This window comes from Squalius cephalus (genome assembly GCF_949319135.1).
Source record: "Squalius cephalus genome assembly, chromosome: 12".
Taxonomy (NCBI): Eukaryota; Metazoa; Chordata; class Actinopteri; order Cypriniformes; family Leuciscidae; genus Squalius; species Squalius cephalus.
This window is the reverse complement of record NC_137133.1, coordinates 34,803,879-35,048,821: the sequence shown is the minus strand read 5'-3', so window position 1 is coordinate 35,048,821 and position 244,943 is coordinate 34,803,879. Positions and strand designations below refer to the sequence as shown.

General features: G+C 38.2%; 6 protein-coding genes across 20 annotated transcripts; 4 read left to right on the top strand and 2 right to left on the bottom strand.

Moving 5' to 3' along the window:
• Positions 1-1,434: 1,434 nt before the first annotated feature.
• On the bottom strand, positions 1,435-24,361 carry ints9 (integrator complex subunit 9). The gene is made up of 17 exons (XM_079888004.1): positions 24,224-24,361; positions 23,975-24,102; positions 22,795-22,855; positions 22,637-22,699; positions 22,387-22,526; positions 21,066-21,152; positions 20,864-20,984; positions 17,322-17,456; positions 16,506-16,617; positions 15,340-15,520; positions 14,402-14,462; positions 14,150-14,321; positions 12,653-12,777; positions 11,270-11,437; positions 6,932-7,030; positions 5,576-5,713; positions 1,435-1,871 (listed from the first exon to the last, which is right to left on the bottom strand). The coding sequence occupies exons 1-17, from the start codon at positions 24,230-24,232 to the stop codon at positions 1,695-1,697; spliced, it is 1,977 nt and encodes a 658-aa protein (XP_079744130.1). The 5' UTR covers positions 24,233-24,361; the 3' UTR covers positions 1,435-1,694.
• A 7,481-nt stretch (positions 24,362-31,842) lies between these two features.
• kif13bb (kinesin family member 13Bb) lies at positions 31,843-81,404 on the top strand. Of its 3 annotated transcripts, none has more exons than XM_079887973.1 (42): positions 31,843-31,920; positions 32,383-32,473; positions 32,765-32,858; positions 41,963-41,975; positions 42,149-42,209; positions 42,705-42,797; positions 43,726-43,906; positions 44,775-44,862; positions 44,950-45,084; positions 46,532-46,644; positions 48,488-48,599; positions 48,908-49,120; positions 49,207-49,317; positions 50,267-50,401; positions 50,590-50,720; positions 51,320-51,406; positions 51,928-52,112; positions 53,235-53,466; positions 54,235-54,397; positions 55,453-55,599; positions 55,867-56,016; positions 57,680-57,805; positions 58,460-58,627; positions 61,372-61,529; positions 62,482-62,614; positions 62,707-62,853; positions 63,772-63,801; positions 64,475-64,574; positions 64,664-64,790; positions 65,647-65,702; positions 66,488-66,606; positions 67,493-67,669; positions 67,753-67,845; positions 68,286-68,435; positions 68,619-68,696; positions 68,785-68,829; positions 69,043-69,139; positions 70,320-70,414; positions 70,702-70,761; positions 71,622-71,768; positions 71,899-73,198; positions 78,639-81,404. In XM_079887973.1, exons 2-42 carry the CDS (start codon positions 32,401-32,403, stop codon positions 78,869-78,871), a joined length of 6,156 nt encoding a protein of 2,051 aa, XP_079744099.1. In that variant the 5' UTR covers positions 31,843-31,920; positions 32,383-32,400; the 3' UTR covers positions 78,872-81,404. The 3 variants fall into 3 exon arrangements, with proteins under 3 accessions (XP_079744099.1, XP_079744097.1, XP_079744098.1); XM_079887971.1 differs by having other exon boundaries at positions 70,284-70,414; XM_079887972.1 differs by having other exon boundaries at positions 31,847-31,920; positions 32,386-32,473; positions 70,284-70,414.
• Positions 81,405-82,440: 1,036 nt separating this feature from the next.
• On the bottom strand, positions 82,441-102,622 carry hmbox1b (homeobox containing 1 b). Of its 3 annotated transcripts, none has more exons than XM_079888008.1 (10): positions 102,450-102,622; positions 93,525-94,037; positions 91,101-91,186; positions 89,364-89,474; positions 88,672-88,825; positions 87,728-87,810; positions 87,497-87,592; positions 86,878-86,987; positions 86,718-86,801; positions 82,441-83,182 (listed from the first exon to the last, which is right to left on the bottom strand). In XM_079888008.1, the coding sequence occupies exons 2-10, from the start codon at positions 94,034-94,036 to the stop codon at positions 83,039-83,041; spliced, it is 1,380 nt and encodes a 459-aa protein (XP_079744134.1). In that variant the 5' UTR covers position 94,037; positions 102,450-102,622; the 3' UTR covers positions 82,441-83,038. The 3 variants fall into 3 exon arrangements, with proteins under 3 accessions (XP_079744134.1, XP_079744135.1, XP_079744136.1); XM_079888009.1 differs by having other exon boundaries at positions 86,878-86,972; XM_079888010.1 differs by having other exon boundaries at positions 86,878-86,969.
• Positions 102,623-103,127: 505 nt separating this feature from the next.
• On the top strand, positions 103,128-140,303 carry filip1b (filamin A interacting protein 1b). Of its 6 annotated transcripts, XM_079887976.1 has the most exons (9): positions 105,585-105,784; positions 105,857-106,111; positions 123,314-123,601; positions 125,159-125,332; positions 125,522-125,700; positions 130,623-133,401; positions 134,400-134,464; positions 135,073-135,130; positions 137,903-140,303. In XM_079887976.1, the coding sequence occupies exons 3-9, from the start codon at positions 123,320-123,322 to the stop codon at positions 137,921-137,923; spliced, it is 3,558 nt and encodes a 1,185-aa protein (XP_079744102.1). In that variant the 5' UTR covers positions 105,585-105,784; positions 105,857-106,111; positions 123,314-123,319; the 3' UTR covers positions 137,924-140,303. The 6 variants fall into 6 exon arrangements, with proteins under 6 accessions (XP_079744101.1, XP_079744102.1, XP_079744104.1 ...); XM_079887978.1 differs by lacking the exon at positions 137,903-140,303 and having other exon boundaries at positions 105,586-105,784; positions 135,073-135,702; XM_079887975.1 differs by lacking the exons at positions 105,585-105,784; positions 134,400-134,464; positions 137,903-140,303 and adding an exon at positions 103,128-103,237 and having other exon boundaries at positions 135,073-135,702.
• cox7a2b (cytochrome c oxidase subunit 7A2b) lies at positions 140,227-144,528 on the top strand. 2 transcript variants are annotated; one of them, XM_079888017.1, is made up of 4 exons: positions 140,227-140,303; positions 141,919-142,008; positions 142,209-142,293; positions 143,250-144,528. In XM_079888017.1, the coding sequence occupies exons 1-4, from the start codon at positions 140,286-140,288 to the stop codon at positions 143,306-143,308; spliced, it is 252 nt and encodes an 83-aa protein (XP_079744143.1). In that variant the 5' UTR covers positions 140,227-140,285; the 3' UTR covers positions 143,309-144,528. The 2 variants fall into 2 exon arrangements, with proteins under 2 accessions (XP_079744143.1, XP_079744144.1); XM_079888018.1 differs by having other exon boundaries at positions 140,248-140,303; positions 141,928-142,008; positions 143,250-144,521.
• A 979-nt stretch (positions 144,529-145,507) lies between these two features.
• Positions 145,508-219,701, top strand: col12a1b (collagen, type XII, alpha 1b). Of its 5 annotated transcripts, none has more exons than XM_079888836.1 (77): positions 145,508-145,712; positions 147,177-147,279; positions 149,360-149,476; positions 150,102-150,245; positions 150,582-150,638; positions 152,462-152,725; positions 152,847-153,011; positions 153,158-153,331; positions 153,435-153,725; positions 153,812-154,414; positions 154,962-155,240; positions 155,431-155,706; positions 162,102-162,371; positions 163,757-164,023; positions 165,725-165,917; positions 166,063-166,190; positions 168,331-168,480; positions 168,641-168,760; positions 169,470-169,634; positions 169,853-169,999; positions 170,445-170,587; positions 171,875-172,004; positions 173,017-173,162; positions 175,172-175,301; positions 175,395-175,531; positions 176,842-176,971; positions 177,369-177,508; positions 177,744-177,876; positions 178,813-178,833; positions 179,700-179,839; positions 180,729-180,858; positions 181,050-181,198; positions 181,341-181,470; positions 181,858-181,997; positions 182,273-182,402; positions 182,709-182,848; positions 183,279-183,408; positions 183,524-183,663; positions 183,992-184,121; positions 185,555-185,694; positions 185,780-185,912; positions 186,016-186,155; positions 186,247-186,376; positions 186,458-186,597; positions 186,684-186,813; positions 187,594-187,736; positions 189,192-189,321; positions 189,830-189,972; positions 190,205-190,334; positions 191,167-191,286; positions 191,394-191,540; positions 191,647-191,763; positions 192,984-193,136; positions 193,236-193,310; positions 194,916-195,055; positions 195,252-195,375; positions 196,613-196,756; positions 197,016-197,180; positions 197,294-197,332; positions 197,856-197,994; positions 199,266-199,408; positions 200,082-200,191; positions 204,538-204,696; positions 204,885-204,962; positions 207,775-207,861; positions 208,050-208,103; positions 208,458-208,553; positions 210,391-210,444; positions 211,669-211,722; positions 212,027-212,080; positions 212,204-212,275; positions 213,060-213,095; positions 213,182-213,248; positions 213,517-213,699; positions 215,480-215,557; positions 216,153-216,323; positions 217,426-219,701. In XM_079888836.1, exons 2-77 carry the CDS (start codon positions 147,210-147,212, stop codon positions 217,431-217,433), a joined length of 10,575 nt encoding a protein of 3,524 aa, XP_079744962.1. In that variant the 5' UTR covers positions 145,508-145,712; positions 147,177-147,209; the 3' UTR covers positions 217,434-219,701. The 5 variants fall into 5 exon arrangements, with proteins under 5 accessions (XP_079744962.1, XP_079744959.1, XP_079744958.1 ...); XM_079888833.1 differs by having other exon boundaries at positions 145,509-145,712; positions 181,050-181,189; positions 218,836-219,701; XM_079888832.1 differs by having other exon boundaries at positions 145,509-145,712; positions 218,836-219,701.
• Positions 219,702-244,943: the final 25,242 nt, after the last annotated feature.

Below are 244,943 nucleotides of genomic sequence, written 5' to 3'. Positions count from 1 at the left end.
GTAATTGTATTTTCACTAGTGAAATGTCACCATAGGCTGCCATTCAAAATCAATTGTTGATATCAAGAATTGATTTCTTACTAGTTGAAATTCCAATTTCACATATCAGAAATACAATTCTTACTAGTAAAAACATTTATTTTTGATATCAAAAATTCAATTGTCACTAGTTGAAATGTCTATTCGTGATATCAACAATTGAATTGCTACTAGTAACAATGTTCATTTTTGATATCAATAATTCCATTTTCACTAGTGACAATGTTAATTTCTGATATCATGAATGTGATTGTTACTAGTAAGAAAGCCATTTTAGATATTTTCAGATATCAAAAATAGACATTTCAACTAGTTACAATTGAATTCTTGATATCAGTAATAGTGGAGCGGCTAAGTGATATAATCGTTCAGTTTATGATACAAGCGTGAAAATTGGCATGAGCAGTCTCCATGGGTCACTTGACAAGAAAATTGTCCGAGCCACTTGAAATTTCAAGATTTTTAATTTTTCAAGATGGCCGACACCTTAGTGGAGCAGTTAAGTGATATAGTGGTTTACTTGGTGATACAAGCATGAAAATTGGCATGAGCAGTCTCTGATGGTCACTAGACAATAAGCCACCCACAGCTACTTGAAATTTCAAGATGGCGGCCATTTTTCAAGATTGTCGAGTTCACGCGCGTGATCATAGGTAGCTAAGCAACAGTGGAGAACTCGACAATCGACTACTGTGGACTTCGACCAAAAACAGGAAATAAATACAGGTATGTGCGCTGGCCGAATTAACTTCATTTTTATTCATATCTTTCACATCTACTGCAGTCGGATTCACCGTGTTCACTCAGAAGGAATCACTCACATGGCTGTGCACTTGTAATGACACATCAAGGATGTTAAGAGGCTAAAAGCAGGTTTAAAACTTGCCCCATTGAAGTCAACAGGGTGCAAATTTTAAAAAGAGGATAACACGGTGTAGGCAACACCGATTTTTGTCGTTGTTCTCTGTACTGACAGCACTCCAAATGTACAAAAAAATGAGCTCAATGTTAAAATTGACCGGAGTTCTCCTTTAAAGTCAACTGGTCTGTGCAACCCCTTTGCCAAAATCTTTACATTTGCAGCTTGTGAAATGTACGCAACCAAATTGCATAGCCGTACGTTTATCTGATTTAATTCCCAGCAAAGGCCCACAAACTCCAGGAATTGATAGCGTTTTATAAAGTCTGCACTTATAAACTGGCAACTAGAAACAATCTAGAAACAAACTACTGATCAAGTGTGTTTTAAATGTTCATTCTCAAACCAATACGAGTCTGTCCTATAAAACACAAAATGAGAATTTATGAAGTTTGTTGTTCACCGTCATAGTTTTGCAATGCAGCGAGCGACACGTCGAGTTTGAATATGTGGGTGAGTAAATGACAAGAGAATTTAAGGCTTAAGGAAATATAGAAAAAAAGTTTTATTTCAACGTTATTTTACAATGATATAAAACACACAGACAAAAGTCTCCATCCAAACAGTAAATGAACGATGATGTGTTATGAAACACGTTATATCTGTACACTGAAGTTCACCAGCCATTACAGTGGTTTTGTAGATCCTGTTTTCTGGCTCTGATGGGATTGAATTACAGCCACTGTATTGACAGGTCAAGTCATTAAGGAGCCAGATATCCACGAGAGGTCAGAGGTCATAGTTTCTGCAGGAAGCGCAGCACCAGGTCTCTCAGCGCGGTGCGTAACGGCTCGTTGTTGTCACAGATGATGTGTGTGCCGTCTTCCTCCAGCTGGATGAGCACATCTTCTGCCTGCAGGTGAAGAATGTGTCCGTCTGCCGTCTCCTCCACCTTCACCTCCATGATGCCGTTCTACCAGGAGACAGTTAGTCATTTAAGACAGTTATGCTGTAAATATTATCATTTTATCAAACATTTACTGTTGCATAACACCATGTCCTAACCAGACGTGATGTGATAAGATTCCAGCGACAAATAATTAGTCTTTCCACACTAGATGCAACTAGATAAGTCAAAATCAATCAAAACCCACAGCCAATCAGAACAGAGTGTGGGCGGAGTCAGCCAATCAGAACAGCGTGTGGGCGGAGTCTCACGGCACCAGAGAGTAATCTTGACGCACTCACTCGCAAGAAAATGTAAAAGTAGCTACATAATCAAATTCACAAATATTACACCTTTTAAACATTATAAAAAAATACATCAGGCTACTGAGTTACTAAAACAATCTTTGTCAAATAGTCTGTTCACAGTTTGAACGTTTTTGTTTCCATTTGTTTAATTTCAAGATCCGAGGTGAATTATATCCATTGTTTCTTTTACAGCCACAAAGCTGGAGCACTAAATGATATTCAAAGTCACAATACACGGTTTTAACATTAATAAACAGTACCTGAGATTATCATTGCCACACTTTGTGTTTGTTGTTCCAGCGCGACGACACAGAAAAATAGAAACCGTTTCTAAACCGTTCCAGACTCTGCTGAGAGCGACGTTTAGATGAATATGTAAATATGAGCTGCGCGCTTTACTCTCAATAACAACATAAACACAAGATCAACATGACAGCGGTGAGAAACAGCAGCTCAGAAAGCATCTGATCATATTGATGTGGATATGTTTTCTACAGCTCTTCAATCCAGTCAAACCATGTCACATTCATTAATATAGCACTACAATATAAGCAGCTTTACATCACTAAACATGAAAAAATGTGTCAGTGTCTCTTCAATTAGAATCACAACTTCATTCTCTAGCATAAAGCAGCTCTTCAGTGTGTTCATGTTTTAACTCCTGACCTCCACGGACTGAACAGACGAGATCAACCCGAGAAGATTTACACCTCAAAGAAGGCGGAGCCTCAGAGCCACGCCCACCTGTGACATCATCGCCACTGACCAATGGCAGTTAGATGACTTCGTTTTGGCCAAAATGACATTTGTCTTTCGATTTCGCTTGAAGTATATCGGGGCCTTAAAACTAAACTATTAAAAATCATTTTTGGTAACTGACATAAAAGCTGAAATAAAAAATATAAATATTATATGAAAAACAAACTTTTAAAAAATAAACGAAATGTTTAAATAAAATAAGTTTAAGTGTAAGTATTAAAATTACTAAACTAAAACTGAAATAAAATCAAAATAGGAAAATATGAAGAAAAAAACTAATAAAATAACAAGCACGACAAGATTACTAAAACAAACTCAAATTAAAAATTAAACCTTGAAAATATAAAAATAAAATCAAATTCAAAAATATGAATAATACTATGACAGTAAAATAACATTGCTTTTTGATTTCTGCAGAGACCATAAGCGATGTTAATTACTCCAGCACAGCGTCTCAAAGTTCATCTGGGGATTGATTTGGTTTAATTGGCTCATTCCCATTTATCCGAGAGGTTTGATCCTTCAAAAGCAGCAGCGGGTCTCAGGTGAATGGTTAATGGTGGAGATCTGGGACACTTTACGCTGTAATAACAGCTGTGGTCAAACCAGCCGGCTCTCAGCGGCCCATTCTGCGGTTCCTGAGAGCCTCCTCGGGATAACCCGACCCGACCCGAACACTCAAACGTGTGTGAGAGAATGGAGAGCACACAAATGAGCTCTCACTTCCACTCTCACTTATACCAGAATGCCAGGACGTTATTACTGTCAAACCATATCTTTTAACATAATTTTGTTGAAATGTGATTGCTAAGGTGTTTTGAGTTGCCAAAACGTTATTATGTGGTTGCTAGGCCAATGCTATGTCATTCCGCCTGTTGCTAGGTGGTTGCTAGGGTGTTCTGGGTAAACGAATGAAAAAGTGTTCAGACTACAGCATTTTACATGCAAAAACCAGACACATCAAAATATGCATAATAAATAAATAGTTGACATCGTCTATAGAAACTATAGAAAAACATTTTACCTTAACTGTAAAAAAGCTGCATTAAAATAAAATATTAGATGGAAAATATTTATATAAAATATTTATATAAATATTTATATTCAAGTACTAGAATTACTGTTATTATTGATATATGTTGCTTTGATACATGTTATTACTGTTATTATTGATATTTTTTATAATTATTGATGTTTGTTATATTTATTATTGATTGATATATTTATTATTGACGTTTTTATTTGTAATTCATAATACTCTGTTTTTTACCTTAATTATAAATAAAATATAGGTATTAGATGGAAAAACATGTGCAAAATAGAAATATATTAAGAAAATATTGAAATACTACTAAAACCTACACTAAAAAAAAAAGAAAACTAATTTAATATTAATAAATACTATAATACTAAAATAGTAAGCAATAATAAAAAAACACTGATATATATATACGTCGTCTGACGTCACAACTACCTTGTAACCAATCAGATCAACGTGTGATCGTCAGTGAGTCGATCTCTGAGCTGAGTGAGTGAGTGGAGGCGGGGCTCATTTGCATATTCATAGAACCGCGTATACTAAATGAGGCAAGGGTGTCAAGTTACAATCAAGCTATTTTAAGGCATGAAGTTTTTTTTTTTTTTTTTAAATTCATAATTTTGGTGATCAAAGATGAGTTTTAAGGGAGACAATTATTGACTACAAGGGGACATTAAAAGTGAGTAAAAATCTCACTTAAAGGGATAGTTCACCCAAAAATGAAAATTCTGTCATCATTTACTCACCCTCAAGTTGTTCCAAACCTGTATGAGTTTCTTTGTTCTGCTGAACACAAAGGAAGATATTTGGAAGAATGTTTGTAACCAAACAGATCTCGTTCCCCATTGACTTCCATAGTAGGAAAAAATATATACTATGGTAGTCAATGGGGAACGAGATCTTTTTGGTTACATAAATATCTAAACTATCCCTTTAATGAAATAGGGCCAGTTTGAAGAATTAAACTACAGTGGACCAAAACGTATTGGAAAATATCTTCATACATGCACTAAAAATCACTTTGATTGTGTGTATCAGAAGCCATCCGCCGCTTCAGCACACTGCCTGATCAGCACTAACACACTTCTGAAAGAAACTGAGTTCATTAGCAGCGCACAGAGTCACCTTGAGGAGGAAATCACCTTCCTTCAGTATCATTAGAGAAATTCATTTCCTTTCCAGATTAATTAGCATCTAATCGATGTTCCGGTGCCGCCAGAATCTGCCGTTTGGGATCCAAGCAAATGAGGAGTTTGGCGTTTTCCCTGCATGCTAATGCCTCTCGTTCTCACAGGATGGGTGGATTTCTCTCACTTCATCCTGTTTTTAATTTAGATCATGAACATTGTGTTTCCTGCAGCTGGCGGTACTGAGACTCAGAGAGAGAGCGTCTCTTCAGGGCCAGATCTGTGTGTCAGTAGGTTGAATTACCACCGTCAGGTGTGCACTTCTCTGTCTACCGCCCCGGGACATCACACACACACACACAGTTTCATCTGAGTGTCTGTTACATTCATCAAACTCTTGTCCCGGCTTGACTTTACCCCACGGGCGTGTTGAACTGTGTTCAGCTCACTTCACTCATGATGCTGCTGGTTAGTGCACAGATTGAGTGTGTCTCGTACCTTGTGTAGTGTGGCCAGGAACGGCTCGAGAGGAACCGCCCCGCTGAGCAGAGGCTTCGGGGACATGACCTCCGGCGGTTCCTCCATCACCCTCTTCCTCTTCTTACTGGGCGGCACTGGAGCGGGTTTGGGCACCGGCTACAACACACACACACACACACACGCAAATAAGAGCTTAATATCTATTCTTAGGCCTGAGACATACAGATATTAAAAGCAAATGCTTCTAGATAACCAGATGTCTGAACATGCTTGTGTGAAGTGTGTGTTTTACTTTACAGGGCCATGTTCTACACTACATTTATTTATTTTTTCTCACGTCCACTTATTGTGTTTGTTAGATGCTGAAGAGTAAATAGGCCTTGAGATGGGTGAAAATGAACAAAAAGCATACTTTTTTTATCATAACAAAAAAACCATGCAGATAAATAAGTATTTTTACTTTTTTAACATACTTTATTTTCTCTCATTGATGTGAGAAAAATATATATATAAATAAATACATAAATGTGTGTGTGTGTGTGTGTATATATATATATATATATATATATATATATATATATATATATATATATATATATATATATATATATAAATACACACACACACATATATGGAAAAGAATAAAGAAAGGTTCATCCGAGTATCGTAAATTACAAAGAAAAAAGATTAAACATGGTTTTATTACCTATGTGTGTGAGTATATATATTTGTTTATTTATATATATTTTTTTCACAACCATGAGAGAAAATAAAGAAAGGTTCATCTGAGTCTCGTAAATTACAAAGAAAAAATATTAACAATGGTTTTTAATTGCCTATGTGTGTGATATTGTTAATTACCTATATATTTGATATTGTTAAAATTATATATTCTAAATTCATACTTTTCATGTTTTATAAATAATTTAAAATAGCTTTTTTTGTATTTTAAATTGAGTAATTTACAATACTCAAATGTACCTTTGTTTTTTTGTTTTTCCATAGAAATGTGCATATCGTGACAAATATTATTATCAACCAAAACGTTGAGAATATACATTTTTTGCTTATGTCCTTTATGTGCTCATGGTTGTGATTTCATAACCATGCAGATTTTTTCAAGGAGAACGAATTGTTTTGTGTTTTAGTTTCCAAAAATGTCCAGAGTGGACAGGAAAGGGAGTTTTGCACTGTAAGTGTGTGTTCATGATGGATGACTAAACTGTAATTTACGAGCCATGTGATTGGTTATAAAATGGGCTAGAAATGCTTCAGACAATGTTCAGAGCAACTGAAGTAAATTCATGCATTACACAAGTGTTTCTCCGGATGCTGTTGACACACACACACACACACACACACACACACACTGACCTGCAGAACGTGCTTGTTGTCCTTGGACTGCAGAACCGCAGACACTGTAGCGACAGAGACGCCGGGTTTAATCTCAGAGGGAACCAGAGATTTGGCAAGCTGGAGGATCAGCGAGAGAAAAGAGAAACTGAAACCGATATCCACTGATACAGTGATTTATTACTGATACTATTTATTATTATTTTTAAGCACACAAATAATCAATTTAAACAATCAATATTTTTATGCCAGAGGTGTTATAGTAACCCAAAAATTATTTGGTAGCACTTTACTCATATAATGCATTATAGAAGTACTTTAATTCTGCCTTTTAATGAACCTTATAACGCATCGTATGGTCTCATGAATAATTGTAACCACAGTTATAATACTAATTTATTCTTTGTTACACCTTTAGAAAGTATAATGCATTAAAACACATGAAAACACCAAGGTTATTATAGTTTTGCATAATTTTTATTTCAATATAATTTTCAAATTTCCTATAAATTTCAGTTTAGTTTCAGTTAGTTTCATTAATGGTTTTGTTAATTTCAGTTTAGTTTTAGTTAGTTTCATAAATGGTTTTGTTAGTTTAGTTTTTATTTTGTGAACGCATTTCTATTTACTTTTTATATATTTAGTTTCAATTTTAGTTTTGGTAATTATAGTTAAAAAATAGCAGAGTTAAACCGAACACTTCCAGTTAAAGACATTTAACTTCAGCAAAGTTTACATTTTACAGTGAACTCTTGTGCAAACCTCTTAATAATACAAATAAAAAATAATTGTTTTGAGATTGAACAATGAACCAAATGAATGTAAATGAAATGAAAAACTTAAAAGTATAAAAGTAAAAATTAAAAAGAAAAGAAAAAAATATGCATATGATTATTTTTATGGTTATTTCTATGATTAATCCTTTCAAACATATTATTCTTGTATTGATCCATTTATGCTTTTTGTCTATTGTATCTTTTAATATCATATACTCATATTCATGATGTGTTCCTTTCAGACCAGACATTTAGTTTAGTTCTAGTCTGAAAATGTACGTGTATTTGTGCGCTAGATGTGCTATTTGTGTTTTCCGTGTTCTGATCAGTGTGGTGTCCTATCTAATATCAATAAATTTCACATGCGATGGTTATCTTACCTGGAATTAAGGCACAGCTGTATTTGCATAATTTGACATGATGGAAATCCTTATTTGGCCATTTCTGCTTCTTAAAGGAGAACTCCGGTCAGTTTTAACATTGAGCTCATTTTTTTGTACATTTGGAGTGCTGTCAATACAGAGAACAACGACAAAAATCGGTGTTGCCTACACCGTGTTATCCTCTTTTTAAAATTTGCACCCTGTTGACTTCAATGGGGCAAGTTTTAAACCTGCTTTTAGCCTCTTAACATCCTTGATGTGTCATTACAAGTGCACAGGTCAAGTCCATAGTAATCGATTATCGAGTTCACGCGCGTGATCATAGGTACTAAACCAATGCGCGTGAACTCGACAATCGATTACTCTGGACTTCGACCGAAAACAGGATGTAAATACAGGTATGAGCGCTGGCTAAATAAATATCATTTTTATTCATATCTTTCACATCTACTGCAGTCAGATTCACCCGTGTTCACTCAGAAGGAATCACTCACATGACCTGTGCACTTGTAATGACACATCAAGGATGTTAAGAGGCTAAAAGCAGGTTTAAAACTTGCCCCATTGAAGTCAACAGGGTGCAAATTTTAAAAAGAGGATAACACGGTGTAGGCAACACCGATTTTTGTCGTTGTTCTCTGTACTGACAGCACTCCAAATGTACAAAAAAATGAGCTCAATGTTAAAATTGACCGGAGTTCTCCTTTAAGGCTGGTTCACACAGAAAACGGCAGTGGCATGGGGGAAAAGCGCATGGTGTCGAGACGCGTCGTTTAAAAGTTGAACTTATTTTAGCTTGAGTGCCGTGTGTTTAGGACGTCATGTCGTGTGCGAGACGCTGCAAAACATGTCATCAGGCGCGTGTTTACACTGAAAAATAAAGTAGCGCAGTGGAATGGAAAAAACGTGATTTTCTGGTACAGGATGAGAGCTTATTAATTACGAAAATGTATTATTGCTAATTATTATTTTATTTCAGTTAGTTTTTCAGTAACTGTTGTTAGTTTCGTTTCATTCATGTTGAAATATCTATTTTATTTCAGTTTACAAAAATGTTTTTTTTGACCAATAGTTTTAGTCTTAGTTTCAGTTTTCATTTACCTTGGAAAACACAAGCAACTTTAGATGCATTATATCCTACATTATGAAAACATAATGCATTATACATAAAGGCTTTACGTAAAGTGTATATATTTTTAATATGTTTTGTTAAATGAAATAAAATGAAATATTACATGAAACACTTAAACTAAATGAAAATTTAACTGAAATAAGTGAAAATACTAAAATGACTAATTAAAATAAAACTAAACCTGAAATAAAAAAACAAATACACTATATATTTAAATATATATATATATATATATATATATATATATATATATATATATATATATGTGATGTTTGTTTTTAATGACATTACAAGGTCGATCAAAATATGACAAAAATATTTTTGAAATATTTTAAATATGAGGAAAGACCAAACGTTACGACAAATAAAACAATTGACTACAAGCACAACTACATTATATGCTTACAAAATCTTTTAAGCCCCCCTGTGGTGAAAATCCAGCTTTTAATGTTGTGTATATGTCTATGTGGTGTTTTTAATATGCTTCAAGACAAACCATGTGTAAATTCATAAGTCGACAGCATTGCTGAGTATTTCCTCCTTAAAACTGCAGTGAACCAAAGACAGTCTCAAAAACACGCTTTGAAATCGCTGGTGTTTCTGACGTCACAAACTACCTTGTAACCAATCAGATCAACGTGTGATCGTCAACCAGTGGATCTCTGAGCTGAGTGAGTGAGTGGAGGCGGGGCTCATTTGCATATTCATAGAACCGCGTATACTAAATGAGGCAAGGGTGTCGAATTACACTCAAGCTATTTTAAGGCATGAAGGAAAAAACTTTTAAATATGTCATTTTGGTGATCAAAGATGAGTTTTAAAGGGATAGTTCACTTTGAAATTAAATTGTGGTATGTTTTAGCTTACCTCAAGGGCATCCAAGATGTAGGTGTCTTTTTTTCCACAGTAGTTTCAATTTTGATATTTTTAGGTCAAACCGTTCTTGTCTGACAGTCATTTCATGCAGGTCTATGGTCACTGTCTCAAAGAGCATGCACAGAGTCCAAATTAAAACAATTCCCCATCGTCCAAATTAAACAATTCCCCATCGTAAGTACACATTGATGGCCTAAGACACGAAAGTATAAGTATAAGAAACGACAGTATTTATATCGTTTTTACCTCTTATAACACAACCACGTCCAAGTGATCTGAGGGCGCGCGCGCTTCCTGCTGTGTGTCGTGTACGCAGACTGGTGCATAGATATATATACACAAGATTTCGCATTAAAGACATTCGTTCCAATGAACTGCCGTAGCCAAGGCGACCTCTAGTGTATGTATATCTATGCACCAGTCTGCGCACACGACACACACCAGGATGCGCTCGCGCCCTCAGATCACTTGGACGTGGTTGTGTTATAAGAGGTAAAAACGATATAAATACTGTTCGTTTTCTCACACAAACCGCTCGTTTCGTGTCTTAGGCCATCAATGTGTACTTACGATGGGGAATTGTTTTAATTTGGACTCTGTGCATGCTCTTTGAGACAGTGACCATAGACCTGCATTAAATGACTGACAGACAAGAACGGTTTGACCTAAAAATATCAAAATTGAAACTACTGCGGAAAAAAAGACACCTACATCTTGGATGCCCTTCAGGTAAGCTAAAACATACCACAATTTAATTTCAAAGTGAACTATCCCTTTAAGGGATACAATTATTGACTACAGGGGGACTTTAACACATTTTTAATAATTTAAATGTAAAGGGTTAAGATCTCGACGTGTCATTAGATACGTACATACATTAGATACTGACAACCTTGGATTGCTCTCTGTCTGTAGATCTAGGCTAAAACATCGAGGAGACCGAGCTTTTGCGATAGCAAGCCCTAAACTCTGGAATAGCCTACTGTCATTTTAAAATCAAAGCTTAAAACATATTTTTCTTAATGTTGGTTTTCAATGAATTATTTAGTTTTGTGTTTGATATTTTATAGACTATAATCTGTTGTTATTATTTGAGTATAATGATCTGTACAGCACTTTGGTCAACCCTGCGTAGTTTTTAAATGTGCTTTATAAATAAATAAGGAACTGAAATCTGATAAGTGTGTGTGACCTCAGGCAGCAGCTGAATGCGCTCGTAGCGGCGTCTGAAGGGAAGCCCCAGGACGGAGCAGCGGCGGTAGGCCATGGGCGGAGGCTGCAGCTCCAGCATCAGGTCTGAGCGGTGAGCCTGAGCCGGAGGAGGCTGTGTGTACGGCTCGGGACACACCACGTGAAGAGGCTGACGGGACAGGACGACACAAATCAGCTCAATCCATCAACCAGGGCTGCACGGTTTCCATGTAATCGCACTTAAATCAAGTTGGCTTATCGCGATTTTGAAAGGTTGCGATTATTTTTTTATGCATAAAAAAAGTACATTCACGTTTAACTGAAAGAGGAAAAAAATATATGAAGAGTTCAGATGCAAAAGCCTCTAAGTGCCATCTGAAATTTTCCTCTAGAATGATCATTTTTATCAAGCTCGTATATTTAAGTTCAGTAATTTCACTTAAATGGCAATGAAAATGACCTATTAATTGTCATTATAGTGAAATTACTGAACTTAAATATACGAGCTTGATAAAAATGATCATTCTAGAAGAAAATGTCAGATGGCACTCAGAGGCTTTTGCATCTGAACTCTTCATATATGTCACGATTGTGAAATTGTGAAATAGAGTATTCCACTGCTTTATATTCCAAATTGGAACCAATTCTACTGGGATCTAACAAAAATAGATTTTCAGTTTATCAGGTTGAATCATATTGATTCCAAATTATGATAGAAATTCCATTTAAGTGTTCCTTATTGGAATTCTTTAAAGTCACCATGAAATCAAAATGGTCAGTTCTTGTTTTTTTTTATGGAATAGTATTAGAGCTAATCACAATTTACATGAAATGATTGTGTATGCGCAGCTTGTCATTGATGATCGGCTCTGTAAACGCTGCTCCATCTGACAGCACTGCGAGTTTGAGTCACTTATGACGTGCATTTGAAAAAGCAACACATTTGCAAACATCTTTCCAAACATGAGAAGCATTTATGAAGCTCTTATCCAACAAAAGACAACATTTAATAACATGCTTTTACTCCAAACTCACTTTATAAGGACAGCTGAGCTCATCCGTCTGTGAGATGATGTGCTTCTTACACAGAATAAGGCAGTCGTGTGTTTATTAGTCATGTTTAATATATCAAAGCGTTTCAATCTTCTGTTTATTCAGCTACAGTGAAAGGGATTTCCTGGAATGATGTGTGTTATTGTACTTCTGCGGGGTATATTTGGCGTGTTTTGTATATATTGGCGTATATTGGGCATATTTCTGGTGTTCAGATGGAGCAGCATTTACTACCGATCAGCCGCTTCACTGACGAGCTGCGCGTGAAATAATCGCGGTTTCAGTGCAGCCCTCAGAGCAACATTTGAGGATTCAGGAGGAACAGACGCACCTGGATGTCCTTCAGGAGTTTGGACACCTGGTGGAAGTTGAGTCGCGTGTCTATAGGGCAGTAAACACACTTCATCGCCAGCGGCTGATACGGAGCCAGAGCGTCCAGGTAGGAGAAGTCCGGCTCTGGGAACGACACGTCATTCAGAGGTCAGAGGTCAAAGCATTTCCCACTCAACATTAAAGCGTAACTCTCGCCAAAATGCAACCTAGGGTCTTTTTGTTAATCAACTCGAGTCAAACTTTCGTTTAAAAGCATAATCAGAATGGAAACGCCACTTTTAAGTTTGACCGTATTTTAGTTTTAGGTTAAATGCCTTTTGAATGGGAGTGATTGGGGCACTTCTATGATAGCATCAAAAATCACTATTTTTAAAACACTAATGCGGCTCGACACAACATGAAACTTTGCTCTCAGTATCACCAGGGGCTCTACACATGAACTCCAGCATTGAGAACAGTGTTTGTGTTCACAGAGTTTACTAAAAAGAAAGATTTTGAACAACTCACTGTCTCTGTGTCCGCCCGCATTTTGACAGTCAAAAATAGTCGATCTCCGAATGCGAATGAACTGACTCTGAATTTTAGTATTGCTTCTTATATGAGGATCCTTTTTCAAATACAAGGTCAATATTGATTTTCACTAACGACAAAACAACAAATTATCCGTGAATTTATATGGAACTAAGCTTTAGGAGCTTTCCATCTTTACTCTCCTCCCTGTTACGCTGCATTCGGAGATCGACTATTTTTGACTGTCAAAATGCAAAAAGAGACAGTGAGTTGTTCAAAATCTTTCTTTATAGTCATTGGGTCACTTTTGGGGACTTTTCATCATTATAAATCATTAAAAAAAATATATTTAATATTGTTTAAATGTGAATAAATGGCTAAATTCAATCTGTTCATCATATAAAGCGATCGAGTCTCTTCAGTAAATTTGGACTAAACCACTCAATTCATATGAATTCATTTTACAGTCTCTTTATGAACTTTTTGAAGTGTCAGAGTGGTAGCTGTCAATGGAGGGACAGAAAACCCTCAGATTTCATCAAAAACATCTTCATTTATGTTCCCGAAGATGAACGAAAGTCGTACGGGTTTGGAACGACATGAGGGAGAGTAATTAATGACAGAATTTTAAGTTTTTAGTGATCCTTTAAAAATGACAGCGGACCTCATTTATCAATCTAACGTAGAACGAGTGCAGAAATCATCTTACGACAGGGTTTACGTGTGATTTATGAAACATTCGTATGCTGCCAATCCCATCGTACGAATGATCATACATTGATAAATGTGGCGTCTGAAAACAATCGTCATTTGGATATCACACCCCTAAAAAATTCACAGATTCACAGAAACCCGGCCAAGAAGAAGTGAGAACACACCCTAAATGCCTCTTTGATGATACAAAGTATTAATGTCTTGTTGTATGAATATTACAGAAGGTTTTGCATTCCGGTCAGAAGTATTACTGTGATCTGCTCGACCTCACCAGTGAAGATGATGGTGTTCAGGCCGGATTTGCCCCACAGCTCCATGAAGTGCACCACGTCCCCGAAGCGCAGGGACGGGTGACCCGTGAACACCACACACGGCTGCCGGAACTCACTGCTGAAGTCTCCGTGAATACTGGGGTAATGCTTCAGTTTATTCGTCTGAATCAGCTGGAAGAAACAGAGCATGACAGTCAGTGACCCACAGACCTGTGCGTGTCATTGCTGGGATGTGTTCGGCTGACGCTCACCTCTGCGTGAGGAAACGGTGGCTCCGGCAGATACACCTTACTCTGCTTGTTCTGACACAACCTTCGACACAAACACAGAGAGCAAGAGAGGAAAACAGCTATTATTGAGCAAATATCACCGCAGTAATGAAACATTACCAGGGTAACCATAGTATCTGCCTACATGTCAAAGCGCCAATGATCAAACCAATGAACTTCAGTGACGTTTCCAGTGACTATTATGAAGAAAAAAAATCTGGAGACGTTTTCCATTTGAAAATCAGGGAGTAAGCATCGGAATTATAACATATAATAAAAGTATTTATAAGACAACACCCACAAAATCTGGCCAATGAACTAGAATAATGTAATTGCATATAATTTTGTTCATTTAATATTTGATTATTAATTATTTTATTAAATTACTGTATTTTATTATATTATATTATAATATATTATTATAGATGTCTTTAAGAAGACACAACCCAATATCTAGCAATGAACAAAAAAATAATAATTTCATTAATTTAATTTTGTTAACACTGTATATTATATTACAGATGTCTTTATTAACACATAATCAAATATCTAGCAATGAACTAAAAAAGTAAATATAATTTTTTTTGTTATTGTAATATTCAATTATTAATTATATTATATTATTATATTATGTATTTTATAATTTTATATTGTATATTATGATATTGCAGATGTCTAATAAGACAATTTACCACACATGTTAGTATATATGTTATTCCTGTTGAATCACGATTAATAAATATTTATCATGATCGATTAAGACTGAACTTTATTTATTTCAATGACCGTGGCGATCAACACCAAAGTAGCAACTATAGTATTTTGGCAGAAACTATGATTACCATAGTACTTTTTTGTAAAGGAAAAAGACACTCCATCTCCTTTTTTTCATCTATATTGTTCAGTGTGTGTGATCGTACCATTCGGCAAAGATCTGCGAGAACTCGAGCGAGCTGTTGGCCACGGGGGAGATGAAGTAGAACGGGGTGCTTCCCAGATTCGCTGAGTCCATGAACTGATACAGGCACTCCAGCAGGTCGTAGATCACCCCCGACGAATAACACGGGACCAACACGTTCCCACCGCCACGGATCGTCATGGCTGAGAGAGAGAGAGTGTGTGTGTGTGTGTGTGTGTGTGTGTGTGTGTGTGAGAGAGAGAGAGAGAGTGTGTGTGTGTGAAAGAGAGAGAGAGAGAGTGTGTGTGTGTGTGTGTGTGTGTGTGTGTGTGAGAGAGAGAGAGAGAGAGAGAGAGTGTGTGTGTGTGTGTGAAAGAGAGAGTGTGTGTATGTGCGTGTGTGTGTGTGTGTGTGTGTGTGTGTGTGTGTGTGTGTGTGTGTGTGTGTGTGTGTGTGTGTGTGAGAGAGAGAGAGAGAGAGAGAGAGAGAGAGAGAGAGTAAAAGTTGAGCGCTCTGGATTTCAGACGCACTCTTACCAGGGTTCGTACAGATTCTGTAAAATAATTTTTTTCAAGCTTTTCAAGCACTACTTTTTGGGATTTCAAGGACTACAATCGTCACTTATCAAACAATATCTTTATTATTTTTATGTATTTTATTTGTTTTTTTGTTGTTGTTTTTTTTTTACTCAAATTACAGATATAAGGTATCTGATGTTTCACTTCAGAGATCAATCCATTGACCAGTGCTGTCAGACATGGGAAATCCCCATAACCAGTGAAAGGATACTATGAGAAAGATATCGCCTTATTATATACTCATCATATACTTAATATCATGGTCATAGCCATGCGAAATAGCTCTATATCTCAGACAGGCCGCAGCGTTAATTTTGCGTGAAAAGATTGTATGTTTTTTTCTGGAAAAAAAAATTAAACTAAATTAATTTCATATATGTATATACTGTATATGAAATTAATGTTTCATTTTTTTTTCGTTTCATATGTATATAGTATTTTTCAAGTACTTGCACTTTTCAAGTACCTCTTCAGAAATATGGCTGTTTTTAAGGGTTTTCCAGGACTTAAATTCCAGAAAGTCAAATTTAAGAACTTCAAGCACTCTCAGCTCCATGTACGAACCCTGTCTTACACAACACAGTAAATCAGGCAGGTGTGTAAAACTCACACAGGTTGCTGCAGAATTCTCCCAGCATGCCGTCTGGGTTGGCGGTGGGGATCTGGGTCAGGCCGGTCAGGATAAGGACGTCGCTGTTCTTCAGAGAGCCCTGTTCCATGGGCTACATAACACACACAACACAACACAACACACATCTCAAATCACTCAACAATAACCCCAGAATAACCCATGAAAAACTGTCTAGCGTACTGTCTACATAGGCAGCATCTTAAAGGTGCACTGTGTAATATTTAGGAGGATCTGTTGACAGAAAAGCAATATCATATTTGTTAGCATGAATTAACATGTTGTGAACATGATTTAACATGTTGCTAGTATGAATTATCATGTTGCTAGCATGATTTAACACATTGATAGCATGTCCTAAGCAAGTTGCAAAGACTTTCCAGTGATACGATTACAGTGGGACGAAGCTTAAATACTCTATTAGAGTAATAGTATCAAAGTTTTGACTCCCTCAATGAAAGCCTATGGGACATTTTTTTTGTAGTTTTTGATTGTCCGTTTAACGAAAACCATAAGTTGGATCAGTTATAAAAGATATAGCAACCCGAGTCAGAACACCCTGATGGTCTGAGCCGAGTTTGATGGTTGTAGCTTGAAAGCTCTAGGAGAAGATACTGTTTAAACTTTGGCTTAGAAGAAGAAGAAGAAGAAGAAGAAGCTCAAATACTAGATCTTTATCAAGCCAACATAATTACTAATCAACATTTCTCTTGACTGATGATTTGTTCATGCATTGAGGGACTGGATAGATGGATTGCTTGTTTATGCTGTGATCTGTGTGTGTGTGTGGGGTGTCACCTGAGGGTGTGTGGTGAGCAGAGAAGAGCCAGACACATAAGACACTTTCTCATAATGTGACTGAATGATCCAGTTTGAGCTGCCCAGAGAATATCCCGAACTCAACGGAGTGACCAGCACCGCTCCAAACAACTCCTGAGACACAAACAGAGTTCAAACAGAGGACAGTGTACAAGTACAGAGCCAATGAAACGCAGTTAGCATCTGACCAGAAGTGCAAACAGTAAATATATATATATATATACACTCACCTAAAGGATTATTAGGAACACCATACTAATACTGTGTTTGACCCCCTTTCGCCTTCAGAACTGCCTTAATTCTACGTGGCATTGATTCAACAAGGTGCTGAAAGCATTCTTTAGAAATGTTGGCCCATATTGATAGGATAGCATCTTGCAGTTGATGGAGATTTGTGGGATGCACATCCAGGGCACGAAGCTCCCGTTCCACCACATCCCAAAGATGCTCTATTGGGTTGAGATCTGGTGACTGTGGGGGCCATTTTAGTACAGTGAACTCATTGTCATGTTCAAGAAACCAATTTGAAATGATTCGAGCTTTGTGACATGGTACATTATCCTGCTGGAAGTAGCCATCAGAGGATGGGTACATGGTGGTCATAAAAGGATGGACATGGTCAGAAACAATGCTCAGGTAGGCCGTGGCATTTAAACAATGCCCAATTGGCACTAAGGGGCCTAAAGTGTGCCAAGAAAACATCCCCACACCATTACACCACCACCACCAGCCTGCACAGTGGTAACAAGGCATGATGGATCCATGTTCTCATTCTGTTTACGCCAAATTCTGACTCTACCACCTGAATGTCTCAACAGAAATCGAGACTCATCAGACCAGGCAACATTTTTCCAGTCTTCAACTGTCCAATTTTGGTGAGCTCGTGCAAATTGTAGCCTCTTTTTCCTATTTGTAGTGGAGATGAGCAGTACCCGGTGGGGTCTTCTGCTGTTGTAGCCCATCCGCCTCAAGGTTGTGCGTGTTGTGGCTTCACAAATGCTTTGCTGCATACCTCGGTTGTAACGAGTGGTTATTTCAGTCAAAGTTGCTCTTCTATCAGCTTGAATCAGTCGGCCCATTCTCCTCTGACCTCTAGCATCAACAAGGCATTTTCGCCCACAGGACTGCCGCATACTGGATGTTTTTCCCTTTTCACACCATTCTTTGTAAACCCTAGAAATGGTTGTGCGTGAAAATCCCAGTAACTGAGCAGATTGTGAAATACTCAGACCGGCCCGTCTGGCACCAACAACCATGCCACGCTCAAAATTGCTTAAATCACCTTTCTTTCCCATTCTGACATTCAGTTTGGAGTTCAGGAGATTGTCTTGACCAGGACCACACCCCTAAATGCATTGAAGCAACTGCCATGTGATTGGTTGATTAGATCAGTGGTTCCCAACAGGGGGGTCGCGGCCCACAAGGGGGTCTCGGCGAGCTCTCTGGGGGGTTGCGTCATATTTTGAAAAGTTTTGAGTAATGAGCATTCAAGTCGTCCGTAACTTTTTCTATGTTAAAAATGTACAAAATGTATATAATGAGCGAGTTCATCATGAATCCATCTTCCAAACCGTCTTTTTGTCTTATTCTGAATCACTATGGTACACCTAATAAGTGTTTACATTGGGACTATTTAACACTGGTTCGGATCGCCGCCGCCGCGGAGTAGTGCTACTTGACCTGCGTGACTCATCATAGCCAAACACAGAGAAGTAATTCCGGCTCCGAAAGACGCATTATTCTGTTAACAAACGCATGTTTATTAACGATCGCTATAGCGCAAAAAAGGAATGCATGCTTTAAGGAGAACGATCATATTACTAATTTTATCCATTCCCTGGCTGACCAAAAAATGGGATTTTAACCATGACAGCCTTACAAACCAAATACATATGGGCCAGACTGACCCTTGAGGATGATAAAGATGTCTTACCCTGTTAAAGATCTCTCCACGCATTGACCAAATTACTCACGACCGGAAGATCCTCACACTTATTGATAAAGCCTCACAAATAACATGCAAGTATTGAGGTCCCAGACAGCAGTAATTTTGTAATAGCCTATATATTCATTCTTTTTTTTTAACCTACACACCAGAGTGAATACTGATTTTTTTTTTTTATTGCCATTCAAATAGGGCCAATTTATAGGTTACTCTTAGGCTTACGTTTTTAAATTACAAATGGCCCACTGATGTTTTTGTTATTGTATTTTCAATATTAGGCTATAGGCTATTATTTGTGCATAAACATATCTGGTTATAGTAATAAACATAGCCTACCGTTTGCTTGAAAACAACATATTTTGTCATCCATGCTGCTAGCCAGCAAGAGCGATAATATCATTAAATGTGAAGGGGGGCCCTAAAATATTTTCTTGGGAAAAAGGGGGTCTCAGACAATAAAAGGTTGGGAACCACTGGATTAGATAATTGCATTAATGAGAAATTGAACAGGTATTCCTAATAATCCTTTAGGTGAGTGTGTGTATATATATATATATATATATATATATATATATATATATATATATATATATATATAACAACATATTATAGGAGAGCAAAATAAAGGATACAGATGCAGAGACCAGCTCAATGCAGTTGTCTAAAAGACTATACCAAGTGCAATATATTACAAAATGCAGAACAAGGTGCAAATGTACAGTATAAGACAGAAAGTGAGTTTTTGAGAATGAGATATATGTAAATGGACAGTGATCACATCAGTGCAAAATGGCATCATGAGGTAGAAAGGAAAGTGCAAAAGAGGCATAATAAGAGACATTTGTAAGAGTGCAGTATATGGAGGCGTGTTAAAGGTGCTCTAAGCGATGTCACACGTTTTTTTTTGTCACATACAGCAAAAATCTCCTCACTATCCGCTAGCTGTCTGTCCCCTGAACACACTGTGAAGAAACGCGGTCTCTGTAGACAGCCCAGGCTCCACAAACGGCAAGAAAAACAAACTGGCCCAGCCTGGACCACGAAACATAACAAACAGTGTTCCAGCCAATAACCGACAAGAATGATTTGGGGGTGGGGTTTGGGGGGTTAGTGCAGTGCACATGAAGGGGGGGGGGGGGGGGTGGAGGAGAGAGAAGCATGAAGAGGGAAGTTAGCTAGAGGAGATGTCCTAGACAACGACTAACGTTAAAACTTTATATTCTTGCTATTTTGATATGGCCGACACACGACCAAAGAGACGACGTTCCGATGAACAAATAACAAAGAAGAGGGAAAAGGAACGCGCAAAGTCCCGAATTTACATCGGAAAAGCACGGAAGGGAGGGGGAGGGGACGGGATGAGGAGGAGGGAGGGTCGAGCTAGCCTCTGTTTTGTTTGACAATACTTTGAACGTCAACAAGAAGTGACGTAACCCAACATCGCTTAGAGCACCTTTAATGTACAATGCAGACATTATTATTTTTTTTATTTTTTTAAGAAGGTCCAGGTTGGATGTAGTGTTGATCATTTTAATTAGTCTTGTGTTAGATAGGAGAGTTGGTATGAGGACCTCACCACTTTCTGGGAATATCCCACCAGCTGGACTTTACTGAGGGCAGAATTGACCTCCGACATGCTGTAACACGTCCTCCAGCTCCAGACGTCCGCCGCGTCCTTCAGAGGGCCTGGGAGAAGCCTGAGATACACACAAAACCTCAGGTAAAAATACAGCCAATGCTTGTCTAAATGGGCGGCTCTTGGCCTGAATGAGCTGAACCTTTGTATGTCTTTGTTCTTCCAGCAGGAGGCAGCATGAGCCTTTGGGACTCTCTCCATGAACGTCACCAACTCCTCCATGAGCAACCTGAACCACAGACACCGAAACCAGTTACTACAGGTCAAGATCCTCTCATTTACTGATAAATCAACTGGAGATCATTGTTCGCAACTGTGAGATCAGGTCCACATACAGTACATGTCAAAAATACAGCAAAACAAATCATTTAAAGTCCCCCTGTGGTGAAAATCCAGCTTTTAATGTAGTTTATATGTCTATGTGGTGTGTTTTTAATATGCTTTAAGACGAACATGTGTAAATTCATAAGTCGACAGCATTGCTGAGTATTTCCTCCTTAAAACTGCAGTGAACCAAAGACAGTCTCAAAAACACACTTTGAAATCGCTGGTGTTTCTGACGTCACAAACTACCTTGTAACCAATCAGATCAACGTGTGATCGTCAACCAGTGCATCTCTGAGCTGAGTGAGTGAGTGGAGGCGGGGCTCATTTGCATATTCATAGAACCGCGAATACTAAATGAGGCAAGGGTGTCGAGTTACACTCAAGCTATTTTAAGGCATGAAGAAATTTTTTTCAAGGAAAAAATGTTTACATATGTAATTTTTGTGATGAAAGATGAGTTTTAAGGGATAAAATGATTGACTACAGGGGGACTTTAAACTTCGAATTCTAGCCTTCTCCAAAATTTTGTAAATGATTGGTTAGATCTAGTTTAAAAAGTACATTCTATGGAGATAACATGAAATTAAGAGCAAAAGAATAATTTTTTTAAAAGATATGGACACCTCTCAAATCAAAGGATATAATACAGGCATTTATATATATATATATATTACTTTTTCATATAATCCTCCCTCCCTTTTTGATTTATCTATTTATTAGTTTACTTTTTGATTTGATATTTAAATAATATTATTTGAATTATATATTAGGTGTGGTTATAAAAGCTTGATACTGTATATGTGAATGTTAACTTTTTTATTTAATATTTATTTATTTATATGTAAAAGTATCTAATTATGTACTTATTGGTTATCACAAAAGAAAAAAATTAAAGGAAAATAAAGTATAAGAAAAAAATATTACATCTTAAAATTAAATGTTTATTTGTATAAATGTGTTAAATGATTTTGTATGGAAAGACATAATAAAGCATAACAAATAGTTTCAGGATCTTTTCATGAATCCAGTTCAAAAGAACAGAATTTTTTGTAACATTATAAATGTCTTTACTGTCGCTTTTGATGAATTGAATGCATGCTTGCTGAACAGAAGTGTGATGTGTTGGAGAAGCAGACCTGCCGATCTGGAGCGTGGGTTCTGTGGCGTATACGGTCCCCGTGAAGCCCGTGTGTTCTGTGATATACGGCAGCGCCATCATGCAGTGATAGTTGGATATCAGGATCACGTCTATGGTGGAGAGGTCCAGCAACTCTTTCTGGAAAACAAATCCAGACATCTCTTCAACAACAATACTTTCTGATCCACAGACATGACAGAAATGCTGAAGAAGAGGCCGTTTCATTCGTGTGAAGAGGAAATATTTACTTCAGGGAGGCAGAATTCAGGCTGTGAGTCGACAAACACGCGTCCTGAGCATTCCTTCAGCTCCTACAACACACATTCAACATACTTCTTAGAACGGAAATATACTGCTATTTATAAAATGAGCACTGGGATCACTCCGATGTCAAGCAAACACTCACTTTTTCCAGGTTTATGGCTCCGTCCTTGGAAACCCATCCTGGGAGCTTGGAGAGTCTTGGACTGTAAATCATCAGAACAAAATGATTTTTATCAGTATTTAATAGAAAAAAACTTTAAATAACATCTAGTTGTTTTAATCCACTGGATGTGATTCTCTGTTGCTTAAATCCACAAAATATCTAGTAGCTTTTTTGTATAATGTAAGATTATAAGATATATAATACATATAATATTTCAGTGATATGAAGATGACGATATGTATGCTTTTTTAATTTACTAAATAGATAATAATAGGTAAATAAAACAGAGTAAAAATTAAATATGTGTATTTAACCCTTGCACAGTAGCACTAATAGTCAAGTAGATTTAAAAAAAAGTAAAATATAGTAAAAAATAATGTCTTCTATTATACACTACCATTCAAACCTTTTTTTTAAAGAACTTAACACTTGTATTCAGCGAGGATACATTAAATTGATCAAAAGTGACAGTAAATACATTTATAATGTTAAAAAGCTTTCTATTTCAGGTAAATGCTGTTCTTTTGAACTTTATAATAATCAAAGAGTCCTGAATATTTTTTTATAATAATCAGAAATGTTTCTTGAGCATCAAATCATCATATTAGAATGATTTCTGAAGGATCATGTGACACTGAAGACTGGAGTAATGATGCTGAAAATACAGCTTTGATCACTGGAATAAATTACATTTAAAATATATTCACATAGAAAACAAGTTATTTTAAATTGTAATAATATTTCACAATTTTTACTGTATTTTTGATCAAATAAACGCAGAATAGACTTCAAAAGCTTTTGAACAGTAGTGTAAATACACTAATAAATCAACTCTTTAATGATCCACTAAATGAAACTGAGGTGTTAAACATAAAACACAAGTACAGAAATACTCATCCAACAAGTACCACCAACAAAATGTAAATGCAATACAGTAAAGTAGTGTCAGTATGCAAAGAATAACCAAATAAAAACTTACAGAACATATGCAAAATGAAAAAATATCTTGTAATAGGCCTATCAACAGTAAATATAAACAGATATACACATTTGCTGTAAATATCTGTATTTAGATATCATCACATCAAAGTGTCTACATATATTCTGAGTGATCCAGGCTATAATAATAATAATAATGTAGAGATATTGTGATTGATACCTGTGCACTAAAGGCAGTGGGAGGAAACTCAGAGCCGCTGTTGTGTCCAGGCCACAGTCCAGCATGATGGTGGTGGACTTAAACTTCAGCACATTACAGGGAAGAGTGGGATGACCTGACAGACAGTACTGAAACACACACACACACGATCATGTGCAAAGATTCATTTACTGCAGGTGAGACTCAATATTGCTGATTTCATGTGGTAAATCATGGTTATGTATTAACAAATCGCACTAATATACGCACCAATTTCATGTCTGATCTTCAGAAACTGAACTGATTTTCTAACTTAGTTGTTTTCAGGGTATTATTCACGGCTGATGTCTTTTCTTCTCCTGTATGTCTGTGCGTGTCACTCAGCTCATGACAGACACGCGTCTTCCCCCTAGCGGTGAGGAGTGACACTGCATTACGATTTTGAGTAATCATACTCATGCAAGGAACTCCAAAATATTTTAAGGAATATCACGGTACATGTCCAAAAATGCAAGAGTACCTTGCATTTTTGTTGTTTATATAATATGGGTTTATATAAATAATATCATGATACATGTCCTAAAGAGTACATTGCATTTTTGTTGTTTATATAATATGTATTTATATAAATAATATCACAGTACATGTTTAGTTATTTACATAATAGTACGTATTTATATCAATATTATATATTTATACACTGTAAAAAAAAAAGAAGAAAAAAAGCGGCTGCCTTCAATTTTTAAGTATAATCAACTTGGATATTTAAGTCATAATTTCAGCTTAAATTATGCAAAACATGAGTTGAATCATGTATAACACATAAAACAACTGTTGAAAATTGCTTAACTTATTTTGATGAGTTAAAGCAATGTAAAAAATTATGTCATAACGTATTGATCATATCATATATTTTACAGTGTGTAAAGTATTGATATAATATACTTGCTTATAATTATAATATTATTTTATCTGATCTATGTTTCTAGTTACGTTTTTTTTGTTTTGTTTACAAAGCTATTGATGTAGTCTGAAAAAAATGTACACCTGCAAAGTGATACTTTTATAGACATTAAACGATACTCGGTTACTCACGTAACCTCGGTTCTCTCTAGAGAGGGAACGAGTATTGCGTAAGGAACTTACGCTACGGGAAAAGTCATCTTTTCTCGAGATACTGAAGCCAAAAAATTATCCTTAATTTTTCATAATTTGTCAACGCAGTGCAGCAGGCAGCACAGCAGAGCTAGAGCGGGCAATACTGCGTGCTCATTGGCTGCCGCGCGGCAACTGCTTAAGCCTACCAGTGAGCCCCGCGTGACGTCACGCCCAATCAGGGTGCGCGCGCCCTCGCGCGTCACAGCCCGCCAGAAGGGGCGGCGTCAGAGCGTATAAAAACAGGGCTCGGAGGCTTAATTCTCTGGTTTCTGTCGAATGAAGCGACATGAGCTCGAGGCGCAAGCACGGCAGGGAACGCAATACTCGTTCCCTCTCTAGAGAGAACCGAGGTTACGTGAGTAACCGAGTATCGTTCTCTTACGAGAGGTTCTCTCGTATTGCGTAAGGAACTTACGCTACGGGAACCCTTTGTCAACGCCGTGCGCGCCATGCATCCACACACAACTCCAGGGGGAGGGGACCCGGGGAGTGAAGAGTGGGGAGAGAGGTGGCCAGCAATGCGGGCCAACACATGTACATAAGCACCCGTAGGGAGAAACAGAGCGGCGCAGCCGGTCTGTATATAAAAGCTTTCCCTGAAAGTGCGGCTCGACCAGAAGAGTCAAATCTAATATCCAGCCTGCGAAGAGCAGGGCATGAACATGATTTTAGACTGCAAGAAGTTTAGCCTGTAGGGCGGGAACTTCCAGGTTATAAAACCTAACAAATGTAGACGGGGAGGCCCAGCCTGCTGCCGTACAAATGTCATAAATGGAAATCCCACTGGACCATGCCCACGATGAGGCAACGCCTCTGGTGGAATGAGCCCGTATGCCCAGAGGGCACTGCAGGTCTTTGGACGCGTATGCTGTCGCAATAGCGTCCACTATCCATCTGGATAGCGTCTGTTTCGAGGCGGCGAGACCCTTGGTGTGCCCACCAAACGAAACAAAGAGCTGCTCTGAGAGCCTGAAGGCTGCAGAGCGCATAATATAAAGCCTTAACGCCCTGACAGGGCAAAGGAGGTTATTATCGACCTCGCTGGCTGCCGGCGGCAGGGCTGAGAGGGAGATAACCTGTGCTCTGAAAGGAGTACCCAACACTTTAGGGACATAGCCATGTCTAGGTTTGAGAATGACTAACGAGTCGTTAGGTCCAAACTCGAGACACGACGCGCTAACTGATAGCGCATGCAAGTCACCCACACGTTTTACTGAGGCGAGGGCCAGCAGAAAAACGGTTTTGAAAGTGAGGTATTAGAGACCCACAGAGTCTAACGGCTCGAATGGAAAAGCTTTAAGGGCCTCCAGGACCAAAGACAGATCCCATATCGGAACCGAAGGTGGCCGCGGAGGGTTCAGCCTCCTGGCGCCTCGCAGGAAACGGGTAATGAGTTTGTTTCTTCCTAGTGCGCGGCCGCGCGCCGAGTCGGCGAACGCAGCAATCGCCGCAACATACACCTTGAGCGTGGAGGGGGACCTGCCCGCGTCCAAGAGCTCTTGGAGGAAGTTCAGAACCTGTGGAACCCCACAGGACTGAGAGTTCAAACTCTTCCCTGCACACCATTTGTTAAACACTGACCATTTAGACGCATAGAGCCGCCTCGTCGAGGGGGCTCTGGACTGCGAGGTCGTGTTAACTACCCCTTCTGGCAGATCAGCGAATATTCGTTGATTACCCACGCATGCAGAGACCAGCGCTCTGGATGGGGATGCAGAATTGACCCTCGGGCTTGAGAGAGACGGTCTCTCCTCGCCGGAATCGGCTATGGGGCTGTGTCTGACAGGCTCACCAGCTCCGGGAACCAGGGTTGGTTCTCCCAGTGCGGGGCTATGAGGAGCACTGCGCAGCGCGTTTCCCTGATCTTTGCTAATACCTGAGGCAGCATTGAGATCGGGGGGAAAGCGTACAACGGGACACTGGGCCAAACTTGGGCCAGCGCATCCTTGCTCTTCGAAAAGAACCTTTTGCACTGAGCGTTCTCGCTTGTGGCAAAAAGGTCCAATTTCGCTTCGCCGAAGCGGCGCCACAACGTCTGTACCGTCTGGCTGTGTAACGCCCATTCCCCTGGGGTAACATTGTCCCTGGACAGTTTGTCCGGGTCGTCGTTCAGGTGCCCGGGCACGTGCGCGGCTCTCAGCGAGCGCAGCGAGCCCTGAGCCCAGACCAAAAGGCGTTCTGTTAGAGCGCGCAGGGCTCTGGATCTGAGTCCGCCCTGGCGGTTCACGTAGGACACCACTGACATGTTGTCTGAGCGAACTAGCACGTGGTGTCCCCGCAAGTATGGGAGAAAATGCTTCAAAGCCTTCTCGACCGCTAACATCTCCAGACAGTTTATATGGAGGTTCCGCTCTGGGCCCGACCAGGGGCCGCAGATTGGTCTGCCCCCGTAAAGCGCTCCCCAACCCATGTTGGACGCGTCTGTCGAGACCACTTTGCGGTGTGAGATGACTCCCATTGTCACTCCCTGTCGGTACCATTCGGGCGCTAGCCAGGGCTGCAGGGCTGAGACACAGACCTGAGTCACGCTGACTTGAGCGCTGCCCGAAACCCACGCTCCGCGGGGTATTTTCGATTTCAGCCAGCATTGAAGCGGGCGCATTCGAAGTAAACCCAGCTGTAGGACCGCTGCGGCTGATGCCATATGGCCTAACAGCTTCTGGAAACGTTTCAGAGGGAGGTATCTGCCCTTTTGGAAGGATGCGGCGAGGTGTCGAACACAGCGCGCGCGCTGTTCTGACAGCCTGGCCGTCATCGCCACCGAGTCCAGTTCTATTCCTAGGAAGGAAATTGACTGACTGGGGATAAGTGAGCTCTTGGCCCAGTTCACCGAAAGACCCAGGCTTTCCAGATGACTGAGAAGCGCTATCTTGTGAGAGATGAGTTCCTCTTTTGACTGCGCTAGAATGAGCCAATCGTCCAGATAGTTCAGAATTCGCATGCCCTGTTTTCTCAGGGGAGCGAGAGCTGAATCCATGCACTTCGTAAATGTACGGGGTGCTAGGGACAGGCCGAACAGAAGGACGGTATATTGATACACCTGGCCGTCGAAGGCGAATCTCAAGAATGGCCTGTGACGGGGTATAATCTGGATTTGAAAATACGCGTCTTTCAGATCGAGAGATATGAACCAGTCCCTCGGGCGAATTAGCGCGAGGATCTGCCTGGTCGTAAGCATTTTGAACGGCCGTCTCATGAGAGCCCTGTTCAAATGTCTCAGATCTAATATGGGTCTGAGCCCACCGTCCTTCTTGGGCACGAGGAAATAACGGCTGTAAAAGCCCGCCTCGGTCAGAGAAGGAGGAACTCTCTCTATCGCCTTTTTTTTTTTTTTCGTAGCAGCTTCGCTATTTCTGCATGAAGCAGATGGGCTGCTTCTGCGTTCACTTTCATTTCGGTCCGGGCTTGAAAGCGCGGAGGCCGACGACTGAACTGTAGCGAATAGCCCTGTATTACCGTGTCCAGCACCCATGTCGACACACCCGGAATAGCTTTCCATGCATTCGCACTCATAGCTAGGGGTCGAATGGCCTCTGAGTCCTGCCCGCTGCATAGCGCGGGACGAGGGACCTGCAGTGGCGGGCGCGCGGTGCGCGCTGAGACAGTGCTGCGAGACGGGGACTCGCTGATAGCAGTGACCGGCCGGACTGCGCTGAGAGAGCGCGCGTGAGTGTTTATAGCAGAGTGTGAACGCAGGGGAGCGGGCACAGGACTCTTTATTAAAACACGGCCGGTGGCAGTGGCGATATCTGAACCCTGAACGTGTGAGACAGAGCGAACAGCGTGTGGTTGTGAGCACTCGTGAGCGGGCACCTTTCCTACACTTCACACTCGAGCGGCAAGTGCGCGCTTTATGTGAGTGTGCTCTGTGGGGTACACAGGGGGAATTGTGCTTGTGTGTAGAAATGAACACTGGGTCGTGGGCATATTTACTACACTCAAACACCGTCGGCGTGAGCCGAATAACCAGAATTAACACTCTTTGCCAGATTTTCTGGGCCGCTGTACGAACAGCGTTTGTGTGCAGGCGAGCGAGTTGTATAACTGACTCATTGGCTGCAATACACACACTTTCTGCGTGTGAGAAGCTGGCCGCGAGCTTGGATCAGCGAACAGCATAAAAATTTTTGCTGCCAGAGCCGGGATCGAACACGGGTCTCTGGTGTGAAAGCCTGTTATTCTGCCACTGAGCCACAGGGGAAGAGTGCATAGGCTATCGGTTCGCTCGAGCATAAGAGAGTGCGGGTCATGTTTTTCGTCGGCGATAGCGTGCAGACGTGCGTGTATTATAACAGGCTCGTTGCTGCAACATTAACATTTTCAGCCGCCTAAACTCAGAGGGGGCTGAGAAACGTATGGGAATTGGAGAATGGCCCGGCCTCAGCGGGGCTACAAACATCTCCCTCCTCATTCCGCCGGTGAGTGAGGCACGCGGGGTGCTGAGCATTACTCGTGACCGTCCGCTCTGACATCCCTGAGAACGGCGCAGTTTGCGCGGGAAGCAGGGCGAGTAGCCGGAGCGTCGTCATGTTTTGCAGGCGAGCGTGTAAGGTAACAGGCTCGTTTACTGCAATATTAATATTTCCAGCCGCCTGAACTTAGAGGGGACTGAGAAATATGTGAGAAAGGCGGAAGCCAAGCCTCGGTGGGACTCGAACGCTCTCTTTCCTCCTATCACCGGCGAGTGACGGACACGGGGACAGTAGCTTTCTTGTAACGTAAAGAAAACTAACCCCGCGACTGTCAGCTTCTGCAATCCCTTGTGAGCGGCGCAGTCCGCGCGGCTCGAACAGAGGGAGAGAGTGCGGGGAGAGCGAGTAGCCAGAGAGAGCGTTATCATGTTTGCAGGCGTGCGTGTACTGTAACAGGCTCGTTTACTGCAATATTAATATTTCCAGCCGCCTGAACTTAGAGGGGACTGAGAAATATGTGAGAAAGGCGGTAGCCAAGCCTCGGTGAGACTCGAACACTCTCTTTTCTCCTATCACCGGCGAGTGACGGACGCGGGGACAGTAGCTTTCTTGTAACGTAAAGAAAACTAACCCCGCGACTGTCAGCTTCTGCAATCCCTTGTGAGCGGCGCAGTCTGCGCGGCTCGAACAGAGGGAGAGAGTGCGGGGAGGGCGAGTAGCCAGAGAGCGTTATCATGTTTGCAGGCGTGCGTGTACTGTGACAGGCTCGTTTACTGCAGTATAGATATTCCCAGTAGCCTGAACTAGGAGGGGACTGAGAAATATGTTAGAGATGGAGGTTAGACCGGCCTTGGCGGGTCTAGAACACTCTTTTCTCCTTTCGCCGGGAGACGGCGGGCGGGGGGGAGGGGGGGTAGCTTTCTTGTAACGTAAAGAAAGCTAGCCCCGTGACCGTACGCGTCTGCGATCCCTTGTGAGCGGCACGTTTTGCGCGGCTCGAACAGAGGGAGAGAGCGAGCCCCGTAATCATCCGCATCTCTAACACACCTTGTGAGAGGCGCAGTTGCGCGGCTCGACAGAGGGAGAGAGAGCGGGGAGTGGTGCGAGGCATTTGAAACAACGCCTCGTGTAAAGATACATCAGTAAAACACATAATGAGAAAGGATATATCGCCGGATAGCTGAGCTGGCACGGCAGGCTGAAGGCGGCGAAGATTCGTCCGGCTTCCTCAGGCTGTCCTAGGCTGGCTCGTTGCTGGTTTCGACGGCGACGGCTTCTCTCAGAGAGCAGCGATGCGAAGAGCTTCGCTGAAGAGACAGAAATCAGAGAATTAAGCCTCCGAGCCCTGTTTTTATACGCTCTGACGCCGCCCCTTCTGGCGGGCTGTGACGCGCGAGGGCGCGCGCACCCTGATTGGGCGTGACGTCACGCGGGGCTCACTGGTAGGCTTAAGCAGTTGCCGCGCGGCAGCCAATGAGCACGCAGTATTGCCCGCTCTAGCTCTGCTGTGCTGCCTGCTGCACTGCGTTGACAAATTATGAAAAATTAAGGATAATTTTTTGGCTTCAGTATCTCGAGAAAAGATGACTTTTCCCGTAGCGTAAGTTCCTTACGCAATACGAGAGAACCTCTCGTAAGAGAACTGAAATATATAAAAGTATTTTTCCGCCGCTGAATAAAATAAATTTTTAAGCAACTTTTTTAAAAAACTTTTCTTCTTGCAATTGAGGGTTATATATTTTGATGACAAATTTGTACCCAGAAGTGACCAAAACCTGACAAAATCTCCAAAAAACTCTCTTTAGGGACGTCCTCATTTGTAAATCTGGTATACAAATAACGTAATTAAAGGTTTACAACTTTTCTCAGAATTTCAAGATATACGAGTTATAAAGTCAGAATTGCGAGACTAGCTTCCATTGTAATTTCCACTCCTTTTGCAGTAAAATGTAATAAAACCGAAGAATTATAGGCTAATTTAGACCCACCATATCTGACCAATCAGAAACGAATCCTTGCCGACAGGCCCCGCCCATTTGAGCACTCGTGTGAGTGACGCATCCGCTCTACCTGCTCGCTCGGCTCACGGTCCGCCAGTCCCGTATGCGCGTGATTCACCTGCTCAAACGCTCCCGAAGATCCGCTGAAGTTCAACACGGTAAGATGGCGAGGGACCAGGAAATGAACCAGTGGGATTTATCGCTGTTCTCCCTCGAATAAACTCTTGGCTTGTTGTTTGTTCCGTAGGTTTGTCTGGAAGTGTTGTACTATTCCTGTCTGGATGAGTCGGTGCGTCCGTTCTGGTCCTTTAATCTGTAACACTTCCACATGATCACTGCTGGAATGACACACACAGCTACATAACGAGCAAGACACACACACTCTCTCCACGAACAGGTAAAACCTACTGTTGGCTATTATAACCTTTATTTAAATATATGAAAACTTCTTGGAGTGCATTCACACTTTAAATTGGAACTTTAAATTGCAACATTGTTACGGATCAAACAATTGAAAGAATGCTACAGTGTTTAAAAGTTTCATTGGTAATATTCAGAGCTGTATGACAAATAAATGGTTATAATTTGTAATATTGAGTATGAGGACGCTCTTTTATATCTATCTATCTGTAAAAAATGACATGTACTGTGTTAGACTAAACTGGGAAGGGTCATAGCACTTGCATAATGTTAGTTTAACTGCTTCTGTTGTTCTCTTCATTGGTAAGTCGCTTTGGATAAAAGCGTCTGCTAAATGATTAAATGTAAATTAATAACTGGTTGAGCTGCATGTTGGCTTCTCATGAAGTGGAGTTGCTTCTCATGATTGGATGAAACCGTAACACCGGACCTCTTGAAGCAGGTGCAGAAGATCTTCATGATGGACGACAGGGCTGTGAACGAGTCTAATGTGAAAGTGGCTGTCCGGGTGCGACCCATGAACAGGAGAGGTGAGAGTGAGCCGTCACATCTTAATGTTTAGAGACGGTGTGATTGTTTCTGGTCAGTATCTGCAGCCTTTAGTTCATTTATGATCCCTTTGGCATCGTCACATGCATCTCATAATAATAATAAGCGACCCCTGCAAACACAATTGGATAAAACATATGCGATGTCTTTCCCTTCAAAGACTAGGTGTTTGATTTCAGTGAAACACAGAACATGAAAACCATATTCATATATGATTCCCATCAGTATTTTGACCAATTTCTGATTGACTGTTATTAATGTGCGTTTTACAGAACGAGACTTAAAGACAAAATGTGTTGTGGACATGGAGGGAAACCAGACCGTCCTGAACCCGTCCAGTGGAAACCTGGGAAAGGGCGACAGCAGGTAAACTGGAGTGTGTGTGTGTGTGTGTGTGTGTGTGTGTGTGTGTGTGTGTGTGTGTGTGTGTGTGTGTGTGCCTACTTAACAACATTTTGGGGACAAATTTGTACCCAGAAGTGACCAAAACCTCACGTCCTCATTTGTAAATCTGGTATAAAAATAAAGTAATTCAAGTTGTTGTTTTTTTTAATGTAAAAATGCAGAAAGTTTTCTGTGATGGGTAGGGTTAGTGTAAGGGGATAAAATATACAGTACAGGATAAAACTCATCACGTCTATAGAATGTCCCCATTTAGATAGCTAAGTAAACGTGTGTGTGTTTGTGTGGGTGTGTGTTTGTCGAACAGTCAGTATACACTGCAAAAAAAGATTTTCTTACTCAGTATTTTTGTCTTGTTTCCAGTCCAAATATCAAAAAAAAAAAAAAAATCTTAAATCAAGATGCATTTACTAGATCAGTAAAATCCCATTAGACATATGTCTTGTTTTCAGGGGGAAAATCTAAATTAAGTGAGTTTTTGCTTAAAACAAGCTAAATATTCTGCCATTGAGGCAAGAAAAATAATCTCGTTTTCCATTTGAATTAAGATTATTTTTATTGCCAGATAATTTTGCTTGTTCTAAGCAAAAACTCACTTCATTTAGATTTTTCCCCCCCAGATAACAAAACATAATATCTTATGGCATTTTACTACTTTAGTAAATCCATCTTGATTTAAGTATTTTTAGTTATTTTGGACTGGAAACAAGACAAAAATACTGAGTAAGAAAATCATTATTTTTTTTGCAGTGTTGTAAAATTTGTAGATGTGATTTTTGCAGCTCTTGTTAGATGACTCTTAATCTAGTCTTGACAAGCCTCAAACTATTGAAGTAGTATTAATTAGATCTGAAGAACATGTACAGTAAGTGTTGTTTGCCTGTGCAAAACTGGCCACCACTGTTCTAGGGTGTTCTGGGTAATTTCTAGTTGCTAGGTGGTTGCCTTTTATTGCTCACCAGGTGAAATAATGAGTCTGATCACTCAGTAAAGTAGAAACAGAGAATCTCTATTTAGCAGATTAGACTTTCTGTTTCAGGATTCTGATTCTCTCTTTGGCATTTTCTTTCTTCCTCTACATTCCTCCTCTCATCTGACCTTTAGTGTCCATAGAAACGATTGAAGGTTCGTTGGCAGGTCAAGGGTAACCCTGGATACTCCCGAAAACCCCCAAGAAGCTAAATTACTCATGTCTCATTGGGTCTTTTCAGGCAACTTAAAACAAAGCTGCACAATGTGTGATGTCCTCTTCACACAGCTTTACAAATGATATCTTGGTAACTTCCTATGAATACTAGGCATTTTAGTAGAGCTCCACGATTAAAATATCGCCATCTCGATTCAAACACCCACATGATCTCATTCCTAAATGACAATGTTTCGCGCGAGTGTATATTCAACCTTTGTTCACACCGCAACATTCATATCTGCATCTGTGCTGCCGCTGAGCGAGAGAGAGCAGTTGTCATGTATAGGTACGATTATTTCCGTGTTACAAATATTTATATTATCACAGAAGTACTGGGATAAAAGTTTATAGTTCTGTTATAAACACCGACATCTACGGTAGAGATCAAAATAGAGCAAATCACCTTTTGAAAGTAACTTGACGCTCAAATAACGATCGTATCGATTTACATCGTTACACCAGTAGGTGGCGACAAGTGACTGTTAAAAAATGTATTTTTCATTGATTCAATCATTAAATCAAAAACGCAGATTCATCCAGTAATTAAACAAGCCACGTATTTATGAGTGAGTCGTTGAATTATTCTTTCAACCCCATTCTTTTTAATAATTCAGATTAATTAAACATTTTAAATACACTGCAGCAATTAACATTTTCAGAACCTCTAGTAAAGTTTGTTTAGTTGTTAGAATTGTGATCTCTGTTTGAAACAAAAAAATCGTGATTCTTTATTTATCCAGAATCGTACATCTCTAAATTTTGGAAAAGGAAACTTTGGAAACTTAGCTTGACTAAGTCTTGACTAAGACATATTTGGACGCAGTGAAGTTATTGCTGGGCAGTTGCTAAGATTTTCTGGGTGGTTTAGAGGGAATAACATGATTATTACAGTGTTCTAGTTGGTTGTTCGGCAGTTGCAAAGGTGTTCTCTGTGGTTTCTAGGTCATTAAGTGGTTGTCAGTGTGTTCTGGGTGGTTGCTAGGGTGTTTCTAAGCAGTTGCTAAGGTATTCTGAGTGGTTTGTACTTTGTAGGGAATAACATGATTATTAGAGTGTTCTAGTTGGTTGTTCGGTAGTTGCAAAGGTGTTCTCTGTGGTTTCTAGGTCATTAAGTGGTTGTCAGTGTGTTCTGGGTGGTTGCTAGGGTGTTTCTAAGCAGTTGCTAAGGTATTCTGAGTGGTTTGGAGGGAATAACATGATTATTAGAGTGTTCTAGTTGGTTGTTCGGCAGTTGCAAAGGTGTTCTCTGTGGTTTCTAGGTCATTAAGTGGTTGTCAGTGTGTTCTGGGTGGTTGCTAGGGTGTTTCTAAGCAGTTGCTAAGGTATTCTGAGTGGTTTGTAGGGAATTACATGATTATTAGAGTGTTCTAGTTGGTTGTTCGGCAGTTGCAAAGGTGTTCTCTGTGGTTTCTAGGTCATTAAGTGGTTGTCAGTGTGTTCTGGGTGGTTGCTAGGGTGTTTCTAAGCAGTTGCTAAGGTATTCTGAGTGGTTTGGAGGGAATAACATGATTATTAGAGTGTTCTAGTTGGTTGTTCGGCAGTTGCAAAGGTGTTCTCTGTGGTTTCTAGGTCATTAAGTGGTTGTCAGTGTGTTCTGGGTGGTTGCTAGGGTGTTTCTAAGCAGTTGCTAAGGTATTCTGAGTGGTTTGTAGGGAATAACATGATTATTAGAGTGTTCTAGTTGGTTGTTCGGCAGTTGCAAAGGTGTTCTCTGTGGTTTCTAGGTCATTAAGTGGTTGTCAGTGTGTTCTGGGTGGTTGCTAGGTTGTTTCTAAGCAGTTGCTAAGGTATTCTGAGTGGTTTGGAGGGAATTACATGATTATTAGAGTGTTCTAGTTGGTTGTTCGGTAGTTGCAAAGGTGTTCTCTGTGGTCTCTAGGTCATTAAATGGTTGTCATTGTGTTCTGGGTGGTTGCTAGGGTGTTTCTAAGCAGTTGCTAAGGTATTCTGAGTGGTTTGGAGGGAATTACATGATTATTAGAGTGTTCTAGTTGGTTGTTCGGCAGTTGCAAAGGTGTTCTCTGTGGTTTCTAGGTCATTAAGTGGTTGTCAGTGTGTTCTGGGTGGTTGCTAGGGTGTTTCTAAGCAGTTGCTAAGGTATTCTGAGTGGTTTGTAGGGAATAACATGATTATTAGAGTGTTCTAGTTGGTTGTTCGGCAGTTGCAAAGGTGTTCTCTGTGGTTTCTAGGTCATTAAGTGGTTGTCAGTGTGTTCTGGGTGGTTGCTAGGTTGTTTCTAAGCAGTTGCTAAGGTATTCTGAGTGGTTTGGAGGGAATTACATGATTATTAGAGTGTTCTAGTTGGTTGTTCGGTAGTTGCAAAGGTGTTCTCTGTGGTCTCTAGGTCATTAAATGGTTGTCATTGTGTTCTGGGTGGTTGCTAGGGTGTTTCTAAGCAGTTGCTAAGGTATTCTGAGTGGTTTGGAGGGAATTACATGATTATTAGAGTGTTCTAGTTGGTTGTTCGGTAGTTGCAAAGGTGTTCTCTGTGGTCTCTAGGTCATTAAATGGTTGTCATTGTGTTCTGGGTGGTTGCTAGGGTGTTTCTAAGCAGTTGCTAAGGTATTCTGAGTGGTTTGGAGGGAATTACATGATTATTAGAGTGTTCTAGTTGGTTGTTCGGCAGTTGCAAAGGTGTTCTCTGTGGTTTCTAGGTCATTAAATGGTTGTAGTAGTAGTAGTAGTAGTAGTAATTTATTTCTTCGGTCATTATAAACATTTAAATCTTAGGTCACATGTTATTCAAAGATCCTGTACATAATACAAAAAAATACAAAAAAAAACAAAGAAAAAAAAACAAGAAAAAAAACAAAATGTGTACATTAGAACGAAAAATACAAAATGTGTACATTAGGAATTTAAATGCTAAATAATGCCTGACCGAAGGGGTTTAGGCTGAAGTCAAGACTTATTTTGCCTAACCCCTTTTACAACTGAGACACTATGTCCCAAGATGACACAATTATACAGTTTCTCTTATACCAACAATGGTAACATGTAAGCACAGAACTTAAACTTCACAATCAAAATTATATTATGCATCCTCTTTCAACTTCTTTTCTAATGTTCTTCATTCAAGTGTTCTATACTTTTCCATAATGTTTAACTTATACATTTTCTTAAATGCATTAATAGTTTTAGAGCCCTTAAGTTGAATAAGAAGACCATTTCATAGATCAACTCCTTTAACTGATAAACACCTCCTCTTAGTATTACTCTTCGCCATGGGTTTTTGTAACAGATCAGTTCCTCTAAGGCTGTATCTAGATTCTCTAGTTTGAAACATCTCTTGTAAACAGTGAGGAAGCATGAGATTGTGAACCTTGTACATCACAACTGCTGTGTAAACATCAACAAGATCATGAAATTTTAATATATTTAATCTAATAAAAAGTGGATTTGTTGGAGCAAGGTATTCTGCATAGCTAATCACTCTAATTGCTTTCTTCTGCAATAAGAAAATGGGTTGTATATTAGTTTTATAGGTATTCCCCCATATTTCCACACAATAGCTAAGGTATGGAAGGATGAGGGAATTGTACAGTATATATAATGCGTTTTGATTCACAGAGGTTTTTATTTTACACAGTATAGCAATAAGTTTAGAAATTTTAGTCTTTAGTATATTTATATGCGCTTTCCAATTTAACTTATCAATGTTAATTCCCAAAAATTTTGTTACATACACCCTTTCAATTTCTACCTCCCCAATTTTGAGTCGACATAGTTTGTTTACTACCTTGTTTCCAAATACAATATATTTAGTTTTATGCAGATTTATGGAAAGTTTATTTACTTCAAACCATTTTTTGAGTATCTTAAGTTCGGTTTCTACTGAATTCAAAAGCAGCTCAAGATCTTTTCCCGAACCGTACAAACTGGTATCATCAGCAAATAGGATACATTGCAATTTGTTGAGGACTTCACTAATTTCATTAATGTACATAATAAATAGTTTAGGTCCCAAAACGGAGCCCTGAGGAACACCGTGGGTTATTTTTGCCTCCATTGAACTGATACTATTAATATGTACATACTGATTTCGGTCACTTAGATAACTTTCTAGCCAAGCATGTGCTAAGCCCCTGACACCATACCTTTCTAATTTATTTAAAAGCAATGAATGGTCTATAGTGTCAAAGGCCTTGCTAAGGTCAATAAAGACACCAACAGCATACTCACTGTTCTCAATAGATGTTGATATCTGTTCTACTAATTCTGTGACTGCCATTGAAGTGGACCTATTGGATCTAAAACCGTACTGATGTTCACTTAACAGGTTATGCTTGTCTATAAAGCTATCAAGTCGTTTCACAAATAGCTTTTCCAATATTTTTGAAAACTGCGAGAGTATTGAGATCGGTCTGTAATTAGTAAACTGTTGCTTATCTCCACTTTTAAAAATAGGTATTACTTTGGCAGTTTTCATTTCAAGATACCCATTAAAAAAGACTGATTACATATATACATGAAAGGAGTAACAATACAATCAATGATATCTTTCACAAAGGACCATATCAATGTCAAATCCATCTGTTGTTCTCTTAGTCTTGAAGGAATGTACAATTTCAATGATTTCTCTCTCACTAACACTTTCAATGAAAAGTGAGTTTAGATTATTTTTAATATTAATTTCTTCAAATTCTTTTGCATTGTTTGATTGCACAATTCCATTGGCTAACTTAGGCCCAACACTGACAAAAAAGCTATTAAATGCATTAGCAATTTCCTTTTTTTCACTGATGATTGAATTATTCACTGTGAAGTAATTTGGATATTCTTCCTTTTTTCTCCCATTCCTGATAATGCCATTCAAAACCCTCCAGGTACCTTGGATATCATTCTTGTTCTGCTCCAGCAAACTGTGATAGTACGCTTTTTTATTAAATCTTATTATTTGAGTTAACTTATTTTTATACATTTTATACCTTTCTTCAGTTTGTTTAGTCCTTTGCTTTAAATAAACTCTATAGAGTTGTTGTTTTCTTTTACAGGCCTTAGCTATGCCCTTAGTAAGCCATGGCTTATCCTGGCTATTTTTGTTTTTAATGTAGTATTTCTTATGCGGACAGTGCTGGTCATAAAATTGAATTAGGGTAAGTAGGAAGGCATTGTATGCCCTATCAGGGTCAAGAGTTGCATACACTTCTTCCCAAGTTTGGGCACATAAGTGGTTGTCATTGTGTTCTGGGTGGTTGCTAGGGTGTTTCTAAGCAGTTGCTAAGGTATTCTGAGTGGTTTGTAGGGAATAACATGATTATTAGAGTGTTCTAGTTGGTTGTTCGGTAGTTGCAAAGGTGTTCTCTGTGGTCTCTAGGTCATTAAATGGTTGTCATTGTGTTTTGGGTGGTTGCTAGGGTGTTTCTAAGCAGTTGCTAAGGTATTCTGAGTGGTTTGTAGGGAATTACATGATTATTAGAGTGTTCTAGTTGGTTGTTCGGCAGTTGCAAAGGTGTTCTCTGTGGTTTCTAGGTCATTAAGTGGTTGTCAGTGTGTTCTGGGTGGTTGCTAGGGTGTTTCTAAGCAGTTGCTAAGGTATTCTGGGTGGTTTATAGGGCATTATGTGGTTGTCAAGGTGTTCTGGGTGGTTGCTAAGCAGTTGCTTAAGTGTTCTGGGTGGTTTCTAGAGCATTAAGTGGTTATCAGTGTGGTCAGGGCGGTTGCTAGGGTGTTGCTAAGGTACTATGTGTGTGTTTTCTAGGGAATTATGCTATATAATTTTGTGTTATTCTCAGAGGTTGCGAGTTGCTAAGATTTTTTTGGGTGGTTACAAGAGTGTTGCTATGGGTTTGTTAAGGTCTTCTGAGTGGTTGCTGGCTGCTAAGGTGTTCTTAGCGGTTTCTTTATATGACTAGTTATCCAGCCAATATAATAAATGTTCAATTAAATAATGTTGCTGGATTTCTATTGGTTGTTAAACAGTTTTGCTTGTTTAAACAGTCTAAACATTATTGTATTTTTTTTTTACTCATTTGAGGCAATATTTTTTATTTATTTCAGAATGGCCTGACATTTTTGTCAATGCATATGTTGCATGCCTCAGTTTTTGAGTGCCAGGTCTCTTTGCTCCATTAACACAAAGAGGAGTTTGTTGGTTTTGGAGCAGAGCCTTCATCAGTCACCAGTGTTTGATTTCACAGTCACTGATCCAGCAGTTTGTCTGTCCTTCAACGGAAATAATCCGCTCTGGGTTTTGTGTTGGTCATATGTCAGCATGCATCAAACTGTTATATTAAAGACCAGACATCTTTTCTCTTTCCCTCAGTCCTTTTCCATGTCTCCTCCTTTACAAAGGGTGTGTTTGTTTTCTCAGAGATCTGGCCGTGTTCCAGGTCACCTGAGTCTCCTCGGTTGTGTCCAACCCTTTCTCCGTTTCTGAGCGGAGATCTAGTCATGAGCCTCCTCTGCTGTAACTTGCAGTGTTGGCGTGCGAACAGGTTTTACAGGCTTATTCAAGAAAGTTTACTCAAATTCCATAATTATCCCTGGCAGCAAACTTGTGTCTTCATTATGAAGTGCAAGTAGAGACAGGACACTTATGCAGATACTGCTTGTCACGTTAATGATTTCAGGGTGGTTTTTAGTTCAAGTAAACCTTGAGATGAAGGAGGTGTAAAGAATTTGGTTTCATTGTGTAATTCTCACACACGGTTCAGCTTGTCCTCAGATATTGCACATATTTCAGAGTGCGAATTACACAATGGCCTTCAGTGGGGGATCTGAGATTTGGGGGAGGGGGTATGTTCTCACACACACACACTCATTAACACACACTCACTCACACACACTAACACACACTCACTAACACACACACTAACACACACTAACACACTAACACACACACACACACACACACACACACACACACACACACACACACACACACACACACACTCACACACACTAACACACACACTCACTAACACACACATTCACTAACACACACTAACACACACACTAACACACACACTAACACACACACACACACACAAACTCTCTCACTCACACTCACACACACACACACACACACACACTCTTATCTATCTATCTATCTATCTATCTATCTATCTATCTATCTATCTATCTATCTCTCTCTCTCTCTCTCTCTCTCTCTCTCTCTCTCTCTCTCTCTCTCTCTCTCTCTCTCTCTCTCTCTCTCTCTCTCTCTCTCTCTCTCTCTCTCTCTCTCTCTCTCTCACTCACTCACTCACTCACTCACTCACTCACTAACACTCACTCACTAACACACACACACTAACAAACACACACACACACACACTAACACACACACACACACACACACACACACACACACACACACACACACACACACACACACACACACACACACACACACACACACACACTCAATTACAATTTAAAATAACTCTTTTCTATGTGATTATATTGTAAAGTGTAATTTATTCCTGTGATCAAAGCTGTATTTTCAGCATCATTACTCCAGTCTTCAGTGTCACATGATGTATAATAATGTTATTACAATGTTTCTTTTTTTTAATAATAATAATAATAATAATAATCACAAAATCATAGTAATTATTATTCTTTTATAGTCGTATTGAATTGGTCAAAAACAGTGGGAATGTGGCTTATGAAAACTCAAGGAGAGAGATTTTTAAATCAACATTTGGTGTAGGATTTACTTTGAAACTGTTAACTATTTTCATTCTTAAATTACTTATACATTTTACAAATAGTTACAAAGAAACAGCAAGTAACACATTGAATTATGAAAATATTGAAAACATGAAATATTGCACTCATTGATTCTTTATTTGTATTGTCTATGTGTTGGGTGAGTGATGCATATATCTAATATTAATGTGTGATTTTTTTGTCTGTCCTTTTGTAAATACAGGAACAAACCAAAGGTGAGTTCTCTCATGCCATCTCATGTTCTGCATTACATTAATGTGAACAAAAGCTTTGTCACTTTGCCATGACAGAAAAGGGTTTAACTTAACATGTTCAACTGGATTTGTAAAGTCATTATTCTCTTGAACATTTAGACGGCTCATTTCAAGATTGCGATGTCTCGTTTCAGGTTTTTGCATATGATTATTGCTTCTGGTCTATAGATGAGGCTGAAGCGGCCAAGTTTGCAGGTCTGTTGATATTAAAAATAATGCATTTCTCTATGATGACTATTCCCATTATGGAAACTCTTAATCTGTTTATACCTTTATACTGCAGTGATATGAATCATCAGACATCATTTATGCTGACAATAGAGACTCTTATAGACATCATTATTCCCAGCATGTGTTTCCTTTTCTGAAGAAAAGACAAACCTGTAAAACTACTTGATCAAATCTGCAGTTTATCAGCTCTAAAAGAAAAAACAAGGTTCAAGACGTTAAGCTCTATAAGCAGTTGCTGCATTTGTTAATTACAAATTTTTCAGTTAATAAGAAAAACCAAAAATCTCAGTTACAGAAAGACACTTTCAATGGAAGTAAACGGATGATAAACTTGAAGGCATTTGATAAACTTCTATTGAATGTTTCTGCAGTATTTTCAATTGATTTATTAATGCATGATGCCGGTTATTCTCATGTGCAAAATATGATTATTTATGTTTTGTCATTTCTAACCTGTAGGTCAGGATGTGGTGTTTCAGTGTCTTGGAGAGAGTCTTCTGGACAGCGCTTTTCAAGGATACAACGCCTGTATATTTGCATATGGGCAAACAGGTACAGTTAGGACGGCTATCTGTGCAAAAAGTGTGTAAAATGGCTGTGCATTAAACAAAATAATAAAACCGGAACAATAAAACATATTTAACTCTGTAAAACCTGACATATGAAATTCTTTTTTTTAAGGAACAATTTATTGTACTTTTAGACAAAATACTTCTTTATAAAATCTTAAAATGTTTGCATGTGTGTTTTATGTTGTGTATCATATTTGATCAATTATGCTTTTATGGCTCATATAATATGATATAGTGATAATATAGAGCCCAAATATTCAATTTGATGCAGATATATTTGTATGGCCAAAATATGAAATTCTGATAGCTTGTAAATAAATGAGATCTTTATAACAGTATAGCAGATACTTGCATAAAGTCATATAAATATCAGTCGTCACTCTATATCTCCCAGTAATATGTCTTAGCGAGGTGATATGCAAATGCTTAGTGTTATGATCAAAACTCTTGAGTGCATGTAATGCAATGCAATATGATGGAGATTGAGAGATGAACAAATAAGCGTTCCTCAAAAGCCTGATGGATCATAGTTGATGCACTTTAACATGAATGAAAAAAGATGTAATGGATAATCAAGTAAACATAAGTTGCTTCAGTCCAGTAAGTGTTCACCTTGAAATATTACTAACAATATAAAAGTGATTCTTACTTTACCGTTTAAAATTCAGTAAAGTCTTCATCAAAAAGACACGTGAACCACAAACTGAAGGTGGACGTTTTATACTAAAAGGCCTTTTACTTGATAAAAATGTTTGACAGATGCCATGTGGTAGATTGTGTACATCATGTTTTTCAGCAAATTAGAAATGTATGTATCAAATGTGATACGGTTTTGCTTTATAGGGTTAAACAAAGAGCTGATCTCTGATTGGTTCCCGCTGTTCCCTCTTTGTCTTGATTGGCTGCAGGCTCAGGAAAGTCGTACACGATGATGGGAACGTCCGAGCAGCCGGGTCTGATCCCGCGTCTGTGCAGTTCTCTGTTTGAGCGCACCGTACAGGAGCAGAGGGAGGGCGAGAGCTTCACCGTGGAGGTCTCGTACATGGAGATCTACAACGAGAAGGTCCGAGATCTTCTAGATCCCAAAGGGTGAGGATGAACAACTACATGCACATTATTTTACAATTAAAAGTGCAAGTTCGCTGATTTTCAACCCTCTTTGTATTGTTACAATGCTGGTAGTGTATGTAAATGGACAATGTTTACTCTTTCTCTGTGTTACCTGGGCCAAGAAATCCAGGGCACATCATCCGGCGGACATTTTAACTGTCGGAATGGCAGTTTCTTTCAGTGTTTCTCCCTCGGTTTGGCCTAAAACTCTGTGTTTGTAGTCATCCAGTTTGAAATGTTAACTGCAAACATGGAGGTTTTTCTGATTTTCCATCACAGCGTTCTCTCCATGTTTACGATACTTTATCCACAGCCTACAACATGCCGAATTCTTCACTGGAAACTGAAAGTGACTCACTCCCGCTAAATGTGTACTCTTTGAATTATTGCACCCAGGAACAATACAAGTCGACACCATTATGACTAAAAGTTTGCTAAGAAGTTTTTCCTAGTAAAGCAGGGTAATATTTGAGACTGGTTAAGCCTATCCAATAGGAGCAGACTGGGTGTGGCCTTGGACGCCAATATGCCCAGTGCATTATGGGTGTTGAAGTTTTCCTACCTATTTGGTAGTTTTCTCTCCTTTTTCTTAGTTTTCTTTAGTCGTGTAGAACCGATTTCAATTTTTTTCGCCTTTCTACTACATAGGCTGCCAAGTTTTTATTGAAAGCCCATTTTGCCACCAGTGAAGCATCTCTTTTTTTGCTTGCTATTAGGTTTCCGGCATTCATTAAAAACCTGTAAAAATTATACAATTAAAATGCTTAATATGCTTGAATTAAATTTTGCAATGTGTACTGCAAATATTGTTGGCTCTTATGAAAAATTGCTGTGATGTTTCTCTCAGGAGCCGGCAGGCGTTGAGGGTCCGGGAGCATAATGTGTTGGGGCCGTATGTAGACGGTCTGTCCCGTCTCGCTGTGACCAGTTACAAGGTTCTTCCAACACCTTCATGAATATCCAGTCTAATGCTCTCAGCGCTAAAACAGTATGTTTGTGAATGTCCTTCTTTTGTTTTTCAGGACATCGAGTCTCTGATGTCGGAGGGGAATAAATCCCGCACTGTGGCGGCCACAAACATGAACGAGGAGAGCAGCCGGTCACATGCCGTTTTCAATATCATTCTAACACACACGCTCAGAGACCTGAAGACGGGGGTGAGACGCAGATCTCTGTCATCAAATTAAAGGTGCAGTAAGAGATTTCTGAGAAACACTGTTGAAGGGGGTGTGTCCACTAATGATGGGGAAAGAGAGAGTGAGCCAATCAGCTGTAGGGGGCGTGTCCACTCATGATGGGGAAGGAGTGAGTGAGCCAATCAGCAGTAGGGGGCGTGCCCACTCATGATGGGGAAGGAGAGAGAGTGAGCCAATCAGCAGTAGGGGGCGTGTCCACTCATGATGGGGGAGGGGAGAGAGAGAGCCAATCAGCAGTAGGGGGCGTGTCCCACTCATGATGAGGGAGGAAGAGTAAGTGAGCCAATCAGCAGTAGGGGGCGTGTCCCACTCATGACAGACTGAGTTGGCTCAGTGGAAAAAGAAGGGTTATGATCAGGCAAGAGCTTTAGGACCTGTGTTAATATTATAAAAGCTTTCCAGTGCTGGAGAGACCTCAGCGGGAAGGCCTGAAAACGGACGCAGAGGTTGAGTTTTGATAGCTTCAGCTATGATAAAGACACATCCACTCTGCACTGCATGTTTATGCATTTTGGGGGAGGAGCAATGAAGGGAGGGGTGTGTTTGTTTGCGTTGATTTCAAACACCAACAGTGTTTCTCAGAAATTGCTTACTGCACCTTTAAACCCTTTTAATGAAAGGTGAAGTGTGTTATTTTAGCACCACTAGGGGAACTAATTGAATTTAGCAAATGGATAGATATTTATATTTGCTAAAGAAATGTTTGCATCACATTTGCATTTTATGAAAATGTAAAAATAACTTATTTTCTTCGCTATTCAAGTGTGGTTTAACTAGTAATGCAGAAATCACACACTGCAGCTTTAAAGCAGAGTTATGATAGTTAAATAAAACCATAAAACTTTTGTTACTTGAAAGAAGATAAACTTAACCAAAATAAAATATAAAAATTAAACTTATTTTATTTCAGCTAGTTGCCAAAGTACCATTTCTCCTTTCATTTATTTTAAATTATTTTCATTTATTTCTTCTTTCATTTATTTCATGTACTGAAATAACTGTTAACTATAACTGGAAAAAGAAATTAATAAAAAAATATGTAGAAGGGACAAAAACTAGTAAAAATGACAAAAACAATAAAATTCATAAAACTTTTAGTTAATTAAAATAAATAAATGAATATATAAAATATAAAAACAAATTAAAAATAGTAATAAAAACTATAATAGGAATTAAAATATCACAGTTAAAGTCAGCATGAAATCAAATTTGACACTAGTTATTTTCTTAATGCATGCTACTGTTCTTATGGTAATTTTTGTTTTTGTTTTGTTTAATAGTCGTTTCATTTGAAAATGCATCACAATATGCTAGTAAATTTGGTTGCAACTTTCATTTCATGTTTACTTGAAAGAAAAGACAGATCTACTGGCTGTATTATTGTCATAGACTGGAATGTTTCTTTCAGACGAGTGGAGAGAAGGTGAGTAAACTCAGTCTGGTGGATCTGGCCGGCAGTGAAAGAGCGGATAAAACCGGAGCTGGAGGAGAGAGACTCAAAGAAGGCAGCAACATTAACAGGTTAAACACACACACACACACACACACACACACACACACACACACACACACACACACACACACACACACACACACACACACACACACACACACACACACACACACAAAATCACAGGTTTCCATGTTTTATAGGGACTTTCCATTGACATAATGAATTATACCGTACAAAATATGTTCTATCCACTTACACTAACCCTACTCTTAAACTTACCCATCACAGAAAACTTTCTGCATATTTACATTTTCAAAAAAACATAATTCTGTATGATTTATAAGCTGTTTTCCTCATGGGGACCAAAAAATGTCCCAATATCGTCCCCCCATTTTGTCCCAATAGTATAGTGAACCACACACATGTTTGTTTTATATCAGGTTGGGGAGTTTTGCTGTTCCTAAATTAATTAATTCGATTAATCATCTGGGGCCGTATTCACAAAGAATTTTAAGGCTAAAAGTAGCTCCTAACTGGCGAATTTAGGAGCAACTCCTAAAAATAATGGGTGTGTCACTCCTAACTTTAGGACTCCTAATTTTTTTGACTAAGAGTAATTCACGAAGCATTTTAGCCCTAAAAGTACCTAAGCCTGGGACAGCTTAAAAGAAGTCGAGAGGACTCCTAACTCACTAAGACCTTCACAAACCGCTTTTTGTGGCATTTCACGCTGCAATGTTTTGAAATGCGTATGCGGCGGCTACAGGAGCTTCCAATCGCGAGGGAACAATTCTGCATTGTAGGCATAACTAGGGATGCAATAACACCACCAACAACAACCAAAACTAGGCTACTCATTGCATGTAAACTAATTGTAACGTTTCATTGTGAATCAAATTAAAATGTTCTTCTCTTTGCAAACGTAGGCAGAGGCATATAGTGACAGATTAATTCAATAATGTTGCAAAGATATTGCATCAATCCATATGTTTCATTAGGCTATAGGCTATTTGTTTTGCCTTAAGTCAAGTCAAGTCAAGTTTATTTATATAGCGCTTTTCACAACATAGGTTGTATCAAAGCAGCTTCACAGTAATAAAACAATACATCAATGTTTGTTTCTAGTGGAACGTCCACGTTTGGTAATGCTGATCAATAGTATCGTTGATTGATTAATTAAATTAAATATTCCCAAATATCCCCAACTGAGCAAGCCAAAGGCAACAGTGGCAAGGAACCGAAAAACTCCATCAGGTGACCTAATGGAGAAAAAAAAACCTTGGGAGAACCCGGGCTCAGTCGGGGGCCAGTTCTCCTCTGGCGTTTATGAACTAGAGGTCGGATTTAACTGTAAGATTAAAAGTATTATATGAATGCCTGGCTGAAGAGATGCGTCTTTAATCTAGTTTTAAACTGGCTTACTCTTTATTCATTTAGGCTATTTATTCAGTTATTCATCATCTTCCGTCCTTCGCACTACTTGTGTAGCGCACGCATTCTCAGACCTGTCACCTGTCACTCATCATCGTAGGGGCGGTGTTTGGAATCATTCCCGCGTTACAATCATCAGCCAATCAAGGTGGTCACTTCAGTCAAGCTCGTGCATGAGTAATGACGTCATCCATAGCAACGAAGACTCACTCTTAGTTTAGGAGTTGTCATTTTTCTTTACTAAGAGTAGGTCTGAAAGGTGTTGTGAATAACTTTTAAGAGAAAACTCCTAGCTAAAATCTTTTAGTGCGATTTAGGAGTACTCGTAGTGGTGAGATAAAATGCTTTGTGAATACGGCCCCTGATATTTGTCCATTTAGACACTATTTTTGTTTATCCCTTCATATTTTCAGGTTTCACTCAAACACACTGTCATTTACACATATTTCAGTGTATTCTTGTGCTAATGTGTGTGTTCAGGTCTCTCACAACTCTCGGACTGGTGATTTCGGCATTGGCGGAGCAGGGCGCAGGAAGAAACAAGAGTAAATTTGTTCCTTACAGAGACTCGGTGCTCACATGGTTACTGAAGGTGACGATACGCGTTATTTTAACACTGCACACCTTGTAAGAATCTAATTATTAGGTCTTCAAGGAGTAGGTTGGCTCAAAATTCAGATTTTGTCATTGTTTTCTCACTCTAATCATGTCAGTCAGTCCCTGTATGCTGTTATTTTTTCTGTGAAACACAAAAGGAGAATTTCTAAAGAAGTTTTAAAATGCACTGTTTGAGTGTAAAAACACATCTATTTGAGTTGTTGTTATGGAAAATATGCCATAGATTGGCTTGGCATAGATAACAACTTTCTGATGTAATTTCCTCTTTTTTTTGCATGTCAGGACAGTTTAGGAGGCAACAGTCGCACAGCTATGGTTGCCACGATTAGTCCAGCGGCCGACAACTACGACGAGACTCTGTCCACGCTACGGTACGCCGACCGGGCCAAAAGCATCGTCAATCACGCTGTGGTTAACGAAGATCCAAACGCCAGGATCATCAGAGAGCTGAGAGAAGAGGTGGAGAAACTGCGCAGTCAGCTGACCGAGGCTGAGGTACGACACACTGACACCTGTCTGCTGTGTTAAAGAGATGAACTTTGACCTCTAGTGCATTCAGAAGTGTTTTTCTGTGTGTGAAGTCAATGAAAGCTCCTGAGCTGAAAGACAGACTGGAGGAGTCTGAGAAGCTGATCCAGGAGATGATGGTGAGCTGGGAGGAGAAACTCAGGAAGACGGAGGAGATCGCACAGGTATTAAACACACAAGACGCTGGATGTGCGTCTGACGTCACATTAGATTTCCATCCAAAGTTGCGAATTTAACAAAGCACCGTTTCCATCCACAAAATCCTCACTTCCTGATAAACTGGAGCTAAAGTTGAGTTCCAGAAGTAAAAACTTCCATTAGGAAATTGATTTTGAATGATAACTAATAGGCCTTTAAAGCTACGAGGTTATTAATTTAAAGCATTTGATCTGTTGAAGCCATCAGCCAACATTATTTAAGCATATTTTTAAAATAATGGTGTTTAACTGTGGATTTCCTAGTGAAAAATTACATTACCCATGATGCTGTACAGAAAATTAAACCAATCAGAGAGTTGAAACAAGCAACATGCTCCAAAAGATCTCTTTAGCTCTGCCCACTCCTATGTATATGTCCCATATTTATACATTTATGCATATTTTGCAATAAACTTAAACTATTTTTTATATATATATAAATAATAAACATTTGTAAATTAGTAGTTTTATATTTTTTCATTGTTCTTAATTCGATTATGCCGTTCTCAATGCTTTATCGGATTGTAGTTCTTTCCCTCAATAAAGCCGTGAAGTACCTTTGTATTCTAGTTAGATTTTCTATTTATTATTTTTGCTTCAAATCAAAGTTTGTAATGTTATGATTCAACTCTTGCTGATTGGCTTGGTTCATGGCTTATAACGCTTTAACGAAGACTATTTTAAAATGATTTTTTTCAAAAATACGCTGATGAAAAAGGTGGCGGGCGCTAAATTTAGCTGTTTTTTACAGTGCATATTTTACGGTGTATAATTGTTGATCTTTTTTGTTATAATTGTGGGTATGGGGGTTTTGTCTGTTTTTTTTGTATTTAAAGAAATGATAAAACTCCTCAGGACAGTCAGCAAATCACACAATGGCTTCTGTCCTCTGAATTGAATGTGTCTGGTTCTCTAGGAGCGACAGAAGCAGCTGGAAAGTTTGGGAATTTCTCTGCAGTCGTCTGGGATCCGAGTCATTGATGATAAATGTTTCCTGGTCAATCTGAACGCAGACCCTGCCCTCAACGAGCTGCTTGTGTATTACTTAAAGGTACAGACACGGATTAATGAAAACTAGTGTTACCTTCTCAGCTTGAACATTTCATGCATAACAATTCACACATGTATATGTATGTAAAATATATGCATGTGTAAGTGGTAAATCTGCTGTAATGATTTCAATTTGAAAGCAACATGTTTTGAAGGGTTGTATTTCCATTTGTGTGTGTATATGCACAGGAACACACTCGTGTGGGTTCTGCGGACTCTCAGGACATTCAGTTGTGTGGTTTGGCGATTCAGTCGGAGCATTGTGTCATCGACATCAAACTAGAGTCGGGAGTCACGCTCACCCCGAAGAGAAACGCTCGGTAATCACACACACACACACACACACACACACACACACACACACACACACACACACACACACACACACACACTGATTTACACATATGGAGAATTATGAGCAAAAAAACCATCATAAATGATGTCTAAAATTACAAACAGGTTTATTATACTTAACTAAAACTAAAGCCATGAAAAAACATTTTCGTTACTTGAAATAAAATGTTAACTGAAAATAAACTTAAATTTGTATCATTTCAGCTAATTGCCAAAGCAACATTTTATCATTTTTATATATATATATATTAAAAAACATAATTATTGTAAAGTAATTGTATTGTATAGAAATTGTAAATTGTAATTTTAAACTACACAGATACAATTATAAAGTTAAATTATATAAGATATTTATAATGAACTAAACTATTATAATGAACTAAATATTGTTTATACAGGGTGTAAACCTACATTAATTGCATTAACAGTATTACATAAGCTCTAAACCTAAAATGTTGATGTTCTGTGTGATACATATTCATATGTCTCAGTCCGTCTCTGCTCTATAGCAAGTGATAATGTGTGTACATGTGATGGCTCATACACTGCGTGTCTCTGTGTGCAGCACGTGTGTGAATGGAGCGGTCATCTCGTCTCCTGTCCAGCTGCATCATGGGGACCGAATCCTCTGGGGAAACAACCACTTCTTCAGGTCAGCGAGACGCATTTACACTCTGGTCAAGTGCGAGTTTTGGGTTTAATTGTTTCTGATCAGGCGATTTGATTTGGTGTCTGTTAAAATAAAAACTCTGGTGGATTAAAATCCTCAAAGATGCCATTTTATGTGTCCTCTTTTTAAGGCGAGACACGGCAGGCAAAAAAAAAAAAAAAAACTTTTTCACTGGTCAATTTTGAGATTTTGGGCTATTTGTTTTCGATAACATGTCTTCTTTAAGACTTGTGGTGAAAAAAAGTCCAAAATCCACATTTAGATCTTTATTTTACTACACTTTGTCTATTTGCGTCTGTAGATTTCTCCTAAATTCAACAAAAGTTGTCGTTGTAAATCATCACGCTGCTCCACGATCGCTGTCTGCTCCCTGTCATCACATACATCGTTGGAAAGCTCTCTCTCTCCTGTGCAATGTTGTCGGATCCAAATATGGTCATTTCCTCTCAAAAACAATGTGTAAAAGTGCGTCCTGACTGGTGTCTTCTCTTTGTGTTTCTCAGGATCAGCGTGTCTAACATGTATCGTGTTGGCGTGGAGGATGAGGAAGGGTCTGTGATGAAGGCTGGTCTTCACCCGGAGAGTCTAGATGTGGACATAGACCGTCTCAGTCACGGCTCCAGTGACACCAGCTTCAGTTTCGAGTCTGCACAGACAGAAGTCATGATGAAAGCGCTGGGAAGCAATGGTGAGGGACATGTCGCTTAACACACAAACTGTAACAATCAATATAAGCGTTTTCAAAATAGTGTTCATTTTCTCAGCTATTTTAAAATTTAGTCTTAAGGCCCTTGCACACAAGGTCCGAAATTCGCGTCCGAAATTTTCACACTTTAAAAAATAAATACAACCTCGCGTTATGTCAATCACGCTTACACACTGCCTCAAAAACTTTCGTCCGTCATAAAAAAATTCGGATCGGGTTCGATTTTCTGCGTTTTTGGCATCCGTAGCAAGCACTTTAAATGGTGTTTTGACAATTCAGAGCCACCGAATTACGAATACGAAAAAACACTTACAAAGAATGAAGTGTGCAAGGGCCTTTAGTCCTGTGTCAAATGTCATTTTTAGTTTTTATCATATTTAGTCAACCTTATTCTGGGAGTTTTAGTCAATGAAAACTTAGTCACATTTTCGTCATGCTGCATAATTAATGGTTAAATTGATAATGGGCTAATTAATTTTGCTCCTTATTGTAATCACAACAACGATTAATCACATCCAAAATAAAAGTTTGTGTTTACATAATATATATGTGTGTATACTGTGTATAATTATAAATACACACATATGCATGTATATATTTAAGGAAAATGTGCTATTTATATATAAAATATTTATATATAATATTATGTATTAAATATATATACAGTATATACATGCAAATATTTCTTAAATATATGCATACATGTGTGTATTTATTTTTTTTATATATATATATATATATATATATATATATATATATATATATATATATACACACACAAATACAAAATAATTATACAGTACACACACATATATTATGTAAACACAAACTTATTTTGGATGCGATTAATATATATATTTAGTGTATGTATATATGTATATATTTAATATATTTTATACAGAGACATTTCTCACACACACATACGTGTTTGTGTGTGTGTGTCTGTGTGTCTGTGTGTGTATCTGTATATATATGTGTATGTATGTACAGTATATGTATGTGTATGTGTATATATATATATGTATATGTATATGTATATGTATATGTATATGTATATGTATGTGTATATATGTATGTGTGAAAATGTCTGTGTGTCTGTCTCAGACCCGATGCAGTCCGTGCTTCACTCTCTGGAGCGCAGACACGAGGAGGAGAAGCGTTCGGCTCTGGAGCGCCAGCGGCTGATGTACGAGCAGGAGCTGCAGCATCTGCGCAAACGCCTGTCCTCAGAGCTGCAGACGCAGGGCTCTCCTCTTCAGCATCACCACAGCAGCGAGAGTCTCCACATGAGCTCGGCCTCCTCACAGAACCGGCTGCGCCAGTGGAGCGAGGAGAGGTGGGAAAACTGCTTTACCTCAGTGGCTACGTTTACATGCAGCCAAATGATCTGTTAGTAATCGGCTCAATCGGACTGAAAAGCCTTCGTGTAAACATCTTAATCGGTCCGACTGAGCTCGATCGGATTGAAAGGGCTGGTTTATTCCTTTTCTAATCCGATCGAGAGAACATGTAAACACGTGATCGGATTGAAAACCGAAACTGAAAGGACTGCGCGTGTGCAATGACGTTGAAATAGCGTAATGACGCGCGGATCGAGCTGTTCTTGCTGTTGAATAAAGTGCCATATAAATGAGTGTCTGTCTGTGAAGTGGAGCAGAACAACGTCCCATCAGTCCTTGTTTCGGATTCTCCTCCACAGACGACTGGTTTTGGGCACGTGATACATATAAGCATCACGGCACAACGGTTCATATGCTCATTGTCTCCAAATTATGACCAGAAATGGATAAATATTAAGTCTGTTATTTAAAACAAATAAAGAAGCAATGGTTATTATGCACAAACAGCTGGAAACTCTGTATAAACGTTCAGTGTGCACATTAAATCTATTCTGATTTGAAGCTTGTGATTAAAAACGTGCACATTAACCCGATCACGTTTAGCGTTCGTAAACACTACGTTCGGATTCATCAATCGGAATGAATTCAGTCCAAAAGTTGTGCATGTGAACGTAAACGCCAATGCGTTTCGACTTGTATTCTAAGCCACAGAAAGTATCTGGTATGTGTTTGTGTGTCACGTCTCATGCTTCATGTGGTCTCAGGGAGGCTCTGATGAGCCGAAGTCTGCGTAAGCTCAGAGAACAGATCGTGAAGGCCAATCTGCTGGTGCAGGAGGCTGGATTCATCGCTGAAGAGCTCAACAAGAAAACAGAATATAACGTCACACTGCAGATTCCTGCTGCCAACCTCAACGCCAACCGCAAGGTCAGGACAGACTCTGTGTGTGTGTGTGCGTGGGATTGATTGTTGAAGCATTTATCCAGTCACATTTTTCCTTCGAGTTTGTTATGTAGTTAATCATTCAGTGGCGTCGTATTTGTGAACCGTTCAATTGAAAAGGTTCTTTTGGAGGATTTAGTCAAGCATTCATAAATCACTCAACTCATAGGAAACTACGACATGTTTGCCACAGTTAATATAACTTCATTGAAGAAACGAAAAATAGTGAGAAACTGTCATTTTTGACTAAACTGAATCATTATATTCATTCAGTTGTCACACTATTTATATCTATTTAGCATTTTATATATATAACTACTTTTCAGCAGTTTGGGATCAGAAAGAAAGGTCAGTAAATGAATACCTTTATTCAGCAAGGATGCATTAAATTGATCTGAATTGACAATAAAGACATTTATAATGTTTCAAATGATTTCTGTTTCAAATAGTTGCTGTTCATTTGACTTTTTATTCATCAAAGATTCCTAAATTTTTTTTATCAGTTTCCACAAAAATATGAAGCAGCACAACTGTTTTCAACATTGATAATAATCATAAATATTTCATGAGCAGCAAATCATCATATTAGACTGATTTCTGAAGGATCGTGTGACACTGAAGACTGGAGTAAAATTCAGCTTTGATCACAGGAATAAATTACATTTTAAAAATATATTCACTTAGAAAACCGTTATTTCAAATTGTAATAATATTTCACATTATTAGTGTTTTTACTGTATTTGTGATCAAATAAATACAGCCTTGGTGAGCAGAAGAGACTTTCAAAAACAAATATTACTGACCCCATACTGTTGAACGGTAGTGTGTTTTTAAAATTATTTTTAATTCTGAAACATATTTCACCAGCTAGAAATTGTTCTTGTTGAGTTTAGTCTTTATAAACATGAGAACTTCACTGAAAAGCTGTAGAAAGTGGTTCAGGGAATGATTTGGACTGTACATTAGAGGACCGTGTTGAATTCTGGGTTAGGGTGATTAAAGTGCTGCTTTAATACAGATTGATGTTCTCCGTTCTGCAGCGGGACACGGTTCTCAGCGAGCCGGCGGTGGAGGTGAGGAGGAAGAGCAAAGGGAAGCAGATCTGGGCCATGGAGAAGATGGAGAACCGGCTGGTGGACATGAGGGATCTCTACCAGGAGTGGAAAGACTATGACGAGGACAATCCTGTATGTCAAATCACATGAGAACTTTAATGCAGCTACTGTAGAGTCTCTCAATTTAATGTGTTACGTGTTTTTAATGAAGCATCTGTAGTGGCTATGTACTGTATATAATGTTTGTAAAGCTGCTGAAGTGAAGATTTCTGACTCAAACTCACAACATACATTCACAAATATATGTTTATATTTGTGAGTGTTTCATTGGAGATATTAAATCTTCATGAATGAAGTATGCTTAAACGTGTTCATCTCATCCTTGCTGTCTGTGCTCAGGTCATGCGTTCCTACTTCAAGCGTGCCGATCCGTTCTTCGACGAGCAGGAGAATCACAGTCTGATCGGTGTGGCGAACGTATTCCTGTCCTGTTTGCTGTACGACGTCAAGCTGCAGTACGCAGTACCCATCATCAACCAGAAGGGGGAGGCATGTACAAAACAGATTAGTTGTGATGTTGATATTTTGTTTAGGAAAGGGTATTGTTTTCATATCATATTTTATACCTTAAGGCAAGACACCTCAGGGGAATAGGATAAAAAAATTAAAGGTGTCCTATTATGCTTTTTTCCATGTTCATCTTTCTTTTGTGTTTGAGCATGAAAAAGTTCTGCAAAGTTTCAAAGCTCAAAGTCCCGGGAGTTCTTCTCTATATCAGTGTCAGTGTTTCTGAGCTCCTGAAACGCCTCCATTGTAGTCTTGAGTTTCTTCCGGGAACAAACACGTCACAATATTCCTCATTTAAATAATTCATACGCAGAATAAAGGGGCGGGGCCTGGTTGAGTTAGTTAGTAGTGTGTTAAACTGGCGGTTATGGTAAGGGGCGGGACATTTCCCAAACACACTCGAAGCGCTCGACCAATCACAACACACTGATCCAGCCGACCAATCAGAGCACAGTGTGCTTTTCAGAAGGAGGGGCTTCATAGAGACAGGAACTAAACAGAGCGTTACTGACAGACTGGGAAGAGAGGAGCTGCAACATTGGAGAATATGGGGAAAATAATGTGTTTTTTAAACATTCAAGCATGAAAACCTATTCTAGAAGAGCCCAAAAACAAATCAAGACTTTGTAAAAGGTCCCCTTTAACTAATATATTGATTGATTACATTAAGAATTGCAAATAGTTTTTGTATTACAGGTTTTCTGAAATGTAATGTTTAAATATGCAAATGAGGCACTAAGTAAGCACTTCCAGAATCGAAATCTGAACAAGCCAGGTTCCAAATTTGTTTCATTTTGTTGACATATTAAAGGTTTTTACAGAAAGGAGTTTTGGATAACTATTTGATCACTTCACAAATCAGAAAATAGCCAGAAAAACAGATCAACAGCCAGAAAAAAAAAAAAAGTTTTCACCATGTTTTTATAAATAAATCATGTGAATGTTATATGAACAAACCTTTCTGTAACAACATGGGAATAGGTTTGGTGTTTGTAAAGCTGCTAAAGTGGAGATTTCTGACTCAAACTCACCACCTTTAAAGATATGTATTATAATTGAAATCTACAAATGCAAATGATAAAGTGTAATAAAATAAACACTTAAAAGTGTATTTTGGATCTTTTCTTTCCACTAGTCTAAAAGATGAGGTAATGGAAGAAAAATAGCCTAAAAATAAAAAAAAAGAAGAAGAAAAAAAGATTGTTTTGCATGGTGTGTCTTGCCTTAAACGGATAGTTCTCCCAAAAATGAAAAAATTGTCATCATTTACTCACCCTCAAGTCGTTCCAAACCTATATGAGTTTCTCTCTTCTGTTGAACACAAAAGAAGATATTTTTAAGAATGTTGGTAACCAGACAGTTGACGGTAGCCATTGACTTCCATAGTATTTCTCTTTTTCCTATTATAGAAGTCAATGGCTACCATCAACTGTCTGGTTACCAACATTCTTCAAAATATCTTCTTTTGTGTTCAACAGAAGTAAGAAACTCAAACAGGTTTGGAACAACTTGAGGGCGAGTAAATGAAGCAAGTAAATTAATTTTCAGTTTTAGGTGAACGGTCCCTTTAAGTTCATGCATTGTCACAGTCCTTAAAAAACTTAAAGGGAATTGATTAATTAGCGCTGGTTTTGTGTGTTTGTAGGTGGCAGGTCGTCTTCATGTAGAAGTCGAGCGTCTGAGTGGAGGACTAGAGGATCGTGAGACGGGGGGCGGAGACTCTGAGATCAGTCCTGACGGCGAGATGCAAGAACGCAAACTTACATGCATGGTCAGTTAGAAGAGGAACTCATGTAGCCTGGAAATCCAGACCTATATCTAAAAGATTAATGGTCTGGCATCGACTAATGAAAATCGGCCAGCTCGAGGGGCGGCACCAAGCATGCATTTGAAAATCTCACTGCACGCAATTGGGTAACACTACGACCAATCACAACAAGCCCCATACACTTAGCTACCAGCGGAGCTAACTGGTAGATTAGACTCTCGCCCTATCCGGTCGGCAAAACAGCAAAAACGCCATTCTTGCAAAGGAAGGATTCGAGCGGCGTCTTCTTTTCCTCTTTTAGATAAAAAGCCAAGTCTAACTCGTTCATTGTAGCGGCCAAAGCCGTTTCAAACATCTGGTGTTCATCCACAGCCATCTTGCAATGTTTACTAATGACTTCGACGTCGCAGCGCTGTCGTCATCTTTAGCTCGCCTCTGGCCCGCCTATATCAGATAACCCGCTGTGATTGGTGCAGCTCAGATCGAGGGGCATATTTAATGAGCATCATTACTCGACGCCAGAGTAAACTCGCTGAGCAAATTCAACTCTCACGAGAACTCTGGATTTCCAGGGTAGCAATCATTATGCACATAATTAAAACGCTAATTATAAAAGTCTAAATTGTAGTTGAGTTGTAGGACGTTTTCTGTTTGCAGATCAAGGTGTTGCAGGCGACAGGACTACCTCAGCACCTCTCGAACTTCGTGTTCTGCCAGTATCACTTCTGGGAGCAGCAGGAGCCGGTGTTTATCGCTCCAGAGGTCGGGCTGAGCGCTCCCAGCAGCCGAGAGCCTCAGAGTCTGGTGCTGTTCGACAACTGCAAGGTGAAACACTCATGAAGGCCTGCAGGAATGATTAGTCCGAGCTATCGTAAATACCAGTTTCCCAGTCAGAAATTGGACATGAATGCCCTCTAAAGTCATTTTTACTACTCTGAGATCAGAGTGTTTTCCACAACAGCTGCATCGCCTTGTCTTCTCATTAAAGAATTGCATATTTACAAATATGAATAACCATTTGAAGCATATCGTATGTTTTATACACAGTGAAAATAGCCTGTGTTTGACTAAAATGCCAGATTTGTTCACAAGCTGACTGTCTACAGGCCCGGCTGCAGGATGAAATGACTGAGGGGGCATGTGAAATTGTTAAGGGGGCGTAAATTTATACCATCAATGAACAATACACACTGGAAACTTGCTTAGTAAAAAAGATAAGCCAGCGTCATTTATTATGCATATATTAACCCTTTCACGATTAATTTTAATATTCTAACTGACTCCCCATAGTGAGTTTTTTCAAGGCTGTTATTTTAGAACGTTCCCCCTTAATGTTTCCATGGCGACGCGTCATATTTGTCACGTGACACACCGCAGCTACAATAACACTGACAGATGTATCGCTTTTATTTCCTTTTCCCTTTTTTTATTCAAAATATTCACAAACGTGCTTACCATGTCATCAACTATCTAATATTCCGATTCTCAAAAATGTGTATGTGAGTGTGTTTGGTCATTTAAAAACCTTTAAAAATAATCTTGATCTTGATCTATAACGTGAGATGGGCGCCACAATGTGAATGTTTCTTTGCGCCGCAGTTCAGAGAATCCTGTGAGTCATCAGTTTCTCCCGAAATACATGCAAGAAAGTGGCCGGTGTCGGTGAACTGTGAGAAGAATAGAGTAAACTATAGTTACTTCCACTATGTTTGTCTGATATGAATAACACACGTCGGCAAATTATATTTGAATATATTGTTATTGCTGCTTCCACAGACATCAGTGTGTATTTTACAAACTCCAAATGTATTGTTTTACTAGTGCTTATGAGTATTTAAATGTCTGAAACCTAAAATAAACATTATGAGGTTGAAAACACAGCATAGTTGTGATATATGACAGCGCTGAACGTGTCCGACTCTGGCTCAGCGGCAGCCAACGCGCGAAAGCACAGTTTGAATCTGGCAGTTATGTCGTCACTGAACATTATAAATCCCATATGAGACTGTACCACTCAAAAGGTTAAAGATTTCATTTGTAACCATGAATACAAAAATGAAACTGAGGGGGCACAAATCAGATCTGAGGGGGCAATGCCCCCTTTTGCCCCCTCGTGGCGCCGGGCCTGACTGTCTAGATGGCGTGGTAAAACTATATAGTAGGAGATATGGTTGACAACCAAGGCTTGACATTAACTAGCCACTTCGGCGGATTGAATTTTATATGTAATGTATACATTTTTCAATTGTAGTCTTTTAAAAAGGCTTCTGAAATTATAAACTAAGTGCAATGTAGTGTTGTCAAAAATATTGATTTTTCTATACATATCGATACTGAAATATCTGAAACACTTCCAATACTCATTTTCCACAGATACACGATACCAGCTTCTCTCTCTCTCTCTCTCTCTCTCTCTCTCTCTCTCTCTCTCTCTCTCTCTCTCTCTCTCTCTCTCTCTCTCTCTCTCTCTCTCTCTCTCTCTCTCTCTCTCTCTGGCAGCAAGTGACACACAAACCCACCTCTCCTCACTCACTCGTTTCATTTGCTCCAGATGAATATTTGTGCTGTTACAGGGCTTGAATTTCGGCGTTAGATTGTGCGTATTGTGCATAATTTGACTAATTTCTGCAGATTTTGTGCTCCAGCCCAAAGTGCGTGAACATAAAGCCTCCTCTCAGTACTAAACTGAGTTACATTTCACTGCTTATTGTGCTTAATACACACAAAATAATGTAAAAATGCCGGTCTTGCTGAGTATTTATGCAAACACAGTATTCACGCATGTGTAACAGTATAATGGATCCGTGCGTCAGGTCTTAAAGTGACAGCAGCCTAATAAACTGGCTGCCAAATTATGAGATCATATTAAAATATCTATATGGCAGTTTTTTCCTATGTCTAAAGCTTGGTTGTGAATGTTATGTCCAACAACAAAGCACTTAAAAGCGACAAACTCATATTTGCGAATTCATAAGTGGGAAACCGGACATTTCCGATAGCATGTGAAGGCACAATGAGTCCTAAAACCATTTTTGACTTCAATGTTTTTTTTTTAATGGGTTTGAATGGGTCTATGGTGAACACAAGCTTAAGAAATTGGTGATTTGCTTTTACCATTTACCATTTTTACCATTTGTGATATTTTTTTTAAAAGCTTTTAATGCTGAACAGGAAAAATCATCTACTCACTATTCCGCTTTCCTAGCCATGTTCTGTTTAAAATCTCAAACTATTCTAACTTAAATTTTCCAACTTGTTGCTTAGTGATGGAGACATTGTGACCGTGTTGTAGTTCGTTTATAGCCTAACTTTAGATTACTGTGTGTAGGCTTTAGGATTCATTAAAAACTGTGTGAAGATGATCAAACGTCTAAGAATCCTAAACTCTTGTTGGTCACAGAGCTTATTTTCTGCAAAAATCCTGTTGGCTTTTTGTCGAGGGAACCAGACAAAAATACGTCATCCCTGCAGAGCTTTAAACATGTTGTCCTCTATCTTGTTTCTCTCTTGTTTTTCTTTTCCTTTTATGTACAAACTGTGTTAGTCATCATCTCTTTCCGCATCTGTAGAATCTGGAAGTGTCCGTAACCGAAGACTTCCTGGAGTTTCTGATGGAGGGAGCCGTGGCTGTTGAGGTCTATGGCCATAAACAGGCAAACCCGCGCAGGAATCTGGCTCTCTGGGACCTCGGAGTGATTCAGGCGAAGACTCGCTCTCTCAGAGAGAGGTACACCTGCCTTTATAATACCGATGAAACATAATATGTATGACTGATCTTTTCTGTGAAAGCAGAATTGATATAGTCAATGTTCAGATGATCGTGGGTTTCCCAAACTGGGGTTCTTGAGCTGATGGAAAGCATCATAAAAATGTTAAAAAAAAGAGAGAGAGAGAGAAAAAAAAAACTTTCAAAGTAAAACACTTACTAAAATAGTATTTAGTAAAATATTAATAAATATAAATGTAATATTTTCTTTGTTTATCTGCATAAACACTATGCATTAATGTCAAATAATTTATTTTGAAATATTTTAAAACAGTCAAAATGAAATACTTAATAAAGTAATAATTACTTACTAAAATGTTTCAAATATTGACTTAAAATCTCAGGGGTACTTGGGTCGAAGAAGTTTGACAACATTTTGGGAATCCCTGAACTAGGGTGAAAAGGAAAATACGTACAATTTTGTGATATTTTATTTTAAGTCACGACAAATTTATTTGTATAGTGCTTTTCACAATACACAATTGTTTCAAACAGTGTTGTTATATTTTTGAAAACTGCACCCTTGGCTTAACCTTGCATGCTCTTGTTGTTATAGAGCAAAAGGAAGCGTGGTGCTGAACGCCCTTATATGGAGATGGTTGGGCGTGTCTTATGCTAATTACTAACTGCAGGCTCATGCCTCCTTACTTAGAACAGAATCCGGAATAATCAACATCAGAATCGTGACTCAGTGAATTTCGGTCTTATTTTAAAGGTGTTTTATTAGTTTGTAGAGATAATATTTTTAAATTGAATGTGTACAATTTAAATATTAAGTATTATTCTTGAGTTTATAGACTTCGATGCTTATATGCCGTTAAATGATAAAAATGGGTTAACATTTTTTATCATATCAGTCAATAATTCATAAGTCAATAGTTTTTCATGAGCATTTTCCATGCTCTGTGTGCAGGTGGAGTGAAGTGACCCGCCGGCTGGAGCTCTGGGTGCAGATCCTGGAGCTGAACGATGCTGGAGAGTTTGTGCCGGTGGAGGTTCAGCCAGCGAAGGACATCTGCACTGGAGGAATCTTTCAGCTTAAACAGGTCTGTGTGGATACTGGATGTTAATGATAGTGACGAGATGTAGAGCTTCATGTGCAGTGTGTGCTGATGCAGTTCATGAATGTGTGTGTCAGGGTCAGTCCAGGCGTGTTCAGGTGGAGGTTCGTTCGGTCCAGGACTCCGGCACCATGCCTCTGATCACCGAGTCTGTGATCAACGTCTCCATCGGCAATGTGGAGGTCCATCAGACTCGACCTGGCAGAAGCACAGAGACCCAGACGGTGAAAACTTCTTTACTGTCTTCTTTACGTCATTGGATCTTATTCACTAAATCTGGGTGTGAAATGTTTTCACTTGATTCACTAACAAGTCACTTAAATTGATTCAATGTTTTGAACCAGCTCAAACCAGACGTACACTAAAATAGCAGATAACCTCCAAAACATTTAATGCATTAAGATTTTATATGTTTTTTTTTTTTTTTACATTAAGTGACAAGTTACCATACAATAAATCTTATTGTATAATTTAATTTAATATTTTAACACTTAATATATAAAGTAAATGATCAGTTCTGTTTGCAGTTTTATTTCAGTATTATTTATATATTTTATTAATATTTTGAATGTGTCTGTTTCTGTGTGTGTGTATTAGTTTTTATTTATTTCCAGTGAGTAATTTTAGTGCTTTATTTTAGTTAGTTTAGTTTTAGTGATTATTTTAGTTAGTTGCAGAGGAAACATTTCTGACATTTAGTTTGTTTTTCATCTTTTATTTGTATTTTATTTTAGTTCAGCTTTAAGATATTTTTTGTTAATTTAAATAGTTTTAGTTTAGTTAATGATAATAATAGCCCTGATGCCATTATTAATAGTTATGCCACTTGCATACAACATAGTAAATAGTTTACAACTTTAATAGTTTAATGCTTAATATGTAACCAAAATCATCATTTCTGCATAATAATTTAGCTGGTCACATGTAGTTGAGGCCTATATAAAACTACTTTTGGAAATTGCACACTTGGCTTTAGTCTCTTATTATTAGAGAGCTAAAGGAAGCTTAGTGCTGAAAGCCCTTATATGGGCGTGTCTTATGCTAATTACTAACCGCAGGCTCACGCCCCCTTATTTAGAACAGAATCTGAATTGATCAACATCAGAATCATGTCTCAAAGTTTTTCTGTCTTATTTTTGAAGGTTGGAGATAAAGACGTGGACAGTTATCAGGTAATGATTTTCAGGCTTTTTTTTAAATATGTAAATGATGTCTGTGATGATTGGCTAACCTCTGTGAACCTTTGTGGAGTTTTCACTGTCATCATGTAAATGTGAGCTGATATGTAAATGTAGAATGGTTGTATGTTAATGAAGCTACGTTATTATAGCTCTTATTTTTTCAAAATAATTGGAGTCTGTAAGATTTTTTTTTTAAAGAAATGTGTTGTTTATATTTATAGTAATAGTTCAGCATTAAATTGGTCAAAAGTGACATTAAAGACATGTATTATGTTAAAAAATATTTCTATTTAAAAAAATGCCTATTGTCTATTCATCAAAGAATCCTGAAAAATTAAATATTAAGCCGTTTTCAACATTGATAATAATAATAATAAATGTTTCTTGACCTTCAAATCATCATATTAGAATGATTTCTGAAGGATCATGTGACACTGAAGACTGGAGTAATGATGCTAAAAATTCAGCTTTGCATTTTAGAATATAATCAAATACCAAAGTTATTTTAAATTGTAATAACATTTCACAATATTATTGATTTTACAGTATTTTGATCAAATAAATGCAGCATTGTTGAGCAGAAGAGACTTGCAGTACAGTATGGTAGATCTGAGCTGTGTGTGATTAATATAGCGGTGTGTTTTCTGCATGTTTCTCCCTGTAGGAGTTTGATCTGGAGAGACTCAGGGCCCAGTGGCTCATGGCTCTAACTGAACGACAGGAATATCTGGACCAGCGTCTCCAGAAACTTGTTGGCAAGCAAGGTAGGAATCCACCATCAAACGTGTTTCAGCTTGTGGAAGAGATTCAGGGAACATCACTGATGAAAACATCTTTCTTCTGACACGTGTAGATAAGTCAGAAGAGGACGTGGAGAGCGAGTCCCAGCTGCTGGAGTGCCGTCTCACACTGACAGAGGAGAGAAACGCTGTACTGGTGCCCTCTGCTGGCAGCGGTATCCCAGGAGCCCCTGCGGAGTGGTAGATGCACATCAGTTCTTCCATGTTCATATGTTATGCTTTGATGGTTCTAGAACATCTTTCCATTCAAACAATCATAGTACTAACCGGATCCAACCATAACCACCTTTTAAGGGCCGTGTCTCACCAAAACAACGCTTTCTCTCTCTCATCTCAGCGAGTGACACACAAATATGCCTTTCCTCACTCACTTGTTTCATTTGCTCCGGATTATGAATATTGTTGGTGTTATAGGGCTTGAATTTCGGCGTGGGATTGCGCTTATTGTGTATAATTTTACTCATTCCCGCAGATTTTGGTGTGCGCACATAAAGCCGCCTCTCAGAACTGAGTTGTTTTTTGCTGCTTATTGCACTTAAACAGTCAAATACTTATGTCAAAATGCAGGTCTTGGCGAGTATTCATGTGTAAACAGACGTTAACAGTTGTTTTAAGTGAACGTAAACAGTAGAGAAAGAAAACGCATGTGTAACAGTATAATGGATCCGTGCGTCAGGTCTTAAAGTGACAGCAGCCTAATATACCAAATTATGAGATCATATTAAAAATATGGTATCAATGTCAAAATTCTGGAAATGAAAATGTTGAGTGGCTTTTTCTTACATGCAGGCACAGAACACACATGCTAGTTGACCTCGCGTGTAGTCCTTTTGGTTTGTTCGAGACGCAGCCGATGTGAGACTACAACACTGTCGGCTTTTGTCGCTGCTAGTTCTTTGACGCCAGCTTGGTGTGTCACAGCCTTAAAGTTCAAGTTCTAGAACAAAATCTTACAATCTGATTGGTTGATAGGAATGTTGTTGTGCTGATTCTTCACATGAGCCTTATTTTCAATGTCTGGTTCCTGTTCCTGCAGGATTCCTGTGCCAGGGATGGAGAACCACATCCCAGTCATCTTCCTGGGCCTCAGAGGTAAATATTTGTAGCTTTTATTAGGTATTTTTTAGTTTTAGTTCACTTTTAGTTATTTAGTTATTTCCAGTTAGTAATTTTAGTGCTTCAATTTCTACTTATGTGACCCTGGATCACAAAACCAGTCACATGTCGCACGGGTATATTTGTGGCAATAGCCAACAATACATTGTATGGGTCAAAATTATCGATTTTTCTTTTATGCCAAAAATCATTAGGATATTTAGTAAAGATCATGTTCCATGAAGATATTTAGTAAATGTCCTACCGTAAATATATAAAACATTTATTTTTGTGAGTGAATGCTGCACAATCGTGAACATAAATGCACAACTTTAAAGGAGATTTTCCTCAATATTTCGATTTTTTTTTGCACCCTCAGATTCCAGATTTTCAATAGTTGTATCTCGACCAAATATTGTCCTATCCTAACAAACCATACATCAATGGAAAGCTTATTTATTCAGCTTTCAGATGATGTATAAATCTCAATTTCAAAATTGTAGTAATTGTCACATTTTAGTTTTTCATCATTTGTATTTTATTTTATTTCAGCTTTATAGAACATTTTTGTTAATTTAGTTTTAGTTAACAGTAATAGCCCTGATGTTATGTGACCATTAACTGACATCAGAGAGCTGTGAAAATGTGAATTTCTGTTAAATGACTTAAATATGAACAAAATCTCACAGGGACTTTGAGTAAAATATTTTACATCGGGTTCAGCTTTTCATCTTTTCTCTCGACTCATCCTCATCCTGAATCGTTTCGTCTGTCATCTACAGCTGATGACTTCTATGATCATCTGTCGGCTCCTCTAGCTGGAGGTCTGGATGCTGTGCTGAACAGAGAAGATAAAGATGATTTCATAGATTTACAGATGGTCAAACACCATGAGAGTGAGGTGAGCAATATTCTGCATCATGATATCCCACATTGTGAAATACAATCGGAAGTTTCCAGTGTCAAGTCATTTTTCCTGCCCCCGCTAAAACTGATATGCCACAATATTACAGCCAATCATAATATATCTGATATTTAAAACCATTTCTTCTAATTTGAGGCATTTCCAAATGAAAAAGGAAATTAAGAATAAAAGAGAAAAACATCCAGAACACCATAGCAACGTGATAAAAAAGACTGGGAGCACCTTAGCAACCATCCAGAACACCACAGCAACGTAAAAACACAGAGAGCACCTTAGCAACTTCCTAGCAACCATCCAAAACACCACAGCAACATAAAAACACAGAGTACATTAGCAACTCCTTAGCAACCATCCAGAACACCACAGCAACATAACACAGAGAGCACTTTAGCAACTCCCTAGCAACCATCCAAAACACCACAGCAACATAAAAACACTGAGTACATTAGCAACTCCTTAGCAACCATCCAGAACACCACAGCAACATAACACAGAGAGCACTTTAGCAACCCCCTAGCAACCATCCAAAACACCACAGCAACATACAAACACTGAGAGCACCTTAGCAACTCCCTAGCAACCATCCAAAACGCCACAGCAACATGATAAAAACATTGAAAGCACCTTAGCAATTCCCTAGTGACCACTCAGAACACCACAGCAACATAAAAACACTGAGATCAACTTAACTCACTAACAACCATCCAGAACACCATAGCAACATGTTAAAACACATGTTAGCACACCTTAGCAACGCCCTAGCAACCACTCATAATATCAAAAAAGAGAACAACGATGCATATCTGGATCTGTTTAAAAAAAGTTTTGATTTGTGATGTCCGAGTCATCTCTCTCCTCACAGGTGAAGGCAGAGGCATCATGGGACTGCACCGTTCACAACAGTCCTGAGCTAAATCGAGCAACAGGGCCGGATCAGAGGGTTTATCTCACCGTCCGCGTCGTCGTTCTGCTCAGTCATCCCGCACAAATGCAGCTGGTCCTACGCAAACGCATCTGTGTGAACCTCACCGGACGACAGGTGTGACAGTTAATATAATATCTATAATTGATGATGTTATTTTTGTGCTTTTGCTTTTTATTGATCTGATTTCCGGCCTGCAGGGTTTTGCTCAAAGTCTGTTTAGGAGGATGTCTCCCCGCAGCTCAATTCACGGCTGTGGAGTCACGTTTGAGATCGTCTCGAATATCCCAGGGGTACGTGACTTGACTTGGTTTTTATGTTTTTGAAAGAAGTCTCTTCTGCTCACCAAAGCTGCATTTATTTAATCAAAAATTGTGAAATATTATTACAATTTAAAATAACTTTTCTATTTGACTATATTTTAAAATGTAATTTATTCCAGTGATCAAAGCTGAATTTTCAGCATCATTACTCCAGTCTTCAGTGTCACATGATCCTTCAGAAATCATTCTAATATGATGATTTGCTGCTCAAGAAACAGTTCTGATTATTATCAATGTTGAAAACGGCTCCAGGATTTTTTGATGAACAAAGTTCAAAAGCATTTATTTGAAACCGAAATCTCATCTTTTATAACATATAACCCGTTTCTGAAACCCAGACTTTGGAGCGCTATTGTACATGAGTCTATGCGAGACTGGTAACAGGAACTGGTGTGTGTGTTTGTTCACAGGACATGCAGGGCTCTGAGGACAGGGAGATGCTCGCCCGACTGGCCACCAGCACTGACAACCTAGGAACCGCCAGTGAAGCCGCCATTGAGAAATACCTGCGGAGTGTGTTAGCCGTGGACAACATCCTCACGCTGGACCGTCTCAGACAGGTCTGACATGCGTCATGGTCCCCAGAGCTGTTATAGTCGTATTTAGGCATATATACCACCCATACAATACTAATTATGTACATGCAGTATTGTATCAATCTGTCTAAATAAGAACATAAAAGCTCTGGTTTTTGCTACATACTATAAAGTACATTTACATGTGTCGTATTTTGGTGAATTCAGGAGGTTTCAGTGAGGGAACATCTGACAGATAAAGGAAAGATTCCCAAACGATGCCTCAGTTCACCCAATATACCTCGGGTAAGACCTGAACTACGTCTCTGAGCAAACATTCATCATGCAAATCAGCCCAAACAAATCAATGAAACCCAATCTGTTTATTTTTCAGCTCTCTGGCAGCAGGAAAGATCTGTCCACCAGCCAAGACTATAATGTGAGGGGAAAAAAAACAGCTTAAATAGTGGTTTTGTGTCACAGTTTGGTAAATACAAGTATATGCCACTATTTTTAACAATTCGTCACTCAGTAACATCAAGTATACTCTTTGCATTTTAGTCATTTGTTTAATTTTGATTATTTTTTACTGTCCATCCAGATGTTCAGCTTGTTTACCGGTGGTTTGTGTCTGTGCTTTGACTTTCTTTAGGGTGTTTGGGACAGTCAGCAGGAGATTTCTGTGCCAACATCATCCCCAAAGAGCACATCTCACCCATCATCAATACAAAGTCTAAACTCAGAGCCAGGTATCTGTCCTCGTCCTCGTCCTCTTCTGCTGTCTGACTAGCCTGGTTAAAACCAGACCATTCTCAGTAGTAACTGAGTTATGGTCTGGCAAAGCTTCATTAATAACTCATTTCCAAAGGGGCGTCACCAACAGACGTCACTCAAATGCCTCTGTGTCCCAATTCGCCTAAGTTACACTACGCCATAAAAGTATGTACTCTTTTTGTGAAGAAAATGTATTTACTTTTGAATGTGTAGCAAAAAAGTAGGCAAGCTTTGGGACATACTACTTCGTCATCTTTATCGGACGGATCTGCCGCGTGCATCCTGTCACGTAAATTGCCCTGTCAATCATCTTGTCACAGTTAAAATCCTCTATTAAATCTAATTTAATTTCCTACCGTTTCGGAGAGAAATGTAGTCGCACGTTCATCTGCCAGTGGGTCTTTCATGGAGACTGTCCTCATGTGTTTGCAATTTGAATATAATAATGCATTTAAAAGTTGGTGCGCTTCACCAACGGACGTCGCTCAAATGCCTCTGGGTGCAATTGGATAGACCCAAAACCAATCAGAGCGATCGTCATTGTGTAAAGCCCGCCTCAACGTTTCTGATTGGTGCCGCGATTTCGACGGATTAGAAATGGGCTTGAATGGGCCAGACTACTTGCAGAGCAAATCTAAATTTGCCGGAAGTTGTCTGGGTTTTCCCAGGCTACTGTCTGACACTTTTACAGCTGAAACAGAGGTTATGTTACCTGATGGAGTTACCATAGCATAGCATCATAATAAAAACAGTCAGAACACCTTAGCAACACTCTAGCAACCAGCTACAACTCTCTAGCACCACATTTCTTCAGATAACTTAAGTTTCATGTTGAAACTGATTATGTCTTTGGCCTGCTGGTCTGTGCATGTACTCAGCACTGCATGGCGCTTTGTGTTAAACGTAAATAATTAAAGTGAAACGGTAGCAGATAAAAGCCATTAAGTGTAATGTGCTTTATTCAGCTGCTGTGCTCTCGATGGAGGCGCTGGTCTGCTTCTGGATTTTTGTTAATGCTTTATTTATGCTTTGCACTCTTGTTTGCTCTAATGGGTTTCCTGCTCTTTTCTCCTCTGCTTTTCCTCTCTCCTGCCGCTTCTTAAACCCGTGTCCCTGCAGGTTTCTCAGGATTTGCTGCGTCTTATTTCTCCCCAGTGAAAGCTCTGGTGTCTCCAGTACCCAAGATGTTCAAGTCTCTGTTATCCAAGAAAGATGAGAAGAAAGAACCACCTCCTCCTGCTTTTGAGCAGGTAAAACACCTGCTGACTCTAAACATATTTCACTAATTATTTTTAGAATTAGAAATGCATAATATAGTATTACCATGGCACAGTATAAGGTTTGTAAAACTATTTGGTTTTGGTAGTTTATTGTTCATTATTGTAGTTGTGTCTCATCTGTATTTAAACTATGTAGTTTTTTTATAATAATAATAATAAAACATTGAAAAATAATTGCAATAAGTTGTTTGGCAAAATGTGTGGTATTCCTGGTAAAACTCTCAATAATATTTTTATTGCCCTTTAATTTCACCCAGAATGTGCCACTTATTATTGTGCAGTCTGTCAGTCTTGAAGACATCAACAGCTGTGAAATGGTTAGTATGTTCGGTTCGAACCTGAAAAGCTATATATATATATTTTTATATAACATTTGTACATTTTAAATATTAATATAATTAATAAAATTGTTTATTTTGTATTTATATATTAGTGCTGTCAAATTGATTGATTCTAACGTGTGTGTGTGGCCTAAAACTAACTTTCAGCCACACCTGCCAATGGCTGGCGAATTGATACAATTTGCCGGCAATAAATATTTTTTTACCAGCCATGAAACAGGCAGTTATGACACCAAAATTTTAGATACCAGTGCAAATTCACAATTTTCAGATATAGAAATTTTGTAAAGTAATCAAATGTAAAATAACATTGCATCACTGTATAAATTAAACCGATTAATCCTTATTAAATTTACAAAAGTTATTCAGTCAAGAGCAGTGAGTGATTTTACTAATCTAATTTTCTAATTGCTGTTTGAATAACATTAAGGCAGCAGGTATATATTAGGCTTCTGTCACTTTAAGAGCTGCATGGATCCAATATACAGATACACATGCATTTTCTTTCTCAACACATAACTGTGAGACATAAGACATAACTGACTGTTTCACGAGGATACTCACCAATACGGCCATTTTCAGGCGCAAGAAGAAGTGAAAGGTTTCAATTTAGCATATGCGTGCTTGTTCATGTTTGTTCACGTTCATATTCTCACAACATTGCTTTGTTAGAATTCATCAAAATATTACCGGCCAACTGCGATTGACACCGTTTCATATATATACTGTATCGTGTTAGATGTGATTAATAGATTTGACAGCTCTAATATACATAAAATATGTTTGTGTTTGATCTTGTGCGGTTGATGTTATTTTGATGCGTTTTTATTTTGAAGACTCCACAGGCTCCTTCAGAAGACCGTGCTCAAGACAGCCGATCAGAACCTGCTTCCATTGTGCCCATATTTCCGGTTATTCATGATGGAGTAGAGACCGCTGGGGCATCCAGCATTTCCTCAGAAACCACGTCTGACATCCAGATAGTAAGTCTACATGTTTATAGGCATCTCCTTATTAGTATGGTGAACAGTCTCTGTGTAGTGGGTAACTTAAAAGTTGCTTTTAATACTGTGTATATTATTACTTATAGCTTGATCTCTATGATCTCCTCAGAGCCATTCTATGGAAACTCCAATTTCAGAGAAACCCGACGTTGAGGAGATTGTGCTGCCTCTTCTTCCTCAAGAGGCTCCAATTTCTTCTATTCCTCCAGTGGCTGAAGAAGTTCTACCTACTAATCTTTCTTTTGAAGTTGAGGAGGTTCTTCCTCTATCTATTTCTCCAGAGATTAAGAACGCTCTACCTTCTAATCTGACTCCGGAGGTTGAGGAGGTTCTTCCTCCATCTATTTCTCCAGAGGTTGAGAACACTCTACCTTCTAATCTGACTCCGGCGGTTGAGAAGGTTCTACCTAAATCTGTTTCTCCAGAGGTCAGAGAGGTTCCACCTCTTTCTGTTCCTTCAGAAGTTGAAGAGGCTCAACCTCCTACTGTTCCCTCAGAGATCGAGGAGGGTTCACCTTCCTTTGCTACTCCAGTAGATCCCAAACAAAGTCCGGTTTGTGATTCCACCTACAGCTCCGTCAGCGACGTCTCAAGTGGTTACATCTCCACAAGTGTCTCCACAGTGACTCTCTCTGAGTGTGCGGTCTCAAATGTTGATCCTCCTCTTCCCAACAGCACTGAAGCCAAAATAGACAAGTCTACTTCCAAAAAGATTGACCCAAAGACAGACAGCGTGGTTGTGCCAACAAGCAGCACATCTCCAGAACATCAATCAAAACTTGAACCAGCTGACCAAGAACATGGAGAACAGATATCTACAGAATCCCAGATATCAGAGGGACACGGTCAAGTGTCTCCTCTAGATGCATCACCTCAGAAACTCATTATTTCTGCTTCCTTGCCTCAAAAAACCAATGACCCCATTGACAATGTCGCTTCAGCCGGCCAAACATCTTGTTCAGGAACCACAGCCCCATTAGTACCATCTACACCATTAGCACCCCCAGCTGCCTCAAAACCATCTGACCCATCTGTACCAGTGAAGACTGCTAAACAGTCAGCACATTCCCAGCAATCAAGACCTGAACAAACCAAGTCCACTCCCGCTCCCATTGCCAACCCTTTCCAAATCCACAAAATCAAGACCTCTGGCCTGAAGTCTTTCAAAGGGATTCTGCATGAGGAAGATGAAGAGGGTAAAACTAAACAGGTTGACTCTTTGTCTGTGTCTCAAGAGAGATTGGAGATCCTTTCGGATTCAGAGGATTCAAGCCTTGAGACTCCCGACTGGCTGAAAGAAGAGGAATATGTGACTGTGGGCGCCAATAAAACTGGAACAGTCCGTTACGTCGGACCAACTGACTTTGCAAAGGGCGTTTGGGTCGGAGTGGAACTCGATGTTCCTGCAGGTTGGTAATGCTCTTGAACTTGCATAGATCAGTAGAGTCTGCAATACTACCGTCATGCATATCATATTCCAGTCATTGGAAAGGACATGCAATCCCATGACCAATGTTTCCTGGAGTCAATAGATCCAGAGAATACCGTGTACAATACCACATTCTTGAAATACTGGCCAGGGCTGCGTTTCCCAAAAACATTGTAAGCTTAAAGGGATAGTTCACCAAAAAATGAAAATTCTGTCATCATTTACTCGCCCTCAAGTTGTTTCAAACCTGTATGAATTTCTTTCTTCTGCTGAACACAAAGGGAGATATTTTGAAGAATGTCAGTAACCAGACCCCATTGACTTCCATAGTAGGAAAAAAAATACTATGGAAGTCAATGGGGTCCATCAACTGTTTGGTTACTCACATTCTTCAAAATATCTTAATTTGTGTTCAACAGAAGAAAGAAATTCATACAGGTTTGAAACAACTTGAGGGCGAGTAAATGATGACAGAATTTTCATTTTTTGGTGAACTATCCCTTTAAGTAGATCGTATAGAACGTTGGAGCCAATGATCAATTTAGACTTGCAATGTTTTTGGGAAATGCAGCTCTGGTCCCAAATGTTGCATTTGTTTGTGGACTTGCGGTTTCGTATGATTCAAAATGGTTCCTTTTTACACAATTTACACTTGCATAGACTTTAAAGTGGTCCAACAACTGTTCAATTTATTAAAAATTTTATGATCAATAAACCATTGATTTGATTTGCAAAGGTTCTCCTCTCATTTGCACTACCAATTAATTCTGCTCTTCTTCATTTGTAGGTTAAATCAATGGTTTGGACTTGCGATTTTGTATGATTCAAAATGGGGCTCACTAGTGCCTTTTACAAAATATACACATGCATAGTATCGATCGACTAACCAACTGTTCCAATGATTAGAAATTACGTCTAATCCCATGATCAATGGATCATTTATTAGGGGCCAAGCACCGAAGCTGCGTAGGCACCTATTGTAATTGTTTGCGTTCTTTGTCCACTCTTGGAGTCTATGGCAGCCCATGGAACCGCTTGCAGGAAAGTTATGAAATTTGGCACACAGATAGAAGACAGTCTAAATTGTCACCATAGCAAATTTAGAGAGACTAACTCAAACCCTTTAGCTCCACCAACTGTCCAAAGTTGCACTCACGTTTATGCTCATAACTTTTGAACCGTAAGGGCTAGAAACAAAATTAGTTGAAAGTGATAAACCATTAAATTATTACTAGTGCCTGCATTTATGATACATGTACTGCATTTTGCCTAAAATCATCTTAAAATGCTGTTAGGGAATTTATAGTTAAAGACCCAAGGACCAGATATGATTAATTAAGACCAGGAGTTAGAAGTGCAGTCAATTTAAGACAAGATTCAGAATTATAATAAATTAAAGAAAAAAAATGACTGAAGATAGTTTGCAGTTTCATCAGGCAGAAGTCAGCTTCAAGACTTACAAGGTGTTTGTAGGCTTTACATTACAAAAATCACAGCAAGTATACTCTCCAAGGTATAAGCTACATCATTGCTTCAGGTTGAATGATTCTGATTGGTTAAGAAATAGATAAACATAGTAAATTTCCACACATGGACTGATAGACTGAAGCATATCTCCATAATCTGTACGGCTGCCACCAGGACCCTGAGTTAGGTACGAGTGGCCCTCCGAGGTCACAGGACTGTCTAGGCCAACAAGTCAGTCAATCTCCAATCTCCAATAATGCCACTTGTTCCTTAACCTGTTACCAAGAATACTTGCACACACACGCACACACACACACACACACACACACACACACACGCGCACACACGCACACACACACACCGACACACAGCTTCTTCAAGGTTGGATTTGATCGGGCTCTAACTATAAACAGGAGACTCTTCCCAAAACATCCAGATAACATGTTCTTTCTCTCAATGAGAGGACACTTTAATATAGAACAGTAAAGTAACTAAGAAAGGGTCTCTTAAACTGTTGGTTCCAATGACCCTTGTGACCTATAGTCATCATGGTGAGCTAGAAGAACAGATATATGTTTTAACACAGGGTTGGCCGATATGGCAAAAATATCATATCACGATCTTTTTCCATGTTGGTTTTACTGTTTTGCAAGTGACTGAGCATTACAGCCAAAGTAATGTCCCTATTTTATAAACAAAGCCTTGCAAGGTAAAAAAAAAAACGAAATAAAGAATGGCAGACATTTAGGCCAACGTGGCAAAGATAAAAAAACGTTGATCTTATCTTTTAATAACAAAGAAAACAATGACAAAGATACACATAACATACACACATTAAATAAACAGTGCTTTAATTTTTCAACTACAGTAGGTGTATTTAACAGAAGCATTCTAGAAAGAAATTAAATGAAACTACATAGACTTCACTGTATAAATTATACATTGATAATTATTAAAGCTACTATTAAAGTTCTCAGAGCAGTGAGTGATTTTTCACTTTGTTTTTTGTTGTTTTGGAAATGAATACAGGGTTGGAACAACATTAGAGTGAGTAATAAGGACAGGATTTTTCATTTTTGGGTGAACTATCCCTTTTAGGACAAGCAGCATGTTAGGCTACTGTCACTTTAAGACCGGCACGCATCTAATATACATTCATATGACACACACCCGATTTTCTCTCAAATGTTTACTTTTACTTTAGACATAACCAACTGTGTTTATGTAATCCTTGTGTGTATTTGACAGTATCAGTGCAATAAGACTCGAAAGATTACTTAGTCCAGTAACCAGGCGCTGTTTGACATGATTTCAGTGCCTGTGCCTTCGGATGTACATGCTTAGAAAATGAAATGTTTAACCAGCAAGGCTTTAAAGCACATGCAAATAATGACCTTTTGTGAATTGCAGTGTCCCGTGAGTGTAACTCGACCTCTGCGTTAACATGTGATGTGAATGTACGTCGCGTTGTACAGTGTGTTGGGACGGAGGCGCCAGAGCTGAACTGATAGAATGCACTTTAGCACGATACTACGATACTTCCTCAAAAGCAGATCGTGGAGGCATTTTAATCGTGATATCGCACACCCCTAGTTTAACTCTTGTTGAAGACCTTTCTCAAACAAAACAAGTCCATATTTCATCTCTCGTATTTAATTTAGCCGGGCTAAATGAGCAAGCACTGTTACTGCATAACTGGCATGGGCCAGACCCTCAGTCACCTTTCATATATGTATTACAGACATTAAAGAATACATGAAAAGAACATCTCAGTAATCACACTGGTAACTTCTAGAACGAAGTAAAATCTCATAAGCTTTGAGAAGTCATTCAACTCATTTGATATTGGATTCTTGAATCCACTGCTGCCTCATTGTATATAGAGTGATTATATCAAGGCATTAATCAATACTTTTTCCTTCTAACTCCCTTTAACTGACCCTTCGCATGGAGTTTGATTGACATGCAATCTGATCAATCAAAATCCGCAATCCGCTATTTTTGTCCGACAAAGTTAGTAGATTAACGTTGGAGGATTTGATTGTACTGACGTCTTTCCGCTGTTAAAACAACATTCCTTCTTATCTTCATTCATGTTTATTTGATGCTATAAATGAACTAGAAACAAGAGATGATCAGTTCATGAGCAGCTTTAAAGGTGATGATACACAGGGCAATTTTTTGAGCAATGTTGCTGGGCAATGTTGCCGTCAACGGGCAACCAGATGAGACACAGGGACCACGACCGATTTAAATTATCCAGATAGAAATGTATTGCCCATTTTCAATGGGAAAGTGCCCAAACAACAATCTCTCTGCAAGATTGCCCAGCAACATTGCTCAAAAAGTTGCCCTGTGTATCATCACCTTAAGGCTCTACAGCGATCTGTCAGACACATTAAAGAGCCACAAAACGATATTTATTGTTTAAATTTCTTTCAAAAATGACCAAATTTGAAAGTTGAGACTTTGTTTCATATAAAAAGTATGATCCTCTCCTCTACAATGTATTTTTCACTGCGTGAGAACATGGTGTAGCCTATATGGTGGCTTGTCGGACATAGCAACAGTAACTAAAGGGGGCGGGTTGCAGTTGGTCTGATGCTCCCATGCATGGGAGTTCATTCTTCTTTGTGCTTGGCCCCTTAAAGGGTCATTTCACCCGTGGAGACATGAATGTGTATTGAAAGTGGGTCATTTATGTAGAAGAAATGTGAAATTATTTTTGAATTTGGAGCTTTCTAGACTGAGAAAAGCCAGAAAATGTATTTTTGGCTTATGTGGATGAAAGACAACAACTCCCAGAATGCACTTGCTTCGCTGCCTTACAAGGCCACTCCCAAGCCACGCCTACCGGTAAGACAGCGCACAGTTGAAAACAAAAACATCAAGGCAAGGCTAGGCTACGAGTGAGTCTCCGTGACGAGTTTGCCCAAAATGTCCGGGATTCGGCTTTTGCGTTCTACAGTCGCCATTCATCATGTTTACTGTGGCGAGCAGGACGAGGCTGAGGGGCGCGGGAGAACGGCGCGAGGCCGGTGGCGGGATTACTGACGACCGACACCTGTGAGGCACTGTTCTCGTATCTCGCACGGAGGAGCAGGTATTTTCTTAGCAATGGTAAAACACACATCAACCGATCACACCACCGGCCTCGCGTCTTTCAACCGATCACGCCACCGGCCTCGCGTATTTCTCCCGCGGCGCTAGCCTCGTCCTGCTCCCTGTATTACTGTGATTACTGATGAGCGCCTGTGAGATGCACCGGTCTCATGGGCTATCTCTCACGGAGGTGCGGGTATTTTCTTAGCAATGTTAAAACGCAAATCAACCGATTACTTGTTTAGCATTCATGTAAACATTACATTCAGATTCACCAATCGGGGTGAATTCAGTTAGATTGAAACAAAAGGTGAGCATGTAAACAATGGATGGCGACCGCAGAAAGCAAAAGCTGAATCCCGGACATTTTTGTCGATCTCGACGGCCGGACATGTCCGGGAAATAGAGTATGGTAACCCCTACTACTCAGCTTTCTTCGTCCCTGTTTTCTGCAGGTTTCTGCCGTTGAAATCAAACGCACTCGCACTGATCTGTGATAGGTCTGTTAGCGCATTAGGTCCAACCCCCTATGGGCGGGTTTGAAAGGGTGGATCTAGTGCTTGTAGTCTTAACAGAAATCCCCCCCTCTTACACTTCCTCCTACAATGACGCAAAATGACGATTTTTGCGTCATTGTAGGAGGAAGTGTAAAGAGGTAAATACAGATTTCTCTCGTCTCGGGGGAAAATGAAAAAATGTTGCATGACCATTCAATAGTATGACTGGGTTTCTAACAATGCAAAGCTTAATGCAAATGGGTGAAGTGTCCCTTTAATTGCTGCTTGCGGTTTAATTTTGCAAATGTTCTCCTCTCGTATGCACCACCAAATATTTATGCTCTTCATTTCTAGGTAAAAACGACGGATCGGTCGGCGGTCGCCAATACTTCCACTGCAACCCTGGTTACGGCGTTCTCGTGAGAGCGGATCGGGTCACGAAAGCAACGGGCACCGCTAAAAGGTCGAGGCAGAAACGCAAGCAGAACCTCTCGGGATCTAGTCCCAACTTGGCAGCCCTTACAGCGATGGCCAAAGGAGAGGCTGGAGCACGCAAGGGGGAGAACAGGAAATCTTGGGTTAGCTGAGGACAACGCATCCTTGTTGATGTCCGTGTACTGAGGACTTTCTGGGTCAGCGACAGTACTGGTACGACACCGAAACACTACACTGATGGAGCTGCAATCTGATGTACTAATGCATATCTACTGTACACTACTTAGTGCCTGGCCCATGTTTTGAGGTGTATTTCCAGCCTCTATAAGCAGTATTTTTGGTATTATTATTTTTTTTTTTAAATATTTTTTAATATAACAAAGTGCCCTGTTTATTTGGACCCAGTGTCAGGGAGTATGTGCTTGGATACCTGGAAAAATAAGGTTACTGATGGATTCACTGAGCGTTTCAATTCATAATTTTACAGTATATATATATATATATATATATATATATAGAGGTGAGAGGATTTCACCTGTGGAGATTAAAAGTGCCACAGTTTTATTCATAAATGATTGTTTTTAGTGTTATTATGGTGAATTAGTTCTGTATTTTTTTTTTCCTTTGGTTTGGTACCTTTCTATTATTATTATTTTCTTTTTGAATGAGTAATTTATCATCAGATTGTTATTTAATTTATTTTGCAGATCAACGTAATGACAAAAATAATAATGTTGAGGATTTTATATTGCAACGGTGAGAGTAATAAACTTATTTTATTATCATGCCGCCTTATAAATTTCTGCATGAAATGGTGAAAGATTTTATATATACACACACACACACACACACACACACACACACACACACACACACACACACACACACACACACACACACACACACACACACACACACACACACACACACACACACTTTAAACTCTTAAAACACAGTCATGAAAGAATAAAATCACATGCTTGATCATCAATATACCTTTATTTCCCAGAAGATAAAGTACTAAAATAAACACAAGTTTTAAAAAAAGTCATTTTAAACAAAGAAACTGTACAAAAAGTTCATATATATACTATAGTATACTTACAGAACAGTCTACTGTCCAAAAAAGGCACTAAATTCTTAAATGGAGATACAGATGATTCAGAACAGAATGCTTTTGAAATCATAGAATTATTTGATTCAAACAATCTTTCAATTCATAGTTACTGTATTCTGCTTATTTATATAGTTGCTTTTATAAGCCGTTTATAGACGTATGAAAATGCACTCTGAAGAACTAAATGGAAAGCACCCCCTTTAAACCAGCAGGGTTACGTTATGGGTTCACAGAATAAAACTGTTCGTTGCTCTGGAATCAAACACTTGAGACAACCGAACGAGTCATTCGTAGTATGTCACTGTGAGATAATGGAAACGTCAATACTTGACGTCATACTGCAGTTTGGCACATTTGATCATGTGTTTAAAGTTTCTAAAGGCTCTAATGACACACAACCATGAACAAGGAAGTTTCCATCCTTTTCAGTTTTTCTTTCTTGTTCTATAAATACAACTGTAAAAGGTCATTTAAACATTACAGCAATAGAAAGACTATTTGTTTGTGTATCGCTGCAATGTTCAAATTCAACAAATTGAAATAAAATGTAAAAAAAAATGTGGCAAATAAAATCGTGAGTTTCTTAAGTGAAGGGGGTGCTTCATCTGAATCAGACACGCTTCAGGAGACTGCTCTGAACATAAAACAAAAACTGTGTAAAACAATCAAATTAAAAGAATCTTGAATTAATATTCAACAAAAATTGACATTTCGTAAATATCAATTGAACAATTGTACACGGGAAGATAGAGGAAGGATACATAAAATCAGGGCCTCATTCATGTCACGAGCAGAACGAATTTCTGTCAAAATCATTCTTGCGTAAACGTCATTTAGAGTTTATTTATGCAGTCGCGGCACTGAAACATTCATCCAAACATAGACCTCTATACACTGAATTAACAATAAATGGTAAATGTGTTCAGCATTCTGCAACAAATATTTTTTTTCCGGATTTTCTAGACTATTTTAAGTCGTAAAGAGAGCAGGATATATTAAAATGTAGCGCACGGAGATTTATGATACTGAGCGGGGCAGCCAGTCTCGGAGCCTCAACAGCGCCCCCACAGTTTTCCAATGTAAATCTGTGGTGAAAAATGGAACTGCAGCGCTCTCTAATCGAGAACCATTGAGGCAGGTTTCAAACTGCCCCGCTTGTTTCCACGTGACCTTACATAAACCTTGCTCCAGAACAAGATGATATCAGTCGCTTCAGATATGTGTCTGCATCGGGTCAGTAACTAGTTAGGGCATGTCTGTTCTTCTTATGTGGAGTAGCATATCAGACTAATGAAAGTATAAATCATGTCATGTGAATAGCTTTTCTATACAGTAGTTCTGTTGTGAGAATAGACATGTGTGTTCCTCACTGGAACTCCTACACAACTTGCAACATTCTGAGGTAATAAATACTAATAAGGCAATTCTAAGATGACATTCTATGCGTTTGTCATGTGTAATAAAGTCTTTCAGTCATCATTAGAGCACCAACCTAAGCTGAATAACATTACAATTCTGCAAAAAGTGTTTCTGACGTGTTCAGCGATTAGAATATAAAGCTTACAAAATGTTTGTCATAAACTAGCGCTAAGACCCAGAATCTGCCCTACCTAAAGTTACGACCAAGAGCCGCTACTACATTTATGTAAGAATGACTTTAAAACCAAAGTTTGAGATCATATACGCAAGAATGGTTCTGCCAATTATTTGTTCTGCTCGTGTTTTTTTATAAAATAAATGAAGCCCAGAGAGTGAATAAAGTTCTTTTAGAACCTTTTCTGAATACATTAATCTACATTTTGGAACCAAGCTTATGTTAGATGAGAGTTCAGACTCTCAGAATCTCCGTGGCAGCAGAGGAAACATTTATTAGTCAGTCTCTCTTGAACACTGTGAAATTCTGATGTCATTTCACAATAATAATAATAATAATAATAATAATAACAATAAAGCATAGCATCATTTATGCACTGGAGTTCTGACTGCTGTCACCTTGAGCCAACATTTTAGAGGAATGATATTTCACGTTGACATCTTTAGATCTAAATATCTAAACACAATGAGAACAGATGCTTCAGTCTCGACTCTTTGCACGTAAATAAAAACATGAACGTTAAATAAATACAAACATAAGAATAATGCTGTAATGCTAATTGACTGTGGGTAATGCTGGACATAACAGAAGCTAGCGGTCTGCCGACTGAAGTCTCTCTTTGCAGGTTCATTTAGAGTCTAGGAGACTTGAGCTTTTGCACAGAATAACTTTGCGCGCTTTGGCGGTTATTTAACCATTTCTTTCAAGTTTCACTATGATTATAATTCCGTTTTCCCCCGTTGCACATACAAGTTCATTCTAATGCATTTGGGTGAATCTCACAACAACAACAACAAAAACCATCCTAGATAAATTTCACCTGCAAATCAAAAGGAATTTTTAAGTCTATTATGCACATTTTCCCCCAAAATTGTGTTTTATTTAAATTTATTTCAAATCTGCATTTAAAAAGTAGGAAAAATACCATAAATGCTTTTAAATTTAAGTATATTTCCCCCCGCATTACAATAATTATATTTTGCTTTAAAATATGCTTAAAACAATCTTAGCAGTCCTCAAAACTTTGTTTATTCTGTGCAAAATATATATTTAGTATTTTCTCTCCTTTTCATTTGTGGTGAAATGTGTTCTTGACCGTTTTCATGAGATTCACCCAATTGCTGTTTGATGAAATGGCATTAGGAAAGGAAAGTAGAAACATTAAAGCAGTTAGCTGAGAGCATCTGTAGTGGGAATGGAAGAGTTCATCATGGATCCAGAGCGGAAATAAAGTACAGCTTTGCCGTTTGACAACGTCTTTTTGCTATCAGACTCACTCACCTCTCTCCTGAGCGATCTGCCTTGAGCTTATCCGTGAGAGCGAGGCGATGAGAGTTACTGGAGCACAGAGACAGGGAAGCACACGAACATTAGACGAGTTGCTGGAATGAGGTATGAGGTTTGGGTCAGCTTCTCTGCAAGGGTTCGGGAGGCCGTACAACCTTCCACTTGTCATTTACTCTGGGTTTGTTTAGTGGTTCAGCAGGAGTGTTGATGGCAGGCGATATTAGAATCTAAAAGCTTGAGACAGAGCGCTGATTTGGTCGTTGCCCCATGAACACGTTTGCGAACATCCACACGTTGATTCTCATCGTCCTGCAGTCTTGCTCAGTCATCATCCAGTGCCTCTGTTTTGATTTCACTGGCCACGGCTCCCGGACGGGACAGGGCGAGGATGCTGTGATTGACAGCCGCCATCTCCACGGCGAGAGAGATGGGGTCCTGGTGGTCTGCGTGATTGCCGGCGTCATCCTTAAAGAGACAAGTATGTGAATTAGCAACTGCGGCAGTGAAATGTTCAATATCAGGTTACAAAAATACTAAATGTATTTTATGGGTTTTTTTTATAGTAGGCATCACATTTTGCTTTACCAAAATACTACATTTCATTTTAATTTTTTTTTTTTTTTTTTACAATATATTGGTATATAATTACTGATTAGCACTTGCATTGGTCAAAATTATATCTATGTAATTTGTAATATGTGACCCTGGACCGCAAAATCAGTCACATGGGTACATTTTTTATAATAAATAAGCTTTCCATTGATGTATGGTTTGTTATGATAGGACAATATTTGGCTGAGATACAACTATTTAAAATCTGGAATCTGAGGGTGCAAAAAAATTTTAACATTGAGAAAATCTCCTTTAAAGTTGTTCATTTATGTTCACGACTGTGCAGCATTCACTCACAAAAATACATGTTTTATATATTTACGGTAGGAAATGTACAAAATATCTTCATGGAACATGATATTTACTTAATATCCTAATGATTTTTGGCATAAAAGAAAAATCAATAATTTTGACCCATACAATGTATTTATACCCGTGCGACTTGTGACTGGTTTTGTGGTCCAGGGTGACATATTATACATGTTTACATATTATTATACAACGATGAGCCAAAACATTATGACCAGTCAAGGTGAAGTGAATATTGTTGATCATCTCCTAACAAGGCCACATATTAAGGTCTGGATAGATTAGATTGGAAAGTAAACAATCAGTTCTTGTAATCACTGTGTCGGATGCAGGAGAAATGGGCAGGAATAAAGATCTGAGAGCCAGATTGTTATGGCAAGGCGACAGAGTCAGATTATCTCTGAAACGGCAAGGTTGTGTGTCGCTCCCGCGTCAATAATGGTGTTGTCTGGTGGAAGTGGCCTGTTTCAGCAGGACAAAGCACACTATCACACTGCACACATTGTTCAGGAAGGGTTTGAGGAACATGATGAAGAGTTCAAGGTGTTGCTCTGGCCTCCAAATTCTCCAGATCTTAATCCAGTTCAGCATCTGTGACCAACAAGTTCAATCCACAGTGGCTCCACCACAAACTACAGGACTTGAAGGATCTGCTGCTAAAGCCTCGGTGCCAGAGACCACAGGACACCTTCAGGCTCTTGTAGAGTTCATGCCTGGGCGGGACGGAGCTGTTTTAGCAGCACAGAGGACCAACAGCATATTAGGCAGGTGGTCATCATGTTTTGACTCATCGGTGTATGGATGGATGGATTTATGGATTTATTTTTAGCCCCATAAATGTACATGTATGTTAAAGGGATGGTTCGGAGTAAAATCAACCTAGGGTTCTTTTCACCATGACCTCGAGCCAAACACACCCCCCCCACCCCCTTACTGTACTTACAAACTTTCCAATGCCTCGTTTTATGAGTGCAGAACCTATTTGTACGACTGTAGAAGTTTGGTGCCATTCTGGGCATTATTAGTGGGGTAATTTACGAGATAAAAGCTTGGATCCATTAGCGCCTGCACTAAGCCATCCGGCTGATATCTCTAAATAAGCTCTAACTTTAATAATGTTCAACCAAGGGAAAAAAGGCTTCTGGGGGGGTGTTTGGCTCGAGGTCATGGTGCAAATGACCCTAGGTTGAATTTACAACGAACCATTCCTTTAAAGGTGGGGTAAGTCATTTTTGAAATATGCTGTTGGCCAATGTTGATGTTTAAAATCAACCCAAACAAACACACCTCTTCTACATTGCTCCGCCTCTAAAACTCACTCTCCAATCCTAACAGCCCTGCTCCGAGTCGGTCTCGAACCCCGATCCCCTGCGAGCGAGGCGAGTGCACTAACAATGACGCTAAACACCGCATTCACTAGCAGTCGTCAGACTAACTGGCCTCCATTACGCACGCAATCCAAGAGTGGATGTTTGTTTATCATAGCAGAATCTTTCACAAAAAATAAAGCACAGATGATGAACGAATGACAAGGAAGCACATAAAATGAACGCACAGTACACAATAGTAATTACAAACAAGAGTTGGTTGTTAGTTGCCAACAGCACAGCAGCTCCAGAAACACAATGACACTCAAACCCAGTGTTACTCACATGTGGAGCGAATCCAAGCAACACCCACGTCTGTTTTCAGGCCTTCCCGCTTCGCTCTCTCCAGCGCTGGACATCGTTTCTAATATTAATGCTCTTGCCCAGACATAACCCTTCATTTTCCAGTAATTTCTTCTGAGCTTTTCTCTTTTGTATTGTGTCTCATCTCTATTTCTGCAGTCTTTCTTCAGTTCAAGAAGAAACTGTCTCTCTCTCCTCCACCATCTAATGTATGCTAATGTACAGGCTAAAGCTGATTGGCTACATGTTTGTTGTTGTGTCGGTCCGACTAACTTCCAAACAGCATATTTCAAAAACGACTTTAAATCTTAATTTAATTTGTGGCCATTTTTTTACTCGCACTCTCTGACCCTTAGAATTCAACAAGCTTGTTTTTGCTTCTGTACCTTCAAGACTTTCTTTAGGAGTGTTTTCATGCAACTTGAGCTTTGATTATTTGCACGTATAAATAGGGGTGTGCCGGTTTCAGAATTGGTGATGACGGTTATGACGCGAGTCAAATGTGACGGTTCGTAACATAACCGTCGGGCGGGCGGGGGGGGGGGGGGGCGACGTTCGTCTGTTATAGGACAATTTAGTTTGAATAAAGGAGCAGACACTGATTAGCTATTTGATCGCCTAAATAAAAAAAAATAAAAAAATATTTGTGTAGTGTTCAATGTTGTTATCGATAGAGATACGCGGATGGGGTATTATTTCATCCGCAACCGCATCACATAACTCATCATCCGCACCAACGTTTTTTGACCAAATTTCAAAGCCGCACCCGCCCGCCATCCGCTGATTGTTTTGCGGTCTATGGACGATGCAATGCTCTGCTGATGAGAGTCGCAAGAAAGCCCTTGTCTGTTCTAGAAAGGATGCAGCAAAGATATTGAATGCTAATGTATGAGGCATAGGCCTACGCTGAGTTTCATTCATTTACGATGAGATGCGCTCTAGTTCACAATGCAATGCAAGTGAACGCGGCGCACCGGCGCATCCATGTCACGGTTATTATATTGTCATTTGCTTTTTATTTATTAAATACATGCAATTGGTTGATGAAACATTTATTAAAATTAAGATACAATTTGTACAAAACGAAATTCGCTTTAAAGAAAGGCTTTCTACAAAGAAAAACTTAATGAAGTGGTAAAAATCATGTCTGACGATTTACAAAACAAAACTTGCGTTGGTATTTGGCATAGAATACAGTTGAAAATGACGTAGACCATTAATGACACAGACTGTTAACAATTGTTTTTAATTAGTGTTTAAACATTCTCTATGATAAAACAATTTTTGTAAAAAATATTTTAATAACACGGTTTTGGCGGTTATAACCGTCGGTCTCACGGTTATATACTAACCGTCACACCCCTACGTATAAAGTGTGTGTGATGTGCTTCATGTTTTCATGTGATTACCTGTGTTGGCGAGGTGGGCTCCAGACGGTAGTAACCAAAAGGTTTGTTCAAGCTTCTCTTTTCAAAATAGGTAACATCACAACCCTGTAATGAAATCTGAGTGAAGATCAGCTCAAGCAATTGTGTTAGATGCTGAATCCAAGCCGTTTGATTCTCTCACCTGTTCGTTGTAGTCGTTAGCGTCGATGTCGTCACTGTTGGAGTGCCCACCAGGACTCTGCACATCTATCCCGTGGCTTTCCAGAATCGTGGCTTCTTGGAAAAAAGACCCTGTCATGAAACATCTGAAACTCTTTAAAAACCACTAAGTGACCACAACAAACGAATATCAGCAAACGAAACCAGTAAACTCCTGACTCATTTGACCAAGTTTCCTCGTTAAGACAATTAAGCAATTTCAAATGTCAGGGTTATTATAGTTAACCAAAACAATAAAAAAATTCCATTACTTGAAATAAAAAAAACAAAAAATAAAAAAAATATATTTTTTAATTTAAACACATTATAAATTTTTTTGCATTTATTATTTGTACTTGGCAAAGAAACATTTCTCATATAAAACTGAAATAAAATAAAATGAATAAAACTATATCGACATTTAAAGAAAAAGATAAATGACAAAAACACTACACAATTTTTCAATTACTTTTTCATTTATTATTATTAAAACTTTAAAATTTAAAAAAAGAAGAAAAAAAAATAGATTAAAAATATTAATAAAAACTATAATAGCATCTCAATTATGCTAAAACTAATATAAATCAACTAAAACACATTACCAATATTGGCCCTCCTCTTGATCTCTTTGCGTCGATTGGCAAACCAGTTGTAGACTTTTAAGGACGTTACTCTTTCCAAATCAGACAACTTCTTTCCTAGGCAGGAAAAACAAGACTGAAAGGTCAGAGATGATTGCGAGAATAAAAATGCAACTGTGACATTTATCTGTTGCACTACAAATTAACTACAATAACACAGCTGTGCAGATTCAGACACTCCAGCGTTTGTACCTGGTTTCTGGATAACAGCATTGCAGGCGTTGGCGATCTCCTCTCGTTTGGCTTCATCTGGATATTGATTATCACTGAAATAACTGAGGAGAGAACAAAATAGATTATTTCAAACGGATAGCTTCCCTTTCTAAACTATAAACAGCCTACAGTTTGCTTGAACAGCCTGTTTGTTGGCATGATTTGAGTTAAAAAAAGGGAATTTTATTATACTGTTGTCAGATTTTATTCCTAATTTTGAAATGTTATTGAGACCTCTAACACTGACATTTTTCTCTCTCTCTTTCTCCCTCTCTCCATTACCCTTCAAATTGTGCAAATTGAAATTGCGAATTGAAAATACGCCCAATGGAAACGTCAATTTTGCCTCGCATGAGGTGGTTTTTCAGGCAATTCGAAAAATAAATATTTTGCAAAACTGCAATGGAAACAGTTTTTGCGCATTTACAGGTCACCTGACGTAGATGACGCGGTGTGTTTGGACAGATTACGAGACAGTTCTTTATTAAATTCATAATAGACAGAATAATTACAGGAATAATGGATTCTAAACCTCAAATAAAATGCCACAATCAAGACCTCGAAGCAGAAATGAGGGAGAAACACCCAGAAACTCCTCATATGTGCCGCTCACAAGTATAATAAGGGTCGTTCCTTACCATTAATGCTTGGAAAACACACATACGTCTCCTTCAGTTAATAATAATGGCTAGTGCAGTGGCTGGGATATAGTACATAAACCTACCAACGTCCGTTGCCATGATTTTTGGAATGATTTTACTTATAAAAGTACTTTACTTTACTTAAAAATGAAGTTTTAGTCACATAACATCGGTTAATGGAAAAGCTGTCATTTCTCAATAGTTTTTTGTCGACATTTAGAAAAAAAAGCACAAAAGTTTTGCGCAAATCTGTAATGGAAATGCGCCTTCTCTCTCTCTCACCTCTCCATCACAGCAAGACATTCCTTCCTCCAGGTGAACCGACTGCCTCTGCGCAGACGAAAGCTCCCGGGGGCGGAGCTTATGGGGGGCGGAGTCTGACGCCACTCCATCTCATCCAGAGATACAGGTGTGGGTCGCATATTTAGTGTGGCACCTGAAAATATATATGTAAGGTTTTTTTTTTTTTAATGTTTCTGAAAGAAGTCTCCTGCTCACCAAAGCTGCATTTATTTGATCAAAAATACAGTAAAAACAGCTATATCGTCTATTTTAATATATTTTAAAACTTAATTTATTCCTGTGATCAAAGCTGAATTTTTTTTTTTAGCATCATTACTCCAGTCTTTAGTGTCACATGATCCTTCAGAAATCATTCTAATATGATGATTTGCTGCTCAAGAAACATTTCTGATTAATATCAATGTTGAAAACAGAATTCTCTGATAAAATGGAAAGTTCAAAAGAACAGCATTTATTTAAAACTGAAATCTTTTGTAGCATTATACATGTCTTTTTCTAACACTTTTGAGCAATTAAATGCATCCTTGCTGAATAAAAGTAATAATTTCTTGCAAGAAAACCCCCCTCAAACTCTCAGTGTACATAAACAATTCAGCCTGTACTTGGATTCAACCTTATCTTTGTGGATCTACCAACCTACAGTAAATTCAAAGCGAGTGAAGTTTGTTAACCTGGCGTGGTCTTCTCAAGCTGGTACCAGCGGTAGAAGGCTCGTTTCTTCTGTTCGCTGAGATCTGAGCCCTGCTGGAGGAGCCAGTGAGAGATTCTGCTCTGACTGATGCCTGACACAGAGAAAGACATCACAAATCAATAACAAATTAATGCGCAGGTCGATGAAAGAATGCTCAGAATAATGACCAAACGACAGCTCATCTCACACAGAACATTCATAATTCTATTTCTGTTCAGTAATTATGATTAAATCTATTGCACATTATTGTTTTGTCCTCACTAAAAGCAAAATGCTGTGAAGCCACAAAATCTTAGTGAATCAGGACGTCGTGTTTAATATAAAGCTACGTGGAAAAAGATAAATCGATCTAGACATTTGTTGCAGTTGTGGTTCTTCCGGAACAAAAACTCAGATTGATATGAAGAGATTTATCTCTTGCCACATCACACCTGTATAGGACATTATAGTATATTATATTCTATAGTATATAGTATAGTATATTCCAGTTTCAAAACATCATCTGTGACATGCTGTCAATTACCACAGACAATCATTTAGACTTCACTTGTACAAATAAAGCAAACGGCCCAATCTCCGCTCTACACTGTCCTTAGCCGTTCTAAGTTCACTGTAAACCACGGCTTCACAGGGCTTATTGCTTTTATAAAAACAGCTAGTCCATTAAAATATTTATTTACACAGTGGCACAGTAATACTGATGTAATGAGGTCACAGGTATATGTTTGTAGAGTCATTTACAATGGCTTCAAACGCGGCTCAAACAATCAGAATCATGGACCGGAAACATCAGTTTTATAGCTGATATTTGAGCTGTGAAGTCTAAACCCTCTTGTAATGGGACTACTGTTCTTGGCAAATAAACTGGATAGGATAAGTGATTCTATCACACTACAGGCGTCAATGCTAAGGTTTTCTTTCTTTCTACCAAAGTATTGTGTTGTTTTTTTCCCCAATACTTCACTGTATGATTTAAATATAAATGAATACTAATACCAGGCACTGGTCAATTGTTAGATTTTGGACTATAATTTTGCTTCATCTTTTAGACTAGTGGAAAGAAAGAAACATCCAAAATACACTTTTAAGTGTTCATTTTATTACACTATCTATTTCGTCTTAGATTGAATCTGTAGATTTTTGCGTCTCTATTCTGAATGTTTTTTACAGAGGGATTTCTTCATATATCATTTGCCTGATATACAGTATCTAACATTTTGATGAGTACAACGGTATTTTTTGTTGTTGTTGTTGACAAAAAGAGATATTCAAAATCCCCTTCTGATTCTGTCTTCGTACAATGTTCAGATTTCTGTTCTGGCTTTTTATGCAAATAAGTGCATATTTAATAGGATAATGCATCATTTGCATATTTTAACAACATTTCTGAAAAATTGTAATGCAAAAGTAATGATGCGACGTGTGCACGGAAAACCATCTATAAGAATTGAGTTCTCTTTCACATCTTCTTGTGCTTAAATGCTTAAAATTGCTTCAATTTTGAAATTAGCAAGACTTGAAAATGTCCTTTATAATGAGTCCTTATTGCCGAGCCTTGTAATAGATCCCAATGTTTTTGGCTTGTGGCTGTTCTTCTGAAATTGTGTGCATTTTAATGTTGATTCCAGTGCAATGTCTAGCCCCATTTTTGTATGTGCATTACTGTAATTGTTGCATGTTTTTACAAATTGGTATAATAGTGTGATGACGGACTGACCTGTGACCTGCGCCACCACAGCCTGAGAGATGCGTCTGTTGCCCAGAAAGGCTTTGATTTCCTCCTTCACCAGGGTGCTGTCCCGCCTGCACACATGACGTATGTGAAGATTATCAAACTCATCGCAGATGGTCTCAGAGCAAAATGACTCTGTTTACACCTGGTAAACACAATCACTATTTGATAAGTGCTAAATTCAGGTCAGGTTCAGAGTGAGTTTGAATTGGTTTTGACCCACACCAGAGATATTTTAGTATCAGTGAGATCCTATTATAGTTTCTCAGTTTGCAGTATAGACCTTATGCGGCAGAGAAACAAGCATGCAGCCATCTTTATAACTTTGTGTTTGAACTTCTGTTTTTGTGGTTGCTCTGTATTTCTATGGCATCGCTGTCGAAGAGTAATTCGCTGGTGAAGTGGATTTACTTATTACAAAGATTTACAAATGGCTGAAATAAGTTTTTTTTTTGTTTCATTCATCTCAGGGCTTTAGACTGCAACTAAAAAGGTTGCAAATGTATTTAAAAATAAATAATAAATACATAAAAAATATATATTTTTGTATTATTATGTGGAACTTTTATTATTTATTATTTAAAATCCATATAGGTTAAACACTAGTAATACAAACAATACTTTTTTTAACACACTGTATATTCCCTATTGTTAAAGGACAAGTTTGGTATTTTACACTTAAAGCCCTGTTTACAGATCGTTTCTGATGAAATAGAACGGTTGAGATTAAAATTTGGACACATGCTGCTGTCCCGAGAATTTTAGGTTTCTTTCGCATTCCCCCCCCCACCTCCAGAATGGCTGCATATGTGCACTGGAACAATCCTTCCTAAAACGCATTAAACTTTCGTTTACAAAGACGTGAAACTCACCGAATGGTCAGGGGTGTTCACTGATATGCTCACACAAAAATCGCTGCAAAAGATGCTTTCCAACAGGTTTTATCGTAGTTTTTGTCCAACTCCATTGACTTGTATTGGATGTGCTGTGAGGTACGGTATTACTCCGCCGCCGGAAACTAGCTCTCAACAGAAGAATGTACGGGTGTGAGGCGTTTGGAAAAATAGGTCCACAGTTTTACAACGAATGGTAAAACACCTGTTGGAAAGCATCTTTTGCAGCGATTTTTGTGTGAGCATATCAGTGAACACCCCTGACCACTCGGTGAGTTTCACGTCTTTGTAAATGAAAGTTTAATGTGTTTTAGGAAGGAGTGTTCCAGTGCACCTATGCAGCCATTCTACTGGTGGGGGGGACTGCGAAAGAAACCTAAAATTCTCGGGACAGCAGCACGTGTCCAAATTTTTATCTTAACCGTTCTATTTCATCAGACACGATCTGTAAACAGGGCTTTAAGTGTAAAATACCGAACTTGTCCTTTAAAAAAGCAATAATAAATATTTAACTTTTTTATATATAAAAACATATATAGTCTGTTATAATTTAAGTGGTCCCACTTTATATTAAGTGGCTTTAAGTACTATGTACTTACATTGAAATTAATAATTTGATACAATGGACTTATTGTGTACCTACACGTTTTTACATTGTACTTATATCTTAAAAATTCCTGCATGTAATTACAGCTGTAATTAATTTGAGTAATTACATTTGTAATTACACAGTTGACCCTTCCCTTACACCTTAACTCACCCTTAAACCTACCCAATTCACCACACCTGTCCCTAACCTTACCCGTATCACACCTCGATAGCAGCAAAAGTGTTTTACAATAAAACATGAACACAATAAGTACATTGTACTTATTTTTTTGATGTAAGTACATAGTACTTAAAGCCACTTAATATAAAGTGGGACCATTTAAGTTTTTCAGTTATTTTAGTAAATAAAGTAAAATTAAATGAAAATGTTGCTGTGACAATTAGCTAACTTAAAACAGGTTTAAAGTCCGCGTGAACCGGAAGTTGCAAACGACTTTTCTCCAGTGTTGTGACGTATTTCCCAGTGAAAAGGAATATTGAACAGAGGGCAGGGTTTTACTCTAGCGCTCCTCCTCTCCATCTCTCGCTCATAGCAGACTAACGGTTTGAGGGGAGTGGTTAAGCGTTTCCCAACCCAAGCCGTCAAACCTACATCATCAGAGAAGGAACGCCATTCCAGACCGGAAGTAACTTTTCAGACTTCGACGATTAAAGATTAAACTTCGATTAAACTTCGACTGATTAAAGATTACGACGGCAAACAATTTTTTTTCTGTGTATTAACTTGCACGGATTAATTTTTCACCACAAGACTAGTAATATGCGCTAACAAAGTAAATAGGGTCAATTTTGATTTCAGTTGGACTTTAAGTTTTTAGTTCAGTTAACATTAATTTTATTTCTAGTATGAAAATGTTGTTAATGTTTTGAGTTTAGGTTAACTATAATAACCCTGACCCGCACTGACCTCATGAGCTCCTCCACCTTGTCGTCTATATCCAGGTCCTCCTCTGACCCCTCCAGCCCGTACGACCTCATTGCCGCCGCACTGTTGACCGGGCAACGGTTCGGTGATAGTTTCCCATTGGGTGTGGCCGCCAAAGCGTCCCGCCCATTCTGGACCATGGCGACCAGAGACACCGGCGATGGTAAAACGGCGGGCGGAGATGTAGCATAACTGTTGTTGGGCGATGGCGATAAGTTACCGTGGAACTGCGTCTGCGTCGCTGTGGAAGTGGTGGAGGAAGTTGCCAAAGTGGCGCTGCTAGTGTTATTTGAGGTGGGTGTAGTGCTGGAGGTGGTGGCGTTGGAGTCCGACGGTCCGCGCCGGCCGAATTTGTCCCCGTGCTCGCGGTCGAGTCGCTCCAGGGTGTCCAGGGCGTGCACGATCTCAGGTTTGGTCATACCTGTGCGCCGCAGTCTCTGGAGCAGGTCGATCTGTTCGATGGTGAAGCGTGGCTCATCTGTGTAGTGAGACATTCTGATGGGACACAGAAACAAACGTTATTGCTGATTTGTAGCTTAATATACATGTGCATTATGGACATTATAGGAGAAGAAACAAACAGAAGCTACATTGTGAGTCTGTGAACTGTATACTGTGTAGTAGTACATACTGCATGCTCCCTATCGTTAAAAAAAAGATACAAGAAATATTTTTTGAATATTATTATGCAACAATATTGACACATTACCACGATTAAGTGAGTGCCTAGCTTCTAAGTTAATCTTATTTAAATTTAAATTGCCATAACCTATATTGTCCATCCAGTGGTTAAACAAACCCTTTAAGCTTTCTGAACAAACAATGAGTCAAGAAATTAAAAACAATGGAGCTGGTGTTGCTTCTGGTTCATTCATCTCAGGACTCCAGACTGCAACTAAAATGGCCGCAAATGTATTAAAATAATAATAAAATACATAAATACTAGGGCTGTCAAGCTATTAAAATGTTTAATCTAATTTATTACATGATTAATTTGCACCTCAAATTTGGCTCGGAAATTACCCCCAAAAGATTATTTAAAGTCATTATTGTGTTAAACGAGAAAAGCATCAAATAGTAGTAGCCTTTACTACTACATTAACAACACTTTCATACTTGAAAATAAAATTTTAACTGAACTAAAAACTTAAACCTGTTTTATGTTAGCTAATTGTCACAGCAACATTTTCATTTAATCTAACTTTATTTACTAAAATAACTGAAAAACTTAAATGGTCCCACTTTATATTAAGTGGCTTTAAGTACTATGTACTTACATCAAATAGACATTACAATAAGTAGCTTTAGAATTTTTTATTTTATTTTATTTGCTTCAACATAGAATTAATTACACATTAACTTTTAGGCTACAAGGGTGAGTATATGACAGAATTTACATTTTTGGGTGAACTATAGCCTATAGCCTTTAATGGTTATTTTTTTTATTAATATGGAAAAAAAAATGGTTTTTTTTTTTTTTTATGAAATGATAATCAACAGTTCTGCTCTGACTTTATAGGTAATATTTTTTAGCCTAAAATCGAGCAAAAGCGGACAATATTGTGTTTAAAATAAATATCACATTTGCACTCGTGCTATTCGGGACAAAAACAGCACTCGTGTGATATGCACTCATTACTCGTGTGATATTGCTTAATATATCATGATATAAATATGAGACAAAAACTAATACAGGGGCATTTTTGCCCTGATATCTTGAATTTTAGGGTCATTCTAACTGCTTTCTATAGGCTCTGTCACACAGCGAGTTGTTGCCCTGCTTCATGTTAGTCAACAATCAACTTTATGAAATGGAAGATGAACTACGTAGGTCTGGGTCGGTGCATTAAATGCGTTAATAATTATTGTATTTTTTATAATACTTATTTTAACTTCATAAACAATAATAAACAGGACATATTTATGTATTATTATTATTGAAAATACATTCGCTATTTAAAATCCATATTGGTCAACCACAAACAAACCAAAAAAAAATACGATATGGTGCACTAAAAAAGCAAAGTGAACAGTATTATGGAAGTAAAATAATGTCAAATGTTTTTGAAACAAAAAGCCTGTTGAATTGCACTACTTGAAAAAAAATAGGCATTGCATTAACCATGCTTGCATTTTAATGCATTGTATTTTTAGGGCTTGCATTTTTATGGGCTGAAATTCAACATGGTTGAATATTTAAGCTGTGAATATTTCAATTAAAAACATTTCAAACACATTTTCATTATTAAAAATTCAATAATCTATATTCACCTTTCATATTTCACTTCCAAATTATTCAAACTGTTTAAAAATACAACCTATAATATTCAACAGGCAATTTTCGGTCCATTTTATTTCGCTTTGAAAATTCGCTTCCACAAATTCGGTGGTTCAAATTCGACAGAAAATATTACGTTGACATCCATGAACTGCAGGAAGAGCAGTAGATTACCGAGCGTACTCTCCATCTGCTGTTAGTCGGCTTCACCAGCAGGTGGTGCAAAAGCTCGTGTTGTTGACGAAGACAGAGCAACAGTTAGAGCAAGCCATTCATTCATAAAACTCATTTAACAGCAATGCAAGTGTATTTGTGATTATTATGACGGCGGTTTTATGTTAAATTCAGTGTCTTCACAGTTACTTTCCCTGTGTAGCCTACAAGCATCTTTCTCTACCGTGAACAAGATTATAATGTTATTCCCCGATGCGGATACAGATCCAATATTACATTTTTGAGGTTGACATATATTTCTCTTGGTTGTTTAGTTGCCTTAACTTTATATTGTGGCGATGTGCTGCATGCAAGCTATTAGGGTTTCCCTCAATACTTAAGGATTCACCAGCTGGACATATAAAACGCTTAACGTATAGCTTAATGGACTAATTACAGTGATATAAAAGACCAAACTCGTTTAATGCTGAGCGTTTCCCAGTGATCGACTGGCATAAAGTTGGCTTGACGTTGGACATTCGCACATTTAGGGACCGTCTCTAAAGTGTATACGACTTTACACGTTTCTAACTTCAATAGCATTTGAATAGAACGACTTACAGTCAAAAACCAACTATAAAGTGTTCATGTAGTGTCAGGCATAATGCGCACCCTTTGGATTTTTTATATTTATTCAATTAAAGTTTGCTATTGAAGTTAGAAACGTGTATGCCAGTGTTTTATGCAACTTTTGAGACGGTCCCTAAATGTGCGAATGTCCAATGTCAAGCCAATTTTACATTTATTAGGCTACATTTAGTCATTTATTTAGCAGACGCTTTTATCCAAAGCGATTTACAGTTAAACTAACAATAGGAGGACAACAATATGCAAGTGCTATCTCTTCCCAGTTTAAGCTAATGCAATACACGTAGGCATAGCCTACTATACTATACTATAGCCTACTGTAGAGAGAGAAGAGAAGAGAAGAGAAGAGAAGAGAAGAGAAGAGAAGAGAAGAGAAGAGAAGAGAAGAGAAGAGAAGAAGTGTTGATTTTATGCCAGTATCACGAAACGCTCTGCATGAAACTTTGCGCGTTACGTTCATATTCTTAGTCCATCGAGCCTATATAGTAGCCTACAGCCTACATCCCCAATAAGGTGCGAGTTTGGTCTTTTATATCACTGTATTAGTCCATAAACTACGTTAAGCGTTTTGTCCCGACAGAAGGGGAATCCTCGAGTGTGAGGTATTGAGGGAAACCGATTATAATCCTGTTCATAGGTTGAGAAAGCTGATGACATGTAGGCTACACAGGGAAAGTGACAATGAAGTTATTGAATGAAACATAAACACAGCTTTTGTGTCTTTATCATCTTTTCCGCATATATACTGACACAGATAATCATTTTCATTTTATGAATGAATGGCTTGCTCTAACTGTTGCTGGTCTTCGTCAACAACACGCGCTTTTGCACCACCTGCTGGTGAGGTCGAGTAACAGCAGATGAGGAGTATCTCGGTAATCTACTGCTCTTCCTGCAGTTCATGGATGTCAACGTAATATTTTCTGTCGAATTTGAACCACCGAATTTGTGGAAGCGAATTTTCAAAGTGAAATAAAATGGACCGAAAATTGCCTGTTGAATATTATAGGTTGTATTTTTAAACAGTTTGAATATTTTGGAAGTGAAATATGAAAGGTGAATATGGATTATTGAATTTTTAATAATAAAAATGTGTTTGAAATTGTTTTTAATTGAAATATTCACAGCTTAAATATTCAACCATGTTGAATTTCAGCCCATAAAAATGCAAGCCCTAAAATACAATGCATTAAAATGCAAGCATGGTTAATGCAATGCCTATTTTTTTTCAAGTAGTGCAATTCAACAGGCTTTTTGTTTCAAAAACATTTGACATTATTTTACTTCCACACAGTATGCAACAATAAATATTTCAAACATTAATATGCAACACCCGTCACATTCAAATGAGTTGTCTAAAAGTTAAAAAAGAATGAACCTAAAGAAGAAACAATGTTATTATTATATAAAATTCATAACTTAACCCTTGTGTTATGTTGCGGGTCAATTTGACCTGTTTAGATTTTCTAGTTGTTGGAAATACTGGTTAACCTAGGTTTTTTTTCTTGATATTTTGTGACTTTTTCTCATTTATCATCATGAACATGCATGCAAAGTTTCAACATGCTGGTGTTTTTTGACATGTACAAACAAAATTACTGTTCCTTTCGTGATGTTCACGGGTCAATTTGACCCGCATATTTTAACGCTCTAAGGCAACTGTACGGACCCAAAATAATAACATTTATTGGTTATATTTTGTTATTTTATTTTTTTACTACCTTATGAAGCTAAAAAATTTGGTTTTCCACACTTATTTCAATACAGAAAAATATTTTGTCAGCCACAGATGGTAAAAATTACCTATCATTTATTTTTTCAAGCTACCTGAAATAATATTAAACCTTTTTTTTTTCTTGATATTTTGTGACTTTTTCACATTTATCATCATGAACATGCATGCAAAGTTTCAACATGCTGGTGTTTTTTTTTTTTTTTTTGACATATACAAACAAAATTACTATTACGTTTGTGATGTTCGCAGGCCAATTTGACCATCATAGGCAGCTATTCAAAAGCAACTGTACAGACACAAAATAAAAACATTTATTTTATGTATGTCAGGGCATCAACTCCAGTTCTAAAGTGTAAGTGTATCTAAAAGTGCTCTAACCCAAACCAAACACACTTGAAAAAGCTAAATCATGATGTTCAGAATTAATTGCAAATTACAAATGAAAATTTTTGACAGACACAGATAGTAAAATAAGCTCTCATTTATATATTCAAGATATCTGAAATATATTGAGACTTCGACATAGACAGCAGGAAAAATTAGCTCAGATTAATTGATTAATTGTTCAGTTATGACGTTCTAAGCAAAAAAAAAAAAAAGTAAAAAAAATGTATATGCAAATATATATAAATATAACATATATTCAAATTTTAAATAGTTTTAAAAAATGGTTAAAAAAAACATTTTCATTAAATCATATCTTAAGATATATATTTTTTGGAATATTTGACAAATGTTGATATTATAAGTTTACAGTTTGAACCTGAATCTTTGTTGTTTTTCATTTTTGAGGAATTGTATTGAATCCAATGCGGGTCAATTTGACCCGGACCATAAGGGGAGTGCACAGAATTCCAACATAACACGAGGGTTAATAAGTATAAAAACTATTTTTAAATCTAATTGCCATCATCATGAGGACTCTTTAAGAGCATCTTTGCTGAACCTTTGAACACTAAGAAATGACTTATAGGCACTGGATCTCTTTAATAAAACATTCACAAATGACTCTTAAAGGCATTAGTTACTGTTTAAATGGTATGAATCAATGCAATGACTCACTCAATTACTGAATTCTACTTATTGAACAAGGTAACAGCTGAGTTAACAGAGTCACTTGTTTCACTCTGAACGTTAGAAAGAGAAGGTCAAATGCATTCATTGCGAATTTTTTATCAAGTGTTTTGGTTTTCTTTCTATAATAATAGGAAGTACGCTATTCTGAACAAAGCCCACAACTCACTTAGATCTTAAGACAAACTAATTTTAATTTCAAGCGTTCCGCCATCTCATGGCAGTCGAGTTATGATGATAAAAGCAGGATTCATCTGACCTACTTAAAATTCTGTTTATCCAAGACGGCTTTCATCAGCAAGCACGAGCAATTACTGTCGCTGTTGTCAAGGAAACCATACCACCCAATGACGGATGAGTACGGAGTTTATGTAACTCCAGATTAAAGCGCAGAATGCAAATATGGAGCATGTTTTGTTTAACCTCCTAATCTAGAGCACATGGTTTTATATTAAGCTAATAGTTATGCATGGGTCTATTAATACCAGGCTGTAATAATGGATGACTAGCCAACCAGGTTACAAGTTACATTTTAACCATGCTCTCACTTATGCTGAACATAAACTGCATGCTAAAACAATTTTTTGCTATTTTATCATCTGCCAAATAACACGAGCAATAATAATAATAGTAATGCGTGACTACTTTATTTTATCTTCATGCTACAGTTCCCGGAAAAATGGATGGAAAGGTTAAAAACAAACTGCTGACCCAGAGCCCTTGTGGCAACTTAGTAACTCCTATAACTTAACCATCCCAGTTGCGCTGCTGGTTTGCTGTGAAATTCCTCACCGATGTGGCATTATTCCAGACCTACTATATTTGCACAGGTTAACCGTTAACCTTGCACAGCTGGAGCCAAAGCACTTGCCACTAAAAAAAAAAAAGGGCTCAGTGAGCTCTTGTACTGCATAATTGCTTCCACTTAGATCTCAGATGATCCTTATAAAAGTCTGAGATAGGAACGTGGCGGGTTTCTAAAAATACATCGCTGTGAGGCTTTGACTGAGACAGAAATTGAGTGTGCAAAATGAAAGCGATACTGCATGAAAAAGCCCTTCCAGTGTGTCATGCATGCGATCCTTCTCTGACAGGGGGTTTCACCCATACGCCCTGCTGCATTAGTGCTCGTGTGGCGCTCTCAAACGCGTAAACCCTGCGCTGTAGCATTAAACACTGCAGGCGTTCACTGCGGGGCTCTTTAGACCTGCACCGCATGCACACGTGCATCAGCTCATCTGACTGCATCCAGGCTAGGCAGGTTTATTTATATAGCAGCACATTTCATACACTATGGCAATACAAAATAAAAGCAAGGAAAATTCAAACAGTTATTATTCAAAAGCTTTACATAGAGAGGAATTATAATAATCACACTATGGCAATTCATAGAGCTTTGCATAGAAAAGACACAAACTAAAAAAAGGGGGAATTAAAAGAGATAAATGATTCCGTTATACAATGAATTCAAATAGTAAATCTGGCAAAACAAAGGTGTATCTTATTTTGACTCTGAGATTTCCCCATGACGGTCAGTATTCTTCTGTGGGTTTCCATATACCGTGGATTATCTGAGCCCACCAGACTAGTAATCTGTACCAATCCAGACTAGTAATCTGTACCAATCCAGACCAGTAATCTGTACCAATCCAGACCAGTAATCTGTACTAGTCACCACAGTGTTCCCTTGACCGTCATGAGTCAATCCCTCTCAAACTCCACCACAGAAAGGTGAGCACTTGCTCACAAGTCAAAGGAGTTCACTGAAAGCTTTAAATAATAACCCACATGAGAATCCATGCGCCCTTATTCTTTTCATTTAATAACTCAATGCAACACAATTCTGCAGGGTGGAAAATGTGTGGGTTTTCGCACTATAAAAAAGTATTTGTTTGTTTTGACAACTGATCAACATCAGCCATGTTCTCCATTTGTCATATCTAATAACAAATAGGAGTGCATGCTATAGTAAACTGTGTAAATAATTATTAATTTCAACTAGTTTGAGAGTTATGGTTTGGCACGTTTACAGACTTAAACATGTAAATCTAACCTTTAAACCCTGCAATATCTAAAACATCACAAGTTAATATACACTGACAAAGGGGACAAATTAATTTTAATTGCTTACTTACTTGCTTAGTGTTGCAAATGACCTCCAGCGTTTAAAACCTGGAGTTTTTATAAATTGTAGCATGCAAAAGGATGTATCCCAAGAGGACAGAAATCTTTTTCCATGCATCTCTATACACTCCTCATATCCTCAGACAGACACTGGAAACTCAAGTTATGAATGCAGATCAGAACAACTCCATGCAGCAAACTCATGATCAATGAGGATTATTGACAAATCACGTTCATTTAAATCTGTGCATTGCATTAGAAAGCCCAGACGGTGTTTAAAATAGGAATATTTTCTTAATGCATGTCATATGATAGTGATAAATGCACAGATCTACGCCCTTCATCTCTATGCATGAAAAATAACTGCTTATCCAGCATTAGAAAAAGACAGCCAGCGTGCACACGAAATATATATCATTAAACATATTAAACAAGCGCTTATAAAGTAACTCAAATTGGGGTTTTCAAACTATATAAACAACAAGTTTTGCATGACTCATTTGTGTCCTGACCTCTGCAAAGATACACAAGGGTTTTAAATAACAGCACATATAAATATATAAATCTCAATGGGGTATTCGCATGATTGTTTATGAATATTCAATAGTACATATGAAGAATATGCATACTATAAATACATGAGTTCAGCACTTTCACACTGGGAAAACTGGCAAAATAACTAATTAATTAGCGATTATATTACTTTACAAACTATCTAGACAGGTAAACAAGCCTATCTCGATTTAAACTACATGCATATGCCGATTAAAATTAAACCACGAGGCGCGTTGTTAACAAGATAAACAAAACGAACTAAATTATCCAGGCGGCTAGTTAGCTTAGCACGAGCCAGCACAAAACTGACTGTCCTCAGGCATAAGATCCCGTTTCTTACCTGTAATGAGGAAAATACACAATATCTCAGCGCAGCAGATCATTTAATGCGCTCTGTCAGGTGATGAAGATGATATTTTATGTGATGTTGTGAGGAAGACTCGCCCTGACTGACTGACTGACTGTCTTTGTCTGACTGACAGCAGCCGTGCTGACGTCACGCCGCACGCCTCGGAGAGACGCGGGAAATGTAGTTCGTTAACCGCGAACGCGCCGCCATTTTCACAGACTGTGATGACGCGTTTAACGGTCATGAGCATCGCAAATCCTGCAACGGTTTTTATATTTTCATTTTTTTTTATTTTTTTTTACATTTATAACACTATACTTAGTATTATATTACCTTTGCATCAAATTAAAATGTTAACGGTGCTGTGAGTGCTACAGCGGAGCTGTCCTTGGGAGAGACGGTACAGTTGACATCTTTTTCTCTTTTTGTCTTTTTTTTTTTTTTTTAAAAGTCGTGAAAACACTTTTGTGCAGTTTTCTTTGCCATTTGAGCAAATGGGAACACAAAAAATATATTTATGTTTACCCATCTTTGACGACTTCTGCTTCTGAGAAACCCGGAAATGTGAAAATTGTTTTTCTCTTGCTGCTTGTTTTCTTTCTTTCTTTTTCAGTCAGCCTAAAGTCAAGAACCGGGAGTTAATGTGAAAGACACACGGTTTCCTTAAATTAACTTTAAAATCTTTAAAGCTATGTTTAAAGTTCATCTTATTAGCAAACAAGTGCTTGAGGTATTGATGGCACCTGCGGAGGAACATGATATGGACATGATATCTTCAGGTAAAGTGACTCCTCATAACTCTTGTTTCTTTTTATTTAGTGGACTAATTTAGAAATATATAGTATTATTACTATTTAGTAACCACAATATACCAAATGCGGCCTTTTTGTATTTTGGTTGTCAAAGCGGCCATTAGAGGGCGCTTTTTTGCACTGTTAGCTCTAAATGGATGGTCAACCAAATGACAATGAAATCTCTGTCCGAATGAGCTCAGTAACTTTATCTGATAAGTAAGTCTTCTGTTTCATTGCTGTACTTTAATCTACATATTATAACTCTCTAAAATGAAATAGTATGCAGGAATGCTTCAGTGCCGCCCACAGTCACTGCTAGCATTCTTTCACTTGTGAAGTTAATGATGTCTTGTGTTGTAGATACACAGAAACGCTGCATTTATGTGACCAAGACTGACATATTTACATCTGTGGGTGATGTTGTGCGTATTCTAATGTTGTGTTGTAACATATTAAATGTGTTCTTGTCTGGACTTCTCTGCCAGTTAGGCTAATTCAGGTAACAAACACTCATGTGCATCAGTTCACATAGACATATTTAGTTTTTTTCCTGAAAAATGTTTTTTTTTATTATTATTATTAATTAATTTTACCCTCTTGATAACTATAACAGGGTCATTTAGAAAATGGGCATTGCAAAATATACTCAAAAGCTTATAAATCCTAAACGAAAACTCAAAATTAGATGAGCAGCACATGAGACATATCTAAAACAAGCATGCAAAGTTTTATGGAGATCGGACCATAGGTGGCGCTATAACTGTAAAAAAAAAAAAAAAAAGTTAAAAAATATATTTCCTTAGTAAATTGGCTGTAAATTTTATTGTAATTTTTTTGGTCTTTTATCCATCTATGATCTAGATGGCTTGCTAAATAAAAATATAATACCTTTTTACACACGTGCTTAAAGCGCTTAAGCCCCGATAATTGCTGCTCGCAGCTATACTTTGTTTTGTTTTTGTTTCTGAAAGGTTGCCTAAGTTGTGTGCCATTTGGTATTTAGCCTACCACATTCAAAAAACAAAACAAACAAACAAAAAAAACCATGATAGTGGCATCTGGCATGGTATTTCTGTTAGTATAAATAATGTAAATAATCAGTTTAATTTGGTTTAATAAATGTTAATAAAGTTTAATAAATGGAGATACGATTCTGTGAATTAAGGAGATTGATTTCAAACGCTTGAGCAACAAATGTTTTGAAGTGCTCTCGTCATGGCTAATGTGTTGCAAGACAACAAGTGTTGTTGCCAAACAGCTTTACAGTAGCTAACTGAGCTGTAAACACAAGCCTGTTTAAATGACTCTGTGACATTTCTGACACTTCTGTGTCAGTGTTTGTCATGACCTGCTGTCACGCTTGTGGCACTTTTGCGAGACTTTGCCAAAAGTCAGGGAATAACTTGTCTCCCAACCGATAGTTCTGCTTGTTTTACATTGTTAAAAATGTTTATTTTGTTTACATGCTTCAGCTTAGTGAATGAATCTCACAATAACATGTCTCAGTCACAGTTTACCCCATACTCAAAAGCAAAAAAAGAGAGATAAAAGAAATGTAGGTCACCCTAATTTTCATTATCATAAATCGGAAAGAAATTTCATTCTTGTTCCCGTGATGCATCAAGATATTTTACTTTTCCATTTTAGAATTTCCTATAGTGATTCTCGTTGTAAATCCAGTAAAAAAAAATAAAAAAAATAAAAATATTATTAATTAAATCAGCATGAAATAAAAGTAGAGCATAAATGAAGCTAAGCAAAGCAGTATGAAATATACATTTTGCATTAAGATAATGAAGTCTAATATTTATTTATTTTATATTTTCATTTTTATTTAAAATAAATTAAATGCAGAAGAAAAAATGCTACCAGAATGCATAAATGTTTTACTTTTGTTTCTTTCTTTTTTTTTTCTTTTTTTTTTTGCATTATAGGAATGATAATTTGGAGGTAAAAAATGCTTAACTGTCATGGAAATTGTCACAATTGAAAAAAAATGAATGAATGAATGAATGAACAGCTCAAAAATATGCTTTATTTTTATAAAAAAAAATACAAATAAATGAATATATAAATAAATAAAATAAGAAATAAAAAGTTATATATATAATTTTTTTTTTTTTTTTTTATGAAATTTGATACATGTATATAAATATGGATATGTTCACAGCTCACTCTGATTTGCTCTCAAATATTAGTTTTGCTCCCCTACACCATTTCCCCTTCATTCACCAGTGTTTGATCTACCTGAGTTAGAAAGTTCATTTCTTTCCCAGCAACTGCTTGGGTAGTTATGACAGTCTTTTCCTCATTTGGAGGAATACCGTGGTCCAGCTGTCAGCAGGGTTCACAGACGTCTGTTTCAACCCCCTCAGCTGCTAAACGCTACGAGAGACTGAGCGCATGAGTTAAAATTAGCTCTTAGTCAACACACGGCTTCACGGGTCAGGACATAAAGGACTTTGGGGTCTCTCCAGACAGTCTAAACTGTCCCGTCTTTCCCTCATCCAGGACATTGTGAAGGCAAAAGAAGTGAGCTTGAGTGATATCAACCAGATCTCTACCTTCTTTCTTATTGGTCATTCTCTATCTCTCTTTTCTCAGTCATTCTGCTCGCTCGGGCTTGGACAGAGGACAATACAGTTCTCACAGACCGCCAGTGCTTGGACAATCCCTGTAGGAGCAGAAGACCACGGAAAGGCAGGACAGCAAGAAGGAGCGTCTTTGTGATGGTTTATTCCAGGAACAGATGGACATTAAAGTGGACGTTTCTTTTGACACGGTTTTGAAGTCTTCGCTGACTTTGACACAAAGTCATCTGTGAACTGAGACCTGTAACTTGGGACCATATAAAAAAAGGTATGTTGTGCACTTCTTAAAAATGTCATATTATGTTTGTATCAAAATATTTGTGTGTGTGAGTATAAATGTGTGTGTGTGTGTGTGTGTGTGTATGAGGTTAAAAGTGAAAATGTTAAAGGAAAAAATATCATATAATTTTGGCTGACAAAAAACGTAAAATTATTTAAGCAATTATTAAATGATATAAAATTACACATACAGATAAACACACGCATATATATATATATATATATATATATATATATATATATATATACACACACACATATATTATGTAAACACAAACGTTTATGTTAGATGTGATTAATCGAGATTAATCGGTTTGACAGCACTAACATATAGCCTTTATAAACAGCACTATATATATATATATATATATATATAATGTATATATAAATGTATGTGTGTATATAAATGTATGTGTGTCTGTGTAATTTTATATAGTTTATTACAATTGTAATAATGATACTTTTGATACCAAAATGCTATTTTTATTTTTGCGTTTTCCATTTTGTTAAAATTTGTTTGGTACTGTTTAAATAAGAAGCTTACAATCAACAGGATCTTTTAGTGTTAACTTACCCTATAGAGTGTGACAACATGCCCCACTACATTTCTAAGCAGACAGACTTATCAGTTTTGCCTGGCAGATGAATTAGATTAAAAAAACAAATTCTTCAAATTTATGTTGAAGAAGGGACTCAAGCCATCTTTTAACTTCAACAACCCCTCGCATCCTTTGCAGGAAGTACAAGAATCTAGTTTTATTTGTGTTTATGTGCATGGTGACCATGTAACTGCGAGGTTTGTTGGGCTCTGACTTCATTGTGAGTAAGGGCAGCTTTCAGGAAGCGCTTCATCAGATTGCACTTAGCGATTCCATCTCCTACTGAAGGAGTTCCTCTGTGACGGGCCCAGGGGAGCCGACTGGCACCTTTACAGCGCTTTAAAGTTCGTCAGCAACAGAGATGATGTCTTAAATCAGCCTGTGTGACTCAAGACTCTCTCTGGACTTTAGGATCTGTCTAAACATTTCAGTTTGTGGAGGAAGTCCACGTGTGGGTGAGGGGAAAGAGAAGCGATGAAGTCCAGAGTGCTTGTGTTTAGGCATTGCAAATAACGTTGGAATTCCTGAGCTGTCATAATGTGACGTCACCATGCAATACCGTGGTACTTTGTTATATCAACAATGGTACTGATGATAAATGCTTTCTGTATTCATACTATCATCAGTACACTATTATGGTCACTTGGGAACGGTGTGGCTGCAGTTTGTGAGATCAGAAGTGTCTGATTTCTTCCGTGCTCGCAGGAATGATTGGCCCAATGTTTTCCTTTGAATCATCGGCCACAGTTAGCGTCTGAACTAATGACCTGACGCGCTGCGATAAGACACGGTACATGACATCAGCTCTCTAATTCTGCACCACCGTGTGAGAAACGACAACAAGCCTCCTCTCCTACTTTTGGTGCTCGTCATCGTCATGACAACAAAACAGAGGCTGCTTGTTTAGATGCTTTGTTTAGTTAATTCACATAATGTTTAGTTTATTTTTAACAAAAAGCATGCCGGTTCTAAAATGTTGCCATCACTCTTTGGTGAGTTTACTAAAACATACACTTACGAAAAGTACAGAAAAATATATTCGTTGAAGTACTTTGGAGAACCATGTAAATACTGTGAATGAATACAGTACCATCGTATTTATCAAAGAACTATGACTTTACAACATGTGGCATAGTAAATACCTTGGTATATGAATATTATAATTTGTACTATGAAATATATTGAAGTACCATGGTGGATATGCTACAGTTTTAGACATGTACCTTGGTAGTACCATGGCATTCTTTAAAGTATGAAATAAATACGTGTATGGTACCATGACATTATCTAAGGCCATGATAATACCATGGTATATGAATATGGCTACTCAAAATAAGACTTTATTGAACAAAGCCGAGTTGCCTGCAGAACATCTGATTTTTCCTTTGACCAAGACACAATTATTATACCTTTTTCTTATCTGTTATCTCGCAATAATCAAGTGACGTAACGTCTGGTAAGATTCACCCCTCTTGTTTTTCCACCATCTTTTGCCTTTCTCTCTAATTGTGGCATTCTGCCAATTGATGGTCAACTCTCTCATTCTCCAAGGCCAATCAACTCTTCCACGTGACACCTCTTAACAACGGTCTTATTCTTTAACATCGTCAGGTGTTTACCAGAAAATCTAGACTATGCAAAAGACTATGCAAAAACTGCTCAGTGGCTGCACACACTTCACATCTTGACCTTTGTAGTCACAGTCACATAGGCCATAAGGCCTTAAAAACACATCTGGCTTTTATTGTATTCAAACTAATTCTACAATTGTTTTCTATCTACATTATTCCTACGCCCCATGATGCTTTGCGCGAATTACGCGAATTAAGCTGTAAACAATCAGTTGAAAGACTAGCTCTATGGACGCAATAATATATATTTTTAAACTGTGTACAATGACATTACATTATTCTACTCACCCTTCAACCATTGAACATTAAAAGGACATTTAAAAGTGTAAAAGCATTAGCAAGGTACTTTCAACGGACCGTGAATAACCCCAAAAGCGTGAATCTTTCCACAGCAAAATCGGACAAAATATCACTGTGGTAATCTGTATTATGTAAAATAAAAAAAATAATTTACTTCAGCATTGCGTGATACTATTTCAAAGTGATTTCAGTCATTTTGACATATAATAAATTGTATTTACCTGTGAAAACAAACCTGGAAAGAGACGTGAGTATTTGGGGAGAAAAAAAAGAGAGATTCTTCGTGCATTCCAGTGAATTATTAATGGCATATATCGTAAATTAAATCGGGAGAACAGACCACAAATGTGCAGTACATGTTGACCTTTTTCATACTATTACAGCAGAATGCAAGAGGAAAAAAGAAAGTAATCATGAGGAAAAGAATGCAGTGACTGTAAAGAGCTCATAGATATTCTTGTTATAAATGTCACGTTAAAATACCAAGTGTTACGTTATTCTTAAATAAAACATGAAAGAAAACTGATAGCTCATTTAGGAATAAGGTGGATAGAATAGAGACAATATTTCAACACTACCAGAGTATATTTCAAACACAGAAATTTCAAACGACATTGGTATCACAATGTTTTGGGGCATGTACTATGGTATTCTTTGCAGTTCCTATGAAAACAATGTACTGTAAATACCATAGTATAGGAAGTCAGACATTTAAAAAAAAAAAGAAAAGATGTAAAATAAGTCTTTGAGTGTGTATGTGAAGTTTCAGCTCAAAATACCCCACAGATATTTTTATAGCATGTTAAAATTGTCACTTTTTGAGAGTGAGCAAAAACGCACCGTTTTGTGTCTGTTCCTTTAAATGCAAATGAGCTGCTGCTCCCGGCACAGGGGGCGGAGCTTCAACAGCTTGCACTCACCAGACATGCACTGAAAATTTCAAAAACTTTTAGCCTTTTATGTTCAAACCGGATTCAGACAATGATGGAGAGACTCAAGAAGAAGTGACATCATGTAGAAGCAACAGGACATTTCTAAATGGTTAGTTGATTAATTTATGAAGCTTATGTGTCTTCTAGACATTGATTAGCATATTCTGTCATGATAATCTATAAATCATGATCAGGGGGCGGGGTTTATGTAAATTCTAGGGTTGGTGATGTCACTAACCCGGGAGGGATGTGGTGTAGTCTCTACCAGCCGTTTGTTGTAGTCCTTAAAAAGCGATTTCTTTAAAAGCAAATATCTCCCTTTGCTTTGAACTTTGAGTGTCGTAACTTTGCAGATGTTGTTTATGCTCAAATAGCAACATTACACACTAACTAAAGTTAGAAAAGTGAAATCATAATCAACCACCCGTTTAATACTTATATCCAGCAAGGACACAACATGATAAAAAGTGACAGTAAAGACATTTATAATGTTACAAAGATTTCTAAAAAAAAAAAAAAAAGAATGAAGCAGCTTAACTGTTTTCAAATTTGCTAATAATAATCAGAAATGTTTCTTGAGCAGCAAATCATCATTAGAATGATTTCTGAAGGATCATGTGACACTAAAGTCTGGAGTAATGATGATGAAAATACAGCTTTGATCACAGGAATAAATTACGTTTTTAAATATATTCACATAGAAAAGTTATTTTAAATTGTAATAATATATCACTGTTTTTACTGTATTTTTGATCAAATTAATGCAGCCTTGGTGAGCAGAAGAGACTTTAAAAAACATTTATAAACAGTCCTTAAATACTGAAGGATATACAGTTAAAAGGTTTAAGTACCTTTGTATAACCATCTGACATAATCACTTTACCATGGTACTGGCACAGTTAGAGTAGTTTGTTGTAAACTTAGCAGTCACATTTTATGTCTATAGGAACCATTATAAACAGAAAGTGAGGTGTGTTTATTTTTAAAGGAGCATGAGCGGTGACATCGGGCATGTGTTGAAGTTTAAACTCTTCACCTGTTAGTACTCAAGGCTGTACAGCCTCAGGCTTTACTCCTTCTGGAAGGGTGTGTGTGTCTCTAAAAGTGACACAGCCGTGGGATGTAGGATTAACATTATATCATTGCAGCTAAAGCAGACCCTGGTGAGATCATCTCTCCGCTGCAGCCCACACCTATTGTCAGAAAAAACACGGCAGAGAGCCAAAAGCATTACTGCAGACGCTGAGAGATCTGGGCTCGCTCATGGCTTTGCGCTTTTTCTGCAAAGCTCGTCCAAATGATCAAGCAGAGCCATTGGAAATCTTTTTTTTTTGTTTTTTTTTTTTTCGATTGTGACATACTACTAATTACTAATTTGATGTTTAGTTTATTCTTTAAAGTCACCATGAAATCAAAATTGACAATTCTTGTTTTTTTTTTATTGATTATTGCAGTATTTGTTATAAATAATTTATCCATGCAGAATGCAGATCATTATTGTTTTGTAAATTCATGTGCCTCATAATCTTTAATCAAAATATTTCCCCCAGCCTCTTGCAGCGACATCTCTTCTCTTTTCTGATGACGCGTTCACTGGCGCGAGGGCGGGGCAACCTGTCACTCACATGAGATTGACCAATAGCAAACCACAACCATCCAATCAAAACCCCATGAACAAAATCAAGCTCCGCCCTTCATTTGTTCTGGTTCCAGAAGCCGATTCACTCGGATATACGTCACTATAGGGAAGAAAAGACTCTCGCAACTTAAGACTTTAAGGCAAGGCAAGTTTATTTATATAGCACATTTCCTACATGGTCATTCCAAGTGCTTCACACAGAAAGGAAATTAAAATTAAAATCACAGAAAGGAATTAATCCAAAGTGATTTGAATACACTAAAATATTATTAACAAGATAAAAATTGATGCATGATGTTCCTGGCCTTATTTTCCAACAAAAATGACTATAGAATCATTATTAATGCTGTTAGTGTGATATAAAATTACTCATGCTGTGATACAATAGCTTGATCACTTTAACTTATTTCCTCCATCCTCTGTTTAACTGTACATGGGAAATGACATCATCTTCCTCCCATCAGAAAGGCATCTGTTCATCTGGTCATTCGTCCTCTATGACGGACGATCGGAGTAGAAACACACGGCCGTAAGAAAACATGCTTATCAGTAACATTTACTCATCGATCTCAGCCAGGCAGGACAAAAGCGAGCGCTGTGATATAAATGACTCCCAAAGCGTGTATGAAGCTGACGCTGAAGTCATTACACAACGAGTGTTTCTCATTCTGGGTCAGCAGATGTCTTTCTGAAGGAGGTGATTTTGAAGGAGCCGTTTGTGCAACGGAAAGAATGTTCCAGATAGCAGAGCTATTTCTGAGAAAAGGCTTGACATTGCATTCATAGTGCTGTGTGTTTCTGAAACTATTTTTATAAATTAATATAATGTTGACTTGACAAGGTTCATCTATCTATCTATATATCTATCTATATATCTATCTATCTGTCTGTCTGTCTCTGTCATTTATTCATTCTGTCTGTCATTTTTTCTATCTATCCATCTAGATATCTGTCTGTCTGTCGTTTATTCATTCTGTCTGTCTGTCTGTCGTTTAACCGTTATGTCTGTCTGTCGTTTATTCATTGTCTGTCTGTCGTTTATTCATTGTCTGTCTGTCGTTTATTCATTGTCTGTCTGTCTGTCGTTTATTCATTGTCTGTCTGTCTGTCGTTTATTCATTCTGTCTGTCTGTCAGAAATTAATTCTATCTATCCTTCTATCTATCTGTCTGTCTGTCGTTTATTTATTCTGTCTGTCTGTCTGTCGTTTATTTATTCTGTCTGTCTGTCTGTCGTTTATTTATTCTGTCTGTCTGTCTGTTGTTTATTTATTCTGTCTGTCTGTCTGTCTGTCGTTTATTTATTCTGTCTGTTTGTCTGTCGTTTATTTGTTCTGTCTGTCTGTCGTTTATTTGTTCTGTCTGTCTGTCTGTCTGTCTGTCATTTATTCATTCTGTCTGTCTGTCGTTTATTCATTCTTTCTGTCTGTCTGTCGTTTATTCATTCTTTCTGTCTGTCTGTCGTTTATTCTGTCTATCCATCTATCTGTCTGTATGTCTGTATGTCTGTCTGTCTGTCTGTCTGTCTGTCGTTTATTCTGTCTATCCATCTATCCATCTGTCTGTCTGTCTGTCTGTCTGTCTGTCGTTTATTCATTCTGTCTGTCTTTTATTCTATCTATCCATCTATCTGTCTGTCTGTCTGTCTGTCGTTTATTCATTCTTTCTGTCTGTCTGTCGTTTATTCTGTCTATCCATCTATCTGTCTGTATGTCTGTCTGTCTGTCTGTCTGTCTGTCGTTTATTCATTCTTTCTGTCTGTCTGTCGTTTATTCTGTCTATCCATCTATCTGTCTGTCTGTCTGTCTGTCTGTCGTTTATTCATTCTGTCTGTCTGTCTGTCGTTTATTCGTTCTGTCTGTCTTTCGTTTATTCAGTCTGTCTGTCTGTCTGTCGTTCTGTCGCTTTGTCAGTCTGTCTGTCATTTCTTTGTTCTATCTAAGTGTCTGTCTGTTGTTCTGTCTGTCTGTCGTGTCTGTCTGTCTGTCTGTCAGTGGTTTATTCATTCTGTCTGTCTGTCATTTATTCTATCTATCTATCTATCTATCTATCTGTCTATCTGTCTGTCTGTCTGTCTGTCTGTCGTTTATTCATTCTGTCTTGTCTGTCATCCATCCATCCAAATGTAGGTTTTGACAATTCTTAAACTACAGCTTTGCAAAATACCACTTCCTAAAGTACTTATCATCATCATTACTAACTGAACTTATTTCGACCCCATCACAATGAATTTGGAATTACAGTCTGCATCTTCCACAGAAAGTTATTATATATTCCACAGCTCTCTAGAAGACCTGATTCTGATTGATCAACCGCTACATTCCACAATCATAATTGTATAAAGACGGGGGTTTTATTCAGCCTATCTGTGTTTGTTTTGCGTTAATGACGGACTGACTGTATTTTACCTCTGACATAAATAAATTAAATAGGCACAGGTGATACAGATGAGAAAAGAGGCAAATTTCAGTGCAGTAGTACTGCGTAACCATCGTAAAGTACAGTATGAGAGTCCTGTTGAACTCTCACCTAAAACGCGACTCTACATATTTCATCAGGCGCTATTTTAAACTTGGATATATGATTCCTATTTTTAAATGCACTCTAAAACCTCTCAGTGTCCTCTCTTTATATATCTCTTTTGCACACTCTCTCTCCTTGCCATGTTGGGTGACATCAGGTCACATTTATTAGATTAAGGCTGTAGACCTTCAACAGAAGGCAGTAAATAGGGTTCATTTTTTATTTGATGATTTTTTCTTTGCATCCTGGCACAAATAGCTGGTGTGCACTTGTGATATGGGTATTTTTAGAGGCTTACGTTACAGGATGATACAGTAGGGCATGGCAGATGGTCAGAGCTTGTGCCGTCACAGGAAGCGTTTCGTCCAATGCACTGAAAATGTTGTAGGTTGTGTGTGTTTCTGATGAGAGAATGACTGAATCTGTAAGGAGGGTTTCTCATTACAGAGGACAATGCTTTGGTTTTGGTGAAATTGCATTCTGCTATGCTCATTTAAGTATGAAATTTTTCCTAGGAGCAATAAAAATAGATGGAAATTTGACAATTATATTATGCATACAGCAAGTGGAATCCTACTCTTAACAAGTATTTTAGTATAATGTTCCAGTTAAAATATCTAAAAATCTCTGACGACGTGTTTACCGGTGCAAGGCCGGGGCAACCTGTCACTCACATGAGATTGACCAATAGCAAACCACAACCATCCAATCAATTCCACATGGACAAAATCAAGCCCCGCCCACATTTGTTCTGGTTCCAGAAGCCGTTTCACTCGGATATACGTCACAATAGAGAAGAAAAGACTATCGCAACTTCAGTTTAAAGCTGACTTTAATCAATTCTTAATTTTAAGTATTTTAGTCTAATTTTCCAGTTAAAATATCCCAAAATCTTCAAAGCATATTTGCGTTGCATACAATATTAAAGGGCACCTATTATGACTCTTCATCACAAGATGTAAAATAAGTCTCTGATGTCCCCAGAGTACGTATGTGAAGTTTTAGCTCAAAATACCCAACAGATAATTTTTTACAGCGTGTTTAAATTGTCATTTTTTGTAGCTCAGAAAAACATGCTGTTTTAGTGTGTATCCCTTTAAATGCTAATGAACTGCTGCTGCCGGCCCAGGGGGCGGAGCATCACGAGCTCGCGCTCAGAGCCAGGACAATCTCATCTGATAATATCAGAACAGAAACTCTCAGTTGCAGTGTTCATTTCGACTCGGAGTCGGACAATAATGCCCACAGAGCCAGAGAATATATGCTGTATGGAGATAGAACAGGTATAGTTTAGTTTAATTATGGTTATAACTTATTTGTCATCTGCTTTTATCCACTATTAATACAAGCCTGCTGTAGCAAACCCCGTCCGAATGATGACCAAAATATACTGACGAGTTCAGTGAAGTTTATTGTACATCACACAAAAGATGAGCGTTAGTTTTACTCCAGAGAATCACTGTAAGAGCTGAATAAACACAGTATAAGAAGTGCGCATTAAAGTCTTATCCATAAACTCTCTCGCTCTCTCCCTTTCATTATCATCAACATACACAGCGAAGTACACAAAACACTCGTTACAACTAACAGTAAACTGTTAGTTGTAAAAAGTTTATTTTTATTTTTATTTTTTTATTTTTTTGTACTCCGTATATATATAATTACGTATTTATTTATTCTTATATATGGTATGGACTAGTTGTGTTTTTAAGGTATCCACTTGTTGTGGACTTTTATTAATATGTACTCTGTGTACACTGTTATTATTTATTTAATGTTGATGTTTTTATGTATATTGTTTACGTGACTCTACATGGCCTCAATAATTGCCCCTTGGGGACAAATAAAGTGTTATGAAATGAAAAAATGAAATAAACAAATATATACACACCTTTTCAGTGGGTGCTTAATAATCTGGTAAACCTTATATCCGTAAAATGACTCAATGAGCTGTGATAAAGTGCGTGCTCTCACTTTCATTTCTGCCGTGGTCAGTCACGTTAGTCCTGTCGCTCCGGAGACCATAAGCTGGATCACAAACAGTTGTACTGATCCATCCTCGAGTAACAACGAGAGTAAATGAAGACTGCTATGTTCATTCTTACATCCAACAACAAAACACCTCAATCGCTTAGGAGACATTCTTGTCTACAGCTGCTCAAGCGTCGAACAATGGCGGACTGTGTCCAGCTCACTCAGGGTGGGTCTAGGCTCAAACTGCAGTGTCAATCAACAGTCGTGGGAGGGGCCTGTGCAAAGTGACGTCACATTGCCCCGAATCTGAGAACAGCTTGTTCTGAGACAGTGCTTATGATTTATGGGGATTATAAAAAAAGCACTGGGTGGATTTTTATCATTATAGGGTGGTTGTGTACACACACTGCCAACACACATTTATGTTCAAACACCATGTAAAAGTGAATTTTGCATAATAGGTGCCCTTTAAGAATTGTTTTCAGAGACTGTATCTTTAATAGTTTATTTTGTTTTACTGTACTTGGCAGTTTTTTTTTTCCACACTTGTTTTAAGTGTGAAAAAATTTGGCGCATTTAAGATGCATTCTCTGAAATCAAATCTTAATGTACATGTATCTTGTTGTAAGGAAGCAAGTCAAAAAAGACTCATTAGCAGACACATCTAGAGTACTTTTTGTTTCCTCAGGGGAAACATCTGAGAAGCAGGACACTTCAGCAAGTCAGCTTTTGCTTAATTTTTGTTTTCATTGCTGTCTGGGAGAAACAAATGGGATCATTAAAAATAAGATGTCTTAAGGGGTGGTTGATTATGATTTCACTTTTCTAACTTTAGTTAGTGTGTAATGTTGCTGTTTGAGCATAAACAACATCTGCAAAGTTACGACACTCAAAGTTCAAAGCAAAGGGAGATATTTGCTTTTAAAGAAATCACTTTTTAAGGACTACAACAAACGGCTGGTAGAGACTACACGACATTCCTCCCGGGTTAGTGACATCACCAACCCTAAAATTTACATAAACCCCGCCCCCTGAACACGATTTATAGATTATCATGACATAATATGCTTATCAATGACTAGAAGATAACTACATATAAGCTACAAAAATTCATCAACTAACCATTCAGAAATGTCCTGTTGCTTCTACATGTTGTCACTTCTTCTTGAGTCTCTCCATCTTTGTCTGACTTCGGTTTGAACATAAAAGGCTAAAAGTTTTTGAAATGTTCAGTGCATGTCTGTGTGAGTGCAAGCTGTTGAAGCCCCGCCCCCTGTGCCGCGAGTTGCAGCTCATTTGCATTTAAAGAGAGACACACATAAACGGTGTGTTTTTGCTCACCCTCAAAAAGTGACAATTTTAACATGCTATATAAAAATATCTGTGGGGTATTTTGAGCTAAAACTTCACATACACACTCTGGGGACATCAGAGACATATTTTACATCTTTTGAAAAGGGCATTACACCACCCCTTTAAATGTTTTCGTTCATATGGGTTAATAATACGGATGTAACAACCTCATGTCACAATTCGATAAATATCACAATATTGAACTCAAAATATGATATTATTGCAATCAGGGTTTGAAATGAACACCCACCAAATGTGGGTAAAAATCAACTGTGGCGGGTAACACTGTCAAATCACTAGCCAAAGTGTTGCTTTGCTGGGGAAGTTTGTGGTGTAAGAGAAATCTGCGCAGATTTAGCCAAACACTCAACTCGTAAGTCATCATGTTATATGAAATACAGCGTATTGCGCAGAATCTGCTCATATTTGGCTTACTTGAACACATGTCACTACTCAACAAATAACAGCGCGCTTGTTCATTTGCAATTGCAATCAATAGCAAAGATTAAAAAAATATATAATAATGTGGCTAAAAGGATGAGGATAAAGAGGAAGGGAGGAGATGGCTAGATGATCAAATTTTGATTGAATAAGAAATGAATGTTAAAAAAAAAGAAAGATTTCTCACACAGTAAATTTTATTTTGGTTGAACTATACTCAATACGTATTTACACTATGCACACACGTACATACGTATACATACACACATATTGTTGCATTTTTGTATTTTTTTGTATTTTAACACCCCTAGTTAATCATTTTTCAGGGATTATCTGAAAATAAAGCAAGGTAAATCCTCCAATAACATACACATACATATATTTAGGGCCGTTACAAATAGCTCAGTGTGCCTGATGTGTTACAGTTTTTCTCCATTGGTTTGGCTCATTTCTTGAAACAGAAATTACATTCTCAAAACTCTAAGATAATTTGGCAAAACAGTCTTACAGTTCAGCACAACACTATAGCTCACTTGCAAAAGCTCATATCTCTCCCAAAACTGTTCACTCATGCTTCAAAACTAAATTTGTTTCCCATATAAAGAGTCAGTGCCACGAAGATGGCAAAGATCCTTCTCAATTGCTTTGGCTCATTTCTTGAAACAGACCGGACGTTCTCAACACTCTTGGTGCTTTTGCCAAAATAACGTGGATGGTTCGGCACAACACCATGGTTCACTTGCAAAAGTTCATACCTCTCCCAAAACAGTTCACTCATGTGTCAAAACTAAATTTCCTTCTCATTTAAACAGTCAGTGCCCCCAAAATGCTTCGTCCCTTTGGCATTGTGTAAGCACTGCAAGTCAAAATGTTTAGATGTTTTGTCACTATGGCAGAGGACCATTGAAATATCCCTCATGTCCACCTTTCAGTCTTAGCCCAGTCCTTCATTGACAATGGTTACTGTACTGATTTTTGTCTAGCTAACAGAATACAATTGTGTATAAAACTGAAAAAAAGAAATAGGATTTTAGGGTAAGAGTAGCCTCCAAGGTTTGACATCACACATTGCACTCATACTGCCAAGGAAATTGTAACCATTATCATTCACACACATAAAGTAACTTCCATACATCAGTGTAAAAATAAAATGTATACAGCATAATATACTGTAATATAAACACACAAACAAAAAACAATGAAAATGATATGCAGCCTACAGTGCTGTAAATAAAGCTGGAGTTTCACAACTAACAGTTCTTCACTGGTCGCTGTCCTCACCCTCCCTCTCCTGGCCATCCACACGCTGCTGTCTGTCTGGCCACAGATTCTCGTCCACATCACAGCGTATATTCTCCCTTGCGATGCAACGAGGGAAGAAACGGCGTGCATGTCGCAACCATCCCCTACACTGATCTCCTGTAATATCCTCACACGCAGCGTCCATTGCATGGAGCAGGGACCTCTGATCTTGAGCCCGATGCTCATACACTCTCCACCTCCAAGTGGAGAAATACTCCTCAATAGGATTGAGGAAAGGAGAGTAAGGTGGTAGTAACACCATGACCATCCTTGGATGAGTAGTGAACCAGGCCCTGATGAGCAGGCCACGGTGGAAATTCACATTGTCCCATACAATGACATATAGTGGTAGGTGAGGCCCTACGAGGCCTCTCTCATTTTCAGGGATCAAATCAAAATGAAGGCGGTCCAAGAAGATGAGGAGCTTCTGTGTATTGTATGGGCCAATGGGGATGTGAGTGGCCACACCATTCTCAGATATGGCAGCACACATAGTTATATTGCCCCCTCGCTGGCCTGGGACATCCACTGTGGCCCGGTGGCCAATAATATTATATGGTATATATATATATATATATATATGGTATTCATGGTATTATGTACTTGACTAATTTTGACAATTGAACAGACAATTGAAGCTGACACGTTTTGGAGCGAACAACCATTAGACTGAGAATCAACAATCAGTTTAGATCAACAAGATCTATTCACTTGGAAATTGTGCTAAATGTAGGCTACCTGTACTTAATCATTTGCAAAGATGTACTGAGACATTGAGACATGTACTTAGACATTTGCAATTTGATGAAATTAATGAGAAATTCAATTCTGTTGTGAACAATTGCCAAGTGGTTTGGAGGTTTGTCCATGTTGTTTTGAGAATGTCATTTCTGTTTCAAGAAATGAGCCAAACCAATGGAGAAAAACTGCAAAGTAATGACCATATGATGAGCTTAATTTTGGCAATCATATGATCAACACAAATGCAGCGCTTCAGTTTGTGCCAGACAGATGCGTCAATGTGAGAGTTTCTCTGCCCTTATTTAGTCACAATTCTCCAGCCTGGAAACAAACTCTGACGTTTTCCTCACGAACTGTCTGTGTGCGGGTTCAGGTCTGTCTCTCTGTGCGGTGGAAGATGTGTGAGAAAATATTTAGACAACTGTTCCCACCAGCCTTTATGTTGTTTAACACTGGTTATAGTTGAGGATGAGGGTTAGTAGTGGTTGAATCCAAGGAGGATTACCTGGAGAAAACTAGCTATTCACTTTTTTGTATTTCAGTGCCAGTTCCATTAGTGCATGTCAGTGTTGTTATAGAGTAGAGTATTACAGATATTTTTGATAATTGAAAAAAAGCTGAAATAAAATTAAATATAAGTATTAGATGAAAAACTTACACTAAATTAAAATGAGAAATGTTGCCTTTGCATCTAGCTGAAATAAGTTTGTTAAAATATTAAAACTACTAACGGAAATTAAACAAAAAAATTGGAGAAAAAAATTGATACTATTATATAGATAGATAGATAGATAGATAGATAGATAGATAGATAGATAGATAGATAGATAGATAGATAGATAGATAGATAGATAGATAGAAACACTAATAATAAATCTGTTAATCTCAGGTTCTTGGAGTTTGAAGTGAAGAAGTGAATCTGAATCTAAAAATTGAAAAACAAATGTTTTTGAATAAGTAAAGATGCCACCATCTTTACTTATTCGAAAACATTTTTTTATATATATATTTTTTTTTTTTTTTTTTTTGTAATAGATAATTTTCTGTTTAATAATTTTTAGATTTTGTGAAAAATACATCAATGCATAGTTGGCATGAATCAGTTTTTGCGCTCCAGGTTAGCCGCACTGTTATGCCAACACAGAATGAGCCAGTGTTTGAGTGTGTGTTTGTGTGCGTCGAACTCCGGCAGGATCCATTACTAAATATAAACGACGTGCCACCGATGCTCGTCCGCCTCGGCTGAAAATACCCTGAGAATCTGAGGAATTAATTATCACAGGAGCTGCGAGTAACCGCCGCTCATTCACGGCATTCGGGCATTTCAATTTCCCTGGAGTCATGCATGTAACAAAACCAATAGCTGAGAAGTTAAACAGCCTTGTTCTGATTGGTGGATGAAGTGTGAGTGTTTCTGGTGTCTCCTGTGCACAAGTGTGTCTCTATAAATACCGCTCGATTTCAGCAAGGAGCAGCTGCGTGGAGCGGCCGGGGAGCGAGGTGCATGTTCTCAGAGTAAATATAAGACCAACTCTCATTTAAATCTCACAGCTGCCGCAGTCTCCAATAATAACAGAGCTAAGGTCACCCCAAAACTCTCAGGCATAATCAAAGCTAAGAATACACCATCTCGAGTCACAACTTTGAGGGTTTTGAAAAACTGCAATAGATTGAACTCTCTTCTAAATTGCAGTTTGAGACAGTATCAGTCTGTCAACAGTTTCTGTATATTTTTTTTTGGATTTTAACATAGAGGACATGATGTGTGTGTGTGTGTGTGTGTGTGTGTGTGTGTGTGTGTGTGTGTGTGTGTGTGTGTGTGTGTGTGTGTGTGTGTGTGTGTGTGTGTGTGTGTGTGTGTGTGTATACAAGTGTTGTTATTGCTATTTTGGACAGTGATCGAATGTCATAACAGAAGCACAACAAATCAAGGTCAAGATCAAAATGAAAACACTCCCATGGCCGCAACTGCGCAACACGCTGCTATTAATAACAAATACTTTCTGCAACAGCTTATCGGCCAGGGTTTTCCCGTCTTTGGTTACTTGCTTGTTTCATCTGTCTGTCTGTCTATCGTTCTGTCATTCTATCCATCTGTCTGTCTCTCTGTCTGTCTGTCTATTACATATAATAAATAATACATTTATAAATTATATAATTGTGAAATCTAAAAAGCAATAAATTATCTAATAATATTTCTCATTTAATACTGTTAAAATATATGTATATGTATGTTTGTATGTATATGTATGTATGTTTGTATATACATGTATATGTGTGTATAACATTTTTATATACATATAAATGTATATGTGTCTGTCTGTCTACAAAATATGTTTATTTATTGTAATATGTACTGTATAATATTTCACATTTAATAAGGTTAAAAGCTACTATATATGCAGAACAGTCGGAATAGTTCTGACTTTGGTTATAAAATGTCATTATCTTATTTTTAAGTATCTTTGGATAAAAGAACTAAATGAACAATTATAGTTTGAATTCAACATAGTGAACATAATAAGCTTCATTAAAAGCTCTGATCTTTTTATCCAGATGCGGTTCTGGAGGAAACATGGATCCTGAGTGATGTGTGTGATTTAAGTGTCGATCTCTCAGAAACTCTCAGAGGGCAGTGCTGGGTCTGAGTGTGAGCCAGGCCTGATAGGCTGGGTGTGAGATCATACGGGAGGCAGCGTGTACACACTTTATCAAAAATCCTGATGTCATAGTTGAGCTCTCTCTCTCTCTCTCTCTCTCTCTCTCTCTCTCTCTCTCTCTCTCTCTCTCTCTCTCTCTCTCTCTCTCTCTCTCTCTCTCTCTCTCTCTCTCTCTCTCTCTCTCTCTCTCTGGGAAATCCCCGTCTTAAATCTGCACATGGGAACATGAGAAATGAGGCTGTTGCCGATTAGCTTCAAGGGCAAACTACACATTAAAATATTAAGATTTGGCTCAGAGCTTGAGACTGCAGACATTTGATATGAGAGTCTTCTGTAGAAAAGGGATTGCTTTTTACTTCACTTGAAACATTTGTTGCATCAAACCTTAATGCACCTTTTATTCAGCAAACTTTTTTTTTAATTACAAGATTTCTAGAATGTTAAAGTAAGATAAGGATTTATCTAATTAAATATGCACTCATCCAGAACAGAAAACTGAGCATTGGATAAATAAATATGATAGAGTTAAAGGGTTTTACAGAGGGGATTTTGGATGTCTTTTAATAACTAAAAAAACAGCAACTGAATATGGACATATAGAATACAGAATATAGACAGGAATAAAACAGTAAGTTAAGTTTGTGTGTCTAAAGCTTCTGAAGTGGAGATTTCTGACTCAGAAAAAGCTTGTGGCCTTTAAATATATGTATTGTAATTGAAATATACAGATGCAAATAGATAAAATGCAATAAAAGAAACACTTTAAAGTGTATTTCGATGTTTCTTTTCGCTAGTCTGAAACAACATGTTACAATAGCCTAAAATCTCTAAATTGACCAGTGCATGAAAAAACAATGGTTTTGCCTTTAGTGTCTTGCATAAATTACCATAAAACTTGCATTTATTTTTATTTTTTTGACGTATACCATTGCAGGTAATGCCAAGTAAATCCTATCATATACATTTGGAATGGTTGCAAAAACCGGGAGCATCAGATACTGAAAGATATTAGCTGTTTTACTGTCGTAACATTGTGATATTTTCAGGAGATTGTCTCAGGTGTATCTGTGGCTGATGTCTTTCGTTTGCACATGCAGGTGAAGATGAGGTCCAGGACCAGCGATATGGAGGGGCCAGAGAACAGACCACTTAAGCCGCTCGCTAGAATACACAACATTGAGAAAGAGGGAAGCAAACAGGAACTGATGAGGAAGAAAACCAAAGCTCAGGAGGAGAAAGAGAGCAGCGAGGAGAAGGTTGTTGTTTGTGGGACTTTGAAAAAGCCACAGAAGACTGGTGAGATGCAGCTGAGGAGAGATGGACTGATGGACCTCTCCAAAGAAGATCTCGTTCATCTGCTGGGGGTCATGGAGGGAGAAGTTCAGGTGAAATGTGACTGCGTGTTGCCATTCGTTGTGTGTTTACCATAGTAAGTTTCTGCCAAAATACCATTACTACTACAGTAAAAGTGCAGTAACCTGGTACACTGAAAAAAAAAAAGGTGTACTTTGTAACAATTTTCACAAAGTAATTTCACAAATAATTACAAAGAAACAGCAAGTAACACATTAAATTAAATGTGAAATGTTGAAGTAGATTGAAGTCTACAATATATTTTCTTGTAAAACATACTTCAGTAATCTTAAAAAATGTTTTACTGTGTACTTGCATCATTGTCATTCACAAAGGAATTAAATAAGTTAATTTATACATACACTGTTTGGAGGAGTTTCCATATGAATATATTATGATTTAAAAGCACTAACAGAAAGTAGTTTGACAGAAACTACTGTATGGTAATGTTACGTCTGGGTAAATACAGTATGCTCTGGTTGTGTACTGCTCTTTTTGGCAAATGAGATACACTACCTTTCAAAAGTTTGTGGTCAGATTTTTAGCGCAATTTTCCACCGGACAAAATTGCGATTGTTAACTCATGATTTCTGTTCTGTCTGTGCGCACCAATCTTGCACTTCTATCTACTCCTCAACCAGACCACCTAGAGACTTCGGGTTTTCGGCATTATGTTAAGGAAGGTCTAATCTCGGGAACGCACAAAAAAAATCCAGGAAAAGATTTACTATCTCTTAGTGTTGTGATCCCATGACGTGAGAAAATTGCGCTAAAACACTCACTGAGTTTTTATTACTTGTTTTTTGAAAGAAAGAAATTAATACTTTTATTCTGTAATGACTCATTAAATTGATCAAAAGTAACAGTAAAGACATTTATAATGATGCAAAATCATTCATCAAAGAATCCTGAAAAACAAATAATGCATCACAGCTTCCTAGAAAAGATGAAGCAGCACAACTGTTTTCAACATGGATAATAATCAGAGATGTTTCTTGAGCAGCAAATCATCATATTAGAATGATTTCTGAAGGATCATGTGACTCTGGAGTAATGAGACTGAAAATTCAACTTTGATCACAGGAATAAATTACATTTTAAAATATATTCACCTAGAAAACAGTTATTTAAAATTGTAATAATATTTCACAATATTACTGTTCTTACTGTATTTTTCATCACAAAAACGCAACCCGGATGAGCGTAAAAGACTTCTTTTAAAAACATTAAAAAAATGTTACAGGCCCCAAACCTTTGAATGGTAGTCTAGGTAATTTTTATATTCTGTGCATGTAGAAAATATGCATGCTGCACGCAGGATGCAAACTGTAGTATATAGTGAACACAGCTGAAGCCATGTGGTTGTGTTAGTGTTCTGGTTTTGTAAAAGCAGAGAGCGCCCCCTTCTGGTGAACAGTCAGAATGTAACAGTTTGCACACTAAAAAAAAAAATCATTGAAGATAGTTCATTTCACAAAGGTTCATAGGTCATGTTTGTACCAAAGTATTGTTTGTTTGGAGTAATTTGATAAACATCCAGTACCATGGTACATATCAAAGTATGACATGCAATGATTCCATCATTTTAGGCCCGTGAAGACATTATCTACATGATGCAGTCTGAGAGAATACGGCCCGAGGTTCTGGAGGCTCATTACGGATCTGCGCTTCCAGTCAAACCTCTTCAAGCTCTGCAGAGAGACAGTCTGATGACCAGCAGCAACATGATTAGAGACGATGTTTACGAGATACCAATGATAGAGGTGAGGAACACTGCCTTACTCATCTCTAAACCATTCAAACCTGAATTTATCTACAGAACCTTAAATGCAATGCAAGTCGCTTTAAATAAAAGCATCAGCCAAATGCATAAAATGTAAAATGCAGTGCAGATTATAGCATACTGTTGTGCTAGTGCAAGCATTTGGTGATGATAATCGTTGTTTTTATAGCTGGACCGTTTGGAGGAGAAGCAGCGTGACACGTACAGGCGTATGTTAGAGCAGTTGCTCTTAGCAGAGAAATGCCACCGGCGCACCGTCACCGAACTGGACAGAGAAAAGCACAAACACATCGACTTCATGAACAAAAGCGATGATTTCACCAACTTGCTGGAGCAGGAGAGAGAGAGGTGAGGAGACGAGCTTTACACAACATCCCGTAGGAATGAATCAGATGGGATTTTCAGTCAAATCTGCTCATAAAGTAAAAAAAAATGATTGGTTGATTTTTATACGGGGGCTAGTTAATGATTATAACTCTGCTCTGAAATGGTCAAATCATAATGTAGGAAACCCTTCTCATTGTAGCCTCGTTTGAAAGAGACTACAACCACGTGGCATCAAAGCTATGAATTGCACATGATTGTATTGGTGACCACAGGCTGTCCTAAATCACACAAAGGGCCTTATAGCAGCGAATGAAGGGGTGACGGCATCAAAAAGGCCTGTCGTTAGCGTGGTGTTCTTCTGTGAATGTGAAACGGGCAGATTGAGGCCCTGTAGAGCTCCAGTCATTAGACCAGGAGCATCTGAGCTATATATGGACATGAATAGACTCAAAAGAACATAAATGACAACATGGGGATCTCCACGGGTCAAGAGCTTTTCTGGAAGCACATATTAAAGGGATTCAAGCGGCTTCTCAAATAAATGAGTATATTATGAAGAAGTTGTACATTTTCCCTCAAAATTTTCAATATGAGTAATGTGGAAATATTATAAAAAAAATTACGTATAATGATATATTATTTAAATTGTAAAGTTTATGCATCATGGTGGAATCTGGGGTCTGAAAAACACTTTTTTCTCACCACCTAGTCAGTTTCTGATGGATACCATGAAGTTTTGTCCTGCTTGTTTTTTTTCTTTCTCTTTGATTATCCCGGTTCACTCTGAAACATGTCACTCTACAGGAGTAAAATCACTGTTTCATGGTGAACAAAGACACTGATTAAGGATGTTGTTTTTACAATGTAGGGTTTTATTAAGGAGACCTTAATTTCTCCATCTATAGAGATGTTGTTGCAGTGACCCACACGGTGAACATGATTTCAATAAGTATAACATGTTCCTGGATCAACATCATTTAATCCTGGAAGAACATTCCAATCAACCAATCAGATTTGAGGGACAAGTTTACAGTTTATGTCAAGTTTAGGCTTACAACCAGGGTTAGGTGCTTCTACATCAGTGTTATTCACCATCAGTGAATAGGATTTGATTTTTGAACAGGAATGTTGATCCAGGAACATGTCTTTCTTGGCAAAATCAGTGACCTTGGCTTACAGACACACAAAAAGTATTATTTTATCAAATAATATATTTGCAGATATTGCACCCATTATTATTTCATTAACAGCTCTGGTACTGTATGTTGAACTATACTTCCATTCAAAAGTTTTGGGTCATGGGGTCAGCGAATATATTTATTTTTCTTGAAAGAAATTAATACTTTTATTCCGCAAGGATGCATTAAATTAATCAAAAGTGACAGTAAAAACATTTATAATGTTACAAAAGCTTTCTATTTCAAATAAATGCTGTTCTTTTCAACTTTCTGTTTGTAAAAGAATTTAGAAAAAAAATGCATCACAAATATATTAGCCTAATCTGTTTTCAACATTGATAAAAAACAGAAATGTTTCTTGTGCAGCAAATCATCATATTAGAATGATTTCTAAAGGATCATGTGACACTGAAGACTGGAGTAATGATGCTGAAAATACAGCTTTGATCACAGGAATAAATTACTATTTTACAATATATTCACAAAAGATTAAAATAGAACTGTTTTAAATTGTAAGCAAAAAAAAAAAAAAAAAAAACTTTAAACTTTAAAAAGAATCAACCCCAAACTTTTTAACTCCAGTGCACTGCACATGGAAATAATTTATTAAACAATATATTTATCAATGGAAAATCAGGTGACTCATAACCGCAAATTCCAAACAGTTCCAGACAGAGACAATGAGATCCTTCATATTCTGATAAGACCCCTATAGTGGTCGACACAGTCACGGTCCCCTGCCTCACTCGTTTACCACCCTGAACTTGAGTAGCACACGATATTTTGCTCAAAACTTCTTAACGAAACTCATCAAATCTTTTGAACTGAATTAAATTGAAATATGCTCTATTAACCTCAAATGAACATTTGTTTGGAGTCTAAGGTGCTGTGAAAAGACTCTAAATGTATCTTTAATATTCTAATATTTTTTTTTCATATATTAATTGTACTGCATTTTAAAACAGAATTAATTTGTGTGATGCACCATCAGAGGAAAAAAACAGTCTATTAAAACCTTATTTCTTTGCTCTAGTTTATTGCATTGGCACCATTCAGTCACACCCATTCCCTCCACTTATCACGCTCATCTCCAGCCCGTGTGTTTGCACATTCCTCCATAATTCTCTCATTTCAGAGATTCATAGCAGGTGAGGTCACTGCAGCACCACGCCACCTGGGACTGAACGCGGGGCGATGGCGGGGAATCCCGCCAGGAATATAAAACTGCTTCTAGAAGCATCCTTAATGCCCTTCCTCCTCAAATTACCTCTCTCTCTTTCACATGACATTTACACTTGCTGGTTTTCCTCTTGAAGTCCCACATTCAAAAAAAGACTGTAATCTGAAGAGGACAACTAGTTTTGTTCTTTGATTGGCATATAGGTCAGTGCAAGACAGACACTAATGATTTTACCCTCAACAAGTTTGTTGTTTTCATGATGAAATCAAAAGTGTTTCATATTCCTTTATGTAGGCCCACCCCAAGACTCTGATAGTTTTGTCTGTCAATATGGCCTTAGGCCCTCTGTCATTGTAAGTCTAGGGGATTTTTTTTCACCTGTTTTATCATTCGCCAGGCAAAAATTATAAGTCTGATCACCTAGAAAAGTAATAGCACACCATTTATGTCTGGAGTTACACATCAAAGTTTCAGACTTACTTTAGCTGCATTAGCAAATATCGCCAATTAAAACTACATCTGGAAGTTTCATGTGCTCTTGATATTCAGGCTGTAATTTAAATCGCAAACACATTTATTCTAGACACCAGATGATGATGTCATTCTATCACCATTCACATGATTTATGATTTATTAGTCTCTAGTTGCACATGTTACAGTGGATCTGATGATTTCTGAAGAATTTCCCAGCTGTCATCTTAAACCTTTGCCAATATCAGAGAAACGACCCACTATATCAGTAAACTTCCTGCAGTAATGAAATGATTCAACCTTTTTTCCAAATATTATTTGCTGAGCAGTGACCTTTTCATTTTTACTTTGTATGTATTTACACTGAACATGTTTTTTTTTTTTTGGAATAATTACGATTCTTTTATATTTAAAAAAAATATATTTAAAATATATTCTCACCTAGGCTGCATTTATTTGATCAAAAATACAGTAAAAACACTAATATTCTGAAATATTATTACAATTTAAAATAACTGTTTTCTATTTTAATATATTTATTCCTGTGATCAAAAGCGGAATTTTCAGCATTATTAATCCAGTCTTCAGTGTCACATGATCCTTCAGAAATCATCATTACATTTTTAAATATATTCGAATAGAAAAGTTATAGTTTAAATTGTAATAATATGTTTTACAATATGACTTTTTTTTACTGTATTTTCTGATTAAATAAATGCAGCCTTGGTGAGAAGAATAGACTTCTTTCAAAACATTCAAAATCTTGCATTTCTATTTAGTTAATAACGCATTTCTGAGTGACAGGGCTTCATCTGAACCAAGAGAGTGTGACATTGTTCTCTTAACAAAACTTTTCCCTTGCATTGTTGTCTGTTCCCATGGGAATGCTTGGTTGCATGTGAGAAAGGAAGTAATTGGGTCATTTAATAGTTTATATGAAATTGAAAGGGAACTCTTGAAATGATACAGTGGGTTTAGTGCATTGGCCACAGCTCTAATTGTCTATTTCCTAAAACAATATCCTGACTTAAGAGAGGAAAGCTGAGAAAAGAGTGCATGAAAAGCTCTCAGATGACTCCGCCTCCTTTGCCCAAACAAGGGCAGAACAGATCTATGTTAGAGGGATGATATCACCAGCAAGTGGGGCAATGCATTTTCACACAACATTCACCTTTCACTGCGCTCATGACATGGTTGGAATGTGATGGCTAATTCTGAGAGCCGTTTAATGATGCTTTGAGCAGAGTTACAAAAGCTGTGCACTTCAGAACATGTTAGGCACGGACCCACCTGGACTCCTCAGCTGCAGTAGATGGTGAGTTTGACAACAGTTTGAAGTGTATGCAAATAGACTGACAGTATTCATTCATGGGTCTGTTCGGATATGTAATATTGTTATAACTGCTGTAAAATTCTCAATAAGGAAATGAGATCATGGAATTATGAAGGAAATATGTTGCAAACTTATTTCGCAAAGGACAAGTTCCTCTCGACATGGAGACTCCCGCAGAGCTTTATCAGTGTAAACATTCACCAGCATCATAGACTTTTCTTCAAGTGCCCCTGTTGGCACAAATTCCACTGTTTTGATGTCCTAGTAGACTTTTTGCCAGGTGGGAACTTTTTCCTGTTGATGTGCCAAGCTGTCCGCGAGCTGTTTCGATCCTGTGATCATGCAAGCATGAAATTTTCAGTAACTACTGTCAGAGGCAATCACTGAAGCATTCAGACACTGCTCCTTGTTCTTTTAACATGCTTGTCTTCTACTTTAAAACTGTACAGCTCTAATGCTGAGTTTATTCGCTCTCTTCCAATAAGACAATATGACGAAAATCATTACATACTGTAATACTGTGAAATGTTAATGTCATAATATCTGTTCTAAATATACACATGAATATGAAAATTGTATATATATATTCCATGTTTTGTTTATTTATCATAATATGTATTAATATCAGTAATGTTGTTTAAAATGTGCACGTTAAAATATTCAATTATTTTGATTTTCAATTGTGTTCAATTGACTCTGAGAGGGACCATGAGAGTGACTGTAAAGTTTGACCTTAATTGAATGAGAATTAATAAATTAATCTCTTTTTGTTTTCCACCAGACTCAAGAGACTATTGGAGCAAGAGAAGGCGTACCAGGCTCGCAAGGACAAGGATCACAGCAAACGTCTTGAGAAAGTTCAGGAGGAGTTGGTTAAGTTGAAATCATTTGCCCTGATGCTGGTGGATGAAAGGCAGCTTCACATTGAACAGATTGACCAGCAAAAGCAGAAGTTCCAGGATCTCAGCAAGAAGCTCCATGAAAGAGAGCAGCATTTGGATATCATCAACAGCAAAGCTAAAGAAGACAGCCAGAGGATCCAGAAGCTGGAGTTTGACCTAGAACATAAGACCTCCAAATTTTCACAGGAACATGAGGAGATGACCGCCAAACTGGCTAAACAGGAGTCTGAAAGTCGACAGCTGCGTCTAAAGCTGGCCAGCTTGTCACGCAGGATTGAGGAGTTGGAGGAGACCAATCGTACACTGCAAAAGTCCGAGGAGGACCTTCAGGACCTGCGGGACAAAATAAGCAGAGGGGAGTGCGGGAATTCGAGTCTAATGGCCGAACTGGAAAACCTTCGGAAGAGAGTTCTGGAAATGGAAGGCAAGGATGAGGAGATCACAAAAACAGAAGCACTGTGCAAGGAGCTGAAGAGGAGGCTTCAGGATGAGGAGAATCACAGTCGTGAGCTGAGACTAGAGGTTGAAAAGCTGCAGAAGAGGATGGTGGACCTGGAGAAACTGGAGGGAGCTTTCAATGTGAGCAAATCTGAATGTGCTCAGCTTCACACCAACCTGGAGAAAGAGAGAACTTTGACAAAGAGCTTGGCGTGTGAGCTAGAAACAGTTAAAAACCATATCAAAGAGCTTGAGGGCTCAGAATCGAGGCTTGAAAAGACTGAGATGGGTTTAAAGGACGACTTGACGAAACTAAAGTCATTCACAGTGATCCTAATGGATGAGAGGAAGAACATGGCAGAGCGCATCAAACAGGAGGAGCAGAAAAGTGAAGAAATGAGCAAACTGTTTAAAGCTGAGCAATGCAAAGTCATGGAGGTCACGGAAAAGCTGATTGAGGAAAGTAAGAAGCTTCTTAAACTGAAGTCTGAAATGGAGATGAAAGTGTCTGCTTTTACCAAGGAAAAAGATGATCTGAAGTCTGAACTTGCAAGTGTAGAAGAGAAACGAAAGGATCTCAGCATAAAGGTATGTCAGATGCAAAGTAAAATGGATGAGCAAGAGAAAGCTGGGTGGAAATTTACAAGAAACAGAGCTATTGTGGACAAAGTTGGATATCCTGATGAGGACAACAAGGTTAAGGAGCTCACGATGGAGATTGAGAGACTCAGGAACCGTCTTAAACAGCTTGAGGTTGTGGAGGGCGATTTGTTGAAGACAGAGGATGAGTATGACATGCTTGAGAAGAAGTTCAGAACCGAACAAGACAAAGCCAACGCTCTTTCCCAGCTCCTCGAGGAAATGAAGATGCAGATCACCAAGAACAAAGCCATAGAAAAAGGAGAGTTGATGAGCCAAGAGTCTGAGCTAAGACTACGCTGCAAAATGGAGGAGGCCAAAACGAGGGATCTTCAGGCCGATGTCCAAGCTCTAAAGGAGAAGATTCATGAGCTCATGAACAAGGAGGATCAGCTATCTCAGATTCAGGTGGACTACACGGTTCTCCAGCAGAGGTTCATTGAAGAGGAGGATAAAAAGAAAGACATGAATCAAGAAGTTCTCAAACTAACCAAAGAGTTGGAAGCTACTAAGCGTTACAGCCGCGCCCTTAGACCCAGCATGAACGGAAGGAGGATTGTGGACATTCCTCTTGCTTCCACTGCAGTGCAGACCGACGCAGACATCAATGAACACATTGAAGACGAGACTCCAGCTGTGTTCATCCAAAAGTCTGTCCTAGAGGAAAATCACATCATGAGTAATCTGAGGCAGAAAAGCCTCAAGAAACCGACTGTGTTGGACCGTTACCCACCGGCAGCGGCAGAGTTGGGGATGAGAAAGTCTTGGAACCCTTGGATGAAGAAGAAAGAAGCCGTTACTGTCATTCAGGATGTTTCATCAACCCAGCAGGTCAATGGAACAACATCACAGTCATCACCAGAACTAATCATGTCTCGTAAATCCGGTCAACCCCTCCATATTAAGGTGACTCCAGACCATCAGAGCAGCACTGCCACGTTGGAGATCACCAGTCCACGTGCTGAGGACTTCTTCTCAAGTACCACCATCATCCCGACTCTTGGGCTCCAGAAACCACGCATAACAATCGTTCCTACTTCTATGTTGCCTAAGTCCAAGGCCAACGAAGGGCCAGCTGAACGAACAAAGTCTCCAGTCACTATAACGGCCATCTCCAGAGCTAAATCTCCAGAGAAAGGTAAAGGCTCCTTCCCGGAGCATCCTATTTCTCCTCTGTCCATCATAACCGTTAGCGCAACTCCGGTCTCTCAGGCATCCATCTCCCCAGAACCACATGAGATGACCATGGGCAGAGCCGTGTTCAAGTTGACCCCTGAAAAGCAGACAGTTCCAACGCCCATCCGGAAATACAACTCCAATATTATAACCACGGAGGACAACAAGATCCATATCCACCTGGGGTCACCTGGGTTCAAGAAACCTCAGGATGACAGAAGCGGCACAGTGACGCTTTGGCCTAATGGTGTGAGCTCAGACAGCAAGGAGATGTCAACGGGGACAGTTCTGCGCTCTCCCAGACAGACGTCTGCTAATGTCGGGAACTTGATCCAAGGCAAGGTGACCAGCAGCATCACAATAACCCCCATAACCTCGGCCCCAACCAGGTCTACTCAATCTGTGGTGAGTACCAGATTTATTATGTCGTCCCTCTGTTTGGATTTTAGAAGATGCGGAATGAAAAGTGAGTGTGCATATATGCAGGGCCTAAAATTAACACTCGCCAAGCGCAAAATGTGAGTAAAAATCAACGTTGGCGAGTAAATGAAACGGCGTCACTCGCCAATTGGCCAGTAACATTTTTATGAATTCTAACAATGCATGAACATGAACGATGCTCGGGCCAGTGCTTTATCGCCATGAAAATTTAATCCTTGACAATTGAAATATTCAAGCGCAAGAAGACGCGAAAGGGAGCTCATTTCGTTACTCGCGCACTGTATGTAAAGTCCTAGTAAACAGTCGGTAATGTCTTAAGTGAACGTAAACAGGGAAAGTAAACACGTGTACAGTATCAGTATATTAGATCCGGGCATTCACTCTTAAAGTGACAGCAGCCTAATATTCCTGCTTCTGTCTGTCTTTAATGTTAATTAAATAGTAATTTAGGACTTTTAATTTATACAGTGAAGACTATGTTATTTTATATTTGCTTACTTTATTCAATTTCTGTACCTGAAAACTACTGTTAGACCTGCCTGAAAAACCTGAAAAGCACTGTTTATTTCATTTGTATATTTGTTATACTGTATTTATTTGTGATTTTGCTTGTAATTTGATTACTTGTCCTTATTTTATTACTGACTGTACTTGTTTTTAATTCATACAAGTTAGGCTAGTAGTTTTAGCTGTGGTATCAAATTGTGAATTTTTACTGGTTTCTAAAATGTTGGTGTCATTACTGCCTGTTTTTGCTAAAACATTTTCATGGGCGGTAAAAAATATTTATAGCCAATACATTTTCAAGTCACCAGCCATTGGTAGGTGTGGCAAAAAGTTAGTTTTAGGCCCTGCAAGCAGTATATGTCGTCAAATGACAAGAAAAGTCATTTAACAATTAATACTCTGTGATTTTGTGTCCCTAAAAACAAAATGATCATATTCAATCTTCTATATTTCAGTTGCTTCTGAAATGTTTCAAAATGATATCAGGGGGTGTCTGCTCCCTAGATAGCTCTCTTTCAAGGTATTTCTTTATCGCTAACCAACACTGGAATGTTCTGACATGTTTGTCACCAAAAAAAGCTTGTCAAGAAAATCCTTTAAATAGTGGCACCGACTGACCATTCCCCTCATGTTTAACCTGTTATAAAACTGAATTATGTGTGACCAGAAGCTAACCTTCATATCCTTGCCTAGGAAAACCTACTAAATCAAGCACCAATTGTAATGAAAAGTTGTTATAATATAATTGCATTTTACATTTGCAAATATTAGATGAATAATTGAAAAAAAAAATTTAATTATACGTACTTTGACTTAATACAGGATACATTTCTTGTGAATGACCACCCTGTCTTATTTGATTTGATTATAAAACTATATATTTATTTGAACTATATAATTTAATTTCAGCTTTTTAAAATAAATGAATTAATTTAAGACCCCTTTACAAACAATTTCAATTTCAATTTTTTATTTTTTTATTTTTTTAGAAACAGCAAGTTAACCTGCATAAATACAAATACAAAATGCACTTTTTAAATTATGACAAAGACATGGTTCATAACAAATGAAGAAAAGAAAAAAAAAAACTCTAAAATGTGATCTCATATTTCCCTTTGCTTTTTTCAGCATGGAACGGATGTGCAGTCATCTCGCTCCACAGCAACACGAATCCCCATGTCAAAAGGTATGAAAACAGGGAAAGCGGTCTTAGGCCTGTCCACGACGTCACGCTCTGAAAGCCAGTCAATGAAAATTGAACTGAGGAAATCATCAGTTTGCAGCTCCGCAGCTGGAGGGGGAGGAAAGAGCTGAGATTGGCTCATGTTAATGTGGCACTGGAAATTAATCCAAGCACTACAGAACTGAACGAAATCTGAACAGAAATGTTGCAATGTAAAACAAAGCAATCAGTGGCACTGGGGCCTCCATTTCTGGATTAAGAAACGTTATTGTAATATTGTAAATATTCAATGTCAAATCAGCCTTTATGTACAGACATCTATGGTTGGATATCATACAAATGGAAAAGTGACTGATCTTTGCACGCGTGTTGTTGTTTTTTTGTGCTAAAGCACATATAGACTAACTCTTCACCTTGTTTTTCTTTTTCTTTTAATATTTATTTTTCCATTTAGCATTTCACTAATGTTTTATTTTGTAAAACAGCTTGTGGAGGTTTCCAGGGGGAATGAAATGTATTAAATGTCACTGAATTTTGAATTTTGTGATTCCACTAAATAAATTTTCTTTCCAGAATGCATAGAAACATTCTTTTTTTATTTTATAGTTTGGGCTTTTAAGTCATTTTTATTGATTATTTATATATAGATATTTGATAGGAAATTATATTATTTATTTCTATCATGCTGTATATATATATATATATATATATTGTCGGGGGTACTGGACCAAGGTCAGGAAACCTCCATAATGTGTGAATAACATTTTAAACAATATTGATGTTAGTAAAGCATGTTCAGTGGATAAACTGATACTCATGATTGACCTGTTTTGGAGAACATATGTTCTGACAGTGAAGGAATTTGATATTATTCCTAAAATTATATCAATGTCTTTTGCTTCCTTGCAATTTAGTAACACATTCTGAATCAATTTAATGATTAATAATACACATTTTTTGTAAGGAACAATTAAGGGTTTAGTTCACCTAAAAATTACCTATTAATTTCATTCATCTACAGGAGCACAAATGAAGATCTTTTAAAAGAAATCGTAGAGCTTTCTGTCCCTCCATTGACAGCTACGCAACTACCACTTTCAAGCCCCAGAAAGGTAGTAAAGACATCATTAAAGTAATCCATGTGACTCCAGTGGTTTAACTTCAATTTTATCAATTTTATCTATCGACACGAGTGCTTTTTTTTTTTTAACTACATAATTTACCACATTATTTACAATATATTATAGTAATCTCCAACAGATTCATGAGAGCACCACGACGCATATGTGTTGCGTTGACGTGAGAGCAGACATTGTTGAGTGAACGTGCGCTGGAGATTAATATTCTGTGGAAAAAAAAGTGGTAAATTATGTTCTTTTGGCGCAAACAAAGCTCTCGCGTCGCTTGATAAAATTGAGGTTAAACAACTCGAGTCACATGGATTACTTAAATCATGTCTTTACGACCTTTCTGGGGCTTGAAAGTGATAGTTGTGTAGCTGTCAATGGAGAAAGTTCTCAGATTGAATCAAAAAGATTTGTGTGTTCTGTAGATGAACGAAAGTTTTACGGGTTTGGAACAACATGAGGGTGAGTAAATAATGACAGAATTTTCATTTTTGGGTGAACTAACACTTTAATATAAATATAAGTACAAGCATTCACAAATTTTCCTGAATGTTTCACCCATAGAAGTCCATTACTGTACACATAATTTGTGCTTTATACAAACTGAGGGAGGAGTCTAAATTATTTTCTTTCTTTTTTTTTTTTCCATTAAACAACATTAATTTACAATATTGAACCCAGAACATTTCTATAATGAAGATTTGGACACATTTATTACTTGCTTTGAAAAGGGGAAGTCTAGTGCCCTTCACTTTAAATAAAAATAAAAAGGGTAATTTCTTATTATCTCTAAATTATTTCTTCTGGAGATGTTGCAATGCGATCAGCGTTTAGTTTTTAATCGAGGCCATCTGGGAGCCAGAGGACATTGTTATGAGAAATAAGAAACAACAGCTGGAGATCTGGAGTCCCGTTTAACATCCTGATCGTGTCCTTCTGCCGGATACAATCTCAACTACACAGATAAAGACAAAAAAAAAAAAAAAAAAACACACACTTAATTGATCTGTTTGGCTTTAAAGAAACCGTTTGCCCAAAAATGAAATTATGTCATCACTTACTCACCCTCACATTGTATGACTTTCTTTCCTACATGATGTTTTGCAGAAGGTCCAGAATGATCTTTTTCATATGAGGCCTGGTGTTGTCGAGCTCCAAAAAAGCTCTCAAATCTCATTCAAATGTGCTTTCGATTCATTAGATGATATTAGCCACAAAAGAATGAAAGTCAAACGGGTTTGGAACAACATGAGGGTGAGTAGCCTAAATGATGACAAACTTTTTTATTTTTAGATGAACTTTTCCTTTAAGGCAACGAGCTTTTGTGTTTGCTGTTTTGTGTGTCGCTATCGAAGGCTTTTTAAATCAATTAATTCCATGTTCACCGCAGCCTGTTGCAGACAAACTGACAGTGTTCGTTTTCTAATCCATCCATGCGTAATAACAGGCTTTGGCAGCTCTCTGATGACATCACTCATGAGATAGATTCCCAGAAAACGATCGTAAAATCGCTCTGATATTTTCACCATCCATGAACTTGGCTGCTCAAAAAGCGCAGCATGAATGTGACACTGATTCTTTCCATGCAGTAAGTCGTGGGTTTCAGATGATTGCAGTATAAGCTCACTTTCCCTGTTTTCATCCACAGAGAATCTTGTGCTCCTTGTGAGGAGAGAGCCGCGCTGAGGCTTTCCGTAATATGCCTGACAGAAGGGTCTCTACACCTGCCCTGCATCCAAACGCACCAATAAAAAGAGGATCTGTAGTGTGGCGGCTTGCATGCTTTCACAGGCTAAGACAGACAGACAGACAGACGACAGACTGCTGAAACCTGGATGCCAGTAAAGAAAGTTAGAGTAAAAAGGTCGTGCTTTTGAGAACAAAATGATAGGCCTACAGAACATGAAAAGTTGCAGCATGTGAGAAGAAGAGAAACCCTTATTATTATTATTTTTACATGTGTTTTGAGAATAAAGGCCCATTCACACCAAGAACTATAACTATAAAGCTATTTATTAAAGGATGCACTGCAGTTTTGCCGTGTGCTAAATGCTCAGAGTCAGATGGATTCTGATTGTCTGTCAATGTTTTTATGGTTCATCAGCCAGAAAAAAATAGTTTTGAAAACGATTCCAATGATATTTTTCTTCTGTTCCATTATAGTTGTGGTGTGAACTCTGTTTTCTTTTACATTTAGAACAATTTTTAAAACTGTATTGCTTATTGTCCTTGGTGTAAATGGGCCTTAAAGGGATAGTTCACCCGAAAATGAAAATTCTGTTATTATTTACTCTCTATCATGTTGTTCCAAACCCATAAGACTTCAGTTCATTCATAGTCACATATCATTTGTTGTAAATGCAAGCTCAAGCATGTTCGCTTGACGTGCGAGAACCAATGAGGTTCATTCTCGTGTTACGCATCACGTTTGAGCTTCAGCAAGAACCAATGAGGTTCAGTCTCGTGTTACGCATCACGTTTGAGCTTCAGCAAGAACGAATGACATTCATTCTCGTGTTACGCATCACGTTTGAGCTTCAGCAAGAACCAATGAGGTTCAGTCTCGTGTTACGCATCACGTTTGAGCTTCAGCAAGAACGAATGACATTCATTCTCGTGTTACGCATCACGTTTGAGCTTCAGCAAGAACCAATGAGGTTCAGTCTCGTGTTACGCATCACGTTTGAGCTTCAGCAAGAACGAATGACATTCATTCTCGTGTTACGCATCACGTTTGAGCTTCAGCAAGAACCAATTAGTTTTGTTCTTGCGTGAGCTCGATGTTTGGACTAAATTTGGACATATGGATTAGTTTTATGATTTCTCCATGAACTTTTTGACGCGCCAAAGTGGTAGTTGCGTAGTTGTCAATGGAGGGAAAGAAAGCTTTCAAACTTGATCAAAAAGATCTTCATTTGTGTCCTGAAGATGAACAAAAGTCTTACGGGTTTGGAACGACATGAGGGTGAGTAATTAATGACATAATTTTTGGGTGAACTAACCCTTTAAATGCTTCAGTAAGACGAGGAAAAGCATTGAAAAAGTCAACAAGAAATCAAAATGAAATCATTCCTGGTCTTATCTCGAATGATTCATGAGTGCACGTTATTCTAAAGCAAAACGGGTTTTCATAATCTTTCTATTGAATTTTTTTCTTGTAAGAAATGTAGTTTCACTTGGAAATGTTGAGTTATGGAAGTAAATTGGACTGTAAGGAAGTCCATGCTGACTTTAAACACTGGTCTGTATTATTAAATAATATATTGGTTGGTTAAAAAAAAAAAAAGACTGATTAAAAGTGTCACTCCTGGGAGCGGTTTATTGATCATTTATCAATAGTTGTCTGCTATTAATGCTGGCAGAACATGTCCTGAAAGATGGTCATGTGGGGAAAGGATACTCACCGCACAGAACTGCGACCCACAAAATCCTTATAATCAATAGCATTTAATTTTATTTACAGCATATGACCTCTGTAAATGAGCGCACTGAACTGTCTGTCAGCTCCTGCATATATATAAAAATGAGAAATTCACCAAATAAACACATGTATGAAGCACATGACTTTATGAGCCACTGGATAAATCTGCACCACAAACAAGGAATGAATAAATCTACATTTGCATGAGATCCTATCTATCTATCTATCTATCTATCTATCTATCTATCTATCTATCTATCTATCTATCTATCTATCTATCTATCTATCTATCTATCTATCTGTCTGTCTATCTGTCTGTCTGTCTGTCTCTTATGTCTGATATACAAAACTGACATGTTGTCACTGTCCCTCTGGCTAGGACGCGCTGCTAATAACTAGCTGCTAATTACCCTTCCCCTTAATGATTTATATTTTTCCATTGTGTGTCAGTGAGGAAACATTTCTGGGAGTGTGACTTTTTTTCTGTTTGCGAACAATAGTCGTAGCAGTGTCTCTCCTGAACAGCAGATGGAGACTCTTTCTCTCTCTTTCTCTTTCTCTTTCACACCAGTTTCTCTCTGTCCCGTGACTTCAGTCATTGACGCTGAAAATGTTTCGACACATTCTGGTAATTATTACAAATATTCTGTTTAAGTTTAATTATGTATGGTAGTTTACAAATCATTCATCATGCGTTAGCTTTTTTATCACGTCAAAGGTTACGGTTGTTTATGTAGTTTTGAAGTTTAAGAAGTGAAACGCGGGAGTCATGAGCAGTTTGACGTTTTGCACGTCTACAATCAATGAAACTGATGGTGGAGATGATGATCATGTTTTATGATTCAAATAAGCCAAATAACAGCTGTTGTAATTGTTTAGATGGTGTCTGTGTTTATTAAAGAGCTGCTATTTGAGTGCACATATATTTATATGGTTTTATATGGTTTTATATTTCCTCTTCCTGCTCATAACAAGTAAACATAAACAGCGGTCTCACACATAGCCTAGTATTTGGACTTTGGAGTATTTGTGGTCATAAAAACTGTCTGAAAGTCATTCACCTGTGTGAACTTCAAACATCCACTAAAAATCACCAAAACGCCAGATGATTCAAAGTCATTGACCAAAGGGAAGAACCCAGTAAACTTTCAGCGTTGAAAATAAGTAGCCTAACGTTAGTTTCGGCCGGACTGTTTGACTACGTTTTTTCAACTGATCATCTCAGATAAGTCTGTTATACATGCTAAAATAACGGTGAAAAACAAACTACCAAACTACCTTATCTCAAATAAATTTAAAGAGTTTTACATATTCCATCAAGATCGACGTTGATGATCGACCTGTTTTCAATGTTGAAAAGTCGTAATTAGACGTTGAAGATTTACGTCTATTCAACGTCTAATAGACGACTTTTTGCTAGCTGGCAAAGTTATTTATTTATTGTTTGTTTGTTGCAAGAAAAGATACAGCACTGCATTAAAATATCATGAAATGACAAGAAAAGGGAAATAAAGAAGACAGAAAAAATACAGACAAATAACAAAGCTCCTCTACTAGTAAGAAAACTGTGATCATAATTATTAAGAAACTTGTTCTTATTGTTATCATTGAGTTTAAGATATTTTACAATAAGGGAAATCTCAATGTGAAAGACATCAAATCTAGGCAAAGTCTTGAGAAATTTGTTTTTGTCATTAAAAAGTAAAGAAAAAAAAGAAATATAAGTATAAAATATAAGTAAAAGAAACATGTCGTTCAACGAAAAGTTTAAATTACATTTAATAAAAGGAGAAAGATACTGTAACAACTTAAGTTCTTCTGAAGAGATTTAACCTGATTGTATTGGTAAAATAAATGAAGCGAAGTTTAAGAATAAGGAAGAAAGTTTTTGAGTCACACAGATACGGGCGGATGACCTAGGAGCTCCAAAAAATGTAAGTGTTAGTAACCGAGAAGAAAATAATAATAATCGTGAATCAGAACATTTCTGTTTCATCATTGTTTTCTTCAGTTGTCAGTATGACATGCATTATTTATGGTACACATGCAGTGAGTCTATGAACTGTCTTGTCAATATTACACATTACACGCACACATTAAGTTGCTTAAGTTTATTGTTCACTTAATTGCTAAAACACTTATTTTCTACAAGATTTAATATAGTTTCTGATGACATTTGTATGTGCATTACATTTGTCATCTTTAAGTTACTTTAATTTAATATTTTTTTTTATCTCCATGAGACTCTTCAGCAGGTTTCCAGACGGCATATCTCCAGAACCGTGCACAGGCAGCTGCTGAATAAGGTGCCAGAGAAGCAGAAACTGTTTCAGGTATGGTTGTCACTTTTTCTGACCCCTGACAGTGATATACTGTATATATTTAATGTATAATTGAATTAGATGTATGCATTATACTTACTTACTTAAAGGCTGTGTTCACTTAATAGAGCTCAGAACGTTTTGCTTTGGTTGTTCACTTGTTTGTGTTTTATATGCGTTTATGAAAATGTTGATTTCTGTTTCTTGTTTAGGAGGCTAATGGGATGCCAGTTCATCTGAAGGGAGGAGTCAGTGACGCTGTTCTTTACCGTGCAACTATGGGTCTCACGGTGATGGGTATGTCATCGAGCGTATTAACACATGATAGTCCCAGACTGTAATGCATGTTTGAGCTGTCTTAACTGAAAGCAACTTGCTATGACATCTCTCAGGCCCTGTTTACACCTGGTATTAAGATGTGTTTTGGTCGATCGGATCACAAGTGGACGAGGGAAACACATTCCTGTTTACACTTGGTGTTTTATTCCATCTCTTTTGTCCACTTTCATCCTGATTTCTTCAAGGGGAGGGTCTATGGGCGGGTGAATGTATGGACTTTTTCAGATCTTTCGATCTAATGGATGAAATAAGCTCACGCAATTTACATATGAACACGACCGGAGAAAAGAGAAAAACACACGGAGAGCATCAGCTTTAGTTTCTGCTCTGACAGCCAAAACACCAGCCGAACGCTGTGAGTGTGTGTTAGGAATCAGGAATGGAGAGAGAACATTGTGCTTGGCACATTTTTCATCTTCAAACCAAACTTGAGTCTTCAGCCGACAGAGTTTAAATCCCGTCTGGCTAGAGCTCTTCCCTTACGAAAGCAATCTGACTACATCCGGAAGTGGACAAGCTCAAAATGCTTTAGACCCCATATTTACACTTGTATTTAGTGTCGTCCACTTGTGATCCGATCGACCTGTCTCTTAATACCAGGTGTAAACAGAGCCTAAGGCACATTTATAAAAGCTACTTAAATGTCCTAATTGAACTAAGGCCTAATCCTGGCTTAATATAAGCCCTGTCTGTGAAACAAGGCCTATGTGTGGGTTCTGGGCGATTGCTTACCAGCCCAAGTTTAAAGCACCCAGTCCCAATGTCTGTATATACTGTAGCTGTGGCAAATTCAAATTCGTTCAATCCGTTTAATTTGCCGTGATGCTTGACAAGTCTCAGCAAGCATGGAGATGTATTTGAGTTAATAATCATAGTAAACTCTAATCACTAATCATTCATGTGTCTCTTTTCAGGAACTGCATGCGTGATATATGAACTAGTAAAGGCAGCTGTGCCTCAGAAGAAGAACTGACGTCAGCTCCTGCCCTGACATTATGAGCATTTCACGCAATATACTTATTCTTTCATTTGGAAGGTAAAAGGGACCAAAGTGATTTAAATAAAACAAACTGTGCCTGTCATAACTGGACAAATCTTGATTGTTTTACTTTACTCAATGACAATTTAAATTCCCCCAAATTAAAATTATTTTAGGACTACTATTAAGATATTTTTGGCTTGCATTGCACATTTTCTTTATGCAAAATGTCATTATTTTCTTTTGATTTTAGGGTGTAATGTTACAGATTTTAGATGTTTCCATCCATCTTTTAATTCTAGTTATTGATGAGGTTTGTCTTCTGATTTCATGCCTCCTCCGTTTGAGATGTTAAAGAACGTGATGAAGAAAACAAACAAATAAACAGTTTTTCCTTCTGAAAGTGTACGTAAGTTAGCATTAACTGATGCGGGATGTTTGTAACTCACAATGCAGCGTTTAGAAGCATGTTTTCGATACGGTCTGTTTCTTGGACGTCTTCATCGTTTCCCTGGAGACAAACAGTAATGTGCATTTCCTTTTTGTTCTTCAAAACAATGTGTTTTCAAGGCATATAAAATAGTTTCCAAATGCGTGTGCATCAAAGAAATGTTTTCCCCTCTGGAAGTTCAAATTTACAGGAACATCTGATCATTTGAGCTCAGCATTGGTGGTCTATACAGTTGAGCTCATATGGAAATTTATCACATGCATTACGAACAATGTGCTCTTTGTGTCCCTTACAAAATCTCTCAGTTCATTGCAGAGATTGAAACAGACGTAGCAAAAATAATGGCATGCTAATTATAAAACTATAAAGCACAGATCATTAATTCTGCAAGCCATTAATAAGCAGCAGTATCATTTCAAGCTTTCCCTTGATCAATAGAACTATTATGCATTTCTCTCGAACAATGAGAGTAATGAGCTAATGATCAAATTAAAAACAGTCCTGAACTCAGCTGAAACAACTAATAGACTCAATGATCACAAATCAAACTCTACCCTGTCTCCTAGTTGGCACCCATGTGTTTTAAATGGTTTATTCTTCAGATGGGTAACAGAACTGTTCATGTATGGCTTGATAATGAGATCAGGTGTAGTTTTGATTCATAAAGATGTGTTAGACATCTCCATCCCCTCTGTGTGTTACCCGATTTGACCACTAGGGGGCTACATATTCAAATAAATGGAAATGCATGGTTGTAAAACTGATCTATAGGCTCAAATTAATCCTGTCATAAGTACAGTTTACTTTTTTTTTTTACATTTTACTTAGTTGTTTAACCGTTTTTACAGTTTTTCTGATATTGCTGGATACAATTGCTTTGCTTAAATCTTGATATCTGTGTTTTGGACGCGGTAGATTGATTTTACCTGATCTAGCTGGTTATGAGATAGTCCAGTCAGGCTAAGAAACATGATCCAAAACACAGCTACTTGCTTATAATCTTGATTTTCCAGCAGGGTTTTAATATCACACAGAGAGAAAAAAAGTCATACTTAATAAGTAAGTAACACTACAAAAGTCAAAATCTTTTACAACTAGCAAAAAGTAGTTGTGTTGGCGCGAAGATGATGTTACCATAGCAACCACTCAAGCGCCTGCCGTTAGGACCGTTGAACGATATGTCAGAAACATTGTCTTTATGATTACAATATTTTATGTTTAGCGTACATATTGCACGAAATTGTATGTAAAAACCCTTCGTGATGTTTTACTATAGTTGTCGGCTGGTTCAACTGTACTGGGAGCACCATAAATCATTTTTCTTTTTTTCTCTTTTTGTGGCGGGAGATCTCCTCAGAATGTAGGCTACTCCGAACTATATTTATTTGAAAATGTTCGCCCTTCTGAAAACCACATTCTAATTACTTTAATAGTTCATTATAATTCCTTAACTTTGCAAATGAGTTAAAAACAAAGGCTATATAATCCTGAATATATCAAAATAAATTTAGGCTATATTAAAAATGTGCGATTCCTATTGAATCTCGTCCGGAGTAATGTAGCCTATTCCATAATAATTCCTGCTGAAATCAAAAACATAGATAAGAGACATGCTGCAGGAATGCCGAAAATATGCGTGACTTTTCCAAAAGCGCATCCCAACACATCCATCCATCACACGGTGACGTCAGAGCTCCGGGTTCGGGATCAGCCCCCTGTTTAGAAGCACTTTCTAGTCTGAGATCCTGTGCATTTGAAAACAGCTTTCACGAGCTGTGGGTGATCAGATCCTCCTCTTCATTCCCATCTCCATCACCACAGCATCACGGAGAATCTCTTTGCCTTTCTGAAAAGACCTTTAAATCCCTTTGCATCCGGGCGAAATTTCCACTTTCATTCAACAGTTTTGTGATGTATTGAGAGATTTTGGAAACTTTGGAGAGTTTGGTAAGTTCTCATGTGGAGTTTCTTCTTTTATTGATAAACCTATTTAAATGGAGGAACGTGTTATTGATCTTAAATTTGAGACGTATTAGATAAATGTGATATGAAATGATGAATGTGTGCACACTGACCCATTTTCAGCTGCTCTGATCACTTTTTCCATAGACGTTTGAATGGTGATTTCATTTTTTCCACCACCCTGTTATTGTGCTCTTTTAAAGTTGATTGGGATGATACTTATTTATTGTCTTTAGTTGAGAAATCTAGATAACTTGTAAGACTTATAAGACCTGGACTTCATTTATTCACTAATTCACATGTAATGTGCTTAAAGAATACAGGTAGAAGAGCTTAGATAAATATAATTAAAATATTTAAGTGAGGTTCAAACCTGTTTGGCATAACAAATGTTCAGAATGCATGTTTTACACCGTAAGAGGTTTTTAAGACTTCATTCAACTTTACTTAAATCCTTAAACTATTACAACACCGAACTCAAGACAACGTGTGCCTGCATGCTAAGTTTTGACTCACACTTTGCATGTCCATTCACCTATCCAATTAAAAATGCTGTATTTTTTCAATTAAACATTCAAGTTTTGTTTTTCATTAATTGAAATACCCTCTTGCCCTAGTTGATTTCAGAAAGTCTTGCCATGTGATGAATGCCTTTTCAAAAGTGTAAATGTAATCTTAATTCAATTGAGGTCATATAAAAGGACTGGAAAAAATGTTGTTTGAAATAGTTTTAGATTGAGTAATCATGCCACACAGGACACTGCTTGAAATGTCTGGGCAAATACTAATTGCTGAGTGATATTAATGAACAACTTGAACTCAATGTGCAAATATTTTGTGAGCTGCTTGTTCTTGCGTTGGTAATTATTTATAGCAACATGCATTATTGTGTAATACAGACATCAAGCATATTACCAAAGTTTAGAGACAGAGCAGCATAAATATATGGATGTGAAATTGAATTTGTCCAGGCACAACAGGGGGCGCAGGAAGCCTGCAGGAAAGTTTTTCCACCCCCGATGTGCAGGATCCAAAATCAGGCAAATGTCCAGACAATTGCATACAATAGTCTATGAACTCACAGTTTCCGACGTTAAACGGATGAATCAGTGGGGTTTGCAATGACATACAACATATGCAGTTTATAATCGTTTTACAGTTAAACTGCTGTAGACACAGAATGTTTTTCTAAGGCCCACAGTGAGTTATTTTATTAAGTGACCTTGTTTTATAAATATTTTCCAAAAAGTTTTGGAGTATTAACCACGGAAAGAATTTTTTTTTTTTTTTACACTGCTGACCAGAGAAACAGCTGGAATTTTGAATGAAGAAATAATTAAAATCAGATTTGAATGAGAGTTGTGCTGGAGTCCAGTGCATACTCTTATTTTTTATTTCTGGATTGATTTATGAGCAGCGTGTGTGTGTGTAATATGGTTGATTTTTCAGATTGATTGATGTTCTGCTGATACTGGGGTGAAGATGTCGGTCAGGCGTTTGGCAGCGGCCGCTCTCTTAACACTCGCAGTACTGACATCAGTGAGAGCTCAAGGTAAAAAAGCCAACAAATCTATCCCCATTCACCCTGTTAAATTAAAAATACTTTATTCCAACAGTTTAGATCATAGTCTATTGTTTCTAAAAAAAAAAAAACATATAAATAATAACTGTACAATAACGTTTGTCTCTGTTTAAGTGTGTTCAATATTTTTCAATTTACATTTAATCTCAAAAAAAAAAATGAACAAAAATAGAGAAGAAAAATAGTTTCCATTAATGTAAGATGTGCATTTCTTTTTAGACACTTGGTCGAGGAGTTTTACTCTCCTATAAGAACAATTTGTGGTTTTAATGCTAGTTGAAATAGAAATGCATGACAGGACAGGATACTTCATTTGATCTAACTGTGTTTTTCAGCAACTTCTTCAAGAGTATCAACTGTAATGTATTTAAATTGCAAATTATAGGATAGAACATGTAAGGCCAATCCAGCAGATGTTTAGTATTGAATATGACTTGGTTTTTAAATATTTTCCATATGCAACTTAAGACCCATGATCATTTGCTGGATACCAGATATCTCAGCCAGACAGATTCACGTTCAACTTTTATTTCTCTAGTAAAACACTTTTTCATTTATTTTAGTATTTACAGTATATCTTTCAGTAACCGAGCTCTTTGTAGGTTTGAACAGTCTTAGAGGTATTAAAACTGTGACTTAACCATATCAAATCATTGAATAAACGACAGGGTGTTAAAGCACACATTGCCAGAGTTCAGTGGAAAGTATAGTGGAACATTTTACAGCTTTTATTGTACAAAAAAAATAAATAAAAAAAATTCATGTGGAGGCCAAGTTTCCCTTCCCCACTTTCCGCACTCTTAGAGAACAAAAAGACAAAATATGAGCATTACTATTTTTTTCTTTGGAAAGAGACGGCAAGAAGTGTGATACTTCTCAATGCTGTAGTATGTAAAATAAGAAAAGTCTTAGTTTAAACATGTTCCACTGATATAAAATAAACAAATACCTTAACCAACGTTATCACTTTCTTATATCAACTGATTAGATGCTCAGCATAGCAAAATAAATGTTGTTAAATGATCTTCGAAGTTTGGTTGCACCAAAACTGGTTTGGGTTGGATGGACCCAAAAAAGAAAGAAAAAATCTAGAATGGGTGATGAATCGGTGTGAGTTAGCAGTTGTGTTGGACCCTTTTGGAGTCAGAAATGGAACCGATTGTGACATCTGGTCAGCCAGGTTGGTAAATCTTGATTTTGGCGAACCTGTTCCCGGTCAAGCTTAAGCCCTGGTCAAAATTTGACCAGAGCCGCAGCTTCACAAAATATTTTATTGTGATATTCTGACATGCACACACAAACTCTATGTTCCACACAGACACTGACCTTTCAAACACAATACAACACAAAATACCATAAGAATATCACTTTAAAATATTTCAAAGTCCTCTACATGTGCGTCTTGTACATGAAATCCTTTTAGTCCCACAAGTTGTTGCAGACAACTTTTCATGTACAAGTGCATGAGTCTTCTAGTTTATCTAGACTAGTGCAATGATACATAACCTCTTTTCGTTTATATATTTACTTGTTTGTCACTATCCTGTATTTTCTTATTAAAGGTTGTCGTTGTGCACCCTTTTAAGCAGTTTGCAATGGAAAGTGATCACATTAATGCAGTTGCACATAAAATGTTACCCATTATTGTCAACTTTCAAGTCCATTGTACAATCAACACTTCTTGTCTATCTGTGACGTCAACTATTGAAACAGTTCAACACAGCTCTTCCGGCTGTGTTGGGTTGACTGCATTGACTGCATGCACGTCACAAGTTATGGCCCGATGTAATGTTCTGTCGAGGTCTTTGTGGAACGCGCTTTACGTGTCTATGCTTGAGTAGTCAATGGCCCTACGGTCAGACAGCTCAAACAGATGTCATTTTTACCCAAAATGGCCGCCGTCCACGTTTGTTTCATGTTGCCTTGAGTCCTTGCCCAACAATGAACTTCTCTGTTGGGATTTCGTCCATAAACCTGTATGCTCTTCTCATAAATACAGCTTTTGGAACAATTTCTTGGAAATAACTTGATTCACCTCCTCTTTCCACAGTAATGCCTCCATCAGACTTGAGGTTTAAGATTTTAAATGAAAACACAGTGCAAATGATATGGAAGCAACCGCTGTCAAGGATCGAGGGCTTCAGAGTACAAGTGACGTCGGATACAGGTTGGTGAAACGGTGAAAGCACCAAACGTGTTGGAATTATAACGACAAGCAACATGAAACATTTGCTAGGTTTTATGTCAGTGACGTGTTTCGGACTGGAAATTTATATGTGACAGAACTCATTTTTTATCAATTGCCAATTGACTGGATTCTGAATAAGTTGGCACTCCATACCAGAAAATGTGTAGTATGAAAGAAAACTCATGTCGGCTAACATTAAGGGTTGTTCAGACCTGCAAAGGTTGTTTCTTGATCTACTGCCACTGAGCCCATGAGAGAAGCACTTAACCTAAGGTTACTCGTGGGGAACCGTAGTAAGTGTACCTTATGTTGCTTGAGATAAGAAAGCATCTGGTAAACGACAAGTAACCTTTAAACTCACTGCCACAGGCAACTCTCGGGAAATGCGTTCTGGCGTGCCCTTCAAAAAATGATTTAAACATGGACCGTTACTCATCGCTTGTCTTGGGAAGTCATTAATGTTTCCCTAATCTAGGTCTTGTGTGTCTAGACTAGATTTATCTACTTATAAATTAAGGGTGGCGAGATATTATCTTCATGTAGAATGTATATCATGATATGACATTTAAACATTGAAAATGCAAATGTTCCCTTCTGCCTGTAGAAGAGCCTGTTAAGGAATTCACACTTCCTCCAACCTCAACCAAAACCTCCATCAGAGATTTGACCCCCGATGTGGATTATGTTGTTACGATATTTTCATATTTTGGATCTGAGGAGAGTATACCAATCTCTGGTCAGATTACAAGTAAGTGGCAGGGCATCTTATTCTTTAAATATGCCATATAGGGATCCCATGGTCATGTAAGCCTGGAAGTCTCAGGGAATTTTTAAGTTGTGATTTGGAAAAAAAAAATGTGGATTTGAAATATAAAAATTCTGTTACACCCTGTACACATTAAAATGGTTGTAAAGTTCAACTATAAGATATTTAATTGACTAGAAATGGCCTTTTGTGATTGCAATCTCTATAAAACAGAGTGGAGAAAGCATGGAAATTTGTTGGCCAAAGGGTATGGGAACCCTTTTAATGGAAGGAATACTTTTACCTTAATATTTAATGATGTATTGTTTTCTGTTTTAGTCCAATCAAGCAGTATTGGAGGAAGTACCAGGAAACCTCATGTTTTAGATTCAGTCAGTAAGTACACACCTCCAGGCTCTTTCCATTGCTTCTGCGGTCTCTACATTTTATTGGGAGTTTCCATACTAGTCAGTACGCAAATGTGTGTATGCCTTTCTTTCTTTCCGAATTTATGATTCCTGATAACAATTTAGCTTGTTAGTCAGCATTAACTTTTCCAGACATGATAAATTCGAGCCAACGTTTCCAGCATGGCTTTTGGGTGAGAGTTCGTAAGTGGCCCCTTTCGCCTTGTTTGAAATAAAAACCCGAACCTCTCGCAGTGCAGAAAGTGGAAAGCATTACAGCCTCTCTCTTTACAAGAGCGCTGTGGCCTCGTCCTCCAGATGAAGGTGAATAGCTTTACTTTTCCTTTCCTACATTAAGCAGAAGTGGAAAATCCAAACACCCTCCCCTTAAACCCCACCCGAATACCATAACGGTTAGTTAGCTGCCTTCTGCAGACGACTCGCTAACAAAACCCAGTTTCAATGCTCCAGTGTTTCCCTTCTGCAGGCGCAAGTGGAAAAAAGTGAATCTAATTACGGTAATAAAGCAAGGCAAGCCACGATATGTCAACAAAATCCTGTTCTTTACCCATCTGCCAACATCTCACCAAAGATGTAGCCGACACAATCCTTTCAAGGGCAGCAAATTCCACAAATCGTGATAGAGGGCAAATATGATTGAAAGATGAGGAATTTTTCCAAACCGTATAGAGCAGAGTTCTCAAACCGGTTCCACGGAGGGCCTAGTGTATGCAGGTTTTTGGTCTTTCCCTTCAATTAGTGCCCAATTAAGACCTAGACTACCAGGTGAGGGGAGATCTTAACCAATTAGTGACCTACTCAATCAGTTTGGTTCAAGGTAAAAGAGAAAACCTGCATACACTAGGCCCTCCGTGGAACCGGTTTGAGACCACTGGTATAGAGGATTAAGATTAATGGAGTTCAACAGAGAGGGAATGACTAGTAATGACTCGCCTAATAGCATTTCGTATAGAGACATACTCAACCCATGTGTCAATGGGGAATGAGTTGTAACTGGTGTGTATTGCATAATAGATAAATGTGGTGCTGTTATAAAGGGGATCCCCTTTGTATTTGTACATGTACATATTCTATATTTTGACAGATGCTGAAGCATACAGTATCAACTAACACATAAACCTTTTTGCATATTTACAACATTTGAGACATCCAAATCTACAGAAACTTCTGGAATTGTCATAATCTTTGCGAAGCTGCTGTTGCAGCTGACCAGGTTCATTACTCTCATTTATCGTTAAATGATGGACATCTTTTTAATGGGAAATTTATATAGAAATGAAGTAAAGATGTTTAAATGTAATTATCGTCAAAGCTCAAAAAGTATGTAAACAAAAGAGTGAAAATATGTGAAAAATGTCACAATGGAGAATTAAACTGTCAAGTAAGAATTAAGTCAGTGTTAACTATAAATGCGTTCAATTGTGTTGAAAATACTTAAACTCAACATATACTGTATATTCTATTAATTCAATATTCCTTGAACCTCTAAGGATTCATAAACGTTTATCTCTAAAGTTGTGCATTTGTAAAAGGGTTTATTTTGTAGCAGCGTCTATCTAATGTTTAAAAAAAATATGTGCGATTTATAAACTTACCATGCAAATGAAATCACATGGTTTTATCATTTATAATGGAAAAATAGGTCAGAATTTTGAGTTATGTGCCAAATGTGTTTGCCAAAACTCTTAAATGGTTTATATTTTAGAAGCTTTGCATCCTTCTCAAAAATCCATCCCCTTATCTGAAGTCAAGCAAGCTTCTGACTCATTGACCTCTCACTCTTTTTCCCAGAATGCTCAGTAAGTGCCATAGCTGACCTGGTCTTCCTGGTGGATGGTTCTTGGAGTGTCGGGCGGGACAATTTTAAATTAATCCGCAGCTTCATGGCAGCCATGGCAGGCGCATTTGACCTTGGAGAGGACAAGACTAGAGTGGGTGTGGTTCAGTACAGCACGGACACCAGAACCGAGTTTAACCTTAACCAGTACTTCAACCGGGCCGAGCTACTCAGAGCCATTAACAATCTGCCGTACAAGGGAGGCAACACCATGACAGGTACCAAATTTATACTTATGAATTCATACTGAGACCTACAGATAATATTACTGCTGAACAACAAAGCTACAATGTGAATTTCAAGTCTGTGATTGTTTTGTGTGTGTGTGTGTGTGTGCAGGCGAAGCCCTGGACCACCTGCTGAAAAACATGTTCACAGAGACCGCTGGTGCTCGGAAGGGATTCCCCAGAGTAGCCGTAGTTATCACAGATGGGAAATCTCAGGACCCTGTGGAGGGTTACGCCAAGAGGTTGAAGAATGCTGGAGTTGAAATCTTCACTTTGGGTATGTGGTCATTCATCACTGCTGTCTTTCTCGGTCTGGATTTCTTCTTCACAAGAACTGGGCAGCTTTCAAGAAATCCATCCGCACAGAAGAAATCCTTGAAAGGAATTTTGAGAAATAATGCTATTATTTACTCTTTTATTCAGGGATCAAAGAAGCGGATGAGGAAGAGTTGAAACAAATGTCTTCAACGCCCTACAGAACACACGTGTACACTGTGCCAAACTTCGATATGATCAAAGCTGTGGAGAAATCACTCATCACGCAGGTGTGCACCAGTGTGGATGACCAGCTCAACTCGCTGGCTAGCGGCGAGGAAGGTAAACAAACAATAACAATTGTAAATCTGCTTTAGCAGGTTTATTAAACACAACCCCGAGCATTAAACATGACCCCATTTTTCCTCTTTTTGTTTATTTGCAGTTGTTGAACCAGCATCCAACTTGCAAGTCACAGAGGTTGCATCCAAGTCAATGCGGGTGACGTGGGATGCATCTATAGGGGAAGTGACTGGATACAAGGTGCAGATGGTTCCCATGTTGGCTGGCAGCAAACGCCAAGAGCTGTACGTTGGGTCAACTCAGACCTCTGTGAATGTTAGAGATTTGTCCCCTGATACAGAGTACGAAATCAGCCTGTTTGCACTCAAAGGTCTGACGCCTAGCGAGGCCGTTATGGCGATGGAGAAAACCCAGCCTTTAAAAGTATCATTAGGTGAGGAAAGGTCCACACTCTTTAACTATCCACAGTAATCCATTGATTAAACAGTTGCTTGACCCGCAAGCTCTTTTTACTTCTAGAATGTTCTCTTGGCGTGGACGTACAAGCCGACGTCGTTCTCCTGGTCGACGGTTCCTACAGTATCGGTCTTGCAAACTTCGCTAAAGTTCGAGCTTTCTTGGAAGTCCTGGTCAACACCTTTAACATTGGGGCGGAAAAAGTTCAAATCAGCTTGGTCCAGTACAGCAGAGACCCACACACTGAGTTCTACCTGAACACTCACCACGATCTGAGCGCTGTGGTCAAAGCCGTGAGAACGTTCCCCTACCGCGGTGGCTCCACGAACACCGGCAAAGCCATGACGTATGTGAGAGAGAGGATTTTTATTCAAAACAGAGGCGCTCGTGCGAATGTACCTCGTGTTATGATTCTGATCACCGATGGAAAGTCCTCGGATGCTTTCAAAGACCCGGCGGCTAAGCTTAGGAACACGGATGTAGAGATTTTCGCAGTGGGCGTGAAAGATGCTGTCCGCTCGGAGCTGGAGGCGATCGCTAATTCTCCAGTGGAGACCCATGTGTACACCGTAGACGACTTTGATGCTTTCCAGAGGATTTCCAATGAGCTAACCCAGTCCATCTGTCTGAGAATTGAGCAAGAGCTTCTGAACATCAAGAAGAGAAGTGAGTATTGTTTGATTTTTTCACTAACTGCTGTTAAATTTGCCGGGCTCTCTGTCTGGACGTGCATAGAACCATATGGTTCGAACTCTGGTTTTGTACCAATCTGTACAAAAGCTCAAAGGTTAAGTTGACCCAAAAATGAAAATTCTGTCATCATTCACTCACGTGAATGTTCTTTCTTTCTTTCTTTCTTTCTTTCTTTCTTTCTTTCTTTCTTTCTTTCTTTCTTTCTTTCTTTCTTTCTTTCTTGCTGCTCAATTCCAAACAATAAAAATAGTAAGCAAAGCTGTCAAGCTCCAAGAATAAACAAACAAACAAACAAGCACCAAAACATAGTAGTTGTTTGCTATATTTCAAGTCTTCTAATATCATACAATACCTTGGTGTTGCTTAAAATCTAATAGGTAACATACTGCCTGAGTCTGTGATGTTTCTGTAACCTTTCTTTTTTTTTTTTTTTTTGGCTTTAAAATGGGATGTGAAATAAATTCTCATGGGAAACCAAAGGGAAAAGTCTCATATATTTCATTTCTGCTCTCCCTTCTAGAATTGATTGCACCCAGGTCTCTGACCTTCTCAGAGGTGACCTCCAGAAGTTTCCGGGCTTCTTGGGTAACAGATGCCGTGAATGTGCAGTCCTATCTGTTGCAATACAGGCCTGATACTGACACAGAAGTGGGATACATCTCCGTCTCTGTGCCGGGAGAAACCACTACGGCCGTCTTACATCACCTTACTCCAGTCACAAAGTATGAAGTCAAGGTTTACGCCCAATACCAGAAGGGAGAAAGCTTTCCTCTATCAGACTTTGAGACCACACTAGAAGGTTAGTGACTGTTATATATAAATGTTAGCTTAGCGAATTACTTTTAAAGGAATGTTGTTCTTTATGATTGTCTTTCTTTTGTGCAACACTTTTAAAGAACATCCTGGCCATTGTACATGATGAATTTTAGGGTAAACTGTTCATTTAAGATATTCACCTTTTTGTGACTTCTATGTACCGATTTGTGCAGAACAAGGATCCGTGAACAACCTGAGGGTGTCTGAGGAGACCACAAGCAGTTTCCGTGTCTCATGGGGGAAGGCTCCCGGTCCAGTAGTGCGGTATAGACTCACGTATGTTCCAGTCCAAGGGGATAGTGGGTTGCTAGAAACTGCAACAGTTGGCCCTGAGACCACCATCATTCTGCAGCAACTTTACCCAGTTACGACATACCGTGTCTCCGTGGCAGCCGAATTCCCATCAGGTGTTGGACCTCAGATGCAGATTGATGGAACAACCAAAGAAGGTGATTGGAACAACTTAAAGTTTTTACATTCATCTAGGTCACGTGTGCCCACTCATTCTAGCATTTTCATTGGTTGTTTCCCAGGCATTTAAAGACCCATAAATTGCTTGAGGGTGTGAATCTCAGGTATTTCAGAAAACTGGTGTAAAGTTTTACAGCGATTGTTTAAGCAGCCAAACACCTTAAGTGAATGGAAAATCAAAGTTGATTTTGACAAAAACTCTATGAGACGTTTCCCAGAATTTCTTTTGTTGAGTTGGCGATAAATGTCTGTTTGGTTAGGCAAAACCTCTGGGTTCTTTATCAAGGCTGAGAGTAGTTAGTGTCCAAGCATGAGCCAGCTGTGTCTTAATGGCTGCCTACAGCGATGCAGCTGCAGTCCGTCCACAGTTATTATCTGCGAAGGACAAATCCCAGGTCATGACTTTTAACTCCTGTGTTAAACTAGAGTTTAATCTCTGCATTGTCTCTGTTCCAGTCAACAGATTTTTTTTTTTTGCTGCTTGCTAAAGACATGATTCCTCAATATGTTGAGGAGAGGTGGGCTGTTACTAAGGCTGGCCACACAGTTGAAGATTTTAAGCCCGATTTTGGGCCCGATTTGCAACCCCCAACGATCCAGGGGGTGTGGTTCGATTCGACGCTTCTCGCAACTGACTTTTTGTTAAAAAAATCCTCAGTTGTGTGGTCTCATTATGATTTTTTGATCGCTCCCGATCGCGTCGGAAACCTGCACGATCCCAAATCGTTAAAATCAAACATGTTTGATATTTACAACTGTTGATCGGGCTGCCTTTGACTTGTTACCCGCAATAGCCAATGGGAGTGAGCAAGCTTCACCAACCGGATATTGCGTACTTCTATAGCTGAAACTTGGCAGCTATAAACATGCCACGAAAGTGAAGTATTGAGAAAGAAGATCACCCCCATATATTCTTTTCTTCTCCTTTGTTTACTTCCAAACAAACAAAACTCACGCCAGGAAAACCAGCTGACGATATCGATTGTCCTCCATTTGTTTTTCTTCTCAAGTCACGTTTGATCGTGCGAGTCGTCTCACTGTAAATATGTTACTACAATTGACAAGTGTGTGGTCTCGCGGTCTGGACAAATCATTTAGTGTGTGCATTCTGAGGATTATAATGCTAAAAAATCGGTTGAAACTGCCCTTATGTCTATGGTCTCCCACAGTTTTAAAATCAGTTCACATTTGAAGATCTTGTGTGTCCCAGGCCTAAATGATCAGACTTTTGATTTTTCACCTGGTGGATGTGCAAATACAGAATTTGTGCATCAGTATCTTAAGGACACAGTGTCTTAAACCCATTTTGGGGTGGTGTGATGTAGTGGTTAAAGCTCAGTGCTGGCAACTGGAAGGTTGCTGGTTCAATCCCAACAAAGGAGAGAGCCAGGATCTTTATAGTTCACCAAAAGGTATAGTTCACCAAAAACTTAAATATATCAATTAAAAATCTGTATATTTTTCTTTCTTTCTTTCTTGAAACACAGAAGAAAATATATTACATCAAATTTGGACTACTGAAGTAAAAGTAGTCCATAATACTTGTGCACTATATTCCACGTCTGAGACATAATACAGTATGCCATATGATAAGAATATAACATCCAAGACACATGGACTACTTTTTTTTTGGTCATTTTCGGAGCTTCTCAGTCCCCATTTATTTTCATTGTCAACATTTGTAAATTAAAATATATGGTGGGATCGAACCAGCCACACTATTACTTTATCCAAAGAAGCATAAAGGAGCAACCTAGGACTAAAGGCATCTGCAAAATGACATTAGCACTAAGGCTTCTGATTACCAAAGGATATATCCCAGACACATCCCATTTCTTTCCAAGAAAAGTCCACTTAAATGTGGAATTGTTTTAATTATATATTATTTTGTGTAAATGCAAAACGCACCCATCGAAGTCCCTGTGAGTGCATTGCAGCATAAGATCTAAGGTTTTTTTTTTTTAATCTTTTGAAAGAGTACAGCCTTGGAAGGACTAGAGGCATTATAACATCCTCAGCTCCAGTCAGAAAGGATAAACAAATAGGTTGAACAGAGTCAAGCAATTATAATGTTCTTTCTTTCCTTCGGCCCAGATAAACAGCTCACAGGTCTTCTGGGGTTTCAGAAGAACGAATCTTAAGCGACAGTAACATGGCTACGGTATACTCTAATGAAATTACCAGAAGCAAAGCTTGCCCAAGACCTTAAATCACTGAATTCCAGTAATCTTATGTCTCAGAATCTGCAGTGTCAGATTTGAGGGCCAAAGATTAGAGCCCAGAAAGAGTATGCTTTGAGTGATTGAAAACCATCCAAAAATGAAAATTATGTCATCATGGAGCATAAAAGAAGCTCTCTTAGATGTCAAGAGTCCTTTTTGTCCATGCACTTAAAACATATTGTGACCGAAAATGATTAAAGTACCATAAAGGTTGTCCAAATTAATCATGCTTTATATAATTCTAAAGCTATATTATATCTGCCATATTCATCTGTTTCAGTCATGTAGACCTGGTATGGATCAAATAAAATGATCAAAAATGGTATCTCTTATCATATGTTTTTGTATTCACCACCATTACTTTGCCGAGCTGATGGTCATAAATATGGTGGATGAGGGGAAAAAAAGTCACATGACTGAAAAAGATGAGCTTCTGGAGACTTGGAATATAGTACACAAGTGGTGCTTTTTGTCATTTGTGGAAATATTTATGGGTTTGGAAGAACAAGAAGTAAATGATGTCAGAATTTTTGAGTGAATGTTTCTTTAAATGAGATTAAGGGTGTGTAATGAGGGTTTGCATTTGGTAGGTTAGAGATTTGGCCTGGTGCATCAAAGTGAAGTTCAAGTTTAGTTCAGGGTTAAATCATGAAATGTGGACCATGCAGTGGTTCGTCAAGCACACAGAAGTCCCTGTTCTCAAAATATGATCGTTGAGGAGCGTAGCATTGTGGCTTGATTATGGACTGACATTGAACATGTCATTGAACATGTTAGATGGTGATTTCAGTTCCTCCATCCATCCATTCAGACTCGGACGGTGCGAGCTGGGCTAAATGAAGTTCTCAATTCCAGAAAATGACATAACGCTGGAACTATGCATCCCCGTCCCACTCCGGAACAAAGTAGTAGAGCAGTTACCCAGACATCTCTGTTCCTTCCTTTGCGTCCTCAGGAGGATATGCATAAGGCAGAGCACAAAAGATTTCCGTTCTGTCCCCAATCTGATGCAGGTGTGTATTGACCGGGCTCTGGTCCAGTTTATGACCTAGTGTGTCCATTTGTAGAGCAGGGATACAGTCCCAGATGCTATGAACATTTTGAGGTAATTCACACTGTCTTAGCTAATCATTTACTTGTTTGTGTCCAGCAATTCTTCAACAGGTTCAATTACTGAGAAAAAAAAAGATGATTTCCAGCAAATCACTGAGAAGACCTTTAAACTTTTTGTAGGAAAAAATGTGAAATGCTACGTGACCAGTGGCGTAACTTTGTTTTAAAAAGTGGGTGGGACAGGAGTTTGTGGGTGTGGGGGTGGGGGGGTGGAGGGGTGCTAATACAATACTATATCAGATGTGTACAATATAAATTGTAGAAATAAATAACATTAAAATGTCCAGAAATCAATTACAATAGTACATTGAGTTTAATGTATCGACATAGAACTCATGTGATAGTTTCAATCTACTTTCAATCTTTCAGTCTTTCGTCTACTACTTACTGTGCATTGTGCATAAACAATCACGTTAGTGCATAAATACGTAGATCTATATACAATGTTCGACTTCCCTAATGGTCTGGTGGTAGAACTTTTGCTAAGCGTGTTCTAATCCGCCCTCGTATCGTTTTTGTTTTTGTTTTTTTTATTCCTCATTGAAATTTAAGATGTTTATAAATGATTGTATATCTAGAGCACGTTTGTGTGCATTTTTGTGATCTCGCTGGAAAGAATAGAGAGTCCGAAATGGCATTAAGCGATAGGGTTGACGCGCTCGACTGTGTGGATTCCTGAGTGGAAAAGTGGTGGGGACAATATCGACCCTGGCAAAAAGTGGTGAGGACATGTCCCACCCGTCCTACCCGCAAATTACACCTATGTATGTGACGTTATAATAGTTCCCATATTTCTTACTTAAATTATGTTATGTTTGTTGTAGCTTTTTAGCTATTCTGAACTAAAGAATTGTTATATTTTAAAGTCAGCATGTAAAGGGATTTGCAACCCATTGTGGTCCTACAGTGTGACATTTCAATTATCGTTATAGAAACATTTAAAAAGAACTGTTTTTCTTAATAATAATTTAAGCTGTGTGCAAAGTGATGGTCTTGTGTCTGTTAAATCCGTTGCTCTGAAAGTGTCTGTCTGTGACATTGCTCGGTTAAAACCGTGAAACTAAAATCAGCTGTTTTGTTTCACCATCCAACAGTAGATTGAAAAATTAAACAAAATGATCCCATATGCATATATACAAAGGAGAATCAAGAGCCACGAGTGATCATAATGTAAACGCAAAAGTGCACGCATGTGGAACGCGTTACCTGCCTCGCACTTTAGATCGTTTTCAAAGGGATTTATTTTGTATTATATTCTCGTTAGAGTTGCACCTGGCCAATTGAAGTGAGACTGATTACATAGCAGGATATTATACTGTTACACATGGATATTAATTTAAAATAAAGACTTAATCAGCTAGATACAAACGGGCCAAAAGATGTCTTTGTACTCCAGCACATGGGTATCCTCAGAGGAGGATTGTTCTTCCTGTTTGCCATCTGTCAAGGCGCGTAATGCATTCAAGCTGGTCTCGCTGTCCGGCTCATGAACTCGGAGATGTACATAAAGCACAGATGAAGGGGACAACCGAAAGCCCTTTCAGCACCTGCGCTTTCCCGGTGATTGACACGAGGTTAAACTTCAAAAACACTGCGGAAAATTTACTGCATGTGTATGGCCTGTCTCAGATCTGGATTTCGGAGCAGCATGGGATGCTGGATTGGCTTTTTGAATGGAATTGCATCTTTAAATGGATATAAAAGATCATTTGAATTTCAAGGCTCTTTTAGAGGCAAAGTCAAATAAAATCCTGCTGTTGGGCTGCAGGAAAAAAAGCATATGAAAGTCACATGTTGAGAAAAAATGTTAAAAGTCAGATTGTTCAACAAGATGCACTGTTTCCAATTTGTGAAAATTGTGGGGACTTAGAACGTGTCAGGCGAGGATGAGACAGAACAGGAGGGGGCAAATAGACAAGGATAGAGGGATGAAGAATGATTTGGGATTTGAGAAGGTATCAGACATCTGAGGAGAGCACTTTATGGTGGTTTTGTGGGGAAAACCAAAAAAAGTTGGCAAGCGTTCGCTTCTCTGCTTCTTCTCCATAGTTTCAGCATGTGTACTTGCTCAAGAAAACAGTAGGCTATATATATTTCAGCTAGTTGCAAAAGCAGAATTTCTGATTTTCATTTTCTTTAACCTAATGTACTAAATGAACTAAAACTAAAAATGAATATAATAAAAAGTAATAATTAATACAAATTTCAGAACAAAACACAACTTTGTCAAATTAAAATGGGAAATATAAAAAATAAAAATTAAACATAATACTATTTCAATTATGCTAAAATAGCAGTGCATAAAAATATATTCAAAATATTCAACAGACATTTATTCAGAAACAAGCTTTGAATTGTCTAGTATTAGTCTATCTTCAGTCTGTCTTTACAACTCTAAAATGCCTGGAGATCATACTGTATATCTGATGGTACATCAGTCTTCCTGAGACACTGTCACATCATTTAAGTAAAAGAATTTCATTACATGGGATGTAAAATATTTGAAGGCGTCCACTTAGAAGAGACTGTCCCAAGATGTATATGAAGTTTTTAGATGCAATGACAAATTGCTTTTTGGACTCTCTGTGTGGTTGGTTTTGCAAGGTATGTGTGTGTAAGAGTGTGTTGACTTTATACTTTATTACCAGCTGCTAAGTTTAGTTTCATCTGAATGAATTAGTGCTCATTGCAGTGCTGACACACCTGCACCAGTGACACCAGAGACATCATGAGAAATGGCCCGTCTGCCTCTGGAAATATATCACAGATTATGGCCCAGGGTGATTCTGCTGAAATACAGCCTTGTTCTTGCTTATAAATCTTTATTTCTGTGAGTAAGTACTCATTTTATCCAAAGAAACTGCACAATTATCACAGTGACAATCCACCATTTATGGCATTGCTCAAATTTATGGCATTTGCTAAATCAAAAATTGCAGCAAACTTCCACTTTGGTCGTGAGCTTTTTCCACTCAGAAATAAAGTGGTATACTAAGTAATAAAGTATATTAAAGTTATATTTTTTGTTTTGCCTGCAGAATTGGGTTCACCAAGAGACTTGATAACCAGTGATGTGACCGACTCCAGCTTCATGGCGTCATGGACGGCCGCTCCGGGAAGAGTGAGGCAGTATCGTGTTCGCTGGAGGTCTCTGTTCTCCGGGGAGTCTGGGGAGAAACTGGTGCCTGGAGATGTGACCAGCACACTGTTGGAGAACCTCTCCCCTGAAACACGCTACCAGGTGTCTGTGTTCGCATCGTATGACAGCGGGAGCGGAGAACCACTTGTGGGAGAGGAGACCACTGATGGTATGTTTTAAATGTTATTTTAGTTATTGTAGTAATCCCATATTCTGCAGTATTTCAGTAAATAAGTAGGTCAGCACAATTAATCTTTATAAAATACAATTTAAATTGCATTTTGGCTCAGAGCGATTATCAAATTTCAAAAGGCTGCAATTAATTAAGCTCGGCACTGTGTTCAATTTCCTAAAAAAATTCAGCATCATCAAGTTTTCAGCGTTTTACCAGATTTGTAACAAGAAGCGTTTTTAAACTAGTTGTCAATGAAACAGAGACTTAAATGTTTACCTCCAGTTTCCAGCATTTAACAGTGAAGAATTTATGAAATACTAGCATTGTCACATTATTTTTCCCTTTAAAGTACTTTAAATTTTAATAGTAAAGTACTTCTGTCTTAATGTTTTATAATTAGAATTTATAATAATATTGATAATAATAGAAATGTTAACTCTAATTATAAATTAAGAAGTTTGTTGACGTTGAGGTTCTTCAGATAAACATATTGCTTCTAGAGTACATACTGTACCTAAAAAGTGTGTTTAATCATTTCATAGTCACTTAAAAAGATTCTCAAATGACTGTAAAACTCTTTTTGGAAGATTTAATAGTGTTATTAGAACCCAATTATACAATTTGAGATGACTGACTCCTTGAAGGATGCTGGCTGGAGGTTAGGTTGGGTTGGGTTAGATTAGGGTTATGGTTATCTTTAGATCTAGCGAACATCTTCTAAGAAAGAAAGATGGTTCCTAGGGTAATACAGACCTGTCAGGACATGCACGCCTGTGCCTCGGGCTCAATCATTTAAAGTGCATCAATCGACAACCTTTTAGTCTGTGGTACTCAGTTTGATCGAAGGAAAGCAATGGAAAAGGAAAGAAACTTTTGAATCTTAGCTAGTCGCAAAAATTATTGAAAGTTAGCGTGACTTCTTAAAGTTGTGGTTTTGCGCTTGGCACCAAATCTTGGCGAGTACAATGAGTTTTGAGTTTCTGTGCAGTAGTCACTTGCCTCCGGGTGGAAAAAGTGAGCTGATCGCAGCACGGGTGCAGTGAACATCACCACTGCGGGAGAGAGCAGATTTAAAGGGTTGCATGTGTGCAGGGCAGCCCATAATATGTCGACTGGGACGCTGGCTGAAGCGTGGATGCGTTTTCTCTCCCCAACTCAAATCGTACAAACTTGTGGAAACTTAACACCAGTGTGGGGATTGAAAAAGTATTGGAAATTGCTTTGCTTTCTTTTGCCTCGCTTGTGGTTTCACGTTTACCTCGAACCATCTCTGCCTGTCTGTTTTTATTTAATTTGTCCGCTTTTGATTTATCCAGGCCGTTGGGGAAAGTTTTGTAGAATCTCAGTCAAATGTTCTTGTCTGTTTTGTCTGTTTGTAGCATCTGCATCTGCCAAGGCTTTAGTGGTGTTTGATGAAACCGAACGAACCATGCGTGTGACTTGGAAAGCCGCTCCAGGCCCAGTGGTCAGCTACAAACTCACTTACGTCTCTCAGGTCAGCGGTAAAGAGATGACGATGAAGATCCCAGCCAACGTCACCACCACCATGCTGAGAAAACTGCAGCCCATGACCACCTACCTCATCACCGTGCATCCCATTTACAAACGAGGAGAAGGAAAAGCAAGGCAAGGAGTAGGAACCACACGTACGTTGGCCAGCAATTCAAAGCCCATGAGTCACAGATCTGTACAGACACAGGCACACATCACCACTTACACTGGAGAAAAAAATATGTTATTCCTCAGTACAGTACAGTTTTCCAGTACAAGTATCTAAAAGTTCTTAAATCAAGATACATTTACTTGAGAAGTAAAATGACTGAAGTTCAAGTTTAAAACAAGAGTAATATCTGCCAATAGTGTCAGAAAAATCAACTTAATTCTAAAGGAAAACAAGATATTTTGCCTTGTTTAAACCAAAAGCTCACTTCATTCATATAGACTTAATATCATTTTGCTTCTCATGTAAATGTGTCTTGATTTAACAATGGTTATATGTACTAGAAACAGAAACTCTGAGGAAGAACTTTTTTTTCTCCCAGTGTAGGGTTATGAATTGGAACAAAGACCCTAAACTTAGTGTTAAGTGACACTTTACATTTTAATGATTCTTTCAAATTGTTCTGCATTGTGGTCAAACAAGATTTTCACCTCATGAACGATAAAACGGACAAAAAACACATTGTACTTGCGAAACGCAAGTAACTTTGTGGTCGGATCTCGGCGCAAATCTAAAATGGGTTGGTCTGAAGTAGCTTCATTACTCATAGATGTGGTTTGGGCGTAACGTGAAATAAACCAATCAGAGCATCATCTCACATTCCCTTTAAGAGCAGGCACGCTTGTTCCATGGCGGATTGCTATTATAACGGCGGATTTGCCAGGCGCACGCCAGGAGCGATTCACAGCCGAGGAGACCGATGTTCTCGCCAGGGCCGTAAAACACAGAGAAGTGACATTGGGGATGGGAGAAACTCACCCAAATTAGCTTCATTTAAACCCCTGTTAAATAATAATTTGGGTAAATGTGTAAGCTAGATTTATGCCTATTTTTTCACATCTTCATGGACACCACAATGATTTCCCTCGTGTGGTAATATTTTTCCTTGTAATTATGTATGGTTTGCAAAAATTGGAACTGCTGCGTCTATGTAGATGAGAGAAGCAAAGTATATGCGCGTTGTGCACACACTACATTATGGCCAAACATGCGCCCTTAAATAGCATCTGAATAACGCGCCACTGACTTTAGACTATAGGTTTTTCCTGGTCTGTGGCGGAATTGTTTTCTGAAACTGCAAAATAGCACCAGGGAACGTTTGCGCCGGAACACGCCTCCTCTTTTCGCTGAACCCCCCCCGGAGTGCAAGTTCATTCCCTAATTTACCGGCGTGCGTCTGCCGAGGGAAAAGTCCGCTGTGCGTCAGGTGCAAAATAGGAATGATACATGCGTCGGTGTACAAAGTCAATTGCACTGGGTGCAAGATAGGGCCCATAGACTTACATTGAAAGAGGTACCATATCAATAGACCAGAATATCACAATATTTGGACTTTTGGCTTGGTCCAGTAATCAACCACCCAAGCAACTGCATAGCGGAAGTGTAAAAATACCACTAAACACCTAAGCAACTGCATAGCAGTTTCCCGACAACCACCCAGAGCACCTTAGCGTCATTCAAGTCACATACTATTTACTTAGAAAACATACAAATCTAGTTGCATAGAATTTGACCGTATGAAATACAAAGTAAAGTATGCCCATAGTGATTGCAGTGTTTTTGCAGTATTTTGTAGCTGGATTGTGTTAGCATGTGCTGATATCGCCGCCTTCTCTTCATCCTACAGTGTCACCATATAAAGCCCCAAGAAACCTACAGACCTCTGAACCCACCAAAACCAGTTTCCGTGTGTCCTGGGACCCTGCTCCCGGTGATGTACGAGGGTACAAAGTCACTTTTCATCCCAGCGGAAATGATATTGATCTAGGAGAACTTCTTGTTGGACCATACGACAACACGGTTGTTTTAGAGGAACTCAGGTAATGTTTAGCATCAACTTTAGATGCTTTTCTCAATGCAATGATGCTAATCAAAATGATTAGCATCATTGCTAATCATCTTCATCTAATCATCTTCTTGTTTTAAGATGGCACATATGGTTTCAGTTTTGTTCTTCTTTCACAGAGCTGGAACTAAATACTCCGTGGCTGTTTTTGGCATGTTTGATGGAGGTCAAAGTATGCCGTTGGCCGGGGAGGAAAAGACCACCCTTTCCGATGCACCTAGCAACGATGATAAACCTGACTTCCCCGGTATAATCTCAGCACTTCATTCTAAGACGTCGTGTTTATAGTATGTTCTTAGCATGTACTTTCTGTTGAAGTGCTTAGGTTAGGCCTCAAGAACTACAAAGAACCCCAGGAAGAATGATTGCAATACAGCATCATATGAATCAAGATGAGCCATTAAAGCAGAATCGAGTCAGTGAGATTAGATTTATTTGTACAGTTCAAATATTATAAATAATATAAACAATGTTATCGTAAATAAGATGATAAAATGCTAATATGTAGCAAATAAAAATTAGTAATATTAAGGATAATAAAATGTTAATAATATATTAATAAAATACATTATTATTATTATATAAAACAAAAAATATAAATAATAAAAAAATAAATTATTGAATATTATAATATTATTATAAATAGATTCATATTATTATTTTCAAAGAATACTGTATCTCACAATCCACCTTTACCTTCCCTTTCTAATGTACAAATTATTGATAATTTATTTTAAATGTACTGACACAAAATCGGGTTAAAAAAAACAAAAAAAAAAACAATTTTATTTCTGTTATGATGACATGACACCAAATGTTATCATGCAACTTCTAAATTCTTTAAGAAGTGTCTTTCAATGCTAGATTTAAAATAAATGAATGGGATTGTTCCGATGAACAAAAGTGTACAAATAGAGACACGAGAGACGAATTTTCATGGCGAGATCAAGCGTATGGTTTAAAGTTGTGGGCTCAAAGCCTTTGGCAGCAACAGTGTCTTGAGTTTGATTCTGGCAGCTATTGGCCGGCAGTTTAAAGACTTGAGAGTAGTCATAACGTGAAAGACTTTCCAGTGGTGAAGTTGTGCAGCAGTGAGGACTTAAGCAGCAGATGCAGGGAGAATGATGGGAGTGTGCTGCAAGAGTTTAGTGGTGAAACGAACACTGTAAAGGTCACGTGAGGGCAGTGTCACATCAAACTAGCCCAAACCAGTGGTCTGGTCAAGAAGGATGTCAGCAAGGTTCAACGTATAATCAAAATGAACCCTGTTTATGTTTTTAATACTTGTTACATTATAACATGATTAATCAGAAAATTAAACATTCCAAAGGAAAAAAAAAAATTCTAGAATAGTTCATCAAAATGATTCAACTGAACTCATCTAGGTCATACAGAATATCGGGTGGTGTTAACCTATAGCCTAATATCTGTTAGTCTTTATTTTAGGATGCTGTTGTTGGCATGTACGAGAGTTTGTCCGAATGTGTGTCTCTCTCCCATTTTTTAGCACTGTGACACGAGTTCATGGAAAAAAATGCTCTGTTTTCAGTTAGGCACTATTTCATTGAGAAGAGAGAGAAGTTTAGGAAAGTTTATTTGCTCTCCATCGCTGTCTGCCAGCGTTTTTTCAGACTAAACTATTTTTAAATGAATATTTTATATGTAGTTTTTAAGCCAGTTTATTTTTTATTTTATTTTATGTATTTTATTTTATTTATTTAATAAAAAAGGTTGAAACCTCCTGGACCAGTTGGAAACCATGTAAAACTAAGTACAATCAGCTGGTGCCTCATTTTTTATATATCTTTATTTTATGAGCATATGTGTGTAAATAATCAATTTCACAAGATATTTTTCACTTGCAGACCATGTGTGATGGTGTCCAGTGAGATCACCAGTGCTCTAGCCTCAGTTTTGGGGCTCTTTTCACCCTCAATAGGTATCTGGAGCTCCACACGTTCTCCCGAGGTGGAATGCGCAAAAGAGATGAAGCTCATATTTCATGCATCACAAAGGGCTACTTCTTTTCTCTGTAGAACAGAAGCAATGTCAATGCCAGGAAAAATTCCCTCTAGGGCCAGTTGCCAAAGGGGATTTGGATACAATGCAAGATTGAAGATTCAAAGGAGAAAAGTAGAAATTGAATGGAAAGAGTCTGTAGCTCCAAGAAATTACAGAGAAATAAAAGTCTTATCTAAAATTGTGATGTTTTGAAGTTATTGCGGTGTAAATGTGACTTTTTATTTGCTGTGAGCATGTGTACACGTCTCTTTCCCGTTTCTCATCACTCTCTTGTTGAACTCTGCCTGCCATCAGCGATTATACAATCACATCTAAGCTCCTCTTGGCGTTTCTCACTGTATAACTCTGGTGTGTTTAACTCACAGATACTCAGTGTAAAACCACAGCCAAGGCTGATATCGTCCTGCTGGTTGATGGATCCTGGAGTATCGGCCGTTTGAACTTCAAAACCATCCGGGCTTTTATTGGTCGCATGGTGGGCGTCTTTGACATCGGCCCTGACAGGGTTCAAATCGGCAAGTCTGCTCTGCTTCTGTTTACTTCATGTTTTTAGATATGTTGAAGGTATATTCCTGCATCTGGACTCCAGATGTGAGCTTTATGCAGAGCTCCTTATTGAGTTATTAACAGGAACCTTTACTCTTGCATTCATAATGGCGTGTGCTTCTCTCACAGGTTTGGCTCAGTACAGCGGGGATCCCAAAACTGAGTGGCATTTGAATGCTCACGCAACCCGTCAATCGCTGCAGGATGCTGTGGCCAACCTACCCTACAAAGGCGGAAATACAATGACGGGTACCGAGCTCTTACATAAGTGCTTTATAATTTACAGTCTTGAAGATGCACTCTTATTTGTTCATCTAAATCCCTGAAAACAACATTTTAAGGTGTTGTGTGTCATTTATGCACCTCTAGTGGCAATTGCAAAAAATATGATAGTCTGCTATCTGTAAAAATCGCATGAATTTTCTACTATATGGGAATTCATTTAAAAAAAAAAGATAACTTATAATAAACATTTAAAGACAGACCTACTCTGAGCTGCTGTTTAAAACTATATGGTTTTGTTGAATCCATCAGTCTACATTATTTTTTACAAATTTTTTTTTTTATTAATTTTATTAACAGCAGATTTCCTGGTGAAAATGTACATTATCTATGATTCTGCAAAGAAACCTCCTCCAATCAGAGAATTGAAACTAGCAAATTACACTAAAAGAACACTTTAGCACCTGCCAGTGACATGATAGTCAATCTGCCCAAGCTTACAAACTACTTACATATTTGTATGTATATGCATATTTAGCAATTTTTTTAAAATATGTTGCTTCTTTTAATGCCAAAATTACACACTTCACTTTCAGAAGTGTTTTGCACATAGAATGTAGACAGATAAGAAATGCATGAATCCACAACAGCCATTTCTCATAGAGAAATGCAATATATCTAATAAAATAAGGTGACATGTTACGAAACCAACATGCAACTTAATGTGTTTCCAAAGGTATGGCCTTGAACTACATCCTCCAGAACAACTTCAAGGCAAATGTGGGTCTGAGACCCGATTCTCGTAAGATCGGTGTCCTTGTTACCGACGGCAAATCTCAGGACGAGATTATAGTGAATTCTCAGAATCTGCGTGACTCTGGCATTGAGCTCTATGCCGTCGGTAAGTTCTTCTCTTCTTGACATTGCTGACATACTATCTATTCAGTCACAATGGACTATAACAGTTTGCATGCCAGTGATAGACACTCAACCCAGAGCTCTCCTGTGTCCAAACATCTCACAGCTTTTTATTTGGCAAGACTACAGCTTGATCAATGTCTCTTTGACGCAGCTGAAGTAATTGAGATCTTTCAATAATGATCTCCTCTTGGCTTCTAGGTGTGAAGAATGCAGATGAAAATGAGTTGCGATCCATTGCGTCCGACCCTGATGATATTCACATGTACAATGTCAACGACTTCTCCTTCCTGTTGGACATTGTGGACGACCTCACTGTTAACCTCTGTAACAGTGTTAAAGGCCCAGGTACAGTCAGTCACATACTTGACTAGTGTTTGTTTTGACTGAAAAACAACCTGTGAATCTAAACAAATCTATCCTGGTTCTGTTCTGCAGACTAGAAATTAAAAAAACAAGAACTCCCAAAGCTCCCAAAGTTTGGCTCGGCTAAAACTGCTTGAACTTGTGCCATCCATTTTTGATTTGCACTCTTGTTTTCCCAGACGGTTCTTTGTTTTTTTTTACTAATAATCTTGCTGAAAAGACTGAGATGGAAAACTGTAGGTTGCACTCCGATCCTCCTTGGGGGATAGCAGTGATATACAGAACCATGAAACTTGTGATATATAACCCATTTAAACTTTTGCAAGAAGCTAATAGGCCTGAGGAAGATTTATAGTCTAAGTGTAAACCTGTTTGAGAGCTGCTTGACACCACGGCTCACATTTTTCCATTGCTTTCATTGAACCAGGCAGCGGCCCAGGGACACCCACTGACCTTGTGACTTCCGAGGTCACGCACTACTCTTTCCGTGCGACCTGGATGCCGCCTGACGAGCCAGTGGAGAAGTTTCGCATCGAGTACGTCCCTGCCGCTGGAGGAAATACTGAAGTGGTGAGCATTAAAAACACATATATTGTGTTCAAATGGACAAATGCATTCATGGTAGATACCTCACAGACTTTAAACTTCTGAAAGTTATTGCACTTTCTTTTATTAGCACTTTTTTCATTCTCTTGCATCTTGTGCAAAACTTGATACTGTTGAGTGAGCTGCCTTATAACGCAACCTCCTAACCATCACTGAACTTCAAAAACCTCTTATTTGAAACACTCTAAATAGGCAGCAACACAAAAAGACATTAGCATGTTGCTAAGTTAAAGGGATAGGTCATAGAAATGTTTTAAGTTTGTCATCATTTACTCACCCTCATGTTGTTCCAAACCTGTATGAGTTTCTTTTTTCTGTTGAACACAAAATAAGATATTTTGAAGAATGTCGGTAACCAGAGTTGACGGTAGCCATTGACTTCCATAGTATTTTTTTTTTCCTACTATGGAAGTCAATGATAACCGTCAACTGGTTGATTACTAACATTCTGCAAAATATTTTCTCTTATGTTCAGCAGAAGAAAGAAATTGATACAGGTTTGGAACAAACATGAGGGTGAGTAAATGATGACAGAATTTACATTTTTGGGTGAACTATACCTTTAATGTCACAACACTATTAAGAATAAAAATATATAGCACAACTATTTAAATACATTTTTAAAATTAGTTTTATGTTTTAACTATAGTTTTTCGTATTGAAGTTCTGTTTTTCAATCGGTTCTATACTAAGCTTGTCTTTGAGGTTAGTCTAATTTTCCTACTCACGTTTTTGAGCATCTTTTGCATTGGGAGTATATCTATGATTCTGTCTAGGTAAGACTGACTTATGGAACAGAATTTATATGTGCCTATCATTTATTTATTATGGTGCCCATTGCGTGCTTGCTATAAAAGTCAAGTTTGATGAAGAGCAACATTCACATTTAATTTCCATATCTCTACATACAGTACCTCTTGTGTAACCTTAATGACTTCAGTAAAACAGGGCAACTTTCATATTACATTAATTCAAAGCTATGCATCATGTCATATTTTATTTTACCATATACACTGTGTGCATTTGGGGTGATCTATATGGCTTAAAAGTATCATGTATCATTATGGGCTGAACTAGATCCCATAAATCTCACAACATGCCCTGCGTGTTCACGTGCTGAATTTTGACCTCTAAGAACCTGAACTAAAGAGAGATGATTTCAGATGGCCACATACCTCCCCGTTCAACCCCTCCATCTTGTGTAATACCCCTCTCAGCAGAAGATCACCTCTCCCTGATGATGTTTTTCAGATGTTCGCTGATGGTGAAGAAAACACAATTGTCCTGGTCAACTTGACCCCCATGACCGAGTATGTTATCAATGTCTATGGAGTGATTGGTGAGGAGAGCAGCGAGCCTTTGAGAGGAACCGAAACCACATGTAAGTTGAGCAGATCAAAACCTCTCCTTTTGTTTATGTGAATCACACTAATTCTCCTACTGTTCAATCTCACTGTCTGATAAAACTCACCACATAAACCATATCTTTATCTCAACCACTGGAAACAGCTGTTTCCCTGCATACTGCTGCTATTTTCACAACCTTTTCTACATAAGGCAACTACTTTCCAATGGAAAATTGCACCTAGCAACCACCCAGAATACCATAGCAACACCCTAGCATCATGATTTGCATGAGCAAAACACCACTCACATTTTCTTATGTGAATCTTGTATGTAAATCCTGTTCTATTTATAACTGGAATTTCCCACGTTTTCCACCAATTTTTGAATGGCCGGTCTCGTCACAATGCCTTATCCACAAAAATACATGCAAAAATTTGGCCCAAACAAAAGATCCTTTAAGTTAAAGAACATCCGATGTGTTGGGAGCACAGTAATGATGCCTGAACATGTGTCTACAGTAGGTAGGCAGCTCAGTATTGTTTGGAGCAGAGCCATTATGAAACCTCAAAGAAATACTGCATCTCCTATATAACACAATTGTAATGCTGGTTTCCACATCACAAATATAAAGCAGCTGTGAAATCTGTGAAGTGGCACCTTGTCAACAGCTTAGTTTTGGTCTTATAGATGGACAAAGTAAACTTGAATGATTTTTAAACAGATTTAAAGTAAGCAGAACATTTTAATTGGCTATTCTCGCTTTATAGTTTGCTTAAGTCTTTTTAAACATTTCTCACTATAATGTTTATGATCAACATTATGAGACCTTATCCCATCGTAAAGAGAGGCTTATCGTTTTGTCATGAGCCACTTGGATGCAATAATCTGCCGTGGTCATTGTGGCTTTAGCTTTATGGTCATTTAATGTGACCGAAACATGAATGTTAATGAGAAATCACAACTTTTTATTGTTCTTTTTCATTCTTATAAAGCTGTTTTGAATGTGCTTCAAAGATAGATTAGATCATTTGAATCTCTTTTCACAGTGCCCCTACCTGCTGTTACCAGCATGACCGTGTACGACGAGGCCCGGACGTCCATGCGGGTCAGATGGGAGTTAGTTGACGGGGCCAGCGGGTACTTGCTGAACTACAACACCATCAACGCCAGTGTGCCCTCTGGAAAATTGGAGGTGAGCGCCTGTCCCACTGACGCCTTCCAGAACAACCTCCAGACGATCTCTCAAAATTTCCACCTCTGCTTTATTAGACCTCAAGGCAGAGTAAACCCACTTCTGCCAGCGGCCCCTTTAGCATAGCCAGATGGTCAAAGCAAGGAGACACACTGCTGTTCAGTTCTATAGGAAAGAGAAATCACAAATAAAATCAATGTGAAACCATTTTAATTCCGTATTCTGGCACAAAGTGTTATTGTAGTGTTATTTATATAGAATTATAGTATTTATTCATTAAAATGTTGAATTAGCTTTTATTTTTCGATTTTCACTTTTGATATAAGTTTTAGTAATATTGTTATGTGCTTTTGTTGTTTTTGTTATTTAAAAAAAATATTTCTAATTAGCTAAAAATTATTTTGATTTCAGTTTTAGTTTTAGTAACTTTAGTACTTCAACTTAAATTTGTTTTATTTCAGTTAGTTGCTAAGGCTACATTTCTAGTTTTAACATTTTTCTCATTTTCTAACAATTTTTTCCTAATATACTTTTTTATTTATTTTTATTTTTCAGTTAACAAAAACAAGTTTCAATACTTTAATTTTCATTTTAATAAAAAAATATTAACTAACATTAAATTTAGTTGCCATAAAGGATTTACAGTTTTATCAATCGGAAAAAGACTTTTCCAAGTAATCTCCAAGTTACAAAGATACAGAAGTCTGCTATCAATTTTAATTCAATCATTTCGCATCAAAGTCCTTTGTGGCCAAATTACAGTGCTATGCATAAGTTTAGACACCCATGCTAAAGTTGACTAAAAAGAAGAATAAAAAATCATCTTTTGGAAATTGAACTTAATGCCTTATTTAAAACAATTAGGAAAAATCCAACCTTTAAGGACACCAATTTTCTTTGTGAATGAATAATATATCGTAAATAAATAAATGTTCTTCCTTAAAATACAGGGTGCATAAGTTTGGACACCCCTATGTTAAATTCCCATAGAGGCAGGCAGAGTTTTATTTTTAAAGGCCAGTTACTTCATGGATCCAGGATACTATGCATCCTGATAAAGTTCCCTTGGCCTTTGGAATTAAAATAGCCCCACATCATCACATAGCCTTCACCATTCCTAGAGATTAGCATGGAGTACTTTCCATAAGATCATCTCTCAATGCAAATCAAACTAGCGATTAGGCTAACTGAAATAAAACCATGCCAATCTCTAGGTATGGTGAAGGCTATGTGATGATGTGGGGCTATTTTAATTCCAAAGGCCAAGGGAACTTTATCAGGATGCATAGTATCCTGGATCCATGAAGTAACTGGCCTTTAAAAATAAAAATCTGCCATAGGAATTTAACATAGGGGTGTCCAAACTTATGCACCCTGTATTTTAAGGAAGAACATTTATTTATTTACGATACATTATTCATTCACAAAGAAAATTGGTGTCCTTAAAGGTTGGATTTTTCCTAATTTTTTTAATTAAGGCATTAAGTTTAATTTCCAAAAGATGATTTTTTATTCAAACTTTTTAGTCAACTTTAGCATGGGTGTCTAAACTTATGCATAGCACTGTATTTAACCTGCTATCCACATTCATTTTATAGCTATATACTTATATGTCAACTTATATTTATTTCAGAAGGCATCTGAGACAAAGTTGATAATTAAATGAGGCTTAGTCGAAAACTCCATTTAGTCTCCTGAGCAATAAAGTCATCCTCTATGGGGTCTACAAAATTCAGACTCGCCCAAAACACAAGCTTTTGGCAAAAAGGAGATAATGCTGCCTGTTCTGGATCTGTCTCCTCCCTGAAGTCATGTACATAATAGAACATAATATAGTTTGGAAAAGTCACAACCATCATCCCAGGAGATCCGGCTGATCTGATTTAGTCTGGAGGAGACATACCTTAACCGGGAGTGTGTTTATGCCAGGTGTTCCTCATAACAAGTCTTGTCTCGCTGGGCTGTTGCTTCGCTAATGTCCATTCTCTTAACATCCCTCTCTCTTGCAGATGCGAGTTGGTGCAGATGTGAACGATGTCCAGTTACTGCAGCTGCTTCCGAACACGGCGTACTCAATCTCCCTGTTCGCTCTACACGGAGCGTCGGCCAGCGAAGCCCTTATCGACAGAGGAGTCACTCGTACGTCTCTCCTCGGATGGTTTCAATCTGTTATTGTCAGTATTTATTGTATGTTTTTATTAATATCAACTTATATCTCTGTCTGTCTTCTAGTGCCTCTGCCTCCATCGGGTGAGTTGAGAATCTCAGAAGTGACTCACAGCTCCATGCGTCTAATCTGGGATGCAGCTCCTGGAAACGTCAGGAAGTACATCATCACCTACAAGCGAGATGATGGAGAGCTGAAAGAGGTGATCAAAATCTGTAATTCACACAGCATTTAAGTTTAGTGATTGGTAATACAAAATTCCACATATCAAAAATGTCCCATGCATCGTTTCAGGAACCATTTTTTAGAACCATTTCCGATAAAAATAAATAAAAAGAAGCCAGTTCTGAAAAACAATGTTTGATTTCAGCTAATGGAAGGTAGGACTAAACTAATCAATGGGATTGTAATTGTAGTTACATTTCCTATCCTTAATCATTTATAATCCTTGCATCCAGCTTAAAAGAAGAGATTTTAATTGCAGTTTAATGGACTGTCTTGTTCTATGATTGACAGGCTTAAGTTGGGAAATAAGACCTGAGCTATGCAGGGAATGTGAGATAGATGAAGAGAATCTTTAGCTTTTTGGTCAGAGTTTATTGTAGAAGAGGGTCTTCCATAGGAAGAGTTCATTAGCTAGGACTTTGAAAGCCTTTATATTAATCTCTCTGAGGTATTCACAAACTGATCCTAGTCATATGGTAGGACAAAATCTAGGGGTTTACGCTGAGGACACCACTTCTGGTAATTGGCTCCCCGCTTGCTCTCCTGTCTCTCTGTAATGATGCCTTTATGGATATTTCCAAAGTACTGCTGTTTTGACCAAAAGGAGTCTTTTATCTTTGAAGATCTACTGAGATGAACCAGTGGAACTATGCGAGGAGATCCAAAAGGTCATGTCCAAGCAAACTTGTTGATAGGATACAGACTGTCTTGTTTATCTCTTCTTGGACATTCTCTGGAATGAGGTTAAGATGACCCGTTTCACTGAGATGAACTCTGGATCCATCTTTGGATCCATACAAGGCAAAACATCACTATCGCTATTTATCATACTTAGAGGGTTTGAGTATGACGTGCATGATTCGTTGTTAGTTTACAAAATATGATTTTTGCCTGGTGTGCAACCAAAGTAGAGAGGGATCAGAGTCATGTCCCAAGATCTGTTTGCATCAACGCCCGTATGTTAAGAAAACCCTACGTTTTAATGCCTAAGCACCTAACAAAAGCCTAGTGTGAAGTCAGTGAGTTCATCAACAATGATTCAGGACAAATGCTATAAATGCAATTTAATGGAAAAAATGTGAGTTGCGGTAGTGAGTTTGAAAGTGTACTTAAAAAAAAGAGTAAGTTCTGGTTAAAAAAACACCCAGTTTTCACTCTGTTGCACCAACGCAGATTTCAGTCCATGTGTAACGAATGGAGCCGAAGCGAGTTGGTCTGTCAAAAGCATCTGTTATTTCTATTCCCTTGACATGTGTTAATGATAACACTGACGTTGGTGTTTGACAGGTTGAGGTCAACGGTGACATCACCACCCTGGTTCTCACCAGCCTCCGCTCTCAGACGGAGTACGATGTTGCTGTCACTCCCGTGTACGACGAGGGTCCAGGAAATCCCATGCTTGGCAGTGCAATAACTGGTGAGCTTATAATCTTCACTGATTCTCCAAGATGACTCGTTTGACGGATGATGTTGGTTTGGCATCTTACTTCACGGCTGCCGGATTTTGTTTGTTACATTGGTGTTGAACTATGTGACTTACTGGCTACAAGATCTGCTATTTCAGCAGGTCTTTCATGCTAGATAATGACTACCATGTGTGACGCCACCCTTACCCAAGCCATGTGAATGTGTTCATGGCTTTATTTTATCAGTCCCATGGGTGATATCCTTCATCAGTTTCAGCTGATCTGCAAGTCTGTAGTTTTCTTGCTGACAACACAACCCGTTTCCCTTTACACAGGAACACGTTCGCTTGTCAGATCTGATGGTTTGCACCAGTTTCTATGTCACATACTTTCTCTGTTGACATACAGATGTGGTTCCTGCACCCAAGAACTTGAGGTTTTCTGAGGTGGGACAGACTTCTTTCAAGGCCACATGGGAGCATGGAGCTCCAGACGTCGCTCTGTACCGCATCGGTTGGACCAAGAAGGGCGAGAACAACTTCAAATATGTACGTTTGCCAGCTTGTTATTTGTATCAACATTTATATTTATTCAAAATAAAATGAAAATTCTCAGTATGAAGAACTGATTTTAATAATCTAGAGAACATTTTTCTCTATAAAGAACCTTTTGTGGAAAGAAAAGTGTACCTTTGATCTAAAGCAACATAATTTCAGTTTTATTACAAATTTAATGAACTCTCTCAAATAGCATGCGAGGCTCACTAGAATTGATCTTTTATAGGAAATCCTGAGTCGCGAGGAGACGAGCCAAGTTCTGACAGAATTAGACCCAGACACGATGTATGACGTGACTGTCACAGCCATCTACCCCGATGAGTCGGAGAGCGAGGATCTGATGGGGAGCCAACGCACATGTGAGACTAACACACAACCACACGTGTAGAACACTGACTCTTGTGTACTGGGACAAAAATAGGCACACACAAAAAAAAAAACTGCCTAAATAGCAGTTTGTGTATAAAGGAATTCATTTAGATTAGTCTGTTCAGAGGTGTTTGCTTGTGTACAACCTCCTGCTTTATTCGTCTCAACAAATGTATGTTTTGGGGGTGAGGGAGGTGGCTTCCCACTGTGTAGAAATTGTGCTCCGGGCTCCCAAATGCCCTCTGAACTGTACCTCTTTTCCTCCCTAAGAGACGCCCCCCTGTAATAATAATGTGTCAAATACACTACCGTTCAAACGTTTGGGGTCAGTAAGGTTATTTCCTTTTTTTAGAGAAATGAATACTATAAAAAGCAAGGATATTAAAGACATTTAATAATGTTACAAAATATTTCTGTTTCAAATAAATGCTGTTCTTTTGAACTTTCTATTAATCAAAGAATCCTAAAAAAAAAGTATCACTGTTTCCACAAAAATATTAAGCAGCAGTAAATCAGCATATTAGAATGATTTCTGAAGGTTCATGTGACGCTGAAGACTGGAGTAATGATGCTGAAAAAATAAATTACATTTGACAATATATTCAAATAGAAAACAATCATTTTAAATTGTAATAATATTTCACAAAATTACTGTTTTATTGTATTTTGATCAAATAAAAGCAGTCTTGGTGAGCATAAGATACCTCTTTATAAAATATTTGAAAGGTTTTACTGACCCCAAACGTTTGAACAGTACTGTACAATTTATAAACATTAACAAACCTTGTATTCACTTGAATTTAGACTATTGTATAATAACCATATTTGACCCATGTCCCATTTGTCACATGTCTCAAGACTCAGAGCCAGCACATTAACAGATGTTGACGTTACAATAAAATAACATGTTGTTTATCTTTTTCTAGTGTCAAAGCTCATTACACCCGGTATGTTGTTTCCAATAAGAGGAAATTTTATTGTGAATGTAAAATGCTAATGAGGATGATGAACCTTTTAATGAAAAAGGAAGATGACAAACTGCATGTGCATTTTTGTGTTTCATCAGAAACTCATCCACCATCATTTGTCCATCATCATTCATCATTGCCATTTTATCACTATCATTTTTTCATCATTGTCATCACTGTCATCAGTCATAAACGCGCATGCACAACTTGCCCGACTGCATCGTTTTTGTTGCAAATGATCATTTCTCCATCCCAAACATCCATGCACCTCCTCCATCCGCTTTTCAGGATTGACTCATGATGCTCAAGTAACCAGCATAATGAGAAGGGTTGGGAATCAATAACAATAAGAATCAGAATAAGGTTTCTATTTTTTTTTAACAAAACAAAAATAATAGAATTGAAGGACTTTCATGATCTTTGGTTCTATTCGTGAAGGAATTGATTCGTTTTAATGAAGCAGTTAAAAATCGACCTGAGTTATCAGTTTGAATCAATTTAATGATTCGCCATATTTGTCAGAGTGGTTGTTGAGTGACTAGGTTGGTTGACTGGTTCTTCATAAGATATGTTTAGTTAAAAACAAAAATTTGGTGTTTTTTATTTTTATTTTTTGCAATAACCTATAAATAATGTGCTTTAAAATAAAAGAAACATTATCCTACTGTTTTTGTTTATTTTACAATTCGGAACAGTCTTTCGATTGTGCCTCCTCAAAAACCCTAAAAGAATCAGAACCAATCAGAACCAGAATCGTTAAATTTCTCATGATTCCCATCCCTAATAGTTTTATCTACTGTTTCAAAAGACAGTTTTTGCTGATTGACCTTTCTGTCTGCTCCCAGTGCCCACTGGACCACCACAAAACCTCCAGGTCTTCAACGCCACCACTACAACACTAACGGTGAAATGGGACCATGCGCCAGGCCCCGTCCAGAACTACAAAGTCACCTACCAGCCCATTGCGGGAGGAAAAGTGCTGTCTGTAAGTTCAGCTGTCCCCTTTCAACCTCCATTGAGATGTTTTGAAGCAGGGCATAGGCCAGAATCCATTTGATGAAGTTCAAGGCCTTGTGTTAATCATTACAGCAAGCTGCCCGCTGAAAGCCAAATAGGAACGTCGTGACAGAAAGTCATTACCAACAGACTGATCTGATGCAAACCATCACAACATGTCTGTTATGTGGCCCTCAGTTACCATCAAGATACAAAACAGTTACTGTTATATAGTTAATGCCAAGGCGCTTGAGATGATCAGTCTAGAGAACATGTATTGTTTCTTTGGCTAACAATATGAAAACTGAACAATGGCGCTTTCACAAGTTTATTTATTAATGCAGCATGCTGGTCACAACAAAAACTGGTATAAAAACTTTTAAGGCATGCGATTTATTCATGCTAGTGCATAATATTTTCTTGCATTTTATGCCACTGCAAATATAAAATCTTTAAAATCATCAAAATGTAATATCAGCTGCTGAAGACACCTTGTCCATGTGAGCTATTGCTTAATGCACTTAAATATTACATTTATGCATTTAACAAATGATTTTATCCAAAGCAACTTGCAAAAGAGGAACAAAAGCGTTTTTTTTTAAAGAGCCAACAATATTCGCAGTGTATAATGCCAGGTTTAATAGACAACTACATAAGCAAGCTAGAGAAATGAAGAGTGTTTTTTTGAGTGTGTGTGTGTGTGTGAAAGGAAGTTAACTAGCTACTTTGGCATTATTTTAGGGTACTTTTTACGATTAGTAGGAAATTTTTGACATTATGGAAGCAAAATGGAGCATTTCTTTTGTGGTGCACCACATTCAAAATATTTTCTCATTGAACACCAAGTCAAGTCTTTCTATTGACATCTTTTTCAACAGGTTCAAGTTGGTGGAAAAAAGAACAGTGTCATTCTTCAGAAGCTGACCCATGACACCCCTTATTCCATTACCGTGGCTGCCGTCTATCGCACTGGAGAAACTAAAGATATTTCCGGCCAAGGAAAAACAAGTAAGTGGCTCCAAGAGAATCCTTTCAATGTCCTGAAGTATTTTATGACTCCATCCGTGGAGCAAAAACAATGATAAACTCATTTAGGGAGGATGCATTCCATAAAGCATCTTGGTTTTCACTCACATCTGGAGTGTTATGCAATGGAAATTAGATGGCATTATGTAACGCTGTGTGTGGTGTTCCTGTAGAACCCTTAGGAGGAGTGAGAAACCTGCAGGTTTTGAACCCCACCATGACCACGCTGAACGTTCGCTGGGAGCCAGCGGAAGGAAAAGTGAAGGAGTATAAGGTCATCTACGCACCTGCAGCTGGTGGTGCCGAAAGCATGGTAGGACTGGTAGGACTTCTAGAATCGACTAAAAAATAAACTCATCAAATTTGATGTTTAGATGAATCATAAATATTGATTTGCAGATCTCGAGGGGAAGTGATTTGCAATGTTTCTTTGACTTATACTGTGTGTGCTATTATGGAAACAGGAGCAGGTATCAGGAACCACTACCACCACAGTTCTGAGAGGCCTTCAGGCGGACACACTTTACACTGTGACCTTAATTCCTGTTTACGCAGAGGGAGATGGCCAGAGAATGTCTGAGAATGGAAAAACAAGTGAGTTTCTCTTTGAAACATCAGTGTCTTACTATCAGTATCTTGCTTTCACTGATTAAGAATGAAAAAAAGCTGACTAAACGACTCCCTCAGATATTTCTGTCCGTAGAAAGTATTATAAGCTTATGCTCAACTATACAGCTAACAAAGGTTCTTATGTGCAACTATACAGCCAACAAACTACCAAGAAGTAGTTCCTTTTTAACCTCAATGTGCTGCAAATAGCCATTGAAGAGCCTTTATTTTTAGGAGTGAGCATGCATATTGCACCATTTTGTTATTTATAATTGTTTGAGGACATGACAGAAAATCCAGTTTGAAAGCGCGATCTGGATTATGCTTTATATTCCTGATGCCAAAACAGTAAAATGGAAATCTTCTTTGCAGGGGCTCTGGGTGGTGTGAAGAACCTGAGGGTCACCGACCCAACCATGACCTCTTTGAACGTCAAATGGGACCCTGCAGACGGGGCCGTGCGCCAGTACAAGATCTTCTTCGTTCCTGCAGCTGGAGGAACTGAGGCAATGGTGGGGCTCTGTCTCTCACAGCTATTATCAGATTAAAAAAAATATTTACTTATTTATTTATACAACAAACTCTACCATGACGTGTACATTATAGATGTATTTTAGAAGTACATTTGTCCATTTAATTATTATGAAAATGTCTCAATGCAACAAAATTTGAAATTTCCATATAAAAAAAATCTTTTTGCTACAAACATGATGTTTACTTAAAATTCTACATTACAAATGTGTTTTTTAGAAGTTCACTGAAGTCCATTTTCCCTTGTTGTAAATAGGAACAAATACCTGGAGCCCAAACAACCATAGTTCTACGAAACCTGCAGCCTGATACTCCATACACTATATCCGTGGTTCCAGTGTATCCCGCTACAGAGGGCAGACGCCAGTCTGAGAACGGAAAGACATGTGTGTATCAACTTTGTAGCTTATCTATGGACAAACATATCTCTCTTACAAAACTTAATGAGCTGACTACAATTTTATTTTCAAAAAATGTATCCAAACAGGCGCCTATGATGTCTTAAAATACACACACAAAAAAAAATGTTGTAAGCTCATTAAGTATCAATATAAATAGTTCAGTACAGTTAAAATGTCCTCATTTTAACCTCATATTTGTGTGTACTATGTGCAATTCAAGGCAGCTCGGCAGCTTTGGGAACAGCGCTGTTTCAAAGCATATTTTACAAATTATTGTTTATCTCACTCTAGTACCTCTTGGAGGTGTTCGAAATCTCCGTCTCATTGATCCCACCTTCACAACACTCACTGCCACATGGGAAGCTGCTGATGGGAATGTGCAGGGCTACAAAGTGGTATACGTGCCCACTAACGGAGGAACTGAGCTCATGGTAGGAATAACTTATAATAATGTTTCTACAGTGTTGATGTCATAAGTGGAAATCTCTCTAAAATCTAATGACATGGCTTGCAGACAGACGTCTATAGACATTATCATCCCTTAAGGAACAAGGATGAGAGAGTGGTGCAATGTAACTTTAATTGAAGTCTCATTATGTTAAAAAAACAGCTGTGAAAGTTTACAACTGGGAGCACCAATGTTTAGATGGAGCTGGAGTAAACTGTGAAACGGATTTGTTTGGCAAGCTACAAAGAGAGTGTTCAGTTTTCTTTTAGTTTAGAAGTTTAATTTTCTATATCTGTTTAGATGGATAGACTTTGTGCAACCGATTGTCATGAAAACAAACTAAGATTCCTTAGTTGGAATAGTTTGAAGAAGTTGATATAGTGCACTGAGCTCTAGTTTTTATATTCTTTCAGGAACAAGTGTCTGAGAGCACCACAACATTAGTGTTGAGTAAACTCATGCCAAACACAATGTACACCGTGACTGTTTTGCCAGTGTATGCTGAAGGAGATGGACCTCAACTCTCAGAGAAGGAAAAGACTAGTAAGTGACTCCAAAATTACATCAGTCATGCTAAGAAATCATAAATGAATATCTGAAGAATGCATGCAAACAATCAATGTCAATGTTGAATCAACTCCGTTGTTGTCTCCCGTAGAACCTTTGGGCAGCGTGAGGAACCTGCAGGTTACAGATCCAACCATCAGCACCTTGAACGTACGCTGGGAGCCCGCAGAAGGCAGTGTGCGGGAATACATTGTCATTTACGTTCCTGCCGGTAGCCAAGATCAAGAAGTGGTGAGAGTGATTTCCATGGATGTTTCAGAAATAGCAAAGGAAAACAAAAAAGAGAATTTAACAATGTAGTTTCACACTGATACACTCTTACCCTGAATATTGACATTTTGATCATTGTGCTTTAGTTTAGAGAAGAAAAAAAATCTCCTTGTAAACTTGTTATATATACTGTATGCATTCTTTGCATCTCTTTATACAAATGACACCTGTAAAGCATTTTCAAGCCTTACAATCATTACTGATGTATCCATTCAAGAGTTGCTAACAGGTCTGCTGCAAAACTTGAACAGTATTTTGTTTCTTGATTCCTTTAATTTTGCTTGGGCAGGATCAAGTGTCTGGAACGACCACCTCAACTGTTCTGAAGAACTTGGAGCCTGACACGACCTACACAGTGACTCTGGTGCCAGTATATCACGAAATGGAGGGCAAACCTCTTTCAGAAAATGGAAAAACAAGTGAGTTCATGGTGAAGAATATAGTGTCGTGCATCTTTGGATAATCTTGGCCACCAAATTGAAAGGTTTTTAAAAAGTTGCCAGCCACCGCCAGCGTTTTTTATCTTTTTTTTTTCCAGTTTCCAAGTTTCATGGCCCCCAGAATATTTAGTTGTATGAATATCTGAACATGCCATATATCAAAAGAAAGAACAGACCCTCTGCTTTAAAAAATAAACAAACGGTTTTATTCTAGCTTCATGCATTCTTTTTATTTTTATCAACACTTGAAAATGGGTAACTTTCATAAAAAAAATGTTAAAAAAATTTAAACAAAAAGCTGAAAAAAAAACACGTTTTTGTGGGACTACATCTGGATTAGATTCAGAACGATGATCAAAACATAGATGGAGTAGATCGAGTCCATCAACACCCCTAATGCTTGCACAGTCCTGTAGCTCATCCTGGGTCGAAATTTCATTCAGTAACATTAGCTTTGATTTATATGCTGTTTAAAGGGGTGGTTGATTATGATTTCACTGTAACTTTAGTTAGTGTGTAATGTTGCTGTTTGAGCATAAACAACATCTGCAAAGTTACATGCTCAAAGTTCAAAGCAAAGGGAGATATTTGCTTTTAAAGAAATCGCTTTTTAAGGACTACAACAAACGGCTGGTAGAGACTACACCACATTCCTCCCGGGTTAGTGACATCACTAAACCTAGAATTTACATAAACCCCGCCCCCGGAACATGATTTATAGATTATCATGACAGAATATGCTAATCAATAACTAGAAGATAACTACACATAAGCTACATAAATTCACCAACTAACCATACAGAAATACCCTGTTGCATTCTACATGTTGTCACTTCTTCTTGAGTCTCTCTATCTTTCTGACTTCGGTTTGAACATAAAAGGCTAAAAGTTTTTGAAATGTTCAGTGCATGTCTGTGTGAGGTAAATGGACATGAGCTCTTGAAGCTCCGCCCCCTGTGCCGGGAGCAGCAGCTCATTTGCATTTTAAGGAACAGACACAAAACGAGGCGGTTTTGCTCACCCTAAAAAAGTGACAACTTTAACATGCTATATAAAAATATCTGTGGGATATTTTGAGCTAAAACTTCACATACACACTTAACATCTTGTGAAAAGGGCATTATACCACCCCTTTAATGTTGATGATTGCGTTATTTTACATATGCATATGATTAGATATGAGATCGCTTGTTTCTGCATCCTTTCGCTTGTGTTTTGATCAGTAGATTGAGTACTCTTTCAGAAGATGTGTCATAGCGCCCCCTAGCGTATAACAGGGAAAACATGGGAACACTGAAAATTCTGTGTTTTGCGGGAAAGCGTTTTCTCACAAATAACAGAAAATTTTGTGTTTGGTGGGAAAAGAGTTAAAATGACTGAGGTATTGAAGTTCATGTATTCCTGCTTTTCAGGACCACTGGGTGGAGTTCGCAACCTTCAAGTTACCGATCCCACCAGCAGCACCCTAAACGTGCGATGGGAGCATGCTGCAGGAAACCCTCGAAATTACAAGGTTTTCTATGTCCCACAGCCTGGAGATGCTGAGAAGATGGTAGGATGTGATTGATTAACTTCTAGTGGTTTATTTTAAGGACCTTCCACGTTATAAAACTAAATCTCTTGTGTTTTGTGATCAGGAACTAGTTTCTGGTGGCACGACAAGCACCGTCCTGCGTAATCTCGATGCTAACACGCTGTACAAGGTCACATTGTTGCCTATGTATGAAAATGACGTGGAAGGAAAGCGTCAGTCAGAAAATGGAAAGACAAGTGAGTCCAGATGTTCGTAACTTGCAATTTTGGGATCTATCTCTATAAGGGATCCCGGATTATTCTCTTGTGAGGGTTCATCATGTCTGTTTTATTAACGCAGAACCTTTGGGAAGTGTGAAGAACCTCCAGGTGACAGACCCAACTGTAAACTCTTTGAGAGTGCGATGGGACCCAGCAGATGGAGATGTTCGTCAGTACAATCTCATCTACGTGCCTGTTGCCGGAGGTGCTTCAAGCACGGTAATGACCTAAATCCCAATTTGTCTCACGTTTGTCAGTTTGGTTAGTTGGTTGCTAACTAGTGTGTGCCTTACACTGATGTACTCTTCAGGCTCAAGTGTCAGGAGTATCCACCAATACTGTTCTGAGAAACCTGCAGCCAGACACGGAGTACAGGGTCACCGTATTACCAGTATATCCAGATGCCGAAGGAAAGAAACAGTCTGAGAATGGGAAAACAAGTGTGTACCTGCAATGTAAACTTTGAATTATACTCTGTGTTAGCATGCAGTATACTTCATTTAAACTCTCACAATTCCCAGAGCCTCTGGGTGGAGTGAAAAACCTGCAGGTCACTGATCCCACAACCAGCTCATTGAAGGTGCGCTGGGAGCCCGCTGAGGGTAACGTCCGGCAGTATCGAATCTTCTACGTTCCGGCTTCTGGTGGAGCAGAGGACATGGTAAAAGATGCTAACCTCTATTGTCTTCTGGACATGATGCTAACTGATCTTCTATAACTTTCCTCTTAAATTTTACACATCAAAAGGAGCAAGTTTCTGGAGGCACCACCAACACCGTCCTAAGAAACCTTCTGTCAGACACGGTCTATACCGTGACTGTGGTTCCTGTTTATCCAGAGGGAGAGGGTCTCCGGCAGTCCGAGAAAGGAAAGACACGTAAGTTGTACTTGTGAATTACAGAGTCATGCATTGCTATTGCTATCGCTTAAAAATCGTGAGGTACACAGGTGTTCAAATCGAGTGGCTTGTTGAGTAGAGCTGTGCTATGACTTTTCTGAATATTCAGACTTAGGATGTTCATCAGGCAGAAAATAAAAGAGCGGGACCCAATTCATATTTTTTGACTTGGACCAAACAACTCATCAGAACTGAGTTTACTTTTGGGGATTTGCCACATCCAGTATAGACAGCATCACTGAATATAATAGGTTGTATTTGGCGTCGTCACGCCACTCGAGTCTGGTGTAGCAGCACAAACACCCTAGCAACTGGATTTTATTTAAATCACCACTCATTGCATGTTGGTATAAATGCTAAATATCGATTGTATGTTAGCCCACTACAAAAAAAAACTACAGGTTTAGGGCACTTGAGGTTTTGCATACATAACAATAAGTTGCATTAAAAGAAACAGGATCCTTTGAACTCATGTTGGATAGTTTTTTACTGATTTCTGTAGGATTTTTTTCACATCTGCTTTGGTTTAAAAAGCGTAAAAAGGCCGTCTTAGCATCAACCCTAAATGCCCCCCACCACTTGCCTTTCCTTTTTGCTACTTTCTCACCATAAAACCCTGTCAAATGCCTCGCTCAGCATTCATTCCTGAACTTTACTGAGCTTCCTCCTGTTTAAACGTCTCTGTGAGCTGTTCCTCTGCTGTTCTGTAAATTCCTTGTTCTCACTCTGCTGTTTTGTGGTTTCTCTTTCAACACACAGTTCCAAGAGTCCCACCCAGAAATATCCAGGTCTACAACCCATCTCCCAACACTCTGAACGTGCGCTGGGAACCGGCCTCGGGCCAGGTGCAGCAGTACAGGGTCGCCTACGCCCCACTGAGTGGGATCCGGCCTCTTGAGTCTGTGAGTGATGCACAAACTGATGCACTAATATGCATTTAGGGGACACTTCAATGCTAAACTTAAGTTATATATTTAATGTATTGTACATTATGTGCATTTCATGGAAACCAAATCATTGCTAGTATCATGCTACGCCACTTCAGCTACAGGAACACTGAATATGAAATGTATGTTGAAGGCTTTATATTTTTCAGCACTTTACAACAGTTTTGGATGCAGCTCATCCAATCGGAATGCAACCGATTGATAGTTAATATGCCATCACCCTTTTTAAAAAGTCACTAAAAAACTGTAGCTAACTACATTGAAACTGTAAAACGGGGCTAGACATTTCAAACAATTATCAGATTATATAATAAAAAAAACATTGAGGACCTCACTTAACTCAAACACGTAAATTTACACAGAATGCAGCTAATAAAACCCCAAACAAAGACAATGAATTGAAAACATAATGATAAACAGCAGTATTTAACTAAATATTTATTAAACTACAGCAAGAAAATTGGCTTTTGTGAACCCTACTGGGGGATGACTCATGAATCTGCGAATCTATTTATTTGAACAAGTTCATTGCTACAACAAACCGTCCGAGTAGATTCACTGAAATTAATCAGACTTTCTAATGCTACAGAGAAAGAGAGAGGGAGGAATATTTTAGGGTAAGGACTCGGAGTTTATTGCCTCAGCTTGCTCTGCAATAATGTTTTTTTTTTAAATCCCAAGATCCATCACTGCTTAATGGACATAGTAGCTCATTATTGAAGAGCAAGAAACTAGTCTTTTGTTTTTGCTACTGTCACAGATTTGTTACAGATTTAATTTAGTTCATTAAAGTTATTTCCCAGCTCAGGATGTTTAGCACCTTCCCTTTTGCTTTTAGGCATCATTTACAGGGTTTTTCATAGATAGACGTTCTTGAGGGGTCTCACAGGCTCACAAGTCCCCCTTCTGCATTGCTATAAACACAAGTTGGAACACACACACACACAAAAATACATATCCTGCTTGCTGACCCATATTTGTCAAGCCCATCAGTTTAAGACAGAACTGATTCTGTCATGAGCGTTGGTGTATGGAAAGAATGCAGCTGCCATCAGTGATGTGAAGCCTAAAAATGAGAAACAATTGAGCAGATGGGGTGATAATCCTGCATGGTGTTGACAGGTAGCCGACAGGGTTTCCCCGTCTCCCAAATCCAGTCTCTCTTCAGCTCCAGCTGATTATGCTGATCTGACAGTATTTATGTAACATTTAACCCCATGAGCACATCTGTTTGTATTACATATCTGTTTGGAAATGTTATCTAGCTACGCTAGTCTAAACAAGGATTTAACAGTGACGTCATTATGTATATTCGCTTCGCCAGATTCGCAACTTCTGCAGCGGGTTGTCATGCAGGGGATGTTTGTGAAGATACCGGTCTCATTATCTAAATAATGGTCTTCTCCTCAGGTTCTCGTTCCTGGCAACATCAACAATGCTTTCCTAGATCAGCTCATCCCGGATACTCCGTACTCTGTGAATGTGATGGCGGTATACGCTGACGGAGAAGGCCCGGGAATTGATGGAAAAGGAAAAACATGTGAGCTGAGTCTTAAAATGTTTTGCTTTATACACCAAAACACAGATGATAAATGCATATTTTATTGATGGAAATACATTTTGATGCTATTAAAATCAGCATGAAATCAAAATTAATAAATTTTCTAAATGCATGTAATAGATATTATGTATATTTATGTCTTTACCTTTTACTGTTTAATCAAAATGTCATAACTAGACCTTGACAGTGAAAATGCAGGACTTTTAGTAGAATCATTTAGTCTGCCTAAACCCTCCCCTGCAAGCTTGCTTTTATTTGCATTCACTTTTGAGTGCCACGCCCACTTTTCAACAGCCAATTAACAACTGATGCACAGAACCATAAAAATCCATTTCACTTGGATGTATATCACAATACAGAAGAAAAGATCTGTTGCTACTTCTGTTTTTATCATGACATTAAACCATCTACTATAACACCTAAGCTACAGCATGACAACTCCCTGGCAATCACTCAAAACAAGCTTTGTAAATGTCATCTATTGCAGTACCACGAGCTGGACCCAGGAACATGAGGGTCTTCGAAACCACCACAAGCACGATCAGCATCGGTTGGGATCACGCTGAGGGTCCTGTGCAACAATATAAGATTGCGTATGCTCCTTTGACTGGAGATCCCATCACAGAATTTGTGAGTTGAAGTCCAGTGATTATTGCTACAACTTTATATATTTAGTTATTCACTCTGACATGACATGAAGTGAACATACAATTTAAATGAACTCTATTTATTTTCCTGTTAAGTGCTTATTATTATACTGTGCATGATTTATCAGTGCATCTTATTCTTATTTGATTTGTCAAATTATTCTTGGTTGTGGTTATTCAACCAAATATTATACATCTGATGGTTTTCTCTACAGACTGTTGTTCCTGGCAACAGAAATAATGCTATCCTTCAAAATCTGCTTCCTGACACCCCATACAACATCACCGTTACAGCAGTTTATCCCGAGGGACCTGGCGGATCCCTGAACGGAAATGGAAAAACACGTGAGTGCCCTTCCTAAAGGGATTACTAAGCTTTGGTTACTAAGATTACTAAGCTTTGGTTGCTTTTTTTGTGATCGCTATTCAAAGAAAACTTGTGTTCAGTAGTAACTAACCAAAAGCTGCAACATTACTTCTTTAATGCATTTTTCAATGGCGTAACATTATTTCAGCAGTTATAAAAAATTTAAGTAACTTGTATTTTGGAAAGCTTTTTTAACTTGAATTATATTTTCCATTTCAGTTTTAGGTTTAGATACATTTTTTATCATTTTGTTATGTGCTTTGGTCATTTTTATTAGTATTAGTTAAATAACTATTTAGGTTTAATTTATTTTTAGTTAATTTTTTTTTTAATTTTTTTTTTTTATTCCAGTTGCTAATTTTAGTGCTTACATTTTTCTGACTTAATGTTTAGTCAAGTTATTTTAGCTTTATTTCAAAAATGTTTTAAACTAAAAAATAATTTTAGTTATAGTTACAGTTGGTTTTAGTTATAACAATAATAACCCTGAATAGTAGCAAGTACAAGTAGTACAATCTCAACCTCGCCATCTGCCATTTGAGGATATTCTTAAGGGTTTAAGGAGAATATGAGTGAGTAATTGCTGGTAGGGCATGGTGGAGAGTTTGAAAAACTGTTGTTTGTGTTGGCATAAACTAACATTAAATGTGCCAGTTAGCATGGGCTAGAATCCAGAACATCCATCAGCTAATAGTAACACAGCACAACTGAAACCTCACTGTAAACCAATGCATTTCTTGTTATAGGAGCATTTAAACACTATTACTATGATATATAGCAGTAGTTTTTAACCATGGATCTTATGTTCAGTTGGCCTGCTGGAACCTCAGAACCTGCGAGTCTCAGACGAGTGGTACACGCGCTTCCGTGTGTCCTGGGATCCGGTTTCAGCTCCGGTCATGGGTTACAAACTAGTCTATCAACCAACAGGTACCAAAAAAGTCATCATGAAATCATAATTGACCCTGTTTTCTTTCTGTTTAAAATTCCACAGTGCAATTTAATTGTTAAATGTTTTGTTGCCATTCTTCCTTTAGATAGAGACGAGTCTTTGGAGGTGTTTGTTGGTGATGTCACCAGCTATACCCTACATAACCTGCTTCCTGGCACAACATACGATGTTCAGGTGTTCGCCCAATATGATGGCGGTGTCAGCAAGCCTCTCACGGGACAAGGGACAACATGTACGTTTTCAGAAATTAGTTTTTTTCAGGTTTGGTTTTATGCCACTGTTTTCAATGCCAGCAAGATTCCCAATTTGAGTGCAACATCTCCATCTTGTCCTTTCAGTGTACCTCAATGTGACCAACCTTGAGACATACGACGTTGGCTATGACAGATTCTGCATTAAATGGACGCCTCACCGTGCCGCCACGTCTTACAGAATCAAGCTGAATCCATTGGAGCGTGAGTCACGCTTAAATTGAACCCTCACTACCTTCTACCTTAAAGGGTAACTCTCGCCAAATTGCAAAACTGTTGTACACAAACACTGTTCTCAATGCTGGAGTTCATGTGTAGAGCCCCTGGTGATACTGAGAGCAAAGTTTCATGTTGTGTCGAGTCTTCTTAGTGTTTTAAAAATAGCGATTTTTGATGCTATCATAGTCGTGCCCCAATCACTCCCATTCACAAGGCAATTTTACCAAAAAATTAAAAAACGGTCAAACTTAAAGGTGGCGTTTCCATTCTAATTATGCTTTTAAATGAAAGTTTGCCTCGGGTTGATTAACAAAAAGACCATAGCTTGCAATTTGGCGAGAGTTACGCTTTAAGTTAGCACTGATCTGTTCCAAAACCTAGTGAGCTGCCCACCTAGGTAACATTTGTTGGCATGTGGCCACTTTCCATCAGGATGTTTTCATTCACTGTGTTTCATTGTGTATACACCACTGTTCAAAAGTTTGGGATCAGCAAGATGATTTTTTTTTTTTTTTACATTAATGATAGTAAGAAATGTTTCTTGAGCAGTAAATCAGCATATTAGAATGATTTCTGAAGGATCATGTGACACTGAAGACTGGAGTAATGATGCTGAAAATTCAACTTTGATCACAGGAATAAATTACAGTTTATAATATATGGAAAACAGTTATTTTTAATTGTAATATTATTTAACAATATTACTGTTTTTACCGTATTTTTGTCAAATAAATGCAGCCTTTGTGGTCATCAGAGTCTTCTTTCAAAGAAATTTCAAAATCTTACAACCCCAAACTTTTAAATGATAGGCTTATATATAACCATACTTTTGTTTCTTTCTGTTGTGGAAACTACATCGAAGCACCCTGCTTTTTAACTGTGACTTTATTCATCCAGATTAGTGATTCGGGAAAAGCTTTATCTGTTTTTTTTATTTATTGTGTTCACTTTTATTGTAATGTTTAGTGTGCATCTCGACCATTGACTTTTACAGATAACAGCTCTAAAGGAGCTCATGGAATATAAATTCAGAAACTGTATTTTGCAACAGCAATAAAAAAGTACCCAGAGTATAACCATGCTACCAAGACTGTACCATAGTAATCTATTGGTTTTCTTTGAAATAACTTAGAAAATATGTAAATACTGTAGTATGTTTGGATACCTTCAGTGTATCATGGTACTATTGTTTAATCTGTTTGCAGCGGCAGCTAAAGGCCAGCAGGAGATCACCATCACTGCGGGTCAGAGTCAGTACTGTTTCGAAGGTTTGAGTCAGAGCTCCCTCTACAGTGCCACAGTGTTTGTCCAGACACCCAATCTAGAGGGACCCGGAGTCAGTGCCAAAGAACGCACCCGTGAGTTCAGCCTTCATCCAGAAATAAGCAGAATTCATCCTCTTACTGAATTCAAACATTGATCTTACAATGTCTTCTGACTTCTTTTGGTTCATCTAGTTGTTAAACCAACACCGGTGCCAACAAAACCACCCACTCCTCCACCACCACCCACTATTCCACCCGGCTGGGCGGGTAAGTGCCTTCAGCCACAACTCATAGATTTTTATAAAACTCATAGATACTTATACTCATTGAAACTCACCATAGATACCTCAAATAATGCCAATTTTCATGGTATTTCGTGGCAGCATATTTTCAATTGACAAGCAGCACACACGTTTTCTTCAAAATCTTGTTAGTTAAATAGATTGCAGGGTGTGTTTGGATTGGTGGAATAGAGTGTACAGAACTTTTTATGGATACGTGCATTGCAAACATGTTCTAGATCTGCTTCTTTGCAATGAGTTTGGCTCAAATTAGTTTCAGTTTTAAAACCTTGGAGAAAATCCTTCTGCTAATAAAATACGGATCCTTTCTTTTTATCTTCAATTCATAAAAAAAAATTGGGTCCCTTAATTCATGCTGGATCATGCTCAAAAACCTTTTTATTCATCATGAAAAAGAAGTCTGCAAGTGGCCAGATGCTTCAACCCACAATGTTTTCTACTCCAGAGGAGTCAGCTGGCTTTAAGTATGGAGAGACATGATCCATAGAGGATTATACATTTAAGAGAGACATTTTCCAAAAGGGCATTTCGTCTGATTGAAAATGACACCATTAATTACATAAACTAACAATGGACAATACTTCTACAGCATTTATTGATCTTAGATAATATAAAATTTTGACATTTGCTAAAACATTATGCAAATTAATGCCTTTTGAACTAATATGAAACATTGTAATTTTATTAAAGGGCATCTTTTATGCCCTTTTTTAAAGTCTTGATTTTGTTTTTGGGCTCTACTAGAATAGGTTTTCATGCTTGATTTAAAAAAAACACATTATTTTTCCCATGTTTGACATTGTTGCAGCTCCTCTCTTCCCAGTCTGTCAGTAACGCTCTGTTTAGTTCCTGTCTCTAAGAAGCTCCTCCTTCTGAAAAGCACAATGTGCTCTGATTGGTCGGCTGGATCAGTGTGTTGTGATTGGTCAAGAGCTTCGAGTGTGTTTGGGGAATCTCCCGCCCCTTAGCATAACCATGAGTTTCAACACACTACTAACTAACTCAACCAGGCCCCGTTCCTTTATTCTGCGTATTAATTATTTAAATGAGGAATATTGTGACGTGTTCGTTCCTGGAAGAAACTCAAGACTACAATGGAGGCGTTTCAGGAGTTCAGGAACACTGACACTGATATAGAGAATAACTCCCGCTGGAGGGACTTTGTGCTTTGGAACACTAAAGAAAGATGAACATGGAAAAAAGCATAATAGGTCTGCTTTAACTAATATTAACTAAGATTTATAATTGCGGTAAAAAAAATCTTAGCTCATTAACAATAATGCAACTAATGAATTAAGAAACGAGAACTTATTGTTAAGTGTTATCAGTGTTATTAGTTCCTTTTTAGATCTTCTGGATTTCATATGTACTTCATTCTTGCATAATTTCACAAGAAAGTTTGGTAATTACAACACGGAAGTTCATAAAGTGTTTTTTCAGTGCTTGTGTTTGATAGTGAGATTTCATTACCCATTTTCCACTCTTATGTAAAAGTTTAATTAGAAACAAGGGGTTTGGTTAGAGCTGTTCTTGGGTTCTCCAGTTCATAGAGTTGTTTTTGTGTTCTCAGTATGCAAAGGAGCAAAAGCAGACGTAGTGTTCCTCATCGATGGCTCCTGGAGTATCGGAGATGAGAGTTTCAGCAAAGTGATCCAGTTCGTCTCCAGCGTCGTTGGTGCCTTTGATGTTATCGGCCCATCAGGAATGCAGGTAAAGCCCTAGCAAGAGAATAGCAACACCCTAGCAACCAACTTGCAACACCATGATAATCACATGTTGCGACTTGTTTGCGACTTTGGGACATGTAAAAATTCTGTTGGACCAATCATCTCTGGGTCAAATATGTTGCATCACTGAATCATTGTGACCGTGTTTTAATTGTATCTCAATATCTTTGTGTCGAAAGGTTTCATTCGTGCAGTACAGTGACGATGCAAAGACCGAGTTCCGGCTCAATGCGTATAACGATAAAGGCACCGCGCTCTCTGCTCTCAAACTCATCCGTTACAGGGGAGGAAACACAAAAACAGGTATCACTCCAACACTTAAACATTCACAGCTGCTTTAAAAACTTTAAAAGTCTCATATCTCACTGTAAAGTTTTCTTTCAGGTTTATTTTATTTAGAATTTTTTAAATTATAGTCAGCATAAATTAAATTCAGTACAACAAAGATGACCATGATGAATGCTTACAGTTTTGTAATGCTAGAAATCCTAATGATCCTAAAAGAGGCTTGATTTTCTTTGTGCGAAAATAATTAAAATACATTTTTAAAAAAATAATTATTATGCATAATCATTATACATTTTTATAATTTGTATAATAATTTAAATAATTTATAAATGATTTTGTAGTGATACATGACCCAAACATTTCTTGACAGATAGATTTTTAAATTTTTCTTGATGTTGAATATATTTTGGCCAAGCTTAAAGGTGCTCTAAGCGATGTTGGGTGATGTCACTTCTTGTTGACGTTCAAAGTATTGTCAAACAAAACGGAGCCTAGCTCGACCCTCCCTCCTCCTCATCCCGTCCCCTCCCCCTCCCTTCTGTGCTTCCTGAAACAGTCATGAACCATTTATAAAAAACAAACTGGATTTACCCTGTCCAGCAAAAACAGAGCCGCCTGAATGTCGGATTGGAAGCCCTTCTGCCGGCGGAGTTCTCCTACCTTTTGAACGCTTTTCCGATGTAAATTCGGGACTTCGCACGTTCCTTCTCCTTTTCCCTCTTCTTTGTTATTTGTTCATCGGAACGTCGTCTCTTTGGTCGTGTGTCGGCCATATCAAAATTCTCAAGAATATACATTTTTAATGTTAGTCGTTGTCGTTGTCTAGGACATCTCTCCTCTAGCTAACTTCCCTCTTCATGCTTCTCTCTCCTCCACCCCCCACACCCCCCTTCATGTGCACGCGCACTAACCCCCCAAACCCCACCCCCACCCCCAAATCATTCTTGTCGGTTATTGGCTGGAACACTGTTTGTTATGTTTCGTGGTCCAGGCTGGGCCAGTTTGTTTTTGTTGCCGTTTGTGGAGCCTGGGCTGTCTACAGAGACCGCGTTTCTTCACAGTGTGTTCAGGGGACAGACAGCTAGCGGATAGTGAGGAGATGTTTGCTGGATGGGACAAAAAATGTTTTGGCCTAAAAAATGCTTGACATCGCTTTAATGTGAAGAATTAGCAGTATAGACAGAGTTTCAGATGTTAAACTTACGAGGGATGAGTTTTGTTGATGTTGTTTCCTCACCTTTGACACTCCCAGGTGTGGCTCTGAAGCATGTGAATGAGAAGGTCTTCACTCTAGACAATGGAATGAGGAGAAACGTACCGAAGGTCGTGGTGGCCGTAACAGATGGACGTTCTCAGGATGAAGTGCAGAAAAATGCTGCCAAGCTACAGCACGCTGGTATGACACGCTGCCAAACTGCAAAGTTATGACATAAGCATGAGCTCATTACCATATGACAGCCCATAATTACACATCAACACCTATTCAGAATTCAAAAACTGATGAAAGACAGTGTGAACTACACCAGTATGCAGAGCTTTGATGATAATTGAAGGTGTAGTAGGAAACCACAACCCAGCTATGTCTGTTTTGATGCAATAACACTTTAGGTACAGACTATAAGATAAATATGCTAATGTAGGTTGTGCCATATCAGGTTACAGTGTGTTTGTTGTTGGCGTGGCTGATGTGGACTTCGTCGAGCTGCAGAACATCGCCAGCAAACCAAGCGAGCGTCACGTCTTCGTGGTGGACGACTTTGATGCCTTCTCCACCATTCAGGACAACCTGGTCACGTTCATCTGTGAGACTGCAACATCCTGTGAGTTGATGTTTTGTGGTACTTTACAAATTATACTTTTAAGAGAGCTTTGAGAATTTTATAGCTGATCGGTTCAAAACTTAAATTAATGCGTTTACGGTTTGCTTCCACAGCCTGTCCGTTGATCTATGTTAATGGATTCACATCACCAGGTAGGTGTGTGTCATACACTGTACATTACTGTTCAAAAGTTTGGGATCGGCATGATTTTTTTTTTCTTCTTATGCTTACTAAGGCTGCATTTATTTAATAAAAAATACAGCAGTAAAACTTATTACAACTGTTTTTATGTTTTAAAATGTTATTTATTCCTGTGATGCAAAGACTAATTTCCAGTATAATTACTCCAGTCTTTAGGGTCACATGATCCTTCAAAAATCATTCTAATATGCTGAAACATTTCTTATTACGCTGCTTCATATTTTTGTGAAAACCATATACACTGTTTAGCATTCTTTAATGAATAAAAAGCTCAAAAGAACAGCATTTGAAATATAATTTTTTGTAACATTCTAAATGTCTTTACTGTCACTTTTTGATCAGTTTTATGTGTCCTAGCTGGTTATTCATTTCTTTAAAAAAAGAAAACCATCATGACCCCAAACTTTTGAATGGTAGTGTATACATGTGTGTTTATGTATGTAGACCACTAACATGAATTATGTGATTTCCCAGGATTCAGAATGCTGGAAGCTTTCAATCTGACTGAGAAGATGTACGCCAGCACCAAGGGTGTCTCTATGGAGCCTGGTTCCTTCAACAGCTACACTGCCTACAGGCTCCACAAGAACGCTTTCCTGAACCAGCCCTCATCGTGAGCACAATCCTCTCTGGATTTGATTTGAATGCTGATTTTGTGTACAATTCTGTTGCTCATCATGCATGACTCTGCATGGTGAATTTAAAGGAACAGTGCAATTTCTTTCAGACTTGATTTCTTATGTGGAACACAAAAGGAGAAGTTTAGCTCTTTCCATGGAGTGAAAGCAGACAGTAACCAGGCACTGTCACACATAGTGATCTGTTATAAGACATGCAAGAAGTTGACGTCAAACCTGGTGTGATGCGCCTTGACACGCCATATTTGAATGTTCAAGAATCAGACCAAAGTGCAAGATTTTTAGTGAATAACAACTGAATGGCTTTAGAGAGAAATTTACTGTAAATTACAAGTCGTATGGACCACTTTTCTGATATTTTATGGTACTTTTTGCTGCTTGAAGAGCAGCATGAAACATCTCCTTTTGTGTTCCTCGGAAAGTCAATTGAATTATTTCTTGAAAGTCTTACTCAATTAAAGTACACTACTGTTCATTAAGTTTGGGGTATGTAAGGTTTTATACAAAACAATTATATTTCAAATAAATGTTCTTTTGAACTTTACAAAAAAAAAAAATTAGATTCTAAATCATATTAGAATGATTTCTGAAGGATCATGTGACACTGAAAATGGGAGTAATGATGCTGAAAATTCAGCTTTGATCACATGACATGAATAAATTACATTTTAACATGTATTCAAATAGAAAACACTTATTTTTGATCAAATTAATGCAGCATTGCTGAGCATAAGTGATTTTTTTCAAAAACATACAAAAAAAAAACACAACAATTACAGACCCCAAACTTTTGAAGGTTTATTTTGGAGGGGGGAGGGGAGATATTACTCCATTTCTTCAGATAACTGCAGTTATGCTAAATGTAATGCCATGTTTGTTATTGATTACAGTAATGATGGTTATTTTAAATCAGTTGTTCGTACGATGACACTCTGGCAGTGTGCTTGTGTGCAGACATCACTGTGAAAGTAATTTGGTATTAGAGAGTGTCATTAGAGGCCTGTAAGGCTAAAGTGAGAGCTTTCTTTGGCTTTTGTTAACATGCTACTGCTTGCCCAGGTAGACTATCCAAAAGCATTCAAAGCCACGATTCTCCCACACACTTCCGTGATTATTTTACCATAGAAAAGCACTGATAAAACTCTGGATCAAATAAATCTAGTCTGGCCTGCCAGTGCTGATGTCTGCAGAAAGAACATATACTCCTCCTCGCTCTGACTGATTTTGTTATAAAATTTTTTTACAGATATATTCATCCTGATGGCCTTCCTCATACATACACCATCATTCTGATGTTCCGACTGTTGCCGGACTCACCGAACGAGGCCTTCGATATCTGGCAGGTGTCAGACAAGAATTACAAACCTGAGACCGGTGTCACCATCGACCGTAAGTCCTGTTTCCCTCCTTTATATCTTTTTAAAAACAAATATTTATATGTCCGGGAAAAAAACATAATGAAAAAGTAATTTATTATGTTTTTCATCTGCAAAAGCATATCTAAAATTACTTCTACAACAACTCTAAATTCTCACACACTTTTGCTGGAAAAACAGATCATACAGTGATTAATTCCAATGGATGCTTCCAAGATTGTCATAAATCATTTGCAATAATAAAAATTTAAAAAACCCTATCTGTGTCAGCCAGATAACTCTATCTTGGTTGCAAGTTTAAATCACCAGAGTTCATATTAACAAAGTTGATTGCCTCACAGAAAACCACATGTTTAAGATTGCAGAGCATACAATCTCCCCATCCTTATTTTGAGTCCTGTACACTGTCCACATTCATTTCTCTAGACTTTAACTTTGTTTCTCCGTTTATTTCTACTGAGGAGAAACATCTGAGAAACAAAGTTTATACTTAAATCACATATCTGAGATCTATAAGCTTTGAAAAGGTTATAAAATGCCCCTCAAGGCTTCTTTCTCTCTGTCCCAGTTATCTGATTAGGTTCTGATTTAGACCGATCATACATTTACTGTAGAGATTGTTTGTTTGTTCTAGTTTGTGGGAATTTTAACTCTTTGTCTCTACTTTTCTATTTCTATTTGCTCAGCATCCGCCCAAACTGTGTCATTTTATAATAAGGATACAACAGGAGAGATCCAACGAGCCACGTTTAAAAATGATCAAATCAAGAGGATCTTCCATGGAAGCTTTCACAAGGTAAATTGCTTGTTTAACACTGTGCTTTATGCATATTGATGGCAAAAATTGGTGGAGACGTATACCCACATCCTCCACCATAGATGACTCTCATGTCCGCATACAGAGCCAAGATGTGTGAGGTCTTCAGCAAAACAGACTCAAAACAAATGACCATTATGTCTGAATGCAGGAAAACATGCACAGATGTTCACGGATATAGATCAAGGGAGCTATTTCTTTCAAGGAGACAATGGTCTACAACTGTGGAATAGAAATGTGGGAAAAAGAGAGGTTACTGTCAGCAAACTCATTCACTGAGAGGGTTTGAATCTGAAATTAAGGCTTTTGGTGACAATTTCACCAAAAGGAACACCACAAAATTCTTACGTTGAAATTATAGTTTGATGTGGCAAGCTGCAAAAAAAAAGACCAGAAATCACCTTCACAAAAGTGTTTCTCTGGCAGACAAACAGGAAAATGTTGAATCACTCCTCAAAAAACAATCTCATCAGAGTGCCAGCAGATGCCAAGCGTGAAGCAGATGAATTACTTTGAGTTGATTTATACATTCATCCTTATCTTCAGTCAGTATTTGTCTGGCCTTGATCCTGACAGACCGTCAGGTTCCCTGTCAAAGTTGACCACGGGGGAAATTCTTGTGGTTTGAAGGAGAGGTGTGATGGCTTGTTTGTTGTAGTTTTGGCCTGTGTGAACATCAGTCTATAACCTCAGGAAATACATCACCAGTCACTTTAAAGTAAGACTGGATGGTCAGTCTATAATGGCATATGGTAGATACTGTGTATTTGTGTGGCTAGCAGTGGAGAGGACTGCTTTACAATATTTGCATGTGAGAATGACATGAAGCAATGTGAAGATACAGAGCAGGATGTGTCCCAAATAAGTCAAGATAAAGGATTTATTAGGGGTTTAGTAACAAAGCTAGAGTTTACTATAGTATGCCAAGCAATATCCAAACTTGGTGCATTGATATTGAAATCAGTTGAGGGTCACAGGTTGTTTACATCAGCTGTTTTTATCATATTTAGTTTTACTGTTGTAAGTCTTTGGTTTTTAACTCAAGTGTTATACAATGCAAATTTGTTTTTGTACTGATGTCAGACTTCATTTGTTATGAATAGATCTTTTGGTTTGAGTCCATCAAGGTCCAAATCCTAAATTGATGAAGTACTTTTCATTTGCAAAGTGTTTAATTTACTGGATCGGCCAAAATAGGCATCACTGCACGAGTATTTAATATGTAAACCATTTTTCCATAATTTTTTTTTTTTGCACAGGCCTGTCTTGAAAAGAGCAGAGTGGGCGCAAACCCTGCGCTTCTGAATCATATGACAGTTTCTAATGAAAGCAAATGGAGTGGCTTAAGCGTTCATTTTTGTGCTTGACGAAATAGTTCACGCTTCAGATGTCTCCTGTTTGGACGGAAAAAATGCCTGAATTTCAGAAATGAAATGTGTTTTTTTTTAAGAGTTGCATGGTTCTGGCACATCATTTACTCATGCAGATGGCTTTTTGGTCTAGATAAACAAACATGATTTAGATTGTCTAGCTTCAGCGAAGTATTTAACTCTATGAAGCTTTCTTTTTTTTGTGCAAGTAATGGGATTTTTTTTTAACAGCAAGACTGTTGCTCATAAAGTAATAGTTCACCCTAAAATGAAATTCTGTCATTTACTCAAACCTGTGTGACTTTCTTTCTTTCGTGGTCTTTTTTGGACCTCAACAGCCACTAGTCACTGTATCGTTTCGCTGCATGAACAACAGCAATGTGAACATTATTCAAAATGGCCTTTTGTATTTCACTGAAGAAAGTCATTTGGAGATTTGTAACGGCATGAGGGTGACTAAATGATGACAGAATGTTCATTTCTGAAAATCTTTTAACACTAAACTCTAAATCACCATGAGCGTGCAGAAAGCTCTCAAGCAGCCGAGAGAAAGCGAGTATGGTCAGCAGAGACGTATCAGGGTTTCTTCAGATATCCTCTGTGGATTTGACTGAAAATGAAGGACAGCTCTGTTTTGAAAAATCTGTCCAAACGTGTGGCAGGTTCAGTTGAAATGGAGAAGTCATCTGTTTAAACCCTGCTCGGCACGGTCACAGGTGGCCATTAAAAAGGGCTTTTGAGGACAGCTGCCAGTGATCCAATCAAAATGATCAGAATCAAATGATTCTAATCAGTTCCAACAATATTTTAAACGGAATAACATTACGGCAGATTATAAACATAATATTGGGTTTGGAAGGCCATCCTACTGTACGCTTATTGTTTTGCAGTATGTATACTGTGCTCAGTATGTGAACTTTCTGTATACATGGAATATCTCTGGATATCCTTACAAATATGACATAATCAATTATATTATTAATTTTCATTCTGCTTTCTGACTGGACAGAATTGTGAGATTATTTGTGATTTCTTTATTTTATTGACAGCACTAGTTTAAAAAAATCAGGAACAAAATATAGCCTATTTTTGTGCAAAAATAATAAAAAATTGAAAGTAAATATTTTGAATTATTTTAACTAATCTAATAAAATGATAAAGCATAAAAGATAAAAGCATAGAGGATCATTATTTAATTTCAGAAACAATTATTGTGAGATTAATCAAATAAAATAATTGATTATTTTATTACATTGACAGCACTAATTTTCAAAAATAAGAAAAAAAAAACGATTTAAAAATTTAATAAAAGTAAATACTTTTAAGAAAATGTTAATGCAAAAAAAAAAATAGTACACAATTATTTAATTTAAGAAATAATTATTTAATTTAGTTGTCTTTATAATATAACACTTAATATTTTCTTTCATATTATTTTTCTTAATAAAGAGATACCATTATATTTTAGGTGGACGTTGACATTAAAAAGTTTGAAAACCCTAAAATAGTATGTTATTCATAGCATAATGTGTTCTGTTTCACATACAAAAGTGCATTATGCAGTAAGCTGTCTGATGTAATTCCGTATTGAAAATAATAATAGAGAACAGAAGATCCTGAAGACCTCCAGGCTAAACAGTAAATAATCATGTGCCACAGGAACAGCTCTAGATAATACGTACCACATTTGACTAGACGTCTACGTCATGCTTGTTTTGATATTGACTAGGTTTGATAGGCATTTTGTGAAGAGACTCGAAAGAAAACTGGTTTAGGCCCTCACAGAAAAATGGTGGTCTGGCTCCATAACAATCGCTTCATCGTTCTAATGAATATCATGTCTCCTTCGCTTTGTTTAGCCCAATAGTGAAATGAACTTCAGTGTGCTGTATCTCAGGCCTCTAGCATGTTTACTAATCCTGACCAATCCTATGTGGTCAGATCAGAATCGCATCTCCTCAATCTGCTAACCGCAAATTTCCAACCCATTCCTGATCCATAGCATAAGTCCTGAACTCTTCCATTAGCTTGCGTTGGAGAAATGTGATTACACTGCAGCGTTCAGCTGGTGTTTAAGACTTGGCAGCACGACGGGCCATGGCATATGGAGGAACAACTTCATCATGCGCTGTGGTGAACAGGGAATATCAGTGTACATTGATTATGTGGATCAGAGAGCTGAAAAAACTCTAAGGAGGCAATTCACTAAGAAACAAAGCGCCAAGCAGCCATTACAGGGCCAAACACATCGCATGCAGCCTGAGCAACACAATTACCATGACAGACGAATCAAACGATTCCAGAACCATGATTCTAGGCAGAGTACTTCAAAGTTTATTGAGTACGTTTATCCATTTCGTGCAACCTGTTTAGTACCCTCATTGTCAGATGTCTGAAATTCCCTAACTTTGGGGAAGATCAAGAGGAGTAAAAGTGCACTACCATTCAAAAGTTTGGGGCAAGTTTCATCATGAGCCTCATTTGCATATATTGGAGGCTGAAAAGTTCACCCCTCAAACTTTGTCATTCCAGAAATATCAGATGGGAAATCTGCTGGATGATTTGACAGTCCCACTGTTGATGTATTTAAGCTTTAATATGTGATGATGTATTTGTTTACACTCTTTTTGGCTGCTGTTAATCTTTCCCAAATTTCTCTTTAAAAGTATTTTACAATGGACTTGCTGTTATCATCGCCTTGAGCGTGTCAGGATGAATTTGGTGGTGAAAGAACTTGCTGGTTTTTATATGTGCCTCTGGCCAGAACACTCCCTTTGAACGGAGAGACTCCCAGAAATCCCTAATTAAGGCCCGAAGCTCTTGGAGTTAAGAACAACAATAGAAAACTGCCAACTGAGACTTTTTAAATGATTCGCAATGCTGAAGATGAATGTAAGGTCTGACCTCTAAGTCAGTTACAAGCTTGAACATCTAACAATCTTCTTTTATTTCCAGCTCCACATCCTGGTGTCTCCCAAGAGCGTCAAGCTGAACGTGGACTGCCAGGAAGTGGCTGAGAAGGAGATTAAACCAGTAGGAAACACATCGATGGATGGATTTCAAGTGCTCGGGAAAATGTCCAAATCTATCGGATCTAAAGGAGAATCAGCAACAGTGAGTGGCACCTTATGTACAAAAAAAAAAAAAACCTTGACTTTTGTTATCACGTTTTGACTGAGAGCTCAATGCTCTCTTGCTCTTTCCAGCCTGGATCCTTTTAATTGGCGCCTGAGCCCCATATTTGAAAATGCAAACTTTTATCAAAGACACGTGTAACATCCGTTTTCTCTCTGGTTGGGCAGTTCCAGCTCCAGATGTTTGACATTGTGTGCAGTCTCGGCTGGACCAGCAGGGATAGATGTTGTGACCTTCCTTCAATGGTAAGTGAAGACTTTAAGAAAGCCTCTAGGGATCAGGGGCCAGTTGCACCAGCTGTGCGCAAGTTATAACTTGGCCTAGTTTTGACCTAAACGGGCACTAAGTTAACTTACACGAGACTAAATATTTTTCCATTGCACCATTAAAATGAGTTGAAACATAACTCTATGTATAATTTCAATATGGAAGCCTCCGACCAGAAGGAATGGTTGGAGTAAAATAGTAGATTTACTGAGTTGCACCAATAAACATGTTTTACCTGACAGATTTCAGTCCTTTAGAGTAGACCCTGCTCCTGGAGAACCACTGTCCTGCAGAGTTTAGCTCCAATCCTAATCAAACACACCTGAACCAGCTAATCAAGCTCTTCAGGACCGCTTGAAAACCACAAGATGAAGCAGGTTGGATATAAACTTTGCAGGGCAGTGGGTCTCAAGGAGCAGGGTTGAAGACCTCAGCTTTTGACGTATAAGATAATGTTGACATCTACACTTGTTTACATTTTAAGAGGGAGGATATTATGTGAATCAATAGCGGCTCTTCAATACGAACCCGACCTACACTCGACCCTTTGTGTGCATTGGTCCGAATTGTGCATGTTGATAAAATCAATCATAATAAATCATTTCTTTTGTATCATTATTTATTTATTGATCCTTATTCATTTCAAATACAGTTTCTAAATGTTATTTACAAATCGTATTTCAATGGAAATGTTCTATGTTACTTATGTGAGGCAAAAGAAATTAGAATCAAGAATGAACTAAAATTCACAGCATTTCAACACAACTTGTGCTCACATTCAATATTTGAAGGCTGCTATTGGATCACTGAGGGAAAATGCCATAATATGTGACTACGCATTACTTTATGGAAAGCTTGCGACCTACCAGCTACAGTATGATCTGCCTTAAGAATAAATGGTGCAACCGAATAAGGTACAGAATTAGTTACAAACTAAAAAACAGCAAGTGACACATTGAATTAAGCTTGATATTTTGAAAGACTGAAATAGTACTTTCTTTAAACCTACTCCAGTAATCTTTGTCTTATCTACAACTTTACAATGTTGAGACTATGCCTCAAGTGTGGACTTTTTACGTTCAAATTGGAGTAAAAACTTATGAACGGCTGGTGCAACCTTACCTAGGGTTACACAAAGGTGAAAAACCCAAAGCCTGGGTTAAATATCAGGTACGGATGACCCATTAACCACACTGTTTTCATTCCACACCATGCCTTTGATCATTGTGGCCTTTAGCAGGGCTCTTAACCTCAGACTGCTTCAGTGGACGTGCTTTAAAGTCATGTTAAATTAAAAGCAAATGACGAAGTTAATCGGCTGTCACGCACATCTCCTACATCTTTTTTAGCTTCATCTGCCCACGCATGTCTGTCGTAATATTCCATATGTTTCTGATGCATCCCTGTTGACCTGATTCAAACATGAAATTTAACATGTGCTCAGCTAAACCGCTCACTATAGTGTTAGATCATTTCCTTACTTTGATCTGTCGTTGTGCAGTCTTCCATGATATTTGATTTGTCAACAGCAGATGGGTTTTAAAGGGGTGGTTGATTATGATTTCACTTGTCTAACTTTAGTTAGTGTGTAATGTTGCTGTTTGAGCATAAACAACAGTTTGAGCTAAAACTTCACATACACACTCTGGGAACATCAAAGACTTATTGTACATCTTGTGAAAAGGGCATTATACCACCCCTTTAAAAGTGATGTTTCACTACCATTCATTTATGGTTTTTAGTTTGAAAATGTGTGAATTGTTGAACTTAAGTGCCTTCGGTAAAGGGTTGCGAATGTGTGTCTGTAATGCAAACCATGAGACCAGCTGTGTCTTTATTATATTTTTAGTCTTCCATAAGCAAATTATTAAATACTTTGAATGTGTTTATGGTATTTCTGACAGTCAAAACACAAGGTTTTAATTAGGCTTGTCGTAGTTGTGTGGCCTGGGCATCAACATAATGCAAAAACAAAGACATTGATTTATGTGGAGAAAATTAGTTTTCCAAACCTTCTCCATCCTAGATCAACATATGGTATTATCGATTTTTAGCAGACTTTTATCTAAGGTAATTTGCAGTACATTTACGTATACGTATTATACGGACAGTCTGGCTGTTGGATTACAGTAAGTGTCTTTAAAGCTACAATGACATTTGACCTTACGACAGATTAATGGCCAATCAAAACGCTGCACTGAAGAGCCTTTTGTATTTTCTATTCCACTATTTTGCCTGTCAAACTTACTGTGACATACAAACCTCTTTTTTTGCTAAATTCCCAACATTATGGTGAAAAGGTGTTGTTATGGTACATGTAATTTGCATTTTCTTTGTTTTCATTGTAATATTTATGACATGTCGACTGTCCAACTTTTCTCTTGTAATTTCATAATTTTCTCATCTTCTACCATTATATTTAGTGTTTCAGTTTTTTTGCGTGATGATAAACTTTATCTTAATTTAAGCAACTTGTTCCAAAACTGTGGTGAGCGACTCGACCACATCATTTGGTTTGAAGGACACTGACAGAGTAATCGTTGTAGTAAGATAGTTTGCTCTTCAAGAGGTTGAACCTACAACCCTTTGGTTATCAGTCTGGTCATGTCACTAACAAGCTTTTCATTTACTGTACCTATACAATGCCTTTCAGAACATGTAAATAGCTGCTTTGTTCAGGATTGTAGGTGTCCATGAGCTAGACACCCACACAACCCACATGCAAAATCAGCGAATGGTTTGTGGATGTTGCCATTTGTTCTTATGTCTTTTGTTCTCTCTGTGATTCAGAGAGATGAATCCAAGTGTCCATCTCTTCCCAACGCCTGCACATGCACCTCAGACAGCACGGGACCCCAGGGGCCTCAGGGGCCAGTGGTAAGTCAACTAAAGTACAATTTAGACAATATTATTTAAATCATAAAATTATTGCATAATATTGCATAACATAAAAAAAAAAGATTTTAAAATGTTAATCAAAAATTGAATTCATAGTTAAAATGTTTACATTATTATTGGTTGGATTGATGGCAAAACTGTTCTCTCTGAAATTTCTCTTTTCCCAGGGTGCTCCTGGAAGCAAAGGACCACGAGGGGAGAGAGGAGAAACCGGTCAAGTTGTAAGTTGTCTGATTTTTCTTCTCTGTTCTGTCAAAGTGAACTTAACATCACTGTAAAAAATTTCTAACCCTCCCAAATCAAACATTTTAAGTGACCGATAACATCTAAATTTTTCAATTTGCCCAAGTGAAATTCTGTACATTTCAATTGGCTCAAGTGAAAATCTGTAAATTGAATTTTATAATTTACAGAATTTCACTTGGGCCAATTGAAAAATTTAGATGTTATCGGTCACTTGAAATTTTTGATTTGGGAGTGTTAGAAATTTTTTACAGTGATGTACAATATAGCTTATTCATCAAGTTTACTACAGGATTGACATCTTCGTATATTGATTCTGTTTGTTCCTGCAGGGTCCGATCGGCCAACGTGGAGACATGGGTTTGCCTGGTCCAATGGGCCCTCCAGGACCACAGGGCCCTAGTGGGCACTCCATCCCGGGCGTGGCTGTAAGTCCATCTCAATTTCCATCATGTGTCCATTGTATCCTCACACAGTCAGATGTCAGTAGCTGGCCGTAAATCCTCCGGCACACCAAACAGGGATTGTTCAGGCTATTTATTATAGTTGTGGCGGAGGCATAATTATGGCAGCGAGCTCTGGATTCAGCATTCCTGTGTGTCTGGGGGCTTTACACTCATCAGAGCGCTTGAAACCGCCTGATCCTGCAGCTAGCACACAAATCTCACTGGATTTACTCCCCTCTCAGTTTCAGCTGCTGTGTTTTAGTGCTGTTTGCAAGCATTACTATTACTATTGCTCATACTTTGGAAAAGGATTTGAAACAAACCAATAACCCTAAGCATTAAATGTCGGTGTGAAACTCGCTCTATGTGAATGATTCCTCAAATCATGTGGCTGGAGGAGAGGAGTGCGGTTTAGGGCTGCACGATATATATCTCACGGTATATATATTTATAATAGGGGTTTAACGGTACACAAAAGTCACGGTTCGGTACGTACCTCGGTTTTGGGGTCACGGTTCGATACGAGTATGAGTTACATGCCTCCCCAGTTACATGAAATTGTAGATTTGTAACTCTAATTGATAAATTGACCATTGCTGTGCGTTAAAATGCAACGGCTGTTTTCAAACTTACAAGCACATTTCATCACTGGACTGTAGTAGTGAGACCTCCACGAGTCACAACACAAATCGGCACAATGCCAAATGATTTTGTCTCATTATAACAGCGGAAACAACTTAAAATACTCCATTATTTATGGTCGTACAGATAAGAGTAAGATATTATTTGAAACTGTAAAGGGTCTGTTTTTATTTGTGTATACTCACATTAAAAACAAAACATTGTGCTCCTGTAAAATAAAGAAAACAAACAAGTTTGTGGAGCACGCCACAAAAATGAATCGAAACTCAGCGTATAGGCTACTAGCAAGGTCTTGCGCACCATCTGAACTCTTGTTTTGGGTTGGTGCATAGATTGTCTCTTCTTCTGCTGTTTTTCCTGTTGTGGAGGTTAGCAAACAGCATTGCATTACCGCACGCGCCCCCTTCTGGATTGAAGCGTTGATCGTCTGTGACTGACTGTATTTGTCGTCTGACTCAATGCACCAAACCGTGAAGTAATAAACCATGATATATATGTATGTGATCAGGAATTTCGCTTGCGGGACTCGCGAGGCAAAAAAATATCACCACATGGATTTCACTTCACTGTGTTTTCCAAAATAATGTTGCTTGGTTTGGAAGTGGCCTCGGAGTAAAAGGTGCTTCATGCATCATTATTGGATCTACTTTGCCCACAAAGTTTTATTAATGTGACTGTGACTTTACAGCAAAACAATACAAATCCCACAGACTTGAGGGCCGTAAAATGTTTTTATTGTTCTTCAGCTAGGAAAAAAAAATCATTCTGAAAGTATTTCCTACAATATTGTTCTTCTGTGTTGCCATAGTTATAGCTGTAGTGTGGACTTTCCTGGTCTTGTATAATTAGAACAATTATTATTGTTCTAACATTATCGTCTTAACATTGAAAAAGAGACTAAATCTATACCTCGAGACCTGGACTTAACAACCACCCAGAACAACAATCTGGCAACAACCCATGCATGTTGGAGGTGAATTTTGCACAGACAAACTCCTCTAGAAATCGAGTTTTCCATCTTGTTTTTGAGACAATCTCTTAAATCACTCTTTGTCTCTCAGCCTTGTTCTCTGATCTGATATATACGTTTAAGTTTTGTTTGGATCTCATTGAAGCTTTTTACCAAAGCTTTGGCACTCTTTTGACATGTCGTTTTCCTTGTATTTTCCCCATGCAGGGTCGTCCAGGTCCAAAGGGGGATCCAGGCGATGCTGGTTTACCTGGACAGAAAGTAAGTGTTGCTCTGCCGGAGTCTTAGGGTGGAAATGGGAGGATTATTCGCTCTCTACAGCCTGCGCTATCTCTCTGGACGGGCTCCATGTGGCAAACGTTAGATCTTAACTAACAGCGCTCAACAATAGTGGTAGATCACGCCACAAGATAAAATGTGGGTTCGGGCTGTAATTTAGCCAAATCTGTATACATATACATATACATATAAATACATTTAGACATTTAGTCAGACAGTCAGACAGACAGACAGACAGATAGATAGATAGATAGATAGATAGATAGATAGATAGATAGATAGATAGATAGATAGATAGATCACATTTAAAGCCAAATGATAACTTTATGACTGAATAAATCGCTATTCAAATGATACTTGATAGCTGCAAAATGAAGGGTGGATTTTTTATTAATGACTTAAATTTCAGCCTGTTCCTCATAGGACTTCTGAAGACTTATTTGACTACTTTTAAAATGATATGTGTAATTTTTCAAGCTTGAAAGCATCAGTCCCCATTGTGAAAAAGAGCACTATGGACATTCATCTTAGGAAAGTCTAGAAGTTTTGCAATAGCACAAGGGTGATTATGAGACAAATCAGATCTTTCACAACACAAAAACTCAGGAACAAGCACAACTGGTTCCTGAGACCGCGAGGGAAATGAGGGATTGGTAGAGTAATGCTGATCCTGTTTAAAAGCAGACGATGTTTATTTGTGTTAATTAACAAATTGGAGGGCCCTAAAAAAAAAAAAAAGGCTGAAGGTTTTCACACTGTTGTGATTATACTGCATGGTCATTTTGTAAATTCTTCCGGACGGACTGTGATATCCGATCCCTGTTAACGAAGAGTGGGCCGAGCCGTGCAGGTGACCATGTTAGAGGAGTTGCTATAACAACATGCATTTAATGACTTGCAGAGAATGCAGCCGGGGTTTATAACGGCCAGTAAAACGGATCTGGAATATATTAAGTACCCTGTAAATCTAATGCCAAGACATCAAAGGAGAAGCAGGATTGACAAAGAGAAAGAAAGACAGAAAGAAAGCTAGCATGAACAAAATGGAAGGATATCATCTTGTGTGTTGGAGGAAACTGTTTGTGTAAAGTAGTTTCATTTGTTTGGTCGGAGGTAAGCGACCTGTGCTAATGTGAAACTGGTGTGAGACTCTGGCACTGAGTCTGTTAGTTTTAGCTTTTGTTTTTCTTCCATTCTTTCTCTCAGGGTCCACCGGGACCGGCTGGTGCCATCGGGCCTATTGGGCCGGCTGGAATACGGGTGAGTGAAGACTGTTCAGTGTACAACATATATATTTCATTTACATTTTATACATTTGTAAAGTACATTAAACATGTATGGCTGTGCTGCCTTTAATTTATGCTGTTCATTTAATTGTTATACTGTGAAGCACTTTGGTCAACTATGTGCTATTTATGTAATGTTCAGTTGAGAATTATTATCTATTCTTTTTTCATTTTGGGGTGAAATACAACAGAGATGTTTCATGTGATACATGTGGATTTGAACGTGCATTCCTGTCATCAGTCTAATGCAGATCTGTGCGTGTATGTTATCAATGCAGGGACCCCCAGGGAAGGAGGGGCAGACGGGATCCACGGGCCCCCAAGGACCTATGGTATGTTCTTGATTCTTTTGAGGGGAGGGAGTGTTGTTAAATTTGTTTTCTTTTGCTGAGATGCGAGACCGTATGGCAGACATCTGTTTTGCTGAAGACCAGAGTTGTTATTCTTTTGTTCAGGGACCCCCAGGAGCCCCTGGAATGCCAGGACCTACTGGAAAGCCTGGAAAGAATGGAGATACAGGTGTTCCGGTATGAAACCTTCTGGTTTTCATAGACATACAACAGCACGACACTGTCACTGCCAGTGATTTGCTAAATTAGTCAAAATGCATATGGCAGAAGGAAAGAAAAACTACACCTCTTAAATACATCTATTGTTTGAGGGCGAAAAGAGATTTCTTCCAAAGTCTCTGCTGATTTTTCTTCTGAGAAAAAGACCCCAGTAACCTCACGTGTTTCTTCTAGACTCTTTTTTAGAAGAATCTCTCAAACTGTGCTCAGATTTACAATCTAAAATCAGAGATCTCAATGTGAACACAAACATTTCTCATCAAATGATCTAAGCTGCTTCACATTCATTTTATAGCTCTATACTCCTACTGTATGACAACATTTAGGTCTATTTTTAGTCTATTATTGCTTCTCTTAAGGAATTTTTGGAGAAACATCTGAGACAGAGTTGATAATTAAATGAAACATAACTCAGAACTGCAATGTGTCTCCGGATCTATAAAAGAGCAAACCCTGGCCAACACTTTTCTTTTAATAGTTTAATTGTTTAATACAAAACGCGAGTAGCACCTTTCTATGAGTTTAGACACCTTTCTAACACATTGAGAATGTTATTCAAAAAGTACAAGTTAAAAAAGGAAATAGTCTAACACGATCCACATTGTTTGCAGTTAAATAAATATTTACACACTGACATGCACAGTGCGGTTTTGGCATAAATGAGGAGTGATTGAGTGATTTTAGCTCATCTTTGGATGTGTCACAGTCTATTTAAAGAGAAATATGATTTTCATTCATACAGGGACCTTCTGGGGTTAAAGGAGACAAAGGAGAGAGAGTGAGTGATGATTTTAATATCTGCTTTTATCATTTCATAAGAGTTTGAGTGGAGGAGACTTTAACATCTCGTATTCGTCCTCCTAGGGAGACTTTGCGTCTCAGAGCATGATGCGCTCTATTGCCAGACAAGTCTGCGAACAGCTCGTGAACGGTAATGCATTTCCAAGTGTCTCATGCTCACCAAGGATGCATTTATTTGATCAAAAATACAGTAATATAGTGTTGTCTATTTGAATATATTTTAAAATGTCATTTATTTCTGTGACGTAAAGATGAATTATCAGCATCATTACTCCAGTCTTCAGAAATTTTACTGACCCTTCATTTTTTTAACAGTAGTGCACTCAAGGCTAAAAGATGTTGTAAGCCATAAATAATAACACGAGTTGCATTATAATCCACTGTTTCACATTTTACAGGACAAATGGGTCGATTCAATGAAATGCTGAACCAGATCCCCAACAACTATCACAGCAACAGTCCAGGCCCCTCTGGACCCCCTGGACCTCCCGGACCTGAGGGATCACGTGGAGAGCCCGGTCGGATGGGCAGGAACGGCCTTCCCGGTAGTCCAGGGTTGCCTGGTCGGCAGGGAGAACGAGGTACCTAAAACAACAGCCAAAATCGAAACAAAAAACACGAAACCGTGCCAAATAGAGCCATGTGATTTTAATCAGCCTCAAGAACTGTGGTTAGTTTGGACTTCTGCCATTCACTGTACAGTATATGTAGAAATGCTAAGACAAATAATTGAAGCCTAGTGAGCTTCCGTGTGGTTTACTGTCTAAATTAAAAGGAAACCTTATACACTCTTAAAAATAAAGGTTCTTTACTGGCGTTGATGGTTCCATGAAAAATCCAAGGAACTTTTTCATTACATCTTAATGGTGGAAGAAGGTTCTTTGGATTATTAAAATGTTCACACTAAAGGGAGGTTAGTTTTCATAGTTCGTATAACTATTGGCGGAAGTACCCACTTTTTGGCATGTTTGCAGAGCAGGAACTGGGAACGATTTTAGTTATAGGAACACATTTTGGGGGACTAAATTAGCTTCACCTTCAGAGTAGGGTCTAACCCAGCACAACAGGAACTACAAGTGACACCTTAGTATGTTGATTAGCCGAACACATGCTGCACAAAACACTGGCACCCGCCATTTTTGAAAAGTTGTGTAAACACACAGTTTACATATACTTATTCCACAAGTATGGAAAACAGCGATAATACAGTAACAGACAGAAAGCTGATGTTAACGCCATTTACCTGTCGCCTCTGTCTGCGGCGTTGTTCTTTTCTCAGCCTTGATAATGTGTAGCACAAGTTTTTATAGGAGATTTAGTCTCTTAGCCCTCCTTTTTGCTCTAGTACAAATTCCATCTCCATTATCACGAAACCCTAGTCTGGCTATCACCAGACCAAGCTCATCTTTTAAGATTGAACACTGGTCTGGGGAGTCTGCTCTGTATTTTCTACTGCACAAGAGGTGTGATCAGCGGGCATAGCTCAAATGAGTCTGTACACAATTGGATAGTCCTTTAACCAATCAGACCAACGATCCGGGTGACGTACTTTCCAGGCAGGAAATGTGTGTTGATCAGCGGTTTGCAGAAGCAGCACTGGAATCGAGCGATTTTTGCAGGTTATGCAAAAAAACCATGAAAGTTAGTGGTATTTACACCCACACTTGAGCGATTTGTTTGCTAAAAAGAAGCCATTGAGCATCGTCGAGAAGTTAAAAGGAATTGGACAGAGCTGTAACGGCTCTGGAATTGGATTGGATTAAACCCGCCAATAGCGCGCCAGGTGGATAAGCCAGTTTGTGATTGGTTCCCGCAAATTTGTAAAGGAAGTTGCAGAGATAAATGTACAGGTTTCCAGCCTGAGCTGCAGGGCGAAATCAAATCGCCGTCAGATCAGGCTGGGTTTACCCAGTCTAACGAAACCCACAACACTCCAGTTGTTGATGTTGTTGAATGGCTCACATGAATGACGTTGCTGTCGGCCGGTTTATATCACTTCAGAGTTACTTTTGGCGGTGTGAATGCAACCAGGACAAAGGCCCTAGGGGGGAAATGTAGTTCCCGGGGGACCGTCCTGGTGGCTACCTTGTGCGAAAGCACCTTTAAAAAAGGGTTATTTTAAGAACTGTTCCCTGAAAAGTTCTTTGGGGATCCAAAAATGTTTTTTCTATGGCATAGCTGCATAGTCTTTCTTTTTAAGAGTGCAGGTTCCTGATTTGAAACTGATTTTCTGCACCCACCACTTAGGTGTTATGTCAAGCCTGTGTGTTTACAGCATGTTTAGCAGTGTGTTGCGATGCAGATATGCATGTATGTCTGTGTTTGGGTTTATATTTCTGTGTTTGTGTGCATTAACATTAGGACCACCTGGAGAGAAAGGAGACAGAGGAAATCCAGGCATCGGAGAGAGAGGACAGAGAGGAGCCACTGGACCACCTGGTATGTTTCATGAGCACATTTATACGCTAAAACTCATTTACCTAGCGTAGTTCACGGTCATGAAAAACCTTGAAATATCTCTGATTTACTGGCCTGTTTTCTTCCTTTTTCTTAGAGATTCTGCTATATTTTATCTCATGTCCGCCACTTTTATTTTGACATTTTTTGACACAGTGCAGTTGAATGTGTTATGTGTTATATGATGAAACACTTAAAAAAATGAGCAGGCATAACTCTTCCAGACTTTTTAATCACAGAACTGTATTTCACATTTAAAGGTCATTCACTTGACACCTTTATATATAATGCATTATAAAACTATTTTAATGCACTAATTATGCATTGTTATAATGCATTCTATAATTTAATAAATAATTGTAACCACAGTTATAGTGCATTATTTATTCATTGTTGTGCCTTTAGAAAGTATAATGCATTAAATCACATTTTAACTTTGGTTACAATTATTTATGAAAAATGCAATGCATTTCTATGTACATTATGAATACCTTTATAATGCATCATACTGTACATAAAGGTTCAAGTAAAGTGTTACATGTTGTTTCTGAGGCAATTTTTTTCCTGATTTCTTTAGGCTCACCAGGTGAGTCCAGAACCGGCCCTCCGGGTTCAAGCGGTTCTCCAGGCATCCGTGGTCCGCCCGGTCGCAACGGTGTCGCCGGTGTACGTGGTCCGCCCGGCCCGCCTGGCTACTGTGACTCCTCTCAGTGTGTCGGTATGCCATATAACGGACAGGGTTACAGAGGTACGTCCCTCATGATCTAGCTCTGCCTGTTGCATGACAGTAGAAATAACATTAATGGCATGTGTAGTGTAACGCAGTGCATGAACTGAGCAGTAGATGATGCTCAGCAGAATAATGCAGATTATCATGGGTGAAACTTGCCAAACCTGTCCTATTTCACCCCAAAATTAAAAGAAGAAAAAAAACAAGAAAATTTTGAATACATTTTGGATAAAGAAAACGAAGCTTTTTTTTTTACCTTCAGGATTTTTTTGCATCGTGACTTTATTTTGACTTAAACGCTACCAAGCATTAAGTTTGAGCTCGGTAGATTAAGTCTTTTCTGCATTCTCTTCGTCTATTAGAATATATATTAAAATATAATTTATTCCTGTGATCAAAGCTGAATTTTCAGCATCATTACTCCAGTCTTCAGTGTCACATGATCCTTCACAAATCATTCTAATATGATGATTTGATGCTCAAGAAATAGATTGTAAAAGTCTTTACTGTCACTTTTAATGCATTCTTGCTGAATAAAAGTATTAATTTAACTGACCCCAAACTTTTGAACGGTAGTGTAATGCAAAAAAATCATTCTCGTTTCGGTAAAGCAAAAAAATAAAATAATAATAATAATAATTCCAAGTCTTCAAAAGACTTATGCTACCTTTATGTGAGAAACAGACCAACATTTTAGTTTTTATGCACTGAGAATTTCTCAAGAAAGTTGTTACAAACCGATCAAATCTGTGAGTTGAACTTCTCACAAAGCTCTCATTTGACTTTAGAATAAAGTGCCCAGGTCATTTTATATTTGTGGGCCTTTTTGAAGCTTGAAAGCTTCAGTCAGCATTTATAGTGTGGGTTTCTTAACATAGTCTTTCAACACAAAATAATAACGTGAGAATAAATAATGACCGAATTTTCCTTTAATTGTCCTAAAAAAACTGGCTTCATTTTCTTTATGTAAAATATCGTATCTTTTTCTCCTGTCTTTGGATTTTGGGATGAAATGTGCTCCGGATCTTCACCCTCACTTAGTATCACAGTATCAGAGGCTGATTTTCAGTTTGTGATTTGTCTGGCGAAGAATTCTAACACCCTCTTTGACCTGTTCCAGGTTCATAAACTTTCTAAACCACCTGTGCTGCTTACACTTTGAAATCCTGAGAAAATCACATTTTATTGGGCTTTGTGCGGATAACCACCACGGAGATGATTAAGCGAACACTATTGAATGAAAGCAAACAAACAAACAATAAAAGCAACAAACAGAGATTACGATCTGCGGATGGGTACTAACAACAACTCACAGCCACGGGCGTCAGTGACGGCAGCCAAAACAACCGAAAACAAGCTGCAGTCGGCTGGAGACGCATGACCAAAACACGCAAAAACACACCAGCAACCACAACAAATACTAACCAGGTGGATCTGTAGCCAAAACAACTGTCATTTAGCATGTTAACTCCAAGAGTTTTTCGTTTATCTGTAAATAAACTAATCGTGCCTAGTAAATGAATCCCAGTCCACTAAAACGCAATAGTTTTTAACCCTTGTAGTGAGCTTGACTCAACTGCTTGCTGAATGCCCACGCCAGTGCCTCTTTTTTTTACTGGTTGCCTTAAGTGATCTCACAGACTTTTGCTCCGGGCCAGTTTGAAGCACGTCTCTTTTTGTTAATCGGACCCTGGATGTTTCTTTTTTTTCCTTTTTAGTATGTACACAGTTATCTTGCCAGTTTAATTTCCTCATGGTTAGTTTCAAGATCATGTCTCTTTCAATTGGCTGTAAGTTAGTGTTTAGATGAATATCTGAACAGGCGTGTGGTTGAATTCTTGATATCAGTTCTCATGTTGATATTTTTGCTTGGCAGGCCAACTTGCCCATATCAGCAACCATTAGTATTGATACTCATAATTTACAGTGTCTATGTATGAGTGTGTGTGTGTGTGTGTGTGTATATACTGACACACACAGACAAGCAGTGGTGTCCAAAAGTCTGAGGGTGTGTTTACATGACAACGATGTACTAAAAACAGAAACGTTTTTTCTTTTGGTTTTTGACGTACAGGTGACAACATTGTCAAATCGTTCACAAGGATCAGAGAAAGCGACTAAAAAGTTGGTATTATGCATGGCAGGCCAGTAGTTGGCAATGTTACCTTGTAAAGGAACACGTAATATGCATGCACATGACGTCACTGTTTTCGCGTTTTTGTAGTTTACACGAAGTGTTCAAAAACGTGCACTTTGAAACATATTTTCAGGCCCCCAAAACGCAGCTGTCATGCAAATGAACGGCCAAAACCGTTTTTAGTTGAAAACAGTGTCGTGTAAACAGCTCCTGAGACCTCATTGAAAACGTTTTTTTTTCATTGGACCCCACTGTGTGTCATGTACATATATAAAGCACTGACCTATTTAAAACTCCCCCAACAAGCAGTGTCTAACCCTTTGCACATTGAGGAAGGTAACAATGGTATTTTGCTTGAGTGACTCAATTGGCCACTGCCGTATCTCCAAGCAGAACAGTTTCCACCTGATGCCGAGCGCATAGACCCAATCCTAGAAGAAGACTTTGAGATTTCACCAAACCAACGGCGCAAGAGGTCATTGCCTGAGACGGGATCTGAAAGGAAAGCGTGGTAAAAGGAGCGGAAGTTCACTGGCTCATGTTATTTGTTTGTTGACGTTCCCGACGGCCTGTACAGACAATTTAACCCTTCGAACCGTGTGTGAATTCAGCAGATCAGACGCATGAATCTCCTAATGTAACCTCATAGCTTCTTTCTCTTCCACTTGTACTCCCATCGCTTGTAAAATCGCATTGAATGTGTCACACATCGCAGCGTGCAGTTGAAAGGTGATAATTTATTAACATTGAAGGGTTTCCAAAGATCATCGCCTCTTCCAGCCATCTGCATATTCACCAATCATCATTTATGTCTCATATGAATACACATTAGTTATCCATTTCTGTCTGCGTTCACTTGAGAGATTGTCTTTTTGTTAACATCTGCAGTAAAACATGCCCTTCATCACAATATTATAAATCAGATATTGATCATATTGGATGAATGTTTGATTGAACCTCACAGCTGATTTTACCAAAGGTGGAATTGCATGTCTGTGCTGTATATTATGTTTTTTTTTTCGTTTTTTTTTCAATTTTCATTTGTAGTTGTTTGTTTTCCTTTTTTTAATCCAGAATATAGTTGTTGTAATTGTTGTTTTATCAATATCAAATGCAGTTTTGGCATTTGCGTGCAAGACTATAGATATAGTATTGCTGCTTCATGTTTGCAACTGCACATTGTGAATTCCACAGCCTTATTTTCTTATTTATTTCTGAAACAGAGGAGGCATTTTTCAATAAAACTACTGAAAATATGGCATGTGCCCTTTTTTTTATTGCTGGTGTCATTTGATAAAGGTTTTTCAGGAGAAAAAGGGCCGATGAAATCAAAACGCTGGCTTCTAGTCCGTGCATGAAATCTAAATTCTTGTATAAGTTGGAAACATTTCTGTGAAGGTGATGGCAAGAAATCATCCACAAATTAATCTAAAGTGTCTTTATTGCTTTCAAGCATTTTATATAAGTGACATAAACTAATTTGTTCCTGTTTAAACAGGAAATGCTTCAAACCGTGAAGGAAAAGTGTTTGTCAAGTGCTTGCAAGTCAGCAACAGGATAGTGTTTTGATAGTCAGACATTTCTCATAATTGTGTGATTTTACTATTTTAGCCCAATCAACTCATGAGATTAATTTGGAGGCCAATCAGGAAGGCAAAGTTCCTCAGAAATTAGCGGTTTGTGATTTATGAGTAAATCAAGTTATGGTTAACTTGAGACTGTCACAGAATATACATTAAATGACCAGTCGTGGTGCAAACGGGAACTCTGAAGCTGCTGTGTTTGATTGTTCAATACATGTAGTACATTTACATTAACTTATGATATTTAAATTAGCATTTGTGCATTTAGCAGATGCTTTTAAGTATCTTACAAAGAGGAACAGAAGCAATAACAAAGACTGAACTGAAAAAAAAAAAAAAATAGATGAATTTAATGGTTTTCAAACACTCCCTCCATCTGCCACTGATAAGACTGAATCAGCTGAATCAACCGGTATGTTGTAGCCAATGCATATTGGACTGAATTAATTGCAGAAATTTGTGGGGGAAATAAAAATAAATAAATAAAAATGTCAACACAGTGGCTGCCTTGCAATCACTCATTATTATTGCATTTATTTCTCATGACCAATACAGCTTGTTTCCTCTCATGCCATTGTTCAGTGCGCATTGATTCGTTTTTGTTGCATTCAAGTATTTTGATCAAATTCAGCACAAATTCATCTGCTTCATATTGTAGGGAGCAGATTTGATCTTTGCAGCCATTGTAATCTGGGAACAAAATTTCACATGACAGATATTAAAAGCATGTGTACAGAGACTCGTTCCCTCATAAGGAACCACTTCAAGACGGACTGGAAGCTTCTATTAGGGGCTTCATTGATTTATGGCCAAAATTGTTGCACAATAGCCCACATTTAATGTTGTTCAGACACATAGATGTGTCCACGACCCAGATAACTTCACTGATTTAGAGGAGAGTCATACCTTTCATAACTGTGAGCAGTTTCCAGCAGTGCCGGTCTGAAATTTAATATGAAAGGTATGACGGTACGTCACGAGCACTGAAGCGTTTGAAGTCTGTCCAGACATGCCATTGAGAAGAAAGCATCGTGACCTCTGATGGTGTCAAAATATAAAACACATTATCAGTAGATTCAGGGGATGGTGAAGATTTGCGGTTTAAAATGACTTCAAACATAAGACAATTACATAAATCCAGCCTATACACATATGCGACCCTGGACCACAAAACCAGTCACATGGGTACATTTTATTTTAATTGAGATTATACATCATCTGATAGCTGAATAAATAAGCTTTCCATTGATGTATGTATGCAATATTTGGCCGAGATACACCTATTTGAAAATCTGGAATCTGAGGGTGCAAAAAAAATCAAAACATTGAGAAAATCTCCTTTAAAGTTGTGCATTTCTGTTCACGGTTGTGCTGCATTCACTCACAAAAATAAATGTTTTATATATTTACGGTAGGAAATTGACAAAATATCTTCATGGAACATGATGTTTACTTAATTTCCTAATGATTTTTGGCATAAAAGAAAAATCAATCATTTTGACCCATACAATGTATCGTTGGCTATCGCCACAAATAAACCCGTGCGACTTGTGACTGATTTGTGGTCCAGGGTCACATATACCATGATGCAGCGGATCTGAAAGGTCTTCGCATTAAAGTGCGGTTACCACACCTTTAGATAACAAAATATCCACAGAGGGGAAAACATTCAGAAAAACACAACTTTTGTGGTGTGATTTGTCATTTTTGCAGCTTGACAACCCTTGGTTCACTGTATGACTGCGTAATATGACAGAGTGGAATGAGATTTCAGAATTCACATATAATGCAATGCAATACAAGGACGATTGAGAGATGAACAAATAAACGTTCCTCAAAGCCTGATGGATCATATTTGATACTCACATTTTATCATGATTTTTCTAAAAAAATAAACTAAAAAAAAAACAATGATGGATGGATAATCATGTGCATAAACCTAATTGCTTCAGTCCAGTAAGTGTTCATCTTTAAATATTATTAAAAGTTATTCCTATGTTTACTTTATAAAACACGGTAAAGATTTCATAGCAAAAAGACACCACGAGCTGAAGGGGGACATTTATACTAAAAGGCCATACTTGCTTAAAATATATAAACTATCAATCAGACGACAAGGCATTTAGTAGATTGTGTGCAACAGGTTTTTCAGCAAAGTTTTGAACAAGTTGATTATTTAAAGGCCTTAGAAAATTGTCTATTAAACACCCAAAGAAAAAGTCACTGTTTGGATTTACATAGGCAAATGTTTAAGAGTCTATGATTGGATCATTATTGCAGTGATTATTATGTTTCTATCATGTTATATGTTTGGCAACAGTTCTTCTAACCCTAATAAACCCTCTTAGAATGTGAAATTGAATTTATCTTGGCATAGTTAAATAACAAGAGTTCAGTACATGGACATGACATACAGTGAGTCTCAAACACCATAGTTTTCTCCTTCTTATTTAAATCTCGTTTTTGAAAAACACCCCTGAAAAACAGGCGAATCTCCACATAACACCGACTGTGACGCAACAGTCGGGATCATTAATATGTACGCCTCTAAAAATTTGCATATGCCAGCCCATGCTCAGTGCCAGGCGGAACTGCGCAGCCGAATCATCAGAAGTTCTGCAGGTGAAGAAACAAGCAGGAGGAGGATCATAGGGAAAATGGCAGATCTATCTATAATCTATCTATAATCGGATACCGCTACAGTTTAATTCGAAGTTGTTAGTTGCTCTGTCCATTTCACCACGGACTGTTTTTCTAACCTGGAACAATATCAAGCAGCCAGGCTTCTCTCGGCGTCTCAAACGGACGAAGGGGGCAATTTCAACTAACGTTATATTCCCGCAAGCGGTAAGTAGTGATTTTATTAACGATAATTTACACTGTGTTATCTAGATCCAGCGCGATATTGTTTTTTCCTCGAGAGACATCGTGGCTTGCAAACGAGCGAACGAAGCATGGCAGTTGCTCAGTGTTTGGATGTACAAATGAACACAAAAGTATTTTTTTAGCTCCTTCATCCGAGCCTCTGGAGAACCAGTGGGTTATGTGAATTTCTGATGTGTAATTGTTCAAGTTCAGACAGATAATCTTTCTCTCAAAGTCGTTCAACACTGTTTATGCATCAGTAAATCGCATTGCAGTGATAAGATCTTCATTCACACGATCAACAGGCTGTCATCTGCTCAATGCTCATCATCACTGCAACCTTTTATGTGATGGGAATAGATCTAAATACTTAAAAAACTTCTCATGATTCGTTAATCCCGATAGCTGTAATAGTAAAAACGTATAAAAGGTGTAATAGTAAAAGTTTTCCAGATAGTTCTACATGTAATGCCAGATATTTCATATGCAAGCATGTCAGCCAATCACAGCAGTGGGCAACAACTCTGAAGTCTCACAGCAGACACGCCCCTTCAAACAGAGTGTTCAAATCAGGTGATGAAATCAGGCTAGGAAATATGCCTTTTATTTCTAAATTATAACAAATTTTGATCTAAAAAACATACTAACATTATAAGGGCACCCCAGGAAACATTATAAAATAATAAAATAATCCATTCTACGGCACCTTTAAACAATCATGTAGAAAGACACATCATCAAGATCTTGACCAAAAAAAAATAAATTTTTATTGTCAATGCAAGAGTCCAGCTCTCTGTAAAGTCTGTAAAGTTGAGTGACTCAATTGGCCACTGCCGTATCTCCAAGCAGAACAGTTTCCACCTGATGCCGAGCGCATAGACCCAATCCTAGAAGAAGACTTTGAGATTTCACCAGCACATCCCAAAGACCAGCACATCCCAAAGACTTTCAATGAGTTTAAGATCTGGACTCAGAGGAGCCGATTCATGTGTGAAAATGATTCTTCATTCTCTCTCACAACCATTCTTTCACAATCTGAGTCTGATGAATCTTGACATATGAATCCTGGAATATGGTCATGATGTGTCTTCATACATGGGTGTTTAAGAAATGAAAAGCTACACACTCCATCAATTAGGGTTAGAAGAACTGTTGCCAAACATATAACATGATAGAAACATAATAATTACTGCAATAATGATCCAATCATAGACTCTTAAATTTAAATCCAAACAGAGACTTTTTGTTGGCTGGGCAGTGTATGATACAGTAGGCTTTATGAAATGAATGTCCTTTATGAAGCTTAACTGGTCACCACGTTTGGAATGACACGAGTAAATGATCACAGAAAGTCTTTTTTGGCGGAACGATTCTTTTACCACAGCGGCAACCAACAGTGAACAAACCACCAGTGGCACGACTAGATTATTAACATTTCCCTCCGGGAAGCTATAGGCCCATCACGGCCTGCAGACTAATGACTCGTTTGAGGGTTTAATGTGAGCACATTGTTCACTTACTCCCTGGAACGTCACAGAACTGAAGAAAGAGCTCGGAGAAAGCTCAAGTCTCCTGCAAGGAGCTTTCAACACTCGCTGGCGGCGGCTTCCAAAACCCAGAGGGGTACATGGAGAAAAAAAATCCGACGCTCTTCTAATTCACGGCCGCCTTCTTTGCAGAGCTGAAACTTATATTGATTCAATGGCCAAACATGACTTCATGGAAAGAAAGCAGGAGGAATCTGGCAGCTCGGACCGCTCGCACAGCAGAAGGGGGTCCAATTAGTTTCAGTACGTGCTTGTCTGCAGAAATTAACATCCTGATATCCTTACCGAACAAGACCAAAGATGAATGAAATGCTTGGCCTCAATGAGAGCTGCTTGGTGGTGAAGAATATTTTAATATGGCCTTTTTGGTTATATCTCAACCATGACATCATATGAGATCATTCTCAGAGCCCATAGTTACTCAATGCAAGCGGAAAAAGTGTTTGAGCGCCACATGCTTTTTTGGGGGTATTCTATACTATTCTATATATCTATTCTATTATAAAGATCTATTTGATCTATTGTAGAACAGTAATTAATGTTATATTCAAGAGAACTGCTATCCATAAAAGAACTTTCACCAAGTTTGGATCTCAGTCCATTTTTGCAATGTGAATAATCATAGATTCAGTTTTGTTTCTGTGTGAACTTATAATTCTAGTGTAAATGCATTTCTCAAACATTAGTCTGTTCTGTTGAACATTATGGGCTCATCTATGAAAATTCAAGCAATGATACTGTTGACTGAAAATTGATTATTGCTATCTCTGCTGTTCTCAAAGGGGGCACACAATACATATTTCATAACACTAATAAATCCATTTCAGGTCGCAATTATTGGTAGCACTTTATTTTACACTCCTGTTTCCCATGCACATACTATGTACTTATTATAGTAATTGCAATAACTGGGTAATAACAAGGTACTAACCTTGAACCTACCCCTAAACCATGTAGTTACCTTATATTACCAGTACTTTCTTAGGTAAGTACACTGTAAGTACAAGTACTGTAAAATAAAGGGCACTTTATTGGCCACTTATCTCTTAATAATAGTTCAGGAAAGACTCTAATACCATTTGATAGTATCTACGGTTTGGGACATTGTGATTTTGACATTGCTAAGCATTTAAACCTGGCATTTTTAGAATGAGTATAACATGTTAAAGCTCCCGCAGATTTTCTTTCAAGTTTATTTCCAAGGTTACATCCCTTGAGTTAGTAAAAAGGGCTGAAGGTAATAACAGCTATAATTATATAATACAGGGTTTGGACAATGAAACTAAAACACTGGCCAATATAGTGTTGAGGTTTCACGGCCTGGTGTCCAATCTTCACTGATTTTACACTCCATCAGTGAGAGCTGAGTGTGAAAGTTGAATTATCAGAGCAATAGCACAGCTGTGTAGCCTGACGTCGTCATACTCAGATTCTAGTCTGATACTGCTCCACTGGGCTGTGATTAAGGGTCGTGTTTCAACCGAACCAGGAAAGAAAATTGGATAGACCTACAACCAATCAGAACAACAGAGTAAGTGACGTATGTTCTTCATTCATCTTTCCGATCGACAAATGCCTTGATCGCGGTTCTCTGTTCCTCTTTTAAAATGAATGCGCTGTCGATATCTTCTATAACAGACGCCACGGCATCTACACATGATGTTTCATGAACAAAGTTCGGGAGGAGCACGTTCAATCAATCTAATCAACTTGTCATCAAACTATTACCATGTCTACACTATCAGCATGAGAGGAAGCATATATTTATTCACTTTGTCAACTCACCTAACATTCCTTGACAGTTTTCAGCATCCCTCCACTCCCTCTTGGCTTGTTCTTCCACAGCCTGGAATACGGGGGGAGTACTTTGGGTTCGGGCCGAATACCGAGCCCGGAGCCTCTCCTCGGACAGCACACCAAATATGCATTTATTCTATCTGACTTATTTGTAAGTGTGAAATCTCAATTCTCCAGTGGCAGCCATCTTTGTTGTAAACAAATTCTACCCAAGCGCTCTTTGGTGTTGGGATGATTACGTTACTGTTGATCATCTGTCCATCACCGTATAAAGCCCGCCCTGACAATTTGATTGGTCCGAACAGCTCTGGTTCGAGCATAATAGCTCCACAACGGATCAAGTCCAGACTGAACTTCCCGACCTAAAAATGTTGTGGGCGGGGCTAAGTTCGGCTGGCATCCAGGCTAACAGCTGTGCATAAAATATGAGCAATCCACACAACATAACGGGAGACATATCAGCGTTCAAAAGAGGACAAATTGTTGTGCATCTCGCTGGCTCATCTGTGAGCAGGACAGCACATCTGTGGTGTATCGAGAGCTCTGGTATCCAGTCAGATTACCTGCATGAAGGACAAACCACATCCAACAGGAGTAACTGTCGACGCAAGAGGAAGCTGTCGGAAAGAGATGTCCAGGTACTAACCCGGATTATATCCAAAAAACTAAATCACAGCTGCCCTACTCATTAAATGAACACCTCGACTCTCGTGTTTCCACCAGAACTGTTCATCTGGAGCTCCAGAGTCAATGTTCATGATCGAGCTGCTGTAGCCAATGCCAAATGTCAGTTTCGCGGTGCAAATCTTGGGCTGTGGACAAACATGTATTGTTCTCTGATGAGTCCACCTTCACTGTCTTTGGGAGTTACAGTGTGGAGAAGAACCAGAGCAGCTCAACACTCGGTGGATCAGTGATGGTTTGAGCTGTAATATCATAGAGACAGAGCGTATTTAGGCCACGCCCACACCGGGGGGGGTGGGGGAGCAATCCAACCGTCTCCATTGACTTTGCATTGCGAGAGGCTGCCTCCTTGTCATTTCTGACTTTTCTGAAAAACAAAACAATGTCGAAAAGCTGCTATGTGACAAGGTGTACAGCAAACAAGCTAAAAAACCCAGAAATAAGTTTTATAAGTCGACCCCAAAAAACAAGCATTTAAGGACACAAAAGTGGATACAGGCAATTGAAACGGAGCGCAAGGTGTCATATTACTCTGAGAACTAACGTTACGTCCACTGGAGCAGGGAACGTAGTCAGCGACAGTATAGCTTAGCTTACAGAAATATAATATATACAACTGACATTTGGATATTTGACTTACCAGTGACAATACCAGTGACCTCTCGCAATGCAAAGTCAATGGAGACGGTTGGATTGTTTTCCCCCCAGGTGGGCGTGGTCTTCAGATTATGACACGTTGCGCTCTGTCTATGATATTCCTGACTGTGTTTGATGGACGCGTCACTGCCAAGAACTACAGAACCGTATAAAACTTTAATACTACAGTATAATGCATTACTTTGAAAGGGAAAACTCAGTGGTGAAGGAGACATATGCAAAATGATTTACAAATGGCATCCGCTTTGTAAAATGACCTTCATAAGTTGGTAACACTTTATCAAAAAGGCCCAGAGAAGCTCAACACTCAGACTGTGAAGCACAGCGGTGGATCAGTGAGGGTTTGAGCTGTAATATCATGATATTCCCGACTGTGTTTGATAGACTTGTCACTGCCAACTGTTCTGGAGAACCGTGTGCTTCTAATGCTTCAAATATTGTATACTCTGAAGGAGATGTCGTGTTTCAGCATGATAATACACCAATACACACAGAGAGACTGGTGACAGAATGGTGTGATGAACATGAAAGTGAAGTTGAACATCTCACATGACCTGCACACTCACCAGATCTACAAATGTTTGAGGTATTTTGGAGGAGCAAGTCTGAAAACGCTTTCCTCCTCCAGCATCACACAGTGACCCGGACACTGTTCTGGAAGAGGAACGGCTCAGACTCCCTCTGGACGCTGTGAAGGACTCGTATCTGTCATTCCCAAGATGAATCGATGCTCTACTGGCCACAATAGGAGGCTGTACAACATTAATAAATGACTGTGGTCTAAAAACAGGTGTTTCAGTTTCATTGTACAACCCCTGCATGTTATAATTATAACATTACAAAAGCCACATCTGCATAAAAATAGCAGTGAAATGTAAAACAAACGCTGATCTCATCAAATGTGTCATTGTTTAAACAGACTTTGTTAAATTGTGTTTACAAAGTATTCACCATGGCATGGTAATCAAAATATTGTGTAGACATTATGAAATTGATCAAATATTTCCCCTGAAACGTGCTGAGGAAAAAAAAAAGTATATCCTGACTTCAGTAGCAGAAGGGTTCGCACACATTTAACATACTGTTAGACAAAAATAAACACGCATGAGAAACGACTCTAAAATGCTGGAGGAACTATAGCCTACAGTCTGAATTACTGGCAGATGGAGAGCATTTCATAATTTTCATCATTTAGTTATAGATGAATCATGAAACATATTTAAATTCAAGTTTAAAATCTATTTGCTTATACACAATTCTGGTCCTATTGTGAGTGATTCATCAGTGCGTGTTATTGTAAAGAATAAAAATGTTTGTCTTCCTAATTTTTCATGTAAATGTAAACTTGCTGCTTCTTTCAGCTCACATATGACAGTCTGCGTGGGGATCTTACCAAACATTTAGGATTTTAAATCGCAACAATAGTGAACAGTAATTAATGAAAGTATAAGTCTCTTATGAGACCAATTCTCACCAAGGCTACATTTATTTGATCAAAAATACAGAGAAATTGTGAAATATTATTACAATTTAGGAGAACTTTTTTCTATGCGAATATATTTTAAACTGTAATTTATTCCTGTGATCAAAGCTGCATTTTCAGCATCATTACTCCAGTCTTCAGTGTCACATGATCCTTCAGAAATCATTCTAATGTGATGATTTGCTGCTCATGAAACATTTCTGATTATTATCAATGTTGAAAACAGTTGTGCTGCTTCATATTTTTGTGGAGACTGTGATCATTTTTTCAGAATTATTTCATGAATAGAAAGTTCAAAAGAACAGTATTTATTTGGAATATACATTTTAGGAACATTGTAAGTCTTTACTGTCACTTTTGAACAATTTAATGCATCAATGCTCAATAAAAGTATTAATTTCTTAACAAAAAAAAAACTCTAACTGACGGCAAAATTGTGAACAGCAGCATCACGCAAAACCAAAACCAAAAGAGGTTACCAATGCGATTTTAGAAATAGTTTTTCACAGACACATTTCTCACCCATGATTATAATTTTTTTTCCAAAACTGGAAGCTTCAATTTGACTGGTCATGTGATTTCTTATGTTTGTTTGTTTTTTAAAAAGTGTATTGTAACGTTTGTGGCTGTTGCAACGTCCACTTGAGTCACAATTATTCTCTGTGCTAATCGACAGATTCGGCTATTGAATCTGGAAGATGACTTTAGAAGAAGATCTAATGATGTATGTAAAGAGGATTCCTGTATTTAGAATGATGTGTTTTAATACTTCAAATCCTGAAGACCTAATGGTGGTTTCATGGAGCTGTAAAAACCAACACTTTAGCGGGTCGCTAAAGGTCTGTGTCGTCCTGTCCAAATGAAATCACTCGAGGCTCATTTCCTCTTTATCCTGTTATGGACTCTTCATTTAGTAGACCCGCCGAAGACCTTCTCTGCCATGTGTCAGAACATCTGGGACATGTCAAAGCCATTTATAAAAAACACAAGCATATGGAAGATGATGAATTAACTTCAATTAAATGATTTTTGTTGTCGTCTGACCTCTCGTTGAGGTCACATATTTGTGAACATGCATTTCATGAAGATTTGAACAAACCTTAAAGAGGTCCTATTATGCCCTTTTACAAAGTCTTGTTTTTGGGGTCTATTAGAACAGGTTTCCATGCTTTAATGTAAAAAAAAAAAACACACATTATTTTTCCCATATTCTTCATTGTTGCAGCTCCTCTCTTCCCAGTCTGTCGGTAACGCTCTTTTTAGTTCCTGTCTGTATGAAGCCCCTCCTTCTGAAAAGCACACTGTGCTCTGATTGGTCGGCTGGATCAGTGTGTTGTGATTGGTCAAGCGCTTCGAGTGTGTTTGGGAAATGTCCCGCCCCTTACCATAACCGCCAGTTTCAACACACTACTAACTAACTCAACCAGGCCCCGCCCCTTTATTCTGCATATGAATTATTTAAATGAGGAATATTGTGGCGTGTTTGTTCCCGGAAGAAACTCAAGACTACAATGGAGGCGTTTCAGGAGTTCAGAAACACTGACACTGATATGGAGAATAACTCCCGCTGGAGGGACTTTTGTGCTCAACCAGCAACATTACACACTAAAGAAAGATGAACATGGACAAAAAGCATAATATGTCCTCTGTAACCCCCAGGTGTTAAATTTCAGAGTGCAACTTTTGTTGAGGAGAGGTTTGGTTTTACTTGATCAGACTTAGATTAGCAAAACTTGGCAAATGCTGGAAAAGTTGTCAGGCCAATTTACTTTTTTCACAACTCACATTTAAACACATTAAATCTAGTTATTCATTGTAATTAGTGGCATAATTTGCTGAGGCATTATTGAATTAGCAGACATTATGAGGTAAGCTTCAATATATTCTAATAGCCGGTGTTGCATTTAAACTGAAGCTTTTCCTGAAAATGTACTAATGATGGTCTGAACTCCATTTGAGCCATTAAAATCTGCCTGAAGTGCATCTTTTTAACCTGTTAAATATTTTTAACTTGTTAGCGCCCATAAATACTGACATTTGTTTGAATCACAACCAATGATTTTTAAAACTCCAAATCCGTTTGCACTGATGTTAGACAGTGTGTCTGTCTTTTTACAATGAAATATGATTGGGATGAGATGTCGTCTCCCATAAGTGAATAAACAACTGGCTCGCTCCGACTGACTCATAATAATAAAGCCCATGTGTCTGTCTGATTTTATATGACACTGGCAAACAATGTCTTGAAAGAAAAAGATGCAAGATCGAGCCAAATGTTTTCAACTGCATTTCACTTTCCCTAAATGTCACGGCGTAATGTTTTTATGCATTTGTTTACTCTGTGCATATTTTACAGATACACATGCCTGACATCTTGCAGTTTGACTGTTTCAGCTGCCATGAAACTTCTCAGTCTGATGAAAGTTTGTGTTATTAGTTAAAGTGGTGCTCACTAAAAGCACCCACACACTACAAGATAATCAGGCCGATTTTGGGCCCAATTCTCCCCTTTCGACAATCCTAGGTAAAGTCCCGATTACCTTGATGGATTATCTTATCAGTTTTTCCTGTAGTGTGAGGTGTGTTAAGGGTGACCAAATCTCCTCAGAAGAACGTCGGGAATTCGATTCTATTTCACATTTATTTGTAGGTCTATAGCGCTTTTCACAATGCATATTGTTTCAAGGCAGCTTTACAGAAAATGCATGTGTAACCCAGTAGAGAAAATGGGTAATTTTCTCTCCTTTTTGCTGTATTTATATTTATGCATTTTTATTTTGAAAAAACTTTTGTTTTGAAAAGAGGAAGTGTGATTCCCTCGCTCAAACTTTATTTTCCTGTTTTTCATGGTCAAGTTGGGTGATAACGACCTTTTGATTTGTTGGAAATTATATTAGTCCCGCCTTCCAAGCTGCGGACCGGATCACTCACTAGTTTTCGGCCTTTTGCACGCGGGGAATGAGCGAGACAGGCTGTAGACGGTCCGAGCTAAAACTTTTGGGTCGTTTGTGAAGGACCACGAACTGGAGAGGCTGTGTTGTTGTTGGCTGTGTTGTTGTTGCCTTGCTGGTTCCTCACGATACCTCATCTTGGTAAGTTCGTGCCATGTGAGAATTAGAAAAACATGCTAGAGCATGCTAAAATAAGCACGATGCTAACGCTAATTGCGAGTGCCGTTTTTGTTTTGAAAGCAATGTAAAAGCTATTTTTGGTTAAGACATGGATCATACCCAATGCTATTTTAGTTCATAACAATATTGAGAAGCACTTTTAGTTATTTTTGTACTATTTTTGGTCCAATGTAATTATTATTTTGAAGTTGATTGTACATTTTGATGGTTTATCATATGAAAGTGTACAGTAATTCTACTGTAATGCTAAACCCAGTAGCACAGATAAGGTTTTACTGATAGAAATGTTGATTTTTGAAGGAGATTATCTGAATTCATTAGTGTAATTCATTTCATGATTTACAGAAAGTTAAAATTTGTTTAAAAATGAATATGCTAATTGGTTAAAAATATTGAATCATAATGTTATGGTTGAATAATATAAAAAAGTATTTGAGTTAAAAACATGCATGTAAAACATTACTGTATATTTGTAGTATGGTAATATGAGAAAAGATAAACAAAGCTATAGCAATTGAGAAGAGATAGGATAACAGACTTTTATTTAGCTGTAAACAATAATACCATTATTGTTGTGCAGGCTAGTGTTACATGGTTAAGAAAACCCTGGATGGATTTCCTGGATTCTCTCCGGATGGAGATGGCGAGCCTGTGCCCAGAACTGGATTGAACTTCGAAGAACCACTTTTCCACCGTGCCGAGTGGTAACACCTTAAAACACCACTTTTAAGGAAAAAAAGAACTGAACTATAAAGACAATTGACTTGACTTATAACATAAGAAAGACAAACTGAGCTCAATGGGACTGGGGATATTTTTTTGTGTTGCATATGCCGGCTATGCTTATTGTTAAATATTGTTTATTTTGAACTGTTTTTATTTCTATTTGTTTACTAAATAATACTTTTTCTTACGTACTCTTTGCCTCCAGCCATTTCATTGCACATTCACCGTAGTTCCTATGGTAATCCTGCTGAACCTAGCAACTGGTCTATCCTTTTAATTTCGCCTTACCTATTTAACGTGAGTCAAGGGTTACAATAAGTTTTGGCGAGCCAGCCAGGAGCCTTTTTCTTTCATTTCCTCACGTTATTTCTACTATATGACGTACCTAAGATGGAGATTATTGAGAATGAATCCGTAAAAGTTCCAAATTCGGTGATTGTGAGTGAAATAGCTGGAGATGAGCAACTTGATGAAGTGATTGAGTTCCTAAAACAATATGGGTCTATTTCAAGAGTCCTGAAAATTAATGACAGTAAATCTGAGTTTTTCCGGAGTGTTATTGTGGAGTACAGCTCAGGTCTCGCTGTTGAATCACTTGATCCATTACCTCGTACCCATGTATCTGATAGTGGCGCTAGCTATAGGATACAATCTCTTGCCGGTGTTTACACAGAACAGGTTGGGATTGACACTACCAAGTCATATCTCACTGAAATCCAATACCTAGCTAAGATGAGTGGCAGGGATTATGTAGATGTCCTAAAAGACATGATGTCACAGATTGCTAAATCAATCAAAGAACCAGAAACTGAACAAACTGAGACCAATAACTCTACTGAATCTTCCTTGGATGAGTCTCAGCCTAGTGTCCGAAGTGCACAACAAACCAACCAGACAAATAACACTGCGAGTAGCCCAACTAATACGACGCCCACCATTCCTGCACCTGATTTAAATCCACCAGAAGTGCAGCGCATGGTAGTTGAGCACATCGTAAAAAGAGAAGACTATTCTGTACAACAGTTTTCACAAAAACTACGAGTTTTCTCTGGCAAAGAACCCCGACCAACTTACGAGCCGGATTATGACACTTGGCGCTCCAGTGTAGAACTTATAATGACTGACCCTTCAATGTCCAAACCGCAACAATCACGCAGAATCATTGAGTCTCTCTTACCCCCGGCAGCTGATGTAGTTAAGCACTTGAACACCAACAGCTCACCGTCAGAGTACCTGCATCTGTTAGATTCTGCCTTTGGAACAGTTCAAGATGGCGGAGAGCTTTACGCCAAGTTTCTTGACACCTTTCAAAACACCGGTGAAAAAGCGTCGTCTTACTTACAGCGCCTTCATGTAGCTTTGACTCACACTGTAAAGCGTGGTGGTGTTTCAAACAAGGATTTTGACAGACTTCTTGTCACACAGTTCTGTCGAGGGTGTTGGGACGATTCCCTGTTAACTGCACTCCAGTTAAAGCAAAAACGAACAAATCCTCCAACCTTTCCGGATCTGCTTTTTTCGTTACGTGCTGAAGAAGACCAGAATGCTGCCAAAAGCATGCGCATGAGACAACATTTAAGCAGTACAAAACAAAAAGCGACGTCAAACTTGCAAATTGCGACGTGCTGCTCAGAAGGAAATGATAATGCAAATACCTTAAGCTCAATCAAAGAACTCTCAAAACAAGTTGCGGAAATCCAAAGTCAACTAGTAAAACTCGCTGCAAAACCAAAAGCTCAGACCTCAAGAAGTGCACTCAACTCAAAACAAAAAGAGAAACCAAAGCTGGAAAAAGTAACCAAGGAACCTGAACGAACAAGTAAAACTCAAAGTTCCGCTCCCAGAGCATGGTACTGTTTCCAATGTGGAGAAGATGGCCACATCAAACCCAACTGTGAAAACGAACCAAACCCAGGCCGAGTTGCTGAAAAGCGCAAATTGCTTAAAGAGAAACAGAGGAAATGGGAAGCTGAAAACCCCTCAGCCGCTAAAGAACAGTTAAACTAAAAACAGTCTCTATTGCGGGGCAAATGGGGACTGTAGCCGGTCAAACGTGTCCCACTAAGCACAAGCAACGAGCTAACCTTAAGCAGTCGGTCACTAAGCCTCAAAAGTACAGTCTACCAAAAGGGTTAGTTGGCTCTAAATGCACAGCTATGGTTAACATTTCTGACGTTAGTGTTAATTGTCTTCTTGACTCAGGGTCACAAGTGACTACTGTCACTGAGTCATTTTACAAACAGAACTTTCCAGATCAAGACCTAAACCCACTCTATGACCTGTTAGAAGTAGAGGGCGCCGCAGGTCAGCCCGTTCCTTATTTGGGTTACATAGAGATGTGCGTTACATTTCCAAAAGACTTCTTAGATGAAGAGATTGACATACCAACCTTAGCTCTCGTCGTTCCAGACACTCACCCTAACAGTCAGACACCAGTGTTAGTGGGGACAAATACCCTTGATGTTCTTTACGAAAAGTATTTAGACATCAAGACTCCTGATTACTTACCTTATCCTTATGGGTTTAGAGCACTGTTAAAGACTCTTGAACTAAGACATGCACACAACAATGATGGGAACATCGGGTTAGTTACCTTGTCAGCCAAGACAGCAGCAGTAGTTCCAGCGAGGCAAACTGTAGTGTTAGAGGGATCTGCTAACGTTCACTGCACTTCCACCGACACCTATGCTATAGTAGAACACCCCTCTCAGTCTTCCTTACCTGGGGGCCTTTGTGTCAAGACTTGCTTGATAACTCTCCCATCGCGAGCTCCACACAAAGTGCCTGTAATGATCACAAATGAAACAGAACAAGATGTCACAATTCCGTCTACCTGTGTCATCGCAGAGCTTGGAGCTTCCCACTGTATCCTGTCCCAGCACAATGTCATCAGTGCAAATGAGTCCACCGAAAACAAAACACAATTAAGTTTCAATTTCAGTGACTCACCGATCTCACAGGAGTGGAAAGAGAGAATAACTAAACAACTCGCTGACATCCCAGAAGTATTTGCTTTTCATGATCTTGACTTTGGGTGCACGAGTAAAGTGAAGCACTCCATCAAACTTCATGATTCGACTCCCTTTAAGCACCGTGCACGCCCTATCCACCCTCAAGATCTTGAGGCAGTGCGCAAACACCTCCAAGAACTGCTCGCTGCAGGTGTAATAAGAGAGTCCCAGTCACCCTACTCGTCTCCCATTGTTGTAGTGAGAAAGCGAAACAACGATGTGCGTCTATGTATAGACTACCGCAAACTGAATTTGCAAACACGAAAAGACTCTTACGCTCTTCCAAATTTAGAAGAGACGTTCTCAGCGCTCTCAGGATCGAAGTGGTTTACAGTCCTCGATCTTAAGTCTGGATATTACCAGATTGAGGTCGAAGAAGCAGACAAAGAAAAGACAGCGTTTGTAACGCCACTTGGATTTTGGGAGTTCAACCGCATGCCGCAGGGCATAACCAACGCCCCGAGCACCTTCCAGCGGCTCATGGAGCGCTGCGTCGGCGACATGAACTTACAGGAGGTGTTAGTTTTTCTAGACGATCTCATCATCTTTTCGGACAGTTTAGAAGAACACGAACGACGACTCATGCGGGTACTTCACCGTCTTAAAGAGTATGGACTTAAGTTATCGCCGGAAAAATGTAAATTTTTTCAAACTACTGTCCGGTATCTTGGCCATATAATCTCCGAAAGCGGCGTCGAGACAGATCCCGAAAAGATCCAGGCCCTCAAGACCTGGCCACGGCCTAAGAATCTCAAGGAACTGAGATCCTTTCTGGGGTTCTCAGGGTACTACAGACGCTTTATCAAAGGGTACTCGTCCATAGTACGCCCACTCAATGACCTCACACGTGGTTATCCGCCACTCTGCAAAAAGTCAAAGTCTCAAGAAACGAATTGAGGAAAGCTATAAGTTAGCTTCATACAATGCACAAAAAGTGGCAGACAAGAACAAGGCCAGGTTTGATCGCAAAATCACAGTTTCCGAACTTGAACCTGGGGATAGGGTTTTAGTTAAGAATGTGCGGCTGCGTGGTAAGAATAAGCTTGCTGATAAATGGGAGAAGGACATCCATGTAGTAGTCAAACGTGCAGGTAACTTACCCGTTTATACTGTTAAACCTGAGTCAAAGCAAGGTCCCTCACGGACTTTACACAGAGACCTTTTGCTTTCCTGCAGTTTCCTCCCTGTTGCCGCAGCAGATGCACCTGAGCCAGAGCCAATTCGCCGTCCTAAGACACGTCAAACTGCTGCCACAGAAAACAAGAATGAAGAGTTAAATGAACTTGACCATGAACTGTACGAACTGATTCCATGGGTTGAGGATTCCACATCTGAAGATGTAACCAGATTTACCATTATACATGAGTACCCAAAACCTTTGGAAAAACGGGGCATGTCAAACCCACCTGAATGTGGCTTACCTGAACCCACTGCCAACGCAGAACCTGAAACCACTGCCAATGCAGAACCCATCATGGAGACAAATGAATATGACGATGGATTTACCGTGCACTTGCCTGTGGAAACTACACCAGATGGAGATGATACAAAAATGGGCAACCTTGTGGAACAGGAAACTGTGACGAAACCGGATGAACCTCCTGAGGATTCGGTTGAGGAACAAGGACATCAATCGGACGATTCACCGGATAAAATGGACAGTAATGAACCCATTACAACTCAACCAATTAGACGATCAGAAAGAGTCAGACAACCCTCAAAAAGACTTGAATATCCTAATTTAGGAAACCCTCTTGTGACTGTTGTGAAGTCACTGTTCCAGGGGTTGAGTACAGCCTTTTCAGAGTCTCTTATTAGTAAAGATGAACAATACTTGATGCACATGCAACGAGACGTGCATGATATGTAGCGGGGGAGGGTGTAACCCAGTAGAGAAAATGGGTAATTTTCTCTCCTTTTTGCTGTATTTATATTTATGCATTTTTATTTTGAAAAAACTTTTGTTTTGAAAAGAGGAAGTGTGATTCCCTCGCTCAAACTTTATTTTCCTGTTTTTCATGGTCAAGTTGGGTGATAACGACCTTTTGATTTGTTGGAAATTATATTAGTCCCGCCTTCCAAGCTGCGGACCGGATCACTCACTAGTTTTCGGCCTTTTGCACGCGGGGAATGAGCGAGACAGGCTGTAGACGGTCCGAGCTAAAACTTTTGGGTCGTTTGTGAAGGACCACGAACTGGAGAGGCTGTGTTGTTGTTGGCTGTGTTGTTGTTGCCTTGCTGGTTCCTCACGATACCTCATCTTGGTAAGTTCGTGCCATGTGAGAATTAGAAAAACATGCTAGAGCATGCTAAAATAAGCACGATGCTAACGCTAATTGCGAGTGCCGTTTTTGTTTTGAAAGCAATGTAAAAGCTATTTTTGGTTAAGACATGGATCATACCCAATGCTATTTTAGTTCATAACAATATTGAGAAGCACTTTTAGTTATTTTTGTACTATTTTTGGTCCAATGTAATTATTATTTTGAAGTTGATTGTACATTTTGATGGTTTATCATATGAAAGTGTACAGTAATTCTACTGTAATGCTAAACCCAGTAGCACAGATAAGGTTTTACTGATAGAAATGTTGATTTTTGAAGGAGATTATCTGAATTCATTAGTGTAATTCATTTCATGATTTACAGAAAGTTAAAATTTGTTTAAAAATGAATATGCTAATTGGTTAAAAATATTGAATCATAATGTTATGGTTGAATAATATAAAAAAGTATTTGAGTTAAAAACATGCATGTAAAACATTACTGTATATTTGTAGTATGGTAATATGAGAAAAGATAAACAAAGCTATAGCAATTGAGAAGAGATAGGATAACAGACTTTTATTTAGCTGTAAACAATAATACCATTATTGTTGTGCAGGCTAGTGTTACATGGTTAAGAAAACCCTGGATGGATTTCCTGGATTCTCTCCGGATGGAGATGGCGAGCCTGTGCCCAGAACTGGATTGAACTTCGAAGAACCACTTTTCCACCGTGCCGAGTGGTAACACCTTAAAACACCACTTTTAAGGAAAAAAAGAACTGAACTATAAAGACAATTGACTTGACTTATAACATAAGAAAGACAAACTGAGCTCAATGGGACTGGGGATATTTTTTTGTGTTGCATATGCCGGCTATGCTTATTGTTAAATATTGTTTATTTTGAACTGTTTTTATTTCTATTTGTTTACTAAATAATACTTTTTCTTACGTACTCTTTGCCTCCAGCCATTTCATTGCACATTCACCGTAGTTCCTATGGTAATCCTGCTGAACCTAGCAACTGGTCTATCCTTTTAATTTCGCCTTACCTATTTAACGTGAGTCAAGGGTTACACATGTCTACATTACAATTTTGAGTGATCTGTTATCAGAGATGACTGTGTCCAAGTTATGTATTTCAAAAATGTACATACAAATCACACAGTTAGCTAATGTATTAATTTAAACAATGTATTAATTTAAGGCAGAAACAATGAGCTCATTGAATATAGAAAAATGTAGCACTGGTGCATGTTGATTCATCCGTCTTGACTATTTACAATCAGAAATCCTGTTGTCTGGGACTGGGGGGAACCCCGAGGAAAACCCGAACACTCTGGAGATTTGCACATGGAATGAAACACGAGACTCACCTCCAGTTCGCGCTGCAACATGTAAAGTTCACGCCGTCTCCACAAATTCATCCAAAACTTTTTCCTGTTTCCTCGCAAATTTTCTGTAACAAGCAGTCCGAACACTATTATCACCATTTCTTCTTACCCGACGTCCGCCATGTTTGTTGACACTTAAATTTTGACCGGAGTTTGACCGCGAGATCCCGTGTTGGAATCTGGTTGTTTGTGTGTGTGTGGTGTGCTATCTTAGTCACACCGCGGCACTCCACACACAAAAGGAACAAAACAGTTAAATCGATGGTTTTTTTTTTTTTTTTTTTTTTTTTGTCTTCATGTTTGTGGTCTCTAACCTGTTAAGATTTTTTGAATCTTTTAGTGTGGGCCTGGGCCAGCCTTAAGGTAAGTATTTATATTACCTTCGCTCATACTGAGAGTTAAATCAAACTTTGGCACTGCACAGATTGTGAGATTGATACCAAAAATTGTGCTTTTATAAACAATAGACTTTTGCATCAACACAACTAGCAAAAATATGTTCTAAGAACGCTTTACTAACGTTATAAAAACGTTATTTCTGAATGTTCAGAGAACGTTAAATGTTTTAAAAACGTATTTTCTTGGTTATGTAAGCGTTAAGGACACATTCCATTTTATAATTCCATTTCGCAAACATTATGGGAACATTACTTTTGAATGTTCTCTGAAACATTCAAGTAGAAACGTTTAAAAAATGTCAGACGAATGTCCAACTAAAATGTTTCAGAGAAAAACGCTCCATATATGGTGTATAAATAATGTTTTTGTGCTAACATTTTGAGATCATTATTAAAGACCAGATAACTTTGAATTAACATTTTGTTAACTACTGGAAGAATGTTTGGTCATAACTTTGAGAGAACCTTGCCAGAACGCCAGCCAAAGTTTTGAGATCATTCCCTGTTAGCTGGGAACCACATAGCAATGTTCTAGCAACCACTTCAAATATTTGTTTGCATGGGCAAACATCAGTTTTATATTCTTCTGAAAATGTAAAGATCTAGTTTAGTCCTTAATTGCCTCGTCTTTTAGATGTCGACTAGACATCAAGCAGTGAGTGTTTGCCCATCGGAATCACATCGATCTGACCGTTGTCATCCTGGCCAACTCAAACAGCATTTAACCAGTGATCTACGGTATAATAGACTTTCCATGACCATCCCCAAAGAGTTATTCTGAGTTTGGCATGAGAACGGCCATCTGTCAGAAATCAGCGGGGTCAAGGGATGATTTCACTCAGCTGTAATTAGACACATACACATGTGCCCACCAAAACACCTGCTTGATTTTTACTAGTGATTGTCTATAAATTCTATTCAAACAAGCGCTGGTGCTGCAGGGAATGCTGAGTAATTCTCTCTTGATTCCACAGTGATTATTCATGTTACACAAGACTCTCCAAAGTGTCATTATCCAGCATTTATGTTCATCGTTTGACTTTAATCGGCTGGATTTCCTGATGCACAGACACAGCTGTGCAGGTGTACTGTGGGAAGGGATTTCTCTAAGGACAGTCGTAAAACTATTTTTACGAGTTGGATGTGTGTGCTGTTTTTAGGTTGCACCACAGGAAAGGTGCTTTTCATCCGTTATGATGCTCCATTTTGTTTATTTAATTCTTATAGTAATTATCTTAAGAGAAATTGGGTGTTTCTTCAACCTTTGGGCAACTTTTGGCTGTGTTTGTATGTGTGTGAGAGAGAGTGAGTGAGTGCGTGCATGCGTGTGTGTGTGTGTGTGGTCTAGATAAACCCTACATTATGGGGACAAAATGTCCCCACAGAGATGACAACATCCGACATTTTTGACATTTGACATTTTTTGGTCCCCATGAGAAAAACAGCTTATAAATCATACTACGTGTTGTTTTTTGAAAATGTAAAAATGCAGAAAGTTTTCTGTGAGGGGTAGAGTTAGTGTAAGGGGATAGAATATACAGAATGTATAAAGTCCTGGAAACCAAGTGTGTGTGTTTGTGTCTCATCACAAGATAACTATATTTTTGAAATGTAGCAAACATTTTATGATGAAGGCATGGTTTCCAAGACAGTTTCAATGCCCATCATATAATAAAAAGAAAAAATATAGTTGAACTGTTAGATTTAATAAATATGATCCCCTGGGACATACAGTTGAAGAAACACCCAATTACGAAAGAGTGTGCCTCATCCAGAGCCGTGATGTACAGTATGTGTAATAGCAATTAGCTACAAGAGTGAATCAGAAATATCAATGGCCTTTTATTCTAAATTACATATTGAAAGACGTTACACAACTGTTTTTCACAAGGTCAGCTCAATAAAACATAATTTTTTTATAGAACTTAATTTTTATAGATTTGCTTGTGCTTCCCAGAGCAAAAGTCACTGTGGTGGTTGCCACAGCATGGTTTGCACGCACGCTAACATGGATGCTAAAGACTGCAGTCTCTAGTTTCAGTGGCTAACACACCTTTTGACACACCAAGGAGTGAAGTTTACTTGCACAGCTCTTACTAGCTGGCCTCCGTTACACTCACCCCCCTAAACCTCACTCCCAACCGGGTCACGGCACCAAATGTAACTGGTCCTACTCAACCCTCTACAAGCGGGATTTGGGATGCGGGCGCACTAACAAGTATGCTGAAGCCCGCAGTCTGTAGTTTCAGTCACTAGTGAGCCTCTTGAGATTAGGGGATTGAAGTTTACTCACACAGCTCTTACTAGCTGGCCTCCAATATACTCACCCCCCTAAACCTCACTCCCATCTGGGTCACGGCACCAAACTTAACCGGTCCTTCTCTACCCACTCTGAGTGTGATTCGAACCGGCATCTCCAACATGGGAGGCGGGTGCAATAACAAGGACGCTAAAGACCACAGACTCTTGTGTCACTAGGTAGCGCACCTCTTGAAGTCAGAGGAGTGAGGTTTACTCACACAGCTCTTACTAGCTGGCCTCCATTATACTCACCCCCCTAAACCTCACTCCCATCTGGGTCACGGCACCAAACTTAACCGGTCCTTCTCTATCCACTCCGAGTGTGATTCGTCTCCAACATGGGAGGCGGGCGCAATAACAAGGACGCTAAAGACCACAGACTCTTGTGTCACTAGCTAGCGCACCTCTTGAAGTCAGAGGAGTGAGATTTACTCACACAGCTCTTACTATCTGGCCTCTGTTACACTAGGGCACTGCTAGCTGGTTTTAGCAAATGCATTGCTAAGCAAGCAACCATACAGGCATGTAAAACAGCAATAAAAAATATATCATACAAAATAAAACGTTTTATTATCACATAAAACCAATGATAATTGCATTTAGTGCATTTAGTCTTGTAGCATGAATTGGATTCATTCCACCAGACCAAAGATGCATGTGAGATGCTAATGTGTTCAAACTCAACCCACTCATTTTCCCAAATATAATTTGGTGTGTCTCTCAACAGTTAGTAATAAATCAAGGGTAGTTGAGCACAAGGGAGGAAGAACTCTCAAAACTGCAATTAAGTGTACTTTACAGCAGTGGACTGAGAACGGCAGCCAGTTATCAGGACCTTAAGTCCACAAAATCAGTAGCAGTGCTCGATATTCTGACAAGGCCTGAGGAGAGATTAATGATCCCTGGAGTTCTGTTGACTTTGGAGACGAACTGCAGACCCAGTCTGATGGAAAAAACTCCATTGATTAATGGCAGGAAAAGTGCCTTCCTCATAACGCTGAATCATTCATACTTGGGTCAGACTTTGGCAACTTTTGAACTTTCAATAGGTTACACATATCTGACATACATTTTTCATCAAGTCTAGGGTGGATTCGGGATTTGGGTTCATTCTGACGTTGAGTAAGCACTTTGTCAGATATGTATATTTGACTCTCGCTGATCCAAAGACATTTCTCCGGGAGCGAGAGAGGGATTTCATTGTGCAAGAAAAACAGTTTAAATCTTTAGCACTTTTCAGACAGGATTAGTTTCCTAAACAACATTTAAATTGTCATTTCTTTTACTGATTGGAATGGGATTTGGATCACGGAAGTGTCTATAGTCTGGAAAGTTGGCGAAACGGTCTGAACCCAAAAGGTTCACACAAAATGTAAAAATCACCTTTAGTTCCGGTATTTGACAAAGGTTAAAAGGACCAAGGAGAAGCGCTGTCAAAATAAGATATCCGGGATTAGATTTTTCAGAGGATGCCGTGTTAGCAGACAAAACGGTAGGTAATTTGCTCCATCATTTTTCGGAGGTTGTGCAAGAAAAAAAAAGAAGAGATTTAGATTCCGATGGGAATGAAATCATGTGCGTCAGCACAACGCAAATCTACGCAACTAGTTTTCTCTGAATACTTTCCATAATAGTGTTCGTGCTACAGTGTAATTATATTTAATAGCAATGAATAACATACTTAATGTGCAACTGTTTTCAAAGAGTCTGTAATTAAAAATTGTTTTCAATAATAATGAATGATATTAATATGAACTTTTGTGGCATGAACACTGTAACAGAAAATATTACTGGTGTCAAAGAATGTGAAATAAAGAATTCAATCAATCACTCTCACAAAGTGGCGTTTGCTAAGGTAATCATCACGATTACCATTGTTGTTCATTCTAATGAACAGACCTTTTTCTTTTCACGTGGCGGATGATAACAACTAAAATCCAAAACTAGAACATCAGAACCAGTAAACAACCACCCAGAACACCCAAGCAAATACATAGCAATGCACTAAAAAACCTAGAAATCTCACTGGAAATCTTTTCTGCATGGTGAGTTCAACATTTCAGGCTGAATTTGGCTGCATGTGGTGTTAATGGAGTGAAGTGAGGTAAGAAACTGGACTGATGGTCATGAGAAGATCAAGTTTGGATGTTGTAGTCACAGAGAATGATGAAACTCTGAGGTGGTTACCAAAGAATACAAACTCTGTTTCTTCTGAGAAATACTGTGAGAAACAGAAACACTGTGAGAAACAGTGGAGGTATGGAATCCAAAAGCTCAAAGTGAGAGAGACTTCAGTTTATCCATGCACTACAAAAATTAACATTGTGCTTTAAAGAGATGCTTATTTTCCCTTGATCATGGCAGCAGTAATTAATCTAAATATGGTCAGATGACTTGCGGTGTTGATGTGCGAACTTTCGTCATATAACGGAGTGATGCTGTATCTCATGTGATTATTTGAACATGATATATTTTAACACATGCACAATAGGAAAAACCACTTCAAAAATTACCCTTGACCTCTAGCCTGTGTTATTGAACCCAGCATGGTTTGTTATCTATTCAAGCTATTAAAATGGAAAGTTTAAAAGAAGTGCTGTGTCTGTGCCTGAAAGTTATACGCACACAACGACTGCCAGACCTCAACACACATGCTTTA

Excerpts from the sequence above, each read along its gene's own strand:
- ints9 (XM_079888004.1), bottom strand. Across the intron at positions 22,527-22,636 it reads CTGAATTCTGCCTCCCTGAA|AAAGAGTTGCTGGACCTCTC; the intron begins GTAAATATTTCC and ends TTTGTTTTCCAG. Across the intron at positions 7,031-11,269 it reads GCATTCAGCTGCTGCCTGAG|CTTGCCAAATCTCTGGTTCC; the intron begins GTCACACACACT and ends CTGATCCTCCAG.
- kif13bb (XM_079887971.1), top strand. The coding sequence starts at position 32,401 with ATGATGGACGACAGGGCTGTGAACGAGTCTAATGTGAAAGTGGCTGTC. Across the intron at positions 62,854-63,771 it reads GAAGCACAGAGACCCAGACG|GTTGGAGATAAAGACGTGGA; the intron begins GTGAAAACTTCT and ends TTATTTTTGAAG. Across the intron at positions 70,415-70,701 it reads CTCCTCCTGCTTTTGAGCAG|AATGTGCCACTTATTATTGT; the intron begins GTAAAACACCTG and ends AATTTCACCCAG.
- hmbox1b (XM_079888008.1), bottom strand. The coding sequence starts at position 94,036 with ATGTCTCACTACACAGATGAGCCACGCTTCACCATCGAACAGATCGAC. Across the intron at positions 91,187-93,524 it reads AAGGTGGAGGAGCTCATGAG|GCGGGACAGCACCCTGGTGA; the intron begins GTCAGTGCGGGT and ends TCATGTGTGCAG. Across the intron at positions 87,811-88,671 it reads TGTCTTGCTGTGATGGAGAG|TTATTTCAGTGATAATCAAT; the intron begins GTGAGAGAGAGA and ends TTCTCTCCTCAG.
- filip1b (XM_079887975.1), top strand. The coding sequence starts at position 123,320 with ATGAGGTCCAGGACCAGCGATATGGAGGGGCCAGAGAACAGACCACTT. Across the intron at positions 125,333-125,521 it reads ACGAGATACCAATGATAGAG|CTGGACCGTTTGGAGGAGAA; the intron begins GTGAGGAACACT and ends TTGTTTTTATAG. Across the intron at positions 125,701-130,622 it reads CTGGAGCAGGAGAGAGAGAG|ACTCAAGAGACTATTGGAGC; the intron begins GTGAGGAGACGA and ends GTTTTCCACCAG.
- cox7a2b (XM_079888017.1), top strand. Across the intron at positions 142,009-142,208 it reads AGAAGCAGAAACTGTTTCAG|GAGGCTAATGGGATGCCAGT; the intron begins GTATGGTTGTCA and ends TTTCTTGTTTAG. Across the intron at positions 142,294-143,249 it reads TATGGGTCTCACGGTGATGG|GAACTGCATGCGTGATATAT; the intron begins GTATGTCATCGA and ends GTCTCTTTTCAG.
- col12a1b (XM_079888832.1), top strand. The coding sequence starts at position 147,210 with ATGTCGGTCAGGCGTTTGGCAGCGGCCGCTCTCTTAACACTCGCAGTA. Across the intron at positions 191,287-191,393 it reads ACTAGTCTATCAACCAACAG|ATAGAGACGAGTCTTTGGAG; the intron begins GTACCAAAAAAG and ends TTCTTCCTTTAG. Across the intron at positions 199,409-200,081 it reads GACCGGTGTCACCATCGACC|CATCCGCCCAAACTGTGTCA; the intron begins GTAAGTCCTGTT and ends CTATTTGCTCAG.